The sequence below is a fragment of the Salmo salar genome, chromosome 24, assembly GCF_965601325.2.
Source record: "Salmo salar chromosome 24, fSalSal1, whole genome shotgun sequence".
Classification (NCBI taxonomy): Eukaryota; Metazoa; Chordata; class Actinopteri; order Salmoniformes; family Salmonidae; genus Salmo; species Salmo salar.
In genome coordinates, this window is record NC_138314.1 from 6,814,260 (window position 1) to 7,018,779 (window position 204,520).

General features: G+C 43.0%; 5 protein-coding genes and 1 non-coding gene across 7 annotated transcripts in view; 3 read left to right on the top strand and 3 right to left on the bottom strand.

Moving 5' to 3' along the window:
- The window catches only part of c7a (complement C7a), a 13,766-nt gene extending 2,618 nt beyond the window's left edge, over positions 1 to 11,148 (bottom strand). Inside the window, 15 exon segments of the mRNA NM_001139773.1 lie at positions 1 to 12; positions 172 to 360; positions 735 to 867; positions 1,158 to 1,245; positions 1,665 to 1,839; positions 2,090 to 2,318; positions 2,560 to 2,726; positions 8,671 to 8,790; positions 9,142 to 9,385; positions 9,693 to 9,836; positions 9,985 to 10,123; positions 10,246 to 10,393; positions 10,546 to 10,687; positions 10,819 to 10,959; positions 11,131 to 11,148. The exon segment at positions 1 to 12 is cut by the window's left edge and continues 91 nt beyond it. Of these exon segments, the coding sequence (NP_001133245.1) occupies positions 1 to 12; positions 172 to 360; positions 735 to 867; positions 1,158 to 1,245; positions 1,665 to 1,839; positions 2,090 to 2,318; positions 2,560 to 2,726; positions 8,671 to 8,790; positions 9,142 to 9,385; positions 9,693 to 9,836; positions 9,985 to 10,123; positions 10,246 to 10,393; positions 10,546 to 10,687; positions 10,819 to 10,959; positions 11,131 to 11,136 (2,077 nt within the window). The 5' untranslated portion in view covers positions 11,137 to 11,148.
- Positions 11,149 to 24,242: 13,094 nt separating this feature from the next.
- On the top strand, positions 24,243 to 24,318 carry trnaa-ugc (transfer RNA alanine (anticodon UGC)). The gene has a single exon. It is a non-coding gene; the product is annotated as a tRNA-Ala (tRNA).
- An 18,240-nt stretch (positions 24,319 to 42,558) lies between these two features.
- Positions 42,559 to 67,223, bottom strand: plcxd3 (phosphatidylinositol-specific phospholipase C, X domain containing 3). Its single transcript, XM_014171142.3, has 6 exons — positions 66,888 to 67,223; positions 49,859 to 50,115; positions 49,468 to 49,641; positions 49,144 to 49,319; positions 48,673 to 48,774; positions 42,559 to 42,860 (listed from the first exon to the last, which is right to left on the bottom strand). The coding sequence occupies exons 1-6, from the start codon at positions 66,988 to 66,990 to the stop codon at positions 42,704 to 42,706; spliced, it is 969 nt and encodes a 322-aa protein (XP_014026617.1). The 5' UTR covers positions 66,991 to 67,223; the 3' UTR covers positions 42,559 to 42,703.
- Positions 67,224 to 68,494: 1,271 nt separating this feature from the next.
- Positions 68,495 to 188,224, bottom strand: oxct1a (3-oxoacid CoA transferase 1a). Of its 2 annotated transcripts, none has more exons than XM_014171139.3 (17): positions 187,968 to 188,224; positions 183,730 to 183,838; positions 183,226 to 183,316; positions 163,155 to 163,290; positions 162,856 to 163,005; positions 162,509 to 162,615; positions 161,206 to 161,266; positions 122,678 to 122,785; positions 122,116 to 122,230; positions 119,845 to 119,939; positions 119,333 to 119,381; positions 119,168 to 119,240; positions 116,566 to 116,641; positions 86,004 to 86,093; positions 84,568 to 84,648; positions 69,668 to 69,769; positions 68,495 to 69,323 (listed from the first exon to the last, which is right to left on the bottom strand). In XM_014171139.3, exons 1-17 carry the CDS (start codon positions 188,070 to 188,072, stop codon positions 69,288 to 69,290), a joined length of 1,584 nt encoding a protein of 527 aa, XP_014026614.3. In that variant the 5' UTR covers positions 188,073 to 188,224; the 3' UTR covers positions 68,495 to 69,287. The 2 variants fall into 2 exon arrangements, with proteins under 2 accessions (XP_014026614.3, XP_014026615.3); XM_014171140.3 differs by lacking the exon at positions 187,968 to 188,224 and adding an exon at positions 185,877 to 186,016.
- A 308-nt stretch (positions 188,225 to 188,532) lies between these two features.
- On the top strand, positions 188,533 to 192,863 carry rimoc1 (rab7a interacting mon1-ccz1 complex subunit 1). The gene is made up of 6 exons (XM_014171141.3): positions 188,533 to 188,669; positions 189,884 to 189,993; positions 190,999 to 191,145; positions 191,692 to 191,823; positions 191,945 to 192,059; positions 192,239 to 192,863. The coding sequence occupies exons 1-6, from the start codon at positions 188,564 to 188,566 to the stop codon at positions 192,472 to 192,474; spliced, it is 846 nt and encodes a 281-aa protein (XP_014026616.1). The 5' UTR covers positions 188,533 to 188,563; the 3' UTR covers positions 192,475 to 192,863.
- Positions 192,864 to 193,336: 473 nt separating this feature from the next.
- On the top strand, positions 193,337 to 197,552 carry fbxo4 (F-box protein 4). The gene is made up of 5 exons (NM_001139841.1): positions 193,337 to 193,632; positions 194,734 to 194,978; positions 195,443 to 196,083; positions 196,216 to 196,388; positions 196,725 to 197,552. Exons 1-3 carry the CDS (start codon positions 193,474 to 193,476, stop codon positions 195,810 to 195,812), a joined length of 774 nt encoding a protein of 257 aa, NP_001133313.1. The 5' UTR covers positions 193,337 to 193,473; the 3' UTR covers positions 195,813 to 196,083; positions 196,216 to 196,388; positions 196,725 to 197,552.
- The last annotated feature ends 6,968 nt before the right edge of the window (positions 197,553 to 204,520 follow it).

The following is a 204,520-nucleotide window of genomic DNA, read 5'->3' on the forward strand; positions in this document are numbered from 1 at the left end:
GCGTTTTCGGTGCTGGATTCATAAAGGAAAACAAAGACATGTTATTTCATTTGCATTAGCCGAGGATAGAGAATACCAACATTCAGGTAAACTGACAAATAGTAACACATTTCTAAATAGGTTGATATCTGGGTAGGAGTTCAAAGTTGCAAAAATGATGCATCAACCTACCCTGGCTACATGTGATGGTGTTGGGGTCCGGTGACCAGTGCAGACTGGAGTCACAGATGATCTCTTTGTCTCCCACTATGTGTCTCCCCTCAGGGCAGGACAGTGGGATACGTTCCCCTATGTCATAGGTGGGCTGCCAGGGAGAGCCTGTGACATCCTTTAGAAGGGACGGGACATGGCACCTGGAGCCTGAAAGAAGGTGAGGGAAATGATCATAATGATGTGTGTGTTTGGTTTTGTGTGTATGTGTGCGTGTGTTCCAGGGAAGGATTCCTGTGTGTGTGTGTGTGTGTGTGTGTGTGTGTGTGTGTGTGTGTGTGTGTGTGTGTGTGTGTGTGTGTGTGTGTGTGTGTGTGTGTGTGTGTGTGTGTGTGTGTGTGTGTGTGTGTGTGTGTGTGTGTGTGTGTGTGTGTGTGTGTGCAATAACAACAACGATACAATAACGAAAGCGCCTGGGGAAACCAGTGGCGCTTTTTCCCCCCAATGCAGATTCCAGCTTTAATCTCTTGACGAATCAAAATGGCGTAAATGCAGAGGGCTGTTGTCACTGAAGCACTACTTACTCTTGCACTCTTTGGAAGGCGTGCTCCATGTCTGAGCAGCAGTGCACTCTGCAATCCTTATTCCAATCAGATGGTAGCCCTCTATGCAGGTGTATTCAATCTTACTGCCCACCAGATACACATCTTTTGGATCCTGAGTTTAACAGCACAAATTATGGTCAAACACAGTCCAACCTATCCAGATAATGATATCTACAAATGGAGGAACTGCATTATAATAAGGAGGTTGAAACGGCCAGAAAACAGCAGGATGATGTTCAGGCTTTGGAGCCAGCCTTGCGCAACGACATTGTGATTAATTGAATCCCTAAATCAGTTGTGTTAGTGCAAGGTTAGAGCAAAAGCCTGCATGCCCTGTATCTCTCCAGCAGCAGGACTGAAGGAAACAGACAGTTTAGTGGTTATCTGTCCATCAATTCCTACTAGGACATAGCCATTAGGGAGAGGAGGTGGGCTCCTGCAGGTCTCCTTAGGTGGGACGGTCAGGTCAAAGCACTGAGGCTCCATGGTCCTGGAATTAAACACAAACAAACAGACATTCAGCAAGATCAGTAACAGTGGGATAATATTTTATTTTACCTTTACTTATCTAGGCAAGTCAGTTAAGAACACATTCTTATTTTCAATGACGGCCTAGGAACAGTGGGTTAACTGCCTTGTTCAGGAGCAGAACGACAGAGTTTTTCCTTGTCAGCTTGGGGATTCAATCTTGCAACCTTTCGGTTACTAGTCCAACGCTCTAACCACTAGGCTACCTGCCGCCCCAATATGAAGGCTGAAGTTATAGAAGACAGCAATGTGTTGCTCATGCGTGGCTTTTTCAACACTGTCTTTGTTATCGTTAATTATGCCATGTAATTTATTTGTTGTGTAGTGTTCATATATAAAGTCTTATCACTAAGTAAATAGAGAAGCAGCAGTAATTCTGACTGGAGGTATTGCAGGTCTTGGTCGTCATTGCAGCCTGTCGTCTCCCTGACCTCTCCGTTGCAGTGATGGCCGCCTCTCTGAGGTGCGGGGTTACTGCAGGCACGTGTTCGTGACCTCTGACCTCCGGAGCAAGAAGTCCAGCCAGACCAGCAAGACCAGCTGCCATGTATCACCCCTTAGAGAGGGAGGGAGATAGAGAGGGAGGGGGACAGAGAGAGTGATGTAATGTAGAGTTGTGGTGAAAGGAAGACACAGAGTGAAAGGGAAAGGAAGGACGGAGAGAGAGAGGTTATGGGTCCATATGTAATCTGGATGTGAATGTAGAGAATGCCTGCAAGCACCCAAGCAAACTTCAAGTTTGCGAGAAACGAATACACAAATGCCATCATCTGGAGTATCCACACGGCGTGTCAAATGTCACCTACCCTCCTGCCCCTCCACCTCCTTCCCCTTCTCACAGGCCAGTCCGTCTGTCCCAGGTTTACAGATGCAGCTACACTTATCCCCAGCCATCACCACCAGGCCGTTGTTCCTGCAGGGCTGGCAGCGGCATGGGTGCCTCTCATTCAGGTACTGCTCTATGGCACGCTTCAGGTGGAACCTCTTCACCCCAGCACACTGCACCTCCTTCACCAGCTCATACAGAGGCCTCATCTGGAACCATTCACACCAAACACAGGGAGGAACCAATATAGCAAGCCTTTTCCCAAGACAAAGGGATGAATTATTGTTTCAAAAGCTGTAACGTGACTCTGTAGTCCTTTTTCATTTATAATTTCATTACTTAACCTATTTTTCTCTACCTTATGTAATTCACTGTTTTGCCCTCAACCAATGACGCCAGCTCAGATATTGTTTTCATCCAACAATAATCTTTCTCCTGTACCTCTCTCACCTTTCGTTTGATGACTGCAGGGAAGGTCCGCACAGACTCCGCCCAGTTCTTGTACATATCCCAGTTTTTACCTGGAGTGTTGAGGTCCAGAGCCTTGAGGGCTGCGATGTGTGCAGTGGCCCCTCCCTCCACATCCACCTTCTTTACCGTGTCAGACCTACTGATGGCTATTAAAGCAGTAAAGGCATCAGTGATTAGAGTGATCAGGATTTCATTACAGAAGCTTATACAGTTACAGTGCATGATGAGCTACCACAAGGGCTTCTGTATAGTGAATATATATTGTGGCAAAGAAGGGGGTCGAGTGATAAATGGCAGATATGTGAGGGCAGAACTAATAAACGGGCTCTGCCCGATCACTAAAATGGCCACCCCGATCAGAACTACAGATCACAAAATGGCCGACTGCCAAAACTACAATTCCCAGAAGCAAGGGGAACCCTCAGAAGGTGGAGCCGACCCACAGATAAAAGGTCAAGAAAAACCAGGAAGAGAGAGAGAGGGCGGGAAGGATCTATGAACCATCGAGAAAGAGACAATCTGGACTGTTTTGGACTTACCTGTTGGCGTTTAGACCTGGACCTACCGAGAACCAGATTTGTGTACCGAACCCTGCTATCCTTGACCTTACCTGCGGCCTGGGTGGACCAGGACAGCAAAACAAACACACAGGTACTGTCATGTTTGAAAGAACTTTCATTCTGGGCTGACTTTGGTGACAGTTTCCCACTTAATTTGTGACAAACGCTCCTAACTTTGAAGAGGTTTGCCACACGTGGTGGAGAATGTGGGCACTGGATTAACCATACCGCTGGTTAGGTAGAAAAAAGAAAAAAAGAAAAAAAAAAGTTTAGTTAGCACTCCAAAGGGGAGTCAGGTTTTTTCTTTATTTTTTTTTTGTGGCTTTGTTTGTTTAGGACAGTTTTTTTTCAGGAAAATGAGTATGGAGGGAGCCATACAGGCCCTGTTACAAGCGGCGGCCGCCCAACAAGAGGCAACTAGAGCTCAACAAATATCTCATCAGGATGCAATGCGAATGTATCAGGACACGTTACAGGTCCAGCACCGCACCAACCAGCTGCTCAGAGAAGAGCAAGAGAGAAACACCCGGGAGTTAAGAGAAGGCCTAAAGGGGCTAGCGGACCAAATTGGGGCTCAGTTACCAGCTGCAAATACCCAAAGGTGGGCCAATCATTTTCTTCAAAAAATGACAGCGCAGGATGATGTGGAAGCATATCTTACCACCTTCGAAAGGACGGCAGAGAGGGAGAAGTGGCCGAAAGAAGAATGAGTAGGGCTTCTGGCACCATACCTGATAGGCATTAACTTTAATCAAATCGCATTTTAATGGGAAAAAACATTCATTGCTACAGAATGTAGTAATTTTATGTCAAAATGTATATCAAATGAGATTTTGTTTTACTACAATGTAAAAACAATTTAAACTGAGCCATGTTGGTTTAAAAAGCTGACTCTTCCAAATGAAAAAAAGCATATTTCGACCTGGAGTTGAAGGATGCACAGGATTACGATAAACTCAAGGGAGAGATTCTGACTAGACTGGGAGTGACCGATACCGTGAGGGCACACCGCTTCCACCAGTGGTCCTACAGACCGGGACAACCCCCCCGAACACAGATGTTCGACTTGATTCACCTGGCACAGAAATGGTTGCAACCGGAGACCCGTTCGTCCGCCGAGGTCGTCGAGACCATCGTACTCAACCAGTTTCAGCGAGGTCTACCCCAAGAAGTGCGACGATGGGTTGGCCAGAACGAGGTACTTTCCGCCGACCATCTCGTGGGCCTGGTTGAACGGTATTGTACAGCAGGAACAGCTGAGCAGGCGCAGGAGGAAAGATTCCCATTCCCCAGGCCTGGGCGAACCAGCGGACAGGGTAAGACTGTCCCAACAGGGGGAGGGGGAGGAGAGCAGCGTGGGGCCATGAGGAAAGAATCAGAATCGGGCCGAGACACTAAGGGAAAAACTGGAAACCGGGACTGGGGGTCGAGGAGGTCTCCCCCCCGGAACCCTATTATCTGTTACAATTGTAATCGACCGGGACATATTGCAGCCTACTGCCCTATTAAAGAAGAGCCAATGCAATGTAACCTCGGTGAAAAAGAAGATGAGATATGGTATGCATGTCCCGTGGTAACCACTGTACTTGAAAGATCAAGAAACAAACATATGTGCAGGGTGAAGGTTGAAGGGAAGGAGGTTGAAGCACTACTGGATTCCGGCAGTATGCTAACCCTGGTCGTTGCAAACCTAGTGCCGACGCATAAACGATACAAGTCAGGATATCGGTGTTACGTGCATTCATGGGGATACCCGTCTGTACCCCACAGCATTAGTGAGCATACAAACAGAGGACGGTCTGCTGGATTATGAGGTCGGCGTGGTCCCAAAGATGCCATATGATGTAATATTGGGTAGATACTTTCCTAACTTTGCAAAGTTAGGTCAAAAGAACGGCATATTTGAGAAGCCAACAACCCTGACCAAGCAGGAAGAAGCATGGGGCCTTCAACCAAGGCCAAGAAAAGAGGTCTCCCAGGGGCCAACCTCACAGGTACTAGTAGGGGAGGATGAGGATGAAGTGGCAAACCTCGTTGATAATGAACAGCCCAGTACTAGTGGGGCTGGGATCGATCTGAATCCAGAGGACGACTATCTAGAACCAGCAGACCTGGCAGGGTCCATGACTAATTTCGGGACGGCCCAACACCAGGATCCAACCCTGCAGCAAGCCAGAGCAGACGTGCAGGTTGTAGATGGTACTCCCATAAATGATAGGATGATGCCTAATAGTTTTCCCCACTTCATCATGAAAAATGGTTTGGTGTACAGAGTCTCAAAAATAGGGGTTGATGTGGTGGAACAGTTGTTGGTCCCCACCCGGTACAGGAAGACAGTACTGGATCTAGCTCATGGGCACATTCTGGGTGGACACCTTGGTATCGATAAAACCAGAGACCGGATTGTAAGGAGGTTTTACTGGCCAGGAATTCAGGCTGAAGTGGCTTGGCATTGTGGAGAGTGCCCGGAGTGCCAGGTAACAGCTCCCCGACCAGCGTTTAGAAGCCCGTTAGTGCCACTCCCCATAATCGAAACGCCATTTGAGAGGATAGCGATGGACATAGTGGGCCCACTACCCAAATCTGCCAGAGGGCACCAATACATTCTGGTCATTCTAGATTATGCCACTCGCTACCCAGAAGCCATTCCCCTTCGGACAATGGCTTCCAAAAATATCGCCAAGGAACTAGTGCTATTGTTCACCAGGGTTGGGGTCCCAAAGGAGATCCTTACTGACCAGGGGACCCCCTTTATGTCCCGCCTTATGGCGGACCTTTGTAAATTGTGGCAGGTGAAACAGTTGAGGACATCGGTTTACCATCCACAGACGGACGGGCTGGTTGAGAGATTCAACCGGACCCTGAAGTCAATGCTCAGGAAGGTAATCGACAAGGATGGGAAAAACTGGGATTGCATGTTGCCATATCTGATGTTAGCCATTAGAGAGGTTCCTCAAGCCTCGCTGGGGTTTTCTCCCTTCGAGCTGGTATATGGGAGATTTAGACATCGCCCGGGAAACCTGGGAACACCAATCCACCCCGTATACTAGTGTCATAGAGCACGTCACGGCAATGCAAAACAGGATAGCCACAGTCATGCCCATTGTCAGAGAGCACATGAGACAAGCACAAGAGCACCAGCGGCACACTTATAACCGGCAGGCTACCCTGAGGGAATTTCAACCGGGAGATAAGGTGTTAGTGCTGATCCCCACGGTAGAGTGCAAACTACTTGCCACATGGAAAGGACCATATGAAGTACTGGAGAGAATAGGAGAAGTTAATTATCGGATCCGACAGCCAGGTCGACGGCCCCAGGAACAGATCTATCACATAAACCTGTTAAAAGCATGGAGAGAGAGAGAAACACTAATGGTCACTTACCCCACACACACTCAGGAGACAGCTGAAGTAAATATTTCACCTACTTTGTCCCCAGCACAAGTACAGGAAGTAAAGACCCTGATCCAGAAAAACAGAGATGTGTTTTCAGAAGTACCCGGCCGAACTGAGGTTACAGCTCATGATATCGTTTCCCTACCAGGGAGAAAAGTGAGCATGAGGCCATACGGGTACCCGAGGCTCAACAGGCAGCGATTAGAGCAGAGACGGAGAAAATGTTGACAGCTGGAGTGATCGAAGAGTCACATAGTGAGTGGTCTAGCCCAATTGTGATGGTCTCCAAGCCCGATGGGTCTTTGCGGTTCTGTAACGACTTTCGGAAGGTAAATGAAATCTCCAAGTTTGATGCCTACCCCATGTCCAGAGTAGATGAACTACTGGAGAAAATTGGTAAAGCTCGGTACATTACGACCCTGGACCTGACAAAAGGGTACTGGCAAATTCCTCTGAACCCCAGGGCCAAAGAAAAGACAGCCTTTGCAACCCCTGACGGTTTGTTTCATTACACCGTCATGCCATTCGGCCTACACGGGGCCCCAGCCACCTTTCAACGGCTCATGGACAAGGTCCTAAAACCGCACCAAACATACGCCGCAGCTTATTTAGATGACGTGGTGATCTACAGCCCAGATTGGGAATCCCACTTACCCCGGGTACAGGCAGTGTTAGACGCCCTTAGAAAGGCAGGGGTTCACGGCGAACCCTGCCAAGTGTTATGTGGGGTTAGAGGAAACGGAGTATCTGGGATACACAGTGGGAAGAGGATTAATCAAACCCCAACGTAAGAAGGTGGAGGCAATTAGAGAATGGCCGAAACCAGTAAATAAGAAGCAGGTTCGAGCCTTCCTAGGGCTGACCGGGTACTACCGGAAGTTCATCCCAAGTTATGCCACAGTGGCCGCCCCACTCACCGACATGACTAGAGCCAGAGGGCCAAACATGGTCAAGTGGGATGAAAGGGCCACCAAAGCATTTAGGACATTACAGGAGGCCCTCTGCTGTAATCCAGTGCTGGTGGTACCAGACTTTAAGAGAGAGTTTGTGGTTCAGACGGATGCTTCAGAGGTCGGCTTGGGAGCAGTGCTGTCCCAAGAGGTAGAAGGGGTGGAACACCCCATCCTGTTTTTATGCAGGAAGCTGGAACCACGGGAAACCAACTACTCAGTTGTTGAGAAAGAGGCGCTGGCAGTAAAGTGGGCTCTGGAAAGCCTGAAATACTACCTGCTGGGGCGCCACTTCACCCTCATCAGTGACCATGCACCACTCACCTGGATGCATAGGGCTAAAGAGAAGAATGCTCGGGTGATGCGGTGGTTTTTGAGTCTCCAACCGTTTCACTTTGACTTGAAACACAGAGCAGGAAAGGAAATGGGAAATGTGGATGGGTTATCCCGCATGCATGCATATTTTGCTGCGGTAGCCCGACCTAGGGGGTTGGATCTAGGGGGGGAGATGTGTGGCAAAGAAGGGGGTCGAGTGATAAATGGCAGATATGTGAGGGCAGAACTAATAAACGGGCTCTGCCCGATCACTAAAATGGCCACCCCGATCAGAACTACAGATCACAAAATGGCCGACTGCCAAAACTACAATTCCCAGAAGCAAGGGGAACCCTCAGAAGGTGGAGCCGACCCACAGATAAAAGGTCAAGAAAAACCAGGAAGAGAGAGAGAGGGCGGGAAGGATCTATGAACCATCGAGAAAGAGACAATCTGGACTGTTTTGGACTTACCTGTTGGCGTTTAGACCTGGACCTACCGAGAACCAGATTTGTGTACCGAACCCTGCTATCCTTGACCTTACCTGCGGCCTGGGTGGACCAGGACAGCGAAACAAACACACAGGTACTGTCATGTTCGAAAGAACTTTCATTCTGGGCTGACTTTGGTGACAGTTTCCCACTTAATTTGTGACAAACGCTCCTAACTTTGAAGAGGTTTGCCACAATATATATAGTATATTTACTGTAAATATCAATAAATACTGTTGATTCATTTGATTCCATTGAATGTTGAGCCTTCAGAATTACAGTAAGAGATCACTTGATAGCCGTTGTAAAATTTCACACATCTTACATTTGTACATCGTACTTTTTTGGGGTTTTACATTGTTGCTTAAATAAACTTACATGGGGGGTTGGGTAGTGTATATTTCTTTTCGTCCTTCCTACATTTCTCGGTTGTCCATGAAACGAACAGAATCCGGTGTTTGGTCTTGGTACACTCATTATACTTCCACGTGACCTTGGCTGCAGATGCAGAAGGGAGAACGGTAACAACAACAAAAAATCAACACTTGCCAAGGAAAGGTTGGACCCAAACTATACTATATAAAAGTTGGTTCCAAGGACATCCAATTAAACTCTGACGGCTTAATCGAACCGTTATGATTTACTTTGTTCAAAGTCTTCTTCACCATCTGTTGCGAGCCTCATGCTCCAACCAATTGGGCCATTGGACCCAGCAGTGTAACCAACAGAGTTGATGTGTTCAAGCTATTGCACTGTTAGTCCCACTACTGTTGTCACAAGAATGATATGCCTGCAGTGTCAACGTTAGGGCAGCCTCAGTCTCAGCTGGAGTTGCCTCAATTGTCTCACCCATCTGTTTGGCTGTTTCCTGGTCGATGCTGAGTAAGGCGTGGAAGTATCCACCCAGGGTCCCCTCAGACAGGTAGTGGGTTCCAAACCTCTCCACCACCATCCTATAGGTAGCGTAGTCGTACACAGTGGGGAGCGTGGCCAAAACCTTCCAGAACTCCTCAGACAGAGAGAGGTATCCTGGGGCATTGTTCTGGAACTGAGCCACCTCCACGTCGTTCTTTACCACCAACAGGTGGTTGTTCTACAGAGCAAAAACAAACCAAAAAAGATAATCTCACAATACCTTTATCACAGTTTTGTTAAATATTGGTTTTAAGTAGATTAAATAATGAGTCAATAATTCTAAACTCTGGAAGACAATGAATGAAAACAATGATAACAATGGATATCAGGTACATAGTGGATGTGAAATAAAATGGAGTCATCCTCACACGTGAACTGCTATGGCAAAGGTCAGGGGTCTGTTGAAAGGCATCTCTTAAGCTCAGCATATCTCCTAATAAAACTAAGATTTATAGAAGACATTTCATCATACAGATCCAACAGACCCTGTTTTTTTCCTCCGTCTGATGAAAGTCATAGTTTTTGTATCCTGTGGTTGTACCCGTCGTTGTCTCTCTCTTGACTTCGTCCTTGGCGTAGGACCAGGAGCTGGTGTAGAATTCATCACTGAAATCATTCTGAACTTTGACCTGTACAGATAGGAATCATATACAGATGTAGGATCTTAGTTTGATCACCCTGTTGCAATTTATATTCTTACATATATTCAGTCCTATGTGCTCTCTTTTTAAATGTTTATTTTCACAAGTATGTGAACTTAACTGTGGGACTTTTTACCTCAAAGTTGTACCTCAGAGTGCTCTGGGGCAGCCTGTAGAGGACCTTGTTGTCCCCACTGAAGACAGCCCTGCACTGGCCTCCATAGCTCTTAGTGTTGATCACGCTTCCTCTCTGTTTTCCTGTCACTGCATCAAACCTGGAAATTCAAGGAGAAGGCACCGCACATCACCACAGATGCCCAGGATTGTGTGTGTGTGTGAGAATGAGAGAGAGAAAGAGAGCGAGAAGCGGGGGAGGGGAGGAGGGAGAGAAAGATACCCCAGTCCTAGTTGCTCAACATTGGGTGGTGGTTTGTCATTGTTACAAACAGGGAATGTCTTGTCTGGGCCACACTTCAGTTCATCCTGGTTGTCTTCCTCACAGTCCTGATCTCCATTACACACCATAGACTGGCTGATACACTTCCCTGTAGCACACAGGAATCACACACACACACACGCATGTTAATATTTCATGTTCTGTGCTCAACATTTTTCTTACTAGCTCTATTTTTTACATTTTGTTGTAAAACGTACGGAGGATTTTAAATGTATTGTTAATAAAGTTTGATTTAATTACCTGAGCGGCAGCGGAACCTCCCTCCACAGCCTTCCTTCAGGGGGCAGCCTCGAGCAGTCTCACAGGGCTGGGTCTGAGTGGCCCCTCCACTGCATGGGCTCCCCCCAAACTGGGCATATACCACCATGGCACGGGTCCTAGACTAAAACACATCGATATACCCCAACATTGGTCTAATTTCAATAAAGGGGAATACACATGTTACTTGGTTGCCATTCATGAGTCCAGTGGAGCTCACAGGCATGACTTCGATTGTTTGGTTTGGTTTCTAACCTGTGTTTTAGTGCAGCCATCACACTCTGACCAGTCTCCGTAGGATCCCCACTGGCAATGCACTGGCTCCACACAATTACTGGTTGAGAACATCCCAAAGAAGAGCCATGGCAGACAGATCAGAGAGACTGACAGACGGTCCTAAGGAGAGGAGATGGAATGCTGCAATTAAATTCTGTTTGTATTTTATAACTTTCCAACAGCCTGAGCCTAAATTCCTAACGATTATACAGCAATATTGTTTTTACCTGCGTAGAAATAAACTGAGTATATTAAAAGGAGTAAATAGTGTATCGATGTGAATCATCTTACCTTCATGTTGAGAGTTTGCATGAGCTTTCTGTGGCTGTGGACATTCCAGAGTATTATATTTCTTTCTCTCTCTCTCTCTCTCGCTCGCTCGCACACACACACACACACACACACACACACACACACACACACACACGATAAATATCCGACCCCTTCCCCCTAAGGGGTTCACTTGCGGGAAGGGATTCTTGTAAGGAAAATTTTTTTTCTCCTTTCCAAGGAACCAGGATATATATTTTCAATGTGTTGGACAGAAAGAGAGAGAGAGATTCCTGTGGAGAAGGAGACCATACAGTATTGCATCACAGTTTTTCTGCCAAAACCTCTCTCTCTGTGACCCTAGGATAATTCAACTATAATTCTTAAACAGAAACAGTCTAAAGTGGGTTCCTCGTTTCCTCTTCTGCTCCTCATCTGCACTGATCTGAAAATAGAGAATAAGGTAAAGCAATATAGTAGGTATTTCACCTTCCCAGTTCTCATTTGTCAGTGCAGACAAGAGAAAGAACACACAGAGAGAGGAAGCAGTTTTAGACTATTACTCGACAATAGTCCAAGTGTATGTGCCTGGCCCAATGTATTTGCTGCCTGAGATAAGAAACACTGGAGGGCAACAGAGAGCTGTTTCCCCCTCACATGTCTGGCACTGCTGGCGTCTCCACCAATTACAGTGTGCTGGGTCAAGTATGTATGTGACAAAGTTGCCTTTTTTGGTTTGAATTGTTTTGTTGTTGACGTCTGTAAGAAGGCAGTTGTCCTGCTGTTTATGGTGATGTCATATTGTTGAATATACCTTTAAATATACCGTTTTCATGTGACAAGGTTTGACCACTGAGGATCTTTAACTCCAAGCTACAGACATAGACGCACACACACACAGACATACACACACACACATACATAACAGTGTTGCCAAGTTCTACTCTCTAAACTGATAATTACGCATTAATTGAAGAATTAGCACAAATAGCCTTCTAGTATAGTTTTGATAAAAGCCTCCGCAAAGAAACCCAGAATGGATCCTCTACTGTGTTATGGAGGGAGCGTACTGGAATGTGCAAGTGTGTGGAAACTACATCCACTTATAATTGTGGACATAGATCGGCTGTCAGTGTGTCCTTGAAGGTGGAGGCAGCTGGCAAGTTTGTGTGCATATCTATCCCCTGCAGGCTGCCAGTATAATGGTTGCTCTGAATAAGCAGGTGGAAATTTTGCTGGAATATGCATCTCATATTTCACTTGGGATGTGAATGTATCCCCTCTTGTCTGGCAGTCTGTCTGTTTGTCCATCTGGCAATCTGTCTGTCTGTCCATCTGGCAGTTTGTCTGTCTGCCTTCCTGCCTGCATGTCTTTCAGTCTGTCAGTCTGTCTGTCATACACTATAACTGGTTCAGGGTTATGGCTAGGGTTATGGCTAGGGGTTGAGCTGGGAAGTGGATATGAATCTAGGTTTAGGGTTGAGCTGGGGAGTGGACATGAAGTTGTTAGGGTTAGCCATAGAGATAGATAGAGGACTCATCTTTATATCTGTGCCATTATAGCATCAGCGACAGCATGAGCAGCATCAATAAGGCTACAACTCATAGGAATCTCCACCCAGTTGATTACTTTGATTGCTTTAATTAAAATGGTGGAAGCATGTTGGAAGCCCTCAATGCCACTAGAGGCCTCTATCATTCTCTATGGGGTTAGCCTAAAAAACGAATTCTAACCCTCTGAATTCCCAATGTATCCCCTGAATGTAGCCTTATGTGTAGTGTGTGATGTGACTCAGCTACAGTGACTTCAGAAAGTATTCATGCCTCTTTACTTACTCCACATTTTGTTGTGGTACACCCTGAATTCACCCACCTGCACACAGTACCCCATAATGACAAAAATAAAACATGTTTTTGGAAATGTTGGCATAAAAAAATGAAATACAGGTTCCAGCTATGATGTGGAGAGGAGCAGTAGCTAACTAAAGAGGCTGTGTAGCGTCAACTATATTCTAACTAATTATTCAATGCCTCGCTTCAAACATTTTAACTAATTATTCAAAGCCTAGTTACACATTTTGTTAACTAATTGTCCAATATATCAGTGACATGGAAAAACGACAGACACTTTTGACGAAAAACACGAAAATGTCGTCTCTACCTGCAGCTAGCAAGGAAAATGGTGGAGAAGAACACCCGGATGACCCAGTTCTAAATGCGATTCGTAAAATCAACAAAAATCGTGAACGGAGAAAATTGCGAAAGTGGGTGAAGATGTGGCTGAAATAAAACATGCAGTGGGCTCATTGAAAACAGAAGTCAATACTCTCGACAATCAAGTTACAAACATAGAAGAGAGGATATCAACCTTGGAGGACAAGAACACCCGCCTAAACGACACTGTTGAAAAAAATGGAGACTGGGATCCAAAATATTCGAATGACTTTAATACCAGGATAATTACAGTCAGAGAAACACACTTCGGATCAGAGGGGTTTAAAATTCACAGAAATACGGTGGGTTGTGTGAAATACATTTTACGCAATCTATTTGATAACACACAGGAGGATGTTAACATGACCATCAAGAGAACACATCGGCACTGCGCCCAGGACCAGTCCCACGCAACCCCCGGCCTATCCTGGTGAAATTCTTACGATACGCTGACAGGGAGAAGGTCCGGCTCAGAGCAAAATAACTTTGGACTTTTCACTGGAAAGGGACAAAGGTTTCCCCTGACTTTCCCAAGGAGGTTCAGGACAAGAGAAATGTGTCCACGGAGGTGAGGCATATGTGCATGAAACGGGGACTGAAATACTTGTTGCAATATTCTGCCGTGTTCTGGGTTCAGTGAGAGGATCAGTACGTCGTTTCACAGACCCAAAGGAGGCAAAGAAGTGTGTGGCGGACGTCAATGAGACCGAACAAATTGAGTAGCGTGGTAGGCTATGGAAGATCCACATGGTGGCGGTGGTTCATCACGGATAGACTACTATTTTTCTCAAAGGTGATAGAACTTCCTATGTTGTGAGTGACGGTCTCATTGAGTATTTATTCTGCGAATTCTGCCTATAATGTATCTTTCTGGTTTACAGTTGATATCATTATAGTACTAGATTAAGCAGGATTATAGTCCAAGCATATCATTCTGTTTTATGGTTATACTGGGGATAAACATATCTACTATTTTAAGTTTTCACTCATATAACAGCAATAGTGGGTCAATATAGGCCACAACAGGCATGTTGGTGCCATGCGTGATGGGCACAACCCAAAATGTTTGCTTATTTTATCATTATTATGACCTATACCGGTCTCCCTTTTTGTATTTGTTCTTTGCTTACATTCCTGCCTTATCCTCTATGGGCTAGGTGGGACGAAATCGTCCCACCGACGTAACAGCCAGTGGAATCCTGTGGCGCGTTATTCAAATACCTTAGAAATGCTATTACTTCAATTTCTCAAACATATGACTATTTTACACCATTTTAAAGACAAGACTCTCGTTAATCTAACCACACTGTCCGATTTCAAAAAGGCTTTACAACGAAAGCAAAACATTAGATTATGTCAGCAGAGTACCCAGCCAGAAATAATCAGACACCCATTTTTCAAGCTAGCATATAATGTCACATAAACCCAAACCGCAGCTAAATGCAGCACTAACCTTTGATGATCTTCATCAGATGACACACCTAGGACATTATGTTATACAATACATGCATGTTTTGTTCAATCAAGTTCATATTTATTTATATCAAAAACCAGCTTTTTACATTAGCATGTGATGTTCAGAACTAGCATACCCCCCGCAAACTTCCGGTGAATTTACTAAATTACTCACGATAAACGTTCACAAAAAACATAACAATTATTTTAAGAATTATAGATACAGAACTCCTCTATGCACTCGCTATGTCTGATTTTAAAATAGCTTTTCGGTGAAAGCACATTTTGCAATATTCTGAGTAGATAGCCCGGCATCACAGGGCTAGCTATTTAGACACCCACCAAGTTTAGCACTCACCAAAATCAGATTTACTATAAGAAAAATGTTATTACCTTTGCTGTTCTTCGTCAGAATGCACTCCCAGGACTTCTACTTCAATAACAAATGTTGGTTTGGTTCAAATAATCCATAGTTATATCCAAATAGCGGCGTTTTGTTCGTGCGTTCAAGACACTATCCGAAGTGTAAATAAGGGTCACGCGCACGACGCATTTCGAGACAAAAAAATTCTAAATATTCCATTACCGTACTTCGAAGCATGTTAACCGCTGTTTAAAATCCATTTTTATGCCATTTTTCTCGTAAAAAAGCGATAATATTCCGACCGGGAGTGGTGGTTTTCGTTCAAAGAGAGAGAAAGTAAACATTGAGTCGACTCGGGCACGCACGCCCCGTCTCATTGTCCTCAGATCGGCCACTTACAAAATGCGCTAATGTTTTTCAGCCATGGGCTGCAAAGCCACGATTCAGCTTTCTGGCGCCTTCTGAGAGCCTATGGGAGCGTTAGAAAATGTCACGTCATGCCAGAGATCCCCTGTTTTTGTTAGAGATGATCAATAAGGCCATGAAATGGTCAGAGAGAGCGCTTCCTGTTTGGAATCTTCTCAGGTTTTGGCCTGCCTAATGAGTTCTGTTATACTCACAGACACCATTCAAACAGTTTTAGAAACTTTAGGGTGTTTTCTATCCAAATCAAACAATTATATGCATATTCTAGTTACTGGGCAGGAGTAGTAACCAGATTAAATCGGGTACGTTTTTTTATCCGGCCGTGCAAATACTGCCCCCATCCCCAACAAGTTAAGGAATTAGACAGTTATTATCAGTCTACACGAGAAAGGTAATCTCTTCTCTTTGCGAGAATAATGATCAGCCTGTCTTTATGTTCAGCATTTTTGGTTGATCTATGTCGTTTCAAAATGGATATGGTTATGCCTAATATTTGGCATTGGTAAAACGTTCTTATTCTAGTTGGAGCATAAGCGCTAGGAAGTCCTTGGGACACTACACACGGTTGAAGGTCTAGTTTAGGGGGGAGGAAGATTGTCTTGTTGTATCTTATGGAGTTGCGATATGTTTATGATATATTTGTTCAATGGGAAGTTTACTGTTCTAGGTGGGGGGCACTACCAGTCGTTCACTTTTTTTGATTCGATAGCAGTGGCTATCAGAAACGCATTGATTTCAAATATTCTAACACTCGTCACGTTTTGGTAATAATATATTAACAACCTTTCAGATATGATGACCAATGTGATTAACTTCTTCGGGGTAGCCCCCCCTCCTTCTCAATTTCTGCCTGAAGACATACCCTAATCTAACTGCCTGTAGCTCAGGCCCAGAAGCAAGGATATGCATATTCTTGGTATCATTTGAAAGGAAACACTCTGAGTTTTGTGGAAATGTGAATTGAATGTAAGAGAATATAACACAATCGATCTGGTAGAAGATAATACAAGGAAAAAACATACGTTTACTGTTTTTTATTGTTGTTGCATCATCTTTCAAATGAACAAGAACAGCCAAACATTCAGATAGGATGCTGGGGATAATTTGAATGAAGAGCATAAGAGGGCAACAATAGTTGAACAAAGTTTCAGACAGATAACTTCAAGAATGAGCGAGCTACATGACATTGAGCATGAAGTCACCCAGGTGTCCCACACAAATGTACCCAAATGTTTCCCAAGTGGCCGAATTTGTACAGTGATACATTTTGAAGCAAATAACTATATACATAAATGCTATTCTAACACACCCCCAAAAATAAAATGTATCTATTTTTTAATAAAATAACAAGGGTAACTATTTACACACTTTCTATTTACAATATTGTGAAGACCCTCAGTCCTCTACACAAAATTGTGCTGCTGATGCCACGGCCCATAGCAGTCTCTTTCTGCTGTAAAGCAGAGGGTTACTGAACAAGTGGTGCAGGTGATGGGGCATTTCCTGTGACAAAGCGCACAACGACGCCTCCCTACTGAGCCCTTTTTGCACCGAGGCACATTCATGCCTGCAGAGATGAATTTGGGCAGGTGAACACCACTGGTTGAAGGAGCAGATGGGACAGAGGTAGAGAGGACAGAAGGTGATGCAGTGGACTTGCTGTAGCTAGCAAGTTCCTGGATGAGCAGCTCCCTGAAGGCTAGCTGTGAGATGGGGGGCTGTCCACAGCTCTTAGCCATTTCCTTCTGGAAGATGAAGGCATTCACCACAGCAATGTCGATGAAATGATAGAAAAATGTCTTGTACCATTTCATTGTCTTGTGGAGAACATTGTAGTATCCTATCAGTGCGTCTGACAGGTCCACACCTCCCATGCCCTTGTTGTAGTCCTTTACAGCAGCTGGAATGGGGAAATTTTTTGTGGTCCATGCCCCGGTACCGTCCTTCACACGCCTGACAACGTGATCGCCACTGAAGGACTTGTGGATAGTTGTGCACATGACCACCTCTCTGGTATCCATCCACTTCACAAAGAGCAGGCCATCTTCACGAATCCATTGCATGGTACCCCGCTCAGCCCGCTTAGGCATGTCGTTCACCTTTGTTTTTGGAAAGCCCACTCTGTTGGTCCGAATGGTTCCACAAGCCCACACATCCCACTTCCTCAGGTCTGTGAACAGGGTAGGGCTTGTGTAGAAGTTGTCCACAAACAGTTTGTAGCCCTTCCCCAGCAGTTGAAAATCCAATAACTCCATAACGGAATCATAACTAAGTCCATTACCGGTAGCAAGACTGTTTTTCCCCTCATAAACAAAAAAATTGCAAGTGTAGGCACACACAGAATCAGCCAAAACAAACAGTTTGTAACCCCATTTAGTTGGTTTGTTACGCATGTATTGTTTGAGGCTGATTCTGGCCTTTGAGGCTACCATCCTCTCATCTATGGACAGGTTCTGGGCGGGCTGAAAATAGGTCTTGCAGGCCTCAACGATGTTGGTGTAGAGAGGTTTGATTTTGCAGAGCCTATCAAACCTTGGTGTGCCTCTCTTCTTGTCATTCTCCCCATCAACTTCTGGGTCACTGATGTGAAGCGCCCTTGAGATAGCCAGAAATCTTTTACAAGACATGACAGTCATGGGGAAAGGCAGTTGGTAGAGAGCTGACGTTTTCCAATAGTCCCTCAGAGTTTTCAACTTCACCAGGCCCATGTAAATGACCAGTGAAAGGTAGCAGAAAAGGTCTGACATGGAAATGGGCTTCAATGCCTCTTTCTTTCCTGCCTGCTTCTTAGCCCCGTACTTATTCGTGTTAGACACCAGGGAATCAATAACAGACGAGGTGAAAAACAGTTTAAAAAGTTGAAGGGGGCTGTACTTTGCAGTCATGTCTAGTTGAGGTCCTGGCAGCCTTTTTGGTCTAAATACTGGTGGAATTGGATCAATGTCATCTTCTAGCACAGAGTGCCAACGACCCTCTGCAGGTTTCTCTCTTCCCCACCTCCGCTTCTTTGTAACTGTCTTCACACCTCTAGATGGCCGGATAGGTGTGGAGCCGGAGACAGCAGAGGTCCGGCTGGATGAACCAGCTTCAGAGGGGGATGGACACCTAGACATTGGAGGCTCATAATCAGAGTCACTGCCACTGTGAAAGAAAAAAAAATCAGTAAGAATACTTTCACGTATGAGCCCTGTATCAACACGGAAAATAAACAGAAATGTATTATATAGAGTACAGGGAACATAATCACTATGGTGAAGTGCTGTTCCATTCCATGTTTATATAAAATAAATAAAATATATATATAACACACACACCACACGTCCACAATGTATAGCCAATGTGTACTTTACACATTTCATTACACATTTTCGAACGTATTACCATATTGCCGTTTACCTCAGCTCAATGGCTATCTTCCAAGCTAGATTTCAAGATGATCAGTGGTCATTGGGCCAAAATACAGTCAATCAACGATAGACCGGTCCTACCATTGGTGCGCAATGAGGTCATTTATTGGTGTCTTCAAATCGGTTTGTTTCGGTCAATATGTCCCGGGAAAAGAACCATGATGTTTGGTTGTGTTACTAACACCCAGAGGATTGCAATGAAACCAACCATGACTGGATAAACGTTTGTTTAGTGTGTGTAATTACCACAAAATGTTTCATTCAAAGTTGAATGAGACGGAAATCACGACGCAACCGATTTACAAATGTTTCGTGTTAGACTATAGAAATTGATTTTATCAAACAAAACGAACATTCACTGTGTAGCTTATACACTTGGCATTGCCACCAGAGGAAGATCTTCAAAGGTAAGCGATTTATTTTATTGTTATTTCTGACTTCCGTGATGTTAATGCTTGGTTGAAAAATGCTAGTTATACTATTGTGTGCTGGGCGCTGTCCTCAGATAATTGCATGGTATGCTTTCGCCATTAAAGCCTTTTTGAAATCTGACACAGCAGCTGGATTAACAAGAGGTTAACCTCTATGGGCTATGTGGGACGCAAGCGTCCCACCCCTGGTACACCCTATCAACAACAGGTGAAATATCAAGAGCGCCAAATTTGAAAACAATTAAATGTCATAATTCAAATTTCTCAAACATACAACTATCTTACACCCTTTGAAAGATAAACATCTCCTTAATCTAACCACGTTGTCCGATTTTCAAAAAGGCTTTACGGCGAAAGCATAAAGTTAGATTATGTTAGGAGAGTACATTGACAATAGCTGTGTGTAATGTTTTGTCAATTCAAAGACAGGCGTCACCAAAAGCAGAAAACCAGCTAAAATTATGCACTAACCTTTGACAATCTCCATCAGATGACACTCCTAGGACATTATGTTAGACAATACATGCATTTTTTGTTCTATCAAGTTCATATTTATATCCAAAAACAGCGTTTTACTATGGCGTTGATGTTGAGGAAATCGTTTCCCTCCAATAACCACCAGTCAATCAGCACAACAAATTAAATAATTACTATTCGAAAACATTGGTAAAATATTATATTGTCATTCGAAGAATTATAGATTTACATCTCTTGAACGCAACCGGATTGCCAGATTTAAAAATTACCTTACTGGGAAATCACACTTTGCAATAATCTGAGTACTGCGCCCAGAAAAATACGCTTTGCGATACAGACTAACCGCCATGTTGGAGAGATCTAAAATCGAAAATACTATGTAAATAATCCATTACCTTTGATTCTCTTCATCAGATGTCACTTCCAGGAATCCCAGGTCCATAACAAATGTAGTTTTGTTCGAAAAGCTCATAATTTATGTCCAAAAAGCTCCGTGTTGTTAGCACATGATCTATGCCCGCCGGACTTGTCTTCATAAACGAGGGGGAAAAAAATATTTACGTTCGTTCAAACATGTCAAACGTTGTATAGCATAAATCATTAGTGCCTTTTTTAACCAGAACTTGACTAATATTCAAGGCGGACGATTGCATTCTCTTTTAAAACGTATTGGAACGAGAGTACCCAACATGAACTCGCGCGCCAGAGTCTAATTGGCCACCACCGTTCCAAGGCTCTTGTTCGGTCAGATCTCACAGTATAAGACTCAAAACACTTTGTAAAGACTGGTGACATCTAGTGGAAGCCATAGGAAGTGCTCATCGATTAATAAGCCCCTGTGTGTTTCAATGGCATAGGCTTAAAGGTAATTCAACACATCAGGTATCCACTTCCTGTCAGAATTTGTCTCAGGGTTTTGACTGCCATATGAGTTCTGTTATACTTACAGACACCATTCAAACAGTTTTAGAAAATTCAGAGTGTTTTCTATCCAAACCTAATATGCATATTCTAGCTTCTGAGTTGGTGTAGGAGGCAGTTAAAAATGGGCACATATTTTTTTCAAAATTCTCAATACTGCCCCCTAGCCCCAACAGCTTATTAAGCTTTTAAATTATGTAAGATACATATATTTACAAGAATGTTTAATATAACGAATGGTGTATTTAGAATTTTAGCGCTCTGGAATTTCACCGGATGTTGGCCAGGTGGGACGGTTGCATCTTACCTACCCTAGAGAAGTTAACTCATTAGGATTTGGGGCACCACGGAAGAAGTTGTTTAAGAGTTACCATCTCCCGAATTAAACTCTATAAGGTATTTACCTATAACATCCATAAAACAGTCAACATATTAATCATAACCTCTTATCATATCATCATTCTGAACAATCGTAACCTTCTTGGATCTGCAAAAAACCCAGCCCTCCATGATTCAGTACTACAGAAATGGGTTTAATAATTTATTTATTTAATAACACAAAATACACATACACTCTTTACATGAGACAAAGGTGCCTAGTGGACTGACAAAATATGACGCTGATTACATGGAGATGGGGAAAAAGAGAGAGAAAAAGGGACACTTATTGTGGATACATTCTATAACTATTCTCCCATTAATCATATACTTTGCACACGAACCATCGCCCATTTAGAGTAAGAAATCATGAAGGCGTTTAGATGTGAAATGCCTTCGTTTGTCGTTTATCTCTGTGGGAGCCAAGCCTTCTCGGAAATGGGTTAGGTTGGCCTTCTCCCGGACTTGAGTGTAAGGCTCTGATTGTCCACAAGAGGTCACAATGTCCTTCTTAGTTGTCCGCGGCTTCAATGACTTGTCATGTAGTCTGGAACAGAACTAAAAGGCGGTGTTGCCTTCCACTCGTTCTAGAAGATTGGTCCTCTGAAGACAGGCTAATCAGCCGTGTCGATGATCCCCAGTGGGGTGATGAGAGCAACGCAGTAGACGATGGTCTGAAGAGAGTAATAGGATGGTTTTACTTGAATTCACTTTCCTAGATACCGTACTTAGGACAGCTAATCAGCTCCTCGTGTTGGTATTTAGGATTCGTACCACGATGGACATGAGCTGCAGCTCTTTGTCTCTCTGGTCTAAAGGAAGGTGAGTTTATTTCTTCACCTTGTGTTGAGGTTCAAAGTTTCAACCCTTTCTAACATACAGCTAATGCCTCATGTTTCCTGGTCTAAAGGTTGATTTCTCTTCCAAGCCTTTATGCACGCTTGGTCAAAAGGGGTGTTCCGTCATGCTGACAAGCTCTCTGATCTTGCTCAGGGCATGATTACTTATCGTGCAAAGGATATCAAAAACTATTATCTCATTAGGAATGTGATTTTTGTTTTCTATCTTAACACAAATACCTTCATCACTTTTCATATTAAATGCTCAACACATCGGATGAAACCTCATACATGTAATGGCCATACTTTCCAATTTACAGTATTTCCTCCATAAGATTTTTAATGACATCACAAAATGATCAACCATATCACATTCATTTTCCATATCTCCCCACTAATCATTCCCCAAATTATTTGTTAGAATTATTGATTCATTATTCACTTTTTGGACATTATAATTTTGGGCAGGCAAAAGTCTCTGGAGACAAAGGGACATTCCTTTAGCCAATACTGGAGGGTAGAGAGAGAGTCCTCTCCTGCTTAATTTACGACCATGTGTGGAGGTGTCAAAACCAGGCCAGTGCTGGGACACATAGTGGGACACATGATTTTCTGGAAAGATTTGTATAGAAAGGGGATAAAGATCATTGGTTGTCTATATCAAGAAAACACTTACCTGTTTCGAAGAACTAAGGTCCAAGTAAAATGTACAGAAACAAGACATTTTGGAGATATCTTCAGCTTAGTGAATGTATGTTTAAGGTAGGACAGAATAACAACAAATTCCATATACATTCTGATATAAGTGTTAAGAAAGAAATCCTTTGCAAATTACCACATATCACAGGGCTTACAGTTGAAGTCGGAAGTTTACATACACTTAGCCTGTTATGGCTAGGGGGCAGTATTTTCACGGCTGGATAAAAAACGTACCCGATTTAATCTGGTTACTACTCCTGCCCAGTAACGAGAATATTCATATAATTATTGTCTTTGGATAGAAAACACTCCAAAGTTTCTAAAACTGTTTGAATGGTGTCTGTGAGTATAACAGAACTCATATGGCAGGCAAAAACCTGAGAAGATTTCATGCAGGAAGTGGCCTGTCTGACAAGGTGTCGTTCTTCTTGTCTCTGTTTATTGAAGAGTGAGGATCTTAGCTGTCCCGTGACACTTCCTACGGCTGCCATAGGGTCTCAGAAGGCGGTAAAAAGCTGAATCGTGGCTTTGCAGGCTCTGGCTGAAAAAAAGTAGCGCTTTTGGGTAGTGGCTGGTTACAGTACTGTGAGACTCAGGCTCGTGCCCGCGTCGACCGAAAGCTTTGTTTACTTTCCTCTGTTTAGCTAAATGGACATTACCGGTCGGAATATTATCGCTTTTTTACGAGAAAAATGGCATAAAAATGGATTTTAAATAGCGGTTGACATGCTTTGAAGTACGGTAATGGAATATTTAGATTTTTTTTGTCACGAATTGCGCCATGCGCGCGACCCTTATTTCCCCTTTCAGATAGTGTCTGGAACACACGAACAAAACGCCGCAATTTGGATATAACGATGGATTATTTTGGACCAAACCAACATTTGTTATTGAAGTAGCAGTCCTGGGAGTGCATTCTGACGAAGACAACAAAAGGTAATCAAACTTTTATAATAGTAAATCTGATATCGGTGAGTGCTAAACTTGCCGGGTGTCTAAATAGCTAGCCCTGTGATGCCGGGCTATGTACTTAGAATATTGCAAAATGTGCTTTCACCAAAAAGCTATTTTAAAATCGGACATATCGAGTGCATAGAGGAGTTCTGTATCTATAATTCTTAAAATAATTGTTATGCTTTTTGTGAACGTTTATCGTGAGTAATTTAGTAAATTGTTAGCAAATTCCTCCGGAAGTTTGCGGGGGGTATGCTAGTTCTGAACGTCACATGCTAATGTAAAAAGCTGTTTTTTGATATAAATATGAACTTGATTGAACAAAACATGCATGTATTGTATAACATAATGTCCTAGGTGTGTCATCTGATGAAGATCATCAAAGGTTCGTGCTGCATTTAGCTGTCTTCTGGGTTTTTGTGACATTATATGCTAGCTTGAAAAATGGGTGTCTGATTATTTCTGGCTTGGTACTCTGCTGACATAATCTAATGTTTTGCTTTCGCTGTAAAGCCTTTTTGAAATCGGACAATGTGGTTAGATAAAGGAGAGTCTTGTCTTTAAAATGGCCTTCCCTGTAGCTCAGTTGGTAGAGCATGGTGTTTGCAACGCCAGGGTTGTGGGTTCGATTCCCACGGGGGGCTAGCACAGACAAAAAAAATATATAATAATAATGAAATGTATGCATTCACTACTGTAAGTCGCTCTGGATAAGAGCGTCTGCTAAAAAAAAAAATCCTGTGAAATAGTCATATGTTTGAGAAATTGAAGTTTTTGTATTTTTGAGGAATTTGTAATTCGCGCCACGCCTATCATTGGATATTGGAGCAGGTGTTCCACTAGCGGAACGTCTAGATGTAAGAGGTTAGGTTGGAGTCATTAAAACTCGTTTTTCAACCACTCCACAAATTTCTTGTTAACAAACTATAGTTTTGGAAAGTCGGTTAGGACATCTACTTTGTGCATGACACAAGTCATTTTTCCAACAATTGTTTACAGGCAGATTATTTCACTTATAATGGTGCCACGTGGCGTTGGTGGATGGAGCGAGACATGATGTCCCAGATGTGCTCAATTGGATTCAGGTCTGGGGAACGGGCGGGCCAGTCCATAGCATCAATGCCTTCCTCTTGCAGGAACTGCTGACACACTCCAGCCACATGAGGTCTAGCATTGTCTTGCATTAGGTGGAACCCAGGGCCAACCGCCCCAGCATATGGTCTCACAAGGGGTCTGAGGATCTCATCTCGGTATCTAATGGCAGTCAGGCTACCTCTGGCGAGCACATGGAGGGCTGTGCGGCCCCCCAAAGAAATGCCACCCCACACCATGACTGACCCACCGCCAAACCGGTCATGCTGGAGGATGTTGCAGGCAGCAGAACATTCTCCACGGCGTCTCCAGACTCTGTCACGTCTGTCACATGTGCTCAGTGTGAACCTGCTTTCATCTGTGAAGAGCACAGGGCGCCAGTGGCAAATTTGCCAATCTTGGTGTTCTCTGGGAAATGCCAAACATCCTGCACGGTGTTGGGCTGCAAGCACAACCCCCACCTGTGGACGTCGGGCCCTCATACCACCCTCATGGAGTCTGTTTCTGACACATGCACACATGCACATTTGTGGCCTGCTGGAGGTCATTTTGCAGGGCTCTGGCAGTGCTTCCCCTGCTCCTCCTTGCACAAAGGCGGAGGTAGCGGTCCTGCTACTGGGTTGTTGCCCTCCTACGGCCTCCTCCACATCTCCTGATGTACTGGCCTGTCTCCTGGTAGCGCCTCCATGTTCTGGACACTACGCTGACAGACACAGCAAACCTTCTTGCCACAGCTCGCATTGATGTGCCATCCTGGATGAGCTGCACTACCTGAGCCACTTGTGTGGGTTGTAGACTCCGTCTCATGCTACCACTAGAGTGAAAGCACCGGCAGCATTCAAAAGTGACCAAAACATCAACCAGGAAGCATAGGAACTGAGAAGTGGTCTGTGGTCCCCACCTGCAGAACCACTCCTTTATTGGGGGTGTCTTGCTAATTGCCAATCATTTCCACCTGTTGTCTATTCCATTTGCACAACAGCATGTGAAATTTATTGTCATTTATTGTTCACAGAAGTGTGATTGACTAGGAGTTACATTGTGTTGTTTAAGTGTTCCCTTTATTTTTTTGAGCAGTGTATATCCACAGTAAAACGAGTCCTATATCGACATAACCTGAAAGGCCACTCAGCAAGGAAGAAGCCACTGCTCCAAAACCGCCATAAAAAAGCCAGACTACGGTTTGCAACTGCACATGGGGACAAAGATCGTACTTTTTGGAGAAATGTCCTCTGGTCTGATGAAACAAAAATAGAACTGTTTGGCCATAATGACCATTGTTATGTTTGGAGGAAAAAGGGGGAGGCTTGCAAGCCGAAGATCACCATCCCAACCGTAAAGCACGGGGGTGGCAGCATCATGTTGTGGGGGTGCTTTGCTGCAGGAGGGACTGGTGCTCTTCACAAAATAGATGGCATCATGGGGGAGGGAAATTATGTGGATATATTGAAGCAACATTTCAAGACATCAGTCAGGAAGTTAAAGCTTTGTCGCAAATGGGTCTTCCAAATCGACAATGACCCCAAGCATACTTCCAAAGTTGTGGCAAAATGTCTTAAGGACAACAAAGTCAAGATATTGGAGTGGCCGTCACAAAGCCCTGACCTCAATCCCATAGGAAATTTGTGGGCAGAACTGAAAAGGCGTGTGCCAGCAAGAAGGCCTACAAACCTGACTCAGTTACACCAGCTCTGTCAGGAGAAATGGGCCAAAATTCATCCAATTTATTGTGGGAAGCTTGTGGAAGGCTACCTGAAACCTTTGACCCAAGTTAAACAATTTAAAGGCAATGCTGCCAAATACTAATTGAGTGTATGTAAACTTCTGACCCACTGGGAATGTGATGAAAGAAATAAAAGCTGAAATAAATAATTCTCTTGTAACGGCTGTCGGGAGAAAGAGTAGACCAAGGCGCAGCGGAGTTAGTGTTCATCATGATATTAATTTAATAAAGAACACTACACAAAAGAAAACGAGAAAACTGACAGCCAAACAGTCCTGTCAGGTGCAAAACACTCAACAGAAACAATTACCCACATAACCCAAAGGAAAAACATGCTCCTTATGTGTGACTCCCAATCAGCAACAACAAACTTCAGCTGTGCCTGATTGGGAGCCACACACGGCCCAAAACAAAGAAATACAAAAAACCTAGAAAACGAACATAGAACGCCCACCCAATGTAACACCCTGGCCTAACCAAAATAAAGAACAAAAAAACCCTCTCTATGGCCAGGGCGTTACATCTCTCTACTTTTATTCTGACATTTTACATTCTTAAAATAAACTGGTGATCCTAACTGACCTAAGACAAGGAATTTTTACTAGGATTAAATGTCAGGAATTGTGAAAAACTGAGTTTAAATGTATTTGGCTGAGGTGTATGTAAACTTCTGACTTCAACTGTATATACAGTGCATTCGGGAAGTGTTCAGACCCCTTGATATTTTTCCCACGTTTTGTTACGTTACAGCCCTGTTCTAAAATGTATTAAATTGTTTTTTTTTCCGGCCTCCCGGGTTGCACAGCGGTCTAAGTCTTGAGGTGTCACTATGGACCCAGGTTTGATCCCAGGCTGTGTTACAGCCAGTTGTGACCGGGATACCCATGAGGTGGTACACAGTTGGCCCAGCATCGTCCGGGTTAGGGGAGGATTTGGCCGACTGGGATTTCCTTGTCCCATCGCGCTCCAGTGACTCCTTGTGGCGAGCCAGGCGCCTGCAGGCTGACTTCGGTCGCCAGCTGGATGGTGTTTCTCCGACACATCGGTGCGGCTGGCTTCCAGGTAAAGCGAGCAGTGTGTCAAGAAGCGGCTTGACAGGGTCGTGTTTCGGAAGATGCATGGCTCTCAACCTTTGCCTCTCCCGAGTCCATAGGGGAGTTGCAGCGATGGGACAAAACTGTAACTACCAATTGAATAGTATGAAATTGGGGAGAAAAAGGAGTAAATGTACAAAAAATACACACAATACCCCATAATGACAAAGCAAAAACAGGTTTTTAGAAATTATTGCAAATGTGTAAAAAAGAAAAAAATGAAATATCACATTTTTCAGACCCTTGCTCTGTACATTGTTGATGCACATTTGGCAGCAATTACAGCCTCGAGTTTTCAGCCTCAAATGGGAGTTTCTCCCATTCTTCTCTGCAGATCCTCTCAAGCTCTGTCAGGTTGGATGGGGAGCGTCGCTGCACAGCTAATTTCAGGTCTGTCTAGAGATGTTTGATCGGGTTCAAGCCCGGGATCAGGCTGGGCCACTCAAGGACATTCAGAGACTTGTCCCGAAGCCACTCCTGCATTGTCTTGGCTGTGTGCTTAGGGTCATTGTCCTGTTGGAAGGTAAACCTTTGCCCCAGTCTGAGGTCCTGATCGCTCTGGAGCAGATGTTCATCAAGGATCTCTCTGTACTTTTCTCCTTTCATTTTTCCCTTGATCCTGACTAGTCTCCCAGTCCCTGCCACTGAAAAACATCCCCACAGCATGATGCTGCCACCCCCATGCTTCACTGTATGGATGGTGCCACGTTTCCTCCAGACGTGACACTTGGCATTCAGGCCACTCTACCATAAAGGCATGATTGGTGGAGTGCTGCAGAGATGGTTCTCCTTCTGGAAGATTCCCCCATCTCCACAGAGGAACTCAGAGTGACCATCGGGTTCTTTGTCACCTCCCTGACTAAGGCCCTTCTCCCTGATTGCTCAGTTTGGCCTGGTGGCCCGCTCTAGAAAGACTCTTGGTGGTTCCAAACGTCTTCCATTTAAGAATGATGGACGTCACTGTGCTCCTTCAATGCTGCATACATGTTTTAGTACCCTTCCCAAATCTGTGCCTCGACACAATCCTGTCTCAGAGCTCTAAGGACAATTCCTTCAACCTCATGGCTTGGTTTTTGCTCTGACATGCACTGTCAACTGTGGGACCTTATATAGACAGGTGTGTGCTTTTCCAAGTCATGTCCAATCAATTGAATTTACCACAGGTGGACTCCAAGTTGTAGAAACATCTCAAGCATGATCAATGGAAACAGGATGCACAATTTTGAGTCTCATACCTAAGGGTCTGAATACTTATGTAAATAATGTATTTATGTTTTTTTTGTTTTTTTTTATAAATTTGCAAAACAAATCTAAACCTGTTTCACTTCATCATTATGGGGTATTGTGTGTAGATTGAGGATTTTCATTTATTTAATCTATTTTAGAATAAGGCTGTAAGGTTACAAAATGTGGGATAAAGGAAGGGGTCTGAATCCTTTCCGAATGCACTGTATAGCCACCTTTTATAGGTGGATTTAATGGAAGACGTAAGGGCCTAAAGGCCATATGGGGAACATCTTGGAGGTAACATTTGGAGAGGAGGAATGGTATATAATAGTAAAACAGATGCTCCTCCCAATGAGAACTGCCCTGTCAAAGCTGATTCAACTTAAAGTGTTCAGTAGGATTTATTGGACACCTGAGGTTGAACAGAATAGGTTTGATAGAATCCAACCCATGCTGGAGATGTCAGTCAAGTACTGGTGGCATGATCCATATATTCTCGAACTTTCCAAACTTGCATACCTTTAGGCAGCAGGTAATAGAAACGGTTGGGGATATTCTGGGTACCACAATACTTGCAAATCCTGCTTTGCTATTACTGAATATCACTAAGGATATTGATAGACTGAGAAGCTCATGTTTAAACTGGCAAAAAGTTGCTCTAACCACAGCCAAACGAGTCATATTGAGACACTGGAATTTATATATATATATACATTCATTGTCTGTCAAGATAATGTTTAGTGCCAAATGTAATTCAATTGCATTTTTGTTATATTGTGAAAGGAAACAATACAAACTATAATTACAAAAATAAAATTAAATACAGAAATACCTAATTTCCGTAAGTTTTCACACCCCTTTGCTATGAGACTCCAAATTGCGCTCCTGTGCATCCAATTTCCTTTGATCATCCTTGAGATGTTATTACAGCTTGAGTCCACTTGTGGCCAATTCAATTGTTTGGACATCATTTACAAAGAAACTATACCATGAAGTCCAAGGAACTGGCCGTAGATTGCCGAGATTGTGATGAGGTATATACAGTATCTAGGGAAGGGTATAAAACTATTTCTAGACTGTTGAAAGTTTCCAAGAGCACAAGGGACTCCATCATATGCAACTACCCAGCCTCTGCCTAGAGCTGGCCGTCCGACCAAACTGAGCAAACGGGCAAGAAGGACCTTGGTCAGGGAGGTGAACACGAACCCAATGACCACTCTGACAGAACTACAGAGTTCCTTGGCTGAGATGGAAGAACCTGCCAGAAGGACAACAGTCTCTACAGCACCAATCTGGGCTTAATGGGAGAGTGGCCAGACAGAACACCTGGAATTTTCAAAAAGGCATGTAAAAGAATCTGAGGGCATAAGGCAAAAGATTCTGAGGTCTGGTGTGACAAAATGTTTACTATTTGGCCTTAATGCAAAGCGCTGCGAAACGGAGAAAACCAGGCACAGCTCATCAAACTTCTAACACCATCCCAACTGTGAAACATGGTGGCAGCATCATGCTATGGGGATGCTTTTCAGCGGCAGGGACTGGGAGACTGGTAAGGATAGGGGGAACAATGAATGGGACCAAATACAGGCAAATCCTTGATGAGAACCTACTTCAGAGTGCAACCTACCTTAGACTGGGGGGCGAAGATTTACATTCGAACAAGACAATGATCCTGACCATACAGACAAAGCAACACTGGAATGGCTTCAGAACAGGAATGTGAAAGTCCTTGAGTGGCCCAGCCACAGCCCAGACTTGAATCCCATTTGTGGAAAGTAGGAATGCCATGACATTTTTGACCAATACCGATATCCAATATTTTCCTTGCCAAAAAACCCGATACCGATAACCGATATTTCACATTTTTGCGGCCTTTTAAGCATTTTAGTACAGTTAAAAAGTTGAGACACACACACACACACACACACTGACCAAAAAGTTATTTTGTTGCCATTTACGTATGTCATTACCAGTAAAACATAATCAAAACCTAATTATTTCACTTACTTTCTGTGCTGTTTCATTGTTCATTTGTTCAGTCTCAACCAGGAATTCATCATACCTGTCAAACAGTGACGTTTCAGCTCTGTCTGTCTGTGGCCTCTCTTCCATCTTATCCAGCTGTGTTTGTAACATTTCACATAAACCCTGTTTCTTGTCTGCATCGAAGTCCTTGTACCGAGCATCGAGCATGGTGGAGACACAGTAAAGAGGCTCAGAGAGAATGCCACCGAATCGCTTGTTCACAGCCTCAAGAATTTTTGCAAGTTTTAACCCCACGGTCTGTGTCAACAGTTTTGTTGAGCAGGTGTTTCAATGCCATGACAGAGGGTATCACGTCTGCTGCAGACGCAGTTGATGAGCTTATTTCTCGAGTCAGTTGTTCGAATGGAGCTAGGAGTGTGTTCATGTTTCCAAGTTTCAAACATGTTCTCAAATGCCATTGAAATGGCAGCAGCAGTATGAGAACCAGCACATTCTTGAGCATGCAATACAGCTTTCCTCAGTACGAAATCCTCGTCGAACCTCGTCAGACTCAGCATGCTCATGGGGCTGACATCGCTGGTCCAAATGTCAGTCGGGAAGCTAATAGTAGTGACGTCCATAGCAAGTAGCTCATAGATGTGCGTTTCAACAATACTGTGTAACTCCGGAAGAGCAACATCTGAAAAATAGCGCCTACTTGGTAGTGTGGACTGGGCTCGAGGTGCTCGACCAGTCGGTGAAAGCCAACATCATCCACGACAGAAAACGGTTGATTGTTAAGGGCAATGAATTCCATTATCTTGCCGTTAATGGATTTCGCCTTTGAGTTGTCTCTGAAATGTTCTTACTCTTACTCTGGAAGTGCGCGCTTAGTATTTTTCTGCTTTTGTTCTGTGTAGCGCTATATTTGTCGTGGCGTCATTACGTCATCTACCTACATTATATAGGTATGCACATCAAGCTTTGACATCGGTTTTGCAGATTGGCGTTGAACTAGACATCGGGCCGATGACGATGTTTGCATTTTTAGCTAATATCGGCCGATATGCTCACTGATATATCGTGCATCCCTGGTGGAAAGACTTAAGATTGCTATTCACCGCTGTTCCCCATCTAACTTAACAGAGCTTGAGAAAATCTGCAAGGAAGAATGGGAGAAAATCCACAAATGCAGTTGTGCAAAGCTGATAGACATACCCAAGACAACTCAAAGCAGTAATAGCCGCCAAATGTGATTCTTCAAATTATTGACTTGGGGCTGTGAATACTTATGTAAATGAGATATTTCTGTACATCAATTTCCATACATTTGCGAAAATGTCTAAACATGTTTTCACTTTGTCGTTATGGGGTATTGTGCGTAGATGGGTGAAAGAAGAAAATCAATTTAATCCATTTTTAATTCAGGCTGTAACACAAAATGTGTATTAAGTCACTGTAAATACACCAGTCCCCATGTTTGGGCTAGGTAGAGGGTTTATTAAGCTGTCAGCCAGCAGAACATGTCTTCAATTGGAACTTGTCTGAGGTTTTGATTTCCCTTTTTAAAGTGTAATATGGCCTGCATAAGCTGGAGGCAATATGTTTCTGCTTTGAGGACGTTATAATTCTTTTATTTTATTATAAAAAATGTTTTTAAACCTTTAATTAGAAAAGTCAGTTAAGAACAAAATCTTATTTACAATGACAGTCTACCGGGGAACAGTGGGTTAACTGCCTTGTTCAGGGGTAGAACAACAGATTTCTACCTTGTTAGCTCGGGGATTTGATCCAGCAACCTTTTGATTACTGGCCCAGAGCTCTGACCACTAGGCTACCTGCCACCCCAAATATAAATATATATTAGAACTGCTTTTCAGACAGAGTCTTTCTTTTTGCAGCAATATACTGTTGATTTCTATCTTTTTCACTCTATCTATCTATCTATCTATCTATCTATCTATCTATCTATCTATCTATCTATCTATCTATCTATCTATCTATCTATCTATCTATCTATCTATCTATCTATCTATCTATCTATCTAGCTAGCTAGCTAGCTAGCTAGCTAGCTAGCTATCTAGCTATCTACCTCCCTCCCTCCCTCGGGATGTTTGTTCCCTATCAAGCCATGTGTCAATATACTTAATGAACTGTCATTCATTTTACATGTTAACTTTCCTCACAGCCCCTGAAGTCACATTTGTCTGGTTGGCTTCATAATTAAATCTCCAAAGCTAGTTTTCACTTGACTCTCTGGGTCTAATAGGAATGGCAAGGTTTTATTGACAACCTCGTTATGTTCAGATTAATCTATATTTTTCAACGCAATATTTGGCGGGCCCTTAACTCTTAACTTGGAATGCAATATTCACTCCAGTGCTGATTCAGTTAGCACACAGATTACCAGTCTGAGCAAAGGCAGACAGATAATGTGACAAGCCTTCTAATCAACTAGCATGAGAAAGTGCCTGATGGAACAATTTATATTACAGACCCTCCTGTTACAGAACACAGTACTTTTATCCTCTCACTTCCCTCCTTCTAACCTCCCTCTCTTTCATCATCTACTATGGCCATCTTTCATTCTCTTCCTTTAACTTCCCATTCCTCCTTTTTCCTACCTTCATGGCTCTTTTCACTTACCTCCCTCTGTCTATCCTTCTGTTCTTTTCATTCTTAAAAGTATAAGCCATTGGAGGGGGATCATTTAGCTATTTGATGTGGAATATTAGGACCCCTTTAGGTATAAAAAATACACAATTATTTGATAAAATATTGAATTTGGCCTTTACTACTATTGTCCAGAGAAACTCATTGAATAACATATTCATAAATGGCAAAAAAGACAGTAAAAAAAGAAATTATCATAAAAAACAATGTTTTGAAGTGTTTGTCATATCTAGGAGATAAACTCAGCAGAAAAAGAAACGGCCCTTTTTCAGGACCCTGTCTTTCAAAGATAATTCGTAAACATCCAAATAACTTCACAGATCTTCATTGTAAAGGGTTTAAACACTGTTTCCCATGCTTGTTCAATGAACCATAAACAATTAATGCACCTGTGGAACAGTCGTTAAGACACTAACAGCTTACAGACAGTAGGCAAGTAAGGTCACGGTTATGAAAACTTAGGACACTAAAGAGGCCTTTCTACTGACTCTGAAAAACACCAAAAGAAAGATGCCCAGGGTTCCTGCTCATTTGTGTGAACATGCCTTAGGCATGCTGCAAGGAGGCATGAGGACTGCAAATGTGGCCAGGGCAATAAATTGCAATGTCCGTACTGTGAGACGCCTAAGACAGCGCTACAGAGAGACAGGAAGGACAGCTGATCGTCCTCGCAGTGGCAGACCACGTGTAACAACACCTGCACAGGATCAATACATCCGAACATCACACCTGTGGGACAGGTACAGGATGGCAACAACAACTGCCCGAGTTACACCAGGAACGCACAATCCCTCCATCAGTGCTCAGACTGTCCGCAATAGGCTGAGAGAAGCTGGACAGTTGTAAGGCAGGTCCTCACCAGACATCACAGGCAACAACGTCGCCTATGGGCACAAACACACCATCACTGGACCAGACAGGAATGGTAAAAAGTGGTCTTCGCGTTTATCGGCGAAGGAATGAGCATTACACCAAAGCCTGTACTCTGGAGCAGGATCGATTTGGAGGTAGAGGGTTCGTCATGGTCTGGGGCGGTGTGTCACAGCATCATCGGACTGAGCTTGTTGTCATTGCGGGCAATCTCAACGCTGTGTGTTACAGGGAAAACATCCTCCTCCCTCATGTGGCACCCTTCCGGCAGTCTCATGACCCTCCAGCATGACAATGCCACCAGCCATACCGCTCGTTCTGTGCGTGATTTCCTGCAAGACAGGAATGTCAGTGTTCTGCCATGGCCAGCAAACAGCCCAAATCTCAATCCCATTGAGCACGTCTGGGAGCTGTTGGATCAGAGGGTGAGGGCTAGGGCCATTCCCCCCAGAAATGTCCGGGAACTTGCAGGTGCCTTGGTGGAAGAGTGGGGTAACATCTCACAGCAAGAACTGGCAAATCTGGTGCAGTCCATGAGGAGAAGATGCACTGCAGTACTTAATGCAGCTGGTGGCCACACCAGATACTGACTGTTACTTTTGATTTTGACCCCTCCCTTTGTTCAGGGACACATTATTCCATTTCTGTTAGTCACATGTGTGTGGAACTTGTTCAGTTTATGTCTCAGTTGTTGAATCTTATGTTCATAGAAATATTTACACGTTAAATTTGCTGAAAATAAACACAGTTGACAGTGAGAGGACATTTCTTTTTTTGCTGAGTTTATAAAAAAGCTCAGGAAATATATATTTATCTAATGTGTGTAATATAGGTGTAATATATATCTAATTTATACAGTTGAAGTCGGAAGTTTACATACACTTAGGTTGGAGTCATTAAAACTCGTTTTTCAACCACTCCACACATTTCTTGTTAACAAACTATAGTTTTGGCAAGTCGGTTAGGACATCTACTTTGTGCATGACACATGTACATTTTCCAGCAATTGTTTACAGGCAGATTATTTCACTCACAATTCACTGAATCACAATTCCAGTGGGTTAGAAGTTTACATACACTAAGTTGACTGTGCCTTTAAACAGCTTGGAAAATTTCAGAAAATGACATCATGGCTTTAGAAGCTTCTGATAGGCTAATTGACAACATTTGAGTCAATTGGAGGTGTACCTGTGGATGTATTTCAAGGCCTACCTTCAAACTCAGTGCCTCTTTCCTTGACATCATGGGAAAATCAAAAGAAATCAGCCACAACCTCAGAAAAACAATTGTAGACCTCCACAAGTCTGGTTCATCATTGGGAGCAATTTCCAAATGCCTGAACACGTTCATCTGTACAAACAATAGTACGCAAGTATAAACACCATGGGCCCACGCAGCCGTCATACCGCTCAGGAAGGAGACGCGTTCTGTCTCCTAGAGACGAACGTACTTTGGTGCGAAAAGTGCAAATCAATCCCAGAACAACAGCAAAGGACCTTATGAAGATGCTGACGGAAACAGGTACAAAAGTATCTATATCCACAGTAAATCGAGGCCTATATCGACATAACCTGAAAGGCTGCTCAGCAAGGAAGAAGCCATTGCTCCAAAACCGCCATAAAAAAAGCCAGACTACGGTTTGCAACTGCACATGGGGACAAAGATCGTACTTTTTGGAGAAATGTCCTCTGGTCTGAGAAACAAAAATATAACTGCTTAGCCATAATGACCATTGTTATGTTTGGAGGAAAAAGGGGGAGGCTTGCAAGCTGCAGAACACCATCCCAACCGTGAAGCACGGGGTGGTAGCAACATGTTGTGGGTGTGCTTTGCTGCGGGAGGGATTGGTGCACTTCACAAACAGATTGCATCATGAGGAAGAAAAATTATGTGGATATTTTGAAGCAACATATCAAATCAAATCAAATTTATTTGTCACATACACATGGTTAGCAGGTGTTAATGCAAGTGTAGCGAAATGCTTGTGCTTCTAGTTCCGACCATGCAGTAATATCTAACAAGTAATCTACCAATTCCACAACAACTACCTTGTACACATAAGTGTAAAGGAATGAATACGAATATGTACGTAAAAATATATAAATGAGTGATGGCATAGGCAAGATGAAATAGATGGTATGGAGTACAGTATATACATATGAGATGAGTATTGTAGGGTATGAAAACATATAAAGCAGCATTGTTTAAGGTGGCTAGTGATACATTACATCAGGATGGCAAGATGCAGTAGATGGTATAGAGTACAGTATATACATATGAGATGAGTAATGTAGGTTATGAAAACATTATATAAAGTGGCATTGTTTAAAGTGGCTAGTGATACATCTAATTACATCAAGATGGCAAGATGCAGTAGATGGTATAGCGTACAGTATATACATATGAGATGAATAATGTAGGTTATGTAAACATTATCTAATATAAGTAACAAAGTGGCAAGTGATAAATTGATTACATCAATTTTCCCATTATTAAAGTGGCTTGAGTTAAGTCAGTATGTTGGCAGCAGCCACTCAATGTTAGTGATGGCTGTTTAACAGTCTGATGGCCTTGAGATAGAAGCTGTTTATCAGTCTCTCGGTTCCAGCTTTGATGCACCTGTACTGACCTCGCCTTCTGGATGTTAGCGGGGTGAACAGGCAGTGGCTCGGGTGGTTGCTGTCCTTGATGATCTTTTTGGCCTTCCTGTGACATCGGGTGGTGTAGGTGTCCTGGACGGCAGGTAGTTTGCACCCGGTAATGCGTTGTGCAGACCTCACTACCCTCTGGAGAGCCTTCCGGTTATGGGCGGAGCAGCTGCCGTACCAGGCAGTGATACAGCCCGACAGGATGCTCTCGATTGTGCATCTGTAAAAAATTGTGAGTGTTTTTGGTGACAAGCCGAATTTCTTCAGCCTCCTGAGCTTGAAGAGGCGCTGCTGCGCCTTCTTCACCACGCTGTCTGTGTGGGTGGACCATTTCAGTTTGTCCGTGATGTGTACACCGAGGAACTTAAAACTCTCCACCATCTCCACTACTGTCCCATCAATGTAGATAGGGGGCTGCTCCCTCTGCTGTTTCCTGAAGTCCACGATCATCTCTTTTGTTTTGTTGACATTGAGTGCGAGGTTATTTTCCTGACACCACACTCCGAGGGCCCTCACCTCCTCCCTGTAGGCCGTCTCGTCGTTGTTGGTAAGACATCATTCAGGAAGTTAAAGCTTAGTTGCAAATGGGTCTTCCAAATGAACAATGACCCCAAGCATACCTCCAAAGTTGTGGAAAAATGGCTTAAGGACAACAAAGTCAAGGTATTGGAGTGGCCATCACAAAGCCCTGACCTCATCCTCAAATGGGCCAAAATTCACCCTACTTATTGTGGGAAGCTTGTGGAAGGCTACCCTAAACGTTTGACCCAAGTTAAACAATTTAAAGGCAACGCTACCAAATACTAATTGAGTGTATGTAAACTTCTGACCCACTGGGAATGTGATGAAAGCTGAAATAAATCATTCTCTCTATTATTATAATGACATTTCACATTCTTAAAATAAAGTGAACTAAGACAGGGAAGTTTTACTAGGATTAAATGTCAGGAACTGTGAAAAACTGAGTTTAAATGTATTTGGCTAAGGTGTATGTAAACTTCCGACTTCAACAGTATATATATATATATATTATTTTTTAGTTATTTGTAAAAAAAATTCACAGCTATTTAAGCCCTTTTTTGAGTGGACACAAAACTGCCTTCATACTCCCATTAATTTTTTAAAACCGGTACCGGTTACCTTCAGATGAGTCCCATGACACTTGTGGGGGTCATAGAGCAAAACGGTAGGTCAAACCGTTCGGACGCTACAGACGTTTTCATGAGAAGACCAATTTTCGGGTTTGTCTCAAGGTCTGACAAACATCACTCTAGCTCTGCCACCTTTCACTGCAGATGCGGTAGTGCGATATCAGACGCATCAGATATCTCTAGCTTAAACTGATTGATTTTGATGTTTTTTTTTGTATTATGTTACTAGGGGGTTAACCTGGTTCTCTCATCCCCCCCTTCTAATAAAATCTCCGCCCAACGCAATCACCCTCTCACTCACTTATTTGAATACGTCGGCTCTTGCATCCACCCCTAAGGCAGAATCTCCTGCCTCCACTCTCACATTAGAGGAAAGAACATGGATTACCTAGAGAGGTTGGATTAATGTAGGTATCTGACTGAAACCTAACATCCATTTTAATATTGCCCCCACATCCTCCAGTGAGGGTTAGATACTGTATGCCTGCACCAAAAGTCACAGATGAACATGTGACATGTCTACCGTTTCGTTGAAATGTTACAGTACAAGAGAGGTGAATTTACTTTGTGAACTGAAACACCCTTGTTTCCTTTAACATTATGGTTTCAGACAAGTGAAAGGAGTGCATTGGTCCTCACTGTGTTGCATTCAGCTGTCCTGTCAGTTCCTGGTAGCCTAGCATAACCCAGCACAGCTTAATTACTGAGCACATGCTTTACTGAAAGGGCTATATTTAGAAACACACATGCGCATGGACAAACGTACTTGTACGCACACACACAAACAACCAGGGCCAGTGCATCAGTAAACAGACAGGACTCTTTCTTGTCTGCTAGGAGTTAATATTCATCAGTGTTTGATAAATACACCTGGCTGCCGATGGGTACGATGGGGTGGAGATTAGAGGGAACACACCACAACAAGGTCACAGCATGTGCCTCTCCTGGTCACCCTGGTAACTGGCAAGGAAGGTTCCTGGAGGCTCTTTTGAGTAGGTTGAAAGTCAAGGCAAATCTGGAGATATGCTTCTGATGTGAGCAATTTAATTGTAAGCAGTCGAAGTCAGTCACTCAGCTCAGAAGTCTCTTATCTTTTGTTTTTCCCTCCCATGTGAAATAATGAAAATAGGATGATAGAAAGTCTCATAGGCATACTGTACAGGCTTAGAAGCTTTATTTGATTAGTCATCTTCCACTTAGAACAGAATCAGTTTCATTGTAACGCACAAGGTTTGGTCTTTACAACAGTTTTACAGCAATGGACTCATCACACCAAAAATGGACAGAAAGGTAAGGACTACAATATGGAGGGTATAATTATGTCAACACTAGATGACTTTATAAGTATCTTTATAAGTAAATACATGTATGTAGGTGTCTTTTTACACTGTGTATTGCAATAGTTTATTTCTTAGGTATATTACCGTCTCAGAGTTTAAGCAAAACATTGGACATTACCTATTTGGAACTAAATATAATTGCTGTTGTTATTGAATATCATAACTTATCATGTTTGCAGTGCAGTGTACACATTTTGGTGATAATTATTAAAGGTCTTGAGTATTTTCTTACTTGAGATGAACACAAACAACTCAAGTAGCTATAGTCAGGTTAGGATAGCATCCAAAAGGTATTAATCCACTAAGTGACAAGAAATATATTTACAAATATATTTTGATTCCTGCACATAGTTAATTAATTACAAAAAATATATTTTGGAAGTGTATTTGACTTTCAGAGATATGGACAAAACTCGTATTGGCCATATATTTGTGTGTTATTACAACTGAGATATTTCTGTAGAAGCCTTTCTTGTGGATAGTTCTTGGCATTCATTTTCATTTACAATTACATGGCAGTAAATCCATTGCACTTTATATACAAACTTTTCACATGATATAAAATATATTTTAACATTAAGTCATAAGGATGAAGTCATTGACACATACAAATTGTATGAAAATGTTCACACTTCTGAACAATACACACAATACATACAAACACTCAATTAAATCCTTACTCTCTGTCTTTCTATCTATCTCTCTGTCTTTCTATCTATCTCTCTGTCTTTCTATCTATCTCTCTGCCTGCCTGCCTGCCTGCCTGCCTGCCTGCCTGCCTGCCTGCCTGCCTGCCTGCCTGCCTGCCTGTCTGTCTGTCTGTCTGTCTGTCTGTCTGTCTGTCTGTCTGTCTGTCTGTCTGTCTGTCTGTCTGTCTGTCTGTCTGTCTGTCTGTCTGTCTGTCTGTCTGTCTGTCTGTCTGTCTGTCTGTCTGTCTGTCTGTCTGTCTGTCTGTCTGTCTGTCTGTCTGTCTGTCTGTCTGTCTGTCTGTCTGTCTGTCTGTCTGTCTGTCTGTCTGTCTGTCTGTCTGTCTGTCTGTCTGTCTGTCTGTCTGTCTGTCTGTCTGTCTGTCTGTCTGTCTGTCTGTCTGTCTGTCTGTCTGTCTGTCTGTCTGTCTGTCTGTCTGTCTGTCTGTCTGTCTGTCTGTCTGTCTGTCTGTCTGTCTGTCTGTCTGTCTGTCTGTCTGTCTGTCTGTCTGTCTGTCTGTCTGTCTGTCTGTCTGTCTGTCTGTCTGTCTGTCTGTCTGTCTGTCTGTCTGTCTGTCTGTCTGTCTGTCTGTCTGTCTGTCTGTCTGTCTGTCTGTCTGTCTGTCTGTCTGTCTGTCTGTCTGTCTGTCTGTCTGTCTGTCTGTCTGTCTGTCTGTCTGTCTGTCTGTCTGTCTGTCTGTCTGTCTGTCTGTCTGTCTGTCTGTCTGTCTGTCTGTCTGTCTGTCTGTCTGTCTGTCTGTCTGTCTGTCTGTCTGTCTGTCTGTCTGTCTGTCTGTCTGTCTGTCTGTCTGTCTGTCTGTCTGTCTGTCTGTCTGTCTGTCTGTCTGTCTGTCTGTCCGTCTCTTACATAAAAACACACACACACAATGAAAAAAGTTGGAAATGGCACATTTTCATACAGGACAAACATTCACATATTCAAAATGTAACATTTCCTCCTTTTTTTGGTTCACAATAAACATTAGTTTACATAACAATTTCTCAGAATACATTCTCTGTAAAAGATGCAACAATAATCGTAACATTTTTTTGGGGGGGAGAAATGAGGCAAAGCTTTTGATATATATGCGAAGTTCTTGCATAATGTGCAAAACAAATTTTAGCAAAGAAAATGTGATACGTATTGTATTCTTCACTACGCCGCAAGTGCCACTTCAAATATAATTTGTCTTCCTAGTTGAGCATTTACAGTTTGTCCTGAATAGGTGCAGAGCAAAGCAAGGGAAACATCTTTCTACTAGACTGAATGCAATTAAGCAGGCAAACACACGAGTAATAGTAAAGCAACAGATAACTATTCTATTATATTCTATACAAGTAACTGAAAAGAAGAAAAGTTAAATGATTAAAAAAAGAAAAGAAACATTGTGGTGAATATTTCAGGACAACAGACACCTACATGAGATTAGAATGATATCAAGCCATTGTGAGAAACATGAAATTAAACCTGTTTTATGGTCATCTACAACAGTGTTACCCAACCCTGGTCCTCAAGTACCCCCAAAAAGTCCACAGTTTTGTTGTAGCCCTTGACAAACACACCTCATTCAACTCATTGAGGACTTGATGATTAGTTGACAAGTTGAATCAGGTGTGCTTGTCCAGGGTTACAATACAAATGTGTACTGTTGGGGGAGCTTGAGGACCAGGGTTGGGAAATACTGATCTGCAATACCCAACAGAGGGCACTCGAGAGAGAGGCAATCAATCAAAAGACACACAAATATCAATCTGTCTGGCAATCTGTCAAATAGGGAAAGTGCTGTTACAGGTGGTCTAGGAGCTAAATCAATGTACTGTAAGAAGTTATCAATTTACGCATTGTGGTGACAGGACTGATACAGAGACAAAATAGTCAATAAATGTAGAAAGAGATCGAAAAACTATAATAACTATTTGGGAAGCTCCATCAATCAATCACCCACCCCATCCATCCATCCATCCATCAGGAAGTAAGTTCTACAGCCATGTGTGAGTAGTTGACATGCTAATCAGGTTGACGACAATCAGATGTATTACTGGCACCAATGAAAATGAGTTTTGATGTAGGTTGGCCATCACTGTCACTGAAATACGAACAACATTTATGTCTGTAGAATATGCTAATAAGCTAGCTTAAGCCTCACAAGAAATGGAAATGCCAGAAACACGAGCTTGTGGGATTGGAGGATAGAAGCAGTTATCGTTACAGCAGATTTGAAGCGAAGCCAAGCGAAGCGTCGTTAAAAACCAATTGCCCTTTTGACCCCAAAACAGATAAAACCAAACATTTCTCATTCACTTTCGGCGCTCTAAACGAGCACCAAAGTCCATCCTCCCTATCTCCACCTTTCTTTCTCCTCCTATCTTAACGTTTCCTTCTCCCTCCCTCTCTCCCTCCCTCTCTCTCTCTCTCTCTCTCTCTCTCTCTCTCTTCCTCTGTAAACTCTGATAGCCCTATATAATAAGTCAGAGGAAAGCCTCTCCTGAAAATGGACACCAAAGAGAAAGTGAGACTGAGCTGAGGACTTAACTCTTTGGCACCCCCTGTCTTTCAGTCTCAGGTGGCGTTTTCCTCCTCATCATCCATATGATAGTTGAGCGTGATGACAGCACTGATGAAGTCTCCCAGCTCTACGAAGTCAGCTGTGATGATGTTGATGCCGCTCTCTCCTGGCCTCTGGGCCCGGATCCACAGCATCATACTTGGAAGAGCCCTGCAGGGGAGTCCATGTGGATGTGAAACCATGTACACACACACACACACACACAGTTGCATCTCTGTATTATTGTCTTTTGTGCATTCTACAGTGAGGGAAAAACGCATTTGATCCCCTGCTGATTTTGTACGTTTGCCCACTGACAAAGAAAGGATCAGTCTATAATTTTAATGGTAGGTTTATTTGAACAGTGAGAGACAGTGAGAGACAGAATAACAATAAAATCCAGAAAAACGGATGTCAAAAATGTTATAAAATGATTTGCATTTTAATGAGGGAAATAAGTATTTGACCCCTCTGAAAAACATGACTTAGTACTTGGTGGCAAAACCCTTGTTGGCAATCACAGAGGTCAGACGTTTCTTGTAGTTGGCCACCAGGTTTGCACACATCTCAGGAGGGATTTTGTCCCACTCCTCTTTGCAGATCTTCTCCAAGTCATTAAGGTTTCGAGGCTGACGTTTGGCAACTCGAACCTTCAGCTCCCTCCACAGATTTTCTATGGGATTAAGGTCTGGAGACTGGCTAGGCCACTCCAGGACCTTAAAACCTCTCTGGGCTAGGCGGGACGAATTCGTCCCACCTACGTAACAGCCACTTGAAGCCTGTGGCGCGATTTTCAAAACCTTAAAAATCCTATTACTTCAATTTCTCAAACATATGACTATTTTACAGCTATTTAAAGACAAGACTCTCGTTAATCTAACCACACTGTCCGATTTCAAAAAGGCTTTACAACGAAAGCAAAACATTAGATTATGTCAGCAGAGTACCAAGCCAGAAATAATCAGACACCCATTTTTCAAGCCAGCATATAATGTCACCAAAACCCAGAAGACAGCTAAATGCAGCACTCACCTTTGATGATCTTCATCAGATGACAACCCTAGGACATTGTGTTATACAATACATGCATGTTTTGTTCAATCAAGTTCATATTTATATCAAAAACCAGCTTTTTACATTAGCATGTGACGTTCAGAACTAGCATACCCTAGCAAACTTCCGGGGAATTCGCTAACATTTTACTAAATTACTCACGATAAACGTTCACAAAAAGCATAACAATTATTTTAAGAATTATAGATACAGACCTCCTCTATGCACTCGATATGTCCGATTTTAAAATAGCTTTTTGGTGAAAGCACATTTTGCAATATTCTAAGTACATAGCCCAGGCATCACGGGCTAGCTATTTAGACACCCGGCAAGTTTAGCACTCACCATAATCATATTTACTATTATAAAAGTTTGATTACCTTTTGTTGTCTTCGTCAGAATGCACTCCCAGGACTGCTACTTCAATAACAAATGTTGGTTTGGTCCAAAATAATCCATCGTTATATCCAAATAGCGGCGTTTTGTTCGTGCGTTCCAGACACTATCCGAAATGGTAAAGAAGGGTCGTGCGCATGGCGCAATTCGTGACAAAAAAATTCTAAATATTCCATTAGCGTACTTCGAAGCATGTCAACCGCTGTTTAAAATCAATTTTTACGCCATTTTTCTCGTAGAAAAGCGATAATATTCCGACAGGGAATCTCCTTTTTGGCAAACAGAGGAAAAAAAATCACAAAGGCGGGGGCGGTCGGGTCACGCGCCTAAGCCCAGTGTCCCTTGATCGGCCACTTGAGAAAGGCGATAATGTGTTTCAGCCTGGAGCTGGGATGACGACATTCTGTTTTTTCCCGGGCTCTGAGCGCCTATGGACGACGTAGGAAGTGTCACGTTAGAGCAGAGATCCTTAGTAAAAGATAGAGATGGAAAAGAAGTTCAAGAAATGGTCAGACAGGCCACTTCCTGTAAAGGAATCTCTCAGGTTTTGACCTGCCATTTGAGTTCTGTTATACTCACAGACACCATTCAAACAGTTTTAGAAACTTTAGGGTGTTTTCTATCCATATGTAATAAGTATATGCATATTCTAGTTACTGGGTAGGAGTGGTAACCAGATTAAATCGGGTATGTTTTTTTATCCAGCCGTGTCAATACTGCCCCCTAGCCCTAACAGGCTAATGTGCTTCTTCTTGAGCCACTCCTTTGTTGCCTTGGTCGTGTGTTTTGGGTCATTGTCATGCTGGAATACCCATCCACGACCCATTTTCAATGCTCTGGCTGAGGGAAGGAGGTTCTCACCCAAGATTTGACGGTACATGGCCCCGTCCGTCGTCCCTTTGATGTGGTGAAGTTGTCCTGTCCCCTTAGCAGAAAAACACCCCCAAAGCATAATGTTTCCACCTCCATGTTTGACGGTGGGGATGGTATTCTTGGGGTCATTGACAGCATTCCTCCTCCTCCAAACACGGCGAGTTGAGTTGATGCCAAAGAGCTCCATTTTGGTCTCATCTGACCACAACACTTTCACCCAGTTGTCCTCTGAATCATTCAGATGTTCATTGGCAAACTTCAGACGGGCATGTATATGTGCTTTCTAGAGCTGGGGGACCTTGCAGGCGCTGCAGGATTTCAGTCCTTCACGGCATAGTGTGTTACCAATTGTTTTCTTGGTGACTATGGTCCCAGCTGCCTTGAGATCATTGACAAGATCCTCCCGTGTAGTTCTGGGCTGATTCCTCACCGTTCTCATGATCATTGCAACCCCATGAGGTGAGATCTTGCATGGAGCCCCAGGCCGAGGGAGATTGACAGTTCTTTTGTGTTTCTTCCATTTGCGAATAATCGCAGCAACTGTTGTCACCTTCTCACCAAGCTGCTTGGGGATGGTCTTGTAGCCCATTCCAGCCTTGTGTAAGTCTACAATCCTGTCCCTGACATCCTTGGAGAGCTCTTTGGTCTTGGCCATGGTGGAGAGTTTGGAATCTGATTGATTGATTGCTTCTGTGGACAGGTGTCTTTTATGCAGGTAACAACCTGAGATTAGGAGCACTCCCTTTAAGAGTGTGCTCCTAATCTCAGCTCGTTACCTGTATAAAAGACACCTGGGAGCCAGAAATCTTTCTGATTGAGAGGGGGTCAAATACTTATTTCCCTCATTAAAATGCAAATCAATTTATAACATTTGACATGTGTTTTTCTGGATTTTTTGTTGTTGTTATTCTGTCTCTCACTGTTCAAATAAACCTACCATTAAAGTTATAGACTGATCATTTCTTTGTCAGTGGGCAAACGTACAAAATCAGCAGGGGATCAAATACTTTTTCCCTCACTGTAAGTATAATGCATAGTCAGTGAATAGGATGGGGCTAAGGAAAAGGAAAGAGAGCGAGAGAGTGACAGAGCGAGATAGAGGTATGTACTGTTTGATGAGTCACAGTTGGTTGGTGTAACAGTGAGCTGGCTGGTGAACAGCTAGACCGGTTAAGGGCCAGTATGAGTCAGCATGATAAGGGCTGTCTGCGCTGTCTGACAGACTGCTGGGTGCAATCATGTGGGGGGCGAGATATTATTATATACTCTGTACAGATGTAGGATCTTAATTTGAGCCAGTTTGCTACAGCAGGACAATTATCCTGCAGCAACAGGAAATGTGAATTATTATGTGGATTACAATTTATGGAAATATTTGTAGGGGTTGATACATTTTTCGTAAGAGAAAAGTGAAAATTACAAACTTCACAAGCCTTTTTAAACCTCAAATACAAATCAAGTTTTACATTTCTGCCATTGCAGGAAAGTTCTCCTGCAACAGGGTGATCAGATTAAGAGTATAGCTGGTGTCTGCTGTGGAAAAGCTCTGTCAGACTGGTTACAATGCTACAGTCCTGGATTTGAATGCACATTCTTCAATTGACAGTAAACCCAATGTTCTTCTTGAGATCAATTGGAATTAGTCCACAATCGATGAAAATATTATATTAAACAGTCAGCACGGTTATTGAATGCAATATTTAATATTTCATCTCCAAGCAATGAAATGGGAAAAAGTTGAGAAAAAAAGCATATAGAGAGAAAAAAGAGACAATAGAAATAGGGCGGAAAATTCAGTATCCCTAAAGTTGTCTTATCACGGGGCAAGTGAGGCCAGTGTCATATTCCCAAAGATACATATACCTTTTGCCACAGTGACTCATAGTGTGTGTGTTGTTTCTCATCTCAATTTCTCTCCCACATTGAACATGAAATAACTCACAAATGTCCTTTATAACCACACACACACACACACACACACACACACACACACACACACACACACTCACACACAAACACACACACAGTTGAAGTCAGAAGTTTACATACACCTTAGCCAAATACATTTAAACTCAGTTTTTCACAATTCCTGACATTTAATCCCAGTAACAATTCCCTGTCTTAGGTCAGTTAGGATCACCAATTTATTTTAAGAATGTAAAATGTCAGAATAATAGTAGAGAGAATGATTTATTTCAGCTTTTATTTCTTTCATCACATTTCCAGTGGGTCAGAAGTTTACATACACTCAATTAGTATTTGGCAGCATTGCCTTTAAATTGTTTTACTTGGGTCAAACGTTTCAAGTAGCCTTCCACAAGCTTCCCACAATAAATTGGGTTAATTTTTGCCCATTTCTCCTGACAGAGCTGGTGTAACTGAATCAGGTTTGTAGGCCTTCTTGCTCGCACACGCTTTTTCAGTTCTGCCCACAAATTTCCTATGGGATTGAGGTCAGGGCTTTGTCATGGCCACTCCAATATCTTGACTTTGTTGTCCTTAAGACATTTTGCCACAACTTTGGAAGTATGCTTGGGGTCATTGTCGATTTGGAAGACTCATTTGCGACAAAGCTTTAACTTCCTGACTGATGTCTTGAGATGTTGCTTCAATATATCCACATAATTTCCCCTCCCCATGATGCCATCTATTTTGTGAAGTGCACCAGTCCCTCCTGCAGCAAAGCACCCCCACAACATGATGCTGCCATGCTTCACGGTTGGGATGGTGTTCTTCGGCTTGCAAGCCTCCCCCTTTTTCCTCCAAACATAACAATGGTCATTATGGCCAAACAGTTCTATTTTTGTTTCATCAGACCAGAGGACATTTCTCCAAAAAGTACGATCTTTGTCCCCATGTGCAGTTGCAAACCGTAGTCTGGCTTTTTTATGGCGGTTTTGGAGCAGTGGCTTCTTCCCTGCTGAGTGGCCTTTCAGGTTATGTCGATATAGGACTCGTTTTACTGTGGATATAGATACTTTTGTACCTATTTCAACCAGCATCTTGAGTATCCTGAGCAGTATGACGGCTGCATGGTCCCATGGTGTTTATACTTGCGTACTATTGTTTGTACAGATGAGCGTGGTACATTCAGGTGTTTGGAAATTGCTCCCAAGGATGAACCAGACTTGTGGAGGTCTACAATATTTTGTCTGAGGTCTTGGCTGATTTCTTTTGATTTTCCCATGATGTCAAGCAAAGAGGCACTGAGTTTGAAGGTAGGCCTTGAAATACATCCACAAGTACACCTCCAATTGACTCAAATGTTGTCAATTAGCTTATCAGAAGCTTCTAAAGCCATGATGGGATTTTCTGGAATTGTCCAAGCTGTTTAAAGGCATAGTCAACTTAGTGTATGTAAACTTCTGACCCACTGGATTTGTGATACAGTGAATTATAAGTGAAATAATCTGTCTGTTAATAATTGTTGGAAAAATGACTTGTGTCATGCACAAAGTAAATGTCCTAACCGACTTGCCAAAACTATAGTTTAACAAAAAAATTTGTGGAGTGGTTGAAAAATGAGTTTTAATGACACCAACCTAAGTGTATGAAACTTCCGACTTCAACTGTACATACATACATACATACATACATACATACATACATACATACATACATACATACATACATACATACATAGAGAAACAAACCAACTCACCTCTCTGTAATGGTCTCCCTCAATCCGCTGCCTACTCCTTTCATGACGGTGCTGGCCTTAGGTGTGAGGACCACTTGGGAGACGAAGAATGTTCCCTTCCTCCTGCCATTACACAAATCACATCAAACTTTACTATACAGGCACAATTAAAGATGAAAGTAGGATCTTAAATTGAACCTGTTTTCTACATCAGGAACATCATCCTGCAGCAACAGGAAATGTGAATTATAATGTGGAATATAATAATTTTTGTAGGGGTTGATACATTTTTTGTAAGGGAAAGTCCAAAATTTCAGAAGCCTTTTTTAAACCTCAAACACACAACAAGTTTAAAATGTCCTGCATTGCAGGAATGTTCACCTGCAACAGGGTGATCAAATTAAGAGCTTACATCTGTAAGTGCTTTTCCCAAAGGTTTAACACACTGTCCAGGAAAAGACGGATGGGTGAAAGATAGAGGGCCATACAGACCTGCGGTCAGCCACAGAGGCCTGGAGGAACTGGATCAGCTTTTCAGGGTCAGTGGTGTTGGCCCAGGGAGCAGGCATCATCTGACCAGGCCATAGAAATGGCACTTCCAGGGCCATAGGACTGTGGTAGAACACCAATACCTGGTAGTCTTTCTCCCACAGGTACTGGAGACTCACCTAGAGGGAGGGAGGAGTGTAGGGAGGGGCTTTGTCTTTAGGAACTTCCAGGGCCATAGGGCTGTGAAGCCAAGGTGGACACCATACACTCTTGAGGGAGCACCGAGATTTAAGGTGTTTAGTTAGTTTGTACAGTAGAGTATCTTACCTCCTGAGCGAAGACGACGGGGGCAAGTTTCTCCCCGAACACGTCTCTCAGCATTGAGACCAACTTCTCATGGTGCAGGTTCTGAACCCCGTAGAAGTGGTTAAAGTCCAGGAACACAACCTCTCTGGCATGGGCTGACAGGAAGGAGCTGATCTGCTCCAGACCTTCTCTCACCTGGAAGCACAACACACACCCCCACAAGGAAGCAAATATAGTGTCAGACCAGTCATACTGTACCCACTGAATAAGGTCCAGAGTTTTTCCTGACCTCTTGACCTCTATAGAAAATAACTAGGGTCCAGAGTTTTCTTTCTGGTCAGGTCAGGTGGTCAGGAAAAACACCTGAGGTTCTGTAGGAGGAAATATAGTCGTAGGGAGTAATTATATTCACAGTGGCGCTGAAGAGGCCATGAGCGAAGAAGAGTTCGTTGTCTGGGTCCCGGGGCTTGGTGGAAATGCGCAGGTCAAAGAAGCGGACGCCGGCCTCCAGCTGGCTGGAGAAGTTCATAGTCTGAGTGGCCAGCCATTTACGCATCAGCTTCTTGGCCACCGTGCCAAAGACCGACACAAAGTTCTGGACAGCGTCAGTCTGCTCAGGACCCACCGGAGAGGACTCGTCTATGTAGAAACTGAAGGAGTCATGGGAACCTGGGGGGAATATAATTATTATTATTATTATATAACGCTTTTCATTACATAAAGAATCTCAAAGCACTTGAAAACGCAAAACAAACAAGAATCAAATAAAACAGCTATATGACAGCATAGGTCTGGGCTACGATGTTCAGCCACAGTTGAACATTTCGTTTTTTCAATCCTCCAACAGATGGAGTGACAGTCAAGAGGGAACCACATGACTTGAGCAGAGGGAGGAGGTGGTCAACGGGGGAGAGGAACAGGTCCTCCGGAGGCAGGCAGGCAGCACAATATAGGGAATGGGTTATGGCTGAGCGGAGGAAAATGTGTGTTAGCATGTGTGTGTGTGGTGTGTGTGTGTGTGTGTGGTGTGTGTGTGTGTGTGTGTGTGTGTGTGTGTGTGTGTGGTGTGTGTGTGTGTGTGTGTGATAGGGACAGTTGTGACTTGACTTGAGGCCCATACAAAGTGAAGAACAGTATCTCAGTGATAATAGAACAATGCCAGTGGGTTGAGAGGAGTGAGTAGTGTCCTCTCTCCCTGTCCTCCTGTCTAAACAGAGAAGTCAACTCTCTAATTATAGTCAGCCCTGAGACGCTCTCCTCTCTGTCTCCCCCTCCTCTCCTCTCGCCTGCCTCTCCATCCCCTCTCCCTTGCCTCTCCCCTCTTCTCCCTCTCCCTCCCTCCCTCTCCCTCTCCTCCTCCTCCTCCTCTCTTCTCCCTTTCCTATCCCTCTCCCCTCCTCCTCCCTTCCTCTCACTTTCCCCCTTCTTTCCTCTCCCTTCCCTCTCCTCTCCTCTCCTCTCCCACTACAGGGCAAACCCACACTACAGGGCTGACCACACTACACTTCTTCCATTCGGTTACAAAGCCCAAATAGTTTCCATAACCACAATTGAGACGATCACTGTAGCTTGAACATCACTGAGCTTCACCACAATTGAGACGATCACTGTAGCTTGAACATCACTGAGCTTGACAACTTGATGACAACTTCTCCACAGGCAAACAAACTGCATGCGTTATCATCACCGATGTTATGTAGGAAGAACAAGACATAGTTATTTATAAACGGCTCAAGTTTATTAGCTACAACTCCAACATCCTCACGTTCGTGAGCTAGCATAACAACAACTCTTTCGCCAACGTACGCTGGCCCCCGTAGGACATCTGCGGTGAGTCAAAAGGAACACACAACAATAACTCCCAGGGGCTTCACAGCAAACATAACAGCACGGTCACAGAACACAGAGAGAAGCCTTCACCCTACACAGACAGTCAGACACGGACACTCGCTTGACTGCACATCAACCATACAGTCGGCATCCTTCTAAGACTCACATAAATGTTCACATAAAGCAATATTCTCTGCTCCAACACAAGGCCTTGGAGTATAATAGAGACAGCAGTATGCCTTTTGGGCAAAGCGTCCTTTTATGTTTCTGTACAAATACACCTGTAACTTCTATAGAAATGTCCTGACAATATTCATCTGTTGGTCCAATAGATAGATGATTCGGTACAATAATGTGAGCTCAGCTCCATGCCCCGAGACGGGTGAAAGTGGAGGCTGTTGAGGGGAGGACGGCTCATAATAATGGCTGGAACGGAGCAAATGGAATCAAACACATGGAAACCGGCCATTATTATGAGCCGTCCTCCCCTCAACAGCCTCCACTGATTTGACAGAAGAGGGCTCTTTCACCCATCTCGAGGCATGGAGCTGAACTCACATTATTGTACCGAATCATTTATCTATTGGACCAACAGATGAAAATTGTCAGGACATTTCTATAAAGGTTACAGGTGTATTTGTACAGAAACATAAAAGGACACTTTGGAAACCATGTGTTTGATGTATTTGGCATCATTCCACCCATTCTGTTCCAGCCATTACCACGAGCCTGTCCAGCCCAATTCTGTTGCCACCAACCTCCTGTGTGTCAAATACACCTGTAGCTTTTATAGAGATGTTCTGGCCACATCCCTATTGGCTTATCAAAGGTATTTTATGGAGTGAGTCAGTGTTCACAGATGGTGCACATAGTTTAAAAGGTGTGCAAAACAAAATGGTACCTACACATCGCTTCTGTAATCCCAAGTTACCGTTCAACACTCCGATATGAAATGTCAGCTCTACCTTGTATGACCAATGAATTCAGTAACACATCCTGGGGGAGGGAGAAGCTACGTGAGAGACGATGGCTTATCAACACACTGGAAATTACAGCTGCGTTTATCTCTCGACTCTCGGTACTGTGTGATGATAACGAGAGAGAAAAGCAATCCATCAAAACGAATCCATTAATCAATTTAAGGCTGTGGAAATAAAATGTGTAATGAACAACATGCTTTTCATTAAGCCTAGAAGGTCAGACTAGCTGTATGTCAAATTAGAATTAAATTAAATCACATTAATCAAAAAATCAATCGGGGTCACGGAGACCATTGAGCATTGGTGGAGAGACGTGCTCTAAATATCACCGCTGTTCATCTCATGAAACAAAATGGATTCCCTGCCTCTCCACCTGCCGACCACTCCTGTAAGCTGATGGTAAAAATGTTCAGGTCGGATATCAACACTAGTCTCATTAGTTAAACAGAAGACGGAGGTCATCATGCCCTGGCAGGGATCATCAACTAGATCCGGCTGCGGGCCGATTCTTTCTTGAGCGGATGGTCAGGGGGCCAGAACATAATTACAAATCATTTTTAGACTGCAAATTGACTGCAAGACGCCCGAACAGATGTAATATTTGACCAAAACATAATCATTTCAAACCTTGCTTACATTTGTAAACGATCACATATCTCTCTATTATGCATGGGAATACTTTTGAACAGATTTCCAAAATCACTTTTCTGATTTGCTGCTGTCTTTACAGTCTTATGTCCAACAATAAAATATAATTAAAAAGTTATTATAAAAAAATTGGGTCCACAGGCCGCCATTTGGGGAACCCTGCCCTATGGCCTCTGGTTGTGTCTTATTTAGCTAGTTCATCTGTAACACCACAAAAAGTGTAACCTTGAAGATAACAATAAATGACTTTGACAGTCCTCTGTTTGTGAATTACAGCACTAGAGTGATGCATTAGGGATGAGGCAATTACACAAATAAACAAACAAATCCCTCGCTCTCCCCAATTTAATGGCTTAATGAAGGAGATTAGGAACAGAGATTTGTTGTTGTTTTTGTTGCATGTCATTGCTCTGTCTTTCCCCATGATAGGGCCAGATCTACAAAATGTTTGCAACAAGTTTAAAGTAAGTAGTTGTACCTGTTTTAAACAGAGGGAACAATATCAAATAAAGTGCAATTATAAAATTGTAATTGAAAATGTATTTCTTATGGTTTAGGTTCATGTTTTCTTTAAAGGGTGATATGATATACTGACATCTACATCCATCTGATACAGATGCTTACTACCAGCCTACCATTCCAATGATACAACTGGGGGTGGGGGGCAAAAATGCAATTTCAGAATGTGGGAGGGCATGTCCCCCCCATCCCCAGTGAAAGTTGCGCCCCTGCTTACTACAACCATTGGAAGTCAAAGACCATTGGAAGCTGGAGTGGGAGGAGAGCTGGAGGAATGAACACAGAGGACAGGATGATGTCCGTTAGAGAGTAGGGCAGGGAATTGCCAGGGACCTCACAATATGATATTATCACAATACTTAGGTGCCGATACAATATGTATTGCGATTCTATATTTATTGCAATTTTATTGCTTACTATGTCTACTGAAGAGGGACAAGAGAGAGCCATAAGAAGACAAGTTTGAGATAAGTGTCCAAAACATGGCTCAACATTTAAAACATAAAAAAGAAGATGAACAAGCTATAGGATAAAAAAACCCAGAGTTTTGGCGCAGGTGCCATTTTGAGTGTGTCAAGAACTGCAAAGCTGCTGGGTTTTTCACACTCAACAGTTTCCCATGTGTATCAAGAATGGTCCACCACCAAAAGGACATCCTGACAACTTGATACAACTGTGGGAAGCGATGGAGTCAACATCAAAGTTAATTTGTCACGTGCGCCGAATACAACAGGTGTAGACCTTACAGTGAAATGTTTACTTACAGGCTCTAACCAATAGTGCAAAAAAGGTATTAGGTGAACAATAGGTAAGTAAAGAAATAAAACAACAGTAAAAAGACAGGGTATATACAGTAGCGAGGCTATAAAAGTAGCGAGGCTACATACAGACACCGGTTAGTCAGGCTGATTGAGGTAGTATGTACATGTAGATATGGTTAAAGTGACTATGCATATATGATGAACAGTGAGTAGCAGTAGCATAAAAGATAAGAGGGGTTGGCGGGTGGTGGGTGGTGGGACACAATGCAGATAGCCCGGTTAGCCAATGTGCGGGAGCACTGGTTGGTTGGCCCAATTGAGGTAGTATGTACATGAATGTACAGTTAAAGTGACTATGCATATATGATAAACGGAGAGTAGCAGCAGCTTAAAAGAGGTTACCTGTTCAGGAGTCTTATGGCTTGGGGGTAAAAACTGTTGAGAAGCCTTTTTGTCCTAGACTTGGCACTCCGGTACCGCTTGCCATGCGGTAGTAGAGAGAACAGTCTATGACTGGGGTGGCTGGGGTCTTTGACAATGTTAGGGCCTTCCTCTGACACCGCCTGGTGTAGAGGTCCTGGATGGCAGGCAGCCTAGCCCCAGTGATGTACTGGGCAATACGCACTACCCTCTGTAGTGCCATGTGGTCAGAGGCCAAGCAATTGCCGTACCAGGCAGTGATGCAACCAGTCAGGATGCTCTCGATGTTGCAGCTGTAGAACCTTTTGAGGATCTCAGGACCCATGCCAAATCTTTTTCGTTTCCTGAGGGGGAATAGGCTTTGTCGTGCCCTCTTCACGACTGTCTTGGTGTGTTTGGGCCATTCTAGTTTCTTGTTGATGTGGACACCAAGCAACTTGAAACTCTCAACCTGCTCCACTGCAGCCCCGTCGATGAGAATGGAGGCGTGCTCGGTCCTCCTTTTCCAGTAGTCCACAATCATCTCCTTAGTCTTCGTTACGTTGAGGTTATAGGTTGTTATTCTGGCACCACCCGGCCAGGTCTCTGACCTCCTCCGTATAGGCTGTCTCGTCGTTGATCAGGCCTACCACTGTTGTATAGTCTGCAAACTTAATGATGGTGTTGGAGTCGTGCCTGGCCATGCAGTCGTGGGTGAACAGGGAGTACAGGAGGAGACTGAGCACGCACCCCTGGGGAGCTCCAGTGTTGAGGATCAGCGTGGCAGATGTGTTGCTACCTACCCTCACCACCTGGGGTGGCCCATCAGGAAGTCCAGGATCCAGTTGCAGAGGGAGGTGTTTAGTCCCAGGATCCTTAGCTAAGTGATGAGCTTTGAGCGTACTATGGTGTTGAACGCTGAGCTGTAGTCAATGAATAGCATTCTCACATAAGTGTTCTTTTTGTCCAGGTGGGAAAGGGCAGTGTGGAGTGCAATAGAGATTGCATCATCTGTGGATCTGTTGGGGCGGTATGCAAATTGGAGTGGGTCTAGGGTTTCTGGGATAATGGTGTTGATGTGAGCCATTACCAACCTTTCAAAGCACTCCATGGATACGGACGTGAGTACTATGGGTCTGTAGTCATTTAGGCAGGTTGCCTTTGTGTTCTTCGGCACAGGGACTATGATGGTCTGCTTGAAACATGTTGGTATTACAGACTCAATCAGGGACATGTTGAAAATGTCAATGAAGACACCTGCCAGTTGGTCAGCACATGCCCGGAGCACACGTCCTGGTAATCTGTCTGGCCCCGCAGCCTTGAGTATGTTGACCTGTTTAAAGGTCTTACTCACGTCGGCTACGGACAGAGTGTTCACACAGTCATTCGGATCAGCTGATGCTCTCATGCATGCCTCAGTGTTGCTTGCCTCGAAGCGAGCATAGAAGTGATTTAGCTCATCTGGTAGGCTCGTGTTACTGGGCAGCTCGCGGCTGTGCTTCGCTTTGTAGTCTGTAATAGTTTGCAAGCCCTGCCACATAAGATGAGCGTCGGAGCCGGTGTAGTATGATTCAATCTTAGCCCTGTATTGACTCTTTGCCTGTTTGATGGTGTGTCGGAGGGCATAGCAAGATTTCTTGTAAGCTTCCGAGTTAGAGTCCCCCAACCTTGAAAGCAGCAGCTTTACCCTTTAGCTCAGTGCGAATGTTGCCTGTAATCCATGGCTTCTGGTTGGGGTGTGTACTTAAAGTCACTGTGGGGACAACGTTATCGATGCACTTATTGATAAAGCCAGTGACTGATGTGGTGTACTTCTCAATGCCATCGGAAGAATCCCGGAACATGTTCCAGTCTGTGATAGCAAAACAGTCCTGTAGTTTAGCATCTGCTTCATCTGACGACTTTTTTATAGACCGAGCCACTGGTGCTTCCTGCTTTCATTTTTGCTTGTAAGCAGGAATCAGGAGGATAGAGTTGTAGTCGGATTTACCAAATGGAAGGCGAGGGAGAGCTTTGTACGCATCTCTGTATGTGGAGTACAGGTGATCTAGAATTTTTTCCCCTCTGTTTGCACACTTAACATGTTGATAGAAGTTTGGTAGAACTGATTTAAGTTTCCCTGCATTAAAGTCTTCGGCCACTAGGAGCGCCGCCTCTGGGTGAGTGGTTTCCTGTTTGCTTATTTCCTTATACAGCTGACTGAGTGCAGTCTTAGTGCCAGCATCTGTCTGTGGTGGTAAATAAACAGCCACGAAAAGTATAGCTGAAAACTCTCTAGGCAAGTGGTGTGGCCTGCAATTTATCACAATATCCTCTATTTCAGGCGAGCAAAATCTAGAGACTTCCTTAGATTTTGTGCACCAGCTGTTGTTTACAAATATGCACAGAACGCCCCCCCCCCCCCCCCCCCTCGTCTTACCGGAGTGTGCTGTTCTATCTAGCCTGTGCAGCGTATATCTCGCTAGCTGAATATCCATGTCGTCATTCAACCATGATTCCGTGAAACATAGGATATTATAGTTTTTGATGTCTCGTTGGTAGGATATTAGTGATCGTACCTCGTCTAATTTAGTTTGTCCAATGATTGCACGTTGGCGTGTAGTATTGACGGTAACGGCAGCTTTCCCACTCGCCTTCTCCGGGTCCTGACAGGGCATCCGGCTCTTTGTCCTCTGTACCTGTGTCGCTTCCTCTTGCAAATAACGGGGATGTCGGCTCTGTCGGGTGTTTGGAGAATGTCCTGTGCGTCCTCCTTGTTGTAGAAAAAAATCTTTGTCTAATCCGAGGTGAATGATCGCTGTCCTGATATCCAGAAGCTCTTTTTTTTTGCCGTAAGATACGATGGCAGAAACATTGTGTTCAAAATAAGTTACAAATAACATGAGAAAAAACACATAATAGCACAATTGGTTGGGCGCCCGTAAAACTGCTGCCATTTATAACATAGTGGACCAGTATCCCTGTGGAAGGCTTTGGACACCTTGAAATCTGACGAATTAAGGCTGTTCTGAGGCCTAAAGGGGGTGTTACTCAATATTAGGAAGGTTTTCCTAATGTTTTGTAAACTAAGTGCAAATCTATTAAAAATAACAAACTGAAATATTACATTTACATAAGTATTCAGACCCTTTACTTTACTTTGTTGAAGCACCTTTGACAGCGATTACAAACTCTAGTCTTCTTGGGTATGACGCTACAAGCTTGGCACACCTGTATTTGGGGAGTTTCTCCCATTACTTTCTGCAGATCCTCTCAAGCTCTGTCTAGTTGGATTGGAACCGCACACCTATTTTCAGGTCTCTCCAGAGATGTTCGATCAGGTTCAAGTCTGAGCTCTGGATGGGCCACTCAAGAACTTTCTGAGAATTTTCCCTAAGCCACTCTTGCGTTGTCTTGGCTGTGTGCTTAGTGTCATTGTCCTGTTGGAAGGTGAACCTTCGCCCCAGTCCAAGGTCCTAAGTGCTCTGGACCAGGTTTTGATCAAGGATCTCTCTGTACTTTACTCCGTTCATCTTTCCCTCGATCCTGACTAGTCTCCCACTCCCTGCCGTTGAAAAACATCCCCACAGCATGATGCTGCCACCACCATGTTTCACCGTAGGGATGGTGCCAGGTTCTCTCTAGACCTGACGCTTGGGATTCAGGCCAAAGAGTTCAATCTTGGTTTCATCAGACTAGAGAGTCTTGTTTCTCATGGTCTGAGGGTCCTTTATTTGCCTTTTGCTAAACTCCAAGCGGGCTGTCATGTGCCTTTTACTGAGGAGTGGCTTCTGTCTGGCCACTCTACCATAAAGGCCTGATTGGTGGAATGCTGCAGAGATGGTTGTCCTTCTGGACGGTTCTCCCATCTCCACAGAGGAACTCTGTCAGAGTCACCATCGGGTTCTTGGTCACCTCCCTGACCAAGGCCCTTCTCCCCCGATTGCTCAGTTTGGCCAGGCGGCCAGCTCTAGGAAGAGTCTTGGTGGTTCCAAACTTCTTCCATTTAAGAATGATGGAGGTCAATGTGTTCTTGGGGACCTTCATTACTGCAGACATTTGTTGGTATCCTTCCCCAGATCTGTGCCTCAACACATTCCTGTCACGGAGCTCAACGGACAATTCCTTCAACCTCATGGCTTGGTTTTTGCTCTGACATGCACTGTCACCTGTGGGACCTTATATAGACAGGTGTGTGCCTTTCCAAATCATGTCCAATCATTTTAATTTACCTCAGGTGAACTCCAATCATGTTGTAAAAACATCTCAAGGATAATCAATGGAAACAGGATGCACCAGAGCTCAATGTTCAACCATTTCTAAATACCTAAATTCTAAATTGTGTGTAGATTGAGGAGGAAATGTTGTATTTAATCAATTTTAGAATAAGGCTGTAACGTGACAAAATGTGGAAAAAGTCAAGGGGTCTGAATACTTTCCGAATGCACTGTATATATGTTTTTTATTTTTACAAATCGATACTTTGAGTCACCGTATTGATATAAAATCATCAAAAATAATATTGCGATACTCTACTGCAGTGCTCCCCAATAGGTGATTTGTGTTTTTGTTTTTTATATCATTTTCGTTGTTGGACATTAAAACCTCTTATGGACAGCTAGCGGAATGCCTCGCCAATATCCAATGGTAGCGCCTGGCGCGAAATACAAAAAACCTTAAAAATGCTATAATTTCAATTTCTCAAACAGATGACTATTTTACACCATTTGAAAGATAAGACTCTCCTTTATCTAAACACATTGTCCGATTTCAAAAAGGCTTTACAGCGAAAGCAAAACATTAGATTATGTCAGGAGAGTACCCAGCCAGAAATAATCACACACCCATTTTTCAAGCTAGCATATATGTCACAAAAACCAAAACCACAGCTAAATGCAGCACTAACCTTTGATGATCTTCATCAGATGACACTCCTAGGACATTATGTTATACAATACATGCATGTTTTGTTCAATCAAGTTCATATTTATATCAAAAACCAGCTTTTTACATTAGCATGTTTTGTTCAGAACTAGCATACCCACCGAAAACTTCCGGTGATTTTACTAAATTACTCATGATAAACGTTGACAAAAAACATAAATTATTTTAAGAATTATAGATACAGAACTCCTTTATGCAATCGCGGTGTCCGATTTTAAAATAGCTTTTCGGTGAAAGCACATTTTGCAATATTCAGAGTTTATAGCCCGGCCATCACGGCTAGCTATTTTGACACCCACCAAGTTTGGCACTCACCAAACTCAGATTTACTATAAGAAAAATTGGATTACCTTTGCTGTTCTTCATCAGAATGCACTCCCAGGACTTCTACTTCAACAAGCAATGTTGTTTTGGTTCCAAATAATCCATAGTTATATCCAAATAGCTCCGTTTTGTTCGTGCGTTCAAGTCACTATCCGAAGGGTGATGCGCCGGCGCGTTTCGTGACAAAACATTTCTAAATATTCCATTACCGTACTTCGAAGCATGTCAAACGCTGTTTAAAATCAATTTTTATGCGATTTTTCTCATAAAATAGCGATAATATTCCAACCGGAGACGTTGTATCCTTTCAAACACTGAAAGTAAAACATGGAGTCGTCACATGCATGCGCGGGCCAGTGTCATTGTCCTCAGAAGGATCACTCACCAAAACCCCTGCTGTTTTTCGCCCAGAGACTGCAGAGCTATCATTCAATGTTCTGGTGCCTTCCTAGAGCCAATGAAAGCCTTAGAAAATGTCACATTACAGCAGAGATCCTGTATTTTCGATAAAGAGGCTATAGAAGGACAAGAAATGGTCAGACAGGGCACTTCCCATATAGTATCTTCTCAGGTTTTGGCCTGCCATATGAGTTATGTTATACTCACAGACACCATTCAAACAGTTTTAGAAACTTTAGGGTGTTTTCTATCCAAATCTACTAATTATATGCATATTCTAGTTTCTGGGCAGGAGTAATAACCAGATTAAATCGGGTCCGTTTTTTATCCGGCCGTGAAAATACTGCCCCATATCCCTAACAGGTTTTAATTAAAGGCTCTAAAATCACCCAAAATCTGTCCACGAAAATAAGACTACAAAGTGAGGAATTCTTGTGTGGAGGGCAATGAGTGTCGAATTTGGCCAACAAAAAATGTAATTGCTAATATGCTACGTGAGGCTTATTTGATCAAATATAAGTTTTGTAATGTTCAGGTTGTTATGGACTGATATACGTGGACTCACTTTGGAAACTTTGAAAAAAAAACGACTTTACATCAGCGTTGTGCCTGTTGTTCACTATCTGCCCTCTCATTGGCTGGAATGGTCCCTGCTGATCTTGCCTCCTCCCACCTGCCTTCCATCTTTGAGGACATGTATTTCCATTGTTAGAGCGCTCCATCGACTAGCTTGTCAATATAATAATACAAATATTAGCTAATACTCTTGTTTCATCACGTAGCATTACTGCTCAGTCCGCTCACTTTTTCACTAACTCCTAACTCCCCTCAGGGCACAGGAGAGGAGCCTGCTTCCCCTCACTTTCTCTACTCCGTTCTTCATTCCTCTCCTATTCCATCCCTTTTCCTTTGCTTCTGTCTGACCCTCTCTCTCTATCCATCTCTTTCCTACCTCTCCCTCCCTTTTTGTCAGTCTCTCAAACCCATTTTCCTCTCTTCCCACAGTGGTCCCTCATCAACCTCCCTCTTCGGCCCTCCTATCCATTCCGTCTATCAAATTATCTCTCTCTTCCCATGTTCTTACTCTTATCCCGTCTTTGGTACGAGAGTCATTGTGGACACAGTGTGCAGCTAAAGACTGGTGTGCACAATTTTGTTTTTGGCAACAAGATAAACTTCTTTCTGCTGTAAACTCAATTAACTGCCAGCAGAGTACTAGCATGGCTACCTGATTTGTTCTGCATTCAACAATGAGGTATCAATATAGCCTTGTTCAGTAAAACTATGTTAAATGACAGACGGACATTTAACTTGTGCAATTTCATGTCCTCAAATCTCCTCGATACCCACTGTTTATGTTACTCTTTTCCCCTGGAGCTCAAGTGGTGGATGAGAGAATGGACAAAGGGCTGGATGAACGGATAGGTGGATAAAGCAATGTATGGATAGATGGATTGTCAGATTACCAGATTAATCCTGTGCCAAGGTCCATTTCAGAAGCAGAGGATGCTGTTTTTCAATGGTTTTGTTTTAACTGGTCTCAGGGGGCTGGCTGGTTGCCTGCCGTGACGACTCATGCTGAATTTAATTCTGCTGCTCTATCGATCACTCCAAGCTAGTGGGCGTGGCGCTTGGCGGGAGCGATGTGGATGGGTAGTCAGGCTAGCCGGCTGGGGTAAATAGATTGCCCATTTGAAAAAATAATTGACATGGATTGAGAATGAATTCCAGGCCTGACCTGCTGGTGTATCAGTGGGTTTAGAGAACCCCCCCAGAAGATCTATAGCTTCAGTTCACCCCTGGCCTAGTAAGACAAATGTCTTTCATCCGGTGATACACTTCAGATTCTCCTGAAGTGTGCTACCCATTCCCTCCAAGTCTTTTCTGTTTGACATTAGTAACTGGAAAGCCTATTCACTTCTCCAAGGTGCAGTCTTACTAAGAGTGTATTACACTCATTGGCAACACTCAGAAAAAGTAGCCTAGCTGTCTGTGTGGCAGAGCTAATAATTGCATCATGCATATATGATGAACATATAGTATTGACTTTCTCATTTAGAGAGCTTGGGACTACAAGGTTCTATCTGCAAAAATATGATTCTGATATAATTGGTTTTAAAGTTCCGAGCCCTCATTGGTTTGAATGGTGTTCGTAATTTTATCTTGTATTTATAGTATTATAAAGGAGGAGAAAATTGAACATAACAAGGCTTTGTCAATAACAACATTTTGAGAAAAATGCAGATTGTGACGCTCGTCGTAATGAGTAGACCAAGGTGCAGCGTGGTAAGTGCTCATGTTCAATTTATTTATATAAACTCAGAACACTAAATCAAAATAACAAACAACGGAAAAACGAACGTCACGTTCTGCAGGCTTACAGAGCTGTACAAAAACAAGATCCCACAACTAAAGGTGGAAAAAAAGGGCTGCTTAAGTATGATTCCCAATCAGAGACAACGATAAACAGCTGCCTCTGATTAGGAACCATACTCGGCTCAACACAAAGAAATAGAAAACATAAAAGGCATAGAATGCTCACCCCACATCACACCTTGACCCTAACCCCAAAAATATAAAATAAACGGCAATCTAAGATCAGGGCGTGACACAGATAGAGCCTTATAGTCCCAAGCTCTCCTGCAGAAGATGTTGGTGTAGAATAATGCAAACAAGGTCATGACATTAGATACACTCATAAAAAGCTTGATTACACACACACACACACACACACACATGCTTATTTTACTATCCTTGTGGGGACCAAACAATTGATTCTCATTCAAAATCGTATTTTTCCTAACCCTAAACCTAACCCTAACCATAACCTTAACCCCTAACCTTAATTATAACCCCAAAATAGTATTTTTCCTTGTGGGGACCAGTGAAATGTCCCCACTTGTTCGAATTTTCCTTGTTTTACTATCTATATATAGTTAAACCAAACACACACACACACACACACACACACACACACACACACACACACACACACACACACACACACACACACACACACACACACACACACACACACACACACACACACACACACACACACACTGACTCAGTAGTATACAGAAAGCCTGTTTTATGCTGACATCACAGCCTTTGTAGTTCATCTGTCTCCTATTTTCTTCTAGAACCTCTCAACCTTGTCCTTCTCTTATCTGTTCTATTTGTTGCTCTAGTTTATGTTCATGACCTCTGTTGGTCAGGGTGGAGGCTGGCGCCAGCTCAGCTGTATGGAACAGCTAGAGCCAGAGAAGAGTCAGAGCAGGGGGAGGCCAGTGTCACCTGCAGGGCAAACACACAGACGTTCTCATTATGTCAAGCTGCATCCATTTCCTGTACCAGCTGACATGACAAACAATCACAGTATGGCGGGTGTATCTATGGGGTTTAACCAGGGCAGGGTTGATGTCTGCAGGAGCCAATGCGTTGACTCTTGGGAATCCCTAAGAATAATACTGGGCTACCCAAATGTTGATGTCGTTCACCTGGTGTGAAAATGAGTTTCACCACCTCTGGATACACAGATAAACAGTATCAGGAGTTTGAGTTATTTGAGAGCAGCTCTGTCACCTGTAAGAGCCCAATTTAATGCCTGGGTAGCCTAACCTCCTGTAGGTGAGGAGATGAGAGGGCAACACGGAATGAGGGATGGAAAGACTAAGGGGGGAAAAGTGCACACAGCCTTGTGTATATATGGTCTACTTAGGCTGTTCCCGAGAGAGAGAAAGAGAGAGAGTATGTGTGTCTGCATCTGAAGAAGGAGGAGGAGGTGGCGGCACTGGGAGTGTTAAGATCTGTTCCAGGGACAAATCAACTGTAGCCACAGATAACCTTTTTCATTAGGGGGGGAAATACAAAAAAACTGTCCTTAGTTCAGTGTCTACTAGACTAGAGGTAACTTTATACTCCATCTGGCCTACCCAACACTATAAGTGAAAGAGCTGTTCAGAATCGCCACCTCACTCTTTGCAGATTGTGTTGACAAGGGGATCAGCTAAGACTCAATGTGGTATCCATTTACAGTAACACTTAGATCAACCTGCAGTAACACATAATACTGTAGCACCATACAAAAATGCAATCGGGCCACTGTCTCACAGTGTTTACACAATTTGAATTGCAAAGTCTACATCCTAGGCTGGGTGCCAGTCTGATTGTGCTCTAGGCAATTTTGGGGGGTGGGTAACAGCGTAGCGCCTCTGTTAAATGCAGAAACACTTCAATGGATCCCCATCCCCAGGCATTATAAATGTCGAATTAGAAGTATAAATCCTCTGGCGAAGAGGACTGTACTTGTGGATGAAATTATCACATTCATCCTCCCATTCGTTCCTCTCTTCAACTGGTTCAGCGCTTCACTCTCTTTCGCTGGGAAGAGAAGCCTGTGCTATAGTGCTCTAACCCTGCAGCAGTAACACATATAGCTGCTGCCTCTCCGAAACATCCTCAACCAAATCAGCAGCCACCAGGTTTGGCACCAAAAACTGTAGGAGGAAATTGACTTCTGGCAAGGAACACACACACGCGCACACGCACGCACACACACGTCAGGAGAAATCAATAAGTGAATGGCTTATGTGGCTGATTCTGGTTTCAGGGACATTGGAAGAGACAGAAGAGTTTTACAGTAGCCTGTGTCCAAATGGAGTGCATAGGCTACGCACCAGTTTAAGATGCTTGGAGCAACTGGGCAAATTAGGAATAATCATGGTTAATTACAGTGGGTTATAGTGAGCATGCTGCTTCTCCAGGCTGGCCTATGAGAAGGGAAAGACAGGTGCAAATGCAGGTGTTGTGCGTGACTTAACTAGACCTCTTGGCTCCATGGCGATATCCTGTAGTTTTCATTTCCCAGTCTTTCATAGCACGCAGTCGATGCATAATCAAAAGTCACATCCCAAAAATACCCTGAAGATGAATGAATTGTGTGTGTTCCCCATTGAGAGCAGTGGAGTATGTCATGCCACACCTCTTTAGTTTCCCACAATAGATCTGAGAAACACAGCTTTGTGCGCCACCTGCCTGCATGTGTGTAGCCAGTGGATGAAGCTAATCACTAGAATTAGCCAGATGTTAATTGGCCATTCCACAAGAGTGAAACCAGCGACCGGGTCTTATTCCAGACCTCCAATCAGAGTTGCCGTCTCAGGAGACCTGCCGCATGATTGGCCGAAACCTTCAAACAGCTGGTACCACTTTTAGACGCTGATGCCGAGACAATGGACCGTTCCAACACTGCCAACATACAACTTTTCTAACCTTCGTTCCTAGAAGGGATCGCAGAGGATCTGATGTGAACTAGGCAGGTTGTATGCAAGTTTTGCTATTGAGGTTTGACCAGTCCGATCATGTCATATCACTGGTTTCTTCAAGGAAGGAAATAAGGTCTTTGAATGGGGGTATAGATGTCTTGAGTCTGCAAACACAGACTCGAGTGGCCCGTCTAAACTTTCAAACCCTTTGAATAGGGATTTAGAGATCATTGTTAAACAATAAACCCATCCAATTCACACTTGTAGTATTATGTGATGGTGGGTTAGGCTCATTAGAGGCACATGAGCTGTTCTGGTTGCAATGCAATGAACCCTGAACTATATGCCCCGTTTAGGCTAATACGCACCGCCAAAAATCACAGCGATAACACATAGCCTGACAAAAAAGTGACTAGATTCCCATATATATATATATTACAACATATTTAATGGGGCACAATGGGCCACCTGTGTAAATTACATTTTAGTGGATTCATTTGAATTAGCAATTTGCAAGCTTTTTGTAAGATCATTCATGCCCCTCCCTCAAGGAGATTTGAATTAAATCAAGCCGATAGAGACCCAGAGACATGTCTCTGCTTTTGGCATATAGCCTATCGAGCCCTAACCAGCTAAACTGTAGCCTATTTCTTTGATGATGGATCCTTTGTGCTACCGAATAGGGCAATGGACTAGTGTTGCACCTACACATAGGTCTCGCCTTCCCACAACAGGTGCCATCTCGAGAGACTACTGTAGCCTATAGGCCAGAGATAGGCAACTAGATCCAGCCAGAGGCCGATTTATGTCGGAGCGAATGGTTGGGTGACCAGAAAATAACTATAATAATGTGTACGCTGCAAATTGACCACAACTAAGCCCAAAAAGAGATTATTATTATTTTAAAATACAATTTCATACCTTGATTACATTGAGACATGAACGCATATAAAAATATAGATATTTGTGTGAATACTTGAGAACAGACTTCCTAAATTAAACTACACTTTTGCTGAATTCCTGGTGATGTTAGTTTTTTACCCAAAACTTTAAATCCTACATTATTATTATTGTTATTTAGTAAAAACTTCAGGACAAAAAATAAATCACTTGTGGACCAGTTTTGGCCCGCGGGCCACCTGTTGACCACCCCTGATAGGCTATAGCATAAACTTTAGCTGGAATTAACAGCCTTTGCACGGAATATGAGGATTCTGTGTCGATAATTCATCTGAAGACTGTAGGCTGGCTAGGTCACTCGCCGTCAGTTCAACAACATACACATCTGGATTTCTATCTTCTATGGAAGTAAATTATTTCACTGCATGATCAACAAAAGGTTTCCAACATTTCCACACACGCAACAGTGCAAACTACAATGTGACTCTTACCTGGAATGGCCAGGTTGGTAAGCGGGATGCTGTGCATGCTCTCCGGTAAATTCGCCATCCAGTCGGCGAACCGGTGTTCGTTTTTCCCGTGAGACGAAGCCATGCCGCCGCGCACTATATCCCCACTTTCCGTTGCCTGCGCGAGCTTTGAGTGCGCTTTCTCTGTGCTGCGTTCGCTCCACTCACCACACACACACCAGCGCGACCGGGAGCGAGTGTGTTCACACCACACCCCCTGAATGGCGTGCACACATAGATCGGGAACCCATTTTTCATAGGATATGTCGATAGAGTTGTGTTTTCGATAAAGTTGTGCTTTTAGGATGGTCTCATGGCAGGCGAGTGATGTATTCAGCCATTAGTTCTTGAAGTCATTAAAATAAGGGTGCGCCCAGCTAGCCACTCAACTTAATTCAATAATCAGTCCCATGTACCATTCTACAACAGTGAATGTCTGTCTGGCTCTCCACTAATGCATCCATACGCCTTGCGTTTGCCTATCCGTGTATAGGCTAGTGGCACTGTCCACACCTGTGGTGCTGAATTGATCAACTCCGCTTTCCAAACAATAGCGCTTCTGGAGGAGAGCATTTGGAAAGGACACGTTGTTAACCGATTGATTTTCACTTCTCGCTTGTCTGGATTAGTTATTTGAATGCATAACAGTGGACATATTTGACACTTTGCCAGGATTGAAAAATAAACCTCACTGAATAGGATTTAGGATTTGTCTAGTCTGGCAGCAACATATATTTACTATTTAGAAATGTCTACCCTTGATGAACAAGTCTATTCACAACATATTCGCAAGAACAATTTGACATGTATGCGTTTCCCATTTATGATACATCCTCTATATTCTCTTTGAACCCAAGCGTGAAGAAGCCCTCCAGTTTCCGCTACATAGAGCCCAAGGGTAACCGCACCCTGCGCTCTTCTCAAGTGGACAAATCGAATCAACAATGTCATTGCACGCCCCTCATCTGCATGGCAGCTCGAACCTGCTGTGTGTCGACTTAATTTGCTTTAGTTGCTCAGAGGTACATAATGTTAAACCTGGCTAATGGGAACGTTGGGGCAGAACATAATGAGCGATATGATGGGTTTGAGTCAGAAAAGCTTTGCGTCTCTGAGGATAGATGGAGCCTTCATTCAGTGTGTGCCATAATACAGAGCTCAACTCATGAAGAGATCTCATTGTTCCAATACTCTCAAAATGCTTAATTCCTTCCTTCACTGTCACACAGAAATGATGGAAGAAAGATTTGAGGTGTCATAAATCTCAAAGTTCTTCAGGAAGTAGTGCAGATTATTTCTGAAGAATTTGGAAATGTGAGCGTATTCATCATCATACACTTGACATAATTTAGCTGACAGCGGAACTGAATTAAACTACTGCATTAGAATGAATGTTCGAATTTTATGCATACTGTACTGGTCTCTTACAACAATATACTTACTACCTGTTCAGCCCACTGTCTCTAGACAACCTTGAAGTAACCGCTGATATGTGAAAAGATGGGATAGGGAAAAGCAAGAACACATTCCACATATTACTACGGTGTACTTCTGAGTGTCAATACCAGTGCAGAAAATGGACACCAATATATTTTTTCCTCAAGGTAACACACACAGTTTAATTTGATATATAAATACATGGCACAGAAGAAGTCCAGGTAGAAAATGGAAGGCCTCATATTTTGAAGTAGCTAAAATATCTGGAACCATATATTTTATGAAGAGTGTGTTTCCATGAGGGTAACCTTCAACTTAAGCACCAAACTAGGATGAAACGTAGAGGCTCAAATGCAATTCAAAACGACATAATATCAGTTTTCACAGCAGGGCTGCATTTCATACCATCAAGTTGCCTCCACCCTTCTTCTCCCATTCATTCCCATTTCACTAAATCAGAGAAAGCAGTATGTCTGAAAGTAGATGGAGTTATTGCTTATAAGGAAACCAGCTGATCCACATCCAAGGAAGGGCTTGAACAAGTGCAGAAGGGAGGACACAACTTTCTGGAATGAAATGCAGTCCATCATTGTTTGTGTTATAAGTCTTGGAGAAACTTTGACATTGCATTAAAACATATGATTAAAACATTACAGTATTACTAAATACATATTAGACAGTTCCTCTTGAGTTATGTCAGGGACACCAGTCCTTCAAGTCAATTCTCACAATATGTTCAAAATCATAACTCAACCTGAGTATTCGTTATGAATCTCACATGTTACATTCATTGACGTTACAGTAATGTTATGATTCAGTGTACAGACGTGGTGTTCAGTAACATTAGGATGAGGTCATAGCTTGTGTTCCTTCCAGCGTACATACGGAGAGATTAAAACAGCCTTCAAGTCATAGCTCCTCTCCTCGCACACTCCCCCGCAGATTCTAGACCTGCTGCATGGACCTCAAGTTTGGAGACACCTGTTGGACATCAGAGAGAGTTTTGAAAGGAGAGAAACCATCTGTGTTACTATTGATGATATGAGGCCTGGTTTTATTTCACTGAGCATGCTCAATAGCTTAGTCAACTACTTGTGATAAACGCTCTTGGCTTTCTGGTTATTCGAAGACGATTCAAGTTAAATATGGATTTACTGAGAGTATCATGTAATTCCATGCCTGTTTCGAGATTATATTTTTTGAACGAGTAGATATGGAAAAGTTGGCTGGCTAAATCAAAACATTGGTCCTGCTTTGAACACAACCCTGAAGTGGCCAGTCAGTAAATTCCCCGTGGTCAGACTGGCTGTCCCTGTATGACTCACCGCAAAGTGTGCTCCAGTGCATGCCTTAATGTCCTCTGGAGTGAGTCCCTCCCACACCTCGATCAGTGTCAGACCTTTAGTCTTGTCCACATCAAACACAGCCTGGGAAAGAGTGAGAAGGGAAGAGAGGGGGAGCGAGAGACAGAGAGAGAGATGGATTTATTTAATAAGACAACATCTGAAATGTTGGGTGGAGGCCTAGAGGGTTAGACCTGTACCTGTTGAGTTCTCTGACATAGATGCAGTTTACTTCAAACAAAACTCAAAGTCTGGCAATGCACCCTGGAGATTCCTGCATTTCAGCTCAGAGTCTGTGTTTGTTCTAATCGTCAGAAAATGATTGAAATGAAATGTTACTATTCACACATCAACAAAAACATCCTAAGAAAGCACTAGCTGTATGAGCGAAGCCATCTGAAACAATAGGAATATCTTAATCTCCCAGCTGGAGCACAGACACTAAAATCTGTGTTCACATGGCCAGACTGACAGTGTGGTCTGAACCGAGACTCACCCTAGCCACATTCTTTCAGGACACCAGAGGTGTTGTGTAGGTCTCTCCTGCCCTTTTGGACTGGCCTCCCAATGACTCTGGCTGCATCTCAAATCACACCCTATTTGTGATAGCACTTCTTTGGACCAAAAGTGCCATTTGGGATAAATCTTGTTGTTGTAAGACATGGGCTTTGTCTCAACAAGACTCTTAAAGATTCCTATCCTCTTCTCATTTCTTTCAACACCACTGACTGATATCATTTTACTGTATCGCTGCCACCTGGCATGTCCTACTACATCAGTGATGGAGAAAAGGACACAAGGAAGTGGTTAAAATGATTGAGACACTGCCGGAGACACTGCCATGGGCCTGTTAAGATATATATATTTTTGAAAGATTTTTGTGCAATTTCTCTGTTGTCATAGTAATCTACAATGAGCATTTGGCTGCTCAGTGGGCAACCGGCCGGCACCCCTACCAAAATGGGCCGGCCCGGCTTTCTGATTGGCTGAGCTGAGGTCGCTCAAATTCACATTGAAAGTAAAATGCTCAGAGAGACCCGCTCTGACTCGCTATCATTAAATCAGCCAAGAGAGCACTTTCTAAATTGTCACCTCACTCAAAACATCCTATTTGTTGGATGGCTAAATTGGATTGGTCAAACAGTAAAGTGCATTGTCCTCATGATTCCTGTAATGAAAGTGTCTGTTTTGCTCCTGTATCTGTGCGACCATTGCGAGGGCATAGGCCGATAGGTAGCCTACAACTGCAAAACATTTTTAGGACATTACATTTACTGTTAGATGAATACATGGCTACAAGCAGTGAGCATTATATTAATAGTTAGTGATCTAGTTAAATGTGTTTTGAGTTTCCACTTCCTCAGGTGTTAATCCATAAATTAATTAGCCTATGATATTAATGGACATAAATATGTATGGTCTTATTGTCAACCCAAACACATATGACAGGCACTGATTTGCATTATAAACTGGGTGGTTTGAGCCCCGAATTCTGACTGGCTGAAAGCCATGATATATCAGACCGTATACCATGGGTATGACAAAAAAAATATTTTTACTGCTGTAATTATGTTGGTAACCAGTTTATAATAGCAATAAGGCTCCTCTGGGGTTTGTAATATATGGTCCATATACCACGGCTAAGGGTTGTGTCCAGGCACTCCGCATTGCGTCGTGCATAGGAACAGCCCTAAGCCGTGGTATATTGGCAATATACCACACCTCCTCGGGCCTTTTTGCTTAAATATAGCCTAAGTTGTTAGCTTGGCTTTTATAACATGGCTTAAAGACGCACTCTGGGATCTTAAACACAACAAATTTGTAACATATTGCACAAATTGGATTTGTAACATCACACGAATTGCAAAATTCGTATATCGTATCCTGAAATGGATGATGTAGTGCACAAAAAAATTAAGAGTTGGCGGTGTGCGCAGTGATGTGGGCTGGTGTGGATAAAATGCCAAGGCCGAATTCTTGTCCCAGTCTGCCACTGGTATGTAGGGCCGGCCCAGCCCCTGACATGACTCTTAAGACACTGTATATAAGGATTATTTTGTTTTTAGGAATGCTGAATTATCTGTGTTGCTCTCAACAACCCCCATTCTGTCACACCTCTGCGAAGCGTTGGTGCCGTTGTGATTTGAAGTTCACTTTTAGTGTCTCTGCTATTGATCAACAACTCAGATTTTGAATACAAACAGGTCACATGGTTATAAAAGGGTCTTCAATTCATTGTTTCCTTTTGTTCCTGTCCTGCTTTGGCGAGGCACCTACACGCGCTCCTCCACATGTAAATATGGTATTGGAATTGACTTTTTAAATATTTCCTGTATATAGTATGCTTACTTACTTAGTTACTTTATTGTGTATTTCATATGTCTTATTCTTATTTCTCATGTTTTTTAGTGACATTGGCTTAGGAGGAAACCATTGTTACATGGCTGTCTTTGTTTGGGGTTGTTTTGTATAAAAGGGTTTGTTTACCAGCATTGGTCATAAGTTATGATCCCTATTTTTGTTGATTTCAAAGTTGTTTGCAGTGACTGTTGTAGTATTGTTACACTGATCTTTCAAACTGTCCATGTTGGTTGCATTGGGGTCAGCATCAACTGTCCATGTTGGTTGCATTGGGGTCAGCATCAACTGTCCATGTTGGTTGCATTGGGGTCAGCATCAACTGTCCATGTTGGTTGCATTGGGGTCAGCATCAACTGTCCATGTTGGTTGTGTTGCCTTTTAGGCCACGACTTCACCCTCTCTGATCATGAATACTGCTGTTTAGCTCATGGAGTTAGATAATATGCATTCTAATAGACTTTGTTTGGCATAGTCTTATTATGTGTCGCAGGTCTAAGAATATATATAAAAAAATTACCCAGCAACACTCTCGGGAAAGCTGTCAGAACCTACAGCTCATTAGTAGGATGGAGTGACAGGGAGATGCAGGAGGAGAGAGAGAGAGAGAGAGAGAGAGAGAGAGAGAGAGAGAGAGAGAGAGAGAGAGAGAGAGAGAGAGAGAGAGAGAGAGAGAGAGAGAGAGAGAGAGAGAGAGAGAGAGAGAGAGAGAGAGAGAGAGAGAGAGAGAGAGAGAGGGAGAGAGAGAGAGAGAGAGAGAGAGAGAGAGAGAGAGAGACACAGAGAGACACAGAGAGACTTGTCTGTGACGTTAGTGACTGGACTACAGCACTGGGCAACAGCATAAAGCCATCATCACACTGTACTATGGATTAGCGTCTTCTAAACTGAGGCCAGTTCTGTTATTCACTAAGCCTGTGAAATTAGCTGGTCTTCTCATCATAATTATCCCTAGTCTGATCTTACAAGTCTGATGACTCCTTCTGTACAGACTCTCCCATTCCTCCTTTACCCCATCTCCCTCGCTCTCCTACTCCCTCTTGCCATCCCTTCCCTCTCTCCCACATTCTTTCTTTCCACTTTTTCATTTTCTAATGATTCCTCTTTAACCTACATTCTCTTTTCCATCTCTGCCTTTTCCTATAACTGCAGGCTTTTCCACCATCCCAACTATAATGCAACTGATTCAGCTCATCAACAAAACCTTGTTGCGTTGCAAACCGTGTGTTAGAGCTAGGCTGGAACAAAAGCCTTTGCACAATTGCGTTCTCCTGGAACAGGGTTAAATAACAGTTTTAACAGAAGCAGACATAGAAAGCGGGGAATAACCAGAGAATATTAAGTACAACTCTGGGAACAGACTGCCAGAGGTAGCAGTTTGCTGCTGCAATTACTCTGAACCAGGGGAATGTCTGTTTCCACTGTGAATAAATAGGTAATTATTTTGGGCTGATTTCCTTTCCAGAGGGGAACGCTGTTACATGATTTACTGTTTACCAAACCAAGCACGTTCCACAGGGTTATTGTGGGGACCGCTGCCATCTAGCTAACACACATTGGCAGGCTGCTGTGAAGAGTCCTCATACGAGAGGGGCACAGAGGATCATGTGGCTACCTGATCCACCCAGAGGACAGAGAGGGGGACGGAAGGAAATAGGGAATAGTAACAAGAGAGGATACCAGGAAGAGAGGGAAAGGTAGAGAAGAGTGGTGGGGGTGAGGGGAGAAAGAGAGAGAAGAGGAGCGAGGTAATGAGAACAGACAGATGGGAGGAAAGAAAGCAAGGATAAAACAGAGAAGGGCACAAAAAAAAACGGGAGGAAAGGATGAGGATAGAGGAGGGGGTAGAGCAGAAAAGAGGGGATGAAAAAAGGAGAGAGGGAGGTGGTGATGACAGTGGTGGGTAGGAGACGCTTTAACCTTTATAAATGTTGGGAAGCATGTTGCGCAATCACTCTAAAACGCACCCTGGCAAAAATGTACGGGTGGAAAAAAAGAAAAGCACACACTGTCTCTCCAACCCTGACTGGTCATAATTCTACAGCCGCCTTTAGAGAAAGCGAGAGAGCGAGAGAAAGAGAGCCGAGCGGGAGAGGCACAGACAGACAGAAAGGAAGAGATTGAGAAAAGGAAACATACTGGCGCGATAGGACGCCGAGAGAAACACGGCTACATGGCACACAAGGCTCCCGCATCGATCTGCCTCTCTACACCTGGCACAAACCCAAACTATCCCCTATAATACTGAATACACACACACACACAATCAATGATCCTGTGCTGGCCTCCATTACGCCTCTGTGCCCCCTGTGTAGAAGCCAGCTGAGCTGCTAATGGAGCCAGCGATGACTGCTGAAGCCTTTTGTCCTGCTGAGCACAGTAGACAGCAACAAGCATTACCCAGTGTCACAGGATGTCTGCTCTGGTGTGCTCAGATAGGTTAGAGTACAGACTAAAGGGCACATTAAGCTATAGAGCCCATCAGATTAAACTAAATACTGCACAAAAAGAATTGTCAATATTTTAACAATTGCAGTACCTTCAGAGAGTATGCACAACCCTTTGCTATTTCCACATTTTGATGCATTACAAAGTAGGACTCAAATTGATTTTTTTTTGCATTTTTTCTGTCAACGATCTACACAAAATACTCCAATGTCAAAGTGGAAAACTAACACTTGTAAAAAAAAATCTATATGAAAAATAAAACACTAATATATCTTGATTGGATGAGTATTCAACACCCTGAGTCAATACATGTTAGAATCACCTTTGGCAGTGATTACAGCTGTGAGTATTTCTGGGTAAGTCTCTGAGAGTTTTGCACACCTGGAGTGTACAATATTTGCACATTATACTTTTTTAAAATTCTTCAAGCTCTGTCAAGTTGGTTGTTGATCATTGCTAAACAGCCATTTTAAAGTCTTGCCATAGATTTTCAAGCCAATTTAAGTCAAAACTGTAACTAGGCCACTCAGGAACATTCAATGTGGTCTTGGTAAGCATATCTGGCCTTGTGTTTCAGGTTATTGTCCTGCTGAAATGTGAATTTGTCTCCCAGACAGAACAAGGTTTTCCTCTAGGATTTTGCCTGTGCTTAGCTCTATTCCATTTCTTTTTATCATAAAAAACTTCCAAGTCCTTGACGATGACAAGTATAATGCATAACATGATGTAGCCACCACCATCCTTAAAAATATGAAGAGTGGTACACTCAGTGATGTGTTGTGTTGGATTTGCCCTAAACATAACACTTTGTATTCAGTTCATTTCTTTCCCACATTTTGCCATTTTACTTTAGTGCCTTATTGGAAACAGGATGCATGTTTTGGAAAACTTTTATTCTGTACAGGCATCCTTCTATTCACTCTGTCATTGAGGTTAGTATTGTGGAGTAATTACAATGTTGTTGATCCATCCTTAGTCTTCTCCAAGCATAGCCATTACACTGTAACTGTTTTAAAGTCACCAGTGGCCTCATGGTGAAATCCTCTCCGGTAACCGAGTTAGGAAGGACGCCTGTATCTTTCTAGTTACTGGGTGTATTCATACACCATCCAAAGTATAATTAATAACTTCACAATACTACCAATAGCTTCCCTTCTTTGTGAGGAATTGGAAAACCTCCCTGGTCTTTGTGGTTGAATCTGTGTTTGAAATTCACTGATCGACTGAGGGACCTTACAGAAAATTGTATGTGTGAGGTAGAAAGATGAGGTAGTCATTAAAAAAATCATGGTAAACACTATTATTGCACACAGAGTGAGTCCATGCGACTTGTTAAGCAAATGTATACTTCTGAACGTATTTAGGCTTGCCATAACAAAGGGGTTAAATAAAATGGGACTAATACAAAAGGGGACAAATACAGGTGCCTGCTTGCTACAGTATGCGATATTCAGATCGAAACGTGTACCAGTAAGGCTCTGGGCCAAATTCTGACTGATACGCTTACCTGCTGCTAAACTGTGATATTGTATTACAATAATTGTGCTATGTAACCCTGTAGGGGATGAATAGACATGCAGAACAGGCGCAGAACAGCTGGTAAACATGAGCAGGAACAGCAAATGTATTGAGCCATCTGTCAGCACACTGAAATCACAACAAATGTACAGCATACAGCCCCATGCTGCACACATACAACATTACAGTAATAATAGCTCAGGCTTTGGAAAACATTGTAAGAATGTTCGGCATCCTCCATATATCTCATTTAGAACAATCACGGTAAGATAGCCTGAGAGTTGAACATTTTATAATCCTGTTATAACAAATAACTGTGGCTTCTCAAACAGTATATCCTTTGAGTTACTTTTTTACTAAAGTAAAATGTAGAGAACAAAAATATAAATGCAATGGGCAACAATTTCAAAGATTTTACTGAGTTCCAGTTCATATATGGAAATCAGTCAACTGAAATGAATTCATTAGGCCCTAATCTATGCATTTCACATGAATGGAAATACAGATATGCATCTGTTGGTCACAGATACCTGGGAAAAAAAGTAGGGGCGTGGATCAGAAAACCAGTCAGTATCTGGTATGACCACCATTTACCTCATGCAGTGCGACACATCTCCTTCGAGTTGATCAGGCTGTTTGTGTCCTGTGGAATGTTGTCTGACTCCTCTTCAATGGCTGTGCATAGTTGCTGGATATTTTAAATGTTATTTGTTGTTTTTTTACCCCGTTTTCTCCTGAATTTTGTGGTATCCAATTGGTAGTTATAGTCGTCTCATCGCTGCAAGTCCCGTACGGACTCGGGAGAGGCGAAGGTGGAGAGCCGTGTGTCCTCCGAAACACAACCCAACCAAGCCGCACTGCTTCTTGACACAATGCTTCTTGACACTTAATCCGGAAGCCAGCCGCACAAATGTATCGGAGGAAACACCGTGCACCTGGCGACCGTGTCAGCGTGCACTGCGCCCAGCCCGCCACAGGAGTCGCTAGTGCGCGATGGGACAAGGGCATCCCTGCCGGCCAAACCCTCCCCTAACCTGGACGACACTGGGCCAATTGTGCTCCGCCACATGGGTCGACAGAGCCTGGGCTCGAACCCAGAATCTCTAGTGGCACAGCTAGCACTGTGATGCAGTGCCTTAGACCACTGCGCCACTCGGGAGGCAAGTTGCTGGATATTGGCCAGAACTGGAACACACTGTCATACACGTTGATCCAGAGCATCCCAAATGTGCTCAATGGGTAACATGTCTGGTGAGTATGCAGGCCATGGAACAATTGGGACATTTTCAGCGTCCAGGAATTGTGTACAGATCCTTGTGACATGGGGGCTGTGCATTTTAATGCTGAAACATGAGGTGATGGCGGCGGATGAATGGCATCACAATGGGAGTCTCTTCACGGTATCTCTGAGCATTCAAATTGTCATCTATAAAATGCAATTATATTCGTTGTCCGTAGCTTATGCTGCCCTTACCATAACCCCACCACCACCATGGGGCACTCTGTTCACAACGTTGACGTCAGCAAACCGCTCGCCCACACTGTCTGCCATCTGCCCGGTACAGTTGAAACTGGGATTCATTATTGAAGAGCATACTTCTCCAGCGTGCCAGTGGCCATCGAAGGTGAGCATTTGCCCATTGAAGTTGGTTACGATGCCGAACTGCAGTCGGGTCAAGACCCTGGAGCGGACGACAAGCACGCAGATGAGCTTCACTGAGACAGTTTGACAGTTTGTGCAGAAATTATTCAGCTGTGCAAACCCACACTTTCATCAGCTGTCCAGGCGGCTGGTCTCAGACGATCCTGCCGATGAAGAAGCCGGATGTGGGGGTCCTGGGTTGGGCTGTGGCGATCATGAAATTTTGTCAGCTGGTGATTGTCAAACATTAATTAAAATAAACACTTCTATGTATAGCCTTCAAGCCACTGATGCAGACCTTTTGGAACATCTACATTTGAAAAAGTTTAATAATATTCTGTGTTGAGCGGTTAACAAAGAAACAGGTCCTCCTATATGCTTAATTTAGAGTTATTTATGCCACTTTAGATGTGATACAAACATTGGGCTATATGTTTTGATTCGTAATACATTCTAAGGCTGCATGATGCGACTAATGACGATTTGAAAAGTTGCATGAAAGGCATGAGCTCGGCTTTGTTTCTTGCACAGGCTGCACACACTTCATCAATCTCTCATTCACAATTTGACAAGCACTTGATAATGCCTCAAATTTCAAGACGGCATTCCCCTAGCGTGGCTGTAATGCCCCCTAAAAAAAATCCCTCCTCCCGGCTGTGTATTCCGAAGCACCTCTCACTCACATGGCTCTCTCAGATATCTCAATTCTTATTAGCAAATGTCCGTCACGTGATCGGGTTTTCGTCACAGGCATCTATATCTGCTCCAACGTAGGCTACAAGTGAAGACCGACACATCCGAGGCCCAACTGCGGGCGTCCTTCTTATCGAATTCTGAGGTGCATATTGAAGATGTTAGAAGAACTGTCGACATTTACTTTTCATCAGCCAACAAGATGAGTAGTCCTAATGAACAGCAAAAGCACTAGCCTATGTCATTCTACTATCCCCCTTAGTACAAAAGTTTACATTTACATTTTAGTCATTTAGCAGACGCTCTTATCCAGAGCGACTTACAGTAGTGAATGCATACACTTCATACATTTTTTTTTCTTTACGTACTGGTCCCCCGTGGGAATCGAACCCACAACCCTGGCATTGCAAACACCATGCTCTACAAACTGAGCCACACGGGACCATACCTATTTACCTATTCTATTGATCAACTTGTCCTTCTGTCCGAGAAATAAATGTTCCAAACATAGTCTGGGAGAGTTGTGGGATGCGATAGATCCCAAATTAATACAACCACTCACATCAAAAAATATTTTAAAAGCAATGAGGCTGATGCAACAGATAAAAACATTTAGCTTAAAATGTTGATAAACTAATAGGCTATATCTTCACATTATAAGCCCAGCAATGCGCACACGGCAGTAGGCTTTTAGCACGAATGTTCCAAAATGCAATCAATTAGTGAGAAAACACCATTCTCAAAAGTGACCCCCAAATGCGATTATGCATGTAATGCCTTATTATAAAGGTGCCTTTTTATGGTGAAAATGACCTTCCCCAAACTTGAAACTCATGTGCCTCCTATGTATGCCAGTTGGGCTCTACACCGGTTGTAAAGCGGATAAATGTGCTTAATTTTAAAGAAGTTATTTGGCCACTTTAGTTGTGATACAAACCTTATCAAAACATATAGGCCTATGGGCTAGGCTAAGTTGTTTTCATGCAAGCCAGGTAGGCTACACTCCTGTAATGCGAAGCAATGTGCTTAATATTCGTAAAGTTGATAAATAAATATAGTAGGCCTAGCCAATATAAAGCTGACGGGATCCTGCTCTTTTTAAAAACTCTGTTCTCAGGCAATTGCATAGCCTATACAAATGTGGCACAACATGAGTGCATGGGCTCTCATGAAGTGTTTGATTTGATTTTTGACTACATTTACATTGATGTCAGAATGATTAGAGGGACAATAGAGTGCTGAGTACCAGGGAGTTAGTAAGTTTGGTAGGCTACTAATGACCATCAGCAGCATCAGAGCTTGGAGAAGCCTAGTTACCGTGACTAAACGGTCACATGGATTCTGACTGTGGTCATGACTTGTGACTGCCGGTGTTGTGGTAATATGGTCACTGTAACAGCCCTCGGCTGGCGTGGTTACACGTGGTCTGCGGTTGTGAGGCCGGTTGGACGTACTGCCAAATTCTCTAAAACGACGTCGGTAAATAAATAAATTAACATTAAATTCTCTGGCAACAGCTTAAATCAAATCAAATTTTCAAATCAAATTGAATTTGTCACATGTGCCGAATACAACAGGTGTAGACCTTACAGTGAAATGCTTACTTACGAGCCCCTAACCAACAGTGCAGTTTAAAAAAATACAGATAAGAATGAGATAAAAGTAACAAGTAATTAAAGAGCAGCAGTAAAAAATAATCTATACAGGGGGGTGCCGGTACAGAGTCAATGTGTGGGGGCACCGGTTAGTTGAGGTAGTAGGTACATGTAGGTAGAGTTAATTAAAGTGACTATGCATAGATGACAACATAGAGTGGCAGTGATGTGGAGAGGGGGCAATGCAAATAGTCTGGGTAGCCATCTGACTAGATGTTCAGGAGTCCTATGGCTTGGGGGAAGAAGCTGAAAAGAAGCCTCTTGGACCTAGACTTGGCGCTCCGGTACCGTTTGCTGTGTGGTAGCAGAGAGAACAGTCTATGACTAGGGTGGCTGGAATCTTTGACAATTGTTAGGGCCTTCCTCTGACACCGCCTGGTATAGAGGTCCTGGATGGCAGGAAGCTTGGCCCCAGTGATGTACTGGGCCATTCCCTCTGTAGTGCCTTGCGATCGGAGGCTGAGCAGTTGCCATACCAGGCAGTGATGCAACCAGTCAGGATGCTCTCGATGGTGCAGCTGTAGAACCTTTTGAGGATCATGCCAAATCTTTTCAGTTTCCTGAGGGGGAATAGGTTCTGTCGTGCCCACTTCACGACTGTCATGGTGTGCTTGGACCATGTTAGTTTGTTGGTGATGTGGACACCAAGGAATCATCTCTTTTGTCTTGATCACATTGAGGGAGTGGTTGTTGTCCTGGAACCACAAGGCCAGGTCTCTGACCTCCTCCCTATAGGCTGTCTCGTTGTTGTCGGTGATCAGGCCTACCACTGTTGTGTCATCGGCAAATTTAATGATGGTGTTGGAGTCGTGCCTGACTGTGCAGTCATGAGTGAACAGGGAGTACAGGAGGGGGCTGAGCACGCACCCCTGAGGGGCCCCTGTCTTGAGGATCAGCGTGGTGGATGGGTTGTTACCTACCCTTACCACCTGGGGACAGCCCGTCAGGAAGTCCAGGATCCAGTTGCAGAGGGAGGTGTTTAGTCCCAGGGTCCTTAGCTTATTGATGAGCTTTGAGGGCACTATGGTGTTGAATGCTGAGCTGTAGTCAATGAATAGCATTCTCACATAGGTGTTTCTTTTGTCCAGGTGGGAAAGGGCAGTGTGGAGTGCAATAGAGACAGCATCATCTGTGGATCTGTTGTGGATGTATGCAAATTGGAGTGGGTCTAGGGTTTCTGGGATGATAGTGTTGATGTGAGCCATGACCAGCCTTTCAAAGCACTTCATGGCTACAGACATGAGTGCTACGGATCGGTAGTCATTTAGGCAAGTTACCTTAGTGTTCTTGGGCACAGGCACTATGGTGATCTGCTTAAAACATGTTGGTATTACAGACTCGGACATGGAGAGGTTGAAAATGTCAGTGAAGACACTTGCTAGTTGGTCAGCGCATGCTCGCAGTACACGTCCTGGTAATCCGTCTGGCCCTGCGGCCTTGTGAATGTTGACCTGTCTAAAATGTCTTACTCTCATTGGCTGAGGAGAGTGTGATCACAGTCTTCCGGTACAGCTGGTGCTCTCATATATGTTTCAGTGTTGCTTGCCTCGAAGCGAGCATAGAAGTAGTTTAGCTCGTCCGGCAGACTCGTGTCACTGGGCAGCTCTCGGCTGTGCTTCCCTTTGTAGTCTGTAATGGTTTGCAGGCCCTGCCACATCCGACGAGCGTCAGAGCCTGTGTAGTACGACTCGATCTTAGTCCTGTATTGACGCTTTGCCTGTTTGATGGTTCGTCGGAGGGCATAGCGGGATTTCTTAAAAGCTTCCGGGTTAGAGTCCCCACTCCTTGAAAGTGGTAGCTCTACCCTTTAGCTCAGTGTGGATGCTGCCTGTAATCAATGGCTTCTGGTTGGGGTTGGACGACGTTATCGATGCACTTATTGTCGAAGTCAATGACAGATGTGGTGTACTCCTCAATGCCATTGGACGAATCCCGGAACATATTCCAGTCTGTGCTAGCAAAACAGTCCTGTAGTTTAGCATCTGCTTCATCTGACCATTTTTTTATTGATCTAGTTACTGGTGCTTCCTGCTTTAATTTTTGCTTGTAAGCAGGAATCAGGAGGTTGGAATTATGGGCAGATTTGCCAAATGGAGGGTGAGGGAGAGCTTTGTATGCATCTCTGTGTGTGGAGTATAGGTGGTCCAAAGTTATTTTCCCTCTGGTTGCACATTTAACATGCTGATAGAAATTTGGTAAAACTGATTTACGCTCCCCTGCATTAAAGTCCCCAGCTACTAGGAGCGCCTCCTCTGGGTGAGCGTTTTCTTGTTTGCATATGGCGGAATACAGCTCATTCAATGCTATCTTAGTGCCAACCTCTGACTGTGGTGGTATGTAAACTGCTACAAAGAATACAGATGGAAACTCTCTTGGTAGGTAGTGTGGTCTACAGATTATTATGAGAAACTCTACCTCAGGCGAGGAATAGCTTGAGACTTCCTTAAATATCGTGCACCAGCTGTTGTTTACAAAAATACATAGACCGCCGCCCCTTATCTTACCAGACGCTGCTGTTCTATCCTGCCGGTACATCGTGTAACCAGCCAGCTGTATGTTGATATTGTCGTCATTCAGCCACTACTCTGTGAAGCATAAGATTTGCCAGTTTTTAATCTCCCATTGGTAGTTTCATCTTCCCAGTAACTCGGCCATTTTATTGTCCAAAGATTGCATGTTTGCTAGCAGAATTGAGGCTAGTGGGGGTTTATTCGATCGCCTCCGATTTCTCAGAAGGCAGCCTGCTCTCCAGCCTCTCTTCCTCCTCTTCACGCAGATCACTGGGGTCGGGGCCTGTTCCCGAGGGAGCCGTATATCCTCCGCTTTGGGCTCGTCAGAGTCGTGAAAGAAGAAAAAGGATTCTGCTAGTCTGTGGTGAGCAATCGCAGTCCTGATGTCTAGAAGTTATTTTCGGTCATAGCGGCAACATTATGTACAAAAAGAGTAAAAAAATAAGTCACAAACAACGCAGATAAACGAACAAAAAAACACAATCGGTTAGGGCACGTAAAACGTCTGCCTTCTGCTCTGGCGTCATCTTAAGGCTCTGGTGGACATTCCTGCAGTCAGTATTCCAATTGCACATTTGAGACATCCTAATAGTTTATAGGCCAAACCGTTCAGATGCTACAGACGTTTTTGTGAGAATATATTTTTTGGGGATGTCTAATGGTCCGACAAATACTGCTGTAGCTCGGCCACCTTCCACCGCATATGCGGAAGGCAGACAAATGCGGATGCGGTGGATTGAGACGAAGCCCATGCAATATATCTCTAGCTTAAACTGATTTTTATGTTACTTAGATTGAGCACGTGTGCGTCAGTTGACTTAAGGATACATTTTTATTTTTTATTTCAAGAAATTATAAAAAAGTATGACAACCCTGTTTGTCAGCTTTTAAATCATGTAAATCTCAACTGTTTATCTTTTCCAGTGAAGACATGGATGTCTCATGGTATGGTGAGGTATGCAAAATAGGTCAACTTTGAGCACCTTTAGCTCTTGAATAATTTGTAATTCAGGTCCAAAAAGTCACTTTCCGACCACTTCTACAATGGGCAAATATGTATGGAAGGTTTCGTTACAATCAAAAGGGGCGCTGTCAAAGTGATTGAACAAAAACATTGTAAGAACATTAGACATCCTAGGGGTAACTTGTTTATACTGAAACAGTAATAATATGTGCAGCTTTGCAAATGTTGTAAGAATGTTAGAGCTCATTGGGGGTTAGTGGTTTCCAGATGAAGCATTACTAGCGCTTAGGTGGGCCATGTGGTGGAGCTAGTAACATCATTAAAATACATCTTCATAAAAGACAGCCCTACGTTCTGGGATATCAAATCAATATTGAGCAATCTGCTGATTGGATTACGGTTAACCAAATAAATGTAATTTCCATCTCCCCAGGTCTCTCTGCAGCATCAAATATATATATCAGTCCCTGGTGTGTGTGTGTGTGTGTGTGTGTGTGTGTGTGTGTGTGTGTGTGTGTGTGTGTGTGTGTGTGTGTGTGTGTGTGTTTTTCCCACCTTTCTTTCTGTGTTCCAATGTCTATAATAAACTTACCAGGGAAATAGATTTGGTCTATTGTTCAGAATACTGAAACACAAGCCCAGTGGCTGCTAAAGCCAAGCAATTCTGTTTGTACTCTTTCAACCTTTTCCAATGCTATAAACGCTCGTGATTCTGTGAGCTGGAGAGGAGAGTGTCAGTTCTAGGCCTACAGAGGCAGTAATGTATTGTCACTGGAGCAAAGTGTTCCACATAAAGCCTGACATTATGACTCACATTCAGCTTAGGTATGATATAACCCAGGCGTCTGAATAGGCCGAGTTGGGCTCCAAAATATACAGATTCGTTTTGAAGAGTCACTTCAATCTTTCTGTGTGGGAGAGATTCAAATGAGGCATGTGTCGTGAGGAGCTTGATTTGTAAGCCAGTGAATTGAACCTAGACAACACAGATATGTGGGACACATTGGCAAACTGAAAAGAGGGAACAGAGACACACAGGGAAACACACAGAACTCAAACAGCCCTACAGTATGCACTTTCACACAAACACACACCTTTTCAGTGATGATCCGATCCACACACTGTTTTCCTGTCAGTGGCAGGTTGCATGTGTCCAGAATCTTGTGTTTTCCTCCCTGACAAAGATAAAGGGAAAGAGAAAAGTGGAGAGAGAACGAGACAGAAGAGTTTATGTCAAAGGTCATACACAACCACCCAGTTTAACTGGTCACTACGGCTACACACCTGCGTCTGTCCATCAAGAACTGTCATAGTCTGTTTCTACTGTACCATACTATTCACTATGACAGTTATCAGGGCTTTCGATATAATGTGTGGTAAGCGTCTTCACTGTCCACAGAAAAGCACCTGTGTGTATGTGTGTGTGTGTGTGGAGGAAGGGCAGCTGGGCTCTCGTTATTCTCTGTCCTAGGGGTGTGTGATCCTGCTGACCCTCCTTTTCACCCCCTACACAAACACATGTTTGTTTTACTATCCTTGTGGGGACCAAACAATTGATTCCCATTCAAAATCCTGTTTTGTAACCCTAATTGTAACCCTAACCCTAAACCTAACCCCTAAGCCTAAAATAGCCCTTTTTTTTCTTCTTGTGGGGGCCGATGTAACGTCCCCACTTTTCTGAATTTTCCTTGTTTTACTATCCTTGTGAGGAGACACACACACAGGTTGCTCATGATGAGCAGAGTGGGGGACCATGATAAATAAATAAGACCAGTGCAGCAGTCAACAGGTATCAGTAAACATCTCCATGTCTCTATTCACATCCACCTGCTCCACCATCTGGACTGGGCTACAAGTACTCCCATTACAGTTGATAGGTCTGGAAAGCCACGGCCATAAATACTTCCATTACAGATCATCTATCAATTGTGACAGGTAGCCTAGCGGTTAAGAGCATTGGTTCAGTAACCCGAAAGGTCGCTGATTCAAATCCCCGAGCCGACTAGGTGAAAAAAATAGTGTCTGCTAAATGACTAAAATGTAAATCATAGGCCTGGACAAGTAGGGCTACAAATATTGCCATTACAGAGTTTTTTTTGGTGCATTTTACTGCCATGATCAGGTGGGTACTACAGTATGTATTGGTAATGGATGAGAGTATTAGTCCATATAAGCACCAAGCAGCCTATGAGGAGCTCTGGGACTATTAGAGGCATCACTGAATCATTAGTTCATCCATTACTGGAATCAGAAGCGCATCAACGGGACTGACTCATCACCCTCAGAGAGTGGAACAAGACATTATAGATGGAAGCTGCTGGAGGAATCCCCTTCATTAAACTCTGCTCTCTAAACCACTTTAGAGGTTACATCACAGAATATATTTAGTAAATAGGCAGCCAAGGAGAGCAGTATATGCATTAGGACATATCTGAGGTGTAAAATATAGCTGATCTGGAGTCACACATAGACACATCTGGAACTGGGTGGCCTTGGATTGGCACGCACACACACACACACACTCTCTTACCTTAGCTGAGTGCTCCATGGTGACGACCACCTTGGTTCCAGCGCTGGCCACCAGATCCATGGCTCCACCCATTCCCTTCACCATCTTACCCTGAAGGAAAAAAACAAAACAATACAGTAAACAGTACAGCTCAGGGGAACGTAAAGTAACGTATCTTCCACGCAGGCCACCAGTAACAGCCGATACAGAGTATGTTGCCAGTTGATAGCTTTTTGCATAAGTAGGCCTAAGCATAGTACAGCATATCTAACTTTCAATCCAGAGGCTAACCCAAACTGGCACCCTATCTTTAGCATACAGTAATCCACTAAATAGTGTGCCCAGTGGGGAATACAATACGGTATAAACACTGTCTTACTGCAGAGTCCTGCCCTGCCTGGTTCAGCTTATTTCTTGTTAATGGACACAGTCAACACACACATCCCTCGCAGAGTATTGAGGTCTACATTCAATACAGAGCAGAAAAAACATTAGTTTCCAAAACCAGTGAAGAATTTCTTATTAGATTAGAACATAAAAATTTGAGAAAAATTATACACAGGCCTCTCATTTCTCTGGGTCCAATGAGCTTTACTGGCATGCACACACCCAGGGGGTCAGACTGCTGAATAACCTAATTAGAATCTGTTTTTCTCATCAATCGCAATAGCCTGCAATATCCAGGGCATATAGGACTGGTATGTATGCATATATAGTGCATTCGGAAAGTATTCAGAACTCTTAACTTTTTCCACATTACAGCCTTATTCTAAAATGAATACAATTGTTGTTCCCTCATCAATCTACACAAGCCATAACGACGAAGCAAAAACAGCATTTTTTTTAAAGAACAGAGATATCACATTTACATAAGTATTCAGACCGTTTAGTCAGTACTTTGTTGAAGCACCTTTGGCAGCGATTACAGCCCCGAGTCTTCTTGGGTATGACGCTACAAGCTTGGCACACCTGTATTTGGAGAGTTTCTCCCATTCTTCTCTGCAGATCCTCTCAAACTCTGTCAGGTTGGATGGGGAGCGTCGCAGCTCAGCTATTTTCAGGTCTCTCCAGAGATGTTTGATAGGGTTTAAGTCCTGGCTCTGGCTGGGACATTCAGGGACTTGTCCCGAAGTCACTCTTGCATTGTCTTGGCTGTGTACTTAGGGTCGTTGTCCTGTTGGAAGGTGAACCTTCGCCTTGAGTGCTCTGGAGCAGGTTTTAAATCAAGGATCTCTCTGTATTTTGCTCCGTTCATCTTTCCCTAAATCCTGACTAGTATCCCAGTCCCTGCCGCTGAAAAAAACTCCCCACAGCATGATGCTGCCACCACCATGCTTCACCGTAGGGACGGTGCCAGGTTTCCTCCAGACATGATACTTGGCATTCTGAGGCTAAAGATTGAACTATCTTGGTTTCATCATAACAGAGAATCTGGTTACTCATGGTCTGAGGGTCCTTTAGCAAACTCCAAGCGTGCTGTCGTGACTTTTACTGAGGAGTGGTTGCCGTCTGGCCACTCTACCATAGAGGCCTGATTGGTGGAGTGCTGCAAAGATGGTTGTCCTTCTGGAAGGTTCTCCCATCTCCACAGAAGAACCCTGGAGTTCTGTCAGAGTGACCATCGGGTTCTTGGTCACCTCTCTGACCAAGGCCCTTCTCCCCCGATTGCTCAGTTTGGCCAGGCGGCCAGCTCTAGGAAGAGTCTTGATGGTTCCAAACATCTTCCATTTAAGAATAATTGAGGCCACTGAGTTCTTCAATGCTGCAGACATTTTTTGGTATCCACAATCCTGTCTCGGAGCACTACGGACAATTCTTTTGAAGTCATGGCTTGTTTTTTTCTCTGACATGCACTGTCAACTGAGGGACTTCATAGAGACAGGCGTGTGCCTTTCCAAATCCTGTCCAATCAATTGAATTTACCACATGTGCACTCCAATCAAGTTGTAGAAACATCTCAGGGATGATCAATGGAAACAGGATGCACTGGAGCTCAATTTCAAGTCTCATAGCAAAGGGTCTGAATACTTATGTAAATAAGGTATCTGTTTTTTATTTTCAATAAATGTGCAAACATTTCTAAAAACCTGTTTTCACTTTGTCATTATGGGTATTGTGTGTAGGTTGATGAGAAATTATTTTATTTAATCCATTTTAGAATAAGGCTGTCATTTAACAAAATGTGGACAAAGGGAAGGGGTATGTATACTTTCTGAATGCACTGTAGTCTATACGTTACAGTATATGAATACAGTATGCTTTAGCGTTTGGCATCTCTGGCTGAGGTGGACATGGGGAGAGGATGAGAGGAAGAAAGACGGAAGGTTGGGAGGGAAAGAGACACCCAATAAAGTTATTTTCTCTCTCCCCACCCTTGTTCATTCCTGTTCATTCCAATTCATTCTGAATCAGGGTCTGGTTTCCCGATAGCGATGGAATTTAGGATACACTTTCAAACAAAGTCAACAACGCAGCCACTGCTAGCTAGCCTACTTCACCAGCCAGCAGTACTGTATCATTTTAGTCTTTTTAGTCAATAAGATTTTTGCAACGTAAGCTTAACTTTCTGAACATTCGAGACGTGTAGTCCACTTGTCATTCCAATCTCCTTTGCATTAGTGTAGCCTCTTCTGTAGCTTGTCAACTATGTGTCTGTCTATCCCTGTTTTCTCCCCTCTGCACAGGCCATACAAACGCTTCACACCGCGTGGCCGCAGCCACTCTAACCTGGTGGTCCCAGCGCGCACGACCCACGTGGAGTTCCAGGTCTCCGGCAGCCTCTGGAACTGCCGGTCTGCGGCCAACAAGGCAGAGTTCATCTCAGCCTATGCTACCCTCCAGTCCCTCGACTTCTTGGCGCTGACGGAAACATGGATTACCACAGATAACACTGCTACTCCTACTGCTCTCTCCTCGTCTGCCCACGTGTTCTCGCATACCCCGAGAGCATCTGGCCAGCGGGGTGGTGGCACTGGAATCCTCATCTCTCCCAAGTGGACATTCTCTCTTTCTCCCCTGACCCATCTGTCTATTGCCTCCTTTGAATTCCATGCTGTCACAGTCACTAGCCCTTTCAAGCTTAACATCCTTATCATTTATCGCCCTCCAGGTTCCCTTGGAGAGTTCATCAATGAGCTTGACGCCTTGATAAGTTCCTTTCCTGAGGATGGCTCACCTCTCACAGTTCTGGGTGACTTTAACCTCCCCACGTCTACCTTTGACTCATTCCTCTCTGCCTCCTTCTTTCCACTCCTCTCCTCTTTTGACCTCACCCTCGCACCTTCCCCCCTACTCACAAGGCAGGCAATACGCTTGACCTCAATCTTTACTAGATGCTGTTCTTCCACTAATCTCATTGCAACTCCCCTCCAAGTCTCCGACCACTACCTTGTATCCTTTTCCCTCTCGCTCTCCTCCAACACTTCTCACTCTGCCCCTACTTGGATGGTATTGCGCCGTCGCAACCTTCGCTCTCTCTCTCCCGCTACTCTCTCCTCTTCCATCCTATCATCTCTTCCCTCTGCTCAAACCTTCTCCAACCTATCTCCTGATTCTGCCTCCTCAACCCTCCTCTCCTCCCTTTCTGCATCCTTTGACTCTCTATGTCCCCTATCCTCCCGGCCGGCTCGGTCCTCCCCTCCTGCTCTGTGGCTCGACGACTCATTGCGAGCTCACAGAACAGGGCTCCGGGCAGCCGAGCGGAAATGGAGGAAAACTCGCCTCCCTGTGGACCTGGCATCCTTTCACTCCCTCCTCTCTACATTTTCCTCTTCTGTTTCTGCTGCTAAAGCCACTTTCTACCACTCTAAATTCCAAGCATCTGCCTCTAACCCTAGGAAGCTCTTTGCCACCTTCTCCTCCCTCCTGAATCCTCCTCCCCCTCCTCCTCCCTCTCTGCGGATGACTTCGTCAACCATTTTGAAAAGAAGGTCGACGACATCCGATCCTCGTTTGTTAAGTCAAACGACACCGCTGGTCCTGCTCACACTGCCCTACCCTGTGCTTTGACCTCTTTCTCCCCCCTCTCTCCAGATGAAACCTCGCGTCTTGTGACGGCCGGCCGCCCAACAACCTGCCCGCTTGACCCTATCCCCTCCTCTCTTCTCCAGACCATTTCCGGAGACCTTCTCTCTTACCTCACCTCGCTCATCAACTCATCCTTGACCGCTAGCTACATCCCTTCCGTCTTCAAGAGAGCGAGAGTTGCACCCCTTCTGAAAAAACCTACACTCGATCCCTCCGATGTCAACAACTACAGACCAGTATCCCTTCTTTCTTTTCTCTCCAAAATTCTTGAACGTGCCGTCCTTGGCCAGCTCTCTTGCTATCTCTCTCAGAATGACCTTCTTGATCCAAATCAGTCAGGTTTCAAGACTGGTCATTCAACTGAGACTGCTCTTCTCTGTGTCATGGAGGCTCTCCACACTGCTAAAGCTAACTCTCTCTCCTCTGCTCTCATCCTTCTAGACCTATCTGCTGCCTTTGATACTGTGAACCACCAGATCCTCCTCTCCACCCTCTCCGAGTTGGGCATCTCCGGCGCGGCCCACGCTTGGATTGCGTCCTACCTGACAGGTCGCTCCTACCAGGTGGCGTGGCGAGAATCTGTCTCCGCACCACGTGCTCTCACCACTGGTGTCCCCCAGGGCTCTGTTCTAGGCCCTCTCCTATTCTCGCTATACACCAAGTCACTTGGCTCTGTCATATCCTCACATGGTCTCTCCTATCATTGCTATGCAGACTACACTCAATTAATCTTCTCCTTTCCCCCTTCTGATAACCAGGTGGCGAATCGCATCTCTGCATGTCTGGCAGACATATCAGTGTGGATGACGGATCACCACCTCAAGCTGAACCTCGGCAAGACGGAGCTGCTTTTCCTCCCGGGGAAGGACTGCCCGTTCCATGATCTCTCCATCACGGTTGACAACTCCATTGTGTCCTCCTCCCAGAGTGCTAAGAACCTTGGCGTGACCCTGGACAACACTCTGTCGTTCTCCACTAACATCAAGGCGGTGACCCGATCCTGTAGGTTCATGCTCTACAACATTCGCAGAGTACGACCCTGCCTCACACAGGAAGCGGCGCAGGTCCTAATCCAGGCACTTGTCATCTCCCTTCTGGATTACTGCAACTCGCTGTTGGCTGGGCTCCCTGCCTGTGCCATTAAACCCCTACAACTCATCCAGAACGCCGCAGCCCGTCTGGTGTTCAACCTTCCCAAGTTCTCTCACGTCACCCCGCTCCTCCGCTCTCTCCACTGGCTTCCAGTTGAAGCTCGCATCCGCTACAAGACCATGGTGCTTGCCTATGGAGCCGTGAGGGGAACGGCACCTCCGTACCTTCAGGCTCTGATCAGTCCCTACACCCAAACGAGGGCACTGCGCTCATCCACCTCTGGCCTGCTGGCCCCCCTACCTCTGAGGAAGCACAGTTCCCACTCAGCCCAGTCAAAACTGTTTGCTGCTCTGGCACACCTATGGTGGAACAAGCTCCCTCACGACGCCAGGACAGCGGAGTCAATCACCACCTTCCGGAGACACCTGAAACCCCACCTCTTTAAGGAATACCTGGGATAGGATAAAGTAATCCTTCTAACCCCCTCCCCCCTAAAAGATTTAGATGCACTATTGTAAAGTGGTTGTTCCACTGGATATCATAAGGTGAATGCACCAATTTGTAAGTCGCTCTGGATAAGAGCGTCTGCTAAATTACTTAAATGTAAATGTTAACGATGCATATATCCTACAACAGACAAAGATGTAACAAAATACCACGCAGAGAGGATGGTTGTGTCGTTGGATTATGTGTCGATGCTGACAGGATCGAAAGAAAGGGATCGCTGCTCTCAGATCAGCTTTCTCCATTCAAATCTTTCCTTAACATTAGAAATATTCCACAATACTGATGAGAGATCAGTTCCTAGTGAGATATTGCCACCTACGGATGCAAATATTGACGTGGTTTATTCTAATGCTTACATGCTGACCAGACGGGACACGTCGCGTGCACGAGCGTCACAAAATAAATTTAGAAATCCATGTTATTCAATTATTTCACCCACACTGCTTGCATGTGTCAACGAGCGTCTGCGTTCCCAAGGGCTAAAATAGAAGTCATTCCTATTTCTGACGCAGATCGCGCTGCAAGTCCTGCCTCTCCCATCTCCTCATTGGTTTATAGAAGCAGGTACCCACGTGCCATCTCCTCATTGGTTATACCCACGTGGGTGATTGAAAGACGAAATGTTTTGCCGGTTGTCGTGGTAATACTATGAAAGTGTAGATGCCAATCACCATATAAGTACAAAGATGAAAAAGCCTGGAAGGAGGAGAGATGACTAGAAACGATTCGGTTGGCCGTTTTATGTGTGGATTAATTGTCGGAGTAGAAGACCTTGTGCATTTCAGGTAAAATAACAACTCAATGTTTATATCCCAGGACAAATTAGCTAGCAACAGCAAGCTAGCTAAATAGGACAAATTAGCTAGCAAGTGCAAGCTAACTAGCTAAATTGCCATAAATGTTTAATGCTTTTCGACTTGTCCCCAAATTAATGTCATTGGTTCAGAGTTTGTTTTGATATTTTAACCTGCGTGTCATGATCCCGTTTGGTGTAGGGGTACAAAATAAATGTATGCACGCTAGCACACAATGGCGCACGCGCGCAGCCGGTTTGGGTTCCGTGTTACCCAATAAAATTGCCCTAAAACACCAATTTGGCACATCATTGCGCACACGTTAGGCTACATACACATTCAAAAATATATTAAGCCAAATTACAGACAGTAGCAAATTATAACTCAATTGATTGAATAGGAAATGTATTTCAATATGATTGAAATAGGCCTATAGCCTACTGTTTATATTTTACTGCAGTCATCTCGATTTTAATTTGAAGCATATTTTTATACATCACTTATTTGTATCAACTGCAAAGACATTGGTAACTTTGTATTTGTAGTCAACTTTGTTCTGGAGTTATCGGCGGTCAAAAAGAGGAATAAACCATGTGATTCTATATTTAGCGGAGATCTGTCTATAAAATGACACGGGAGGGCAACAAAATAATTAGCTGTAGGACAGCGGTTTGATGCAGGCGTTAGATTACATGCGTTTTCAAGTGCACCGTTAATAACAATGGTTTTGGGAAACCGCTTGGAGATTTAACAATGCTCCTCACGAAGTTTCTAACAATGAATTTAGCCTAACAAACACTGCAGTCTTTCAGGACTAGGTTAACACTGCTATGGTAGAACACCTCTTTAATGGCCATACTCCCGTTTCTCCCAACCTTCTCTCTTTCTCTCTCACTGGTACAAAGCACCAGGATAAAACAGAGGAGACAGATGACTGAATACATAAAATGGAGAATAAATCTCAGAGGGCAAAAAGATAAGTCGGCAAATGCACAAAATGGAATCATCAGTTTTGTGAGGTTGACACTGGGAAGTCCCTCTGAAAGGACACCGTGCACTTTCTACTATCGCCACAAGTTATTAATTATCTGCCCCTCAAAGAGCCTAGATCGCGCGAGTGTGTGGGGGTGCGTATCACCAGCAATGGGAGATAACAGGCTGTGACCTGAGAGAGGCAGGGACAGATTTACAGCAGCGTTAGCTGGAGTAGACACCTGATAATGGACCATATCCCCCTTCGGTCTGCAGTTAGTGAAAGGGAGGGGTCCTAGTGGCACTACGATCGGCCATGTTGTTCCATTACTAGGCTGCCTCATAAAGTGCCTGAGTGCAAAGGCGAAACATACTGAAAGTAAAAATGACAGCCTGATTTTCAGCAACATTTAATACTACATGAGACTATAAAGACAGCTGAGTTATTGACGGTAGCACATGGCCCAAAATATTAATTTACAAGTTTTAATATTAACATGGGCGACAACAGCACCATAACAACACAAGAACGGTTGATTGAGGAGAATAAGCCGCTTTGCCCTATATCTACACTATGGGATAGACTGCAGTTTCTCTACCTCAGAACATGCGTTAAACGCTCTACAACAAAGCTTTTAGTGTCCAACAAGCTTTCTCTGCCCTTAACCTTGTTCTGAACACCTCCAAAACAAAGTTCATATGGTTTGGTAAGAAGAATGGCCCTCTCCCCACCGGTGTGATTACTACCTCTGAGGGTTTAGAGCTTGAGGTAGTCACTTCATACAAGTACTTCGGAGTATGAATAGATGGTACACTGTCCTTCTCTCAGCACATATCAAAGCTGCAGGCTAAGGTTAAATCTAGACTTGGTTTCCTCTATTATAATTGCTCCTCTTTCACCCCAGCTGCCAAACTGACCCTGATTCAGATGACCATCCTACCCACACTAGATTACGGAGACATAATGTATAGATCGGCAGGTAAGGGTGCTCTCGAGTGGCTAGTTGTTCTTTACCATTCGGCCATCAGATTTGCCACCAATGCTCCTTATAGGACACATCACTGTACTCTATACTCCTCTGTAAACTGATCATCTTTGTATACCCGTCGCAAGACCCACTGGTTGATGCTTATTTATAAAACCCTCTTAGGCCTCACTCCCCCCTATCTGAGATATCTACTGCAGCCCTCATCCTCCACATACAACACCTGTTCTGTCAGTCACATTCTGTTAAAGGCCCCCAAAGCACACACATCCCTGGGTCGCTCCTCTTTTCAGTTCGCTGCAGCTAGCGACTGGAACGAGCTGCAACAAACACTCAAAGCGATCCAGTTTATCTCAATCTCTTCATTCAAAAACTCCTTCATGGACACTCTTACTGACAGCTGTGGCTGTTTCGTGTGATGTATTGTTGCCTCTACTTTCTTGCCCTTTGTGATGTTGTCTGTGCCCAATAATGTTTGAGCCATGTTTTGTGCTGCTACCATGTTGTGCTGCTGCCATGTGTTGCTACCATGTTGTTGTCATGTTGTGTTGCTACCATGCTATGTTGTCTTCTTAGGTCTCTCTTTATGTGGTGTTGTGGTGTCTCTCTTGTCGTGATGTGTGTTTTGTCCTATATTTAAATGTTTAATCCCAGCCCCCGTCCCCGCAGGCCTTTTTCTAGGCCGTCATTGTAAATAAGAATTTGTTCTTAACTGGCTTGCCTAGTTAAATAAAAGGTTTAAATAGATCAATGAACTTTGGATTTGATTGTCTGAAAACACTTTGATCCCTGTGCAGGTCGATCCGAAGGTAAAAACAGAACCTTATCTAATGTGTGTGTCTCCTTGGTTTAAATATATAGTCAAAGAACGAGAGAGTGGGAGAGCGAGAAAGATAAAAAGAAAGTAACAGATAGCTTTCGACCTTAATTGTAATGCAATATCACATATTTAATAAAAATGTGGACGCCCACCAATTAGGTTGATTTGGTTTTGTTTCTAGCCCGAGAGAGCGCCATTGCTAGGCAACAGTAAACCTGACCACCTCAGGCCAATCGAGGTAAGTAGTCCAGTCCTCTCACGTGAGTTACTCCATTGCTGTTCTATCGATATTTATTCAACAACAATTGGAAACAGCATGGTGTTATTTCACACAAACAGTTACTAAATACAATACAGGTGTCTTAAACAATATGACTTACTGCAGACTATTTGAGGTAAGAGGGGAACATTAAATTAATCGATATCATCACTAATTTCCTTGTGTTTATCTTGAGTTTCTGGTAATATTTGGTGTAATTGTTTATCTTCAGCACAGTAAGCGGTTTAGATTTTGTTCTAGTAGTTTTAAGAGGTCGAGCTTGCGTATTAAGGTGGCTGGTACACAAACTCAAACTGTGACTGGATAACTTGTAAGTGTAATGGGAAAGGGGATATCGGTTGAATGCATCTACCGAAATTTGTCTTCCGCATTTAACCCCTCAATTAGAGAGGTGCGGGGGGGCTGCACCCGGGGAGCAGTTGTTGTGAAGGTTAACTGCATTGCTCAAAGACAGAACGGGCAGATGAACGGGCAGATTTCTCCACCTTGTCGGCTCAGTGATTCGACAAGCAACTTTTCGGTTACTGTCCCAACACTAACCGCTAGGCTACCTGCCGCCCAGGCCTCTGGTGTTTTCATCATTTCTGCCTGTCTAATCAGCCAATGTTATTGTGCAGCATTAACAAAATATAATTAATCCACTGCAAAACGTCGCCCAAGAGCAGGAGTAATTTAATTAACACGGCTTAAAGGACATTAACCCTGCGGCTCAGACCCAACTCTCAGGTTATTAATTTCCTCCTTGCTCTGATTGGTTCCTTTCACGTGCTGGAAGCCTGACTTACTGAACCCGCAATATAGGTGCTTGGTTATGGGAACGTGTACATGTACATTTAACCCCCATGGTGCTTCCACAGCCAGGGCTGCAACATGGCCCTCAGAGTGCCACACTATCAGAACCAACAGACCAACTTTTTGACAGGAATTAGCATTGGCCCAGTTCGTTATTTTATTAGTTTGTTCAGGCATTAGAGGCAAATCTACATGAAGATGTAAGGGAATGCATAATTCTATAGCGATTGTAATCTAGGACTAATATGACAGTTGCACTGTAAACCAACGTTTGAAGTCATTATAATCACACTCTTTTAATATCACATCTTTTAATGAGAAAATTATCTTTATCCTTTTCTGACAGAAACATCCGTTTTGGGCCCTGCCTTGCTCATTCTACACTTTGATATGAAGCCTTGCTGGAGGCAGATCATACACTTATGGCTAACAAATCAATCAAATAAGCATAGTCCATCAAATTGCCTGAAAGATGTTATTGATGTCATATTTCCACCTGTCATACAAATAGGGGTACTCTTCAAGGGGGAGAGGCAGCCTTACAGTTCCATTGGTTCGGTCTTGTACGGCCAGGTCAGGGCTGTCAAACTACCTCTAAAAGGCATGTACCTACTCTGAACTGCTGGTGAATGCATTTCAGATAAGTGCATATTCAGAGTCATTCTGCGTGTACACCGAGAGTATCTGCCTGAACTGAATGGAATGCGTGAGATCTGAGCTGCATTAGTAAAAACATTTAAAAAACTATTTAAAAAAATCTGGTTCACGTAACTGGTTATTTGGACATATCAGGATTGGGTGAAGGCGTTGCGTAAACCGCCTCGACTCGAACGCTTTGCACGTGTGCCCACACGGACTCTACATTTTTGCCGGAACTCGTATGAACACAGACGTTAATCACGCAGCTGACCAAAGTACGCACAATATTAGTTCAGGGTTAACAGAGTAAGGCCCTGAGAAAGGGGGGCTGTACAGGTACATCAAGGTGCCTCACGCTACAGAAACAGGAGATAGGCTTCTGCCCATATGGACTGTTTTGTTCAGACAAGGCTTACATGTCCAATGTTTACTTAAGTGCGGTAGCCATAAAGGACAAAATACACTTTGGTTAAAAGCTCCTGAACAGAATATCGGAAGCCATTTACTGTTCATTTCCCGACAATTCTATGTTGTACCGCCATCCTTCGTCAATGCCCAGCAGGTGACCTCTAACACACCGCGGCAACGTGCTGCTTTTAGCTGTTCATGAAAAGATTGTACATGACATTAAGGAAAATTCCACCCCAAAACTATCTTTTGGTATTTGTTTTATTATTTCAAAATATTTTGCATGTCAGCAATCAAGTTTTCAAGATATATAACTTTCCCAAAAAATGGTTTGCCTGAACTCTAAAGTTCTAACACGTATCAACACAGAAATGAATCACGCAGCTGACCGAATTACACATGATTTTACTTCTGGGTTAACAGAGATTAATTTGAGTGCAATACAGTTTTGCAGATTTATGACAATTATTGTTAACCTCTTAAAACTCTGACACCCTCTGGGGGCATTTTCTAAACAACGCATAATATTGTATACTACCCTCAAAGTACATTTCGCCTGCAGACTGACATTGGTCGTCAGTTGAATGGTGTTTCCTCTGACACATTGGTCCAGCTGGCTTCCGGGTTAAGCGAGCGGGTGTTAAGAAGTGCGGCTTGGAGGGTCATGTTTCGGAGGATGCATGACTCGACCTTCGCCTCTCCCGAGCCCGTTGGGGAGTTGCAGCAATGAGACAAGATCGTAATCATGAAATTGGGGAGAAAAAGGGGGTAAAAATTACAACAACAAAAAAAAGGTAAGAACCGTGGGATTCTGATAAAGGTGTCGGAAACATCTGCAGAGCCCGAGATACAGCAGGCCAAAAATCCCTGAAAAGTACAGTTTTTCTGTTTGTTTCCTCTTCGGGGGGGGGGGGGGGGGGGGGATTAGAGATTTGAAAGTCTAGGTTTGAAATAGATTGTCACCAATTAATGTTCCAAAAGGATTGTACATTTTTTTTCTTCAGATCTCTTACCTAACGGTGGCGCTCTAACCATGCAAAAATTCCCATAGGAACACAGCCATTTTAAAAGTGCAGGGATTATACAATGTGCCTGTCTGGGTTGGGAAACACCGCACTAGATAGCAGTAGGAGATCACATGACATCTCTTGGCCACTTGCATCTGGTTTGGGTAGTGAGTCACTGTGCCAAAATGGCCGAATGGATTCTCAAGCCTGACATCTTAAAATTAACTTAGCAATCAGGACATTCAAGTATATATAAAAAAAAAACAGGGGTGAGGGAACTTCAAACTTATTTTCCCATTCACGTTTCCTATTGTAAACAATGAGCTAGATCAACAGCGCATGTGGCGGATGCATACAAGGAAATGGATTCCTTTACAATGACCATAAGGGCATTACTAAATGTTTGCACTTTTTGGTGACTTGACCTACATCGCATACTCTATGAATATGACCATAGAGATTCTTATGACATTGCCAGCAGTAAGATTCAAATGATGTCACTTTTTTATTTTCTGACCATTCATTTTTTGGGGGTACCCCCCCCAAACTCAACAGACCCAGTCCAAAAACAATCACTCAGAGTTTGGTCTTGGTAGCTACATGCTCCAGTTTAAACTGTTGCATTTATCAGGACTAGACTGTAAGAGGGCACTTGTAAGTGTACGGGTCTCCATAACGTCAAGTTGAAGTGGAGCAAAGGCAATGCTATTGTCTCTACTTACTCAGGCACTTTACAGTAGACAAGGCCTCTTCTGGTTGAATGAAAACAGTTCTAAAATGGGCTACTTCAGCTGTAGTGTGGCCAATGAATGGAGGAACGTACAACGCCCCACCCAGCAGAATGTTAACCAATCACATTCACGTTGTCATGCTGCGTCACACGGTTGCTAAGCTAATTGTCACACAATCCTTTCTAAAAGGCAGGGTATGAGTCAAGAAACCTGCCTATTTCCCTCAAAAGTACGTAATGTCACGATTCCAAAGCTCTACGATATCACAGAGAACAAGTTAATTAGCTCAGAAAATATTTGTAATGTTGTACTTCTTGTTCATGTAATTCATGCTAATGCTGGGTTTTTGAGCTAGCACCCAATTGACTCTCATATACTCCTTGAAGGAGTCTCCTTGTCCTGGGGAAGATCTCAATTGCATACTCCTCACATCCTCTCTCCTTCCCTCCTTCTCAAAACCCATTGGATGAGAAAGCCAGAGGTCCCTATGACCTTCTCCTCCAATGGGTTTTGAGAAGGAGGCGAGGAGAGAGAGGATGCAAGCAGTATGCAATTGAGATTCTCCTATAGTCTCCTGGTCTCAGAATCACCCAGAATGCACTGTGAAATACATTGACTACGCATGGGCAACGTACACAATGGGTGTTAAAGAGCGACTGCCACTAAATAGCAACTAATCCCTTTGAAAACGTGGCATCGATATGAGTCAGAAACATTTATCCTAGTGTCAAAATTGACTACAAAGTGTAAATAGGATAATTTTGGTCATCAAGTCAGTCTTGTCTAAAATAGAGTTTGGAACCTCAGTGCGTCACAACGAGTAAATTAAGGTTGGGTTTGGATTACAATTACGTCAACAAATCACACCCCCTTTTGCCAAGCTCCATTTTCTTACATGTTTGCCAAGGTAGCCCGATTACCACCAGATAAAATGCGGATTGGCACAGTATCTGTATCAGCTGGCAATGACAATGAAAGGTAAATTGTACACATTATTATATTAGCAGAACACTGATTTTATGGTATTATGTAAAAAGTTGTTTATTCTACACAGACCTGTTATTACATTTGAAAGTTATTAAAACAATTAGTTTAGAATATCTACATAAATTCAGCAATTACATTATTCTCATATTACTCTGTAGGCTACTGACATATTCAAAGCTTCCACCTGTAGTTATTGAACTGCAGGAGGTTTGTTTGTTGTGATTGAGTGGCGGAAAACAGCTACGGGCAAGGTTCTGACAGATGGGTGTCTTGTTGGTGGCAAGGCCACTCCCAAGAAACACCGACATCAAACCACACCCCCAACCCAACTCGCGTTTGGCTTCTGTCATGGACGTCAGCATTTCTTTGAGGAGCAAGCCAAAAAAACGAGGCCAAATCAGCAGGTGCAGTTCCCCTTTAATACGATTCCAATGGAGTTTCCCATCTCCTCAAAAGTATCTCTGGTGTAGCTCAACCTGTGGCGTCACCATGACAACCTGTCAAATATGTTTCCCCTTGTTCAGTTTATTGTGTTGCACTCACTTTTCCTGCCAGCCACCAAACACTAAAGGAATTACGCCTTCACTTCCACCGGTTTCTACTTAACAATTGTCTCGCTTTCTTGCTCTCATTCTCCCTTCTTTACATGCTCTCTCCTTCGTTCACACGGCGCCAACATTTTTTAGTCTACTAGAAATGCCACTCTCTGTTTAATAACATAGCGACAGAAAAGCGAAGGCCTCGGTTTCCTAGACAACCAATGACAAGCATACAGAGTATTGGACAGGTAGACATGAAGACAAAGCCTTGTGTGTCCCAAAAGCCAGCCTTGTGCAACTGGATTGGACAATAAGCTCGTTTAGAGTGTTCTGAGAAACACCACAAACACATACTGACTGAAAAAAGCAGTGATTGCTTTGACATTGATCGACCGATGATTGCTCATAGCAGTCCTGCAACTCCTTCTCTCATTTGAGTTAATGTTCAACTCTTTGAAAAGTCAATGTGCAGAGAAACATACTATACAGTACAAATCACTGCCATTGTAAAGTGTTTTTCATGAGAATGCGAAATGGTAAATTAGGGAGTAAATGCCCTGAGATTGGAAGGTTAGAGTGCCGAAGTAAAAAAAAATGTTTTTTAAAAGAAATGGGACATGCCTCTCTTGCTTGGCACTCAGCATTAAGGAGATAATTAGAGGTCAGGCCCTGCGACAGCGGGGCTGTACTAGTACATCAAGGACATCACGCTACAGAAGCTGGAAATAGGCTTCTGCCCATATGAACCGTTCGGTTCAGACAATGCTTACTTGTTTTTTTGTTTGTTTTTTAACAATGCTTACTTGTCCAATGTTTACTTAAGTGAGGTAGTAGTAAAGGACAAAATACACTTGGACGACAAACAGTTAAAAACAGCAGGTGGCTGCCCTATCGCCTCTGACCAGAACATCAGAAGCCATTTTCTGTTCAATTCCCGTCGATTCTACATGTTGTAATCGCCACCCTTCGTCAATCCCCAGCAGGTGACCTCTAACACACCGCGGCCACCTTCTGCTTTTGACCATTCATGAAAAGAGGCGCATGTGCGTACCGATAGGACGCATGGGGGAGTAGCTCCGTTTTGTAACATCAAAACTGTGATTATATGTAGAAGCCAAACAACATAGTTTAAAATAAGCCTTTAAAATCGATAGTCCAATATCTCCAAGCAACCGGGAGCGAGTGAGAGGTCAGTTATACAGTACCTCCAGAAAGTATTTAGACCCTTCGACTTTTACCACATGTTCTTACGTTACAGCCTTATTCTAAAATGGTTAAAAAAAAAAAAAAAAAGCTCAGCAATCTACACACAATACCCCATAAATAACAAAGCGAAAACTGGTTTTGAGAAAATGTTGCAAATGTATTAAAAATAAATAAAAAATGAAATACCTTATTTACATAAGTATTCAGACCCTTCGCTTTGAGACTCAAAATTGAGCTTTGGTGCTTCCTGTTTCCATTGGTCATCCTTGAGATGTTTCTACAACTTTATTGGAGTCCACCTGTGGTAAATTCTATTGACTAAACATGATTTGGAAAGGCACACACCTGTCTATATAAAGTCCCACAGTTGACAGTGCATGTCAGAGCAAAAACCAAGCCATGATGCTCCGAGAGCTCCGAGACAGGATTGTGTTGAGGCACAGATCTAGGGAAAGGTACCAAAAAATGTCTGCAGCATTGAAGGTCCCCAATAACTCAGTGGCCTCCATCATTCTTAAATGGAAGAAGTTTGGAATTACCAAGACTCATACTAGAGCTGGACGCCCAGCCAATCTGTGCAATCGGGGGGAAGGGCCTTAGTCAGGGCGGTGACCAGGAACCCGATGGTCACTCTGACAGTGCTCTAGAGTTCCTCTGTGGAGATGGGAGAATCTTGCAGAAGGACAACCATCTCTGCAGCACTCCACCAATCAGGCCTTTATGGTAGAGTAGCTAGACGGAAGCCACTCCTCTGTAAAAGGCACATGACAGCCCGCTTGGAGTTTGCCAAAAGGCACCTAAAGACTCTCAGACCATGAGAAAAACAATTGTTTGGTCTGATGAAACCAAGATTGAACTCTTTAGCCTGAATGCCAAGCGTCACGTCTGGAAGAAACCTGGCATCATCCCTACGGTGAAGCATGGTGGTGGCAGCATCATGATGTGGGGATGTTTTTCAGAGGCAGGGACTGGGAGACTTGTCAGGATCGAGGGAAAGATGAACAGAGCAAAGTACAGAGAGATTCTTGATGAAAACCTGCTCCATAGTGCTCAGGACCTCAGACTGGGGCGAACATTTACCTTCCAACAGGACAACAACCCTAAACACACAGCCAAGATAACGCAGGTGTGGCTTCGGGACAAGTCTCTGAATGTCCTTGAGTGGCTCAGCAAGAGCCTGGAAATGAACCCGAACGAACATCTCTGGAGAAAACTGAAAATAGCTGTGCAGCGACGCTCCCCATTCAACCTGACAGAGCTTGATAGGATCATGGGAGAAACTCCCCAAATACAGGTGTGCCAAGCTTGTAGTGTCATACCCAAGAAGACCTGAGGCTGTAATCGCTGCCAAAGGTGCTTCAACAAAGTACTGCGTAAAGGGTCTGAATATTTATGTAAATATAATATTTTTTGAAAAAATGTTTTATTTACAAACATTTCTAAAAAAACTGCTTTTGCTTCGTCATTATGGGTTATTGTGTGTAGATTGATAAGGAAAAAAACAATTGAATCGATTTTAGAATAAGGCTGTAACATAATAAAATGTGGAAAAAGTAAAGTTGTCAATGCTTTCCGAATGCACTGTATAAAGGGGTGTAAATGTGTCTATTAAGAAGGGAGGGGGGAAAAGACAGAAGTTGGGATAAACTTGGCAAGGGTGGGTAAGAGAGGGTAAGGATGGGAGGTAGTGATAAGCTTGGCTTAGGGGGACAACGGTGAGTAAAGATGGGAAGTGTGGATAAGCTTGGCTTGGATGGTGTAAAGGGGTGAGAACTGGGATAGGTTGGTGGAGAGGGATGTATTTGGTTCGAGAGAGAGTGAAGGTAGGAGGACTTAATTATACTACAACGCAATTGTGTGGTTGGCTTCCGGGTTAAGCGAGCAGTGTGTCAAGAAGCAGTGCGGCTTGGCAGGGTTGTGTTTCGGAGGACGCATGGCTCTCGACCTTCGCCTCTCCCGAGTCTATACGGCAGTTGCAGTGATGGGACAAGACTGTAACTACCAATTGGGGGAAAAAATATATAAATAAGGAAAGGATGCCAAATCATTATTATTCCTTGTTTGTCATTGCAACTAAGATGTAGTGGTGGTTATTGGTGAGAATGGAAAGGTGCTAAATCTAGGGGATTAGGTCACTCCACTCATCCCATTTCAGTCTCTCGGATGACCCACTCACCCCAAGTAGACCCCCACTTTCAAAATACAGAATTACAGCTGGTATCATGCATTTCAGTATTTTAAAAGTTATATATTGCATCTTAAAAACTTTTTGGGGACTATATCAACAATGCACTAATGAAACGTATACCAAAATATAGTTTTTGGGTGGAGTTTTCCTTTACGCTTTCCATAAAAAGTACACTGAAGAAGGTCTCTTCAGAGGTAGGCAGACGAGACATTTGAAGAGGTTTGTGATTGGATAGCAACTTGTTGAAGTGGTCCGTGATTGGAGGTCTGTTAAAGCCAAAAGGCTACTGGGATAACTGGGAGTTGAATGGTGAGGGTCAACAACCCTATGTGCAGAGAGGAGTGTCAGACAATTTACTATATTTGCCCCATCGTTTCAAGGGTGCGGGTGTGAAAAACAAGTAGTGCTCATCGTGCCCAATCGGAGCCACCCCCTGAAGAATAAGAATAGCATCAGAAGTCCACAGCACACCCCCCCCCCCCCCCCCCCCAGTTCCCTGTAGGCTACCTGCTTTAGTATTTGTCAGGAATCAAAGTGAAGTAGTAAAGAGTAAACCAAAAATAATGGAGGAAAACAACATAACTACCCTTCAAAGTTATGTCTGACACAGCTACAAAACATCAAAGGTATTTCCTGTAGTGAGACAATAGCTCTGTTATGAACAAGGAGCATAAAAGATGTAATGTGTTGTCATCTTTCTCATAGTGAGAGCAAGGACTTGAGGGTTTCCGTCGATCAAAAAACACAAAAGTGATTGCACTTTAGTCTTCGTCTAACTCTTCTCCTCTCCACCCCCCCGCCATCAGATAATGCTCTCCCCATGCATTCTGTACCTACATAATTACAAAAAACAGCAGCCTTTCAAACTGAAACGCTGTCATCTGACATCTCTCCCCACTGTGCTTTTTGAGCTTTGTATTTTTTAGAGGTATTTTGAATGTTAAAATACTAATGCATATATGCATTTGCTCCCATTTCAGATTGGTTCTCTCTCACAGCGAACTGCGTGGAACAACAAACGGAAGATTACTGACTAGAACCTCTTGGTGTGTGTGTGTTTGTGTGTAGTCTACTCTATACAAAGACCCTCTTTCTCTGCACATCCTGATGCCCTAGTTCCTACAGTCAAATATGAAAAACTTGAAAGAGCAAAACATGACAATTGAGACCTATGGTGTAGATACACACACACACACACACACACACACACACACACACACACACACACACACACACACACACACACACACACACACACACACACCATGTTTTAGAGGAATAACCTTGAGCTGACTGAGGGAGCAGAAGACAGAAGGCACACACTTGCAAGCAAGGGGCAGCAGGAGGCACACAGAGAGAGAGACACACACACACACACACACACACACACACACACAACGAGCTTGAAAAAGGGGAGTAACCTTGAGCAGCATGATTGATCACCAGGCAGAGTACACGAGCACACACACACACACGCATACGCATACGCACACACGCACAGCATGAGTGAGTGTGAGGCGGATGGTAGGAGGCACAGAGGCGTCTGTCAGCACCACAGGGACCCTGGAGGACAATAAATATCCCAGAATGCCGTCTGTCTGAGCCACAGTGGCCACAGGCTCAGCGTCTCAAAGGCTGACTTCCAGTCAGAATACTCCTGTCCTTACAGATCTCAAATGATGGATTCATGTAGGGTAATAAGCCATATGGTGTTAACTACTTGTACACAGAGCACCAGTTCAGGTCCTGGAAAGATACATTGTGTGAAGGCTTTTGTTACTATCCCAGAACCAATAACCTACACCTGATTGTACTACACGAATGAGCAACACCGGTCTTTCAGATCTGAAGGAGTCAGTAAGTGACTAGGAAAGGGTTTCAAAGTGGCCTGATTGCCAATTTCTGATCTACATGAAGTGCCCTGATGTAGGGTCTAGGGGTGGATTTGGAGCGCAGCCTTGGAGATGGATGTCCCTGGAAGTTGACAGAGGGAGCAGGCTAGGAGCAGCCTAGGCGCCACAGGGAGTTAAACAGTACCTTGGGACTGACTCGCAATCAGTAGAGCAGAGCCTGGCTGTAGACACACACATGCACTACTCCCCCAGCCTCATTTCTCACATTAAGGCCCAACAGATGAACACTTACAGAGAGAGAGGAACAACAGATTCATCATAAACTACATACACTTAGAAGCTGCTCTATTCTATTCTGGTGGGCTGTAAACCCGCTCCATTTCCAAAAGGAGGAAATATTGTCCAACTTCACATTGTTTTTTTTCACTTTGTAACCAATATACTATTGACTGTTCTCTTCTTCAGCTCAGATAGGCAAATGCATCTCCCAATCCCAATCTAATAGTCAAGCGAGGAACACACAAGTCTAATCAAAATATGCGCAAAAACATGTCTAGCTACAAACTGAAAAACAATAAAGGTTCAGAATGTGATGATCTGTTGTCGCTCTCCATGGGTTGTTGTTCCGCCAGCCTCTGACTGAGCAGGAGATTGACAGTCATCACTTGTAAGAGCATTTGAAAGCCCTGGACCGTAAAATGTTCATCGACATTTCGCTTATTAAAAGCATCCATAATCGACATAATCGCTGCAGCGGCGCGCTGCATTTGCGACTCCTACGTAAATCGTTTCCAATTTCACGCTTTACACCCATCTTTAGATATTGAATAATTTTCAGAATCGCGGCGGGGACATTTAATTTTCCTCTCCTTCCTCTCATAGTTCCACATAATGAAGATTGAAACGAGATGGGGGTGAGGTAGATGGGTGTCTGTAGCTCCTTTGTGTAACTGTCAGACAGACAAAGACAGACGAATGAACGGTCACTGCCCTTACAGAACAAGCTCATCCAGTGCCTTGTGTGTCCTTAGCATTAAGACATTAGTAAAATAACACAGTGAATCAAGTAGGCCGCCAGCTAATCAATTACCAAAGACAAAAACGGCTAATGGAAAGCTAAGAGATCAGATTCATAACAGTTTAATAGACATATGCTGCGTTTACACAGTCAGCCCAATTCTGATATTTTTTCCCCCACCAATTGGTCTTTTGACCAATCAAATCAGATCTTTTCACATCAGAACTTTTTCAGAGCTGATTGGTCAAAAGACCAATTTGTTAAAAAAAAATATCAGAATTGGGCTGCCTGTGTAAACACAGCTTTAGGGGCGGTTTCCCGGACACAGGTGATGCCTAGGTCAACAGGGTTTTTGCATTGAAAGTGCTTTTTAGTCCAGGACTAGGCTTAATCTGTGTCATTTGAACATTCTATACCCAGATCTGGTATTTTGCTTAGTTCTTATAAAATGTCATACTGCCAGTCGCCAGTTATCTGTATGGCTGTCCATCTATCCCCTTTACCTCTCTTATTATTAAGACCAGAACATACAACACTTGATGAACATAAACATCAGCTCAATGTGCTTCATAAGCAACTCTATGGTGAGAAACATCTCGGTTCCCAAGGCAAAAACCCTGCGCTACCCAGGAGCACGAGTACAGGACATCACAAGGCTGCTTCCGACTGTTTTATGACAGATGCCCGGGAGCTGACACAGTCGTAGTCCATGTTGGGTCAAACGGCATCAGGAGGGCTAGCTCTGAACATCTGAAAATGTATTTTAAAGAACTGACTTGAGCATTAAAAGACTCAAAAAAAAATGCCAATCGTTTCAGGTCCAATACCATCGTTGGGCCGCGGGTGTGAAAGATTCAGCAGACTGCTGGCATTACACATCTGGCTAAAAGATTACTGTAGCTCTGCTGGAGTCACTTTTATAGATGACTTTGACACCTTCTGGAAACAGAAGATACTCTACAGGAATGACGGAGTCCATCCAAATCATCTTGTCTCCTGGACTCTGTCCACGCATTTCAAGGCTGCGTTGAATCAATGATTTAAGACCAGCTCAGTTAATCCCTACCATTGTGACAATGAGTTGTCATAATGCTGCATCAAATGTACATAATCCTAGGGGCGTTGGCAAACACAATGTAAGTAACGTAATGTATGTCCCCCTAATTCCCTGAATACGTGTTGATCCTACAGCTTTTGTATGCAGTAATCAGTTAGCACTGAGGCGGTGTGTCCTAGTAGGAAGACCACTTTGTGCAGCTCACCCTGCACTATCAGCTCCAATATAAATAACACAAGCAAGTCTACTTCTGATAAGCTCCCAGTAAAGCATTAAAAACAATCAAGCAACCTAGAAAAGTGCTACAAATAGCCCATATTAATATATGCAGCCTGAGAAGCAAGGTCCATGAAGTCAATAACTTGCTTGTAACAGATGACATTCATATTCTGACTATATCTGAAACTCACGTAGATATATCTTTGATGATACAGTGGTAGCAATACATGGTTATAACATCTACCGAAAAGACAGAAATGCCAACGGGGGTGGTGTTGCGGTCTTATTCAGAACCACATTCCTGTAAAGCTTAGAGACGATCTAATGTTAAATACGGTTGAAGTAATATGGCTACAGGTTCATCTGCCTCACCTAAAGCACATTCTTGTGGGAAGCTGCTATAGACCACCAAGTGCTAACAGTCAGTATCTGGATAATATGTGTGTAATGCTTGATAATGTATGTGATATCAACAGAGAAGTATATTTTCTGGGTGATTTAAATATTTGGCTCTCATCAAGCTGCCCACTCAATTTTTTTTAAACTGTAACCAGTGCATGCAACCTGGTTCAGGTTGTCAGTCAACCTACCAGGGTATTTATAAACAGCACAGGAATGAAATCATCAACATGTATTGATCAAATCTTTACTAATGCTGCAGAAATTTGCTTTAAAGCAGTATCCAAATCCATAGCATGTAGTGATCACAATATAATAGCCATATCTAGGAAAACCAATGTTCCAGAGGCTGAGCCTAATATAGTGTAAGAGGTCATACAATAATTTTTGTAGTGATGCATATGTTCATGTAAAGAATATTTGCTGGTCTGTGGTGTGTAATGAGGATGCGCAGAGCAGGCACAAGGCACACTGAGCCGTGGAGGCGCACCGGAGGTCTGGAGTTCAGGGCTGGCACACCCCGTCCTGGCTGGATGGTCACTGTAGCCCGGCACGGGCGGAGCGCTGGCACAGGGCGAACTGGGCTGTGCTGGGGAATGAGGGCTGCCGTGCGTAGAGCAGGCGCAGGATAAACTGGGCCGAGGAGACGCACTGGCGGCCAGATGCGTTGAGCCGGCGCACTTCTTCCTGGCTGCCGGCTAACTCTCGCCTGGCAACGCTGCGGAGCCCGTACAGACCGCACCGGACTGTGCGTGCGGATGGGCGAGAGTGCGCATCACCCGGTAATGCATTTCTCGCCCCTCTGCACGCCCGCTCCGCAGTGCCCTCTCTGCCAGTACCATTTCCCGGAATCTCGCGTCGAACTCAGCGCTTGACTCCTTTCTTGGCTCCGGTTTGCTCCACGGCTCTCTCCTGTACGCCCGGGAAGTTAGGTCAGGGCTCCCCCCTGACCTAGCCAAACTACCCGTATGCCCCCGCCAAAAACATTTTTGGGGGCTGCCTTTCAGCCTCCTCTTGCCGTTCCAGCCGTTCCTCCCAGTAACGCCGTTCCGCCTTCGCTGCCTTTATCTCCTCCGGCTGGCGGCGATACTCTCCCGGCCTTGTCCACGGTCCTGCCCCATCCAGGATTTCCTCCCAGGTCCATGACTCGACGTACCTCCTCCCACGCTGCTTGGTCTTCTTATGGTGGGTGGTTCTGTCACAAGCGTCGTAGTGAAGAGACCAAGGCGCAGCGTGTATAGTGCTCATTCTTGATTTATTTTATGAGAACACTTTAAACAAAATAACCAATGACCAACAGTTCCGTCAGGTAAAACAACTAAACGGAAAATAACCACCCACAAAACCCAAAGGAAAACAGGCTGCCTAAGTATGGCTTCCAATCAGAGACAACGAAAGACACCTGCCTCTGATTGGAAACCATACTCGGCCACACATGGAAAATGAAACATAGAAACAGAAAACTAGAACAAATTCCCCTAGAAACAAACCAACCCCAAAACACACAAAACAACCCCCCTGCCACGCCCTGACCATTCTACTATGGCAAAATTACCATTTTCACTGGTCAGGACGTGACAACGGGTGTTGATTTAACAAGCGCATTTGCAAAAAAAGCACTGTCGTTGCACCAATGTACCTAACCATAAACATCAATGCCTTTCTTTAAAATCAATACACAAGTATATATATTTAAACCTGCATATTTAGTTAATATTGCCTGCTAACATGAAATTGTGTCACATCTCTAGCATTCATTGCACGCAGAGTCAGGGTATATGCAACAGTTTGGGCCGCCTGGCTCGTTGCGAACTAATTTGACTGAATTTTACGTAATTATGACATAACATTGAAGGTTGTGCAATATAACAGGAATATTTAGACTTAGGGATGCCACCCGTTAGATAAAATACGGAACGGTTCCGTATTTCACTGAAAGAAAAAAACGTTGGTTTTCGAGATGATAGTTTCCAGATTCGACCATATTAATGACCTAAGGCTCGTATTTCTGTGTGTTTATTATATTATAATTAAGTCTATGATTTGATAGAGCAGTCTGACTGAGCGGTGGTAGGCACCAGCAGGCTCGTAAGCATTCATTCAAACAGCACTTTCGTGCGTTTTGCCAGCAGCCCTTCGCTGTGCTTCAAGCATTGCGCTGTTTATGACTTCAACCCGGGTGAGTATAATTTGTGGAACGTTCCAACAGGAATCTATTCCAAAAACTTCGTAAATAAAAAGGTTGCCAAAAAACAACGCATACAAAGTTGTATAGCGGCAGAATAAGATACCGGGTAGGGAGTGGTCTATTTCATTGCGTTTTTCACTCATCACGTTTATTCCGAAAAATGTCTGTCCTCACTCTGGTTGCCTATGGACAAATATTAAGAATAAGCTACGTGGTGAGTTGATGCCTATTCGGCAGCTAGTTAGCTAGGTTTGTATGCGTTGCTACTTTGTATGCGTTGTTGGTTGGCAACCTTTTACTTTACGTTTTTTGGAACAGATTCCTGTTGGAACGTTCCACAAATTATACCCACCCCTTCAAGCCTATCAACTCCCAAGATGAGGCTGGTGTAACCAATGTGAAATGGCTAGCTAGTTAGCGGGGTGCGCGCTAATAGCGTTTCAAACATCACTCGCTCTGAGATTTGGAGTAGTTGTTCCCCTTCCTCTATATGGGTAACGTTGCTTCGAGGGTGGCTGTTGTCGATGTGTTCCTGGTTCGAGCCCAGGTAGGAGCGAGGAGAGGGACGGAAGCTACACTGTTACACTGGCAATACTAAAGTGCCTATAAGAACACCCAATAGTCAAAGGTACAGTGGGGGAAAAAAGTATTTGATCACTGCTGATTTTGTACGTTTCCCCACTGATAAAGAAAGGATCAGTCTATAATTTTAATGGTAGGTTTATTTGAACAGTGAGAGACAGAATAACAACAAAAATATCCAGAAAAACGCATGTAAAAAATGTTATTAATTGATTTGCATTTTAATGAGGGAAGTAAGTATTTGACCCCTTCTCAATCAGAAAGATTTCTGGCTCCCAGGTGTCTTTTATACAGGTAACGAGCTGAGATTAGGAGCACACTCTTAAAGGGAGTGCTCCTAACCGCAGCTCATTATCTGTAAAAAACACACCTGTCCACAGAAGCAATCAATAAATCAGATTCCAAACTCTCCACCATGGCCAAGACAAAGAGCTCTCCAAGGATGTCAGGGACAAGACTGTAGACCTACACAAGGCTGGAATGGGCTACAAGACCATCGCCAAGCAGCTTGGTGAGAAGGTGTCAACATTTGGTGCAATTATTCGCAAATGGAAGAAACACAAAATAACTATCAATCTCCCTCGGCCTGGGGCTCCATGCAAGATCTCACCTCGTGGGGTTGCAATGATCATGAGAACGGTGAGGAATCAGCCCAGAACTACACGGGAGGATCTTGTCAATGATCTCAAGGCAGCTGGGACCATAGTCACCAAGAAAACAATTGGTAACACACTACGCCGTGAAGGACTGAAATCCTGCAGCGCCCGCAAGGTCCCCCTGCTCAAGAAAGCACATACACATGCCCGTCTGAAGTTTGCCAATGAACATCTGAATGATTCAGAGGACAACTGGGTGAAAGTGTTGTGGTCAGATGAGACCAAAATGGAGCTCTTTGGCATCAACTCAACATGTTTGGAGGAGGAGGAATGCTGCCTATGACCCCAAGAACACCATCTCCAACATCAAACATGGAGGTGGAAACATTATGCTTTGGGGGTGTTTTTCTGCTAAGGGGACAGGACAACTTCACCGCATCAAAGGGATGATGGACGGGGCCATGTAACGTCAAATCTTGGGTGAGAACATCCTTCCCTCAGCCAGGGCATTGAAAATGGGACAATGACCCAAAACACACGGCCAAGGCAACAAAGGAGTGGCTCAAGAAGAAGCACATTAAGGTCCTGGAGTGGCCTAGCCAGTCTCCAGACCTTAATCCCATAGAAAATCTGTAGAGGGAGCTGAAGGTTCGAGTTGCCAAATGTCAGCCTCGAAACGTTAATGACTTGGAGAAGATCTGCAAAGAGGAGTAAACAAAATCCCTCCTGAGATGTGTGCAAACCTTGTGGCCAACTACAAGAAATGTCTGACCTCTGTGATTGCCAACAAGGGTTTTGCCACCAAGTACTAAGTAATGTTTTGCAGAGGGGTCAAATACTTATTTCCCTCATTAAAATGCAAAATATTTTATAACATTTTTTACATGCGTTTTTCTGGATTTTTTTGTTGTTATTCTGTCTCTCACTGTTCAAATAAACCTACCATTAAAACGATAGACTGATCATTTCTTTTTAAGTGGGCAAACGTACAAAATCAGCAGGGGATCAAATACTTTCCCCCCCACTGTATATGAAATACAAATCGTATAGAGAGAAATAGTCCTATAATGCCTATAATAACTACAACCTAAAACTTATTACCTGGGAATATTGAAGACTCATGTTAAAAGGAGCTCCCATGTTCTGAGCAAGACACTTAAACGTTAGCTTTCTTACATGGCACATATTGCACTTTTACTTTCTTCTCCAACACTTTGTTTTGCATTATTTAAACCAAATTGAACATGTTTCATTATTTCTTTGAGGCTAAATTGATTTTATTGATGTATTATATTAAGTTAAAATAAGTGTTTATTCAGTATGTTGTAATTATTATTATAAATACAAAAATTAAAAGAAGTGGCCGATTTAAATCGGTATCGGCTTTTTTTGGGTCCTCCAATAATCGGTATCGGCGGTGAAAAATCATAATCGATCGACCTCTAATGCATACCCCACAAGACATGCCACCAGAGGTCTCTTCACAGTCCCCAAGTCCAGAACAGACTATGAGAGGCACACAGTACTACATAGAGACATGACTACATGGAACTCTATTCCACATCAGGTATCTGATGCAAGCAGTAAAATCAGATTTAAAAAGCAGGGAAAAATACACCTTACGGAACAACGGGGATTGTGAAGAGGCACACACAAAAAGGTACAGACACATGCATACGCACACATTGTGATATTATTGTATGGTGGTAGTGAACATTTTGTGTTGTGGATATGTGGTGGTGTAAAGATGTTATATGATGTACTGCTTTATCTTTAGCTCATTCAGTACAAACATAGTTCACTGTTTTATATTTTGTTTTACAGTAGACGTTGGAAGTTCACATACACCTTAGACAAATACATTTAAACTCAGTTTCACAATTCCTGACATTTAATCCTAGTAAAAATTCCCTGTCTTAACTCAGTTAGGATCACCACCTTATTTTAAGAATGTGAAATGTCAAAATAATAGTAGAGAGAATTATTTATTTCAGCTTTTATTTCTTTCATCACATTCCCAGTGGGTCAGAAGTTTACATACACTCAATTAGTATTTGGTAGCGTTGCCTTTAAATTGTTTAACTTGGGTCAAACGTTTCGGGTAGCCTTCCACAAGCTTCCTACAATAAGTTGGGTGAATTTTGGCCCATTCCTCCTGACAGAGCTGGTGTAACTGAGTCAGGTTTGTAGGCCTCCTTGCTCGCACACACTTTTTCAGTTCTGCCCACAAATGTTCTAAAGGATTGAGGTCAGGGCTTTGTGATGGCCACTCCAATACCTTGACTTTGTTGTCCTAAAGCCATTTTTCCACAACTTTGGAAGAATGCTTGGGGTCATTGTCCATTTGGAAGACCCATTTGCGACAAAGCTTTAACATCCTGACTGATGTCTTGAGATGTTGTTTCAATATATCCACATAATATTCCTCCCTCATAATGCCATCTATTTTGTGAAGTGCACCAGTTCCTGCTGCAGCAAAACACCCCCACAACATGATGCTGCCACCCCCGTGCTTCACGGTTGGGATGATGTTCTTCGGCTTGCAAGCATTCCCCTTTTTTCTCCAAACATAACGATGGTCATTATGGCCAAACAGTTCTATTTTTGTTTCATCAGACCAGAGGACATTTCTCCAAAAGGTACGATCTTTGTCCCCATGTGCAATTGCAAACCGTAGTCTGGCTTTTTCATGGCTGTTTTGGAGCAGTGGCTTCTTCCTTGCTGAGCGGCCTCTCAGGTTATGTCGATATAGGACTCATTTTACTGTGGATATAGATACTTTTGTACCTGTCTCCTCCAGCATCTTCACAAGGTCCTTTGCTGTTGTTCTTGATTTGCACTTTTTGCACCAAAGTACGTTCATCTCTAAGAGACAGAACACGCCTCCTTCCTGAGCGGTATGAAGGCTGCATGGTCCCATGGTGTTTATACTTGCGTACTATTGTTTGTACAGATGAACGTGGTACCTTCAGGCGTTCGCAAATTGCTCCCAAGGATGAACCAGACTTATGGTCGTCTAAAAAAAAAAAAACTGAGGTCTTGGCTGATTTCTTTTGATTTTCCCATAATGTCAAGCAAGGAGGCACTGAGTTTGAAGGTAGGCTTGAAATACATTTATTTTTTAAATTTCACCTTTATTTAACCAGGTAGGCCATTTGAGAACAAGTTCTCATTTACATCTGCAACCTGGCCAAGATAATCCACAGCTACACCTCCAATTGACTCAAATGATGTCAATAAGCCTATCAAAAGCTTCTAAAGCCAACACATTTTCTGGAATTTTCCAAGCTGTTTAAAGGCACAGTCAACTTAGTGTATGTAAACTTCTGACCCACTGGAATTGTGATACAGTGAATTATAAGTGAAATAATCTGTCTGTAAACTATTGTTGGGAAAATTACTTGTGTCATGCACAAAGTAGATGTCCTAACCGACTTGCCAAACTATAGTTTGTTAACAATAAATTTGTGGAGTGGTTGAAAAACATGTTTGAATGACTCCAACCTAAGTGTATGTAAACTTCCGACTTCAACTGTACATGGAATCACTGGTCATTTTAATAATGGAACACTAGTCACTTTAATAGTGTTTACATGCTGCTTTACTCATTTCATATGTATATACTGTATTCTACTGTATTTTAGTCAATGCCACTCCGACATTGTTCGTCCTAATATTTATATATTTCTTAATTCCATTCTTTATCAAAACTATAGTTTGTTAACAAGAAATTTGTGGAGTGGTTGAAAAACGAGTTTTAATGACTCCAACCTAAGTGTATGTAAACTTCTGACTTCAACTGTATATTTAATGTCGGTACTTGGTGTGCTTGGATCCCAGGAAGAGCAATGGGGATCCCTAATAAATCCAAATAAATACTAGACGTACAGTATTTGCATTGAGCGTAATACAAATAAATATTAGACGTACAGTATTTGCATTGAGCGTAATACAAATAAATACTAGACGTACAGTATTTGCGTTGAGCATGTTCCTGCTGTCAGCCTCTCCAGCTTTCAGTAGCTCTGTGGGTGGTGTTGCTAGGCTGCCCTGTATTAGGAGCAGTGATTCTAGTGGCTAACCTCCATTAAGCCTCTGTAGTCTCTGCCTTCACACCGCTGCTTGATCTGGTTGGCTGAGGGGCTGGAAGTGGCTACAGCCTCAGGTAATAACTGACCTACCACACATTCACTCCATTACCGCTCCCCATAGGTCAGAAATTATAATACAGGTCATAATGGCAGACCAAGGAGCAGGGGCAGAGCCAGAGGCACGCTGGTTTGGTAAACTGTACATGTTTGTCTACAACGTAACGAGACACAGAGGCGTGCAGTGGAGAGAGGGAGTGTGCAGTCCATGTCAGAAAGAAAAAAAAAGAAAAAGCAGTGAAGAAATACAATCTTTTGTTGTGTTAGTCAAGTCTCTCCCTGTGCTGTAGATCTGTGCATCAACAGAAGAGGAACCATGACCTTCTACCACACAGTAAAGTATGCCAGCTTCTTCTTAAGTGGGGTGCAAATGCCTCTGAAGCCGCATTCAGGGTAGTAAACAACCAAAAGTTCAATAATAATAATAATAATTGACACGGATAGAGAATAACCATTTGTAGACAGGATAACAGAGAGAGGCAGCAGGGCCCATCCTGCTAAAGCCATGCTAGGGGGAAACACTGATAGTAACTATGGTGACGTTCGTACCGGGATCATCCAGTTGGCCAGGTCTCCCATCTTAGAAACCTGCATGGCTCCCAGCATCGTCAAGTTGATGTGACCACTGCAGAGAGAAGACAAACAATCACCTTATCAATCAATCTATACATCAATTAACTAACCCAATCAGTCCATCGGTCAATCAATCACCAACAAGGTAAATGTGGCAAATGGAGACAGAAGGAGGGTTTGATACCTCGTCGAAGGCATAAGAAACATCAACTGTGTTCTGAGTTATAGAGAGAATGATGTTGGGTTGTTCCACATGATTAAACATGTGCTATTAAACTATGAAGACATTCTAATTAACTCTGTGTGGGAGGGGTGAGGAGGAGGATGGTTTCAATTTGTAACTCTGGTAATAGGACAGCTGGTGTAATCAGACAGGTGGCAGCCTATTAGAATAGCCATGTTCCCTCGCCGTCACCTCACCTCTGAGACAAGACAAGGAGACATTGTGCCACAGGGAGAGAGAGACCTGAGCTACACACACAGCGACAGGCCAATGTCATGCGTTTCAGAAATCTCTGCCGAAACCCACCCAAAACTGTTTACGTCACCTTCACCGGATCAACTTTTGACACCAGTGGCACCATGCTCAGATCGAAGAGGGACAGTGTGTATGCGTCGCTCTTTCTCTCTGTTTGTGTGTGCGTTAGTGAGTCCGTAGGTGGGAAGGGCACTCACAGCCAGATACCCTGTAAAATCAGAGCATAGACACTGCAGTGCAATGACTCACTATGACCAGCGTGTGTGTCTGTGTGTGTGTGTGTGTGTGTGTGTGTGTGTATGAGCCATGTCTTTGTGCGGTCTCTGGCACATTGGCCATTAGTCCTCTGTATTTATGAATCTTATTGGATTTCCACGGGTGGACAAACAGATCTACTTCTATAGGGTGGGTGGGCTGAGTCTCAGCTGATCCAGAAATCAATATCAACCGGTGAATTATCGCCATTGCTTTTGCCGAGCTGCATGGTCAACAATAGCTAACAGCTAATATACAAGGCTTAACAACCATGGCCAAGCCCTGATTTGTAAGCAGCATTTCATGGTTTCATGGCAGTTTTGTTGAGCTCAGCCGACATCTATTTATGTAATATACACTATATGACCAAAGGAATATGGACACTTGCTCGTCGAACATCTCATCCCAAAATCATGGGCATTAATATGGAGTTGGTCTCGCTTTGCTGCTAGAACAGCCTCCACTCCCTTCCACTAAATGTTGGAACATTGCTGCGGGGACTTGCTTCCATTCAGCCATTCAGAGCATTAGTGAGGTTGGGCACTGATGTTGGGCGATTAGGCCTGGCTCGCAGTCGGCTTTCCAATTCATCCCAAAGGTGTTTGATGGGGTTAAGGTCAGGGATCTGTGCAGGCCAGTCAAGTTCTTCGACACCGATCTCGACAAACCATTTCTGTATGAACCTCACTTCGTGCACGGGGGCGTTGTCATGCTGAAACAGGAAAGGGCCTTCTTATCTAGAATGGCATTGTATTAAGACTTCCCTTCACTGGAACAAGGGGCCTAGCTCAAACCACAAAAAACAGCCCCGGACCATTATTTCTCCTCCACCAAACTTTACAATTGGCACAATGCATTGGGGCAGGTAACGTTCTCCCGCCAAACCCAGATTTGTCCATTGGAATGGAAGATGGTGAAGCGTGATTCATTACTCCAGAGAACGCGTTTCCACTCCAGCCAATGCTTGGCATTGCACATGATGATCTTAGGCTTGTCTGTGGCTGCTCGGCCATCAGAAACCCATTTCATGAAGCTCCCGACGAACAGTTCTTGTGCTGATGTTGCTTCCCGAGGCAGTTTGGAACTCGGTAGCGAGTGTTGCAACCGAAGAAAGATTTTTACGTTCTACATGCTTCAGCACTCGGCGGTCCTGTTCTGTGAGCTTGTGTGGCCTACCACTTTGCGGCTGAGCCGTTGTTGCTCCGAGACATTTCTACTTCACAATAACAGCACTTACAGTTGACCGGGGCAACTCTAGCAGGGCAGAAATTTGTAAAGGTGGCATCCTATGATGGTGCCAGTGTTTGTCTATGGAGATTGCATGGCTGTGTGGTCAATTTTATAAACCTGTCAGCAATGGGTGTGGCTGAACTAGCCAAATCCACTATTTTGAAGGCGTGTCCACGTACTTTTGGCCATGTTGTGTATATCATCCCAAGGTCTCGACAGAAAACGGGAGGTTTTTGAAGCTGCACTGTCCAAGCTAATCCTAGTGTCAATATCCTGATCAGTGAGTCTCCGATTCCATATTCAATAGGACTTCATGTGTCTCACAAAGGGTCATTATGCTTCATGGCATCCACATCTTGTCAATAATGGTCAGACAACCACTACTTTTAGAGACAACCCCAACATGCGCCCGCTCACCCACCCACACGACACACACACTTCCTGCCCCCTCATCCCTACACTTTCCCTCTCCGGATCACCCGTAGCCTAAACAGTTACCCGATCATTCAGCCCTAACCTAGCCCCCTAGAGTTTGACTATAACGCACAAACAAAAACACAGAGCCCTCTGTCTCGATGACTTCAAACAGCAATAAATCAGTTATACTGTTGTTACCCTCTGATCATGGCAAACGATTCGTCACTGGAGAAGTAGGAAGCTCCTGGAAGCACAGTCACCGTTTCTTTACCTGCACAAACACAGGGGGAAATGTCAACATCTCTCATAAACGGGATAGTTTGTTTCGTTTCGCGTGTGTGTGTGTGAGGCAACATCACTCACCGGCGTTAATGAGGTCAGCATCCACTTCGTCTTCTGTGGGGTAGGGGCCCTACACAGAACACACACATTCGTCACACAATGACACACATCCGGTCTCTAAGCACCATAACCACACACATATGTTCTCTCCCTTCAACAAAGGAACAGTCCTTGTTTCTTTACAGCACTATAAAAGGAGGAGGAGGGGAGCAAGAGAGCTTCTGACATCACATCTCTTAACCTGACATTCATAATTGGGGGAACATTCTCACAAATGAGGCATTGGCATATTTCTGCTGAAATTTCTCTGACAACAGAATAGATGTGAAAGGCTTGGTGGAGCTGCAGTCTTTGTTAACACAGCCCACAGCTGTGTATACAAATAATGGATGGAGGAAAAAGAAGGCAGATGGTCGCAATCTCCACAATGTTGGGTTAAGAATCCGGCACGTTTCAAACGTCAGTCCCAACACCTGTTGTCAAACCATGTTAGTATGGTTTTACAGTGAGAGGGATTTAAATTAGCGTTTTACCAATCCCAGGATGCCGTTCTCGCTTTGCAGGTGGACAGTTATGTCAGGTTGGATGAAGTTGCTGGCCAGCATGGGGATGCCAATGCCCAGGTTAGCTGACAGGGGTTAACGTTAAAGAACACACACCCAATACATGAAAGACATACTAGTACCCTGATCTCATCTGATTCTGCACTACCGATGCCAAAACCTGTGTTAACTGATAGAGTTGCTTTGTCAAAGATAATGAACTTTCCCAATTTCAAATCAAATTGTATTGGTCACATACACATATTTAGCAGATGTTATTGCGGGTGAAGTGAAATGCTTGTATTCCTAGCTCCAACAGTGGAGTAGTATTTAACAATTCACAACAATACACACAAATCTAAAAGATAAAGAATGGAATTAAGAAATATATAAATATGAGGACGAGCAATGTCGGAGTGGCATTGACTAAAATACAGTAGAATACAGTATATACATATGAAATGAGTAAAGCAGCATGTAAACACTATTAAAGTGACTAGTGTCCATTATTAAAATGACCAGTGATTCCATGTACAGTTGAAGTCGGAAGTTTACATATACTTAGGTTGGAGTCATTCAAACTTGTTTTTCAACCACTCCACAAATGTATTGTTAACAAACTATAGTTTGGCAAGTCGGTTAGGACATCTACTTTGTGCATGACACAAGTAATTTTTCCAACAATTGTTTACAGACAGATTATTTCACTTATAATTCACTGTATCACAATTCCAGTGGGTCAGAAGTTTACATGCACTAAGTTGACTGTGCCTTTAAACAGCTTGGACAATTCCAGAAAATGATGTCATGGCTTTAGAAGCTTCTGATAGGCTAATTGACATCATTTGAGTCAATTGGAGGTGTACCTGTGGATGTATTTCAAGGTCTACCTTCAAATTCAGTGCCTCTTTGCTTGACATCAAGGGAAAATCTAAAGAAATCAGCCAAGACCCCAGAAAAAAAAATTGTAGACCTCCAGACATCTGGGTCATCCTTGGGAGCAATTTCGAAACGCCTGAAGGTACCACAATCACCTGTACAAACAATAGTACGCAAGTATAAACACCATGGGATCACGCAGCCGTCAAACCGCTCAGGAAGGTGACGCGTTCTGTCTCCTAGAGATGAACGTACTTTGGTGCGAAAAGCGCAAATCAATCCCAGAACAACAGCAAAGGACCTTATGAAGATGCTGGAGGAAACAGGTACAAAAGTATCTATATCCACAGTAAAACGAGTCCTATATCGAAATAACCTGAAAGGCCGCTCAGCAAGGAAGAAGCCACTGCTCCAAAACCGCCATAAAAAAGCCAGACTACGGTTTGCAATTGCACATGGAGACAAAGATCGTACTTTTTGGAGAAATGTCCTCTGGTCTTATGAAAAAAAATAGAACTGTTTGGCCATAATGACCATCGTTATGTTTGGAGGAAAAAGGGGGAGGCTTGCAAGCCGAAAAACACCATCCCAACCGTGAAGCACGGGGGTGGCAGCATCATGTTGTGGGGGTGCTTTGCTGCAGGAGGGACTGGTGCACTTCACAAAATAGATGGCATCATGGGGGAGGGAAATTATGTGGATATATTGAAACAACATCTCAAGACATCAGTCAGGAAGTTAAAGCTTTGTCGCAAATGGGTCTTCCAAATGGACAATGACCCCAAGCATTCTTCCAAAGTTGTGGAAAAATGGCTTTAGGACAACAAAGTCAAGGTATTGGAGTGGCCATCACAAAGCCCTGACCTCAATCCTATAGAAAATTTGTGGGCAGAACTGAAAAAGTGTGTGCGAGCAAGGAGGCCTACAAACCTGACTCAGTTACACCAGCTCTGTCAGGAGGAATGGGCCAGAATTCACCTAACTTATTGTGGGAAGCTTGTGGAAGGCTACCCGAAACGTTTGACCCAAGTTAAACAATTTAAAGGCAATACAGTCAATTAGTATTTGGTAGCATGTAAACGTCTGACCCACTGGGAATGTGATGAAAATAAAAGTTGAAGAAAATCATTCTCTCTACTAAAATAAAGTGGCGATCCTAACTGACCTAAGAAAGGGAATTTTTACTAGGATTAAATGTCAGGAATTGTTAAAAACTGAGTTTCAATGTATTTGGCTGAGGTGTATGTAATCTTCCGACTTCAACTGTACATAGGGCAGCACCAATATAGTAGTACATTTAAACCCTTTTACTATTAATCCACCTTTTGGTGAGATATCAATGATGATTTGTTCAGTCAACTCCCATTTCATGTTCAAGGATACCATACATCCCATCCTCAAACTCCAGAGCTGCCCGGCGAATGATCCTCTCTCGTACGATGTCAGAGTCCTTCTTTGGTTTTGGCTTCTCTGCTTGGGCCTTCTGCACTGTACGCCTCTGAAGAGTGGAGAGAGAGACAATTAAGCCATCTCGGCTTAGTACCAATTGATTACCCACACTTCCATATTGGACTATGAAAGGTTTGGGAGTGATGAATTATAGATCAGTGGGTGGAAACACATTTTCTCCCAAATTCCCAGGTTTTCCAGAAATCCTGGTTGGAGGTTTCCAGATTTCCTGCATATTCCCTCATAGTTTTGGGAATCTTCCAATAGAGATTTCTGTAAAACCTGGGAATTTTGGGAAAGTTACTGGAACTTTTGCAACCCTTTTTAAATCAGTAATACTGCCACTCATTTGATTCCTCAAGGTACTAGAACAGGGTAGAGAGGACTTGATTGCACATCAACTTAGTCCAAAAAATAACAGGAAGTCTATAATTCATAGAAAATAATGAGAATTTTGCAACCCAGTATGAATCCACTGAGATGTCTGGAGGCCCACCTCTATCCTCTTCTCGTAGCTGCCTCCCTTGATGATCCTGTGGATGTAGATGCTAGGGATGTGGATGTCCTCTTCAGCAAACGTCCCCACATCCACCACCTCCTCTACCTACACACAGATAGAGTTGGATGAAGCATTTTATTTTTCACCTTTATTTAACCAGGTAGGCTAGTTGAGAACAAGTTCTCATTTACAACTGCGACCTGGCCAAGATAAAGCAAAGCAGTGCGATCAAGCATGAATCAACAGAGTGTTGTTGGTCACTCCAAACACTGATCCTAGGGGGTTAACTAAAGCCACACTCCTCGATCTCTGTGTCCAACCGCTGTGATCGATTCACATTTGTAAAATACAACGTTCAATGTTTTCATTCTGGTCTTTGTTTATGGCTGATAGAGGGTGGAAACAGAGTTTTAGAGGAGTGTGTCTTTAAACCTCTCTTTTTCTATCTGCTAACAGGGAGCAGGAACCACACTGTATTCATTTCCCCAGCTTTGACAACCACCAAGCCTAGAGTAAGCTGCTTTCATGCGACAGCTTGGCAGTGGGGCCTTTAGAGAGGTCGAGCCCAGGGGAAAGGGCCTGATCCTGGGATCAGAGGTGATGGAAGGTGGGTGCAGGTTCTGTCCATCACAAGGAGAAACCTGGTGTTACATTACAAGCTCTGTCCCAATGTTATTAGATTTAGAAGGACTTGGAATGGTCCAAGTATGGCCTGAAGAAGGGGCGTTGGCAAGGGTTTCAAGAAGCATCACAATCATCAACTCAATTGTCTTCATCGCCACCATGACCATCATCATCAGTAATCAATTAGTGTCAACCATAAGGGAATTACACAATGTGGAGGTGAAGACACCATTACTGACTATGTCACTTAGCAAGGAATCTAAACCCCAATCATACCAGCCACATAACAGAAGCTATGACGACTAGCAAAGATGATAGCTAACGTTCATTAAAAAGCTTTAAAATGAACCAGCCTCAGTTGGCTTGTTACTAAGCAACATTTTCAGAAAGCTTCCTGCTAAATGAATTATTTCCAGAGTGTGTCCTGGGTTCTGCCTGAGATATGTTCCCCATGTTATTTAATGAGACATTCATTGTAATAGGTATGGATCCCAGGAAGAAAGAGGTCAACGTGACTCGGTAAAAAGGGCAGAAGGTAAACACTCTCTTCCTTTAAAGAACCCAGTGACTAGAGATATTTTGGACAGCACACTTCTATTTACCAGAAGTACGTTCAACAAGGGAAATGGCTAGTTTGTGAACGTTAACACAAGCTGACACATTCCGTTTGTTTTGTGTTAAATCGCAAACGTTAGCTAGCTGTCATAGAAGGTTGTGTGCTGCAAAAGTAAGTGTCTGTTTTGGGTCTAAACCTCTTTGCAAGAATATTAACATCTTTGGAGTGAGCCTATTGATTTCCGACCCCTTCATCCCATCGTCCTGTGCTGTTTATTATGGTACCCCAGTTGCCTATGAAGAACAGCACGAGATAACAACAACACTTTCTGCTGAAGTAGACCCTCACTAAGCTTTAGAGAGACAGAGAGAGAGGGTGAGAGAGAGTGAGAGGAAGAGAGAGAGAGAGAGAGAGGGGGGGAAGAAAGAGAGAGGGGGAGGGAGAGAGAGGGGGGAAGAGACAGAGAGAGAGGGGGGGAGAGAGAGAGAGAGAGACAGGGGGAGACAGAGAGAGCGGGGGAAGAGAGAGCGAGAAAGGAGACAGAGAAAATGCTAGAGAGAGGAAGAGGGGCTCAGGGACTCTTTCAGGAGCAATAATCTTATAATACGATGCTGAAATCATCCCTCTTCATAAAGACTCAGAGGGGAGACACTTCAGAGAGGGAGAGGTAGGCCAAATCGACTTGCAGAAACGAGGGAAAAAAAGAGATCTCTACAGAAAGGGGGACAACATAAATTGCAGCCCTCTACCATCCCCCTACATCCTCCACGCCAATGTAACAGAGGATATTATATATTTATTGCATTCACACAAGGGGGCAGCAGGTAGCCTAGTGGTTAGAGCATTGGGCCAGTAACCGAAAGGTTGCTGGATCGAATCCCCGAGCTGACAAGGTAAAAATCTGTCGTTCTGCCCCTGAACAAGGCCAGTTAACCCACTGTTCCCCAGTAGGCCGTCATTGTAAATAAGAATTTGTTCTTAACTGACTTGCCTAATTAAATAAAGGTTACATTTTTTTTTAAGGGGGACAGGTGGGCATTTACAGACACGTAGAATTGAGTCCTTCCTTATCTCAGCTTCCTCTCCCTCCACACTCTACAATGACTGACTGAGACGAGCCAATGGGTAAAAGCCGAAAGGATCCCATCTAAGCGTTGTCATGGCTACAGGGGCTTTGGTGGTTAGCCGGGCGGTTCAGGGCAGTAAAGTGATTGAGGCGCGTTCTCTCTCTGGGTTAAATCTCTGATAGTGCGAAAGGGGAGCCAAGGGCGGGGATGAGAGACTGACACTTTGCTAGGGGCTGATGCAGCATCTGACACAAGCAGATGCACACACACGGAATGCAAGCACGGACACACACACACACCAAGGTTTCCCTTAGCAGGTAATTGCAGGCTTTTGGACGATAAAATTAATTAGAAGCCGATAAAATTGCAGCCGGCCAAATTGTCCGGGGTAATTCTACATTTGTTGTTAGCCCAGCTAGTATGGACACTGACAGTTGTGAATCTGAAGCAGCCGAAGAGCTACTGCCCCCTTACCCGGGAAAGCACCGAAAAACAGACGGGGGACGTTGGACCATCGAAGAGGCGCAAATATGATGAGAACTACATTGATTTGGGGTTCACTTATATTGGGAGTAGTGCCTTTCCTCAGCCACAGTGTGTTATATGTGCAAAAGTACTAGCTCATAACTTTATGAAAACGTCACTCTTGGGCAGACATTTAGAAACAAAACATGCCGATTTGAAAAATAAGCCACTGGAGTTGTTTGAGCGAGAATTAAGACGACTTTCGAGTAGTAAGACATGTATAAAAGCAACAGATGCCATTAATAAGAAGGGGCTAGAAGCATCTTATATGGTGAGCTACCGAGTGGCTAGGACAGGCAATCCCCATACTATTGTGGAGAAGATTAATACTTCCTGCTGCCGCGGATATGGCTGGGACAATGCTGGGGGAAAAGGCCCAAAAAACTATACAGACAATGACCTCATCAAACAACACTGTTTCACAGCGCATCAGTGGCATGGCAGGAGATGTTTTGAAGCAATTACTGCTTCGCATACAAGCCAGTGAATTATATGCGTTACAGCTGGATGAGTCAACAGACGTGGCGGGCCTGGCACAGCTCCTGCTATATGTCCGTTACGTTTATGGGGGATCAATTAAGGAAGACATCCTCTTCTGCAAACCAGGACAACAGGAGAGGATATTTTTAAAGTTCTGGGCAGCTTTGTGACATCAAAAGGACTTTGGTGGTCAAGATGTGTTGGTATCTGTACTGATGGCGCAAAAGCCATGACAGGAAGATATAGTGGAGTGGTAACGCGAGTGCAAGCAGTTGCTCCCGACGCCACTTGCGTACACTGCAGCATCCACCGAGAGGCTCTTGCTGCCAAGGGAATACCTGACAGCTTGAAAGACGTTTTGGATACTACAGTGAAAATGGTTAACTTTGTTAAAGAAAGGCCCCTGAACTCCCATGTATTTTCTGAACTATGCAATGATATGGGCAGCGACCATGTAACGCTTTTACAACATACAGAAGTGCGCTGGTTATCAAGGGGCAAAGTATTGACACGAGCGTAAAGTTTTATTTACTAACCATAATTTTCACTTGTCTGACCGCTTGCTTGCATGATGAAGAGTTTCTCACACAACTGGCCTATCAGGGTGATGTTTTTTTCCTCGCCTGAATGATCTGAATCCAGGATTACAGGGACTCTCCGCAACTATATTCAATGTGCGGGACAAAATTGAGGCTATGATTAAGAAATTGGAGCTCTTCTCTGTCTACATTAACAAGGACAACACACGTCTTTCCATCATTGTATGATTTTGTGTGTGCAAATGAACTCAATGTCAAATGTGATATAGCGAAGCACCTGAGTGAGTTGGGTGTGCAATTACGCAGGTACTTTCCCAAAACGGACGACACAAACAACTGGATTCGTTATCCCTTTCATGCCCTGCCTTCAGTCCACTTACCAATATCTGAACAAGAGAGCCTCATTGAAATTGCAACAAGCGGTTCTGTGAAAATTGAATTTAATCAACCACGTACCTTGCAACCATGTACCTATGTGAGAGTGGATTCTCGGCCCTCACTAGCATGAAAACTAAATACAGGCACAGACTGTGTGTGGAAAATGATTTAAGACAGACTCTCTCCAATACAACCCAACATTGCAGAGTTATGTGCATCTGTTCAAGCACATCCTTCTCATTAACCTGTGGTGAGTTATTCACCATTTTTGATGAACAAATACAGTTTCATATGTAAGATGGTTAAATAAAGAGCAAAATTATTGATTATTATAATATTATTATTTGTGCCCTGGTCCTATAAGAGCTCTTTGTCACTTCCCACGAGCCGGGTTGTGACAAAAACTCACACTCATTCTTATGTTTAATAAATGTATAGTGTGTGTGTGTGTGGCAGGCTTACAATGACTGGAAAAAACAACATTTGAGAGAGTGCGCTGGCCCTGGTGCTAGAGGAGCAGCTGGAGGTTGAATGTTTGAAGGAGTACGGGACTATAAAAATCAGGCAAGGTTTTCCAGATTAGTGGAGAACTAGGCTTTTTTTTTTTTAAATAAACTGCTTCAGACGGGTTGCAGCTGTGCCAGTGAGTGATTGACAAGCCATGCTAGAGGTTCATATTCCCGATCTCTAGTTGTCAATAGCGCTCCGGTTTGACCTTAGTGGTTGAACGTAAGGAGGGGGGGATGATTGTAGACTAGTTTCTATAAGTCTTCTGTATGTGCTTCAATAGCCTACATCCTAGATACCAGATTCAATCACCAGCCCTGCTTCCTTAGAGGATGATGGTGTTAGTGATGATGAAGACATCATTGTAAGGGGGTGTTACGCCACCCACCCATGTCGCTCTACCCTGCCTCACTCGACACACGGTCTGTCCTCAGCTCAGTGAGCTGTTGCCTAAGCTAAGCCAAGCCCAGCCAGCACAATAAACAAACTCATCCAATTTAAATATTATATGTGTATAAAGGGCCCAGTGTGGCTTTGATCTGCGCGGTGTGTGTGTGTGTGTGAGTGGGGCTGCAGCAGGGCTCAGCAGGACAGAACAGAACTGGAATGAATCAAAAGACAATAAAACACACAGGAACGCAAACGCACACACAAACCACCCATCGACACACATACATATGTTAATTGATATTCCTGTGTCTGTAGTAGCATTTTCACATCAATGAGAGCGGGGAGAGGCTTGAAGTGACCTGGGAGGGAGACACAGGGAATGAAAGGTCCACTGGGAAACACAAACCTTTTTTTTGGTCAGTGTGTTCTTTTTTAGAACTCTGAGCGCTGTCAGGGCATATTCATCTCAAACTGATGGGCATACAGTGTGTATATGTGTGTGTGCCTTTGTCCTAGTGTGTTGTGGTTAGCTGTGCCCAGCATATTCACCTCCTTCAGCCCCAGTCATATTATTAGATCAAAACGTCAAGTCAAGGCACAGCTCGCTGATGTGATCAATGGAAATGAATAAGACAGGAGTTCCACACACACAAGGCTGTTGATAAGACCTTTTTACAAATCCATTGATGTGAATCAACTGCTGTGACCCAGCCCTGTCCCACCTCAGCTGTGTGTGTGTTCGTGTGCTGACATTAAAGGACGTTCAGACAAATTGCTCTGATCAGTACACATATGAAGGGCATCCATTTCTCTTTGAGCGGAGGCTCAGCCTTTTCTAAACCTTCGTTATATACCAAGGAGCCAATCAAAAGCGATGAGTACGTCGCTACTTCAGTCATCTCTCTCCGCACTTTCTCTCTCACTCACTCTCCCCATCTCCCTCCATGCCGCTTTGCACACAGACCTAGCCACACACCCTGCCACTCAAGGAGCGCATGTTGTTGTTCATCCTCGACAAGGGCTGCGGTTAAAACTCATAAAAGACACACCCTTGTCCACTTACCCTCATCTTATGCCCTTGGGGGAATTCCCCATCACCATCTTTGAGGGCGGTGCAAATGATTAGCCAAGCAAGGGAAGTTTGAAACGTAAGCCCCTCAGCCCTCGTTTTTAAGTCGAGTTGGCGAGTGTACAATTATGTTCACTCCGGGGCCTGAAACTCCCCATAATTCAATTCGTGATGATTGTACATCCGCTAAGAAAAGTCAGCCAAATATTAAAACCTCAACGTCAATATGGAGTGAACATACAAGTGTAAGTAAAAATGGATGTAAATAAGTTAGAAATTGTGCTACTAATACACGACGGCACAAACACATCTCGTAAAAGTAATGACGATTTGTTTGGTTAGCTTTTGGAAATTGTAGAAATAAAACATTTTCGCAGCATTTTTGCAGCTTGGCAAGCTAACGTTATTTAGCTAATTGATTTGCTAGCTATCGTACAGTAGGCATATATTAATAATTATATATTTAATGTAAGTAGACATAATCATAATTGACTATAGTGCATATAAACCACCCACAAGCTATCGGTAGCTGAAAACACAATCATCGTGGGATGAACGAGTGATGAATTTCCGGTCCATTTAAAAATCATTCCTTCCTCACTCGCCCCTTGCCATGCAAGTGTACTTAAAAAAAAAAACGTTTTTTATTAACAACAAATCAATACAGGAAGTACATGTGGGAACACAAGTATATATAAATAATATACAAAGGACAATTGGGCTAGGGGGTACAATATCACATTATACAAGGACCTTAAGGGACATACATACACTTATTATTCTAACAAATGTTTTGTTAGTAAGTATTTAATTGTCTTAAAATACAGTTCAATTTCTTTTTGTAAGGTAAGAAAATGTGGTGTTTTGTTTGTAAATTTACATTTGTGAATATGAAATTTGGCCAAAAGAATAATGAAATTAATTACATAAAAATGTTTTAGCTTATTTCTATCGTAGGTAAAGCATCCAAGCAGTACATCTCTCCACAATAGTGTAAGATTTTCATAAATGTGTTCAATTATAAATCCACTGATGTCTTGCAACAGTTCTCTTACATGAATACAATGCCAAAAAAGATGCAACACTGTTTCTGGGTGGTCATTACAAAAGGAACAATTTGAGTTGATGTTTTCCTTAAACTTCTTCATATAGTGGTTGGCAGGATAATATTTATGAATAATTTTAAAGGAAACTTCCTTAATTTTGTTAACAAGTAGGTATGTGTGTGGCAACATCCAAACTTTTTCCCAACAGATATTATCAATAAATCCATTCCAATAAGGCATGACATAAGGTATAGATACAACATCCTGCTGAAACAAGGTTCGTATCGCTCTGTTGTTGAATGGACCAAAAGAGAAACAAATCTTTCCTACTGATGAGTCAAGAGGGTTAATGGAAGGTAGGCTCTGAGGGTCAGGTCTTGACACGTTCCTGAATAATAAAGCAACACCTGAGGGAATGGCATCTAAAAAATTGCAAAATCTTTAGGTGTTACAGGGACCTTGTAAAGTGATAAGAATTCATTATAGCTGAGTAAAAGACCCTCTTGCGTTTACCAGTTGGCTCACCAATAGGATGTTATTTCGGAACCAATATTCTAAAAACAAAGAAGTATTTTTATACAATATATCCCGCTTATTCCATATATAATATCTGTATGGAGAAAAATTATGCTTATAAATTAAGGACCATGCCAAGAAAACCTGCCGATGAAAAGCAGAAAGTTTCACTGGAACTTTGTCAATATTATAATTGCAAACCAACATGAAGTTAAGGCCACCAAAAGTAGAGAAGACATGATGAGGAATAAAATTCCACATAGAAATGGGTCTTCTTAGGAATTGTTTTATCCAATTGATCTTAAAAGTATTATTTAAGGTAGTAAAGTCGAGAAAATTCAGCCCACCATTCTCATAAGTGTTCATTACAACGGTTTTCCTAATGTAATGGGTACGGTTTCTCCACAGAAAGTTGAAAAGCATCTGGTCTATCTCCTTGCTTATTTTGCCGTCAAGATATAAAGATAGAGCACCATATGTTAGTCTAGAGATATCTTCAGCCTTGGTTATTAGGACTCTTCCTTTTAAAGATAAGTCCCTCTGTAGCCATTGATTTAGCTTCTTCTGGGTTTTTTTTAAATAAGAGGGTTAAAACTTAGTAAGCCTCTAGACTTCTGATCCTTTGTAATGGTTATGCCTAAATATGTAAGTTCTTCTTTTACTGGAATACCATAATATGAAGGTGTCACACAATCTTTGACAGCCACGAGTTCACATTTATTAATGTTAAGATATAGACCAGACATTTTGGAAAAGGATTGTATCACATTGATCGATATGGGAATTTGGTTAGCGTCTTTCAGAAAAAGTGTAGCATCGTCAGCCAGCTGGCTTATAATAATTTCTTTACCAGCTATGGAAATACCTTGTACAGGACTATTATTTAAAGAATTTGTAAGAAGTTCGGTGATTAATAAAAAAAGGTATGCAGAGATAGGACAACCTTGCCTAATTCCTCTCTTTAACTCAAATCTAGGTGAGGTGCCATATTTCAATTTGATAGAGCTGTTACCATTTGTATAGAGAGTCTTAATAGACTTACAGAAAAAAAATCCCCAAAGCCAAGTCTCTCAAGGGAGTGGGAGAGGAACTGATGTTCTACTGTGTCAAATGCTTTATAAAAATCGAAAAATAATATGAAGCTATCCTCGGTTGTTAGGTCTGAGCAGTCAAGTATGTCTAATACTAGTCTGATATTGTTAGAAATATGTCTGTTCCTCATAAAGCCAGACTGTGTTTCATCAATGATTGCATCCAGGACTTCTTTAATTATTTTTGCAAGTAGTAAGGCTAATATCTTATAGTCATTATTAAGAAGACAAATTGGACGCCATTTATCGATGAGCAGCACTTCTTTTTTAGGCTTATTAACCCCTGACTTATTGTAGGAGGGAGAACATTGTTTTTAATACTCTCTAAAAATACTTAAAATAAGAAGGGAGCTACTTGTTCAGAAAATAATTTGTAAAATTCTGATGTTATTCTATCAACACCTGGTGATTTATTGTTCTTTAGATGTTTGATAGACTCTATAATCTCTTCAATGTTGATGGGTTCATCACACTGTTTAGATTCTATATCACTGATAGAGTGAACATTATTCAGTGAGTCAAAAAACATATCTGTGGATTCCTGACAGTACGTAGAGCTATACAATTTTCTGTAAAAATTGCAATACATTATTGGTCATCTGTAATAACACCATCAATTTATAGCTTATGGATAGTGTTATTTGTAGAGTGACATTTCTCAAGTCTAAAGAAATAGGATGAATTCTGTTCTCCCTCCTCAATCCATTTTTTCCTAGATCTAATAAAGGCTCCTTCTGCTTTTAATCTATACAGTGGGGGAAAAAAGTATTTGATCCCCTGCTGATTTTGTACGTTTGCCCACTGACAAAGAAATGATCAGTCTATAATTTTAATGGTAGGTTTATTTGAACAGTGAGAGACAGAATAACAACAAGAAAATCCAGAAAAACGCATGTCAAAAATTGTATGAATTGATTTGCATTTTAATGAGGGAAATAAGTATTTGACCCCCTCTCAATCAGAAAGATTTCTGGCTCCCAGGTGTCTTTTATACAGGTAACGAGCTGAGATTAGGAGCACACTCTTAAAGGGAGTGCTCCTAACCGCAGCTTGTTACCTGTAAAAAAGACACCTGTCCACAGAAGCAATCAATCAGATTCCAAACTCTCCACCATGGCCAAGATCAAAGAGCTCTCCAAGGATGTCAGGGACACGATTGTAGACCTACACAAGGCTGGAATGGGCTACAAGACCATCACCAAGCAGCTTGGTGAGAAGGTGACAACATTTGGTGCGATTATTCGCTAATGGAAGAAACACAAAAGAACTGTTAATATCCCTCGGCCTGGGGCTCCATGCAAGATCTCACCTCGTGGAGTTGCAATTATCATGAGAACAGTGAAGAATCAGCCCATTACTACATGGGAGGATCTTGTCAATGATCTCAAGGCAGCTGGGACCATAGTCACCAAGAAAACAATTGGTAACACACTACGCCGTGAAGGACTGAAATCCTGCAGCGCCCGCAAGGTCCCCCTCCTCAAGAATACATATACATGCCCGTCTGAAGTTTGCCAATGAACATCTGAATGACTCAGAGGACAACTGGTGAAAGTGTTGTGGTCAGATGAGACCAAAATGGAGCTCTTTGACAACTCAACTCGCCGTGTTTGGAGGAGGAGGAATGCTGCCTATGACCCCAAGAATACCATCTCCACCGTCAAACATGGAGGTGGAAACATTATGCTTTGGGGGTGTTTTTCTGCTAAGGGGACAGGACAACTTCACCACATCAAAGGGACGATGGACGGGGCCATGTACCGTCAAATCTTGGGTGAGAACCTCCTTCCCTCAGCCAGGGCATTGAAAATGGGTCGTGGATGGGTATTCCAGTATGACAATGACCCAAAACACACGGCCAAGGCAACAAAGGAGTGGCTCAAGAAGAAGCACATTAACCTGTTGGGTCTAGGGGGCAGCATTTGCACGTCTGGATAAAAAAAATGTACCCGATTTAATCTGGTTACTAATCCTACCCAGTAACTAGAATATGCATATACTTATTATATATGGATAGAAAACACTCTAAAGTTTCCAAAACTGTTTGAATGGTGTCTGTGAGTATAACAGAACTCATTTGGCAGGCAAAACCCTGAGACATTTTCTGACAGGAAGTGGATACCTGATGTGTTGTATTGACTTTAAAGCTATCCCATTGAAAAACACAGGGGTTTAGGAATATTTTGGCACTTCCTATTGCTTCCACTAGATGTCACCAGCCTTTACAAAGTGTTTTGAGTCTTCTGGAGGGAGATCTGACCGAACAAGAGCCATGGAACGGTGATGTCCCATTAGACACCTGGCGCGCTACTTCATGTTGGGTACCCTCGTTCCAATACGTTATAAAAGGCTATGCATTCGTCCACCTTGAATATTATTCATGTTCTGGTTAAAAAAGGCCCTAATGATTTATGCTATACAACGTTTGACATGTTTGAACGAACGGAAATATATTTTTTCCCCTCGTTCATGACGAGAAGTCCGGCTGGCTTACATCATGTGCTAACGAGACGGAGATTTTTGGACATAAATGATGAGCTTTTTTGAACAAAACTACATTCGTTATGGACCTGTGATACCTGGAAGTGACATCTGATGAAGAGAATCAAAGGTAATGGATTATTTACATAGTATTTTCGATTTTAGATCTCCCCAACATGACGTCTAGTCTGTATCGCAACGCGTATTTTTCTGGGCACAGTGCTCAGATTATTGCAAAGTGTGATTTCCCAGTAAGGTTATTTTTAAATCTGGCAAGTTGATTGCGTTCAAAAGATGTAAATCTATAATTCTTTAAATGACAATATAATATTTTAACAATGTTTTCTAATTTTAATTATTTAATTTCTGACGCTGACTTGACTGCCGGTTATTGGAGGGAAACGATTTCCTCAACATCAATGCCATAGTAAAACGCTGTTTTTGTATATAAATATGAACTTGATAGAACTAAAAATGCATGCATTGTCTAACATAATGTCCTAGGAGTGTCATCTGATGGAGATTGTAAAAGGTTAGTGTATCATTTTAGCTGGTTTTATGGTTTTGGTGACCCTGTCTTTGACTTGACAAAACATTACACACAACTCTTGTAAATGTACTGTCCTAACATACTCTAAATTTATGCTTTCGCCGTAAAACCTTTTTGAAATCGTAAAACGTGGTTAGATTAAGGAGATGTTTATCTTTCAAATGGTGTAACATAGTTGTATTTTTGAAAAATTTGAATTTTGACATTTATTTGGATTCAAATTTGCCGCTCTTGAAATGCACCTGCTGTTGATGGAGTGCACCACAGGTGGCACGCTAGCGTCCCACCTAGCCCCAAGAGGTTAAGGTCCTGGAGTGGCCTAGCCAGTCTCCAGACCTTAATCCCATAGAAAATCTGTGGAGGGAGCTGAAGGTTCGAGTTGCCAAACGTCAGCCTCGAAACCTTAATGACTTGGAGAAGATCTGCAAAGAGGAGTGGGACAAAATCGCTCCTGAGATGTGTGCAAACCTGGTGGCCAACTACAAGAAACGTCTGACCTCTGTGATTGCCAACAAGGGTTTTGCCACCAAGTACTAAGTCATGTTTTGCAGAGGGGTCAAATACTTATTTTCCTCATTAAAATGCAAATCAATTTATAACATTTTTGACATGCATTTGTTTGGATTTTTTGTTGTTGTTATTCTGTCTCTCACTGTTCAAATAAACCTACTATTAAAATTAGACTGATCATTTCTTTGTAAGTGGGCAAACGTACAACATCAGCAGGGGATCAAATACTTTTTCTCCCCACTGTATATATTATCAGTTTATTTTTTAACTCAATTAGTTCCATCTTCTCCTCCCCCAGAGGCCGGCTGGGGACCTTTGAGAAAGGGAAGTTATCTTAATGATCACCGTTTCCTCCTCAGCTCTTCTGGTCTAAGCAACATTACTACCATATTTTCGAAGGTATTTGGACACCTCAAATTTAAAGAGCTCCCAGCTCCCAGATTTTTCTTCACAAGCCCTTTCCCAAAAGTGTGAAAGCAGATCTTTAACCTCAAACGTAACTATATAATTATTTAATAACGAGCTATTTAGCTTCCAGTAGGATGCTCTACCAAGGTTAGTATCAGGGGTAAATATTTTGATATCAATGTAAATGGCCCTGTGGTCTGTGAGGGGAGTAGTACAAACATCAATACATTTGGATATAAGCCAAAAATCTATTCTGGATTGTCTGGAACCTGTTTTGTTACTCCAAGTGAACGATCTGTCGGCCGGAAACCTCTCTCTCCATATATCAGTAAGATCAAACTTTTCCATAAAAAGTATTAAACCCAAATTCTGATTGGTTGGCCTACCTGGGGGCCATCTATCAGTTGAATTATCTATAGTAATGTTAAAGTCCCCTGCTATCAATAATAACAAATTTGGAAATTTAGATAACCAATGATGTATATGTTTCTCTATAGATTCAAGCAACTCATCATTCTCATGTTTGGTGTTGTACCCGTAGCAGTTTACAGTAATGAGCGTAATGTCATTGATCACAAGACAAATAAAGGTACCAAAGGGGTCACATTCCGAGTGTAGAATATTACCACCAAAAGGTATTTTCATTGTAGTGACACCAGCGGAGCGTTCAGATCCATGGGAAAGCCAAATATCGTTGCTCCACTGTGACCTCCAGAAGTTGGCATCAGCCGAAATTGAGTGAGACTCTTGAAAAAAGCAGAAATTTGTTCGAAATTGTTTAGCAAATAAAAATAAGGCCTTGCTCTTTACATTGTTTTCGTAACCCCCTAGCATTAAGAGAAACTATAGACAAAGACAAAACAACAAAGATTATATAAAAGTATAAACTGTAGTAGGATGAGTCAAACGTAGGAGCAGTGAACGTAAGCGTTAATGAACCGAGATCTGCACAATTTAAGTCAACTTAAAGTGAAATTAGCTTATTCCATAAACTCTGAGCTAGATGTTATCCAGCTTTTGAAATTCAACTCAAGAGAAAATTATGTTCAAGACCAAACCAAGGGTTCTTTGTAGTAAGAGAGACTAAAAACCCTCTTTAGTGTAATCAGGAACTATTCTGAGAAATAAAATACAAAAGAATAATTTAAATAAAAGGGTACCTTACTATTTTAAGGGCATATGAAAACTAATAAAAAAATTGAATAAAAAAATGGTTTTACATATAAATGTTCTTAAGTCCTTTTTCACTTGGAAATAAGTATTAATAACTAAATAGAACAATAACCGTGTAAAGTCAGAGCAGACCTGTATTCCCTTTAGAGCAGTATCTTAGTTACTGTATACATAAAAAATAAATACATCTTTTAGTCTTCTTCGTAAGTTTGTAAACAAAATAGGCCTTCTGGTCATACAAGAACAAACTAATAAATTGAGGTACTTGAGTATTCCGAAAAATAGTCCCCTGATCTTTGTTAGGTAACATTAATCAATACAAGGAAAATGAGAATACCTTGGCCGAAACCATCAATCTATTCCTTCTGGTGAGATTCTAGGGAGGAATATGGATTTCTGAACCGTTGATGAAGCCTCGTCTTCCGACGAAGTAAGCAGCTTTTCCCTCATTTCGGGCTTTCTTGATCGTTGGCCACAACTTGTTCCTTCTTTCTATGTCCTCCGGGCTGAGATGCTCGGCAAAACGCATACCATGGCTCTGAAGCAAGGCGTTCTTCCTAGCAGCTTTCCAGACAGCATCCCTGTAGAATCTGGCAGTGAAGTGGATGATGATACCCCTTGGTCTTCAATCGTTTTGCTGTTGCTTCTTGCCGAGGCGATGCACAACGTCGATGGTATCACCAACTTTGTTCTTCTCTGCAGGCATAACTTCTTGGCAGATGTGGATAGCCTCTCCTCGCACATCCTCATTCTCCACCTCTGGCACGCCGTAGAGTCTCAGGCTCCATCTTCTTGTGTATTGTTCCAGATCAGTGAGACGTCTATGGTAGACATTGTTATTCTTTTCCACCTTTTCCACACTTTTTTCAACTTTTGCCACTCTTGTTTTCACATCCTTGATTCACCACATGCAAACTCCAGTCTTTTTCAAGCCTTCGATAACCATGGTGTTCACGCCTACCGTTTTCTCAATGGCGTCAGACCTGGAGTTGATGAGTAAGGAGAGGGTAGCCACGATGTCAGAGTTCATGTTGGGTTTTTTGTAGGGTGGAGGTTTGCACGGAGTAACCGGTAAAGAGGGGAATTCGTCATCTTCAACAGCATTCGAAAGCATGATATTATCCATAGGGCAAGCGTAGTTATGGCAGTTGTCTATAAGCACAATTCTCTCTTGTTGATTAGCAATAGAACAGCTAGCTTCTTCCTTTCTTTTTTTGTCATGACTTCGCATGGACATGCAAAAATAAATTATCCAATTCTTATTCCAGTCACAGGAAAGTTCTTATATCTTGAACAAATAAAAACAGTAATAGTAATGACTGTAAACTTGTTTTTTTCACAATCTTTCTGAAGTTTGGTGCGGAGTTCTGTAAAAAAAAGCGTCTGTTCAAGCCGCCATCTTGGCCTCCCCTTGCCATGCAAGTGTATACTCGGCAGATGTCATGATACGTCATTAAAAGTGTCCACTTAATTATGAGGGCTGATGGGATAGGCTGTGTCTTTTAAATGTTTGGACTGTAGCCCAGAATACACTTACGTTCTGTCTCTGCATGGTCAATGCAGCATTTGCAACAATGTTGATGACGACGATGCTGTTTTCACCTTTATTCTTAATATAAATCCACTAGCGTTCTATAATTACACTATTTGTTTTTGTTTTTCTTACATCTGCAAACATCTAACTACTAATGCTAATTGCTAGCTAGCTAATAAATGTACTGAGTCAGAGAACGTAACTAGCTTTCCAGCCTGATAATACCAGTGATGTGTGTAAACCTAAATGTACATGTTTTTTTTGCAGCGGTATGGACTATGCGAAGCAAGAATATGTATGCTCCATGAAGTAGCTAAGAGAATACATTCAATGTAGCCAAAGATTATAGGGTCCCCTACGAAACACTTGGGTTCCTATGTGTCACAATAACTTCTCCTTGGCATTTTCATTTGTTGTCATGTCAAACACTGTATGCCCACTATTATATTCTAACTATAGAATTAGAATAATCATTCTATTTCCATGATTCCAACAGTTCACCAAAGCGTTTTGCTCTAAATCACAAGTCAAATTGCAATTGCAACATTTTGGTTTTGGGGCGGCAGGTAGAGTGTTGGGTCAGTAACCGAAAGGTTGCAGGATCGAATCCCAGAGCTGACAAGGTAAAAATGTGCTGTTCTGCCCCTGAACACGTCAGTTAACCCACTGTTCCTAGGTAGGCCATCATTGTCAATAGGAATAGGAATTTGTTCTTAACTGACTTGCCTAGTTAAATAAAGGTTACATTAAAAAAAATAAGGCCTAGATTGTTGTGCAGCCCTACATGGCAGTGTGGAAATGATCTCAAATGAAGGCAGGAAATGCAGAAACATAAAATACTGTCATACCATCAAAAAATAATAATACTGTGATATTATATTTTTGCCATATCGCCCAGCCCTAGACAAAACACATGACAAAAGAGACACCACAACACTACATAGACTAAGACAACAACACAACATGACAACTACACAACATGGCAGCAGCACAACATGGAAGCACAAACATTTTTAGGCAAAGACAACAGCACGAAGGACAAAATTGTACAAAACAAACATCACATGAAGCAGTCACAAGTGTCAGTAAGAGTGTGCATGATTGAGTCTTTGAATTTAGAGATAAAACTGTCCAGTTTGAGTGTTTTCTGCAGCTCGTTCTAGCCGCTAGCTGCAGCGAACTGAAAAGAGGAGTGACCCAGGGATGTGTGTGCTTTGGGGACCTTTAACAGAATGTGACTGTCAGAACGGGTGTTGTATGTGGAGGATGAGGGTTGCAGTAGATCTCTCAGATAGGGGGGAGTGAAGCCTAAGAGGGTTTTATAAATAAGCATCAACCAGTGGGTCTTGCGCCGGGTATACAGAGATGGCCAGTTTACAGAGTAAAGAGGTGCATCCTATAAGGAGCTTTGGTGGCAAATCTGATAGCTGAATGGTAAAGAACCTCTAGCTGCTCAAGAGCCCCTTTACCTGCCGATCTATACATTATGTCGCCGTAATCTAGCATGGGTAGGATGGTCATTTGAATCAGGGTTAGTTTAACAGCTGGGGTGAAAGAGGAGCGATTACGATAGAGGAAACCAAGTCTAGATTTAACCTTTGCCTGCAGCTTGGATATGTGTGTGGGGGGGAGAGAATGTGTGTGAGAGAGTGTCGGCGAGGGGAAGTAGGGGTCAGTCTGGCTGCGGGCGATGGAGCATGAGGATGACAGCGACCCTTAGCATCCAACTTATTCATAGCCACTCCATCTCCCTCTGTGTCTGTGTGTATGCATGCGTGTGTGGACTCTTTGTCACAGTCAGGTCTCAGGCTTGATTCCACTAAGCTGGGAAACAGCCGAATATTGACATCACAAGCAATCTGTTTCCAACAAGCTCTCTTAGTTGAAGGCCTGTTACTTCAGAATGTGTGTGTACTTTGTTTGAGAAAAAAATGACAGTTTCCTGGTGTGTTATGTTCTGTTGTCTTGGTTGGTGCACTGGGATGAAATAATGGAGTGGAATTAGGAAGTAGGCACAAATAGTTTTTGCAGGCCGACCCTAACACAACACTACCCCAGAAGGCCTGGCTCTGCGAAAGTAATGAACTCAATTACCTCCAGCCAGTCAGACTAAATTGAAAAAATCCGTTTGAATTCAAATCTGCTGTAGCCAATTTCTCAACTCAACCCAGAGTCTCCTGAAACTAGGCCATATTCCATATATTAGACTACTATTATTAGAATATATTTCATAGTTAAACAGCTCTTTGTATGATAACAATAAATAGAATAAATGCATAACATCCCAGACGTTGTTCAGTATGTACCAGTAGATCTGAACATGCAGGCAGAGAGTCCCACCTGCCTGTCTGAGATCATTAGCTCCATTAGGACGCTATGCTATAGCTATGCTATGCTATAGCCATTAATGTGTGTAGGCAAGCAGGTGAGCTGTGCCACGGATTCTGGTGAGAAGTAGTTCAGAGGTGAGCACACACACAAAAGGGCCAGTGCACGCACGTTTACACAGAGACAGACAAAAAAAATCAATAGTCTCTCACAGTGAGTATCAGAAAGCTTTTATGCAAATGTGACCACTGTTATTACCTGCAATTTCCTGTGATTCCTGCAATTACCTCAGATTGCTCTGGAGAAAATGTATCACTGGGGGGGGGAAAAAGAGGTGTGAAGTCACCACAAGGTGAGCTTTCTCTTCAGGTTTTGGCTAACTTTGCTACAAGGAGTAGGATTAAACGAGTAGTGTACTGGTTTTCAATATGAACCCTAGCTCAGCTACCAGTGGTCAACGGGAACTTTGCATGGTCCAGACAATGTCAATGATACGTGATTGGTAGCAGTGAACATTTTGTTAACCTTTATTTTAGCAGGGAAACCCCATTGAGACCAAGGCCTCTTTTCCAAGGGAGCCCTACATGAACACAAATCATAGAAATGTACAACATTTACAACACAATAGAAACAATATTTGCAGGCAATTTAAAATGGTACTTTGGCCCTTCATATACTTCCTCAGAGTCAGATGAACTCGTGGATACCCTATTTATACCTCTGTTATACCCTATACTGTATATAGTTCCTCCAATAGGGCATTATAGAGAACTGATGTTTATAAAGTGCTGAATATGTTCTTGAAGTGGAACAGCTTTACAAGTCTCTCCATCACACACACTACCCACAACATTTAACATGTAAGACTGAAGTCTTACAATCACAGACACACTATTCACCCATACACTGAATTTTACTTCTTTCTCTTGCAGTTTTAGAGGGGTCACCAACTATTTTCTCTGAAAGCATACATTTTCTGCCCATACAGTGCCTTCAGAAAGTATTCATGCCCCTTGACTTATTCCACATGTTGTGTTACAGCCTGAATTCAAAAAGGATTTAAAAAAAGAAATCTCACCCATCTACACACAATATCCCATAATGATAAAGTGAAATACATAAATATCGAATTTACATGGTATTGACTCAGGGGTGTGAATACTTATGTAGAAACATCTTTGGCAACGATTACAGCTGTGGGTATTTATGGGTAAGTCTGTAAGAGCTTTGCACACCTGGATTGTACAATATTTGCACATTACTCCATTTATAATTCTTCAAGCTCTGTCGAGAGCTTGTTGATCATTGGTAGACAGCCATTTTCAAGTGTTGCCATAGATTTTCAAGCCGATTTAAGTCAAAACCGTAATTAGGCCACTAACTATGTCGTCTTGGTAAGCAACTCCAGTGTATATTTGGCCTTGTGTTTTAGGTTATTGTCCTGCTGAAAGGTGAATTTGTCTACAAGTGTCTGTTGGAAAGGAGACTGAACCAGGTTTTCTAGGAATTTGCCTGTGCTTAGCTTTATTCCATTTCTTGTTATCCTAAAAAAAATGAAGAGTGGTACTCAGTGATTTTTTTTGTGTTGGATTTGCCCCAAGCATAACACTTTGTATTCAGGACATAATGTTAATTTCTTTAACACATTTTTTTCAGTTTTACTTTAGTGTCCTACTGCAAACAGGATGCATGAGGTCGAATGAATTGCCCGTAGAGCACCGAGACCGGATTGTGTCGAGGCACAGATCTGGGGAAGGGTACAAAAACATTTCTGCAGCATTGAAAGTCCCCAAGAATACAGTGGCCTCCATCATTCATTCTTAAATGGAAGAAGTTTGGAACCACCAAGACTCTTCCTAGAGCTGGCTGCACGACCAAACTGAGCAATCGGGGGAGAAGGGCCTAGGTTAGGGGGGTGACCAAGAACCGATGGTCACTCTGACAGAGCTCCAGAGTTCCTCTGTGGAGATGGGAGAAACTTCCAGAAGGAAAACCCATCTCTGCAGCACTCCACCAATCAGGTCTTTATGGTAGAGTGGCCAGACAGAAGCCACTCCTCAGTAAAAGGCACATGACAGCCCGCTTGGAGTTTGCCAAAAGGCATCTAAAGGACTCTCAGACCATGAGGAACAAGATTCTCAGGTCTGATGATACCAAGATTGAAGTCTTTGGCCTGAATGCCAAGCGTCACGTCTGGAGGAACCTGGCTCCATCCCTACGGTGAAGCAAGGTGGTGGCAGCATCATGCTGTGGGGATGTTTTTCAGTGGCAGGAACTTGGAGACTAATCAGGATCGAGGGAAAGACAACTGGAGCAAAGTACAGAGAGATCCTTGATGAAAACCTGCTCCAGAGTGCTCAGGACCTCAGACTGGGGCGAAGGTTCACCTTTCAACAGGACAACAACCATAAGCACACAGCCAAGACAATGCTCTGAATGTCCTTGAGTGGCCCAGCCAGAGCCCATACTTGAACCCGATCTAACATCTCTGAAGAGACCTAAATATAGCTGTGCAGCGACGCTCCCCATCCAACCTGACAGAGCTTGAGAGGATCTGCAGAAAAGAATGGGAGAAACTCCCGAAATACAGGTGTGCCAAGCTTGTAGCGTCCTACCCGAGAAGACCCGAGGCTGTAATCGCTGCCTGAATACTAATGTAAAAGTGACATTTCATTTTTTTAAATAAATGTGCAAAAATGTCTAAAAAACTTTTTCTTTGTCATTATGGGGTATTGTGTGTAGATTGATGAGGGGGAAAAAACTATTTAATCCATTTTAGAATAAGGCTGTAACATAACAAAATGTGGGAAATGTCGAGGGGTCTGAATACTTTCCAAATCACTGTATATAAGAAAGCTCAGGAAATATTTGTATATACATGTATTTACATTTACATTTTAGTCATTTAGCAGACGCTCTTATCCAGAGCGGCTTACAGTAGAGAATGCATACATTTCATTTCATGCATTTTTTTTTTACACATATTTAAACTTGTTTTTTGTAGGCACAAAACTACCTCCATAAAAATGTTTATACCGTTTCCTTCAGACAAGTTCAGTGACACTTGTGGGGGTTGTAGAGCAAAATGGAGAATCTCCCCTTTCCACAGTGGAGTCACATTAGTTTGTAGCCCAAACGGTTCGGACGCTACAGATGTTTTCGTGAGAAGACCGACTTTCGGGATGTCTCATCGTCTGACAAACACAGCTGCAACTCGGCCACCTTCCACCGCAGATGGAACAACAAAAATACATATCTCTAGCTTAAACAGACAGATTTTGATGGGGATTTTTTTCAATTATGTTACTTAGATTGACGCAGTGGTGTGTCAATTGACTCTAGGTTAATTGAACAACCTTTGCATTACAGCCCACAATCCATTGGACATGATGATTGTACCTGTGATAAGGGGACAAGAGACAGAGAGATGTGTGCTACGGAACGTTCCACAATGGAGCCCAGCATAGACTCGTTGCCTAGCAACCAGGGTGGCCTGCAATTATTCCATCATTTTCAAAGCATTCTATCCATCTCCTAAGAGAACGAGAAAGTTGCCTACTTTTTAAATTATTTTACCAGTAAAACCTTTAGCTAGTTCCACCACCTTTGGAAGACTGAGGGATAAGTCAAGCCAGTGTGCAGTGTAGTAGCCTATATCTGAGGTTGAGTTGAGGATGTGTGTCATTCAATACTGTTTTCATTAAAGTGTGTCGGGAGCACAGTGGTAAGATCCATCTTCAACAATATGGTCACAAATAGCTTAGCCATGTAGGAAAATTACTCTTTTTATTTACTGCACACCACAACCACCAGTATGCCACCTTTCCAACAAGTCAGTTCGTCACATTTCTGCCCTGCTAGAGATGCCCCGGTCAACTGTAAGATCTGTTATTGTGAAGTGGAAACGTCTTTTTGAGCAGCAACGGCTCAGCCGCGAAGTGGTAGGCCACACATGCTCACAGAACGGGACCGCCAAGTGCTGAAGCACGTAGCGCGTAAAAATAGTCTGCCCTCCGTTGCCACACTCACTACCGAATTCCAAACTGCCTCTGGAAGCAACGTCAGCACAATAACTGTTAGTCGGGAGCTTAATGAAATTGATTTCCATATTACTTAAGATCACCATAAGTAATACCAAGTGTCGGCTGGAATGGTATAAAGCTCTTCACCATTGGACTCTGGAGCAGTGGAAACGTGTTCTCTGAAGTGATGAATCATGCTCAGTCAAACAGACGAATCTGGGCTTGGCAGATGCCAGGCGAACGCTACCTGCCCCAATGCATAGTGCCAACTGTAAAGTTTGGTGGAGGAAAAATGGTCTGGCGCTGTTTTTCATGGTTCAGGCCTCTTCGTTTCAGTGAAGGGAAATCTTAACACTACAGCATACAATGCAATTCTATATGATTCTGTGCTTCCAACTTTGTGGCAACAGTTTCGGGAAGGCCCTTTCCTGTTTCTGCATGACAATGCCCCTGTGCACAAAGTGAGGTCCATACAGAAATTGTTTGTCGAGATCGGTGTGGAAGAACTTGACTGGCCTGCACAGATCCCTGACCTCAACCCCATCAAACTCCTTTGGGATGAATTGGAAAGCCGACTGCGAGCCAGGCCTAATCGCCCAACATCAGTACCCAACCTCACTAATGCGCTTGTGGCTGAATGAAAGCAAGTCCCTGCAGCAATGTTCCAACATCTAGTGGAAAGCCTTCCCAGAAGAGTGGAAGCTGTTATAGCAGCAAAGGGGGAACCAACTCCATATTAATGCCCATTATTTTGGAAGAGAGAAGACAGCCTACCTAGGTTCATAGCCTGGTCCCGGATCTCTTATGTGTTTTAGCCAACTACAATCATTGTCATTGTCATGTCATACATGGCAGTATCGTGCTCCTGTAACGTACATTTTTTTGTGTTTTATTATGAAACAAATCTAGTTTACTCATCAGCATCCCTGTCCAATATGAACACCAACCGGAGATACTCTGCTGCTGCAGATAACCTATGGCCCCTTGCGGGATAAATAAAGTCTTAATAATGCATTGAAAGAAACACTTTCAAATTCAGCCCACTTTTCCCTTTAATTGCAAAAAGATACAAAGCACACTTGCTGCAATCCTTCCCCTATCGGTTTCAATACCCACATTTGTTCTCCATAGATACTTGAGTAAATAACCCTCAACATTCTCTCCACAGAAGCATCGATATCTTCAGAATGACCGTCACACCATTTGTTTATAGAGACCCGTTATGTCTACGCAGTCAATGTATAGCCTAACTCATTTAAATTGCATATAAGAATGTAGAAGAGCACGCATGTGCCGATGCTTGTGCACGCACCCACACACCCACACACACACCTGGAGATACAGGGGTGCATGCAGAGTGTGTCCTCCACAGAGGCACACTGGTCAGTCTGTCTGCTGTGCTGTGCTGTCTGTCGCTGGGGGTCAGAGTCATACATACATTATTACCGGGGCCACTCCAACACCTGACCTATTCCAACACACTGCTCAACCCAGGAAACATTTAGTAGAATGCCACCAGATCAATACCCACAACACTCCAGACTGATGGCAGAACATGTTCCGAATTTCAAAGATGAACTTATATTCAGTGAGGCCATAATTGTTTCCCTATCAGAGATAAAAGGGTCTTAGTGGCTATGGCAATATAAGGCGATTGCTATATTGCCTCAATTTCATAGATAATGTTCATGTGCATTGGCACCATGAAAAGGAGTCGCCATAAAAAGTGGTTAATGAGGATATGGACATTTTCCGGTCACAAAGTTAACACAGGGGGAAAGCGTTAAGACTTGTACCTCATATTGAATGTGTTGCTTTATGCAAACAAATTGACAGAGTATGGTGGTGTTACATTATAAATACACAAGAGAGGCTAAATTCCAGACATATTCTCATTACAATTTCTATCCTAAATTATTATTGGGTGCACCCATGACAGCACTTGCTTTGAATGGGAATATCAGTTCTACTCATTCTATGTATGCGAGAGTATTTTAGAGTGTTTAAGAACTCTGGTGGTACATTTACACGAGTCATTTAGCAGACACTCTTATCCACAGCACTAACAGTAGTGAGTGCATAGATTTTTGTACTGGTCCCCCGTGGGAATCAAACCCACAACCCTGGCGTTGCAAGCGCCATGCTCTACCAACTGAGCCACACGGGACCGTGGTGGTTCTCTATGATAGTATGCCGTGTGTGTGAAGAAGACATTTTTTAGAAGCGCTACTCCCATTACACGTGAGAATACTGTTTGATATGTCAATGCTTGGCTTCAGTGCAATTTAGACAATAGAGTGGATAAAAGCATTTATTTGATATGCATATGTCTGTTTGAAAGGCACTTCTGAATTAAAGTAAATGAAAAAGAGCTAACAAGTAAAAAATTAAAAGCTTACTGCTGAAATTTATTTTGTGCACCCTGGTTTGGGCGTCAGGGAAAATGTTATACCTGATGTTTAAAGACGATTAATTAAGGAGTTGGATGCAATTTTCAAACTCTGTTTCTGTTCATAATCTGATTTCCAAGGATGTTTGGGAAGTGTGTTAAGTTAGAAACTATTCATTAATTGAGACGTGACAACAATTTAAAATAGACTAAAGAAATATTACTGTAGGTAGCCTAACTAAGATATCATATCCCCTTTTCAAAATAATTTAACTCCTTTCTGATCTTGCTTTAAATGCAATTCCCTTCCCTCTTTTTCCTCTCTAGGGTGTTCCTCCCTGCCACAGTCGTTCTGCGTCAAATTAGTTCATAAAAAGCATGACATAAATACCATTTAGGTGTCATGAATTTAGAGCATTTGACCTGCACTCCATAAAATGTGGCATGTGCAATAATGTTTTACAACCAAGCTTGATGACCAAGTCCCCTGAACAACAGTTGCCATCAAGCTTGATTCATTAGACTGAGAAGAAAATTGCACAAGCCACACTTTGCAATCGGTTTGCATTCCAGATCGACCATTCATCCCTCGACCTGTAGGCCCAGTGTTTCAGTTGCCCGTCACTGCTAAATTAATATAGGGGAAACACTGATGCTTATTTGTTTAGCCCTTTCTGAGTGAGTGAGTGAGTGAGTGAGTGAGTGAGTGAGTGAGTGAGTGAGTGAGTGAGTGAGTGAGTGAGTGAGTGAAAATCGGTAATACAAACATTCTCATCCTGCAAGAAACCTGGTATAGAGGAGACGGACCCACTGGTTGCCCTCTAGGTTACAGAGAGCTGGTAGTCCCATCCACCAAACTACCAGGTGTGAAACAGGGAAGTGATAAGAGAACTATATAATAAAGGTAAATGAATAAAGAATCCGACCCTGTCACGTAACCAATTAGTCATTAGTAGTTATGTAGCATGGGTAAAGAATAATTAAAGTACTGAGCGGAAGTCCCATAAGGTCTAGTAGAGACCCGGAAGGGAGAGAAGTGTGTGTGTGTGTGTGTGTGTGTGTGTGTGTGTGTGTGTGTGTGTGTGTGTGTGATTAGTGGGCCTAAGGGAACTGTAGACATGCGTGTGTGAAGAAACAGGGAGTAGCCTTCAAGGTTCCCCTAATCTCAGGGGAAAGGAACAGGCAGCGCTGGATAGTGATTAAGAGGGATACTATTCACCTACTGTTCGGGTGTATGGGTGTGCGTAGGATATCTACTGTTTGTGTGGAGGTAAGTGCGTAAGCGGGGAGGGAGAATAAAATGAACTTCTTTGTGTAATGTTCGGGAGAACGTTCTCTGAATAAACCGTACAAACCTTTTGCAGATGCTGAGTCTTTGCCTAATTATTAACCCATTGTCTTACAAACCTTGGTAATTAGTCAAGGCTTATTGATTGTTAATTATTATCATGGGGATAAAATAATTCCCTTAACAGGAAGGGACTCAGGGGGTATGCTAATTTAGTATAGAGCAGATCTAACTCACTCCATTAATCAAAACAAGAACATTTTACATTTGGCTACAAATTCAAAAGGAAATTATCTTAACAGAGAAAAATGTCCTCCTGTGTGCTACCTATATCCCCCCACTAGAATCCCCATACTTTAATGAAGACAGCTTCTCCATCCTGGAGGGGGAAATCAATCATTTCCAGGCCCAGGGACATGTACTAGTCTGTGGCGACATAAATGCCAGAACCGGACAAGAACCTGACACCCTCAGCATACAGGGGGACAAACACCTGCCTGCAGGTGACGGCATTTCCTCCCCCATATGCACAACTATGACAACATAACCAACAAAAACGGGGCACAACTCCTCCAGCTCTGTCGCACGCTGGGTATGTACATAGTCAATGGTAGGCTTCGAGGGGACTCCTATGGTAGGTACACCTATAGGTCATCTCTTGGCAGTAGTACTGTAGACTACTTTATCACTGACCTCAACCCAGAGTCTCTCAGAGCGTTCACAGTCAGCCCACTGACACCCCCATCAGACCACCGCAAAATCAGTCTACTTGAACAGAGCAATACTCAATCATGAGGCATCAAAGCCAAAGGAACTGAGTAACATTAAGAAATGCTATAAATGGAAGGAATGCAGTTTGGAAACCTACCAAAAAACAATTAGGCAACAACATATTCATTCCCTTTTAGACAACTTCCTGGGTAAAACGTTCCACTGTAATAGTGAAGGTGTAAACTTGGCAGTAGAAAATCTTAACAGTATATTTGACCTCTCAGCTTCCCTATCAAATCAAAAAATCTCAAATAGAAAACCGAAGACAATTAACAACAATGACAAATGGTTTGATGAAGAATGCAAAGATCTAAGAAAGAAATTGAGAAACCTGTCCAACCAAAAACAGAGAGATCCGGAAAACCTGAGTCTACGCCTTCACTATGGTGAATCACTAAAACAACACAGAAATACACTACGGAAAAAGGAACAGCACGTCAAAAATCAGCTCAATGTAATTGAAGAATCCATAGACTCTAACCACTTCTGGGAAAATTGGAAAAAACACTAAACAAACAACAACACAAAGAATTATCTATCAAAAATGGAGATGTATGGGTAAACCACTTCTCCAATATTTTTGGCTCTATAACAAAGAACAAACAGCAAAAATATATACATGATCAAATACCAATCTTAGAATCAACTATTAAAGACTACCAGAACCCACTGGATTCTCCAATTTCCTTGAATGAGCTACAGGACAAAATAAAATCCCTCCAACCCAAAAAGGCATGTGGTGTTGATGGTATCCTCAATGAAATGATCAAATATACAGACAACAAATTCCAATTGGCTATACTAAAACTTTTTAACATCATCCTTAGCTCTGGCATCTTCCCCAATATTTGGAACCAAGGACTGATCACCCCAATCCCCAAAAGTGGAGACAAATTTGACCCCAATAACTACCGAGGGACATGCGTCAACAGCAACCTTGGGAAAATCCTCTGCATCATCATTAACAGCAAAATTTATTTTTTGACGAATAAACAAACAAAACAAAGGCAAATTCTTCTCATGCTTTGTTGATTTCAAAAATGCCTTCGACTCAATTTGGCATGAGGGTCTGCTATACAAAATCATGGAAAGTGGTGTTGGGGGAAAAAACATACAACATTATAAAATCTATGTACACAAACAACAAGTGTACGGTTAAAATAGGCAAAAACCACACACATTTCTTCCCACAGGGCCATGGGGTGAGACAGGGATGCAGCTTGAGCCCCACCCTCTTCAACATATATATTAACGAATTGGCACGGGCACCAGAAAGGTCTGCAGCACCCGACCTCACCCTACTAGAATCGAAAGTCAAACGACTACCGTTTGCTGATGATCTGGTGCTTCTGTCACCAACCAAGGAGGGCCTACAGCAGCACCTAGATACAGTGAGGGAAAAAAGTATTTGATCCCCTGCTGATTTTGTAAGTTTGCCCACCGACAAAGAAATGATCAGTCTATAATTTTAAATGGTAGGTTTATTTGAACAGTGAGAGACAGAATAACAACAAAAAAATCCAGAAAAACGCATGTCAAAAATGTTATAAAATGATTTGCATTTTAATGAGGGAAATAAGTATTTCACCCCTCTGCAAAACATGACTTAGTACTTGGTGGCAAAACCCTTGTTGGCAATCACAGAGGTCAGACGTTTCTTGTAGTTGACCACCAGGTTTGCAGACATCTCAGGAGGGATTTTGTCCCACTCCTCTTTGCAGATCTTCTCCAAGTCATTAAGGTTTCAAGGCTGACGTTTGGCAACTCTAACCTTCAGCTCCCTCCACAGATTTTCTATGGGATTAAGGTCTGGAGACTGGCTAGGCCACTCCAGGACCTTAATGTGCTTCTTCTTGAGCCACTCCTTTGTTGCCTTGGCCGTGTGTTTTGGGTCATTGTCATGCTGGAATACCCATTCACGACCCATTTTCAATGCCCTGGCTGAGGGAAGGATGTTCTCACCCAAGATTTAACTGTATATGCCCCCGTCCATCGTCCCTTTGATGCGGTGAAGTTGTCCTGTCCCCTTAGCAGAAAAACACCCCCAAAGCATAATGTTTCCACCTCCATGTTTGACGGTGGGGATGGTGTTCTTGGGGTCATAGGCAGCATTCCTCCTCCTCCAAACACAGCGAGTTGAGTTGATGCCAAAGAGCTCCATTTTGGTCTCATCTGACCACAACACTTTCACCCAGTTGTCCTCTGAATCATTCAGATGTTCATTGGCAAACTTCAGACGGGCATGTATATGTGCTTTCTTGAGCAGGGGGACCTTGCGGGCGCTGCAGGATTTCAGTCCTTCATGGCGTAGTGTGTTACCAATTGTTTTCTTGGTGACTATGGTCCCAGCTGCCTTGAGATCATTGTCAAGATCCTCCCGTGTAGTTCTGGGCTGATTCCTCACCGTTCTCATGATCATTGCAACTCCACGAGGTGAGATCTTGCATGGAGCCCCAGGCCGAGGGAGATTGACAGTTCTTTTGTGTTTCTTCCATTTGCGAATAATCGCACCAACTGTTGTCACCTTCTCACCAAGCTGCTTGGGGATGGTCTTGTAGCCCATTCCAGCCTTGTGTAGGTCTACAATCTTGTCCCTGACATCCTTGGAGAGCTCTTTGGTCTTGGCCATGGTGGAGAGTTTGGAATCTGATTGATTGCTTCTGTGGACAGGTGTCTTTTATGCAGGTAACAAACTGAGATTAGGAGCACTCCCTTCAAGAGTGTGCTCCTAATCTCAGCTCGTTACCTGTATAAAAGAGACCTGGGACCAGAAATCTTTCTGATTGAGAGGGGGTCAAATACTTATTTCCCGCATTAATTAAAATGCTAATCAATTTATAACATTTTTGACATGCGTTTTTCTGGATTTTTTTGTTGTTATTCTGTCTCTCACTGTTCAAATAAACCTACCATTAAAATTATAGACTGACCATTTCTTTGTCAGTGGGCAAACGTACAAAATCAGCAGGGGATAAAATACTTTTCCCCCCTCACTGTATTCTGCACAGATTCTGCCAGACCTGGGCACTGACAGTAAACCTCAGTAAGACCAAAATAATGGTGTTCCAAAAAAGGTCCAGTCGCCAGGACCACAAATACAAATTCCATCTAGACACCGTTGCCCTAGAGCACACAAAAAACTATACATACCTTGGGGTAAACATCAGCGCCACAGGTAACTTCCACAAAACTATGAACGATCTGAGAGATAAGGCAAGAAGGGCATTCTATGCCATCAAAAGGAACATAAAATTCAACATACCAATTAGGATCTGGCTAAAATTACTTGAATCATTTATAGAACCCATTGCCCTTTATGGTTGTGAGGTCTGGGGTACGCTCACCAACCAAGAATTCACAAAATGGGACAAACACCAAATTGAGACTCTGCATGCAGAATTCTGCAAAAATATCCTCAGTGTACAACGTAGAACACCAAATAATGCATACAGAGCATAATTAGGCCGATACCCGCTAATTATCAAAATCCAGAAAAGAGCCGTTAAATTCTACAACCACCTAAAAGGAAGCGATTCTCAAACCTTCCATAACAAAGCCATCACCTACAGAGAGATGAATCTCGAGAAGAGTCCCCTAAGCAAGCTGGTCCTGGGGCTCTGTTCACAAGCACACCCCACAGAGCCCCAGGACAGCAACACAATTAGACCCAACCAAATCATGAGAAAACAAAAAGATAATTACTTGACACATTAGAAAGAATTAACAAAAAACAGAGCAAACTAGAATGCTATTTAGCCCTAAACAGAGAGTACACAGTGGCATAATACCTGACCACTGTGACTGACCCAAACTTAAGGAAAGCTTTGACTATGTACAGACTCAGTGAGCATAGCCTTGCTATTGCGAAAGGCCGCCGTAGGCAGACCTGGCTCTCAAGAGAAGACAGGCTATGTGCACACTGCCCACAAAATGAGGCGGAAACTGAGCAGCACTTCCTAACCTCCTGCCCAATGTATGACCATATTAGAGACAAATATTTCCCTCAGATTACACAGATCCACAAAGATTTTGAAAACAAACCCGATTTTGATAAACTCCCATACTGGGTGAAATACCACAGCGTACCATCACTGCAGCAAGATTTGTGACCTGTTGCCACAAGAAAAGGTCAACCAGTGATGAACAAATTCCTTTGTAATACCACCCATATTTATGCTTATTTATTTTCCCTTTTGTACTTTAACCATTTGTTTAACCACACTGTATATATACTGCTCAAAAAAATAAAGGGAACACTTAAACAACACAATGTCACTCCAAGTCAATCACACTTCTGTGAAATCAAACTGTCCACTTAGGAAGCAACACTGATTGACAATAAATTTCACATGCTGTTGTGCAAATGGAATAGACAACAGGTGGAAATTATAGGCAATAAGCAAGACACCCCCAATAAAGGAGTGGTTCTGCAGGTGGGGACCACAGACCACTTCTCAGTTCCTATGCTTCCTGGCTGATGTTTTGGTCACTTTTGAATGCTGGCGGTGCTTTCACTCTAGTGGTAGCATGAGACGGAGTCTACAACCCACACAAGTGGCTCAGGTAGTGCAGCTCATCCAGGATGGCACATCAATGCGAGCTGTGGCAAGAAGGTTTGCTGTGTCTGTCAGCGTAGTGTCCAGAGCATGGAGGCGCTACCAGGAGACAGGCCAGTACATCAGGAGACGTGGAGGAGGCCGGAGGAGGGCAACAACCCAGCAGCAGGACCGCTACCTCCGCCTTTGTGCAAGGAGGAGCACTACCAGAGCCCTGCCAAATGACCTCCAGCAGGCCACAAATGTGCATGTGTCTGCTCAAACAGTCAGAAACAGACTCCATGAGGGTGGTATGAGGTCCCGACGTCCACAGGTGGGGGTTGTGCTTACAGCCCAACACCGTGCAGGATGTTTGGCATTTGCCAGAGAACACCAAGATTGGCAAATTCGCCACTGGCGGCCTGTGCTCTTCACAGATGAAAGCAGGTTCACACCGAGCACGTGACAGACGTGACAGAGTCTGGAGACGCCGTGGAGAACGTTCTGCTGCCTGCAACATCCTCCAGCATGACCGGTTTGGCGGTGGGTCAGTCATGGTGTGGGGTGGCATTTCTTTGGGGGGCCGCACAGCCCTCCATGTGCTCGCCAGAGGTAGCCTGACTGCCACTAGGTACCGAGATGAGATCCTCAGACCCCTTGTGAGACCATATGCTGGGGCGGTTGGCCCTGGGTTCCTCCTAATGCAAGACAATGCTAGACCTCATGTGGCTGGAGTGTGTCAGCAGTTCCTGCAAGAGGAAGGCATTGATGCTATGGACTGGCCCGCCCGTTCCCCAGACCTGAATCCAATTGAGCACATCTGGGACATAATGTCTCGCTCCATCCACCAACGCCACGCTGCACCACAGACTGTCCAGGAGTTGGCGGATGCTTTAGTCCAGGTCTGGGAGGAGATCCCTCAGGAGACCATCCGCCACCTCATCAGGAGCATGCCCAGGCATTGTAGGGAGGTCATACAGGCACGTGGAGGCCACACACACTACTGAGCCTCATTTTGACTTGTTTTAAGGACATTACATCAAAGTTGGATCAGCCTGTAGTGTGGTTTTCCACTTGAATTTTGAGTGTGACTCCAAATCCAGACCTCCATGGGTTGATAAATTGGATTTCCATTGATTATTTTTGTGTGATTTTGTTGTCAGCACATTCAACTATGTAAAGAAAAAAGTATTTAATAAGCTTATTTCTTTCATTCAGATCTAGGATGTGTTGTTTAAGTGTTCCCTTTATTTTTTTGAGCAGTGTATATACATAATACGACATTTGTAATGTCTTTATTGTTTTGAAACTTCTGTGAGTGTAATGTTTACTGTACATTTTTATTGTTTATTTCACTTTTGTATATTAACTACCTCACTTGCTTTGGCAATGTTAACATATGTTTCCCATGCCAATAAAGCCCCTTGAATTGAATAGAATTGAGAGAGAGATGTATGTGTGTGAGTGAGAGAGAAATAATGTGTGAGAGAGACATTTCCTACCCCAATTCGATAAAAAGTCCATAATAATAAAGTCATAATAATCTGACTGAGTGTGCCACATCAGCCACAGCATGGGGGTCAATAACACCATGGAAGATAGTAGTAAAGGTAGTGCTGGATCAGATGTTGTCCAGGTCCGTCAGCTCAGACACAGACACTCTGCACAGATGGTTGAGACGCCTAAAGGTTGAAGCTGACAGTCCATGATTAAACATGCAATTACGTCCCCAGCAGCCTGAATCTCTCCTCTTCTCCCGCTCAACGGGTGTATTATTTAGAGGACTCAAGAGAACACACATGCACGTGCGTGCGCACACCCACATAACACACATTGACAAAGCATCAACATATACATACATACATACACACATATGTATACATATAGGTATATACATATACATACATACATACACACATATGTATACATATAGGTATATACATATACATACACACACACACACACACACACACACACACACCACACACACACACACACACACACACACATACATACATACATATAAGCCATGTGAGTGCTATACTTGTGTAGTGAATGAAGGGAGTTTCCCTCCATACAATGTAGCCTAAAGGACTTTGAGTACCTGGTGTAATAAACCATTGTAAAATGTACTTGTATACAGACAGTAGTTTCAGCATTTCACTGGACTGGCCTCATTGACCTTGCTAATACCCCTTTTACCTCCTTAACTTAGAAAATATGCTGCTTGCATTGAATAGAGACAGCTCTCCAGCTCACTGCACTCTATAGCATGATAAATCTCTTTAATGTCTGCCTTGGCTTAATTGAAAAAGAGAAGTACATTAAAAATGTCTAATGAAATATAGGAAAGCGCTTCTCTCTCCCAGCTCATAAATCTAGCCCAGAGCACCCAGCTATTCCAACAGACTTTCTTCTCAATTTTATGACTAAGACGGTTTAGATCACCAGCGAGCCCAAGGTGTGGGGCAGGGGATTTATGTCAGCCATCGTAAGTTTGGAGACGGGGGTGACAGCAAGTTTATAGCCAGTCTGGGGCTGGGGGTTGATCAATGTTATCAGAGCTTACTGCTATACATGACCCAGAGACAGGACCGGCGTTATGGGCAGGCATTATGGGGCCTGGCCTGCCCTACCGTACTTCCTTGCACATCCAAATAAAATATTGATCATTTATTTGACCGGGACACACGCCAACAGAAAGACCCATTAATCTCAGATAAAGCATTCGAGTGAGCGAAACAGCGCCCCTCTGTCTCACTATATGTAGCCCATGAATCTGATGCTGTCTGGACAAAATGAGTATAGCATATCATACTCTTTTTAGCCAGACAGCATTCGATACATGGGCTACATATAGTGAGACAGAGGGGCACTGTTTCGCTCACTCGGATGCTTTCTACGGCGAGATTGTTTCAGCAGAGAGGAAGAGGCGACACGAGAGGGCTCACTCTCACCTAAATATGTCCAGAATAAGCCCAACGGGTTTCTATGGGCTTAATATGCAGACCTAAGCTTTTGCCTGCCTTCCCACCTTTGGGACAATGACTCCCATTAGGGCGGAGACATGAGCATCTCATCACTACACATTACCAGTCAAAAGTTTGACCACACCTACTCATTTAAGGGTTTTTCTTTATTTTTTACTATTTTCTAAATTGAGAATAATAGTGAAGACATCAAAACTATGAAATAACACATATGGAATCATGTAGTAACCAAAATAAGTGATGAACAAATCAAAATACATCTTATATTTGAGATTCTTCAAAGTAGCCACCCTTTGCCTTGATGACAGCTTTTCACTCTTGGCATTCTCTCAACCAGCTTCACCTGGAATGCTTTTCCAACAGTATTGAAGGAGTTCCCACATATGCTTGCTAGCTGCTTTTCCTTCACTCTGCGGTCCAACTCATCCCAAACCATCTCAATTGGGTTGAGGTTGGGTGATTGTGGAGGCCAGGTCATCTGATGGAGCACGCCATCACTCTCCTTCTTGGTCAAATAGCCCTTACACAGCCTGGAGATGTATCGGGTCATTGTCCTGTTGAAAAACAAATGATGGTCCCACTAAGCACAAACCAGATGGGATGGCGTATCGCTGCAGAATGCTGTGGTAGCCATGCTGGTTAAGTGTGCCTTGAACTCTAAATAAATCACTGACAGTGTCACCAGCAAATAACCCCCACACCATCACACCTCCATGCTTCATGGTGGGAACCACACATGCGGAGATCATCCATTCACCTACTCAGCGTCTCACAAAGACACGGCGGTTGGAACCAAAAATCTCCAATTTGGACTCATCAGACCAAAAGGACAGAATTCCACCAGGTCTAACATCCATTGCTCGTGTTTCTTGGCCCAAGCAAGTCTCTTATTATTATTGGGGTCCTTTAGTAGTGGTTTCTTTTTAGCAATTAGACTATGAAGGCCTTATTCACACAGTATGAACATTTGATGTTGAGATGTGTCCGTTACTTGAACTCTATGAAGCATTTATTTGGGATGCAATTTCTGAGGCTGGCAACTCTAATGAACTTGTGCTCTGCAGCAGAGGTAACTCTGGGTCTTCCTGTGGCGGTCCTCATGAGAGCCAGTTTCATCATAGCGCTTGATGGTTTTTGTGACTGCACTTGAAGAAACGTTCAAAGTTCTTGACATTTTTCGCATTGATTGACCTTCATGTCTTAAAGAAATGACGGACTGTCGTTTCTCTTTGCTTATTTCAGCTGTTCTTGCCATAATATGAACTTGGTATTTTACCAAATAGGGCTATCTTCTGTATACCACCCCTACCTTGTCACAACACAACTGATTAGCTGAAACACATTAAGAAGGAAATAAATTCCACAAATTAACTTTTAACAAGGCCCACCTGTTAATTGAAATGCATTCCAGGTGACTACCTCATGAAGCTGGTTGAGAGAATGCTCAAAGCTGTCATCAAGGCAAAGGGAGGCTACTTTGAAGAATCTGAAATATATTTTGATCTGTTTAACACTTTTTTGGTTACAACATGATTCCATGTGTTATTTCATAGTTTTGATGTCTTCACTATTACTCTACAATGTAGAAAATAGTAAAAATAAAGAAAAACCCTGGAATGAGTAGGTGTGTCCAAACTTTTGACTGGTAATGTATATAGGTTTTATGCAGCCATTTGCGAATTGGAAAGTAAAGTTGGCGTGTGCACAGTGCACTGTTCAGTTGCTGGCTTCCACAAAAGTAAGTTGAGGTTTTTCCTAAAATGATATAATTATACCTGTCTAAATAAAATAATTCAAAATACTTCACTAGAGAGCATGACTTAGGCCTAACAAACACGTAGGCCTATGCCTATTTGGGAAGCTCATTTGGCAAATGGCCTAGCTCATAATTGAGTTGCGGCTGTCAGTGAAAAGCATCTAAAAGATGTGTAAAGATAATGTGTCTTGAGTATATTTTAAAATGTTGAGACAAGAAGAAGAGGGGGGGGGGGGGTGTTGCTAAGATATGGCTCGTCTCTCTCCAGAATGCACTCAGCTGTCTCCCGCCAGTTCTTGCAAATTCATTGTTTCACTATGAGAATTGTTTGCCTTTGGACTGTTTATTTTTATCAATTCCCCATTACATATGTCACCAGTAGGCCTAGTAGATGTACCGTTAATCCCCGTCATTTGGTTACATTCATTTGTTAATGCCTGTATTAATTAGGCTATAGTAATTTACTGTTCTCATTCTCGGGGGGGAAATAGTTTTTGCAGAGTTCACAACCTGCTACACTTGTGAGAAACAAGATTTGGTTTATTTCATAACCATCATTTACGAGTTGTCCTTTATTTCATTGTCTTTTGTTTGGAGGGTTCCATGTGAGCAATAAGCATGTGTCTGGTTTCTCTGTGCTAATAATGTTGAGAGAGCATGCATAGAAGTACCTGACCTGCTGGATTGTCTTAACTCACCACCTCCAACACTCATTTTTTCTTCACCTCACACAGTAAGTCAACAAAGTCTGTTTTTAACATCCATTTCAATGATAATAGTTCCTCACATAAAAAAATCTTTCCAACACTATCCAGGCCTCAATAATCACCAAGCCTCAGCGTGAAAGAGCAAAATATCATGATCTGATGATCCCATATATCCAGTGGAAATGTCATAAAATACCTGAAAATTTTTCCCTTAGGCATAAACAGCTGTCTGTCCCTGAGCTCACTGTTGCTGGAAACTCTGAGGGTCCAGAATAGACTATTGATACAATGTTGCAAGTTAACTAGGAACAGCTTCAGGCCAGATCCAGTTGATTGTATTAAATCAATGTTGCACTTCACTAGCGATGGCTCAAGTCAAGACAGATAGAAAGGGAGGCAGACAGGTGGAGAAGAGAGGTGAATGATATTGAAAGAACCTGAATTTCCATCAGGATATTTTCTACTGTTTTTAATTTGTCGGCTTTTGGCCTATTCATTTTACTTAGTTGATGATGGACGTTATAGGCCTACTGCTGCATTGGCCTATGCTATCCCTGAGTTCCATGCGCTCATTTCTTTAGCCTCCAATGGATCACAGTGTATCAATGTGTCCATATGGCAGAGGCTGGTGCTTGGCATTAGTGAAATTTGAACTTTCAGATTTGTATCATTTTAATACCAATTTTTAGGATTAACCATGTGACATTGATTTTGAGAAACGAAAGAGCAGTAACGTAACCACACAAAGCCCCAGCCCAGTCTGTATCACACTAATGGAGAGAGAGGCCAGACTACTAGAGGAGTATTACTAAACGTTTTTGCACTATGCCCCACCTAAAGGTTTTTGACCAACAAAATGTTTCTCAGGACAACCCAGTTTTTAGCCGTGACCGCAGAAGGACTGGCTGAAAGCCACCATGTGGGAACACTGGACCATACAACATTCTGTGACCCCCAACTCATGTATTCAGACTCTTTATGTCGAGTACCTTGCTGTTGACATTATACCAGAAGACTGAGCCAACTTGTGGAATCTAGACTTTCAATCAGGCCATCCTACTGAAAGGGTCAGATATTTATTTAAAATGTTTTATTTAACCTTTATATAACTAGGCAAGTCAGTTAAGAACACATTCTTATTTGATATAAAACAGCTATTACATTATAACGCAACTATTAAACAACCATTACCCATGCTCTAGTCAGACACAGCTGAAATCATATGACTGATTTCTTAATGTGCGCTGTACGCTCTCGTTGGCTGGCCCTCGCGTCATACTAGTCGTCAAGCCCACTGGCTCCAGGTCATCTACAAGACCCTGCTAGGTAAAGTCCCCCCTCATCTCAGCTCGCTGGTCACCATAGCAGCACCCACCTGTAGCACGCGCTCCAGCAGGTATATTTCACTGGTCACCCCCAAAACCAATTCCTCCTTCGGCCGCCTCTCCTTCCAGTTCTCTGCTGCCAATGACTGGAACGAACTACAAAAATCTCTGAAACTGGAAACACTAGCTTTAAGCACCAGCTGTCAGAGCAGCTCACAGATTACTGCACCTGTACATAGCCCATCTATAATTTAGCCCAAACAACTACCTCTTCCCCTACTGTATTTATTTTGCTCCTTTGCAACCCATTATTTCTATTTCTACTTTGCACTTTCTTCCACTGCAAATCTACCATTCCAGTGTTTTACTTGCTATATTGTATGTACTTCGCCACCATGGCCTTTTTTTTGCCTTTACCTCCCTCACCTCATTTGCTCACATTGTATATAGACTACCTCCATATATATCATCATTAATTTCCACTAGATATACACATTTTAAAACCAGATCACAGATGTGGATTACATTACAGACTCCTGCGGTCTCCAGAGTTGGGTAGGACTGCCTTTAGTTCCTTTGCGCCTTATTTATGGAACAAACTGCAGATCCAACTTAAGTTAGACACTCTGGTGTCCCTTGCCCATTTAAAAAATGTTATGGAGGATCAATATGATGTTGTCTGTGATTGTTTCTGTTGAATTGTGTCTTTGTTTTGTATGTTTGAAATGTTCTTGTCTGTATGCCTAAAACTGTACATGTCAACATGTTTACACAGGGCACAGCCGTAAAAGAGATCCAGGTCTCAGTCTGTTTTCCCTGTTAAAATAAAGATTAAAAAAAAAAAAAAAAAAAAATAAAAAAAATTCTACTGGATTATTGACTGTATGTTTGTTTTACTCCATGTGTAACTCTGTGTTGTTGTATGTGTCAAACTGCTTTGCTTTATCTTGGCCAGGGACATGGCTCATACCTCTACAATGGTGACTTTGGCTGCCTTGCACATGGGCTGGTTGAAGTTCCTGGCTGTTTTCCTACATGGAGAGAGAAAAGAAAGAAAGAAAGAAAGAAAGAAAGAAAGAAAGAAAGAAAGAAAGAAAGAAAGAAAGAAAGAAAGAAAGAAAGAAAGAAAGAAAGAAAGAAAGAAAGAGAGCAAGAAGAAGAAAGAAGAAAGAAAGAAAGAAAGAAAGAAAGAAAGAAAGAAAGAGAGCAAGAAAGAAAGAAAGAAAGAAAGAAAGAAAGAAAGAGAGAGAGAGGAGAGAGAGAAAAAGAGAGAGAGAGAGAGAAAGAGATGACATTAGCTAACAAGCATTCATGAGGGAGGCAACAAGGGAGCAATACAAGAAAGCAGGCACAGAGAAGTAATGGAATGGAAGTACAATAAGTCAATTAAGCATTAAGGCATAACAGGCAGTGCAGTATCATGAACACAATCACAGGTAAATGGTGTTGTTCGGCCCGGCGCGATAGGGAAGGTTTTATAACATGAGTTACAGCATCAACATAGAGCAATCATGAACCGTGCAACAGTCATTTCAACATTGCCTGTTTTTGCCTGTGAAATCAAAGGGGGATTGTTTATTGCAAAGTAGATACTGCGCTCTTGTGGTGACCAATTGAATTGCATTTACTATCACTTATTTTCAGTGTACAGGAGAGTAAATATTCAGGGTCAAAAAACAATACGGGCCTGTTTTTATGTGGACCGAGAGAATGTTCTTCTCACATACTGACAGACAAGGGAACTAAGAAGAAAAGTCCTTTAAGTCAGACGTAATTTCAATTTTCTACAGCTTTTCTGGAGAACGTTCAGTCTCTTTAAACTGTGTAGTGTCAACATCTTAATTCAGTCACTGAGCCTAAAAGTTAATATCCTACCAGCAATCCATATGGCACAGAGCGACCTGCAGGCCCGGAGTTTTGCTTATTGTGGAAACATCACTAGGTGATTAGAAAGGGTTAAACCTGTCCTGGGACAAGCAGTGGCCTAAATCACAGTGGCTTGGGTAAATATTTAGTGTCAAATGGATATGTATTACATAATGTACATTTACTCAATACTACGCTGATGGCTTTTTTGAAATAATGATGCACCTCATCTCTTCAACAGCTTTACAGTCTTAGTGACAGCAGACTTAAGGTGTAAATAAGCGCCTATGCTTTGTGCAAGGATTCAAGGGTAGGAGGAAGTAGCTTGCCCTGATATCAGGTAACCTTTATCCCAAAAATAAGTGATTGACAGACATGTTAGAGCGAGTGAATGTATTGGTAGCTACCTGAAGATTACGTTCCCGGCCTTGTCGGCCTTCCAGGCCTTGATCAGAGCAAAGTCTCCAGTGATGGCCTTCTCCAGGATGTAGTGCCTTCCATTAAACTCCCGCACCTGCCAAACAACAACACAGCAAGCAGCTCAAGAGATGGACTAGAAGACTGCTGGACATGACAGTATTTTGAGTGTGGTTACAGAGGCTAGTGCGCCATATCAGTATAGGCAGATTGTGTGATGAAAACAGACAAGAGGTGAGAAAAACAATTTGATGCAATAACATTAGATGTGTCTTTGTGTCACGATGTGGTGAATGTGGTGCTAGAAACCACATGGTGGTAGAGGCTGGGGTCTGACCTCTCTCTGTTCACTGGCGATGGCGATAGTTCCGTCCTTGTTGTATTTGATGGGGGAGCCACCCTCCTGGATGAGGGTACCGTAGCCTGTAGCCGTGAAGAAGGCAGGAACACCCGCACCCCCAGCTCTGATCCTCTCTGCTAGGGTACCCTGGGGGAGAGAGGTCAGGGTCATCAATTGGATCATTACTCAAAATCACTGAACCTGGACATTCCAAGCCTCCACAACAAATGTATATGACCTCGAGTAACTCGAATGGATAACCTAGTGAAGCAAGGAGGTATGTGCGTGCGTGTCACCTGTGGCGTTAGCTCCACCTCCAGCTCCCCAGACAGGTATTGTCTCTCAAACTCGATGTTCTCTCCCACATAGGAGGAGATCATCCTCTTGATTTGTTTGGTCTGTAGGAGCAGACCCAACCCAAAGTTATCCACCCTGCAGGGAGAGAACACACACAGGTTCCCCCCCCCCCCCCCCCCCCCCCACCACACACACACACACACACACACACACACACACACACACACACACACACACACCAGCCTACAGAGAGAGCAAACAGATCATCAGCTCCTCAGGGTATGCTGCACCACATACTCACACCCTACCCAGGTAGATTCTAATTATTCCCAACATTTTACAAAAAAAATGCTTGTTGGATTTTATTTCTAATACTCATTTCGATGTGTCACTTATGGATACACCTTAGGGTGAGTCAAAAGCTTGAAGTATGCAATCACACAGCTTCTGTTGGAGACATGGGTCGAGTGGCAAATGAGGTGAGCTCTTCTCCTCAATAAAGGGAGCCACTTGCCCGCCAACTGATCATTATGGCCTCTTGCGGAAGTCACTGCGTTCACAAGAAGCTCTCCTCAGCACGACTAGATTCCTGTCTTCCTATTGAACTGTTCTCAGGCGAACCGTGAGGTTAAAGCTGCCGAACGTAGGACCTCAGCTCCTGTCGATAGTGTTGAGTACTGACTGAAAGGAAGATTTTGCTTTGAGTAGAATTCATTTTCTACTCGTCAGTCCCCATTGTAGCTAACGTCACATGGCTAGCAATCGAGACTTGGTTAGCCCTCGCTGCAATGCTTTAGCTTACCTGGCTAGCTTGCTGTAAGGCCAGCTAACCACGCTAACAAAGGACTAGCTTTCGCCGCAAGGCTTAAGCTAACCTGGCTAGCTCACCGTAAGGCAAGCTAATCACACCAGCATTACTAGCTGCAACATGGTAATATTGCTAGCTCCCATCTCGCGTCTAGCTAACTGGAAAGCTAGCTAACGACACCAGAATGGGCTAGCTCTCGCCGTAAGGCTTAGCTAACCCGGATAAGTTTCCACAAGACTAGCTTTTCCACCTGCAAGGGTAGAATTGCTAGCTATACTCTCGCATTTAGCTCAACCCACATTCAACTGTGCTGTGTTGACAAGACTGACCGCCCTTACTTCACAGCGCGACGGTAGCTTACACTTTGCTCAAAGAATACGATTTCTCTGAGCCATGGAGCCTGCTACCCCTCACAGGGCGCCTGCCACTGCCCCATTACCGGAGCACCCTTGTCCATGTGGAGCTAAGCAATCAGGCAAGGACACTCACTGTTTGTGTACCATCTGCCTCGGGGCATAGCAGGCTAAAGCAGCACTCACTAACCCCGAGTTCGACGGGAGGACACTCCCCTCTCGCACCATCCCGGGAAAGCGACTTTGCCCAGCGGCCCCAGCATGCGTGACAGAGGGAAAACACAACTGGGACAAGCCTTTGTCCAGCAATGGCCAAACCAGGCACTTTCTTGGCATGGACATTCAGGGCATGGAGGAGGAAGGCTTCGACAAGCCTTGGGGTGGTTAGCCAGTGGTCACTGGTCACTGCCAGTGGTCACTGGCTAACCACCCCAACCCCTCCCTGGAAAGACGAAGCACTTCACCGTCTCCATATTCCATAAGGTCTACGTGTCTGTGGCACATTCAGTACGGGGGTTGAACTTAATGTCCCTATTGTTGGCTTACGAGGCCGATTTGCTACTAGAGATGGGCATTGTCTTAGGCAAAGGTCAACCAGTACCTATGGAACGAGATGTGCGTCGCTGAAGATCTCAACCTACGGGCCTCTAGAGGCGCCATCCAAGCGTCATGAGCCTTGCAGTGGTGGGGGAGAAAGCCTTGTGGCTTGACTTGTCCAGCCTCAGAAAAGGAAAAGGCAGATTTCCTCGACGCTCCTATCATGCCAAAAGGAACTGTTTGGGCCTTCTGTTGCCGACATGCGACCAAAGTGCGAACTTCGTAAGAAGGAAGGCGAAGTCATTAACTTCTGCTTGCCCAGCAGATCTGGGTAACGTGGCAACCCGGTCTCACCTTCCAAAAGCAAAGGCTCGGTGGGAGGGAGGGAGTGGGTAAAAAGCTAGTACCAGGTTTTTCAGTAATGCAAAACTCCCACTGACGTAGCAGGCTGTGAATCCACAGTTCAGCTCTCCTATCAGAGGCCGACAGAGGGGGAAGCTCTCTGATGCTTCCACAGATGTCCCACCCATCTACTTCTCCCACGGGGAAAGATGGGATGTCCGACCTAGGAGTACGTCCCCAGCGGCAGAGAGGGTCAATCAGTGTCCTGAACTGCCTCCTCTCGATTTGAGCACAGAACTGCCCCCCCCCCCACCCGTTCACCCAATGGGGGAAGAGGCACATCTGTGCTCCTTAAACCCTGCCCCTCATGCAGCGGCTCATCTTTATGCATCTGCTCACAGGAAAGACTGGGGGGGGGGTCTCACTCAACCCCAGAGTGCCCCCTGGTACCCCTCATTCCGACGGTACCTCTCCCTGCCCAACAGGGGGCACTCTGTCATACTCCGTACGGGTTTCCGAGTGCTGGGGTTGATGGCATTTACCATCTCAGTTGTACCGCAAGGATCAATGAGAATGAGATTTTCGGCGTTGGGTTTAAACCCATCGCCTATATCCACTATGGAACTTCAATCAATAGATAAGTGTCCACAGACTCCGGGTTACGCGAGAATTGTGTCAAGAAGCAGTGTGGCTTGGCGGGGGTCATGCTTTGGAGGATGCAGGGCTCTCGACCTTCACCTCTCCCGAGTCCGTACGAGAGTTGCAGCGATGGGACAAGACTGTAACTACCAATTGGACATCAAGAATTTTGGGGAAAAAAATTGTTAAAAAAAATAGAGAGTCTTTCAGCTCTCTGTCACTAGAAGAGCCTCTCGATCACAAACACCTCAAACTGATGATAGTGTTTCATGCATTGACACACTTTCCGCTCTGCCGTCAAAATGGTCACATCCTGGTAAAGGCAGACAATATGACTGTGGTGGCACACATCAACCACCAGGTTGGCACTTGTTCTTTGCATCTACACAGACTAACTGTCAAGAATATTTTGTGGAGCAGGGCACAACTATTTTCAATATGTGCGACTCATGTCCCAGGCGTATTGAATGTGGGAGTGGACTTGTTGTCCAGAGGGAATCCCCTATACAGGGATTGGAGACTGCACCCCCAGATGGTGACCCAGATTTTATATCTATTCGCATTGCACAAAGACACACACTGTGCATTGTTCTTTGCTGTAGCATGATACACACCACTGGGACTGGATGTGCGGGCACACCCTTGAAGGGTGGTGCTTTACGCTTTTCCTCCTCTATGCTTGATTTCCCTCCACTCTGGACAGAGTAAGGGAACAAGGATTATCCTTCCTTGATAGCCCCTTGATGACCAGGGAAGCTCTGGCTAGTGGACATTCTCCTCTCACTTTACGCCGAGCCCTGGCAACTGCCGTTACCATCTTTTGACCCACGCAAACAAGGGGATTTTCCGCCTTCACCCAGAACCCATTGCCCTCTGGGCCTGGCCCGTGAGAGGGTAAATCTGAATTCGATAGGCTTGCCCTTCTACGTGCTCACTATATACAGTTGAAGTCGGAAGTTTACATACACTTAGGTTGGAATCATTAAAACTCGTTTTACAACCACTCCACAAATTCCTTGTTAACAAACTATAGTTTTGGCAAGTCAGTTAGGACATCTACTTTGTGCATGACAAGTAATTTTTCCAACAATTGTTTACAGACAGATTACTTCACTTATAATTTACTGTATCACAATTCCAGTGGGTCAGAAGTTTACATTCACTAAGTTGTCAATGATGTCATGGCTTTAGAAGCTTCTGACAGGCTAATAGACATCATTTGGGTCAATTGGAGGTGTACTGTGGATGTATTTCAAGGCCTACCTTCAAACTTGTAGACCTCCACAAGTCTGGTTCATACTTGGGAGCAATTTGCAAATGCATGAAGGTACCACGTTTATCTGTACAAACAATAGTACGCAAGTATAAACACCATGGGACCACGCAGCCGTCATACCACTCAGGAAGGAGACGCGTTCTGTCTCCTAGAGACCTTGGTGCGAAAAGTGCAAATCAATCCCAGAACAACAGTGAAAGACCTTGTGAAGATGCTGAAGGAAACAGGTACAAAAGTATCTATATCCACAGTAAAACGAGTCCTATATCTACATAACCTGAAAGGCCGCTCAGCAAGGAAGAAACCACTGCTCCAAAACAGCCAGAAAAAAAACAGACTACGGTTTGCAACTGCACATGTGGACAAAGATCGTACTTTTTGGACAAATGTCCTCTGGTCTTATGAAACAAAAATAGAACTGTTTGGCCATAATGACCATCATTATGTTTGGAGGAAAAAAGGGGGAAGCTTGCAAGCCGAAGAACACCATCCCAACCGTGAAGCGCGTGGCAGCATCATGTTGTGGGGGTGCTTTGCTGCAGGAGGGACTGGTGTACTTCACAAAATAGATGGCATCATGAGAAGGAAAATTATGTGAATATATTGAAACATCTCAAGACATCAGTCAGGAAGTTAAAGCTTGGTCGCAAATTGGTCTTCCAAATCGACAATGACCCCAAGCATACTTCCAAAGTTGTGGCAAAATGGCTTAAGGACAACAAAGTCAAGGTATTGGAGTGGCCATCACAAAGCCCTGACCTCAATCCCATAGAAAATATGTGGTCAGAACTGAAAAAGCGTGTGTGAGCAAGGAGGCCTACAAACCTGACTCAGTTACACCAGCTCTGTCAGGAGGAATGGGCCAAAATTCACCCAACTTATTGTGGGAAGCTTGTGGAAGGCTACCTGAAACGTTTGACCAAAGTTAATTAACAATTTAAAGGCAATGCTACCGAATACTAATTGAGTGTATGTAAACTTCTGACCCACTGGGAATGTGATGAAAGAAATAAAAGCTGAAATAAAATCAATCATTCTCTCTACTATTATTCTGACATTTCACATTCTTAAAATAAAAAAAGTGGTGATCCTAACTGACCTAAAACAGGGAATTTTACTAGGATTTAAATGTCAGGAATTGTGAAAAACCGAGTTTAAATGTATTTGGCTAAGATGTATGTAAACTTCCGACTTCAACTGTAGATACATGTTGTGCGTTTGTGAAAAGTGGTGTGACCAGAAACAATGAACTGTCAAGGTTTTTCCAACCACAATCTCAGCCTGTCATATAGGCTTCGACAATACACAGGAAGGGAAACAACCTCTGGTATGTCGTTTCATGAAGGGAGCACGTCGCTTACGCCCAGTCTTCAAGCCTCCAAGCCTTTATCCCCATCCTGGGACCTGTCTATTGTGCTTGAGGTGATTTCACAGCAACCTTTTGAGCTGCTGGAAAGCGCCAAGTTGAATATCAATCCTTCAAGACGGCTTTGATCATTGCCATTACATCTGCAAAGTGACTGAGCTGCATGCACTGTCCACCATTCGTGCCTAGAGTTTGCCCTGGGTTTCGTGGTTACGTAACCCTGCCTTTATGCCTAAGATCAGCGGCAATTACGATTGTCTCGCTTTAGAGCTTATGGCTTTCCAAACGCCACCCTTCACTTCTACGGAAGGGCATCTCCACCGTTTATGTCCAGAGCATGGCGTAAGAGTACAAACCCTTTGTGTTCGTATCCCCTGCAAGGATCGGCCCCTCTCTCATAAACGGCTATCCCATTGGATAGTGGAGGCTATTATATTGGCTTATAATAGCAAGGGTTTATAGCCCCCGGAGGGCCTGAGGGCTCACTCCACCAAAGGTAAGGCTAACCTCTTTGTGAGGCGGCATGTTGGGCCACCCTTTTACCAACTGGACATCACTGCACCTTCATTGGCGTATACTGTCTTTAGTTTGGGAGCCTCTGAATGGTGATGCTGTTGGAACAACCCTGGCTTCGGAGAGCATGTCTGCGTTACAGGAGTTGGCAATATGCCATAAGTGACACATCGAAACGAGTATTAGAAGCAGATCTTAGGTTTCTATTAGTGAGATGTGTCACTGCTTTTCCCTGATAACAAAAGCACAAGGAAGTGATGCATGCTTGAGGATGACCAGTTGGTGGGCAAGTGGCTCCCTTTATTGAAGAGAGGGGCTCAAATCATTCGCCACTCAACCTGTCTGTCTCCAACAGATGCTGTGTGATTGGACACTTCGAGCTCGTGACCTGCCCAAAGGCGTATCCCATAAGTGACACATATTACCTCATATTCTCATAGAACCGGGGTTACGCAAGTAATCCTAAATGAATGAAGGTCAAACTACCGTAGTGTGTGTTAACAGCTCTGTCAGTCAGGTACTGTGAAAGTTAACAAAGTGCAACAATCTACTATAACAGCATGAAATTATATTTGTTATAAATGTTTGTGTATGACAGTAAAGGGCAATGCCAATGTTATGTATGTGACTTTTGCACACAAAATGAGAAACAAAATATCTCACAGAATTGACTTATCAAGCATAAATGAAAATGTTATTGTATATTTGTAGAACCCTATAGGGGAAGTGTTACAAAATTCTAAGTAATACCACTTTGAAGTAACGGAACAGCAAAACTTAGTTATGGATGTGACTGAAATTGACAGGCATTTTTGGGAGAATGGACACATCAGCAAAGGTCTGTGAATCTCAAAGTCTTAGGGTAAAATATGAATAGCCACTGTGAAGGTAAGGCTTGGCTACACACAAAAACAACAATGATGAAAATATAAAAGTATCATATACAGTGCATTCGGAAAGTATTCATACCCCTCAACTTTTTCCACATTTTATGGTTACAGCCTTATTCTAAAATGGATTAAATAGTCCCCCCTTCATCAATCCACACACACACACACACACACACACACACAAAGCAAAAACAGGTTTTTAGAAAAAAAAATTTTTAAACTTAAAAATCACATTACATAAGTGGTCAGACCCTTTACTCGGAACTTTGTTGAAGCACCTTTGGCAGTGATTACAGCCTCAAGTCTTCTTGGGTATGACGCTACAAGCTTGGCACACCTCTATTTGGGGAGCTTCTCTCATTCTTCTCTGCAGATCCTCTCAAGCTCTGTCAGGTTGGGTGGGGAGAGGAGAGTCGCTGTACAGCCATTTTCAGGTCTCTCCAGAGATGTTCAATCAGGTTCAAGTCCGGGCTCTGACTGAGCCACTCAAGAACATTGAGACTTGTCCCGAAGCCACTCCTGCGTTGTCTTGGCTGTGTGCTTAGGGTCTTTGTCCTGTTGGAAGGTGAACCTTCGCCCCAGTCTGAGGTCCTGAGCAGGCTTTCATCAAGGATCCATCTCCGTTCATCTTTCCCTTGATCCTGACTAGTCTCCCAGTCTCTGCCTCTGAAAAACATCCCCACAGCATGATGCTGCCACCACCATGTTTCACCGTAGGGATGGTGTCAGGTTTCCTCCAGATGTGACGCTTGGTATTCAGGTGATAGTCTTTAGGTGCCTTTTGGCAAACTCCAAGCAGGCTGTCGTGCCTTTTACTGAGGATTCGCTTCCGTCTGGCCACTCTACCATAAAGGCCCGATTGGTGGAGTGCTGCAGAAATGGTTGTCCTTCTGGAAGGTTCTCCAATCTCCACAGAGGAACTCTGAAGCTCTGTCAGAGTGACCATCGGGATCTTGGTCACCTCCCTGGCTAAGGCCCTTCACCCCCAATTGCTCAGTTTGGCCGGGCGCTCAGCTCTAGGATGAGTCTTGGTTCCTTCAATGCTGCATACATTTTTTGGTACCCTTACCCTGATCTGTGCCTCAACACAATCCTGTCTCGGAGCTCTACAGACAATTCCTTCGACCTTATGGCTTGGTTTTTGCTCTGACATGCACCGTCACCTGTGGGACCTTTATATAGACAGGTGTGTGCCTTTCCAAAATCACGTCCAATCGATTGAATTTCCCACAAGGTGGACTCCAATCAAGTTGTAGAAACATCTCAAGGATGATCAATGGAAACAGGATGCACCTGAGCTCAATTGAGTCTCATAGCAAGGCATCTTTTATTTTTTTATTGCAAAAATTTCTAAAAACCTGTTTTCGCTTTGTCATTATGGGGTATTGTGTGCGGATTGCTGAGGATTCGTTAGTCATTTAAATCGATTTTAGAATAAGGCTGTAACATAACAAAAATGTGGAAAAAGTCAAGAGGTCTGAATACTTTCCAAAGGCACTGTATACTTTAGAGGAAAATGTACCGTTCTGGATGTGACACTATGCAAATTGTGTTTATATATTAAAAGATTTCTTCAACAAACTTCACAATAATACTTTTGTTGTCATCTGAAAATGCAGTGTACCTCAAAGAACCAATAAATCCCCAGTATCTTGTATAGTCATTGCATAGGCTATCAAAGTGCACTCGTGGGTCCTGTCTTAACCAACCCTAAATGCACAAATGTGCTAAAAAATGCATTTACAATTCTTTAATTGAAAAACTCTATTTTCATTGCGAATTAAAGTGCTGCATACCTCAAATATAGAAATATATGGACTTTCATAACACTACAGGAAAATGTTATTATGGATGTGACATTCTGCATTATGGATGTGACAGGGTCCCAAAAGACAGAAAGCAAATGATGACACTGCACTCCATTTCAAATGCACAACATTTTAGTAATTTCATTATAGATCATTAAAGACTGATGTTTTATTTAAAATATTCAATGTTATTATCAAAACACCTACCGAGTAACAGAATAAACATTGAAAAACTCAAACTTAATTCAACTTTTTTTTTTTATATAAACTCATGCTTTGTGTTAATCTCACACCATTTAATCTGGCAGCGCATGCTCGATGAAATGGTACCTCCTCCCCCTGTTGTCCACAAAAGGACAAAAGTGACTGGACAACTTGACCTGCCGCCATCTAAGCCTTGTCTGGAAAGATGTACACAAATCCTGTGTGGTCGTTTCTCCTCAAGAACTGCATTTCAAATCAAATTTAAATATGTCACATGCGCCGAATACAACAGGTGTAGGTAGACCTTCCCGTGAAATGCTTACTTACAAGCCCTTAACCGACAATGCAGTTCAAGAAAGAGTTAAGAAAATATTTACGAAGTAAACTAAAAGTATAAAATAATAAAAAGTAACAATAATGAGGCTATATACAGGGGGTACCGGTACCAAGTCAATGAGCGGGGGTACAGGTTAGTCAAGGTAATTTGTACATCAAGGTGTGGGTAAAGTGACTACGCATAGATAGACATCACATAGCAGCAGTGAAAAAATAAAATGGAGGGGGTCAATGTAAATTGTCCGGGTGGCCATGTGATTAATTGTTCAGCAGTCTTATGGCTTGGTAGAAGAAGATGTTACGGAATCTTAGGACCTTTTGGTTCTAGACTTGGTGCTCCGGTACCGCTTGCCGTGCGGTAGTAGAGAGTACAGTCTATGACTTGGGAGACTGGAGTCTTTGACAATTTTTTGGGCCTTACTCTGACACTACCTAGTATATACACTACCGTTCAAAAGTTTGGGGTCACTTAGAAATGTCCTTGTTTTTGAAAGAAAAGCACAATCTTTGTCCAATAAAATAACATAAAATTGAACAGAAATACAGCGTAGACATTATTAATGTTCATTGTAACTCGAAACGGTTGCTTTTTTATGGAATACCTACATAGGCGTACAGAGACCCATTATCAGCAACCATCACTCCTGTGTTCCAATGGCACGCTGTGTTAGCTAATCCAAGTTTTTCATTTTAAAAGGCTAATTGATCATTAGAAAACACTTTTGCAATTATGTTAGCACAGCTGAAAACTGTTGTTCTGATTAAATAAGCAATAAAACTGGCCTTCTTTAGACTAGTTGAGTATCTGGAGCATCAGCATTTGTGGGTTTGATTACAGGCTCAAAATGGCCAGAAACAAAGGACTTTCTTCTGAAACTCGTCAGTCTATTCTTGTTCTGAGAAATGAAGGCTATTCCATGCGAGAAATTGCCAAGAAACTGAAGATCTCGTACAACGCTGTGTACTACTCCCTTCACAGAACAGCGCAAACTGTCTATAAACAGAATAGAAAGAGTGGGAGGCCACAGTGCACAACTGAGCAAGAGGACAAGTACATGAGAGTGTCTAGTTTGAGAAACAGACGCCTCACAAGTCCTCAACTGGCAGCTTCATTAAACAGTACCCACAAAACACCAGTGAACTGGCTCCAGGATGTATATATATATATATATACACACACATATATATACACACATACATACATACATACACACACACACATATATACACACACACACACATATACACACACACACACATATACACACACACACACACATATACACACACACACACATATATATACACACACACACACACACACACACACACACACGGCCGATTTAATAAATAAAAAAATTTAATTTTTTTTTTAATTAAATCGGCCGTTTGTAGCTACAATAGTCATTTACAACATTAACAATGTCTATACTGTATTTCTGATCAATTTGATGTTATTTTAAAATGGACAGAAAAATGTGAAATTTCCTTGTTTTTGAAAGAAAAGCTAAGTCACCCCAAACTTTTGAACGGTAGTGTAGGTCCTGAATGGCAGGAAGCTTGGCCCCAGTGATGTACTGGGACGTACACACTACCCTCTGTAGCGCCTTACGGTCAGACGCCGAGCAGTTGCAGTACCATGCAGTGATGCAAACCATCAGGATGCTGTCGATGGTGCAGCTGTAGAACTTTGAGGATCTGAGGACCCCATGCCAAATCTTTTCAGTCTTCTGAGGGGGAAATGGTTTTGTCATGCCCTCTTCACGACTGTATTGCCGTGTTTAGACCATGATAGTTTGTTGGTGATGTGGACACAAAGGAACTTGAAACTCTCGACCAGCTCCACTACAGCCCCGTTGATGTTAATTGGGGCCTGTTCAGCCCTCCTTTTCCTGTAGTCCACGATCAGCTCCTTTGTCTTGCTCACATTGAGGGAGAGGTTGCTGTCCTGGAAACACACTGCCAGGTCTCTGACCTCCTCCCTATAGGCTGTCTCATCGTTGTCTGTGATTATGCCTACCACTGTTGTGTCGTCAGCAAACTTAAAATGTTGGAGTCGTGTTTGGCCAAGCAGTCGTGCGTGAACAGGGAATACAGGAGGGGACTAAGCACGCACCCCTGAGGGACCCCAGTGTTGAGATCAGTGTGGCAGATGTGTTGTTGCCTACCCTTACCACCCGGGGGCAGCCCGTCAGGAAGTCCAGGAACCAGTTGCAGAGGGAGGTATTTTGTCCCAGTGTCCTTAGCTTAGGGATGAGTTTCGTGGGCACTTATGGTGTTGAACGCTGAGCTGTAGTCAATGAACAGCATTCTTAAATAAGTGTTCCAGGTGGGCAAGGGCAGTGTAGAGTGTGATCGAGATTGATTCGTCTGTGGATCTGTTGGGGCGGTGTGAAAATTGGAGTGGGTCTAAGGTATCCGGGATGATGGGGTTGATGTGGTAATCATTTAGGCAGGTTACCTTCGCTTCCTTGGGCACAGGGACTATGGTGGTCTGCTTGAAATATGTAGGTATTATAGACTCGGTCAGGGAGAGGTTGAAAATGTCAGTAAGACACTTGCCGGTTGGTCCGCGCATGCTTTGAGTACACATCCTGGTAATCCGTCCGGCCCCGCGGCTTTGTGAATGTTGACCTGTTTAAAAAGGTCTTGCTCACATCGGTTACGGAGAGCATGATCACACAGTCGTCCGGAATAGCTGGTGCTCTCATGCATGCTTCAGTGTTGTTTGCCTCAAAGCGAGCATAAAAAGGCATTTAGCTCATATGGTCGGCTCATGTCACTGGGCTGGGTTTCCTTTTGTAGTCCATACTCGTTTTCTAGCCCTGCTACATCTGACGAGCGTCAGAGCTGTTGTAGTAGGATGCAATCTTAATCCTGTATTGACGCTTTGCCTGTTTGATGGTTTGTCTGAGGGAGTAGCGGGATTTCTAATAAGCGTCCGGTTAGTGTCCCGCTCTTTGAAACCGGCAGCTCCAGCCTTTAGCTCAATGAGGATGTTGCCTGTAATCCATGGCTTCTGGTTGGGATATCTACGTACAGTCAGTGTGGGGACGACGTCGTCGATGCACTTATTGATGAAGCCGGTGACTGAGGTGGTATACTCCTCAATGCCATTGGAGGAATCCCGGAACATATTCCAGTCTGCGCTAGCAAAACAGTCCTGTAGCGTAGCATCCGCGTCATCTGACCACTTTCGTATTAAGCAAGTCACTGGTAGCTCCGGCTTTAGTTTTAGCTTGTAAGCAGGAATCAGGAGGATAGATTTATGGTCAGATTTGCCAAATGGAGGGCGAGGGAGAGCTTTGTATGTGTCTCTGTGTGTGGAGTAAAGGTAGTCTAGAGTTTTTCCCCCTCTGGTTGCACATGTGATATGCTGGTAGAGATGAGGTAAAACAGATTTAAGTTGGCCTGCATTAAAGTCCCCGGCCACTAGGAGCGCCATTTCTGGATGAGCATTTATTTGTTTGCTTGCTTATGGCCTTATACAGCTCGTTGAGTGCTGTCTTAGTGCCAGCATCGGTTTGTGGTGGTATATAGACGGCTACGAATAATAATTGCACGTTGGCCAATAGAACCGATGGTAGTGGAGGTTTACTCACTCACCTACGAATTCACAGAAGGCAGCCCGACCTCCACCCCCAGTATATCCTTCGCATTGGACTCATTAAAGAAAACATCTTTGTCCAGTTTGAGGTGAGTAATCGCTGTTCTGATGCCCAGAAGCTCTTTTCGGTGATATCAGAAGGTAGCAGCAACATTATGTACAAAATAAGCACAAAAAAAAGTTAACACGAAATCACTAACAAAAGAGCACAGTTGGTTAGGAGCCCGTAAAATGGCAGGCATCCCCTCCGGGGCCATTCAGTGTATACCTCTAATAATAGAATCAGGGATTGATAAACAAGGGAATGAAATGGGTGTATTTGAGATAACTGGACTTATTCCTCACTCATCCCTACTATATCTTGACGTCTTTCCCATGAAGGGTTAAACTTCTTCATGGGAATTATAACCTACCAGTGGCACAGGGTTTGCACTTTCGTAAACATTTCTTGTCAGATCGTAAATCATCTGAGGCTTGAAAGCTGCAGTTCACAAGCAGCATGGCAGACACAGGTACAGACCAATGTTGTCACTGTGGGGTACCCGTAGTTACTCATGGAAGTAAACAAACTCAGCATGACCGGTGAAAGTTTATGGATATTTAAGACCTTAATTATGTTTATGTGATGTATTATGCAGTGTGATCACATGCAATGCTCCAGTTAGCAGAACAATGCATGATTGCAGTTCATATGAACACGCGAAATATATCACACACAGATAAAGATTGGCCGCTAGCTTGTTTGCTAACATAAGCACACTTCGGAAGCAGTAGGAAGGGCATGAACATTCTATCATGATCGAGTTATGCTGACTAGTGAGTCATTGATCATGTTATGAAGTGTAATTAACAGTCACATCCATTACGCTTAGAACGAGTACTGACAAAGAGAGAAAGGAAATCAATATCACCTAAGCCCTTGATGAAAGTTAGCTTTGCATACAATCTTACTCGAAACGCATCCACAATAACAACATTTCCTTAAAAATGTTAGATGTGACACTGCCTGTCCAAATCAGCGTTCTATTCTTCATTAGGACTCAGTGGACAAACATTTGTTTGATATTGTTTCACTAACCTTCCGACTTAGTCAGAAACACAGGGGGACAGATGTAAGTACCAAAACAAGTTCTGTGAGCCGTTGCCAAAAGCTATGCAATCGGGTTGACTGAGAATACTTATTTTGAGACTTTGCATCCTACTTAGTAACAATAACATTCAATTTCGCAAATGTAAAGGCCAAATGTAGTCTTCACTTCAAAATACACACATTCAAGGTAAATATGAAGGTAGTTTAATTAGGAAATAAGCTTTTTCGTTTTTTCATGCTCAGGTTGACCTTACTATGAAATTGCTCTAAAGTGAAAAGGCAGCGCATTAGGGGGAATAAAATTAACCTCTGCACCCCCTCTCTCCCTCCCATTCTGTAGAGTTTCTTGCCTCCCCACCTTTCTTCCAACTCCTTGCCTGCCCTGGTTTTCCCCCTTCACCGACTCCATTATGTTTTCCACAGGGCTCAGATTACCACGAAAAGCATCTATGTGTCACAGGAAGAGGAGAGCAGACCTCCTCTTGATAGACAGCCAAACCAGCGCCGTAGACAGTAACATACAGACACAGATACAGCTTCAGCTACCGCTGGCCTGACTGCTGCAGGCACAAAAAAAGTTGAGAGAGTTTATGCCAGGGTTCCTTCTTCCATTCTAAGATATATTGAAACCTGACATATTGTAAGTAGTGTAGGCATATCTGTTGCCCACTTCATTGGTTCTTGGGAGTTGAAAGACTGGCCTGATAGAGCTACTGCTGGGCTGAGAGCAGTCACAATGGTTTATACAGTTGCCTCAAGAGGGCATAGAAACTAATGAGCCCATCTGCCCTGACAAAGAAAAGGCTGGGAAGTGCGCCAGGCCAGCAGTCACAATAGTCTCTCAGAGACAGTTGTTAACCAATAGTAGTGATATGCAGTAAATAAAACTATTCTTTTTAATTCCAGGTAGCAATGTGTCACCAGTCGTTCTTGTGACCGACCCATATAAGCAGTTCACTAAAGACATATACTGAGTGGCTTCACGGACCTCAGGTTATTATAGTAAACCAAAACGAATCATGAAAAAACTATTTTGTAAACTGAAACAAAATGATTAAGAAATCTGTTTGAAAAACTAAAACTATACTGAAAATATTATCTAAACAGAGAGAAAGAAAGAGAAACAGACAGAGACAGACAGAGTTTGAAGGACAAGAACTCCACAGGGTTCAGAGAACAGTAGACTACAAGTTCTTAACTTATGTTTGCTATCATTTTCTTTTCTATTTTGCCTATAAAAAAAAAAACATTCCTTCTCAGATTCCTGACGGTTGTCTGACTAGTAAACATATCAAATTGTCTAATCTGGGTCGGGTATAGGCCTGTACCCAGACATTTTATATCATTCAAATTCCCAAAGGTTTTTCACTCTAAAACAGGGATCATCAAATATATTCAGCCATGTGATGAAATAATTTGTAGACTGCAAATTGAGCGCAAGACTCCTAAACAGTTACAATATTTGACTAAAACATAATCCTTTCAGACCTTGCTTACATTTGTATACAGTGAGGGGAAAAAGTATTTGATCCCCCTGCTGATTTTGTACGTTTGCCCACTGACAAAGAAATGATCAGTCTATAATTTTAATGGTAAGTTTATTTGAACAACAAAAATCCAGAAAAATGCATGTCAAAAATGTTATAAATTGATTTGCATTTTAATGAGGGAAATAAGTATTTGACCCCCTCTCAATCAGAAAGATTTCTGGCTCCCAGGTGTCTTTTATACAGGTAACGAGCTGAGATTAGGAGCACACTCTTAAAGGGAGTGCTCCTAATCTCAGTTTGTTACATGTATAAAAGACACCTGTCCACAGAAGCAATCAATCAGATTCCAAACTCTCCACCATGGCCAAGACCAAAGAGCTCTCCAAGGATGTCAGGGACAAGATTGTAGACCTACACAAGGCTGGAATGGGCTACAAGACCATCGCCAAGCAGCTTGGTGAGAAGGTGACAACAGTTGGTGCGATTATTCGCAAATGGAAGAAACACAAAAGAACTGTCAATCTCCCTCGGCCTGGGGCTCCATGCAAAATCTCGCCTCGTGGAGTTGCAATGATCATGAGAACGGTGAGGAATCAGCCCAGAACTACACAGGAGGATCTTGTCAATGATCTCAAGGCAGCTGGGACCATAGTCACCAAGAAAACAAATGGTAACACACTACGCCGTGAAGGACTGAAATCCTGCAGCGCCCGCAAGGTCCCCCTGCTCAAGAAAGCACATATACATGCCCGTTTGAAGTTTACCAATGAACATCTGAATGATTCAGAGGACAACTGGGTGAAAGTGTTGTGGTCAGATGAGACCAAAATGCAGTTCTTTGGCATCAACTCAACTCGCTGTGTTTGGAGGAGGAGAAATGCTGCCTATGACCCCAAGAATACCATCCCCACCGTCAAACATGGAGGTGGAAACATTATGCTTTGGGGGTGTTTTTCTGCTAAGGGGACAGGACAACTTCACCACATCAAAGGGACGATGGACGGGGCCATGTACCGTCAAATCTTGGGTGAGAACCTCCTTCCCTCAGCCAGGGCATTAAATGGGTCGTGGATGGGTATTCCAGCATGACAATGACCCAAAACACACGGCCAAGGCAACAAAGGAGTGGCTCAAGAAGAAGCACATTAAGGTCCTGGAGTGGCCTAGCCAGTCTCCAGACCTTAATCCCATAGAAAATGTGTGGAGGGAGCTGAAGGTTCGAGTTGCCAAACGTCAGCCTCGAAACCTTAATGACTTGGAGAAGATCTGCAAAGAGTGGGACAAAATCCCTCCTGAGATGTGTGCAAACCTGGTGGCCAACTACAAAAAAACATCTGACCTCTGATTGCCAACAAGGGTTTTGCCACCAAGTACTAAGTCATGTTTTGCAGAGGGGTCAAATACTTATTTCCTTCATTAAAATGCAAATCAATTTATAACATTTTGACATGCGTTTTTCTGGATTTTTTTGTTGTTATTCTGTCTCGCACTGTTCAAATAAACTTACCATTAAAATTATAGACTGATCATTTCTTTGTCAGTGGGCAAATGTACAAATTCAGCAGGGGATCAAATACTTTTTTCCCCTCACTGTATGATCACGATGTGTCTCTCTATTATGTGTGGGAATATTTGGGAACGGATTTCCAAAATGTAAATCTTGTATCTGATCTACTGGTGTTTTTACAGTCTTTTACACCAAACAATGAAAATTTCAAAAACAATGAAATGTTTTCTTGCTCAGAAAACTATGGGGCCAAATAAAAACCACCTGCGGTCCACCAGTTGGGGAAACCTGGTCTAAAATGACTGGTTCTTCAGGTTTCTGTCAAACAGTTTAGGTACAGTATAGAGGGAGGCACATAGAACAAGCAGCAGGAGAAATGTTTTTCGGTGGATGTCCTCTTCATAGCTTAGCATGGCCAGAATAATTTTATCCAGCTCCTGTGGTATGTCTGGGATGTTCCAAAGTCATCTCTTTATAAACTAACACACTGAAATGGAGTAAACGAAGAGACAAGAATATAACTCTGGCAGCAAGTTCACAACTACTTTTGGATTCAGTCTGTCCCACTGCTTCACATTAAGCCTACACACGTGCAGTTAAGTCGTAGGCCAACATGAATTAAGTATGAAGCATTTCTCTGCTTTCTGAAGACAAACAGACACTTTGTTCCAGTCGGTGCTTCATCCTTAGAGAGTTGGTCCTGCAGTTCACCACACGTCTAGCAGGATTAGTTCATCCTCACTGATAGCTTGGGTTGAAACTAGCCAACCACTCAGCACAGTGGTCAGTCCCTCCCTCCGGTTACTGGTGCAAAACAGCTCCCCTGACCCTAAAAGACCAGACAACACTACATCGATAGAAAATCGAGAGTTTAGGAGTGGGTGAAAACTGTCATTCAAGGTCAGGACCCCTTGTGAAAGGTGCTTTGACCCCAGCTCTGTGTGGAAGTTGTGTAGATTGTAAAACTGACCTCAGATTAGCATCTTGGGGCAACTTTATCCTACACCCCTGGTCCCACACACGGAAGCTTCATTATGAGAAACTCTTGTTTAAAATGTTTGGACCTGACTCTGTTGGAGTTCAGTGATTATAAACATATTCCAAATGGTTTTATAAAACACTGATCATGATCGCAGCAAAGAGGAGAATGCACACATTATCCTGAAGTTGGGTTCTCAACTAGCACTGCATCTGTGGCAACAAACATTTCCTAACAGCAGTAACAAATCAAGGTTGAGATAATTGAAGTGAATGGAAAATCAATTATACTAGTCAGACACAGATGAAAAGTAATTTGGTGCAAGAATATACAGTTGAAGTCGGAAGTTTACATACACTTAGGTTAGAGGCATTAAAACTTGTTTTACAACCACTCCACAATTCTTTTGTTAAACTATAGTTTTGGCAAGTCGGTTAGGACATCTACTTTGTGCATGACACAAGTAATTTTTCCAACAACTGTTTACAGACATCTTATTTCACTTAATCACAATTCCAGTGGGTCAGAAGTTTACAAACATTAAGTTGACTGTGCCTTTAAACAGCTTGGACAATTCCCGAAAATGATGTCATGGCTTTAGAAGTTTCTGATAGGCTAATTGACATAATTTGAGTCAATTGGAGGTGTACCTGTGGATGAATTTTAAGGCTTACCTTCAAACTCAGTGCCTCTTTTCTTGACATCATGGGAAAATCAAAAGAAATCAGCCAAGACCTCAGAAAGAAAAGAAAAGTAGACCTCCACAAGTTTGGTTCATCCTTGGGAGCAATTTCCAAATGCCTGAAGGTACCACATTCATCTGTACAAACAACAGTACACAAGTATAAACACCATGGGACCATGCAGCCGTCATACCGCTTATGAAAGAGACGTGTTCTGTCTCCTAGAGATGAAGATACTTTGGTGCGAAAAGTGCAAATCAATCCCAGACAGCAAAGGACCTTGTGAAGATGCTGGAGGAAACAGGTACAAAAGTATCTATATCCACAGTAAAACGAGTACTATATCGACATAACCTGAAAGGCCGCTCAACAAGGAAGAAGCCACTGCTCCAAAACCGCCATAAAAAAAGCCAGCCTACAGTTTGCAACTGCACATGGGGACAAAGATTGTACTTTTTGGAGAAATGTCCTCTGGTCTTATGAAACAAAAATAGAACTGTTTGGCCATAATGTTCATCGTTAAGTTTGGAGGAAAAAGGGGGACGCTTGCAAGCCGAAGAACACCATCCCAACCATGAAGCATGGGAGTGGCAGCATCATGTTGTGGCGGTGCTTTGCTGCAGGAGGGACTGGTGCACTTCACAAAATAGATGGCATCATTAGGAAGGAAATGCACAAAAAAAAAATGCATGAAATGAAATGTAAGTCGCTCTGGATATGACTAAAATGTAAATGTAAAATTATGTGGATATATTGAAGCAACATCTCAAGACATCAGTCAGGAAGTTAAAGCTTGGTCACAAATGGGTCTTCCAAATGGACAATGACCCCAAGCATACTTCCAAAGTTGTGGCAAACTGGCTTAAGGACAACAAAGTCAAGGTATTGGAGTGGCCATCACAAAGCCCTGATACTCAATCCTATAGAAAGTTTATGGGCAGAACTGAAAAAGTGTGTGTGAACAAGGAGGCCTACAAATCTGACTCAGTTACACCAGCTCTGTCAGGAGGAATGGACCAAAATTCACCCAACTTATTGTGGGAAGCTTGTGGAAGGCTACCTGAAACGTTTGACCCAACAATTTAAAGGCAATGCTACCAAATACTAATTAAGTGTATGTAAAGTTCCCACTGGGAATGTGATGAAAGAAATAAAAGCTGAAATAAATCATTCTCTACTATTATTCTGACATTTCACATTCTTAAAATAAAATGGTGATCCTAACTGACCTAAGACAGGAAAGTTTTACAAGGATTAAATGTCAGGAATTGTTAAAAACTTAGTTTAAATGTATTTGGCTAAGGTGTATGTAAACTTCTGACTTCAACTGTATAAACAATACTGAAATGAGAGGAGAATTTCACCACACTTAAACTAAAATGTAAACAAACAAATTACATGACGTGGAAATCAATCCAGCCATGGCAGAAATGTAAACAACTAATTTATCCTGTCCTCTCTCAACTTGGCCATTCATTATTGAAACAAAGAGAGTGGGATTTGAGTGTGCTGAGGTTGTCGTGACAACTTTCAAAAGCATGGCCACCACCATTGAATGCACCCACAGTTTTGGGTTGCATGCAGGAACCTGCACATGTGTGCAAACACACATGAAGACACCCACCCCCACTGACTCACTTACCCAGCATTGTTGCTGACGGCTGTGAGGCTCTTTACACCAGTCTTTAATAAACTGTTGATAAGGTTCTCTGGGATGCCACACAAACCAAACCCTAGTGAGAGAGAAAGAGAATCAATCAATCAATGTTTACAGTGATTTCTATTGAAAAGGAGAGCATGGCCCATTACTATGAAGAGGACACAGGGCAATGTGGGAGTGAGAATTTCCCCTGCTGAAAAAGATAAGCAGCATGCCATGAACTGGTTCATATAACAAATTTGCCGATATCCAAGTTGATCTATATCCTACCTGTAAGAGATGGGTATTAACAATATTATAATAGCCCCACCTTGCACTGTGATAGGCTAGGTGGAATGTTTTTTGCTTACACTCCTATCAAATTCTTTCAAATCTATGAAGTGTTAAGGGGTAAACAGTCTACAGTGACAGCTGCATTTGTAATGCATCACAGGAAAAAGCACTTTCAAACCCCACAGTGTAGTCCTGATGGTCTCCTGATATTACCTCCCACTAGGATAGTGGCTCCACTGGGGATGTCCTTAACAGCGTCTGTGGGGTCTGTGTAGAACTGGGAGTTTCTCTGGCTGGAGGTGGTATAGGAGCAGCCACACATCTGGGGAACACAGAGGAACAGTCCAAGTTTATTATAGTAAACAAAAACTCAAATCATAGAAAAAAGATTTAGTAATCTGAAATAAAACAACAAACCTGTTTGAAAAACTAACTATACTGAAACTACTTTAAATCACTCTTAAACTAACAAAAAATAATAATACATAGAGGGCAAAAAACCTAATGAGGTTTTCAAGCTACTGTTTCTGGTGGTCACATTGAGATTGACTTTAAAATTTAAAAAGGTAGACTCAGCGAAATGACGTTGCTATGAGCAGGTATTGGACGCGTTTGAGTGGTAAGGCTAAAGCAACCGACTAAAAAGTCGAGGAGTGAAGACAGGGGAGGTGCATCTGTGACAGCCGGGTCAAAAAAAAAAAAAAGAATGATTGGTTGACAATAGAGCCTCCCACAATGCAGGCGATGGCTCCAGGAGGAAGTCGGTGAAGAGCAACTGCTGAAACTTGCAGCTGACTGCAGTCAAAACTTCATGACCATTGATCACATCAAGTTCATGAAGTTGGCATGTAGGCGCAAGTCCGACCATTTTTATCCGCTGAATGCAACACACTTTGAAAAGGCCAACGATAGTCACCGACTTCACAAAAGTGATCCGCTCTAACGTAGCCATTGAGATGAGCACGATGCAAGACTTTGCTCTCACACAGTCACACAGAGTATCAGCGCATGCTTCACGCTGCTACAATGTGGTAGCTACAAGACCAAAACAGCTGAGAACTTTAGCCTCACAGGGAGGGCACAAACTCAATATACTTTAAAATGACTAAAACCAAATCAACCTGTGTAGTAATAATGGATCTACATTCATATAGTTTCTTGACTGTGTCCAGCTCACTAATAATCACTGAAATGAAAGCTAGAAAGTCAGCGAGCATCAAAAATTCCAAGAACGATGTATTCTTTGGGCAAATTTTCACAGCAAGAAAACCAATTGCACCGGGGGCCGCCTTCGGACCTCCTTGAAGAAGGCCGAACGCTGCCCCGGTGCAAAATGAGTTTGACCCCCCTAAACAAGGCAATCAGCCCTATAAAAATCAGCACTTCACATTGACCGCAGTGAGATAAAAACCAAGGCCTATAGTAAAGAATGTATTCAACTACAGCACAGGAAAGATAAACAAGAAAGGCAACACACAACAAACAAAGTGGACATGTGGCAAGGAAACCGACAGGCTTGAACTGGTGGGATCTTGGGAACTCTGCAATGAAGCAAATTTCTCCAGCTGAGACGTGGAAAGCAGACGGAAGCCGTTTAACCTCATCAAGCTTTTTATTTTCAGCCATTATCCCACCACTGGCTCATCCATTAACTCCTCTGCTGTAACTAATTATATCCACCGTACCGTACTACTGTAGATGGAAGGCTCACTGGAGGAAATCGGAAGCCTGGTGGATCTGAGACGGTCTCTGACAATACAGAAGTTATTTTTCTTAGCTCTGACATTAGCCTCAAGTCCCTGAAGTACAAAATAAAATATTATTCAAATGTCTGCAACCACCCCCTGAATCACATTATGGTACTTGAATCTTACCGAGAAAATATTTGTTATCGTGATAAAAATAAAAAAATGTGGCATTGGGCCTTTAAGGGTATATACCCAGGCTGACCTAGATGGAACCTTTCAGGAAAATAAACGACCATTAGCTTTATTTACTGTTATAACCTACAACACCTTATCTTAGGGTCAGTCTACACACACTGTACTGTGGCACTAAATAACACACAGCAGCAACTGCATTACATGTGACTAAAGGAGGTCAAAACACAAACAATACAACATGTTATAGGATTACTGAGAGGCTAACTTCTATTGGTAATGGAATGCACAATAAAATGCATAGAACATTAATGGCATTGTGTCAATGACTGTAATTCCCTAATCATTGTAGTGTGTAGCAAAGTACCTCAACTCCTCCACAGAGTTGAGAGCAGACTAGAGTTTTTGAAATGAACCTCCCGACTCCTTCGAGTGGCTATGCAGTCGATGCTTCAGAAAGATACATTCTTAAACCCTTACCGTGTTCTTATGTTTGTCCTCGGTTGTTGTGTGCCTTTCTTTGTTTGCTGAAATCCATACTTTTTAATAAAACTTTAATCAAATACAACCACCGACTGTTTCCTCGTATCGCCTGACAGCGACTCGATGTAGTCGGAGGTACACTCCGCCCACTCATGTCTCCACACAACTCCGTTGATGTGAAGTGCATCGTTGAGTTTTACTTGGCTATGTAATGTGCTGTACACACTCAAATGCACTTATTCTAGAACAGAACTGCAAACATAGACAAGATTAACAATACCCTTATTGGAGAACTGTAGGCATGGCTTTATTTTCTATTCTACTACCGGTAGACTACACCTCAGGTTACAGAGACTGTTCTGCACTACAGTTGTACGTGGCTCTAATTTTGGCTGTCCTTTTAGTGCACACGGCTTGCAAAGGGTCCGGGGGCACTGGGTTGCAACGCAATGGAAACATTCTTGGGCTTCTGAGCTATACTACATTGGTAGAGGTGAATTTTTTATACAGTCTAGCTGGGGGAGTGTCTTCAATGGGAACTAGCTACTGTACACAATGAACACAGTGGCACTGGCAAAACAAACAATTGGTCACATTAAATTGGAATCCTAAGTGCTTTCTCAACCAAGGTCATGTGAGTGTGTACACATTATTGGATTACTTCATGGAGCAAATAATGGATTTATTTTTATAACAGAGCATTTTCTAAATTCAAACGTACCACCTGCAACTGGACACGGAAACGCGTTCTCTGGAGTGATAATCACGCTTCACCATCTAGCAGTCCGACAGACAAAGCTGGGTTTGGCGAATTCCAGGAGAACACTACCTTCCCCAATGCATAGTGCCAACTGTAAAGTTTGGTGGATGGGGAATAACGGTCTGGGGCTGTTTTTCATGGTTTGGGCTAGTCCCCTTAGTTCCAGGGAAATCTTAATGCTTCAACATACAATGTCATTCTAGACGATTCTGTGCTTCCAACTTTGTGGCAACAGTTTGGGGAAGGCCCTTTCCTGTTTCAGCATAACAATACCCCTGTGCACAAAGCGAGGTCAATACAGAAACGGTTTGTCAAGATCGGCGCGCAAGAACTTGACTCGCCTGCACATGGGCCCTGGCCTCAGCCTAATTGAACACCTTTGGGATTAATTGGAACGCCACTACAAGCCAGGCCTGATCTTCCAACATCAGTGCACGACCTCACTAATGCTCTTGTGGCTGAATCGATACAAGTCCTCGCAGCAATGTTTCAACATCTAGTGGAAAGCCTTCCCAGAAGAGTGGAGGCTGTTATAGCAGCAAAGGGGTGACCAACTCCATATGAATGCCCATGATTTTGGTGTTATTTCGGGGGGGTTCGCACACCAAGCAAGGAGTTTTTGTATGGAGGTCAATGAGTGTCGAATTTGGTTAACAAAAATGAGGTTGTTACAAGTGCACTGATATAACTAGGACACGTGACATCCCGGCAACTTTGAGGAAAAACACTTTATATCGGAGTTGTACCTGGTCGTCACTAGTTACCACAGGCACAAAGTCATAAACCCTGTTTATTTCTACAGTTGCTCTTCTTAAAATGGAATTAATGTTCTACGAACATGTGTCCACATACTTTTGGTCATGTAGTGTACATGTTTGGCCGAATTGAGAACAAAGAAAGTATTGCCAATACCAGCTTTGAAGAAAAATAAGGAGACGTTTTGCATAGGCAAACCTGTAACATCCAGTTATGGATAAAAAAAGATTTGGTTACATCACATTGTCTGGTGTACAATCTGTAGCTAGGAAATACCTATGATGAATAGCATGGAATGGAAGCATCAAACGTCACGCGCATTTATAAAAAGGTATCATCATTACTGGTAGCTTAACATTAGCTACTTCATCCAATATTTTATGGGGCAAGCCTATACTGTAAATTAAAATAATTAATTTGGATTTCAATTTAGGGGTTAAAATTGAAGGTGCCCTATGTGTCCCAAGCACTAAAGGCAAAGTCTCCCAATCGCTGTAGCTAGTTAGCTAGCTATATAGCGGTCTATTCGTATTTAGTCTAACGTTATTTCATTGACGCATTTTGATACTGACCTTGAACATGGAATGGGTGATGGAGTTCAAATTGGGTCTGCAGGTGGCAGATAGATTTTTCAATAATAAATTCTCCGCTCTTGACAATACTTTGAGGGCCGCCATGTTTTTGGAGCTAACCACCAGTCTTCAAAATTATGAGCAACGTGGGCTACCGGGCGTTTGTGTTGTGTGTGTGTGTGATCCCAGCTGGTTAAATGACACTGAAACTAGAAGGGTGTACGGGGCGGGGCTAGCGGAGGAGAGACAGAGGCTCGGCGAAGCTCATTATAATTTAACCGTTTCGCTGCTAGCCACTCATGGCTCCGAGTGCGCGGGCTTTTGTTCTAACCTAGCCCATATGCTATCAACCGATTTAAAAATAACTATTCATTTTGTTATACATGTTCTTGGCTGGACCAAGCCTCCTTCACTGTGGGTTCCCCAAACCAGCATTGACTGCACTATATAAATGTAATCACCAATAACATAATTATATGCAATTGACAGAGTGGACAAATCCATGGATATTTGGAGCAAACATGTCGTGGATCAAAGTGCCGCAGAAATCAAATAAAGACCTTTCATCACGTGAATAATCATAGCGTCACGTGACAATGTGTTTAGTCATGGCGGACGACTGCAGACGACAGGGGTTTGAGCTGGAGAGAAGGATTTTTGAGTTGGACAATAAGTGCGCCAGTCTCAGAACTGAGAAACAAGGTATGTGTACGCAAAGTTACAGTGATAATTTGTCAAGAAAGGTAATGTCGCGTTGATGCACTTCGTGTCCAGTTGAAAGTTATTTTCCGCTAGCTAGCTAAGCTATATTAGCTAGTGCTACCTAATTAATACCATATACACTTGACCAATGTCGTAGCTAGCTACTATACTAATCGAACGTAGCAGGCGTAAAAAGACTGCGTTACTTCCTTGGTCACCTTGGTATTGCAACAACCCTAAACCGTAGTTATGACACAAAGCATACGTTTGCTAGATAACTAACTAGCTAGCTAGCTAGGTGTGTTTGCTGGGCTTCGTAGCTTCGTAGCTAACGTGATTTAACTAGTTAAGTTAGCTTTAGCGAGCAAGCTTGGTAGGTAATGCTGTGCTAGGTAACGTTAGTTAGGTAGCGTATAGCCAGCTAACAGCGTTAACTTAATGTGTCGACAAAGATACTGTCGAGCTATGGTCCATTTATAATTTACTTTTCGACACATTCAATGCCTATACTAGTATTGTAGGTAGATTGCACAATGCCCTTTATAACGTTAGTTTAACTAAAAACATCAACACAACCCATCGACTTGCCACAACCAAGCAGCGATGCTCTTCTGTCCAGATCCGCTGAATCAGGAGAGAAACCGTTAACTAGTTGGCCGCAGAAACCGTGCACACCAACCCGGGCCTTACCCAACGTTAGTGGTTCAAGCTGTGTTCTAACTAGTCTATTCTTAAATACTGCTATGTTGCATGGATTAGCTAGCCTAACAAGGTTCATGTATTCCACGTTGTGTAGCTTGGGTTCACGGCCAATTATCCAATTTAATTTACTACCATCTCTCTGACTGCGTGTTATAAGTGATTTCGACATTACGTACTGCACACACTACTGATTCTGGTGAAATAAAATGGGTGTCGCTAAACAAATGTTTAATATGTGATTGATGCAAGTAATACTTAGTCTCTAGTCTACACTGTCATAGCCTATGTCCACCATTGTACACACTGTTTTTTACAGACTAACTCAAGGGGGCAGTTCCTTACATTATATGCCATCATGCCACTCTCTGTGAAACGACTTTGTAAAGTCATAGATATGATCAGTGTTTATGATGACTAACACTTTAATTGATACATTGAACTCTGTAAACATGAGATGCACTGTTTACATATAGGCCTGTAATATGTCCTTAACATACTTTATTTTCTCCTAGATGATGACTATTTACAGAATGCTTCTGCGATACTAGACAAGTTGAAAAGTTTTTACAGACAAGGGGGAGAGAGTAGCAGTCTCCCTAAACTGCTTCAGGATTACACTCAGGTATTGCAGGTCATTAAATATAACTGTTCTAGATAGATTCTGGACAAAATGTTTTAGGCTAGGTGTCGATTCAAATGTTATCATTCAATTCCCTACATATCTGATAAAGGAAATTGATACCATTCTGTTTTGGTGAGATATATGGCACGCTCAGGCTGGATCACGAGACTAGCAAATTCCCCCAAATGTCTCTGTCTGCACAGAATGTTCCACCTGCTGTTTGAAATGGGATGATAGTACTCAATTGTATTAAGTTGTTGTCATCCAATGACATGAGCTTAAATTAGCCTGAAGGTGTGAGAGCGCATACACACTTCTTTGTCCTTGATGCTGGAAGTTAACTGACCAGTGTCCTCTGACTATGTTCACACATTTTTTTAAATGTATCCTTCCTCACTTCCTAGAAGCAACTCAATCACTGATCTGTTAGTGAATGCAATGTTTTCATCCTTTCACTTGTCAGACCATACAAGATCAGTGACTACTTTCAAAGATGAAAGGACATAATGATGGACTTCAAAAAAGTAGTGGAGCTAGGCCACAAATATGGAAATCAGAAGAGTTCAAAAGATTTGAATGTTAATTTCAAAGTGCAGTGATAAACCGTGACTTGACACATTTGCTACTGACAACATTGACATAACTTCCACATCATCCCCACATCCATATCCACATCATCCCCACCCACCATAGCAGAGTTGTAGACATAGGTTGGTGACAAGAGCCAGGTGGAGAGACAGAGATTTTCTTGCATCCTTTGCATTAATGATGGAAGAATTGGCCAACAACTTGTGGACAAATCAAGGCTCTACAAAAAGTCTGCAATTCACCTGCATTAGAGTTGAAAGTGGCATGTGATGCCTGTCAAATGTTAACCAAAAATCAATAAATTAATACGGTGAATAAGCACAGCAGACCTCAATGGATAAATTGCACAGTTATAATTGTCAAATGATGTGTTAAAGTGAAGAATAAGACTAGTGTGTATTTTGTGTGTGTGTGTAGGTGATCCTGGACATCACGTTCTATGAAGAGAACAAGCTGGTGGACCAGGAGTTCCCAGAGGACTGCTCGCCCTTTAAGATCCAACAGCTGCTGCAGGACCTCACAGAGCCAGAGGTGTTGGCAGGGAGGCTGGCACCGGCCCAAGAGGTGTGTGTGTGCAAGAGACTCAGCCCATCATGAAGGGCAATGCAAGTGCCAAGGTCCTCATATGCACCGAGTATTTTGTTCACTACATGAAAATAGTAACTTTACACTTGTTAGAAATGTGTTATTCTTCAATAACACAAACTCCAAAGCAAATCAGGGGGAGGAAAATAGGTTTATTCAAAGAGGACAAATCATACAGGGCAGTAGATGGTCATTCTCCCCTGTCCTCAGTGATGCTCTGTCAGTGATTCTCTCGCCACAGAACAAAGTAACAGCATGTAGTTAAGACCCAGCCCTAGCCTGTGGTTGACCAATTAGAATTCCTTGCGATAAAACTAGCCAATGGCCAAATAACAAGTATCCTATTTCAGAAGACATACTCCTCCCATGTCTCTGAACCATTGATCAATAATTCCCTATTACAGAAAAAAACACTTTACATTGATCATTAGTACTATTCTTGTACTCTGTCTCTGCATTGTGTATTTATCTTCCAAATATTATTACATACACACTATTGCTAACTGACAGCTCTCCCTGTTCCAGGTGCAGTCAGTCTTGGGGCTAGAGGTGTTGGAGTGCCTCTACTGGAGACGTGGAGCACTGCTCTACATGTACTGCCACACCCTCCACCAACGCAAGCAGTGGATCAAGAAGAACAAGGCCACTTTCCTCAAGGTAGGGGCACCTCCACTCATTTGGCAAACTTCTAACTTGATATAGCAAGCATGGCTTGAATTTCAGTGCTCCTACCACTAGCAGAGTGCCGGTTGTTCATTCTCAGTTTGTCTTTTTTCAGTGTCTTCAGGAGGGTGTACGCTACCTGATGAGGATGCTGCAGGTGAGGAACTCTGTCAAGCTCAATGACGGGGTGGTGTTTCATGACTCTGCTACTGCCAACTTCCTGGCTGATGGTAAGCATCATTGGATTGTTATGGCTTGTTTTTAATATTGTGCCAATGTTACACATTTGTTCAGTTGACATTATCAAGACAACCTTTTTCTTCACTTAATTTATATTACATGCTTGTTTTGTTGACTATTCTTTTGTCAAGGATGAGAACACGTCTGATTTATTTTGTTTTTCCAACAGGCATCTTTTCAGACACCCACCTGTTGACGATGATGTACATCGGGGAGATGTGTTTCTGGGCAGTGAAGTACGAGGACTGCAGCGTTGATTCTACAGAACGCAAAGAGGACCGGCTCCACTTCCGGGACATTGGGACACAGATCCTGCACAAATACGTGCTGGCCTGTGAGGGCCCTCTTCAGGGCCAGGGCTGGAACACTGAGAATGCCAAGGAGATCCTTAGTATCTTACAGTGAACTGGGGAGGGCTCTGTGTACAAGTTGCCCATAGGGACTGATATTGGATCAGATGATCAAATTGTAATGCTAAGCATTAAGAGAGGGGGATGGGGAATCTGACCTTAGATCAGTTTCTAGGAGCAACTTTTTCCCGTTCTGAAAGGCTCTGGCTGACATAGGTGGGGAAGGTTGGGGCAAAGGGAGGGGAAGAATGAAGGGGCAAAGGTATGGAGGGATGTTAATGAAATGTTATTCTCCCTATCTCCTGAAAGAAGCACTTATCTTCCAGATTCTGGACTGTTGGACGGGCATGTGTTATGCTCTGAGAATGTGGTAGAATAATAATATTAAAAGATTAAGAAAATAACACATTGTTACAAAAAATAAAACGATTGTTTGAAGATTAATGATAATCCACCTGGTAATGAGACATCGCACAGCAACTGTTTTTATTTATTTGTTTTGAATTTTTTTTAAAATTAATTGCATTTATATAAATATATATTACAAAAAAAGTTAAGGTGGGGAATACACAGAGTTGGATACTGATGGATTCATGAACATTTTCCAGTATGTACAGTTTTCTTTAAGATATCAGCTTTGTAATATGCGACTTCTTTTTCTCACTTATAAAACATAATTTTTTTGCCCACACTTTGACAAGGAGTAATGTCCCAGTGATGGAAACTTTGATATTTTGATAGTATGCATTTAAATGGAGAATCTCTGGTGTTCGTTTTGAAGGAAAATGTTTTTCATTTAATTTTATGTCGTCATTGAAAATAAATACTGTATGTTGGTTTCAAAATGAGTTGTAAAACGTATTGCACCGTAATATAACCACAATGCACCTCTTTCACGCCAACAACAAGGAAGTGGGTGAACAGCTAACTACAAGAAACGTCGCCTTCGTTGTCAACTTCACTTTTCACAGTAGCTAGCACCCTATTTGAGCTTTGATAAATGTTTAGCACATAAAGGACAGCGCAGACGCATTATCATTATTGCCAAAGCAAGATGTCAGGGAAAAGTCACAGCGACGAATCTGGAGTTATACGAAGTCTCATACAGTTCCGAGAGAAGTACTTCAATGCAAGGAAAAACGTCAATGATCAGGCGCATGCAGCAGAAGTCATCAGTGAAGATGCACCGCCGGGCTTTTTGGACTGTTTACCCGTAAGATACAGGCCTTATGAAAGCTAGTTGGCTACTTCACAAGATTAGATTTTTTTGTTGTAGGGATCAAATGAGAAATGCCATAACATACTGTGATTATAGGGCAAGTAACGTGGAAATTTTAATTTACGGGACATTTGAGAAATGTACTGGTCATCCTTATGCATTGGGTGGGTAACCTATTAATCAAATGTATTTATATAGCCCTTCTAACATCAGCTGATATATCAAAGTGCTGTACAGAAACCCAGCCTAAAACCCCAAACAGCAAGCAATGCAGGTGTAGAAGCACGGTGGCTAGGAAAAACTCCCTAGAAAGGCCAAAACCTAGGAATAAACATTTACATCATTTAGCAAACACTCTTACCCAGAGCGACTTACAGTAGCGAGTGCATACATTTCATACATTTATTTTTGACCGTACTGGTCCCCCATGGGAATCGAACACACAACCTCGCATTGCAAACATCATGCTCTACCAACTGAGCCACACGGAACCTAGAAACCTAGAGAGGAACCAGGCTATGAGGGGTGGCCAGTCCTCTTCTGGCTGTGCTGGGTGGAGATTATAACAGAACATGGCCAGGATGTTCAAATGTTCATAAATGACCAGCATGGTCAAATAATAGTAGTGAACAGGTCAGGGATCCATTGCCGCAGGCAGAACAGTTGAAACTGGAGCAGCAGCACGGCCAGGTGGACTGGGGACAACAAGGAGTCATCATGCCAGGTAGTCCTGAGGCATGGTCCTAGGGCTCAGGTCCTCCAAGAGAGAGAAAGAAAGAAAGAATTAGAGAGAGCATACTTAAATTCACACAGGACACCGGATGAGACAGGAGAAATACTCCAGATATAACAGACTGACCCTAGCCCCCCGACACATAAACTACTGCAGCATAAATACTATTAGGCCAGAGCCTTTCTTATTGGACCAGTTCAGGTAGTCCAAGTCCATTTTCTTTCGTTTGGTGGTGCCTATGAATGTTTGGTGAATATGACCCTGATGTGTAGACTCATCAAAACAGTCGTATGCACCATCATCAACCAGCAGATTCAATACTTCACTCTCTCCTCCTTCTCTCCCCGTCTTTCTCACTACAGGTGGACCTACAGTTCCTGATCATGACCCTGCTGTCTCCTGTGGACCTCTGTCGTCTGGGGGCCACTAGTAGCTACTGGAGGGCTATGGTCAGAGACCCCTTACTATGGAGATACTTTCTGGTCAGGGACATGCCTAAATGGCCCTCCATCAACCATGTGACCATGCCCCGGTTAGAGGCCTTACATACCCCTCTGTGTGTGGGGGAGAAGGAGATGGAGGAGCCAGGTCATGACTTCATGACAGAGTAGGTACTGGTCTGAAACTCTGGTATTGGAATGCATGAGGAAGACAAGGATTTACTGTGATATTTGGTCATCTTGATTTGATTTTGATTTGATTTGGATCTCTTTTAGTCCCCATTTGGACTAATCTTCCAAGAGTCCTTAAACATTAAAATACAGTTTATATACGAACACATCTTACCTAAGTTGAATGCACTGACTGATGCTCTGGATACGAGTGTCTGCTAAATGACAAAAATGTAAGTAATGAAGCCTTGTCGAATGCATATATAGTCTAGTACCCAGGCTATGGAAAGATTGTGAATGCATTTGGTTGGTAGATTGATTTTCCAGGAGGCCATACAAGTCAGACTTGTCAAGACATTTTGCTTGAGTAATTGGTCGTCCAAATGTATTAGTCACTAACTTCAGCAATGGAACTGTCCCTCCCTGCCTACCTAAGTAATAATTGCCTGTCCCTTCTTAGTTATCTAAAGGGCTACCCAGCCTGCAGACAGCAATGGTTTCCCCAGAGGCCGCCATACAGCATTGTGACCTCCTTCCTCCAGTCGCTAGTGGCCACCACCACTGAGCCGCGCTACGCCATGTTTGGCCCCGGCATGGAACAGCTGGATGTCTCCATGGTGACCAGGCTCATGCACACCCCAGATGTGCTCCCTGTAGCAGGGATACCCCAGAGACAGATCAACGGTGGGTTACCCACTGTCCTCTCTGATCCATCCTTTTACAGGGTGAACCTCCTCGAGACTTTCTGTTGCAGGCGAAAGCAAAATAGACACAGTTACAATAAACATCCACCATATTGGTCTTACCTGAATTGTATTTGCTTACAATAATCTCAACAGCTGAATGCTGAATAGGTAAGTTAGGTACAGTACATGGCGAACCGTAGTAAAACCATCCTGCACTAGTACTGACCAACCAGAAGCAGTTGCCAAGTTCTGTGCTGTGGTGGGCGGCCCACCTAAAGCCTTTGTTTTTTTTGGGGGGGGGGCTCACCAACTAAACAAAACCAATGTTGTTTTTTCCAGGTATTGGATCTGGGATTAGTTACATGTACAAAAACCAGCACAAATTCAACATTCTGACTCTCTACTCAACCAACAGGTTAGTGTTATCAGTATTGTCCTCCTATGACTGATTTGGGATGTAGTGTTACCATTCAAGGTATTGCAATGGCGCTCATGTGCATGCGTGTGTGTATATGTCTACCATTACCCGTTGTGGTTGTGTGTACAGGGCAGAGAGGGAGAGAGCCCGCATGGAGCAGCAGAGTGTCAGCAACAAACTCTTCATCCAGGAGGGAACGGACCAATCAGGACACCCACATTTTAGCCCCACCCCTCAGGTCCAGGCAGTGTGTCAGGCGGTGGATGGGTTCATCTATGTGGCCAACGCAGAGCCAGGAAGAGGTAATAGCAAGATTCCATTACATTCCTCATACTTGCTCCTATTCCTGGGGCCTTGTTGCCGAGCCAGAGAAAGGTGAGCCCAAAGCCCCATTCCATTACTATCGCCTGCATCTGCAACCCTAGGGCCTTGTTGTCTCCTTGCAGGCTTTTGGTCATTTAGTAGATGCTTACTCTTTATTTGTGACACAATGTAATCGCGATTTTCTGTATTCCAATCTCATTTTGTATGACTGTATGTGTCATGCCGTGCATTAGAAATGATGCAGCTGTTTATGGCAACATCTCTACAACTGCCCTGTCAAAATGTCACCATATGATGTGTCTGTCTCCTATTAGGTGATGAGGTGGAGTGGGCTCAGATCCAGGCGTTGGTGGACCCTGCCTTAGGCTCATCCTCCAGACCCCTCCTGGTCCTGTCCTGTGTGTCCAGAGAGGAACCAGACCAGATCAGAACCACCAGCTCCAGTAGTACCAGAACCCCCTGTGTGGATATGGCTCAGAGACTCTGCCTGCCCATGCTGCCCAACCCCTGGATGGTGAGTCAGTCTGTCTTGTCTTGTCTGTGTGAAATACCCTTTATATTTGGCCATGTCTCTTTCCAGGTTCAGGACACAGTAGCAGAGTCTCTGTCTGGTGTCTTAGATGGGATATCCTGGCTGCTGGGGTGTTCTGGTCTCAGGCTGTAACTATCTGTCCAAGGAAAAACCTTCAGGACCGAAACAACACACTAAAGAACCGACACAAATGCTTCTGAAGGAATGTTTTCCCTCTGATGTGCCTTGTTTCAATGAATTACATTAAAAAAAGTTATTATTGGGTAAATAGTGTATTTTTTTGTTGTTGCCAATAGTGGGTTGTACACAAATAAAACACAAGTTTTAACTGTAGCTATGGTACTGTAATTAATATTACGAAGGTGAATGAATGGTTTTGATATTACTACTACTGTGTACTTTAGAATCATATTGATATGGCAATTATATTTTTTTGATACTTTTTATTTAGGGAAATCATGCAATTATTCATCTATTTCTTTCATATAATTTATGCAATTTTATACAATGAAATGTGCATTTTTATTTTCTTTAATTGTTCATATTGTTATTTACCCCTCTATAAGTTGTTATAAAGGAACTGAAAATACATACATGTGTATGTACCTCAGTGAAGTGTTGTTTCTTTCAGGACTGTGAGTTTGGAGTACATGTGGAATAGTCCACTGTTTACCAAATGATGGGCTGTGGCTGATTTTGTTTTCGGTTGTGGTTAAAGACCAAGTTTTGTTTATTCATTGTGTCAAAGTAGAATTCCAAAAGCTTTTGGTGGGTCACAGCACAGAAACATCGGTGAGCTGAGTATGTGGAACAGACAGGCATTTGCTCTGTAGTTCATCTTATTTGTCGAAAGTGGCTTCCAACCCTTTTAATTTCTTCCTTTATCTGCACCAATGTAAAAAAAAATATATATATATATATATATATATATATATATATATATATATATATATATATATATATACTACCATTCAAAAGTTTGGGGTCACTTAGAAATGTCCTTGTTTTTGAAAGAAAAGCGATTTTTTTTTTGTCTATTAAAATAACATCAAATTGATCAGAAATACAGTGTTGACATTTTTAATGTTGTAAATTAGTATTGTAGCTGGAAACGGCAGATTTTTTTAATGGAATATCTACATAGGCGTACAGAGGCCCAACATTACATTTACGTCATTTAGCAGACGCTCTTATCCAGAGCGACTTACAAATTGGTGCATTCACCTTATGATATCCAGTGGAACAACCACTTTACAATAGTACATCTATATATTTTTGGGGGGGTGTTAGAAGGATTACTTTATCCTATCCCAGGTATTCCTTAAAAAGGTGGGGTTTCAGGTGTCTCCGGAAGGTGGTGATTGACTCCGCTGTCCTGGCGTCTTGAGGGAGCTAGAAAACCCTTTTGCAATTATGTTAGCACAGCTGAAAACTGTTCTGATTAAAGAAGGAATAAAACTGGCCTTTAGACTAGTTGAGTATCTGGAGCATCAGCATTTCTGGGTTCGATTACAGGCTCAAAATGGCCAGAAACAAATAACTTTATTTTGAAACTCGTTTACATACACTTAGGTTGGAGTCATTAAAATTAATTTTTCAACCACTCCACAAATTTCTTGTTAACAAACTATAGTTTTGGCAAGTCGGTTAGGACATCTACTTTGTGCATGACACAAGTCATTTTTCCAACAATTGTTTACAGACAGATTATTTCACTTAAATTCACTGTATCACAATTCCAGTGGGTCAGAAGTTTACATACACTAAGTTGACTGTGCCTTTAAACAGCTTGGAAAATTCCAGAAAATAATGTCATGGCTTTAGGAGATTCTGATAGGCTAATTGACATAATTTGAGTCAATTGGAGAGGTACCTGTGTGTATTTCAAGGCCTACCTTCAAACTCAGTGCCTCTTTGTTTGACATCATGGAAAAATCAAAAGAAATCAGCCAAGACCTCAGAAGAAAAAAATTGTAGACCTCCACAAGTCTGGTTCATCCTTGGGAGCAATTTCCAAATGCCTGAATATACCACGTTCATCTGTACAAACAATAGTACGCAAGTATAAACACCATGGGACCATGCAGCCGTCATACCGCTCAGGAAGGAGACACGTTCTGTCTCCTAGAGATGAACGTACTTTGGTGTGAAAAGTGCAAATCAATCCCAGAACAACAGCAAAGGACCTTGTGAAGATGCTGGAGGAAACAGGTACAAAAGTATCTATATCCACAGTAAAATGAGTCCTATATCGACATAACCTGAAAGCCTGCTCAGCAAGGAAGAAGCCACTGCTCCAAAACCGCCATAAAAAATCCAGACTACGGTTTGCAACTGCACATGGGGGCAAAGATCGTTCTTTTTAGGAAATGTCCTCTGGTCTGATGAAACAAAAATAGAACTGTTTGGTCATAATGACCATCGTTATGTTTGGAGAAAAAAGTGGGGGCTTGCAAGGTGAAGAACACCAACCTTGAAGCACGGGGGTGGCTGCATCATGTTGTGGAAGTGCTTTGCTGCAGGAGGCATCATGAGGGAGCAAAATGATGTGAACATATTGACGCAACATCTCAAGACATCAGTCAGGAAGTTAAAGCTTGGTCGCAAATGGACCTTCCAAATGGACAATGACCCCAAGCATTCTTCCAAGTTGGGGCAAAATGGCTTAAAGACAACAAAGTCAAGGTAATGGAGTGACCTGCACAAAGCCCTAACCTCACGCCTATAGAAAATTTGTGGGCAGAACTGAAAAAGTGTGTGCGAGCAAGGAGGCCTATAAACTTGACTCAGTTACACCAGCTCTGTCATGAGGAATGGGCCAAAATTCACCCAACTTATTGTGGGAAGTTTGTGGAAGGTTACCCAAAATGTTTTCCCTAAATTGAACAATTGAAGTTAAAGTTGACCCAAGTTAAACAATCTAATTGAGTGTATATAAACTTCTAACCCACTGGGAATGTGATGAAATAAATAAAAGCTGAAATAAATCTTTCTCTCTACTATTATTCTGACATTTCACATTCTTAAAATAAAGTGGTGATCCTAACTGACCTAAGACAGGGAATGTTTACGAGGATTAAATGTCAGGAATTGTGAAAAACTGAGTTTCAATATATTTGGCTGCGGTGTATGTAATCTTCCGTCTTCAACTATATTTATATATGAAGAAGAAAGGGACATCTTTCACCTCTTCCATGTTTTCAGATGAGTACAGACTGGAAGGAGAGGAGACAAAGAGAGGAAGCCATTTTAAAGTTTTGAGATGCACCCCCTGCCTCAGGTTGCTACACCAGTTCTGGGTGGCTGTTTTTCTCTGAGGTCAGCATTGGCACACTGAAATGAATTCACATCTGTCTGACGGGGGGAGGCGAATGTTCCTGTTTCCATCACCAGGGAGCAGGCCTGCTCCTGTTTCTCAGGGCCAGGGGAAGCGGTGTAGAATGTAGACAAGTTGGAGCTTTTTGTGTGAAAAACAGAACCTAAAATTTCTAAACTATAATGAAGAATGAACTGTTTGCTGAACGATAAAGCATGGATGTTATTGTCTGATACAGTAAATTAAGAGCGTGAGCCCCATGAAACCCCTGGCTGGCATAGATTGAAAGAGGTGTATAAGAGAGTTTACCAAATTACCTCTTTCATAAACCCTGTTCAAAATCAGTTCTTTGAAAATGCACCAGATTTTTCTATTCCCTCTAACTTCTCTCTGACGAACCATGCTTTGGTAGGTGACCATGATACTACAGTAGCACCTTTGCTCTGACCTATCCATTCATGTCAGATATGGGCGGACAGGAAACCGAGTGCCTTTTATCATTTTGTTTTATTCATGTCCCTTCTGGAAGTAAGCAGATGATTTTCATCCCTCCCTTGCACACACTGTCAACTGTAATAGGATAATGTGCCAAAGTCAATGAAGCACTGATGTACTTTAACGCCTGTCTTTTGTTCTGGTTCCCTTGGCAACAAAGTGGAGAATCGTCCCCCTAACCTTCTCTTTTCTGCACCCCCGCCGCAAAAGGTCGCAAAATTGTAGTAATCATCGTCATGAAAAAACAGATTTAGAATGCAGTCATAATTGGTGCAATTTGGGTGCATTAAATCCAGTGTGAATAGAGAAGGGAGATGGCAGCAGCGCTCTCTAGATGGTGAAATCAGACTGGACGTAATAGAGGAAGAATGAGGGCTTTACTGTGACAACTGCTCCTTTATACAGCAGGCTGCTCTAAACAGGATGTACAGTTGAAGTCGGAGGTTTACATACACCTTAGCCAAATACATTTCAACTCAGTTTTTCACAATTCCTGACATTTAATCTTTGTAAAAATTCCCTGTTTTAGGGACAAATTCCCTCCACTTTGTTGTCCCTGTCTTAGGTCAGTTAGGAACACCACTTTATCTAAAACATGTGAAATGTCAGAATAATAGTAGAGAGAATTATTTATTTCAGCTTTTATTTCTTTCATCACATTCCCAGTGGGTCAGAAGTTTATATACACTCAATTAGTATTTGGTAACATTGCCTTTAAATTGTTTAACTTGGGTCAAACATTTCGGGTAGCCTTCCATAAGCTTCCCACAATAAGCTGGGTGAATTTTGGCCCATTCCTCCTGACAGAGCTGGTGTAACTGAGTCAGGTTAGTAGGCCTCCTTGCTCGCACACACTTTTTCAGTTCTGCCCACAAATTTTCTATAGGATTGAGTTCAGGGCTTTGTGATGGCCACTCGAATACCTTGACTTTGTTGTCTTTAAGCCATTTTGCCACAACTTTGGAAGAATGCTTGAGGTCATTGTCCATTTGGAAGACCCATTTGAGACCAAGCTTTAACTTCCTGACTGATGTCTTGAGATGTTGCTTCAATATAGCCACATCATTTTCTATCCTCATGATGCCATCTATTTTGTGAAGTGCACCAGTCCCTCCTGCAGCAAAGCACCTCCACAACATGATGCTGCCACCCCCGTGCTTCACGGTTGGGATGGTGTTCTTCGGCTTGCAAGCCTCCCCCTTTTCCAATCTTTGTCCCCATGTGCAGTTGCAAACCGTAGTCTGGCTTTTTTATGGCGGTTTTGGAGCAGTGGCTTCTTCCTTGCTGAGCGGCCTTTCAGGTTATGTCAATATAGGACTCATTTTACTGTGGATATAGATACTTTGTACCTGTTTCCTCCAGCATCTTCACAAGGTCCTTTGCTGTTGTTCTGGGATTGATTTGCGCTTTTCGCACCAAAGTATGTTCATCTCTAGGAGACAGAACGCATCTCCTTTCTGAGCGGTATGACAGCTGTGTAGTCCCATGGTGTTTATACTTGCGTACTATTGTTTGTACAGATGAACGTGGTACCTTCAGGCATTTGGAAATTGCTCCCAAGGATGAACCAGACTTGTGGAGGTCTACAATTTTTTTTCTTCTGAGGTCTTGGCTGATTTCTTTTGATTTTTCCATGATGTCAAGCGAAGAGGCACTGAGTTTGAAGGTAGACCTTGAAATACATCCACAGATACACCTCCAATTGACTCAAATTATGTCAATTAGCCTATCAGAATCTCCTAAAGCCATGACATTATTTTCGAGAATTTTCCAAGCTGTTTAAAGGCACAGTCAACTTAGTGTATGTAAACTTCTGACCCACTGGAATTGTGATACAGTGAATTATAAGTAAAATAATCTGTCTGTAAACAATTGTTGGAAAAATGACTTGTGTCATGCACAAAGTAGATGTCCTAACCGACTTGCCAAAACTATAGTTTGTTAACAAGAAATTTGTGGTGGTTGAAAAACGAGTTTTAATGATTCCAACTTAAGTGTATGTAAACTTCCGACTTCAACTGTATTTCCCTGCTTCTCCCTCTACTCAGTCACTTAAACACACACAGACACAGTCAGCTGGCTGTTTTTGGGGTGTGAATGTAATATTGAATAATATTGAAAATGAAACTAATTGCCCCTTCTTGTCACGTCCTGACCAGTAAAAGGGATTGTTTGTTATTGTAGTTTGGTCAGGGCGTGGCAGGGGGTGTTTCTTTAGTGTGTTTCGGGGTTTTTGGTTGATGTTCTATGTTTTCTATTTCTATGTGTTTATCTAGTTTTTCTATTTCTATGGTGGGGTTTTGGAACGACCTCCAATTAGAGGAAGCTGGTTGTCGTTGCCTCTAATTGGAGGCCATATTTAAGTGGGTTAGTTTTCTCTTGTGTTTGTGGGTGGTTGTTTCCTCGTATAGTCTGAGCACCTTACGGGACTGTTTTTTTGTCGTTTGTTTTGTATGAGTATTTTTTTCCCTTCTAAATAAAAAGAAGATGAGCACCTTAACCGCTGCATATTGGTCCGATGATTTCTCCTCCTCAGACGATGAACTTTATGACACTTCTGCCTTTTCTTCAGTTTCAGTAATATTCAATTATATATTGACAACCTCTGTTGGAGGTTGATTTTACACATTTACAAACTCATGAGTGATCCCTAATTTGAAAGTGTGTGTGTGTGCATACACCTATGTGGGTGTTCCACCTAGTGTGGGAACCCCCCATTAGAGCAGGTATGCAGGGAATATTAATATAATTTGTTATTACTCTCTGGCAGTCTGCTGGAGCCCAGTAGGGGCATGGATGTCTTTTTTGCCTCTACCCACATAGAGGGAACTGGAGATGGCTTGGATTTGTATGGAATAGGGGTTTAGGGACTAGAGGTTGGACACAAGGCAGGGACTGAGACTGGAACTAGAGCTGGGGCCAAATCTATACACTTCGAGGGTGGGGCTGGTTCAAGGGTCATGTTCTGGAAGGGGGATGGGTTCCAGATCGACGGCTGCTTCTGGTTTCCTTCCCTCCAGGATGTGTGACGTCTTGTGGAAGAGGAGAGAAGAGAAAGAGAGTATTTGTGTGTGTGAGTGATTAAGTGATTGATTGTCTTTCTCTCTCTCTCCGGGCTTGGTTTGTGTGGCATCCCAGAGAACCATTTAATAAAGACTGGTGTGAAGAGCCTCACAGCCATCAGCAACAATGCTGGATAAGTGTGTGTGTGTGTGCGTCAGTGGGAACAGTGAACAGAACACTACACACAAACCAATTTACTTCTTCATGCAGTCAATAGTCAGCTGTTACATGTATACAGAATCTGATGTAATTACACAACTGTTATCAAAAACATTACAATTCAATGCAACCATGTGCTATTGGAAAAACTTGAAGTCCCATGGTAGGCTGGATTCCCCTGGTGGGATATATTTGTGCTGAATTAGGAGGTGACACAATGTGAACAGTGTTGCACAGCTTAACCAAACACAACCATAGGTTCCTAGGTCAGCTCCTGGAGAGGGTGATTAGTAAAATATAGACAAATAGAGGGCGCAAACGAAAGGGAGGGAACAAGGACAGCGAAAGAGCAAAGGTCAATGAGGGAGAGCAGAGAAAGACAGAAAGATGTCATTGCCATGATTGCAAAAGATAGTTAAAAATGTTCAGTACACAGCATAAGCGACAAACTGCCCTTGGCTCGTCTCTTTGTCTCTCTTCTCTGAGTAAATAAGACCAGACCAGGTTTTCCTCAATTTTTATGTCATGTAGGAAATGTATTGGAC

Excerpts from the sequence above, each read along its gene's own strand:
- plcxd3 (XM_014171142.3), bottom strand. The coding sequence starts at position 66,990 with ATGGCTTCGTCTCACGGGAAAAACGAACACCGGTTCGCCGACTGGATG. Across the intron at positions 49,642-49,858 it reads ATGGCCTCTTCAGCGCCACT|GTGAGAGAAGGTCTGGAGCA; the intron begins GTGAATATAATT and ends TTGTGCTTCCAG. Across the intron at positions 48,775-49,143 it reads GCCTCTGTGGCTGACCGCAG|GAGGAAGGGAACATTCTTCG; the intron begins GTCTGTATGGCC and ends GTGTAATGGCAG.
- oxct1a (XM_014171139.3), bottom strand. The coding sequence starts at position 188,072 with ATGGCGGCCCTCAAAGTATTGTCAAGAGCGGAGAATTTATTATTGAAA. Across the intron at positions 183,317-183,729 it reads AGCCACTATCCTAGTGGGAG|GGTTTGGTTTGTGTGGCATC; the intron begins GTAATATCAGGA and ends CTCTCTCACTAG. Across the intron at positions 163,006-163,154 it reads AGGTGGAGCTAACGCCACAG|GGTACCCTAGCAGAGAGGAT; the intron begins GTGACACGCACG and ends TCTCTCCCCCAG.
- rimoc1 (XM_014171141.3), top strand. The coding sequence starts at position 188,564 with ATGTGTTTAGTCATGGCGGACGACTGCAGACGACAGGGGTTTGAGCTG. Across the intron at positions 189,994-190,998 it reads TGCTTCAGGATTACACTCAG|GTGATCCTGGACATCACGTT; the intron begins GTATTGCAGGTC and ends GTGTGTGTGTAG. Across the intron at positions 192,060-192,238 it reads TGCCAACTTCCTGGCTGATG|GCATCTTTTCAGACACCCAC; the intron begins GTAAGCATCATT and ends TTTTTCCAACAG.
- fbxo4 (NM_001139841.1), top strand. The coding sequence starts at position 193,474 with ATGTCAGGGAAAAGTCACAGCGACGAATCTGGAGTTATACGAAGTCTC. Across the intron at positions 193,633-194,733 it reads GCTTTTTGGACTGTTTACCC|GTGGACCTACAGTTCCTGAT; the intron begins GTAAGATACAGG and ends TTCTCACTACAG. Across the intron at positions 194,979-195,442 it reads GGTCATGACTTCATGACAGA|TTATCTAAAGGGCTACCCAG; the intron begins GTAGGTACTGGT and ends GTCCCTTCTTAG.